The sequence below is a fragment of the Ixodes scapularis genome, unplaced genomic scaffold, assembly GCF_016920785.2.
Source record: "Ixodes scapularis isolate PalLabHiFi unplaced genomic scaffold, ASM1692078v2 PGA_scaffold9__187_contigs__length_104089568, whole genome shotgun sequence".
Classification (NCBI taxonomy): domain Eukaryota; kingdom Metazoa; phylum Arthropoda; class Arachnida; order Ixodida; family Ixodidae; genus Ixodes; species Ixodes scapularis.
The window spans coordinates 40,999,681-41,288,038 of NW_024609884.1; the positions used below are offsets into that span (position 1 = coordinate 40,999,681).

Genomic DNA, 288,358 nt, shown 5'->3' on the forward strand with positions numbered 1-288,358 from the left:
AAACACGTCGGTCTCGATCCCGATCGCCCAGTGAAATAGGCTCGCTCCAGAAAAGTCGATCCCGGCGCACTCCAAAACGACCCAGTGGAATTCGCCATGAGCTTGCTCCAGTAACATTGGTTGGGACAACAAGCTCGATACAGCGACTCCTAAAGTTCGATCTCCTGCCCAACAGAAATTAAAGTGGAAATTACTTGCCAAATCATCTGCTCAATACTTGTGACCGAAGTTGAAGAAACAACCGCTTCTCTTCACGCCGTGCAGATAAACCCGTAGTGCTCAGACGCCTCGCGAAAATGTGACGATGACGGTTGAAATTTGAAATCCTTCGACTAATATCGAATAAATCGTGCGAAAGATGTCACAGCGAACGATAGCATATCCAGCTATTTATTTATTTATTTATTCGGGTACCCACAGAACAATGAGGCATAGGCTGGAAGATATTTGGTACGAAGTAGAAGTGCAAGTTGAAGGCCGACCGCAGCGACTGGGCGTTTTGTAGGGTTCGGCGAAATTATTACGGTCCTACATCGTTCTCTTATATTTTCTCCTTTCCGTAATAATCCCAATGTCATCTCTTACATCTGACATCTCTTGCATCTCTATGCTGCGGAACTAGCCTCCGGCATTTCAGTAAGAACCCACGTGGACACACATTCGCAGCTCTCTCTCTCTTCGTTACTGTAAAAGAAGAATAGTATATGGGCTTAGGCAATAATTGCCGTAACTCCCACTGGATAATATAACAGGGTTATCCTTCACATTTTTAGCCAGGTACAGGTTCTGAACAACTCAGAACAAAAGACGAAGAACGCTTTGAGCAAAATAACGAACTTGCTGACCTCAGCTACCGTTTTGGCATAACGGTTGGAAGTTCCCACGGCTGAATGAGACCCCCAACACCGGTTTAAGCGACTAGCAGTCTCGTTTCTTTGCCGCATCGCCTTGAAGCCTTCTTCAGCTTCTGATTGGGTCAGCCTCACTAATTAATTCCCGTAATTATAGCACGAGAGAGAGACTAATTAATTTCTGAAGGTCTCACTGAAATAAAAATAAACATTGAGCTTACTCTTGCTAAAAAAAGAAGACAGCTGGGCTACGAATTTCCGCTTTGAATAGCTTCATTTAGTTATCTATTTACTTAAGTAAGACCAGCGATTCGAAGGACCTTCTATGCCATCGCCGCCAGTGAAGTAATGGGACGACGAAGACAACTGTCTGATTTCGAAAAAGTAGGCAAGCAAACAAACAAACAACGTGCAATCGAGCTACGAAGTATAGAGGAAAGCATGCATCAAGGTCGTACAGCTTCACTCTTTGACGGCCTAATTGAACTCTACTTCCAACAGGCATCACGGCCCGAGGACTCGCGTAACTTCCAATTATCCTTCCGGAAGACGTTCTGCTATGAATTTACAGAGATCGTGAGCACGACGACAAGCGCGCGCACAGCCTGGCGCTGATTGTCGTACATCGCTCGTGGTCAGGTTCCCCAGCCCGTTCGTTTCGTTTGCGATTACATCTTTGCTGTCCACTTGTATATGGCGCTTCGGATTGAGTAATATTCAGTCTGAATCGCCACGGTCGCAACCAGACCCGGAAGGGCCGCAGTACACGATATATTCGTTCGCTCTTGTCCGTTTCTCCGATGACCGCTCGCGCGTGATTCTGTTCGTGATCAGGCCGACCTTGTCGACCCCTGAAGCAGGCATTTTGTATCGTCAGCGTAGCTAGCGTTATTTATTTTCGGAAAACGCCCTTGACTGCGATGCCATGGAGGCCGCTGTACGCCTTGTTTTGTTTTTCGTGACACAGATTCAAACATGGGACGCTTTAAAATATACACGAGGGAAAACAGAGGTATATTGTCTCGCCGAAGAATTAGTTAGAGAACGGAGAATCTAATGCGATTCTCGGAGTGTAGTCCTCATTTATTCACGCAGCGGCCGCTTTTCAAAGGGGGATTTTTTTTTTTTGATTCTTCATGGTTAGAGGAACTAGAACGTTGTACTAAAAAACGGCTCACCTAACAAGTTTTGGAATATTTGTGTGGAGTTAGGGGGTTAATTGTGATTGTAGGGATGAAATCTTAGTTGCTGAAATTTATCATTTTCTTTATTTGTTTTGCGGGTTCACCGCGTATAGGGAACCAGATATAAAGGCGTGATGCCTGAGAGAGCCAATGCCCATACGCTTCAGCAGCGTAAGATAATTACATAATATTAACAAAAACAATCCTGCAGAACACAGAAGAAAAAACGGAAAGTAGAGAAACAGCAAATTAATTCGCTGAAAAGGTATCACCACTGAACGTCAAGTAGATATTAATAGTGTTACAAATGTTAAAGTGGAAATGACTTCGAACCAATGGGAGCGTCGCACGCTTCACCCTTTCGCCCTCCTTCTCTCCCCGGTGCTGACAAACAAAAGACACCGCCGGGTTTTCGTAAAAAAAAAAAAAAAAAAAAAAAAAAAAACACGTTCTAATGCTAACAGATAAAAAAAAAAAAATAGCGCAATATTTACGTTGCTCATTTTAAGCGAGGAGCAAACTAAATAACGTTTGTTTTCGTTCAGTGTCCCTTTAGAGGACTTCGGTTTGAAAGCCTTTGAAGTAAGCGTTAAACAGTTGTATTAATCTTAAAAAAACTAAATTTACAGGCAGCAGCTTAGCAGATCCGCTTCTTCAAGTGGATTTATATCGCTAAATTTGAAGCTTGGGCGAGTTGGTAGACATACTTCAGATCAGAGAAAATATCGTAAGGGTGCAGGCGAGCTGGTGAATGTTAACCATGTTGAATTAACCTGAGATGGGGAGAGAAGAAGCATCAAAACGTAGAAGAGACAGAAAATAGACAGGACGACGTCTCAAATTGAGACGTCGTCCTGTCTATATGCGACCAGGTGGACATTAGATAGGGGGATATAAGGGGGAAATGACTGTAACTTACATTATAACTAAAATATGTTGATAAGAAAGGGTACTTTGTAGACTGTAACCAGTTTCTTCAATGTGCCCGACGTTTCGAAGCCGGCTCGACTCCTTGTTCACGGGTGACTGTATGTGGGCCCAATGGTAGCAATCGGTCGTTGTTTTCTTCTTCTTTCTCTCAGTATTGTATTCTTCTTCTGTTTTTGTGTGTGGCGCATCGTATCCCGTGTATACAAGTATTGCTGAATGTAAGGTGAGTCTTGAAGATGGAAACGGAGCTGGTCAAGTGTACATATCGTTTGGTAAGTTGGACTACATCTGGGCCGTAGTCAACGCATAATGACTTAAACGTAAACTTATTACTTACCTAGCCAGGCGGAATTCCGCCGAAGTGTTTACATTTAAAATAAGTTGATCGACCTTTTTAATTAACGGGAAAGTTTGGAGGGTCATGTTAAAATGACAGTGTTGACGACAACTGCTATTTACAGGCCAAGCCAACCAAAATATATAGAGAAAATAAGGTAAAATGCTTTGAGATATTAATCGATCAGTTTTCGCGTTCCTGCATGCTCTCTAATTCTAAAACTAATTAAACAAAAAAAGTGCCGCAAATTTTCTTACTATAATGAGTAGAAGCAACACCTTCTAGCAGGGGAAGCTCCTCCCACCCCTTTCCACTTTAGCAGAGCGAGCACAGGAGAGGAGGTCGCCTCGGTCTCCAGTGTTCGGCTGCGTCTACGTTCGTATCAGCGTCTGCGTTCGGCTAGAAGCCGTGTTCAATCAGTGAGAACACTAGCCCCAGCCGAGTGCTGGCGCCCAAGAGTTCATTCTGAAGGCCTTTTATGTTCCCGTGAAACAGAGACATTACCTTTTGATAATAACTATACCTTTCTCACTGTAATTGCGTCATAACCGATATAATCAGTGAGTATGACGTTAATGAATATATTTGAGTAAATTATCCAACTTCTCGTGACTATATTGTCCCTCTATCGAATGTCCGCCCGGCCGCAAAACTCACCCGTATACAGACCGCATTGGTGTAGCTTTTACACATTTTTATTTTTCTTTTAGACAAATCTGTGCCGAATAAAAAAAAAATGCCCTGTATGTATAAGGGGCATTCACTGGACGCCATATTTGAGGGCGATGTTTAGAGCGCAGCCTCCGACGAGCTCAAATCATCAGGCTGCTAAAACCGGCAATTTTACTGGTGCGGAATGCACGTTGCAAAATAACTGTGGAAGCGATCGCAGTCAGCGCGTGCTCAGCAGTCGCGCACACAGCTATGGCCGCCAGTGAATGCTCCCTATGGACGCTTTGCACCCGCGCTTGATTACACCCGCAATTGCTGACCTTTCCTTGTTTCCTTGTCTTATCGAGATACCAGGCCACTGAAGCGGGCTTTGACGATATGACGAGCCTTCACATAGGCCAGTGCTGGGGAAAAGAACACAGTCGAATCTAAAATGGCAATACCCTATCCTACTGTGGTAATGATGAAGCAAAGTGATCAAAATAAGAGGAAACAAAAACAGAAGGTCGGTTATGGCGGCGCCTATGCTCAGCTGCTGCAAGGCACAGACAAGTGTTCGGTGTTTTTTGTTTGTTTTTGTTTCCAAGCCAGCTCGTACTGTTTTGATTACGGTCAAGAGATAGAGTGCGGACCGTCTTCAGACCGCGGGGATCTCACCTTAATACTTTTGACCTCAGAAGTTTTTTGTCCGTGATACGGACCATATTTTGGACATGGCCATGAACCCGTTCACTCGATCGTTCTACTGTTACGGCGGTTGAAGAAACGCTCTGCATCCATAATGTATTTACAACCGCGGATTCTTGTATACCATGCTCTACTCACACAGGCTGTGTGTACATGGATGCGACCGCAGCCAACAAGACCTAGATACTGATAAGGCCTCGCTTACTCTCCCTCATAACAACACTAAGCGTCCGATAACGGGCAGCGCGGCTGTTGATTCGCTCTCTCTCTCTCCCTTTCTTTCGCTCATTTGTTATTGTATTCACGTGACCTTGTATAGACGCTTTACACACGCGCCAGATTGAGCCGCCATAGCCGCCCTTCTCTTGTCTTACCGAGATGCCGAGCCACTGAAGCGGGCGTTGACGGGTCTTTACAAGGGCCTATGCTGGGCACAAGAACACAGTAGCATCTAAAATGGCAATAACCTGTCCTGCTGTGGTAATGATGAAGTGAAGCGAACGGAATAAGAGGGAACAAAAACTGAAGGTCAGTTATGGCGGCGCCCATGCACAGCTGCTGTAAAGCGTCTACACTTAAAAGGTATATTATTACACGGGTCCTTATATTAAAACGCCGAAAATCAAGAGACCGAATTATGAAAAGGCGGAACGTCAATACGCCGAAAAATTGAAATGCCGAAAAATTGAAATGTCGAAAAATCAAAATACCGAATAATCAAAATGCCGAAAAGACATATCGCCGATAGCCACATGAAAAAGAAATGACGCGCTTTGTGACTACGACTTGTTCTTTTTCCGCCAGATCACTTTCCACTGACACGAGCCTATTTAACTCGTTCTGCAAAGGCACCAGTATCAATAGATTAAACTGACGCTGAGAACAGATTTTCAAGGGCAACAAACGCCGTTGAGGCATGGCACCGACAATGGGAGGTTAGGGTTGGCGGACACCACGTAAGCGTCTTCCGGCTCATCATCACCATGAGAAGGGAGCAAGCTAGATGCAAAGACGACATCGAGGGAGCGATCAGAAGCCAACCTTGCCGCTCACAAAGCAAGAAGCAAAAATTACGCGAAAATCGCTGGGCAGCTGCTCTGGGTAACCGGGACAATGTCGACGTTCTAAGCTTTCTTCGAGGAATTGCACACAACTTATCTGTCTGAAATGCAATAAACAAGGAATCGCTCTGCTATGCGACAAGATGTGCAGAAATATATATTTTCATCTTTCGAAGGCTTGAACCATGTGAAGGGAAGCTATACTCGGGGACAACCTTTGATGGCTATTTAAGAAAAAAGGGGCAAAAATGCGTGTACATCGGCCGGCGGAACCTCTCCCCTAACTTTGATCACATTGCCACGAAAATTGATCTTGCCAAGAAACTTTTTTTTCCCACTATAACTAGGTGATTCCAGCATGTTGATGTTTCGGAATTTTGATGTTTCGATGCTTTGACTTTTCGGCTTTTTGAATATTCGGCTTTTTTTTACTTTCGGCGTTTAGAATTTTCGGTGTTTTAAATATCGGAATTCCGATAATTCGGCATTTTGATTTTCGGCGTTTTGAATGCCACCCTTATTACACCCCTTGTCCCATATACGACACCCCAAAACTTCAGTTGAACGTACAGCGCGCTGACGTCGAACTGACTGCCCCAACTTTTGCGAGAGGGCTGATGACGGTGCGATCTAACATATTAAACTGCTAATTAAAGCACGTATCAATGTCTAAAAAAAAAAAAAAAAAAACAAAAAAAAAACACGAAAACATACAGGTTTTGCAGTTGAGCCAAGAAAACCCCGACAACTTTTTTGCAGTCAGTCACACATACATTAGCTATTTTAATAAGTTTTACAACTCGGCTATGAAGCCGCTCGTGAAATTTGGTAGCGTCTGTACATCGTCAGTGCATTGTACATCCAACTGAAATTTTCGGTCGTATTATATATGCGACAAGGGGTGTAAGAATATACAATTTTTTTAGAGTGCAGTGCTGTAGAGAGGGAACATTACAAAGGCCTTATGTCTAGGCAGTTTTCCCGTAGGGCATCAAATCAAGACTGAACGACTATGACAGGGGAGATGAGGGAGTAAGTGGGGGACTGCGTGCGTGTGATTGATCTCCTCTCGATTCAGTGCGCTACGGTCGCGTCTACGTAAACGCAGCCACATACATCGGTTGACTTTCCATGTTCACGAGTTCACTGTTTTCCAACGAGGTAGAGGGGCTTAGAGCGATAAACTGGTATCTCCCCGTCCCCCTCCCCCCTAATAATTGGGGGGGGGGGGGGGGGGGTTGTGTGGATATTTATACAGCGTCTAGTTGGTCAGCCATTAAAGTTGCGACGAGTCACACGCTGTAGATGAGCAATTTAGCCAGTGCAGTACAACCGTTAGCCTGGGGTCTTTAACGTGCACCACGCAGTAGTGATACACGACCGCACGCCGGTACGATGCTCATCCAGATCGAAACGGGCTGGGGTGGGGATTGAACCCAGGATCCCTGGGTTCTGCAGCGCGAGCTTTCGCTCCACGTACTCCGACCTGGTGTGCGCTACCCCACTCGGCCACCGATCCCCCCTGGCTGCCGCCATGTTGTACAATGACACGTGACCGTACCAAATCCTGAGGCTTTTACGCAAAACTGAGCCGAGATTCGTATTGCGATCGCTGTAGAAACATGATAAACTATTTTTAATACTGTTTGCCCTAGAAATCAGTGTCTAGCTCCGATAACAACCCAAAATACAGCACAGCGGCTGACGGCATATAGCGAAGCCATTGCCAGGCTGTCCGAGTTTTTGTCGTAAAAGCAGATTTTCGACTTAAAGAACAACTAAAAAGAAAAAAAAAATTTTAAGCAGTCTGGTCGGGACGCGCGCGTGTCAAAAAATTATATTTACGCGAAAAAAAAAAGAGATTTTAGACCAATATTGACGGCGCGAGATTCATTTTAAATTTTGCGCGCAAAGTCCATGACTCCATGGAATGGTCATACACTCTTTCCACCTCAACGAGATGTGGTCATACACTCTCTCCACCTCAATTTGATGGCTAAGCCGATCCACCTCTCCTCCACGCGCACGAAATGCAGAGAGAGAAAACAATGGAAAGGAGGTGACTACCGACTAAATAGCGTCTGGCGCCGTCAATATTCCTCTAATTTTTTTTTTCGCGCAAAATTAACTTTTTGACGCGCGTGTTCCAACAACAGTGTTCAAAACATTTTTTTACAGTTTTTTTTAAACAAACGAAACAGAACTTATTTTGTCGGTACTGTTAACAGATATCAGTAAGCAAATATCCGTGCGCGGTACTTTGTTAAAATCTAGGCGTAAAACTTTAAGGTCACATGTCTAGTGGCCAAAAATGTGCAGCATGGCGGCGGCCGGGTGGGGGTCACTTTCAGCTGACAGTTTATCACTATAAGCCTCTCTACCTCGTTGCTATTTTATGTACATATCCGTCCGTTGGCTCGACGCACCATCTACACAAGAAGATCAGGCGTATTGTCACCCGTTTGGTGGGGCGATCGAGGTGTGGGGACTGCAATCTCGCTAATGTGTCTCTCTTAATGTCTAGCCAGATCAGATCAGCGCGATATATTGCTTCGCTCCCGCCACACTCGGAAGGAAGGAAGGAAAGAAGCGTTTTCAAGAGAAAAGTAAACGAGACACGATTGCTGATGGAGCTTCGCCCAATAAGTCGGAATGTATGCCATTGTATCATGCGCAGTCATTTAAACTTTGGTCAGGTACAACGCGTCTTACCGACCTTTATTCCGAATTTTCCTTTATAGGCCTGTAGCTCTCAAGTTTGCGCAGCGCCTCTGGCGAGCAGAATGGAATATTTCTCGGTCGGGTTTCGATTGTCCGTCATTACGCTTTTCTACGTTGCTAGCGAACGCTAAGAAGGCAGAATTTCATTGGTGGATATAGACCCATGAAAGAGAACAACAAGAACAAGAAAAGCTACAAGAAAAGCTTTCTTATCGTTTTGAAAAGACACTGAAAGCGCAAGCTGCATTTCTTTGTTTATTTAAACTTTTTTTTATACCTTGTTTCAGTTTAATTTTAAGCGAGCTAATGGGACCATAATCAAGCAGTGTGAAAAGCGAGAGTCACTGGGCATTTTCTTTTTATGATTGGTTCAGTGATGCTAGAGCACGTACGAAAACATGACGAACTCCATGATGCAAACGGCCGCCGTGGATCGCGCATGATCGAACGCTGCAGCGCCGCTTTATGCTTCTTGCATGCAGTACATGGTCTTGTCTTACGAATGCGCTTGCGCCCCCTGCCTAAGAGCAACAGGCCGATAGACTTCATCATTGATGAAGTCTATCGGCGAATATAAAAAGATAAGGAATAAGCTAAACGCAGACATTAAGAAAGTACGCAAGCAGTATTACGGCGATAAATTCGCGTCCGTTTATAATGATCCTAAAAAAGTATGGAACACTGTGAGGTGTCTTACCTCCCAGCCCCACAATATACTTCCAAATGAACTGGTAATTGATGGTATCTCATATTCGAATTCCTTCCTTGCTAACAAGTTTAACGCTCACTTCTTAAGTTGCGGCGCCTGCCCCACTACATCCGTATCAAGTAGTAGCTTTGAGCCTTATATGTCGCCAGGTGCAACTGCAAATTCAGTTTTCCTCTGCCCTGTGACGGAGGCAGAGATAACGAGGCTCCTCCAGAATTTAAGTAATAACACAGCGGCCGGATCAGATGATATAAAAGCGGCTCCGATTAAGGCAATTACGCACTTTATAAGCTCCCCTCTAGAACATATCTGTAACACATCGTTATTGACTGGTATATTTCCGGAAAAAATGAAACTTGCCAGAGTTTGCGTTATACATAAAGGTGGTCCACGCAATAATATAAATAACTATAGGCCAATTTCTGTGCTACCTTTATTCTCAAAAATTCTAGAGCAGGTAATACACGTTAGGCGCTTTCTAGTTACCTTGAGAAAATAACATAATTGTAAAGCAACAGTATGGCTTCCAGAAAAACAAATCCACGGAGAAAGCCTTGCTATATATCAAAGATAAGCTAATTAATAGTTTTGAAAATCAATTATATACACTAGGAAGTTTTTTGGATTTTCGCAAGGCATTCGATTCGATTAAACATGACATTCTTCTAAAAAAGCTGACGCACTATGGTATAAGGGCATAACTTGGAACCTAATTCATAGCTATTTATCTGGACGATCACAATATGTAAAAACCAATGAGTATGAATCGCAACTTATGAAAATATATTATGGTGTGCCTCAGGGGTCAATTCTGGGACCATTACTTTTTCTGTTGTACATAAATGACATAATAAACATTCCGCAAATTCCAGATATTATACTTTATGCAGACGACACCAATGTGTTTTTTACTGATAAGGATCTTAGTGTAATAGAAGGTTTATCAAACATTTGGTTACGCGAACTTGCGCTGTGGCTAGAGTCTAGTCAAATAGAATTGAATATTAACAGAACAAAATATGTTATTTTCAAGCCTGTGCATAAGCAACTCTGTAGTAACTTCTCGGTACAATTTAGAAACTCAGAATTAGAAAGAGTGTCCTCCCTAAAATTTTTAGGTGTCTGGTTCGAAGAAACCTTAAGCTGGACAGATCACATCAATCATATTCGCTCTAGCATATCCATATCTATTGGAATCTTGTATAAACTTAAACATCTCCTTCCCTGTTGGCTTAAGTGCCAACTCTACTACAGTCTTGTGCAATCTCATTTACATTATTGCTTACTAGTTTGGGGAACTACAACAAAAACAAATCTAGACAGACTATTCGGCCTACAAAAAAAAAGCTGTTCGTTGCATCGAAAACCCTCACTATACCGATCATTCAGCCCCATATTTTGTCAAATATCGAATTTTAAATATCCATCAGCTCTTTCTTTTAAAACTAGCGATGATAATATACCGCGAGTACAGCAGTGACCAAAATGAATTTTGTGACATCTACCACCCTAAAACAACAGAATATAATTTAAGAAATGAAATATACACAAAGCCCAAAATACGGACGAATTATGGCTCCCAAGCTCTAGCGTATAAAATACCACAGCTTTTAAACGATCATCCAAATGTTTTTGAATTAATGAGGAATGGTGCTTCCCTTATTGCCTTCAAAGGTAACATGACACGTTATATTTTACAATAGGAAATTGCGTTTTGGTTATTAATTTGGTTGAATAGCGTATAATCAGCTCTGATCACCGTTATTTGTGTTAATTCGCTTGAAAGCTCATTGCTCCTGCCAGTTTGTACTTTAATAATTCATTATTCTGTAGAAGGATTGTTTCGTTTTTCGTTTCGCACAATGACACATTGTTTGATAAGATTTATTGTCGTTTTTACCTGTGTTCATTTCTAGTCTGTTTTGATTCTCTGCTGAGCAATGTACAGGGTGGTGGGGCCTCGTCAGGTAAATCTGTTTACCTTTTGCCCCTTCACCTGAGACTCAAGGAGTCCAAATAAAGATTATTATTGCGACGACTTTAGCTATATTTGGAAGAGACAATGCGCGTGACCAAGGTGTCCCTCCAGTACGCAGCAGGGGATAAATGTAACTTTAATAATGAACAAATCAGGACCTAACCCATGACACCTGGTAACCGCTGCTAACCGACCGGTCTCGCAGCCAGTTTCATTACGCCACCGACGCCGCCATGCATCGTGGGAACAGTAGTCTTTCTGCACGCGCGACAACAAGGCAGCACAAGCTGTCGTCGTGAACTGACGGCTGCCTCCTATGAACTACAGTTTTGGCGACGACACGCATTCGTGGAACGCTTAGTGAGATCGTTCTATTACAGCCATTGTGGTCCAGGGATTTCCCAGGATTGTCAATCTGGGAGCTGTCAAATATTCTTGTGGGGCTTCCGGGAAAGGGGGGGGGGGGGGGTATTTATATGGGTGACCACTCCTGCTACGGCTTTCAGTGGAGAGCCGCAGTATTGTTAAATAAATAAAACAAATTAAAATCCGGGGGGGGGGGGGGGGAATTGGACCGAGCCTGAGGGGCGTAGGGGCGTGTTTGGGAGGGACGGGTGTATAAATGACAGTTTTGGTTCATGCAACACGATGCATATTGAATGTTGATTAGCGTTCGAAACCGACTACTTCCCGATAACAGGTAAAGGTTGTACGCTGGTTCGCGAAAAATAAAAATAAGATAGCTGGATCGGCTGGCGAATTCTTATTGTAGTACTCTTTCTCTTGTCTTCATAAGTCTCTGTTGCGGCTTCGAAAGATTGGAGCACCATGCGTTGTACGACCAAATACGATTGGCTTCAGTGTGCTGATCGAGACGGACTAGCGCACAGGCTTTCCTGCAGCGCGCTTGGAACCGGTGCCCCAAAGAACGAGCCAGTTAATTAGGAAGCCTTTACGACTCCCGAGGAGTTTGTTTTAAAATGCATCTCAAAATATTTTCTAATTTTCTGACAGAAGCATTGCCTTTGTCGGCATCATCAGCTAGTTATACTGACGCTACTTGGCTCACCAGTTTTTCTCTTCGTGTATGCTGAGACCAAAACGAATTAAAAGTTGTCAACCCCTGTTTTCACAGAGTGTATAACTGCTTTACCTGAATTACTGCCTCTCTTGTCAGATCCTGTTGGGACCGTATACTTGTGTTTTTCTCCCCCAATCTTGCGGAGCTGTTGTCGCATTCGGTCCCACCGCGGAGTCATTACGTTTAGCCTTGGCACGAAGTTCAGCCCGATTACAAAAATGACTCAAATTATCTATATTTATCCCTGGCAAGCGAGCTTACATGCATGTTCACCTGAAACACCTATCGAGGGAGTTTTTGCCAACTTAAAGAGTTCGCCCGACATAAACACAAGATCGTTTTTAGAAACCAAAAAAACAGAAAGAATGGTTTTGGGTTTTTGGCACCAAACCTGACGCCCTTCCACCACCAAAGTCTGACCAGGTCTGCCTGCGAAATCGAATCCGCGAGCGCGGCTCCATAGTGAGCGCCAAGGTGAAGCCCAACGGGAACGCGTGTCTTGGCATAAGTATCGGCCTTTGTTTTCGAAGACACGGCTCGATGGTGGGTCCTTGAACCTTGGCAGTATCACAGGCTGTTAATCACGCATGTGGGGGCTAGCTCGCTACTTAACGCGCAACACCCGTCGCGTCGATATGTGGCCACAGGCGAGAGGCGGTCGAGGGGACGGTGTCCGTCCCACATTGAGGGGACGTCCGCCTACCATAGGAGCCTTATGCTGGCTCGTCAGAATGACGACTCGAATTACGCGCGTGCTGAATTACAGTTGTACAGTTATCCCACAGCGATGCGACAGCTTTCCTTGCTTGACGTATCCTGCCATTTCGGTTTGCGTTTCCTGAGTTTTTTTTTATTTTTTTATTCAGTGTTCATCTTTTGATGACGCTAACAAACCTGGCAAGAAAAGGGCAATAACGCCTATTTTCGGTCATGGTGCCACTATTTGTAATGTTTTTAACGCGACAGCGTTTAGGAGCTTGTGTCGCAGAAAATCCGGCGTCGGTGTCGGTGGGGACCATACAATCCCATAATGCAACGCGCGCAGCCACGTGTGGCATCACGCGTGTGATGTCACCCGTGACTGTGACGTCATAATCCTATAGACCCGCTAAATATGTCGAAAAAATTTAGCGGAAAGTTTGCCCGCCAAATTTAACGGAAAAGTTTCCCGACAAATTTATCGGAAAATTTTCTACTAAATTTAACGGGTCCATAGGGTAATGACGTCACAGCCACGTGTGACGTCACGCGTCACGTGACACGTGACGCTACCGACTAGATCACGCACGCACGCTTGCACAGCTGGGGAACGAGCGCGGCCCGACAACGCTATCGCGTTCCACTCACTTTTAAAGGCGAAGCTTAAGTGTCCCCCAAGTTTTATTTGCTCTTCCAGACTGTAAGTCAGTCCTCAAATCACCTACCGTTGAGAAGTACTGTATTTTGATTTCCAACAAATTCACCCGCGCTTCCAGCGTGACCTATAAATAAACAAGACGGTTATCATTTATGGCATATATGAGACGCGTTATGTATCACTGTGTTGTTATTGGCTAAGACGTCACGATCGAATTGTACAAATGAGGAATATCAACGAATTTAGAGTCGGTAGTGATGTTTGCTCTATTTCGTATATGTATTAACTTACACAACCACGAAAAAAATGCGTATATAATTATAATATCAACTTTCTGCCATCTCATGGCCTAACGACATGCCTATACTATAGTAATCGTTTCGATTAGTTACCGGGGTCCGTTGTATCGATCTTTATGTGATACTGGTTTTTAGTCCTCGTTTGAAATCAAAATGTTTTACTTCGTTCTCTATGAACCAAAGTCAACAGAGGCAACACATTTCTATGGTTAATTTTTTTTTTCCTGAGAAATTAGGGCCTTATAAAGCCCGAAGAAGTCAAGGTAGGTACACACTTGACCTTCTTTGGCCAGAATCTGAGTATCTTGGCCCTAATTATAGCCCCCCCCCCCCCCCCCCCCCCCCCCCCCCCCCGTTCAGGGTGTCCCGCATTTCGCCTGCCGGAAGGTGGTAACCCTACCCGCCACACTTCTGGTTTCACCTCTGATGATGTCACGTCGCCTCCGCAAGCTTCCTACCTCCATGATACGTGACATCTTTGGCTCAAGCCTGGCACTTTGGCAATTATGTGGGGAGCCGAACGAAAGCCAAAGAAACGTAAAAAAAAGAGTCATTTGGCACTAACTAACACCTTGGAGATAAACTGTTTGAGGCCCAAGTTAGGTGCCTAGGATTTCCAAGCTTGTGCCAAGTTAGGCATTTTGCTGGCGTGATATGTTGGAAATGCTGTACCTATGTTATACGATTACGTATAACACAAACTACGTTCCATGTAGCGAGCTATCAAGGCCAATACATATGCAGCACACATGCATAGCGAACTCAAAGTGAGGAACATATGGCATCAAAAAATAAATTATCCACCGGAAAAGGTTTGGTTTGGTGAGGATGTTTCACACAAGGGAAGGTACGTGAAACATTCTCACTGGTGGACTTCATGGCGTCGGTTTCAGCTCAAGATCACGCAGCCGGTTAGGTAAGTAAGTCAATATACAGATAGGGTGGAATGCCGCTACTGCTACGTTACAAATGAGCGTCGGAAACGCTCATTTGTGATGCGTAGTTTATAATGAAGTGCAGCTCTAAACAAGGCGATGTGAAACGTACACGGAGCAAGACCATCTCTCATCTCAAATAGCGATTTAATATTCCAAGAGCAAACGAAAACAATATGATGGCCTCGCTGTTTCGCGCTGGGCAAGTACGAGAACACACGTACAAAAACAAGCAACGTGCCCGTTACGGATCACCTACCGATATATCTTTCCGTAATCAGAGACGCCTTCCATCGAATGTCATCGTGTCATTGCAACAATAAGTTGCCATTCAGCCACATAATACTCATCTCATTCGCTCTGTGCTATTTCAAGTGTATCTCACGCAAGGCTAACTCCCACGAAGGTCGACAGCGGATCGAATGCGCGAGCATTTCTCATTTGCAATCTTGATCGTACAGGGTCCGAGCAAGTGCTGCCCTTCGGAGGGGCTTCTTCCCTCGAGATTTTTGACCGCGCTGCACCGCCGCGTTGTCTGGCCCTTACCGAACACTTCCTCCGCCAGGAGCGGTTTCCTGCGTTCTCCGAGGGGCAGGGAACACAATCTTCCTCTTTCCGGTTGTGATTATCCTTTCACCCGGTGGGCATATTTTATGCCTCCCCCACTCTTCGGACCCTCGCATTTCTTTTCCCTCTCTTTGGACCTCTCTTTTTGATTGTTTCGAATTCTATGTTGGAAATTAAGAGAGCTCACTTTTTTCTTTGCTACGCCACAGCCGCGGCCGAATCACGTGATGCCAGGCGATAACGTGCAAGCCAATAGAACGACGGGAATAATTATTCTTGACGGTGCCCCGCGGCGTATCCGAACCTATATAAAACTCCCGTCGATTCCGTTAGCCTCTGACGAAATCAAAACAACGTGCGTGTTTTCGTCGGGGAGCACAGGTGAGCATATTCTAAATCGCTGCGCGCTGCGTAAAAGCTGGTCTCGACTGAGCTGTGCTTTCGCCTCGATCCCTAGATTGGCTGTTTGCATGTTTAAACCCCCCCCCCCCCCCCCAAAAGAAAAAATATATATATATATATATATATTTTGTGTGTGTGTGTGTGTGTGTGTGCGTATCCGGAGCCACGGAGGGCTCCGGATAGAATACATCATATTGTAGAATGTCTGTGCCTCCGAAGTAGAATGAGTTACGTGAAAGGCTGATTATCTCGTTTTTAAGCAGCTCACTCGAAAGCTGCGTATCCGTTCCATTACTGACTGACACAGTGTAGCACTGCACGCGCTTATCTTTTGAGGCCCGACCCAGTCCGGGCCCGTTGACTGTCAGTCTTATCCGACCCGGGCCCGGCCCGATGGGATGCCTACCTGATCCGGCCCGGCCCGAGTCCGGCCCGGCTGGAGGTGCCTCGATAATGGGAGATAAAGCACGCCTCGGGCCCGTGCAGAGCTCTAATGTAGAGTCTCTTGTGCTCCGCGTAAAATGATGCAGTACATAGATATTCGACTAGATGACGATGACGACTGTAGTAACCAGCGGTGTTAGAAATGCAAGGTGTTTACTAACTCCCCCGGTTTGTGCTCCTTTATTTTCTCCTCTTTGCTCCTAAGATTCAGTTGACGTATTTTGATTGTTCATTGATCTACTTTCCTTCAGACATAGTTCAAACGTTGGGCAATATATCAGAACGTGTGGGAATAACGAGAAAAGCTATATGCGCAAAGTATTTGAAAACGAACCAAGAAACAAAAACAAATGCTGCTTCAAAAGAAATTAAAAAAAAAAAAAAACTATTGCAGGATTGTTTTTTGCGTTCCGCGGTCTCTTCTTTTTGTTTGTTTTCAAGACAAACAGCTACTTGCTCATTTGTTTTTGAAGTGTCATATTTTAAAGCAGTGTTTTTTTTTTTTTTATCGTTAATGGTTTCATGATAGGTGTTCAGACGTTTCCCCGTTGGACGAGCCCTCTTAAAGAAGAAGAAAAAAAGTAGTTTGGTTTCTTATTACTCTATTTGCAAATAATTACACAACATATCATAGAGATATAGATTTAGAACTATCTGCGCTGCTTTACTGATGTTCAGGTCAGGAGTTATCTTCGTGATTGCAGACCTCGGGGGGCTGTCAACGATTAGCCTATTTTACCTAAGTTTTGCAGAGTGGTATTTTATTTTTTCTATATCAACTTGTAACATTTTATTATGAGCTATGAGCAACTAATAGCATACATCAATATTTAAAGACGGACAATAAGAAGTGATTTGGAATATTTCGGTTGCCTTTGCTCGCGCCTCTCTTCTGCCGTATGCAGCACACGTTTGATCATGCTGGTTATATTCAAACTATGCTTTAAACGTGGTCTACAAGATAATAATAATAATAATAATAATAATAATAATAATAATAATATAAATAATAGCTTTATTTACCATGTATACGCATGGTGGGGGCTGAGGAAAAAAGCTGTCCAAGCAGCTTGACTGGTCCTCAGCCCCCCTCAGGTACATACAGTGGCGAGAAAGACATTTAAAAGAACACAAGAAATTATATATAGATCAGAGGCCATACCCCCTAAATGCCTCAAATTCAACTTTAATGTAATTAGTGCGTTAGTTATTGCGTAGCAGAAAGGAACACGATTAATTTTCTGAAATATCCACACGTAGTCTTGAGATTGCATTCTTCAGAAAACAATCTCAATAGTGAATAACACAGAGCATCAGCCATTAAATCGACTGCCTTTTGTCAAAAAGAATGAGTGGACAATTTCTTTTTTTTAAACTAGCGGGATTCGAAAATTAATTTAATATTTAGTTTTCTAGTCTGAAAGGTATAAGGACGTTATGTAATCTAATATTCCAGTGGGCGCATATCATTACAAGCGATGAAATACTGAGCGTTCCACGTGCATCAATTTGCGTTTCAAACTAAAGGGCGTGCCTTGAAGTCAATGCAATGGATACTGTGGACGTAAAAATAAAGGAATAAATAAATTACAGAGCATTTAGCTTGCTCAGATGATTGTCATCCCAGATAAATTTATAATGGGAGAGAGGAGGAGACGTTGATGATACCTTGCCAGTAGTCAAAAGTGATGTTTCTCCTCGTGCACATATCAGTATTTTTTATCAGTGCTACTGCTACTGGCGACAAGAATGTTCACGGTCCTTCGCGACATAGGTATTGAGTTGCTTGTATGACAGAACACTGCGAAGAAATTGAAGTGCCTGTTAGAAATGTCGCTCACTTGTACGGTTAAACACATTATACACTAACACAGTGTTTACAAGCAAGCCCGCTTTGCCCACACCAGGTGTTTTCACTGCGCATGCGCAGAAACCAAATTCGGAAGGAGTGAAGCGTTTGCATATGCGCCGCACCGATAGCAACGCCAGCACTGTGGCGTGACATCAGTGAGTGGAGTTGGTCTATACTTCGTCTGTCGCCGTCTATACTATACTCCGTCTCACCCTACGATGGACTAGGGCCCGAAGGCTGGAGGGCAAAACACTACGTCCGGAAAGCTTGCATCCGCATTGCAAAAGAGTGCGCAATAAAAATTACGATAGGCAGAGTACGAAGAGCACTAAGCTTACGCATATGGTTGTCTGTTGTGATAGCGCGCTCTTTTATATTGGTTAAGTAAAGGTACATGTTATTTAGTTTCATAAACATTCATGGCCATATTTCGTAAAAATTTCAACAGTTTGAAGAATTTATAAGGCACGTAGGCAGCACTGACATAAAGTATTTTCGCCTTAACCGTAACAATCCAATCCCATCGTTGTGTACGTACCCGTATCCCTATCTTCCTTCCGCACGTGATCCGTACATACACTCCCGTGTCGAACACTCGATCCAACTCATCTCCATTTCTTAATGGCCACTGGTTCTGATACCGGGTTGTCTTCGCCACATCACTTCCAGGTGGTACTTAATTCCTTCAGTAGTCTTCAGTAGTAGCAAGCAGACGGAGCCTCCGCGAGAGCTCGAAAAGCAGACGACAGACTCGCCTCCGCATGACGCGTCTTGGCGCACTAGAGCAAATATAGCACGTGGTTTATAACAAGCTCGCCATTGGGCACGGCGGCCTGTAGCATTGGGCTTTAGTCTATCGTAGGATGAGACGGAGTATAGACGGCGACAGACGCAACCGACGCAACGAGCTGATGGGACCAAACAGACAGCGTCAAAAGCGCGGATTCATATGGTGTTCGTCATGTTTCCGCAGGTGTTCTATCATCACCGAACCAATCGTAAATAGAAAAGGCCTTGACTTGCGCTTTTGGCGCTGCTTGATTGACCCCATTTGCTCGAAGCGTCGGGTGCGTCTGGACTGAACCTGAAACGAAGTATAGACCTTTGCATCGCTTATCACCTGGGCCCAAAATGCTGACTCACTGAGCTGTGGACGCATGCGCATGCGTCTGATACACCGCACAGCAGAGCAAGAGCGCATGCTCAGAAGGCGTTCGACAGCCCAGCAGACAAAAATGGCAGCTCGCAGAAGGCGATTTTTGCAAAGGTCTCAAGTCGTCTGCTTCTTGCGCAGGAGTTGCGGTTACGCCAGAACGACGCCGAGCTCCGATTGGCTTTGATCGAAAGGCTAGCGGGTAGACCTCAATACTAGATGCCTTGAGGTCTACCCAATATTTGTTTTCAATCAACCAATGAGAGCTCGGCGTTCTGGCATCATCGCAACCCCTGTGCAAGAAGCAGAGGAACTTGCGCTCCGCATAGTAAAGTATATTTCGTTTCACTGACCGCAGCCAACGCTACAATATCCAATGGAGCCATTCAAGCAGCGCCAAAAGTGCATCGCCCCGGCACTCGTCGTCTTTGTGCGTTTTCTATCGCCGTCTAAACCAATCACTCACAGCGTCGTGATCCTGCGCTTCTTTCTTTCTCTGCACGATTGGTTTAGCCGGAGAATGTAAACGAACAAAGACGACGAGCGCCATTACAATGCACTTTTGGTGCCGCTTGAAATTGGCTCCATCAAAGTGTAGTGTTGGCTGCGTTCGGACTTACCGCGAGACGAAAGTATAGCGTATTCAACATTATCCGCAAATATAGACGCATTCGCGGAATGTATAGTAACGTGTCTTCGTCTTCCTGCCATTTGCGACAAGTTGCCTCGCGTCTGTTTTTTTAACCTTGATATATCAGTGCACTTCTATGTATGCCATCACTAGCATCGTTCGATTCTCCTATCTGTGCAGAAAAGTGTAGGTCAGTGTACTTCCGGTGTGCGTATTGAGAGATACCACCGGAAGTACACCGCCCTACACTTTTCTGCACCAGTGCAGGAGATGCAAGGAAATCGAACGAAGTACCGTATAAACCGGAATATAGGTCGAATTTATTTTTGAAAATGGGCCTGAAAAAGTCGACCCTCGTCTTATATAAGAGTCATTATCGGAAAAACAAAAATAACCTCGCAACACTCGGTGGCTGAAGCCGCCATCTTGTTTTTCTTTGTAATCGCCTCGCACTCGTCCACTTGTCACGATGGTCCAATGCGATGGTCACGATTCACTTTCACTTGTGCCCCTTGGTTTAGTACATCGACCGGTGCCGGTCCCGGAGTGATAGTGAGCGGAAGTAGGAGACGCTACTAGCGGGGCCGGAGACAAAAACTGGCGGCGTGCAGCAAGCTGGAGAAAACTTCATTCCGTGGAAGGACTGCGGTGTACCCTGAATCGGAAACAAAAGTGGCAAATTTTATTCGGGGTCTGCGCGCCAGATCGCTACCTGTGATGTCTGAGTGCTTCCGTACGAAAGCCGTCGAGGTCACTCGTGCCTCCGGGCTCTCGAGGGCGCAATTCAAAGGCACGGCATCGTCCCTTTGAATTGCGTTAGTGAACTCGTCGTCGGACGTAGGTTCTGAAGAATCTGAGTAGTAACGCTCGCGCACTTCCTGTTTTATTGTGTGCGAAGCGATTAAAGAAATGTGCCGTTTTTTCTCGTCCTTCCGTATACTTGGCCAATTTCTTACCAAGGTAAGGTTGCATTTTCTTGCCATAAAAACTTTTTTTCGCTTTTTGCAACTTGTAAATTAGGGCTTCGACATATATTCCAGTTTATACGGTAACTGTTGAGCCACATTTTCTTAAGTTGTTCCGCCTTTTCGTTTCTCTCTTTTTCTTTCTGTTCTTGCTTCCCTTCCACGAAGTGGTTTGCTTGTACGTCTAAGCCGTATGTCTGTATACAATGCGGGCCACCGGCTTCTTTGTATAATTCTTTTTTCTATCCCTCTCATATAACCTAGGTCATGTTTATCAGTCGCTCATAATTTCACATTGCTAGCAGTGTCCAACATGAACGTCGTTTACTACGGACTGGCTACTCTGCTCCTGGTAACCGCCTGCCTCTGTGACGATGAATGTAAGTTTCTCCTATTTTGACTTTCCCGACTTCTATTTTGATTGGAACAGTGGACTCTTTCGGCTTTCGGTACGTGATAACAACCCTATTGGTTTCGTGCGGGTACGGGGGTCTCAAACACGCGGCCCGCGGGCTGCATGCGGCTCGCGACTCGCTGGCAGGCGGCCCGCAGGCAGGTGGCTACGAGTCCCGGTTCTCATGTCTCGAGCGCAAGAATTGGCCTGCGCCATAGTGATCTCATTTCGTCGCTTACTTTTCGCTTGAAAAGTAGCTCTGCTTTATTAGGGATTTCACATAGTTTATACTTTTTTGTATTCATTTACATTTTGTTTTGATTTAAATTTTGCTTCCCAGCTTTTTGTAATCTACAATGATTCCGCTGCTAGGCTTTAAGCACAAGCTATTCATTGATGGATGCATCGCGGCTGCGCGAACTCTCGATCAGCATGAGCAACTGCCAAAGATAAAGCTACGAGCTCGGGATGTTCGTCTTCAAAAGTATATCACTATTAAAAGACAAGTATTTATAATAATAATAATAATAATCTTTATTTTTCGGGTGCCCTAAAACGGCCGAGCGGCCTTCTCTTAGGTACACCAACTCGTACAATAAAACTCTTAAACAAAAATCCTACTCATTAAAAAGAAATAGATATGCATATACACTGACGCGCTATGAAGTGACGAAAAGTTCGTCCAACTGACAGCGAAATGTAGGCAGGGGTGTGGTGATGTCAACTTGGGGTGGCACAATGCTGTTATACAATGTCTGTAAACGAGAAAGAGGTGACACACGGCATGGTGAGCAAATATCAAAACAGGTGAGCTGTCTCGTCGCACGGAAAGGAACATGGAAATGGATTTTACTAATAAGCCATGAAGAATCAATGGCACCATTAATGATCTTATGCAGGAATACCAAGTCAAGGACTGTTCTTCTGTGTGATAAAAGCTTCAGCGAAAATCTATTCAGTAAGCATTCATAGTCATAATACACGCGTCGTCCAATCCATCTATCATAAACAATTCGAACAAATCTTTTTTGCACACGTTCTATGATCAAAGCCTGTGTTACAGAAATTGAATTCCAAATCACAGAAGCAAACTCAAGCCTTGAAACCACTAAGGATTGAAAAAGATGTATTGAACAATGGGGCTTTCTAAAATGCTTGGTCAAACGCGATATAACTCCTAGAACTTTCATTGCAGAGCTGACAACAAAAGAGACATGATTTTTAAAAGTTAATCCGCAGTCAATTAACACACCAAGATCCCTTACAATTGACACTCGTTCAATCGGATTTCCCTCAAGATGATAAGTGTTATTTATGATCGCGCGGCGTCTGCACAAAGATATCACTTTTGTTTTTAAAGGATTAAGAAATAACTGATTTTGTTTACACCACTGTGCTATATTAGACACATCATGTTGTATCAGATCACAATCTAAATGACAGTGAACACTCTTAAACAACTTGATATCGTCAGCAAACAAAAGCAGTTCAACGTTCTTTACACATGACGCTATATCATTTATAAAAATTGAAAACAGTAGAGGACCCAAAATTGAACCCTGGGGCACGCCTGATATTGAAAAAAACTCTTTGGAATAACTGTCAGCGACCCGAACACTATTTGATCGAAAAGACAAATAACTCTTAAACCAGTTACACAATTCTGTACAGACACCATACAGATGCAACTTGGACAAAAGCAACACGTGACTCACTTTATCGAAGGCTTTTGACAAATCAAAGTATATTGCATCTACTTGTTCTCTGTTTAAAACAAACGGCACACAGTAATCTAAAAAGGTACACAAGTTGTTCGAGTGTTGTACTAAAAATCCTCAAGATAGCAACAACTGTCATATTAACTGATTGTTTTTCAGCGACATTTTGAGCTTGGTTAATTCCTGGGTAAATTGAGCAGTGGGAACGACAGTGCACACGTTCTATTAAAATCCTCTACTTGTTCTATTAAAAATGTTGTACTTCTATTAAAAATGTCAGCAGTTTGGCGTGGCGATGTCATTTTAATTCTAATCACATCAGGTCATAATCCAAAGTAGTCTTATAAACAAATCAAAACTAAAGGTGAACTGGCAAGACTCGGAGTTTACAAAAAGTATAAACCACGAAGTCTCTTCCTCCCCCCTCATCCCCCCCTCAGCCCCCCTCAGCCCCTCCACCCCATTTTTGTTGGCCCTCGACCTTTCCGATGTGGGATATCTGGCCCCCACACTTAAATGAGTGTGAGACCATCGCTATAGCATGTAAATGCAGACTTTGAATCAATGCTGATATGTTATTCATGCGCTTCGAAGGTTACCTGATTTCATCCGAGGAGCTCTATCCAGTGGCGTTACTAGGGTCAGCGGCACCCGGGGCGGTGGCCCGCAACAAACCCCCCCTCTCGGCGCGTCGCGAAGGGGGGGGGGGGGGGAGAACCCCCACCCTCCCCCCCCGCCCCCCCTCCCTTCTTCGCAGCCCCCTTGTGACGCCACTGGCTCTATCTAAATTCAGATAGTTTGCTGAGCATGAACCACATTTTTGCTAGGAAAGAGGAGTAGACTGGGCATTGATTACGTGCCCGTCGACCATTTACCCGGTTGCTGACGGTAACGACCTCCTTGGTTCGCTGTCGTGACGTCACATTGGAAATTCTGTTCCACGTAATACCAAGAAACCGTAAAATACACTCGGCGCTGGTTTGTGTTTAGCCCAGCCTCATTCATATATATGTATACTATATATATGAAGAGCGGTCCCCGCTTGAAACGTCGTAATAAACTTCGAATTAGTAACTCCGACAGTACGCATCTTTGACTTATTAACTTTTTCCGGTCCATTGTTTTCATATTTACCTTACTTCACCATATATATAAATATATATATATATATATATATATATATATATATATATATATATATATATATATATATATATATATATAGCGTAGGATGCCGAAGACTATAAAGTAATGAAGTCGCACTTCGAAACGTTGTTGGAGTTTTAAAGCATTTAGTGAGTCGACGTTTCGGCCTGAGACAGGCCTTCTTCAAGCCTGTCTCAGGCCGAAACGTCGACTCACTAAATATATATATATATAGAGAGAGAGAGAGAGAAAGAGAGAGAGAGAGGGAGAGGGATATTCCACCTAACTTGAGCCAAGGTTAAAAGTATTTTGGTGAGTTTTAGGAAGACGAAACCAAACGAATAAGGTTGTTCATTGTTGGGGGTAAGTCAGGCAACTTTTTTAATATTTGGCCTAATTAACTAATTAATTAAGATTCATTACTGAACTTTTGAAATATTCAATTTAGAGCAGAAGTTCAAATGACGAAGTTGTAGAGCGTCCTCAAAAACTTCCAATTCAGTTTTTTTTTTTCATTAAGAAACCTTATACACAATTAATTTTTTCCGGGCTTCAAAAAAAAAAAAAAAAAAAAAAAAGGCCCGAATTACGAAAAAAAAAACAGAATAAAACGCAAATTTGTCAGCAGCGCCGAGTGAACAGTCAACAGTCTATTAGCATGCAGGCCTAGTTTATTCAAGCCACGGCTCAGAGCGCTGCATTACAAGGTGCACATGCGCAAAGTCCAACTTTTTTTTTTTTTTAATTTTTTTCATATCTCGCAAACTTCTTTCGAAACCTAAAAAAAAAAAAAAAAAAGTGTTAAGGTTTTTTGACGGCGGAACAAGATGATAATCTAATCATCCGCGTTCCGCCACTGCTAGCTTTGCGCCTACTTCACGAGTGGTAACTTTGGCGCGCCCCCGAATTTCCCACGGGCTTCAACTCGTTCTAAAAAGAGTTGATTTAGTGATTTTCGATGACGCTCAGTAAGTTTCTAATTGGAACCATATGTCTATTTTCACTTATTAAAAGTTAAGTACGAATTCTAATTAATTAGCCGGCTTATCGTAAAGATTTGTCACTCACATAATGTCCCCCTGGCCGTTTACCTGTCCTGCACAAACCGCACAAGTGTAACTTTCACGGTATGTTTTAAACACATCTGTAAAGTAAAAAAAAAGAAAGAAAAAGAAACACCCGGTAGATATTTATATATGTTGTATTAAAGTTAATTTTATGCTGGATGCTTTTTTTCGTTGTTTTCTGTTTATAGTCTGCGGGTTGAAAAGGTTCAAGCAAGTGCCGTCCGGAAAGGCACGGAAAACTGAATGGCCCTGGATGGTAAGTTGGACCTTTGGAGTTGATTTACTGAAACACGTTTTATCAACCATGCTGAAAACCAGAAGGAAGGACTTAGATCTCTGTTGGATCTCTCCCCTTTGGTAAAAAAAAAAAAAAAAAAAAAAAAAAAACCAACACAGGCATTAATGTTTCCTGTGCGTGTTGTCCTCCTGCGTTGAACGACACATCGAAGGAGATCACTCTCCGTCAGGGGTATTTGACGTCCTCTGCGAACTGGGGCACATTGTTTTTTTTGTTTGTTTTTTATTAGGATGAACTTTGCCAAAAAAAAAAATACCGTTTGGTGATGAAATGGTGAGAAAACATGCGCCAGTGAGTTTCAAGATATGAGACTGACGTTTCTGTAGATGAGCTATGTCTTGATAACATGAGAGACATCTATTTCTAAAAATAATGGGCATTTGTTTTTCTTGTAGAAAGTTGATCTGTTGCTTTGGATTCCTTATAGTTATAATGATTATCAGTTAATAGCTTTTTTTCGTATTGACTCGTCGCCTTGTGTGTCCATTTAGACGAAGGTCAAAGGTTATGTTATGTGCAGGCAGAAATGACTAAACAACGGAGTAGAACGCCGATTAATTAAGTGCAGCGCTGTCTAAGAAACCAGGAAAGTTTGGATAGGGGATGAAGCTTTACGCTTTGAGGAAATAGGCGCTAATGTAGACGATACTCCGAGCATATGCGCGCTACACGTAATAATTAATACCTAATTATAGTTGGTGACAGGTTAAGAGTTCAATGGGGAACTGCATGCTCCCGCCTCCTTCCACTTGAGCAGAGCGAACACCGCAGAGGTGGTCGCCTCCTTTCCAGCGTTTGCTCTGCTAAAGTGGAAAGAGGTGGGAGGAGCTTCCACTTCAATCTTAACCTGTCACCGACTATATTATAGAGTCGAGTACCATCAGGGAAGAAAACAAGAATGTACTCAGCTACGTTGGACTCTTTGTTCAGCCTGTTCCAAGTACTGCAGTGGTAAGGAAGGCGTGACTAGGCGGTAAACGATTGTTGTGGTTTAAGCCTCTCATATTTGTGGCAGGACACGAAATGATTACTTGAGTGTTGCTCACGCAATAAATTTAAATCTTAAAATAATTAAAATAAAACCGAACGACTGAGTTTGAAGCTTGTAGACTGTCAACGCAAAAGAGCAAACATAAATGTCTCATAAAACTCAGTTTAAAAGAGAAAACAGAGCGAAACACAAGCGAAAAATGTGAGGAAGTGGGCACAGTGCTGTGTGTCAGTTCTCTTACTTTTCCTTTGCGTTTCGTTTTCGTTTTGCTACCATGTACTCATACCTTAAATTCTGAAATATATTTTTTGATATACTCTACTTCAATTGGTTGTATGAGCATTTTCTGCTCCATTCTTCACAGGCAGAGTCTGCAGTCTTTATGCACGACCGGGTTAAAGGAGAGACACCAGGTACATAAATCCGCGTACTGTGGCACGCGGAGTACATAACACATTCAGAAAGCAAGGCACAGCGTATACAAACTATATTCTATCTAGGCCATGGCGTTTCCTTGATGCCATTTAGTTTTAAAAGCATAGTAGAGCCAATTCGCCACTTTCAGCGATGGTGGTGCCGCGGTGTAAGAATCTCGCTCCCTAGGTCCTGGATGATCGACTTCACAATAAAGGTGCTTGCCTAACTTCGACAAAATGCGCCACAAGACAAGGACAGAGTAAGACAACACGTTGCGCTCGTATATAGCACTTACTCTGTCCTTATCTTGTGGTGTATTTTGTCAAAATAAGTCATGTACCAACTGGCCCATCTGTCACTATGGGTGCTTGCCTACACCTCTATGACGTGAAAAAAAATAAAGTAAGGCTCTAATCCTGCTGCTCGTATATAGCAAAACTAGAATTACTTACTCGTCGCAGACCCAGCCTCGTACTGCTGTTCTACGACGATCATCCGGAGACATTTCGACGCGGGCCCACTGGCGGGTAACATTCATGGCACCAGATAAAATCCATAAACAGAAAAATGAGCAAAACGTGACAAATGATTAAACTTCATGTCCTAAGCATTCGGGTAAATGTTTTTTTTATTTGAAACTTGTCGCAGGCGTCTATCATGGATTACAGCCGCGGAAGAAATCCCGACTACCTCTGCGGTGGAACGCTGATAGGCAAAAGACACATCCTGACGGCGGCTCACTGTTTCGATCCGGTTCCCAAGTAAGTCAGCGAACTACCGCTCTGCGCAGGTCAAAATTAACTCGCAAGTGGGCCTTTACTCACGGTGATGCGAAATATGCTAAGGACAGACAAGACGATCCTACACTTCCAGAGTTCGCGACTATCCTTTTCACGCAGCAGCACGTGAATCCGACTGGTCATGCAGACGCGCAATCAAACTACCAGTAGGTGCCTCAATGTGTACGAGTCTGCCTAATGGTAGGACAACCGGGTCATTTTGTGACACAGTAGTTTTTTTTTTTTGTTTATCTTTACTCTGAAGCACGTGAAAGAGTATCTGCCGTCGCCCTTTCACGTACTTTAAACCAACTTGCTATATTATACTCTTTAGTATAGCAAGTTGATTTATGGCATTTGTAAATCGCCGTCACCTTTATTCACTGTGTTCCATGTTATTTGGAAAGTTCGCGATTCACCTTTTCTTATTTCTAATCTGCGCGGGAACTCCGCATGGTCAAGAGCGCAACTTTACTATATTCGCTAAATAGTGCTTAACCCTTCAATTGAGTATCTGCCGTGTTCTTGCTTCAGGGACCCTCGTCTGTTTACGGTGCGGCTGGACTCGGAGTCGACCGACACTGGGAATGAGTACGATGTTCGGTACATTGAGCTGCACCCGGATTACGTCAACGGAGGCAGCTACGACGACGTGGCCGTACTGACCCTGCGGACCGAAGTATCCAACGACACCATGCCCATCTGCCTGCCGACGGGCACGGACACCTACGACAATAGACTTTCCTACGTGCTGCAGTGGTCTCCCAAGTACTATGGTAACGTTGCTGATAAGCGAGGTCCATAAAATGTGGTTTGGCGAGGTGTTCATTCCAGGGGATTCTAGACTCGTCAAATACAAAGTTGAAGCCCACAGTTCGCAGAGCGCACCGATTGGACTTCGGCGACAAAAGCGCGGAGTCATCGTCGGCAGGGTTCAATCGCAATCGGCGCGCTCCGTTATTCTCAGTCGCGACTTTGTGCTTGACAAGTTGCCAAACTCACGGGAGCTATACGCGCCTGGATTGTTAGAGTCCTGTCCAGCGGCTTGCGTGATCCGTCTTTGTTCTTTCCAGGAATTAAAAGTCCCATGGCTTTGAAGGCTCGCCGGGCACTCATCTCGACAAACTACGACTGCGCAAACATATACGCCGGCGTGCAGTCACCAGAAATGCCGAGGGGCCTCATTGCGAGCCAGCTGTGCACCGACCTGCGTGGAACGCAAGGAGATTGCAACGTAAGAGCGTGTGTCTACTTCACGTAATGTCGCTCCGGTTATAGCCAGACTTGTACAACACGCGTTACATGTAATCATATAATATTAGTGGTCATGGAATCATTTTATTATTTGCGAGAATGAGATCGACTACCTCGATAGTTACGTGACCTAGCGAGGGGATCAGAAGCGTGACAATCTCTCCCGAAGTAATCGTTCAATTACTTTTGGCTTCTTGCTAATTAATCTTTTCTTATACCTCACCGGGGGGCTATTGTAACCAATTACTTTTTGGGCAACATTCAGCTGATGTATTCGGATGAGGGGTTTCGCAATAAGATCTTCAAAATTTTAGCATACTTGCACGCGACCGCCTTTGCTTTCGCACCTACCACATTTACTTATATACCTGTTTCTGCGCTTCTTTAATAAATGAGCAGCTTACCTTGCATCATATCGGCCCCATGGAGATGATGCTTGTCGGAGAATCTGCCGAGTGTCTAGCTGAACGGGAAGGCACCACCAACTCATATTTTCTCGCAGCAAATTTTATCGGTTATGACATAGACTGTGCTTATCAACATTAGAGTGACAGAATCACCTTTCTGTTCTTGTTTAATTAAAGGGCAACTCCGGTAAAAGTTTTAACGAAATTAAATAAGCGATATCGCTTTCGTTGTACATAATATGATCACAGCCAAATGGTTACATCAGGATGACACCGGGAACTTTGCACAAACTGCCATAAAAAGTGTTACCATCAGCTCTTTATTTTGTTGCGAGTGGGTCACTAACTACTGAAGCAAGTCTGGGCCGTGTTAGGTAGAAATAGCACAGAAAAGATAGGCGCGCCCCTGAAATGTCACCTTTATGAAAACCTGAGTTGTTTTTTTAATTGTTCCTCGATTTCGGACTTTTATGTTGATGAACATTTGGTAATGTTCGTGTGGATAAACTTTGCCATTCTTTTTGTCTTGTGTCCTACCTTACAACTGGAGTTGTCTACTCAGTCAGGGCAAGCCAGCCGTACGCGTGGCACGAAATGGCCGCTCCCGCTGTCACCACACCTGCCTAGCAGTGTTGCCGTCACTCCCGAGCGCGCTGTACGCTAAGAAAGAAAAAAACAAAAAAAAAAAGAAAAGAGATTAACTTCAGATTTTGAAAAATTCAGCGGAGGTGTCCCTCAATGACGTCAAAGATCAGAGCTTTTTCAATAATGTATAAACCATTTTATTTATTTCCAGAGATACCTGGGATCTCCCATGATCGTCACGGACCGCACCTACAAGTGGTCGGCGGTTGGAATTGCTACATTCCGCGAGAAATGCAACGACCAAACCTATCCGGGTGTTTACACAAGAGTGACCCACTACGTGCCTTGGATCCTGCGTGCCATGACCAGATGAATATGTCGTGCTCTTCTTTCGTTTACCCGACTATCTTTTTTTCTACGGGGCCCCCTGTTTGTACGGCCCCGGGAAACAGTGTTTTGGCAACTTCCGTATCCTTCGCGAGCATGGAATAAATTGAAAATGCTGTTTCCCTGGTGTTATGTTTTTACTTTGATATGAAGTTCTTTCTATCCAGTTAGTTGCGACTAAATCACGCCGTCGCAGTTTCTTCAAGATTCTATTTAATCAGAAAAGCCACTTAACCACGTGTTTTTTTTTTTTTTAGACCATTTCATGCTTTTCCTCTTTCCTTTAAACTCTCTACCTTTATCAAGAGTTTTCCTATTAATTTGTTTGTGAACTTACATTAAAACGCAATGCACTTCAAAAAAAAAAAAAAAAAAAAAGATTATCTCCCTTTTCTTTTTGGGAAGAGAAGGAGGACAACAGAAACTTACCTGGCACTTCAGATATGCTCATGGTACGAAAGTATATGACGCTGCGCATAGTTTTTAAGTCAATATGACAAAAAACCACGTTGTCTCCAATACCACCCCTGGTGCAGTATGTGGTAAAATAGTGTCCCTATTCACACTGGAGACAAAACATACACCGTTGAGGGAAACAGTCACAGGACAATATATTCTTAAGAGATGATGAAATTAAATTAATCAGAAGAATAAGGTGGTGATAGTTAAGTTTTCATCTCAGCATGGTGCGGAAAGTAACTGAAACGGTGGACAAAATGTAAGTGCGCAAACGAGCTGGTGCACACTGCACATGGTTGAAAAAATACCCGAGACTGCGGGTAAACAGCACAACACTAAAAAGGAGAGAATTTTTAGTGTTGTGTCGTTTACCCGCAGTCTCGGTTTTTTTTCCACCATGTGAAGCGGTGGGTTTGTCTTAAGGGCCGCGTCAGCATCCACAACCTATAAATGATTATTGTCAGGTACTTAAGGATGATATTTTTCCTAATTTTTTCTTGAATGCACTTTAACGTAGGCTTACACCAAGTTGTTCGGGAACACTGCAACATTAAAAATACAAAAAAGCACTATATTACTATTTTCATCAGCTCTAAAGCTTCAATCCGTCGTTTCATTAATTTTCAATTAATGAAAATAAAACAATGTCGAAATCATTTATTATAATTGTGGCTATGCAACTAGATAAACGCTTATTTATGCGACAGCATTATTAAGCTACTACTCAAGATTTTCAGCTATGTACATCTTGGCCTCCTAATGTGCAGTAGATATGCACAATAGACCATTTTAGCTCTCTGTGCTTACACCCCATATTGCGCTGCGCGTTGCGGAGCGGCGATACGCACTCCTTCACATTCGCACCCTCTTCGAAGGACCTAACTACCTTGACATCGTCCTCGACGTCGTCCTAGATCTCGTCCTAGACGTTGTCTGGGACGATACAGTACGACACCCGTTCAAACGGCAAGTTGAAAGATGTGTACAAACAATCAAAGCCTCTCTTTGCAAGGCATCACAAGACGGCCAAGATCTCTTCAGAGTCCTCCTTGACTACCGATCGTCTCCCAAAGATGACCTTCCGTCTCCGGCGGAGATGCTAATGGGTCGCAAGGTGAGAACGCTTTTACCAGCTCATCCAAAAATATTACGACCGCACTACCCATACAATCTGCACCAGAGGCAGCTACAGACATGCCAGGACAAAGAGCATGTTCATGAGAACAAGCTCAGGGCTCTCCTGCGACCACTGAAGGCTGGCGTCAAACTTTGGTTTGGTCGAATGGATGATGGGCCTCAGCTACAGTTCTCAACGTGGGACCTAATCGATCATACACCTTCAAGTCAACGGCTGGTGTTTTATACATGCGTACATACAGCATCTGAGACCGCGCTTCCAGGAACCTGCGCAGTCAGCTTTACAGTTGTCATCTGAGTGTGACGTCAACCGCTGTGTACCGGCATCACCCACTCCAACCAGGGACTGCCGAGCTCAAGCCGTTCCTGGGACAACCTGCAGATCCTCTGGGTATGAAGTGAGGCTCCCCAGTCGTTGCAAGGACTTAATCCAAAGTTTGGACTTCAGTTGTTTTATTTTTCGCAAGTTTTATAGTTTCAAACTAAAGCATCAAGAAGGCATGTTAAATATAGCGCGTACCTAGCACCACCTACGGCACACTTAAAACATAGGCATAGTACGTTGACCAAGCCTAATACACATATTCCAACCTCATGTAGCCGAAGTGTTCGCCATTAAAAGATTCGTCATCTAATCCATTACAACCCGACCTTATTTATGTCAAAAGAACATAACAGTTCCCATTTTTGCTTTTATATCGCTTAAACTTTGGTAATAATTGTATACCATATAAAATAAACTACAGGGTCCGATCGAGAAAAGTAAACCCTACTTTTCGGCCCGCGTAAAACAACTACGCGTCGCAGTACGCTCAAACTCCGCCAGAATGTAACCCTAGCGGTCCAAGCAAGATGCCAAAGTTTCAGCCCGATCCGATAACTTAATCAAAAGTTATAGGTGATTTTCTGAAAATTTCAATGGGAAAATGGCCGCCGACGGAGTTTTCGAACACATGGGGCTCTATGACACCAGAAACCGAAAACGGGCAAAAATGGGCTCCATTTTCCCGTTGAAATTTTCAGAAAATCATTTATAACTTTTGATTAAGTTATCGGATTGGGCTGAAACTTTGGCATCTTGCTTGGACCGCTAGGGTTACATTCTGGCGGAGTTTGAGCGTTCTGTGATGCGTAGTTCTTTTTACGCGGGCCGAAAAGTAGGGTTTACTTTTCTAGATCGAACCCTGTACTTTATAATTCTGTTTGTTTCCCAAGATTCGAAATCTTCGTGTAGAAGCCGTGCAACATTATCTATAAGTCGAACTCCGTTGAACCTTGCAGACAGTTCAAAGATTCGCCGAACCATTCGAACCTAGAGGTTCGACATCGAACCTAGGGTTCAACAAAAGTTTGTGACATCCCCGCCCACTACCCTCTCCTCTTCCCTCTTCGTAGCGCCCCCGTGGAGCTTTGGGAGGCAAGTTGAAGCCAGCAGGCGTTTTGTTGCAAGTTAAATGTCCATGTCGTTTGTATTGTCTTCTATGCAGTGGCGTCACTAAGGGCCTGCGGGGGAGGGGGGGTGCGCCGCAGGCCCAGCGCTAAGAGGTGTGCAGCTGGGCAGTGAAAAGGAGAAGGGGGGGAAGGGTGCCTAAGTGTATGCTTGTTACGCACAGCTTGACGACTCTGTCTTTCTAGTTAGCTAGCTCCCAACGAAATGCGAAAGACAGATCTCTATACGCAGTGAAGCTGAGGGAGAGAAGGAGACGAAAGCGCGTGGAGACGTCAGAACGCCGAACTCTGATTGGAAGGATTAGTGGGTATACCTAAAGCTAGCTACCTTTGTCATTACTGCATTCGTCGGACGCGCTAGAGCGCGGAACGGAGGCGTCCGGCGTTTGTCTTTAGCACTCGAACGCGTTCGACGAGGGCAGTGGAGACAAAGGCAGTGCTAGCTTTAGGTCTACCCCCACAAATCATTTCAACCAGAGCTCGGCATTCTGACGTCCCCACGCGCTCTCGTCTCCTCCTCAACCTTAGTTTCTCGACGCCATACCACGTATCGTATTACTTAGCAACGTGTATTGTCAGGATAAATTGATGTGTCCGCTACTTCCGGACAAGCTGAAATAGGCAAAACACAAGATTTGTAGAACTCTTAAAAAATAAAGAAAGAAAACAAAAAGACTGCTAACGTGTCGGGATGCGAAAGCATTCGCATACGTAGCGCATTCCTCCAAGCTGCGCGCCGCGCTGAGCCAACACCTCCTAGAAATAAGGCCGTAGCGCTCTTCTCGTGACGTCGCAGAGGAAGGCCATCGGGGGCACGCGTCGATGCGAAGGCAACGCGCGTGGATCGACCGTCGTAACGCGCTTTTCGTCACATACGCGTGTCTTATTGGCTAAAATGAAAGCTGCACATTACAACGGGTCTAAGAAACACTTTATTACACGGGCAAAACATTACACCGCTAAATAATCGACACGAAATGGCACGAGGTATGTGTAGAAGACGTCTATAGGAAAATGTGATTGTTTTAAGTAGAAAGTATTGAGTCACGGAATCATTGCTGCAGGAATGCATATTTTATACAGAAATATTTTGAAAAAATGGCGAGACACGCAGTGATTGGACACAGCAATACAGATCAGTTAAAAATCAGGTAGATGTAGCCAACGCGGACACGGCTCGACAAGTGTCACTTACGATCATAAGCGATGTTATCGCGTGCAGTCACTAAATTAAAATAATGTAATTTCGATCGAATGACAATATGGGGTCGACAAATCAGCTTGCGACGCTGGTATAATCACTCAAAACAGCGAGCTGATTAAATCCCGTATTATTTAATCAGAATATATTAACTTTTCCGTGTGGCTGGGGTACTAAACTTAGTATTTACAGTCAACTAATTTACTTCTCCCTATGGGCTCGAGCTGCATAAGAACAAAATATAACCCATTTTGTATACAATATACTATTACATTAATACAGTTAAGATTCTAGTATAAACGCGGTAAAGGCAATAAAATAACATTAGTATAAATGAACACATAAGCACAAACAACCTACTTTCAATAATCACACAAACTTGCTATTTACCTTCCAGTAAAAACTAGAATATTACCACGCATATTTACAAATGTTGACGCAATAGCAAACAGATAACGACGAAGAACAAAATTCCTTTCTATCACGATTTAAAAAAAAAAAAAAAAAAAAAAAAACCGACTGCAGCATTTTACTTGCATCTTACATGCCCAAGAAAGCCCATAAATAACTTGTTTATCACCTGTCGATCGTATCCATACGTCCGACAAGATCCATCACGAAAACATTTGAACACGAACTTCAAGAAGTCTCTCTCTGTCGGGAGAGAGGTTACCGGCCAGTATCATCGTTGACTAGTCACCGCACACGTCACTCAAACCGTAGCAGGACTTGTTTCGCGAATCCACGTAAATGCCGTAATTTCAAACGAACACACAAAAAAAAAAAAAAAAACAAAAAAAAACGACGGGTAGGAGGATCAAAAGAACCACACACGCACACACATACAAACACACACGAGAGCAGCAGCAGCAGTGTGGGATGAGAGGCTTAACATGGCCATCTCTTGCTCGTGTGCGCTTCCTCCCTGCGGCGATGACTGGATTTTTTTTCGGTTCCTTTCCCTTCTGAAATGTCTCAGCGTTCCTTTGCAGACAGTCAGCAGCTCGCACACAACGTAAATTTACCAGAATCGGAGCCCATACGAGGAAAGAAGATGTCGCGTCGGAAATTCGGAGCCGGTTCATTCGAAAAGTGTGGGGAGCTGCGGGACTGCGCGTTGTCCCGCGGTTACGGGGAGAATCATACATATAAATTTGGTACTTTCAACCTTGGTAAGGCGTTGTATATTACGTTTATATTATATATATAATAAATTGTATAAGACTGCGCTTTTAAAGGGATACTTCAACGAAATTTGAAATATTCCCGTCGTGTTCAAAAATAGGTTGAAGATGATCCACAATATCCGTAAATGACAATCGCACGTTTGTATTTTGATCCTGGTGGCTGTATTTTTTGTTATAAACGGCCCACTCTGGCGAGCTTTCGGAGAAGGCCCAGCTTAGAGCACGTGACATCCAACGCAATCGTGACGTAGGTCGTCTCAAGACGAGCAAAGCTACGGGGAGGCTGACGTAGGGAGGATGGCCTAGTCGTTCCAGCCACCGAAGCGGCTGCTTTTGCACGAATTTTGAGTGACGGGTTAATCTTCTATAATCTTCTAAAGGGACAATAGCGACTTCTGCGACACACAAAAGGGATTCTCGGGAAGAGGGGAGTTCCTCCTTCCCCCCTTCTCTCGTCGTGGCCGAAGACAAGACAACCTCCGTCACTAGCTGTCAAGGTTCCTAGACGAGCATTACAAACGAGGCGTTAGCGACATCCACCAGGTGCTCTTTGCTAATCGTTTCATTCGTTTTAAAATTCCTTTTCGAGACTTTTTTAACAAGATATTGGTATGTTCCATGTGATACTGCTCTTTTGAACACATATAGACAAAAAAAATGAGCGCTGAAATTTCGTTGTAGTATCCCTTTAAAATATGTATTGATGTCGGATAAACGCGCACGAAAATTACTGCGCTGCTCGAGAAGAAATATTTTTTTTTCACGTCGATATGCGTCCGATAGCAGAAATTTTCTCACGTAGCTGCGCCATGACCTTCCTTCCTCCGACATTGTGACGTAACCACTCGGAGCACTACGGCCTTATTTCTAGGAGGTGTTGACTGAGCCCGGCCAAGCGGATGCTGACCGGCCACCCTCTCCCTCTTACCGGCGGTCGGGCAGCTGCGCCATGGCAGTGGGGTGGCGTTCCTTGGAACTATTCCGCGCGCCAGCCAATGGGAGAGACTACTGGCTTCGCTCCATCGGACAGGGGACTTTAGGTGCCGTTTGGCGCGGCTTCAAAAGCTGATAACACCGGTTCGCTCCATGGGACAGTTAATGCTTTCGTATTAAAATACACCATTGGCGGTTTGCTGACATCTGCAGAGTTTTTCTGCCGCCAGATAGAAAGAGGCTTCTTGCTCATCTAAGGATTAAGTAGTACCTAAATGGCTGCTGTGAATGCCTTTTGTAGCGTGAGCTACACTGGTCGAGGTTGAGCAGTTTCGCGTGGCTCCCAAAGAGCCGTGCTGCGCATGCGGGAGGAGCGGTGACGTCACACGGCGCACAGCTGGCGCGCCGGAGGCGGCGCCGCCGCGCGCTCCGCCGCCGCCGCGCGCGCCTCGCCGGTCTGCGCGTTCCAGAGGAGTGACATCATAGCCGCGGCAGACGCACTGGCTCCGCCGCGTGCCCAGCTATGCGCCTCCGTCGCGCAGTAGCCAAGTCTTACGCTGCACCGGAGCCGCTTGATAGCGCCTCTCATTTTGTGCGCATAAGCTCACGCTACGTATATCCTGGCATAGCCGAGCTAAGCCACCGCAGTTTTTGCTTCGATCATAAAAGTCTGATTCCGCCCTCTGAAAAAGCGTGAAGAGGCTTGAATGACAAGTGATACGTACCGCATCTGGATACTTTCGGAGCTGCATGCAAAGTATATTTACGGGAAATGTCAAGCCGAGCCAAAATAAAAGAAAAATATAGAAAGGTAATGTTTAATGAAGTGGTTTAGCTAAATAGTTTTGTCTGGGAAAACTTCTTTGGGTTGGTGGGCTGAGTGGTTAGATGCGCATACCTTTTGCACCGACCCAGAAAGTTTTACATATTGTTGTTGCCATAACCATCAATATATTTTTTTCAAGATCCTTATTAAGCTTTCAATTATACTTTTATTGTCTCTTGTAACAGTTTCAACACTACTGCGCGTTTAAGAAAATTCTTAGTTTATTCCTCAGTCATATCTGACTTGAGAAAAACAGTTCAGAATAAATTTCGTTTTTTTTTTGCAACCCCGTTCTGATTGAAAAAAAAAAAAAAAAAAAAAAAAAAACGATCGCAGATTATTGTTTCGAGTGTGGTACAATCATGTCTCGTTAATATGAACGCCGTTAATATGGATGCCCCGCTATATAAACATAATTTTCAGGAACAAACCGGGAAAATACATGCATTCTTGTCTCGTTATTGTGGACAACTCATATTATGGACGATTTTTTTGGGGGCACGGAGGTGTGCTGCGAGACTCTCTCCCCGACTCAAGCATTCACGCGAACGTCGGGGAGCCGAGAAGGATGCCAGTGTCATCAGACGCATTCAGTGGTCCAGAGGCTCCGGAAGTCTTTCTTTAGAGGGGGGGCTCGACATCTCCGAAATCCTCAAGATTAGGTTGGTTTCAGGTTGACATTAATTGCCACATTTGAATGAAAACATATTAATGCACCGCGTTCGCATATTCACGCACATATCCATGAAAAACAAATTAAAACAATGGTTCAGTAAAATAACAGTAAGAGGCTTGCACTGACAACTCATACAATGATTGGATAACCACTGAAATCAGCCGCACCATGTGTTCTTTATTTTTCTTTCCTATACCAACTGTTACATGTCAACCGCAGCTGTGCCTATGCCAATTTGGCTATGTCTAAATATGAAAACCTTGCTTCATTTAGGGATTCTCGGGGAAGCATGATGTATTAACGCAGACGTAGACAAACAAGTGTTAAAAGTTTTAGAGAAAACCCCGAGACTCGGGGGAAAAAAGGACAACACAACACGGAGTCTCAAACACAGCAAGTTGGGCCATCGGATGTCTCAACTGGAGGCAGAGGTTGCATACATCGGTATGTACCTCAGGATCAAGTACATCGACCGTGATCGCTTCGGACTCCTGGCGTCAATGCAAGTTGGGGGGCATCACAAAAGGAAGGTACTGAAGGATAAGAGCTGTGTTTCAGACTTCGTGTTGTGTTTTCCTGAGTTTGTAAACATGTGTCGCCTCATGCCTCACGAGTCACCACCCTGCGGGCACGACGCCGCATGCGCGCAAAGCTTTCGCCATCGAAGGCGCCTTGTCAAATTTGGGAGCTCGTAGACTTTCGCCTTTTCTAAGCACTCCCGAATCCCCACTCAAGCTCACCAGCCCCTCTCCCTCTCCTAATGATGGCCTTTAAGCGCCGCGGTAGTACCGCCTGCCTGTTTTGTCCGCGGGCAAGAGAAGCACCATGCATCTTCTGGGCTTCTTGCTTCCAAACGGGGGAAGCAGAAAAACGCTCGCCGACGTCGTCTTGTCGGAATCCATTCATTTCGCTGTTTCCTTTTTGCTCGCTTTAAACTGGTTGTCAATCAGGCTCATGAGTCCTGCCTGTAATTTTCTTCTGGTTTTGACTTTTCAAGCAAGCCTCTCCGTCGCCCCGGTGCTTTTTGTGCTTGGCGGAGGTGAGGAGGGCGGTTGGTCAGCATGTATAAAGAGTCACTTCATTTATTTCGGCTCAGGAGAGACGGAGGTACAGCAGATAGGCCGAAGGCCCATACGAGATAACCTGCAAACACACAAACTAAAAAAAAAAGAGGGAGGGGAAGGGGGGGGGGGGGGCTCGGCAGCTCGGTCCTGAGGACAGGAGGGGCTCAAGCCCACCCTGCCCCCCCGCTTCCGGAGCCCCTGCAGAGTGGTCGCACTCTCGACAACAAGGCTCGACAACAAGGTACATGAAATGGCGATAGTCGATTACGGCAGCAGCGCTCTTAGATGCAGAACACGAGGAATTGCCTCCTGCTAAAAGAAATACGCTTCTGGACCGGGTGGTTGCAACACAATGGAAATGGAATTAAAAAAACTTTTAGCCCTTCCACTTTGCTGAAGAAGGATGACCAGCGAAGCTGTATTATGGTGGGAATGAAGTGATGGGCCGGCCGCAAGTCGGCAAACCAGAGTGGAAAGGCTCGAAAGGGTGCGCCATCTATGAGCGACGGCGGCAATCGGACAACAGGCAAACACAACACTCTAGACAGCTACCGCCATCTATGAGCGACGGCGGCAACCAGAGTGTTGTGTCGACATTTCTTTGGGGGGGGGGGGGGGGACGATTCTGGGGAAACTAGCCCCTAAGAGCTCCGCTGTAAAACCAGTTGTATGAGGAGCGGCTTGAGGATGGCATTGATGAATATCGAATACACCTTCAGGTACTTCGGACGACATGCGCAACAGCGCAAGCCACAGCAAGTTAAGCGAGCCCGATGCCACCGCCGGAATCTCGCTGAGCAAACTCTGTGAAGTTGTGAGAAACGCGAAACGCGAAAAAAATACCGAAAATTGCGACGAGAACCCACGCCAAGGCGGGGAACGTTTGTGCAGCCCGAGCAGAAGCTCCCCATTTACTTAGGGGAGCTTGCGGCTCCGCTCAAAAGCGTGACGTTGTTACCACGTGATGCGCATCCAGGGGAGAAATGGGAGGTATTTCTCCCTCGTGTGAATACCCCTTACGATGCAGCGTTCAACGGAAAAGCTACATCCAGTAGTGATCGGTCATGCTCAATGGATGATGAGGAATTTAAGCCACAGTCAAAATCCTTGCCGTTCCGTGCTGATGCAGATGTCGGAGGGAAACTGGAGGTGAAATATAATACGGTTTCTTATTACTAGTCTACATTGTCTTAGACGTGTCTGGCATGAAATAAGCACTTGGTGGGTGAATCTGCATGTTTCTTTGTGCATGATTCTTCCAGGTCGTAGCATAATAATAACCAATTCAAGGTGCTGCAGGCGTTGGAGAAGAACTGAAGGTAAAAGAAACAGTAGTTCCTCATAGCTGGACTACCTGTGCCTTAAGTCGGACATGTCGGCATGAGTACTTAATGGGTGAATCTGCATGCATGTTTCGTTCTGCATGTTTCCTTTAGGTCGTTGCAGAATTATCACCCCTTCATGGGGCTGCAGCTGTTGGAGGGAAACTGGAGCTAAGAAAAACTGTAGTTTCTTATACTCTTCCTGTGTCTTGTTAATTTAGGTTTGTCTCACATGAAATAAGCACTAACTGGATACATCATATCTGCTGTTCCTTTTAGGTCGCAACACAAACAGATGCAGGCGGCTGTAGCCTTCTTTCGTATTGTATCATCCTGAACTGTATCGTCCATTCACATGTCTCTGAGGCCTCTGTGCAGTGTAGTCACATTCCGGCCTCCCAGAAAGAGACTTCCGAGAGGGGTATCGGAACCATAAATGTCGACCAGTTCCAGCCCAGGGGATTCAACGACTACGAGTCTGTCATCTGACGATGAGCACAGTGAAGTCCTAAAGGATCTTACGGAAGTCTCGGCTGCTTGCTTTGCAGTTCTACTAGGGATGCTGAGACGGGTATGATCATCAGGAGTACGAACAAGAGTAATCAGTTTGTTTATCTTTCGCCTAAAGGCTAGTTCAAACGTTCACATTAGCCCTGTTTGCAGCAACCAACATGCCTAAGTCGCTGGGCACCCTTGCATCGATTGCCATATGCCACCTATCCGGAGTAGGCGGTTCGGTCACATCGCTTTCAATTGACCAATCGAAGATGAGGAAGAACATGGGGATGAAGCATTCTGAGTTACGATTGCTTCTTCCAGTCATTTCTTTGATATTTTTCTATCTGTTGCTCGGTTCCCCGGTGATTCTGTCGTCATCGTTTCAGTTGCAGGGAATGCAACTGATGGGAATGTATGATGCAGATATCAGACAAAACACAGCAGCCCTGCTAAGGCTGCTATCTTGTACGACCAGTTGCTATACTAGGTTATATGGAGCATCCAATCGCATGATATCAGCTGCGGACATTCCACCCACCCAATGCCACATTGGCGTTACGCTCTGGTTCGATACGCCGTCTATTTGCTGCACTTTTGTATACATCCGCAGCTGTGATAAAAAGTGATCCCTTTTCGCTTTAGGGTAAAGGCTTCGTACATTGGTATTACAAAATCTATACTCGTGCCCTGCATTGCTGTACATACTTTGCTCTCACGTGATATGACCCACTCAAGTAACTCGGATCCAATTGTGTGAATATCAAGGCACTTCGTTATACTTTTTTTCCCCTCCTTTCCTATACAGTCTTTCGGTACTTCGTGTTCAAGAGTCCTAAAATTACTACTGGAAGATATGCACCAAATCGACACGAGGATCATGTTTCGTTCTTCAATTTCTCAGGTCGCTCTTTGATTGCTGTCAGAGTGGCTATATGTAACGGGAAACGAAGTGATCACTGCTGTTTTCACGATTTTTGCTAGTGTGCGAAGTGGCTTCATGTTTTCAAATAACCTTTTTTCCAGTAACAAGCGCCGTCTGCGGTAGGTGTGTTCGAACTACAAATGCAGGGCAGCCCAACCTGCCTCCGCGCTTCAGAATACATTGGCGTCCTGCTGTAGTATTATCTTCGTTGCTTTTTATGACCCATTCTAGCGTATACTCAAACAAGAATGGCCAAAAAAGAGGAAATGCGCGCAAATATAGGTGCTGACTATGTTGATCGACCGGAACTTTGCCCTGCAAAAATGGCGACAGCGGAAAGCAAGGCCAGGAGAGAGGGTGTGCGCATGCGCAGAAGCTTGCTGGAAAGAGGTCCATTCCTGTCTTTAGTGTAAAAGGGGTTAGCGCCAGCTCGGCCGCAAGTTTTATGTAGTGTGGAGCTCTCGGCCATTGCTGATTTCTGCGCTTTCTCTGGTCTGGGACGCGTGACTGTGACGAGATGTTGAGTGAGTGTTCCTGGCAAACAATCCTTGTACATGCTGCAGTTCGTGTGAGACATTTCGAAGTATCGCTCACTGCATATAAAACGCTTTTGTCTTCCAATTGGCTGCCACACGAGACACTCCCGCTAGGAGCCGGCGATGGTGCTGCTGTCTTGTCACAGCCCTCACATATACAAACCGTTTTACATTTGAAAAACAGCATTTGAGGCACAGTGTATAATTGCTAACATGGTACTTCACTATTAGTGCCAAGAAGTTTGTTTTGGCACTCTCGGACAGTCTGACAAAGTGATGTCACGGTGATATTTTTGCCTAGTCACCTTGTGAACGATTGAGTATTGGCTGATGATAGCTTTAACGCCATTTTTACTTTGTTTTTCACTACAATGTTTATATTTCGTTTTGTGTAATCAAACTATGAGTAATCTGACGGGAACAAAATCGCTCTCCTCACTGTGACGTCACTGCAACGAGAGAGCAACCGATCAGTGCACTGCAACTGCAGCGACGCTTGTGCTCCTTCTAGTGCTAATATTAGCCAGTGACATGGTCCTAAGAAGTTAGGGAGAGATAACGGAAAGATAGGGAGGAGGAGGCAGACAGAACGCTAAAGCCACCAGCATCGCGTCCGCTTTCTCATCCCCGGCCTTCTTTTTACCTCACCCTGCATTCTAAATACGTCACAACTTTAGAAATGGTAATGGTGTAAGAGGATACTGTAGGATGCGAAGAAAATAGAGACTGGAGCACGTCACTATGTATGAACTGGTTAAATGTCTCATCTACGGCGTGAACCCGTTTCGCCACACTTAAAAGGTAGATTGACCTTATGTTGCATAAACACTTCCAAATTCCAAGAAACTTGCTTGCGCTCTTTGTACCGAACAGATCAGGACGCCACATGCCACGGACTTCACCCTCAATAGTCGGCTACCTCTCTTCCTCTAATGAAGGTGAAGTATGGGCTGACATTTTCCTCAATGGGTGTTCTCTTCAGTGTGCATCGCACAACTGCTTCTCAAACATTGTATTCAATTTTGGACACTCTACGCCAAAACCCGTGAATGGTTGGTTTGGTTTCCCAGAGATGTAGTGCAGGAGACCATGCCCCCTTTGTTTCGTGACAAGTATCCTACTTGCAGGGCCATCATAGTCTGTGCGGAGGTCCCTCTCGAAAAGCAACCTGAAGTGAGCGAACAAATTAATTGTTGGAGTAGCTACAAGAGCAACTTCACACTCAAGATGTTATGTACATTTATATACAAGCTATTTACAGGTTTAGTCCGGAACAGTACATGATAAAAGACAGCCAGCGAATTCCCCGAATGCCGAGCAGCACGAGTCCGAGCACGAGCCCTGATCTGAGCCCCTTGCTCTTCGTCGTCTTCAGTACGCCTTGGCGCATACATTACACTCCTCCCTACTAGGCTAAGACACATAGTCCTCTAGGTAGGCAGGACGGCGTGTGAGTCTGCAGGGCCTGGATGACGCCCTGGGCAATTCTGATGGCGGATAATTTGGTGGATCCTCGAGTGTTGCATCAGCGTCGGCGTCCGGTTCCTCAGGAACTACTCCAGATGGGGGGGCGAAACTTAAGTCTAATAAAGACTTCCCTTCTGGTCCTACAGCCGACCTTCTGCGCAGCTGATCAACATGACGACGCCAGGTTGGTCCATCTTCAGTCCCAATGCGGTAGGATTAATGGACCAGTCACAGCTGTGACTACTCCAGGCAACCATATGGCGCCAGACAAGTAATTTCTTGCGTAGACATCTCCTACGCAAAATGTACGCGCCTTCTTCACTTCCTGAAGAAACTTGTCTTCTTGTTTCCATGATGAATGGAACTGTGAGTCAGGGTGCAAGTGGTCCAATGCAGTTTTTAGTCGTCGATTCATTAGAAGTTCCGCAGAACTCCTGCCCGTCGTAGAATGTGGCAGTGTGTGCTTACGGAAAAGAAAACGCGCCAAATCGACATCTACGTCGCCTGAATCCATGTGAGTGAGTGCCTCCTTTGTCCCTATTACCATCCGTTCTGCCTCGCAATTCGATGAAGGGTGGTAAGGTGCTACGGCGACGTGTCGGATTTGGTTGCGGTTGACGAATTCAGTAAATTCGGTTGAAACAAAGGCCGTGCCATTGTCACTTACAATTACGTCCGGCACTCCATGCGTGGCGAATAACATCCTTAGTTTCTGAATGACTGCGGAGGACGACATTGAATTCATGATAAATTCTTCTAGCACTTTTGAAAAAGAGTCCACCACTATCAGAAAAACTTTTCCTTTGAATGGCCCAGCAAAATCAATGTGTAGCCGTGACCAGGAATGTTGAGTCGTCTCCCAGGGATGCACTGGGGCCGTGGCATCGACGGCCTGCTCTCTTGGCACGCGGAACAGCATGCCGCTTTATCTTCGATGTCGTGGTCAATTCCAGGCCACCAGACTGTACTTCGTGCCAATGCTTTCATCCTTACAATGCTTGGATCGGCTGTGTGCAGAACGTCGAGTATGGTGCCTTGTGCCACCTTGGGCATCACAAGTCTGCTTCCCCAAAGGATGGGATGCATCCTTTGTAAGCTGAATTCATCTCTCCTTGTTACATAGGGTTTAAACTCGTCAGGTTGCTTGTCATCTGGCCACCCATGCATAATCCAGAGCTGGACACGCGCAAGTATTGTATTCCTTCTCGTGGATGCTGCGATTCTTTCTGCATTTCAAGGTTGTTCTGGAGCGGTCTCTAGCATCCAAACGTCGGCCACATGAACGTCATCCAACTGTCTGGCTGGGAGAGGCAGCCGGCTGAGGGCATCAGCGTTACCCAATTTGCTGCAAGGACGGTACTGCAATTCGCAGTGGTATGCAGCATGCATCAAGTTCCGCCTCAGAACTCTTGGAGACACCATAGCTGGAATTTCCTCGGGGGGGGGGGGGGGGGGGGGGGGGTTTAGTAACCCAAGTAGAGGCTTGTGATCTGTGATGATAGTAACCGGTCGACGATAAAGGTATTTGTGAAACTTCTTAACACCATATATGACCGCCAGAGCCTCACGATCTGTTTGCGACTAATTCCGCTCCACCTTGCTTAGGGTTCTGGACCCGTAAGCTATTGGTGATTCTTCTCCAGTCACGGACGCGTGGCTCAGGACAGCTCCCGAACCGTAAGTAGAAGCGTCGCAAGTTAAAATCAAGGGCTTGTTGACATCGTAGTGCGCACGAACAGCTGTTGACTTGAGCAGCTCCTTTGCCTTACGATAAGCTTCCGCTTCACGGACAGTCCATGTCCAGCTCGCACATTTGTCAAGCTGTCTGTGCAGTGGCTCCAGGGTGTGGGCAGCTCCTTTAAGAAAGCGATAATAGAAATTAAGTAGGCCGAGGAATGCCTGTAATTCCTGCTTGTTCTTGGGCTCAGGAGCTTCATGTATTGCTCTGACTTTGTCTTCGGTAGGTCGCACTCCATCCTTGTCGACCTTGAATCCCAAGAAGACAACTTGGCTTACGTTGAATGCACATTTTTCCCTGTTAAGGCGGAGCCCATCGTCTTGGAGTCGTTGCAAAACTTCTTGCAATCGTTTGTCATGCTTGTCTTTAGACTTGCCGCCGATAAGAATGTCATCCAGGAAAATCAGTACACCTTCCATTCCAGCAAGTAGCAGCAACCATGTAGCGCTGGAAGATAGCGACTGAGACAGATACTCCAAATGGTAGTCGGTTGACTTTAAAAAGTCCCTTGTGCGTCGTGATGGTGAAAAGTCTAGCCGACTCATCATCGACAGTCAACTGCTGGTAGGCCTGAGCAAGGTCAAGCTGTGTGAAATGGCAGCATCCAGCCAAGTTGCTGAGGAGTTGCTCTGGTGTTGGCAATAGGTAGGATTCCCACTTCACTGCCTTGTTAACGGTGCTCTTGTAGTCACCGCGAATTCGCAATTCTCCGTTCTTCTCCAATACTGAAACAACTGGTGTAGCCCAGCTTGAGTGCTTCCCAGGTTCTAAGATTCCTTGCCTAACAAGCTTTTCGAGTTCCTGCTCCACCTTGTGTCGCATAGCATAAGGAACTTGTCTTGCCTTGCAGAACCGTGGTGTCGCAGAGGTGTCGAGCTCCACACATATTGGTGGCCCCCGGCTCTTTCCGAGGCCTGTGTCGAAGATATCCTTGAATTCCTCCAGGAATCCGCGACCTTGTTGGGCAATCTGGAGCTGATGAACACCAGTGAGTCCGATTCCTAGAGGCTTGAACCAGTCTCATCCAAGAAGACTTGCATGCTCTCCTTTGACCATTAGGAGTGGTAGAGTTGCGGACTTTTCTTCGTATCGTACCATGACGTGTACTTTGCTGAAAACGGATACAGGTTCTTTTGTGTAGGTTCTCAGCACAACAGTGGATGGTTGCAGCCTTTGCTTCGGAATGCGAAGTCGTGCTATTGTTTTTTTGCTGATGACAGAGAGCATGCATCCGGAGTCGACTTCCATCATTGTTGGCTGTTCATTGATCCTGATGTCTACGAGAATGGAGGGCTCATTAGACGAGAGGTTACACAGCTCGTATGTTTCGATAGCGTTACCGTCCAGCAGATCAGATTGTGCTCTTCCTTGTCCTTGCCCCGAAAAGGATTTTTTCCTTGCCTTCTTTTGGAGACAGGCTTGGACGATATGCCCCTTGCAGCCACAAAAATGGCAAGTGGCGTTCTTGAAGTGGCAGCCCTCTGGCTGATGTGCCCCGTTACACCGGAAACAGGAAAACCCCGTTTGTTTTGTTGCAGGCCTCGTAAAACGTTGGGCAGGCGTTGACGGTCCAGGTCCGTCTTTAGCCACGCTGTGGACTTGGCTGACGTCTTGGGACGTGGTTCGGATCTCCACAGCATCGTTTTTTGCACATACCGCTGCGATGGACATCTTTTCTGCTTGAGCCAGTGTAAGTTCGGCTTCACTGAACAGACGTCGTTGCAAAGCTTCATCCTTCACTCGACACACGATCTGGTCGCGCAAGCTGCTGTTGAGCGTGTCTCCGAAATTGCAGGTGACTACGATACAGCGTAGATCCGCAATAAATGTAGCAATTGTCTCATCGCTACGCTGAGTCCGCTTGTGGAACTTGAAACGTTCCACGATCTCCGAGGGCTTTGGTGCAAAGTGGTTCCCCAACTTCATAACGATGTCGGAGAAGTCCGTCTCGGATGGAGTCTTGGGTGCGCAGAGAGAATGCAGGATTGCATATGTCTCGGCACCGCAGACGCTGCAGAAAACTGCTCGCTTCAGCTTGGATGTAGCGATTCCATTCGCCTCGAAATAGAATTCTAACCGTTGCAGGTACAACGGCCATGTTTCCGGCTCACCTGCTTTGAAAGCTTCGAAAGTAAGCGGTGTTTTGTCAACCATGCTGAGTGGTCGAAGTATCGCCCTCTGTTGCCGATTTCCTCGTCGCCAAATTTGTCATGAACATTTATATACAAGCTATTTACAGGTTTAGTCCGGAACAGTGCATGCTGGAAGACAGCCAGCGGATTCCCCGAATGCCGAGCAGCACGAGTCCGAGCACGAGCACCGATCTGGGCCCCTTTAGGGTGCCTTCATGTGCACTTTGGTTAGGGTGGAGACATCTGGCCATTTTGTTCCCACTTTTACATTTATGTTTTGTTCAGAAGCGCGTGAAAAAGCGCGTCCCTGCACGCGTCTGTGGCGCTGCACTGTGCTATGGCGACATTTTGTTTTCGTCGATTTCCTTGTATTTTCCGAGCGCGTGCTGTCGGCATCGGGTACTACAAAGGGTGGCATCACTCTAAACAGAAGGTCATTGAGGAACCCTAGGCCCCTTGCTCTTCGTCGTCTTCAGCACGCCTTGGCGCATACATTACACAAGACTTTCCTCTCCGCCCGCAGAAAACTATCTCGCCTCTGACTCTTTCATAAGATTTATCATCATAATCATTTGCTGAAATCATGCTTGATAAAACTTGCTTTTCTTACTTGACAGCGTCTCGGCTATTGTCATAAAGTAGACATATACCTTTTTTTATCATATACCCTACTCCTATTCTTTCATTCGGAAAACCAGTCTTGAATGCAATCGCTTGCCTGCCTCTTTAATCAGCATCACAGGCGGTGATCGCTTTCGCGAAGCTGTTAGTTATGTTGTATAATATTTTTCATATCAAAATCTAATGTTCCTTTCATGTATATTTTATGTTGATTATACTGTGATGTGTGCTTGTCTTCATTCGTATACATTGTTTTTGTAAGCCCCTCCTTTAGAATGCTTCGGCCCTGAGGGTGAAATAATTAAGTAAATAAATAAATAAATAAATGAATAAATAAAAGTTCCTTGTCGGCATTACAATGTCTGGATTCATATATTTTTTTCTAATGTCTTTGGTGGGCGTAACTCCAGATTTTTAGTCCTTCTTGAACCTAATGACCTCGTGATGGCAGTCAAGGGCTTCCCCCACATTCATTGTGTTTTGGATGCGCGCCTAGTCATACTAGAAATCCCACCTTTTGCCTCTATGATGAGCAAATCACGGCATTAGAAGTTGAACGCACCTAACAAATTGCCTCTAATCGTATTCATCTCGAGCGCTGCATTCAAAGGATAAAGGTATATAGCATCCCGCGTGCAAGCTACCCTAAAGCTCAGAGATCACGTGGACAAAAAAGTAACCCTGTGCTGCATTCTAGCGAACATGAAGAATCCCACCTTCAAGGAATACGTATGAAGGAAGGAGGCAAACCCCATGTGGCACTACATTCAAATGCTGCCATTTAAAAGCTCTTGTGACATTGGAACGGTAAGCAGAGACTTGTGCATAACTTCAAAAGCCCATGGAAAGAAAAAAAAAAGTTTTTTTTTTAAACAGTGTGGTAGGGACACGCGTGCCCAAAAATAACTCTTGCGCGAAAAAAATAATTTTTAGAGCAATATTGACGGCGAGAGATTTATTTCAAATTCTGCGCGCAGTCCATGCCGTCACGTGGTGCCATTCCGGAATAACTATCTCGGTCTTTCGCTCTTTCCACCTCAACGTGAAGGCGAAACCGATCCACCTCTCCTTCACGCGCTTGAAATGCCGAGAGAAAACAAGTGGAAAAGGAGGTAACTATACTCCGTTTCATACTTAGCGTGCAACGCTGTCAAAGTTACTGGCGCGAGCGTTGGGTTTGATCTCGTTGATCATTTGCACGCGTTCTCGCGCAAATAAAATCATAGATGAAGCCACGCGCTCGTGCTTGTAGCTTTGACAGCGTTGCACGCTAAGTATGAAACAGAGTATAACTGACTAAATCGCGTCTCGCGCCGTCAATACGACTCAAAAAAAAAAAAAAATGAAAAAAAAAATTGCGTAAAGTTTGTTTCTTGACACGCGTGTCCAAACCAAACTGTTAAAAAATCTTTTTTTTTTTTAGGGGCTTTTTAAATACTCTACCAAAGTTACTCTCTCAAATACCTTTTGTCGGTAGCCTGTACTCGGGTTACTTCCACGCAGTCTATTTGGAGGGTGGAAAGGTCGGACGTATGATGAGGGGCTCGCCGGCTTACCACAGTTGCCAACGCTGACAGCACAGGAATAGCAACCTATTTGCTCTTTCTATTGAGTTGAAACCTGGTGGCGCTCGGGTGGAAATAGCCCCAAATCACTTCTGGTCTAGTGTTAACAACAGCTTTTCTGTAATTTCCAGGGCTCGGTCTACGAGCTGCCGTCGGAATAGGCAGTAGAAAGTTGAAAAATTATACCAACAAGAAGTTGCCGGTATTGGCCTCGAGACCGACCTAAAGGTGGCGCTACTGTCGCGCTATCATCATCATCAAAGCGGGTATAGAAGCATGACCGCCCCATAGGCTCTCCAAGTTCGCGCGCGACACGGTGTAGATTCTTGCATTTATTTTGTCGCATAGTACCGGTGAGAAAATAATTTTAGCAGAAAATGGTGCGGAACTCTTCGATGCTTCAGTGAAGCCCGAGTCGTGTTACCAGCGTACGGCCTAAATTTAAATAATCGCTTCAGTGGATCTGTTGTCTGCTTTAGGCAGGTGTTGGGAAGCATGGATCATTACGACGAATGCCTGTCTCCGGGTGAACTACACTATTATTAAATATTTTATTTCTTTTAAAATAGATTTATCGGTTCACCAGCGTGGGAATTCAACAAAACAATGAATTCCAACACGGATAACATAGTACGGGTACAGTGTGCTGTGAAATCGCAGGGTCTATGAAATTCCTTTTTGAAACTTTTAGCTTTCGCAGTAATATAAATATTTCTCATGAAGAGAAGTTACTGCTGTATTTCTCATGAAGAGAAGTTACTGCTATATTTCTCATGAAGAGAAGTTAGTGCGGTATTGAAAACTACCGTGATATTGAGTTCCGCTGCAGCCAATGTTTTCCTTCACTGTCCCGGTGTTGGTAAGTTTTTCGGAGTCGGAGCAATTCTACTAAGTTGCGATGAGGAGAAAGTGCCTCTTCTAGTTACAATCCGGAAACTGTTCGTTGGCAGGAAAACTGAAACAAGTGAAACAAACTATGCTAAGATATCTGCCGCGAGTGGAACAAATGAGTGTAACCGATCAACGCAGTAGCGTGCGTCTTTTTGGATGCTTTTCTCGGTGGTGTTGGTTCACCAGCTTCAATTTTCTCGGTGAGGGCCGCGGATGTCAAAGTCTAATATTATAAATTTCTGGCTAAATAATCTATTTAAATCTAGTAGACTCTGCAACTCCAACGACCGACCGGCACCACGACAAAGACAGCATCGGCAGCAGCGACACTCTTTTGATGATGGCTAGCTACTCTGACGAGACTTACCGATCACCCTCCGCCTTTACCTAACACATATTGGGGCTGGGCCGTTCATCGATTTATCTTCAGATTATTCGAGTGACGCTTGAATTGTGCTGGAGAAAGTTAGGAAGGCTTGCACGCTAAACCACTTCAGCGTGTTTTACTTTAATAGGCTTCCCGTGTTCATATTTAACGTAAAGTTTAAAATTGGCATGCAATATGCCATTAATGACATAGTAAAATAGTAAAAACAATGTGTAGTTTTAACGTATTTCATGCAATATGACCAGTGAAAAATCAAGTAACGTATTTAGCGATTGATTAGTCTATTAAAGGATAGCAATTAGTCGGGTTAAGATTTTAATCAAACCGCCACTCAAATTAACATTTAATGTTTTGTGAAAGCTATGGTTCGCGCGAATAACAAAAATATATGGGACCAGCGGTTGTATAGAAACCTGTACACTAAGATTACGGACGCATCCGACTTAAAAATAATAATCGCTTTGCTGAATTTCCACACATGTAAAACGATACAATTCAGCATGTAGTAGGAAGAAACGACAACAAAAACAACGTGAGTTTAATGAGGAGCGCTCAGCTCAGCCGAAAACGGGCTTGCGTTGTCGAGATCCATGCTTCTGAACGCGCGCCCGCAGCAGACGACGCACAGCGGTATCCCCGCTTTCGCATGTTTCCAATTTCGGCCGCACGGTGGCGACACGGTTCGATCTCGCAAAAAGTGGGATTTCAAATGTAACTTAATTTCTGCTAAAAAACGTCGCTATTCGAAAGCAGTCTGACCCCGGAGGGGGAGGGCTTGTCATTGTGTTATTTCGTGATGCACTTTGCTCGTGAGCTACCAACTTACCTTTGAGATGAACAATTGTTATAGGGTGTTTCTTCTCCTGTCTTGGATGTGAAAGTTACACTCTATTTTTTTCTAAAAAGATTGCAACATCATTGACATTTCTTTCGCAAAAAATGAACTCTTTATTGAACGTTGCGGAGGTGAATTATTTTTCTTTTTAAAATGATAACTATGTAAACATCAAGTTATTTAAATAAATATAATGGATTATATCGCAGGATACTGTGCCAGGTCTTTCTGGCACATTGGAATGTTATGTATTTAAGCACTAAAATTATGAAGACCCCTTCATCACTTCTGGATAGCAAAAATTGAGGTCAGCCACTCAATCTTTGAAACAAGTGACTTAAAAAAGTCGTCGTCGTCTCCTTTCTTTTTGATGTTTTGGACCTGGAGGGACGAGTACACAAAGAAGTGGCACGTGGTGAAATTCAGGACATTCAGCGACACCTTCACTTGGGTGTTGTAACCGTGGCTTTCTTTGAGCAGCAGTGTCCCCATTTGAGAAGTGCAGGTAGTCAACAGGCAACTTTCTCTCCTTGTCAAATATAGGCTTGTCACGACACCAGCAGGGCACTTGATTTCCAGTAATATAGTGTCGTCACCAGCTTGCACTAAGCAATCCGGGCTTTACTGCAACAAAGCCAGCCTTGGGCCTTGCTAACAACGAGACCTATCCGGGTGACACTACAGCCTTCCCTCTTGTCAAACTTCTTCCTTGTGGTGGGCTCCGTCTCGATACCATACTTGCAGGCTTTTGACGAAATTTTTTTTCTGGTTGCAGAGATCCCGTGCAAGCTCCTCAAAGTCTGCTTCCCGCACACCGATTTTATGTGCTTTAGAACTTGCAGAAAGTATTTTCTTTCTGAGCAAGTGCCATTCAGGACACAGGCTCTGCTGCAGGATATTTGCTGCCACATGAGTCGCACGTGTCTGCATCCAGCATGATGTGTTCAACATTTTCAAACTCTTGTAGCTTGCACTTGACTGACGAAAAGCAATGAGAGGACCACGCAATACGTGGCAGTACCTCCTGCAGCCATTGCGCGTTTTGGTGGAGGTGCAAAAGGGCTCTTAGAATAAGCCCCTGAGCGCTGTTTATGTTTAGAACCATCTGTGGAATGTATCTGGAAAGAGGAGTAGGGCATGCTTTTGGAGGGAACATCTTCTGGAATTCCACTCCTTTAACATGAAGATTTGGAGGGCGCCTTCAAGTGGTTCGGTCGAGAGGTTTGGATTACGGAATCTTCACTATTGACATATGCGACAAGTGCCGCTGTGTGTTTACATTTTCGTTCAATTCTGCCTTTGCAGTCGCAATGGGCTTGGATAATGTGTCTTGTTGTGTCTGCATAGAGTGCGGTTGATACGGAAGTGACTAAGGGGTGCTCGTGTTCATCTAACGTTATACAATGTTTGTCCCAAAAGTAAAGAGAATTAAGTTATTGTGGGCCACACTCGGCACTGGGCAGGTGTTACATTTACATCATCTATTTCGCAGGGAGAAATGCAAGAAAGGAAATTTTTCCCAATTCAGATCTGTTTAGACGGGTGTGTAACAGAACATTAAGCTGCAATACTCAGCCTTTTGTTAGTCTCTCATCATGGTTGGCACGCGATTGTCAAACAATCAAAATATATAGAATTAATTGTTTTTTTTTTTAAACTGAGCTAAAAATTACTCTATGTGCTAGACATGTCACGCACCGATTGTGAAGATATCCGTTTAGCCTTTGCTCGTGTGATTTAGTGGCACAAGGCGTTTAATGAAGGATGGGTAAGAGTTGAGCTAAAGTAGCAATGCAGGCGAGTTGGTTGCATACATATCTGGTAAAGTGACAACACCGCATAGAAAGACAAAGACTGAAGACGCAAACAGGACGAGTGCCGAGCGTTTAGGGTGCACACTGCTTTGGACGACTTGCTGCAACAAAGAATTGAAGACGATATCGTACAAGTGCAGGGTGCTTTTGACAAAGACAGACTGTTTACGATGTGGATGATTCCCTAATGAGCTGACCTTAGTGAGACTATCATGGATTGCGTCGCAACTAAGGGCTTGAAGATCCGCACAGTTTGTGCAACACTGGCACCCCAATACCTGGCTGAGAAGTAGAAGAACAAAATATTTATTGGCTAGAGAATGTAGGGCTGTAAAGAAACCGAGCCTTCCTTTCTGCGCAAAGTAAGGTGAAGCCTGGGTATTCAAGGAAACGAAACATCATAGTGGGGCGGCCTACACCATCGTCGCCCAAAGGGAAGATGTTTAAGAACAAGTAAAAGTCAAATCCATGTTGATACTTTTTTTTTACTGTTGGAGATTGGTTCACAGGGAGTTTCTATATCATGCGAGACAAACAGTTGATAAATTTCTTCGTAGAAATATACTCAACAGACGAAGTGGGTTGTGCGTGTCCAATTGAACATTGCTGTTTTGAACACTGCCGCATGCTAATGCAACTGGCTACAACCTTGACGAAGAAAACGTGCATTTTCCACCGTACTGCTCTGACTTTGCTCCATGTGATCTCTGCCGTTCACAGGGCCCTTGACCAGATCCAAATAGCAGCAACACATGCTCAACGCGTTACACGTGGAGGTCCAGTGCTGCTCACAAGAGTGACAAAACCGCTGATATGCACTCTTTCAAGAAGGTTACTTAATGGAGATTCAAAATAACTTCATACAGTATCTATGTGGGCCGAAATAAATCTGTTTTCAATACTCTTGGGACACACTTCGTACAAGTAATCAAATTAACCATGACATTATTTTAGTTTATTTGCGTAGCAGTAAAGTATGCACGCATGAAAATGAACATCTCGTTTCGCTAAACATTGAATTCGCTCAGCTTATTTTAGGACCTTACATTGTACGCACGTCGGATTCCGCCTTAGTGAACACTTGTCGTCGATAGCGGACACTATGCACGAGCGTACGTGCAGCCGAGCCGGGAGCAAACACAAGGAGCTTGCGTACTTGCAGCACTTTCAGTAGAGTGCAGTGAAGACCCGAGGCACGACGTTGCAATTTTGAGATCCGTTATCGAACAACGAGCGCTCACGCTGGAAGGGCCCGGTTCAGTCCACGGAACACGCACAAGCTCGTGTTGTTGAAGCGTTGATTTGTTTATAGTCTTCGCTACACTGTAAGGTAGACGAAGTTACCGTTGCCTCGTTTACAACAAGGTAGTGTCGCATTATGATCGAACATTTACAAACCATAACTTTAACGGCGTACGCCTCTAAGCTCACGTTTGCCGGCCGCAGGCACCGTCCGTTCAAGACGGTGGGGAGCCCACGCTGTACTCCGAGACATTGAAAACGGGCCTGCTTCTGCAGAGTTTCTCCCCCTTTTCTTCGTTTCCTCCCACGAAAAATCTCTCTCTAATCACACACCGAAAACCGGCCCCTTTAATCGTTTCGCCGGCTACCATATCGCACATAAACAAGGCAGTCGGCGTGTAGCCAGTGTAGCTGGCGGCTCCCATCGACTGCCCCGTCTGTGGCCGTTGGCGGCGCTTTCGTGGCGGAGCCGGTAGAGTAATGCCGCATTAACACTGGCATTCGAATCGCAACCGCGAAACGGATTTGATTGTTCTCATGATTAATTGCGTGTGAAAATGCACTGAATCTTTAAGCAAAGAATCAGGCAAGTTATGCCTCATTCACACTGGCGGTTCAACCGCCAGTGTGAATGAGGCATAACTGAATACGCTCATACATCGGCCCAAGTATATTCCCCAGCCCCGCTGTCCCTCCTGCACTTCGGTTGCTAGGTGTTACGTCACGCCGTCGCTCTCTATAACCAGCCAATACTGTGCGACCGCCGTTTTTCATGCACGCGCTAAGTGACCTGCCCTGCTTGCACCATGGAGAAGAGGGGCATCAGGAATGTTCACCCCGCGGAAACGTGCTGAGATTCACCATGCTTTGTTATATATAGCCGCTACGCGAAATGCTGACGCATTTCTTCGAGAATCAGCGTGGCGGCAGCAGCGATTTCGGTGTATTTTTTATATGGCCAAGACAAAGCATGTGTAGCTGTGAGACAACAAAAATGGGAAAGCAGCGAACCCGAGCTGTGGCGGGGAGGACGGAATCGACGGCGGCCATGAAGGCCACTGCGGCGGCTCTGATCAGTGTATCCATTTCTCCATAACAAGCAGCATCGCTATTCGAATGAGCAACCGAAAAATAACTTGGCCTGCTAGCAAATCCTAGGCGTTTGGCTTGACAGGCTCGCAGAAGCTCGAGTGAGGGCACGCCAGTGTAGCGACTGCTTTCACTGTACGGTTCCGAAGGTCCCAGGCTAATATCAGTAGTCTTTCTTTTGTTGCGAAAACGACGCACGTGACCAGAAAAATGGGAACGAAAGAGACGCGAACTTGAACTTTATCGGGAAGGACGGAAACGATGGCGACTCCCGAGAGCTCCCGAACAATGTTGTACACGTTCCTCAGAAAAAAAAAAAAAGACCGAAAGATTGTTTCTTGTTCCTTCTGACTTTTAGAATGCGTTCCCGTTACAAGTTCCATATGTGAAAAAGGAGCTCGCTCTTGTTACAGTTAAAAAATGGAACGTACCGTTACATATACGTTAATTTGTATTTTGCTAATTACCATATTTAGTTGAATCGAGGAAGTATTTTGTTTTTATCAATCACATTAAATGGCAACGTACGAATTTGAATGCAATGATGGAAGAGCACCAAGGGAGGAAAACAAGCGGAAGCAGAGTTTGATTTGTTGACATATTCCCCTTCAAAAACCTCAGCTTTAAACCATATTCATGTTTGTGGTGGGGGATTCAGACGAGCCAAATATACTGTTACCCTACACTGCACGAGCGTTTTACAACAACTTTTCACGCTTCAATCTACCAAAGTCCCTTATTCGAACTTAACAACAGTTGATTCTCGATGTTGTTGTCCGCAAGACGCGCAAGTGAAGAAGAGGGTAGGGCTTCTGAAAGGTCGGTCTTGAAAACTACAAGTCCTTCTTCATGAAGGCTGGATTTGTTGTTCAGTTTGAAGGTGTGATACAAGCAGAGAATGAATGAAGTTTATTTTTGTGTATCTTTTAAGTGTCCAATGTTCGGGGTACAAGCGTATGTTCGACGTCTGGTAACCTGTTCTTTTGTTGTATCTATTGGTCTCTTTGTGGTTGTTCAGTGATGGCTGTAGTCGGCCTTAGATTTCTGGGTGTATGAGGATTCGTGGGAGCAAAGAAGGTAGCTGAGTTTAAAACGTCCCTCTTTCTGTGTCTTTTCCTTCGACTAAAAGTTTTACTTTTTGTAGCGCAGTCTCGGGCACGGAACAAAGAATCGATGCCCACTGGCTCTCCTGCACCCGACTGTTACCAAGGGAGGACTACACAAAATAAACCCTAAGATAAGTAACAAAAAGCTAACGAGATCCTGCTCTTCGTAAAGATACTGTTTTTACACTTTTAGAATTTCCCTCTTAGAAATAAGATAAACATTACCCCACTGGACAAAGCAAAAGGAACGCCGTTCCTTTTTCCGTTCCAGTAAAAATGTAACGAGTTCCCGTTGCAGTTCCACCGATGCAAGTTGGAACGGCGGCGTTCCTTCGTTCCTCTTAAAAGCAACGCGTTCGAGGAACGCCGTTCGTAGGAACGCCTTTCCGTACACCACTGCTTCCGAGAAGCGACTCGCCGGTAGCGACTCGCCAATCGGCTGCGGTGTGAACGTTGGTGATTGCTTGAGTTGTTGCATGTCGCTAGTCGCTTGCGCGACTGTCGCACGCCGCAAGTGTGAACGCGCCTTAAGCTTCCATGGATGAAGACGAACACAGGTTCCTATAAAATGAGCATAGACCTACTCCACGCTAGGTAAGTCTTGAAGCGTGCAACTGTCGTTTTTTTGTCTCTATACATGAAGACATCGGCTTGGAGGGGGTAACGTGCAGGTTCCGTTCACGAAGTTTGCACTTCGAACGCAAAAAAAATAAAAAAAATCAACAAGTCCATTAGTGAATAATAAAAACAAATAATAATAATAATAATAATAATAATAATAATAATAATAATAATAATCATAATAATAATAATAAAATAAATGTGTACTAACCGTGAGATGCCGCTTGAAATAGTAAATGGACATTCCCGAGCCGAAATAATTTTGTATATAAGATTGGCTTTTTTTTAACATACATTCTAAGAAATGCCTGCTGAGGGGGAGCATCCGTTTAGACCTAAAAATGAAGTCGGCGCTGTGGCATTACGCAGTGCAAAGCGTCATGCTTGCATTGCGTAATGCCACAGCGCAGACTTAATTTTGAGGTCTAAACATATGTTCCGCCTCATTATTCGCTGAGCTGATTTCGTAGATCGCAAAGATTGGCTCTTCGAGCGTTTTGCGGATAAGTAGACGCGCAGGCTTTTCTTAAAGTGTAGAGCTGTGGGAACCAAGCGGGCCTTCAGCAGGTTGTACTTATCTTCCAGAATGTAGCGCAGTTTATCTTTAGACATCTTAGAAGCAAAATCACATGAGCCTCGAATATGTTTAATGTCTACCCAAATCACTTCAACAGGTCAGCATCCTCTAGTCCAATCCCGGCGCCTTTTTCTGTAGTCATTTCAAGACGTCATTTTGGTCTGAACTGGTGTTCTTTTATTTGGCAATCTGAAGGTAGAATTTTCACCCTCATTAAATAAATGCTACAGGGAGTACAATGCACTCTTGTCAAGCTCGTGCCTACAGTGCCTTTAACGTTTTAAATCTACGGAATGGTCAACCAACTGATTCAGTCCGAAAGGCATGTGTTATCTTTGAAAAATAGGGAAGGGCGTCACTAATCTCAGGGACATCATGTTCTAAATAAATCATGGTCTGCTTGATAAGAAAACTTCAAGGTCCCCATTCACAATAACCTCTACCTCCCCAAGGACCACACACACACCCAAACAAAAAGAAAAAGAACAGTTGCTTCAGCTTTTGCATGTTGCTTCCTCAAAAAATGTAACGAGAACACTGACTCGTGATTTTATCGCGATACACAGAATACACGGTCAAATGTATTCCGATACTGAAATACAAGTACAGATTAAAAATCTGTATCCCATCACAGAAATATAAGTACAAACAGTATTTATAACCCATGGACGGATGGATGTTAATGGCTAAACCCTTTGTAACGGGCGGTAGCTTGCGTGGCCAACACTGACTTGTTAGGCCTGATTTACTTGGTTTGATTCTGTTTGCGATTTTCAGTATTGACGTCGAGCATCGCAGCTACCGCACACACTTTATCAGCCCGAGCGACGTCGGGACCGAAAATAGCAAGCAGAATCTCATCATGTAAATCAGGCTCTAGCGTCCATTCTGCAGCGTTCACGCGGAATGGATCGCCGGACGTCACATTATTTACACGAACTTTTGCGGTGTAACGAGCCTCGTTAATTTTACTCAGGCCCCTAAAATTTCAACGACAAAAGAGCACGGGGGGACAAAAGAGCACGAGAACATCACATTCCAGTGGTTTGTTGATGCGGGACGCGGCTCTTCTTACCCACACACCCCATCGCGCATGCGCGACGCCGGTGGCGTGCCGCTAGGGGCTCTCTGGTCTGTTTGTAAACATGCGTGCAGCGGGGCTTCCACCAGGAAGCCCCGCAGCACGCACCTTCGACGAGAAACCGCCGCGAAGCGGCGCTGAAACTCGGCCCCTCGTTTGTGCGGCGCGGGCAGTGCCCCCAGTACATCGCGCGCTTTAATTACGCTGACATTGGCAGTGCCGGTCGCGTATTTACTTGCGAATTCAATGCCCAGATATGCGTTGACTGAACACGAGTTATCGGCATTGTTTTCTGCGTCCAGTGTGACAATTACAATGTAGAATTTGGACGATAAATTAAAACGATATACAGGTGAGCACCCACCCGTTTGCAAGTCGCGCGAGGGGAATTCGACGGGAGTGGTATTCCACAAATTCTCAGCAGATATTTACCCCCCCCCTCCCCCCCCCCCCCCCCCCCCCAACATACCTCAAGTTGAGTCCGACACTGACAGAATTTTATTGACAAAAATAATCTCTTGCGCATCGCAGTGATCTTTGATTGACGTGATAATGAGTGTCTATTTACTTTGCCCCTCAAAGTCGAAAGAGCTAGGCTTCCAATCTTGAAAAGTCGAGGCAATATTTTTTTTTCTTACTGTGATTTCAAGTTAGATTTTTAGCCTCTAAAATTTTTAACTGTTGTATTAGGCTAATCCGTAACAACATATGAAGTCGACATATATGGCAAGTTGAGACTCACAGTCACCATTGATTTGAAAACGCAAGATTACTCGAAAATGTGCTGAAAAACCGAACATGCAAAATAACTGTGATCAGCTAAAAAAACGAAAGAGTACGATAAATGAAGCGAAAAAGCACAACACTTTACAAGAACCACGTAAAACTAAGTTTAATAAAACGAAAAAGCCCGCTTGAAACGATGGCCGTAACATGTAAGGATGAGTTTGAACTATGTATCTGGTAACTAATATGAACATTCCGGCATACCCCGCTGAAAACCAACCTTGTCTGAACTCATCGTATTCTATCGTGCACATGAAAGAAAATTATAAATTTAATTTCACATTTATTATAAGTTCAGGGCAAGCGGGCACCAGAGCTGGCTGATGGCCTTGGCTTTTCTGCGTTGGCTCATTGCTTCATCTGTGACCATCTACTGCTTCCAGGCACTGTAGAATTTTGTGGGCTCCAGACGATGGGTGGATCGTATGCATTTGAAAGACACTATTATCATTCAGGACTAAATTAAGCTTCAGCGCTTCAAGAGGAGGCAGTAACTTTCATCTTTCTGATAAGTAGAATATTTTAGAAGTGTCGATTTTGGTGTCTTATTTAGCACCTAACTGAACGGTGCGTAGTTACCCGCTCCGTGGCAGGGAGCAAGTCACTGAGAGCAGGAAGCGCTCGCTGCTCCGGTTATTGGAAAATCGCAAGGCAGTGATGAGCGAAAATCAGAAAAAATTAACGTTCGTGTTAGTAAAAAAAAAAAAAAAATAAGGAAGTGATATGTGAATGGGGACTCTAAGAGTACTTATGTTTAACCCCAAAACCTCATATACACCGACGTAAATCTCGCTTGATACGAGAAAGTGGTCTGTCGCAGTGTACACACGTCTATTAGGAGGGAGGAGGGTCGATTTTCAGCGCCGCCTAGTGAGAGGCGAACGGACTACAGCGGGAGCAGGCGCTTCCTAGGGAGCGCTCAGATGACGTAGTCGTTCGTAGTTCAAACATAGAAATGACGGCGGTCCTCGGAACGACCGTGCTAAAACGATGGCCATAAACATTAATTAAAAAACAACATCAACAACAAAAAAATGGACGGATGGAATAATTGTGTTGGCTATTATATGCCCTTCGTATTGGGCAATGGCGAGCGACACCTGATTTTGCACCCTGTTTCAATTTTGGTTTCAGGAAACAAAAGAACAAAAATAAAAAAAGTAGTTTTATTGAAATTAAATAATACATCAAAACACTAAAATCACTCGAACCATGCTTTAAAAGGGAGATTGGAAAGAATACTACCTCTTTCGCGTTGGTACAAACTGTCTTATTATGATCTGTTTGTTTCGTGAGTTATTTTGCAAAATCCATCACTATCTTCGCATTTTCGAATATAATTATTTTTGGACTTCCACCACGAAATTAAGTTCATTTAATGTCCATGAGTAAAGATGAAGGCGGACACTGTAATTCGCAGTAAGCCTGAAGTTGTTTATGTGCTATTAAAATATTTTTTAAATGTCTAGTATATAGTATTTATGGAGCTTCAAGATTCCGTGCGCATAACATGTCGCCTCGATGACGTCACCATATTAAATGACATTCTGACAACATCCCAAAGACGCTCGAAACGCATATAACGTAAAGGTTGTCTGTGACGTCACATAACATCATGACGTCACGTGACACTTGACGTAACGTGACATCATGATATCATATGACAGTGACGTCACGTTACACCATGTAATCTCGTGACATGGTGACATCGTGTGACACCACGACGTCATTTGACAAGGACACGTGACACTATGACGTCACGTGACACTGTAATGTCAGGAGACATCACAACCTGACATCGTGACGTCACGCTACGTGTCACTGGGATATCGCGTGACAAGGTGACACCGCGTGAAACCGTGACGTCATAGTGTCACAGTGACAGTCCATGACACACTCACGTCACAGGACAAAATGACGTCACGTGATACTCTGCCATCAGTCTAACGTGACGTGGCCTGATGCTAATTCAGGTGGCTACTGGTCGTCAGGTGACACCTTGACTGACATCATGACGTCACATCATGTGACACCGTGCCATCAGGTGCCACCATAAGCTGACATCGTTACACCACGTGACACTGTGATGGCCTTTATATTCACAAATTCCTGGTAATGTGCCCTTCGGTGGCTTCTCGTTAGTGTGCCTGCAAAGGAGGAGCGCAAAGAGGCCCATAAAGGCAATGTGTTTAGAACGCCTTTGGGAAATGACCCCGAGAGAGCAAAATTTGTATTGCAATTATTTTTTATATTTTGTGGCAGAGGCCAAACAACGTTTGACAGAATCATTTTTGAAAGCGCTACACCAGTAACTGCTGCAAATATCACAGCCATGGTGACCTTGCCGGACCCATCAAGCAATTCTGATATGGCGGTAAGTGACCTGCTGGGCCGATCACACCAGGCTTTAGTGTTCATTGAGCTGCCTGGTGTGTCTAAGGGCCCGTTTACACTTGCGACGTGGGACAGTCGATGGAGCGGCTAGCGTCAAGCGACTGGCGACCACCAGTGTTCACACCTGATTGAGCGACCGAAGAGTCGCCAGGGTCGCTGCCAACTTAACGGATAATAATCAACAGCTTCCCAAGCCGGCTGAACGGTTTTTCTGATCAAAGGCGCCGGCAGGAAAAAACAAAAAGCTTAATGGTGCTTCGGAACGTAAAACGACGGCTCTATCTGCGCTCCCTCAACCGTGATATTGTAGGTACCTGCCTTGCCGAAAATGTCACCGATCTCGTTCCAGGCATGCAGCTTTTTGTTCCGATCCTTGTGGTTGGGGTGCCGCTTACTGTAAAGAAACGGATAGTCTTTGGCAGCATTAATACGAGCTTCCACGGAGAACTCGCGCGTCGCTCTTTCCCGGGGGAAGCAGTGCCGGATGCAAACAAACGCACGCGTCACTTCGGACGAGACTGTGATTGGCTCCGCCGTCCAGCGACTCGTTTTTGCGACTTGAAAAATCTCAGAGAGCGACTGCCCCTAAACGGGTCGCTAGCGACCGAAAGCCAGTCGCTAGTCGCTGGTCGCTCCAGCGACGGTCGCAAGTGTGAACGGGCCTTAAGACACAGTCTGGTTTGCACACCAAGCAGTCTGGTGCGCCCACCGGGCAACCAAGAAAGCACACCACGCTGGCCTGGCGTGTCCACTAGGCTATCTGGTGTTACACCAGGATTCTCTTGTGTTACACCAGGATTCTCTTGTGTTTTTTTCGTTTAGGAAACACTTATAAATGATCGTCATTCATTGTTTTAGAGTGTTGCGCATTTGGCTGTTTCAATATTGTACACAGGCAGTCTCATAAATAAATATATGTAAAGATGAAAAATATTAGCAACTGCTCTCTGCTTCTGTGTTTCATTAGCTGTTACAATGTTAAAAACGGTGAACTGTGATAATTATATATGCAAAAATGAAGAATATGGTGAACTACTCTTTTGGTTTCTGTGTTCTGACTTCAAACAATCTGAAAATAAGGAAATGCTTTTCCGAGGTTTTTTCTGACAAGAACTCGGGAATTTGTGGAAAGAGCTCGTATTCGCTAAGGTAGCTTAGGCTTCAGAGCGCAACTCTCAGGCGCCCGTTTCCGGGTTGAGCGGCGTCGGCGATGGCGTAACCACGCGCGTTGCATTATCAGACATTTCCCCGCAAATTTAGCGGGAAAATTTTCTGGTTAAATTTGTTAATATTTTCTTGCTAAATTTGGCGGGGAACTTGACGTCACGTGACTTCAACACCAATTCAATTTCCCCGCTAAATTTAGCGAGGAAAATGATGTGACGACTTCGTGTCACGTCATCCATGAACAAATTCAGCGGCAGGAGGAGAGGAGGTGGAAAGGAGGAGGAGAAGGGAAGGAGAGGAGGAGGAGAACGAGGAGGGGAAGGTATGGAGGAGGAGGGGGAGGGGCATAACCTCCCCTCCATACCCTCCCCACCTCCTCCCCAAGAGCTGCGCTCTAGTTTCGCGTTATAGAGATTTGTAAACGTCTTTCATATTTTAATTAATCATACTATAATTAAAACCGCGAGCTTAGAGGGATGTAGTGCCAATATACTGCCATATGTATAAAAAGCTTTTAAAACCATATCTTATATCTTGTAAGCACCCGCTTAACACTCTATTTGCAGCTTGCGACTAATAAAGGGCGTTCGGTTAGCACCCCCTTTGAACATGATAAAGGGTGTATTAATTGAAATTAGAGTGTTGAAAGGGTGTAAATCTCTGGAACATCCTCTTTACACCCTTAAGGGTATAAAATGTCTGTATGAAAAAGGTCGAAAACCATCCGCGGCCCGATCATTCCAGGGCCAGGACATCAAAAACAGATGTCAACATTGAAAAAGTCGGCCAAATCATTCGAAATAAATCGCCGCTACAGTATCCGCGCTGTTGCCGAGTTGCTCAACATTGATTTTAACATACGAAAAGTGTAAGAGAAACGAGGTTTGACTCTGTTGATGCTGTGAAAATAAAAGCGATGGAGCTCATGAAAAGCTTATCACTTGATGTCTTACAGCGCTGCTTTCAGCAATGGGTGATTCATGTGGAGTGATGTAGGAACAGGGGAGGGGAGTACATAGACGGAGACAACATTACAATTGTGTAATTTTTCGAATACATTTTTTTAAAGATGAGTTTCGTTATTTATTTGGCCACACCTAATTATACCGATTTGTATAAGCATTTCACACGCACAGTAGGCGATTCCAGTTGAGGAAGATGCACAGTCAAGAAAAAGTAAGCTTGCCGGTATGAGCAGTTCGCTCGGTATAGCCGACTAGAACGTGGTTAGCCGGGCTCCTACGTAACAGACATACTGCAGTAAAGTCACATCTTAAAGGGACCATGAAATGTTTTTGCAGCTTTTTCCCCCCCAAATGAAGCCCCCAATTAATCTTCAATATTCAAAGAACCCGGAGCAGGACTCCGTTTTCGTTTCATTGCCCTACAGTTTTGAAAAATAAATAATAAATTCGCGTTTGCTTTTCTTTTTGACTCGACCAGATTCAGCAATCAACATGTTAAATCACGTGGTTGTAACGTAAAGTATGCCTTTCTACCGGAAACGGAAGTTCGCCCAGCCGAGCGAGGGAGCCGCGTCAGTCAAGCGTCGCGTTGCAATGCGTCGAAACGACGTTTTCGTGTCGACGTTTCGACGCAACGACGTCGAAACGACGTCTCCTACTGAGGTTTCCATGAACACCGATTGCTTCGTAGGACTCGCTGGTCCGCGATGGTTGTGCGATCAAAGCCATGGCTATGGATACGTCGCAGTTGAGTGAAGTTCAGCTTAAAATGCTTCGGCATAGTGAAAGTATGGGCCTTGTTCCGTACGCCGGGACGCAGCAAAACGAGAACTCGCCCGACGGAAGGCTGTAGCAGTTCGGCGCGGGAACCAGGAACCAGCCGCGGAGGAGTGGCGATTACTCAGCACGGAATGGTTGGTTCACATATCGGCTGCGAACACATTTCGGTTGCGAACACATTTCGGCTGCGAACGCATTTTGGCTGCGAACACATGAGCGGACCTCGTGGACAAACCTCTCGTGCTCCGTTGACGCTGTGGCTTATGCAACCGGGTATTGAACTCGGTCAGTTCCGTCGAGGGTATTCATCGGCTATTTCGTCATTTGGCAACACAGTTCGAGTGAAGCACTAATCGTATCTATTAGGGAAGCTAAATTCAACTGACGTGCCCGGAAAAAAGGGGAAAAAAATACTCTGACACCGTGGACGTAGCGGTAACTAGATGGCGCAAGGTACCGCGCATTACAGTAAGTTTCGCCACAACAAATTTATTAATCCACCCATTCCTACACTCAGCTTCGTTGGGAGCGTTCGAGGGAAAGAGACGAAGATATAGTCGGCTTTTATTTGCCAAAAGTTCATGCCAAAAATTGTAATTGAGACTTCCCAATTTCGCGTGCCAGTTTTCTCTTGATCCGATAAACGATATGCAGTAAATAAAATTCTGTCTAAAGTCCGTTTACTTGCTCGGGCTAAAAAAAAAATTTTATTTTCAGAACCCCGTTGGTGCGCTGCAAGTATACACATCGGTTCAAGCTTCCGCGAAATAACATCGAATACGGGAACTGCTCAGGAGAAATATAGGCCGCGAAGACCACTGATTGTCGCGGATCATGAGATGGCAACGCCTTTATGTCTACAGCCCGAACGTTACACGCGTATACTTTCAGGGGTGCCTCTTCCATGTAGGTGCTTCAACGGATTCGCCTTTACATGGTCGTGTGTGAAGGTGGCATCATTATCGTGTTTGTGTTGCATTTGCGGAAAATAAAACGGACGCCATCGTGCCACTGCGAGAATTCGCAGCTCCGATTCCGCTCATTTAATTATTTCTTCACTGTTCCACATTTCGTACCTCCGGGCTGCCCGAGTCTTTGCTGCACACCGGGAGAGGCAGTAGCCCCGCGCTCCTCTCCCTCGCGTCTTTTTCGCTGGGTGGCGTCGCTTCCCATGGTGTTGCCAATAAGACTGGGGGGGGGGGGGGGGGGGGGGCAGGGCTAAAACTGTGCTTGATACAAAAATTGGCGCTTGCTCGCATTTTATGTATACAGCACCGTATACATAGTTTTATTTGAACAGTGTGCAAATCTCCACTCGGATAACGGTGTGTTGCACTGTACCCACCTTCTACGTGACTTCATGTTTATCTGGCGCCGCTCTAACACTGCGATGGGGAGCGCACTGACATCGCTGTGGCATTTGTTTCTTCTTCTTATAAACACCTCCTGAGCATGCTACAATGACAGAAGGGGATGGATTGTGGCCAGTAGTAATGGGCTTATACTATACTTATTTTCACCGTAAGTTAGAGTGTAGCCGACGATAGGAGCGGGTGGGACCAATGAAATATTGCCACAGGCCCAACGTTACTGCGTTATTTGTCTTTCTGAGCGTATGTCCTCATCGGTTAAACCAATTATGCTCATAGCATGCGCTAGAACCTTGCTCTTTTAGTCTATGCGTCTGTCTTTGTATGTCTTCTAGCTTTTGACTGCGCTCTGACTTAAGGTGAAATGAAGTGTAGACGCCTTACTTCGCAACATCATATTGACAGTGTGTATTTAATTATATGCAATGAAGAAATGTTACTCCAAAATAAAAAATAGGGTCCACAGCCTAAAAAACAGGTTTGGATCCATATCGAGATTACTTTATGATACAAGCCACAACCTCTCCTTTCAACAATATTTACATATCTCGAGAACGCGTTTTTTTTTTTTTTTTCAACATATTTTTTTTTTCACCGCATAAATTCAGGACTTGAGCAAGCTACTATTTTGCCAATAAACTTCAACTACGTATGTGTTCAATTAATTCTAACCGTCGCTGACCATATGTTAATGTAACAAAAAGTAGTTATAACGCGAAACACCGACTCTTTGTCAAGCTTCTAATTTCCGGCTGTATGTGCTTTTTTCCCCTTCATTACTCATAACGCCTGGTTTAACACTTTTATGGTCGCGTGAGTACTTTAGTAGTTTGACCTGAAGTGAAGCCCTACTTTATATGTCAAGATCTGCTCACTAGAAAGTCAGGGTTATGCTGTTTTATTTTCCCACTTAAAAAAAAAAAAGCTTATAACTATTCCTTTTCGCGTGCAAGCCGACCTTCTAAAGGAGATCGCGTGACAAAAGTAGTATAAGGCTTATTATAATCGATTTACAGAAATGACTTGTTTCTATCTGGTACTGCCCCGAAAAACAAAACAGAAAAACACAACATTCCTCTTAAGTTCACATTCTTGCGACTTTGGTGTAAACGTTTTATGTCGGGAAAAACAAAAATAAAAGAAAAGAAATCAAGACGTGACAACTGATAACTTTTTTGATCCGTGGGCAATATCGCCATTGTAAAAGTCGCGAAGTCGGCAAACAGTTTGTCGGCAAACAGTTGTTTTTTTGGCTGCATCGTGAAGTCGCATCGTGAAGCCGTAAAGTGTCAATTGAATGTTTAAAACGCCACATCCTATAACGATTAAAGAGATTTCAGCACCAACGTTCACGATGTCGACGTAATTCAGTCAGCGATCAGCCGAGAGAGTCTTGACAGGCAACGTGAAGAGTTCAAACGTAACGAATAAGCTGTGGCACATTCATACACTGTGATCCCCGTACATGGACTTGGGCAATGTGTGATTCATTGAAGTCGCAGTTGGCTGCTGCGCATTCTGACCTGAAAAGTAAAAGAAAATAAACACACGCGACACTCAAAAATGGTTCATGGTTTTAAGGATAAAATGGTTTAGAAACTTCCATCTGTAAAACTCGGTTATAAATTTCTTCATTAAAATTATGGGAATATTCCTGTATTCAAAATTCATGTCAAGCTTCCCTTTTTTCTAGGTAAAATGGGGGGGGGGGGGGGGGTTGTGTTTGGACTCAATGCACGTACTGTCCCTATTCTTATTCCTCTCCTGGCCAATCACGGTCGTCCTCTCTCAACACGGCACGCTACTCTAGTATTTGCTGAAACGAAGCGCTTTTATTACTCGATAAAAATCTAAACATATTTCATTCATGCTTAAACTCTCATAACAAAAGCTTGGCTCTCACACGCAAAAACAAACAAACAAACACTTTTTGGTTGTTTTACAATTGACTGTATTTTTTTTTTTACTTCCCTAGAAGGTGAAAAGAAGGCTTGATGGCTAACTCTGTTTTCCGACAATTAGTTAATCCTAACAATTTTTTCTTCGAAATTTAATTGAACTGCACTAGTCGGATAAAATGAAGGTTTTCCTGGAGAGGACTAAGCTCATTTTTGTAGGGTATGTAAGGTTTTGCTTCTGACCCACCTTCTATGGGTCATAGAATACTATATTGCACATTATAATTCGATCTTTTGTTTTCTTTTCTTTTTTTTTTTTTGGGGGGGGGGGGGTTAGGGTGGCCCCCCCACCCTCCCCTCCCCCCCCCCCCCAAAAAAAAGAAAAGAAAACAAAAGATCGAATTGGGGGTTTGTTTACATAAATATGGCTGTCGCGAATCACCGTACGTTTTAACTGCAAAATTTGTGATGCGTGATCCCTAATACTGTAAATGCCGTCAGTCTAATACTACACGTAGTGAGCTGTCTTTTAGAGGAGACCTACGTGCACCTTTCCTGGCATCTCTTTTTTGCTGAACGAAGAAAAAAAGAAAAGATAGGCAGTTTAAGATGCAGCTTAGAGGAATTAAAGGAATGCCTGCTCGTAATATAGTGCCCACGACGTTATTCACATGCATAAAAAAGAAAAAGGCCATACAGGCTAAATAAATGGGTGTGCTATTTCAGAACGCCGCACCCTCCGTTGCCAAACCTTGTGTTGGCCACTATAGGACTTCATAGAAAAAAAATCAACAACCTAATGTTTGCTTCTTGCACAGAAACAAAAAAACGCTTACATATTTCTCACTTTTCGCCGGGAGAATTTCCTCGAACAATACTTTGGTGTATACAGACAACACCGAGCGACATATTCCTGAAGAGACATAGTATGACTAAAGTTTCCATTAGCTTTCCAACGTAGAGCGAAGAACATTTCTAAATAACTTCGTTTACAGGTGCGCATGTGAAGCGGTACTTTTCACGTTGTTTATGTTAAAGTTTGTCTGGTGCAGATAATTATAATAATACAAATCTGTTGGGCTAGTACGTTACACATCACGAAAAGAAAACAAAAAGGCACTAAGAACAAGGGCAAGTAGTTGAAGCACTTGTCCTGTACTGTTCTACCATTGGTTCTTGTCATTTTCATATATTAGAATGGGAGATTTAATATGCTTGCGGTCCGCAGAAAAATCAGTTGTTTCTCATCTTTGGAGTTTGAGGGGATGTGAACGTATGGTATCTATCAGCCCGTTTTGCCGAGAATTTCCCTTTACGCTGCCACGGCAACTGGGAACCAAATTAAAATGATTGGAACTGATTTTTCTGAAATTTTGTTTTTAGCAAATATAAGGAAATTAAACGAATTGATCACTTATACAAATAACGAATTTAAGTGAGCTTAAAATTATAAAAATATGGCATGATGATGATAGCTACACATTGTTCAACCCGAGCTGGAGTTCAGAAAGAAAAGAAATAATATTACTCTAACGATCATATTCGCATTGTTTGCCTTTAAGCTGTTTGAGCCTCCTGTTTAGCACTGATGAAGTTTATCGTGTTAGGCATTGTCGTTTGGAGCGTATTCACCATGTTAATGATCTTACAACTGCCATTTTGGACAATTTTTAGATCACGCAGAAACCTTCCAAAGTCGGCCTGCCTGTGACGTACCTTCAGCTGTCACTGTGATATTTTGACAAGTTGTCAACTGTGATTCACTTACCCTTTTTCGGGGCATCTCTTTCCTTTGTCTGCACGACAATAACAACTACTACTGGCACCAGAATGAGGACGAACAAAAAAGTGATGATGACTGCGAGCAGAATGTAGGTCGCCATGTTGTCTGCAGTTTCTATAAAAGGATAGAAAAAGAGAGGGGGGATCGGTGGCCGAGTGGGCTGAAGCGCACACCCAGCTCGACGCGCGTGGAGCGAAAGCTCGCGCTGCAGAACCCAGGGATCCTGGGTTCGAGCCCCACCCCTGCCCGTTTCGATCTGGATGAGCATCGTACCGGCGTGCGGTCGTGTATCACTACTGCGTGAGCACGTTAAAGACCCCAGGTTAGCAGTCGTACTGCACTGGCAAAATTGCTCATCTACAGTGTAAACCAGTGTCGCCTCATCCTGGCAGACCAACCTTACACTGTATAAACACTAAACGTCCAATTTGACTTTTTTTTGATAGAAAAAGAGAGTCAGGAGCATTGGCGACGCTCAAAACTTGTACGCTGTTGAGCTGCTCAAATTATGTTTTTTTTCCTACTTTCTCTGTCGGAAGTTTGAGAGGCCCTGTAATATTATTGATTTGCGCAATAAGAAGCAGAGGAAGACGATCATAAAAAAAAAAATGGCATCAATAGAAAAACAATTGAAGGCCGAATATTCTGGTCGTATTAGGACAGCATTTGTTTAGATTTATTAGTTAACGTGGTTCGCTATTGCAACAAAGCTCAGGAAGCTAAGATATTGTCTAAAAATCCCTGGAGAAGGGGAACAAGGGGGAGAAAGGGGGACAAAGGACAAACACAAGTCTCCAAACACAGCTAGGTGACTGTGCGCTACCGAAAAAATCCACCTGGTCCTGGTATCGAAACAGGGACCTCTCCATTGTGTTTTTCTTTTTGTCCCTCTTGTTCCCTATCACCAGGGATTATTATCGTCTTTCTCAGATAGCAGAGCGTATGAGAAAGCGATACTTTTACAGTGATTGTAGTGCGATCAAAGCTGAAAGTTTTGAGAAGCATACCTGAGCTAGCCCACCATATCCTAGCGTGCTTTTTAGGACGCAGCTCTTAGGCGCCCGTTTCCGCGTCGGCATAACCGCGCTAAATTTAGCGGGAAAAATGACACCACGTGCAGCGGCGTAGACTTTCCATTTTCCCGGGGGGGGGGGGGGGGGGGGCGCGTCACCTTTTCGCCAGAACTGGAGATTGAAGCTAACGAAAGCACGCTGGGAATCCATTTCCCATGTATTTTGGCAATAAAGGCAACGTGGGCGTTATTTTGTTTACATGCCACTACTATAGAAGCTCGTTACATAGCACGTAAACAGCGTCTCGCTAAGGATCATGGCCCGGGCCCGGGGGGGGGGGGGGGGGGGGGGGGGCACGAGTCCCGATGCCCCCCCGAAGTCTACGCCTATGGTCACGTGATCTCAACACCAATTCAATTCCCCGCTAAATATAGCGGAGAACTGAATTGGCGTTGAGGTCCCGTGACGTCAATTTTCCCGCTAAATCTAGCAGAGGAACTGAATTTGTTCATAAGCAACGTGACACCAAGTCATGTGCGTCATTTTTCCTGCTAAATATAACGGGGAAACTGAATTGGTGTTGAGGTCACGTGGCGTAAATTTTTCAGCTAAATTTAGGAGGGAACTGTGGGAGGAGGGGAGGGTACGGAGGAGGAGGGACTTACCCTCCCCTCCTCCTCCCCAAGAGCTGCGCTCAAATTTCGCGTTAGAGATTTGTAAACGTCTTTCATTTTAGAGCGCAGCTCATGCGCCCGTTTCCGGGTTGAGCGGCGTCGGCGTCGGCGTAACCGCGCGCGTTGCATTATGGGACATTTCCCCACTAAAGTTAGCGAGGAAGTTTTCCTGCTAGTTTTAGCAGATTAAGTTTTTCCGCTAAATTTAGTGGGAACATTGACGTCACGTGACCTCAACGCAAATTCAGTTTCCCCGCAAAATTTAACCGAAAAAATGACGTCACGACTTCGAGTCAAGTCACCCATGAAGAAATTCAGCGGCAGGAGAGGAGCAGGAAAGAAGGAGGAGGAGGGAAGGGTACGGAGGAGGAGGAGGAGCATACTTCCCCGCCATACCCTCCTCCTCATCAAGAGCTGCGTTCTAGCTTTGCATTACAGAGATTTGTAAACGTCTTTCATTTTTAGAGCGCAGTTCTTAGGCGCCCGTTTCCGGCTTGAGCGGCTTCGCCGTTGACATCGGCGTCGCCATCACCGCGCGCGTTGCATTATGGGACGTTTCCCTGCTATAGTTAGCGGGGAAATTTTTCCGCTAAACTTAGCGGGGAAATTTTGCCACTAAATTTAGCCGGAAATTTTTGCCGCTAAATTTAGCGGGGGAATTTTTCCGCTAAATTTAGCGGGGAGATTTTGCCGCTAAATTTAGCAGGGAAATGTCACCGCTAAATTTAGCGGGGATATATGGAGTTTTCGTACATCGTTTTGGCCGTCCCGCAACGCTCTCCGCAAACCGCTACATACCCGAAACTCTACAGTCAGGCCATTGGCGCGCAGGCGCAGTAGCGGCTTCTTCGTTGCGGAGGGCTTAGCGAAGTGGGGAAAACGGTCTACGAAAACTCCCCAAAGTTACCGCTAAATTTAGCGAAAAATCTCCCGCGAAATTTTCCGATAAATTTTCCCGCTAAATTTTCCGATAAATTTATATCGGAAAAATTTCTCCGCTAAATTTAGCGGGAAATTTAGCGAAAATTTTCCGCTAAATGGGAGGCAGCAGGCGAGGAGGAGGAGAGGGTACGGAGTTGGAGGAAGAGCATACCCTCCCCTCCTTACCCTCCTCTCCTCCTCCTCAAAAGCTGCGCTCTAATTCGGCATTACAGAGAATTGTAAACGTCTTAAATTTTTTCTCCAGTTTTACGTAGTTCCAGCAGAATTTCAAATCACTTTAATGGACGCGTGTTGTAGCTATGTGCATTAGTGTAATCACTACTTCAAACGTTAAATGCATCATGTTACAAGTCGCACTGCAGTGTTCAAATCGCTCCTCTTCACCGGAAACTAAAAGTACATGCTCGCTTTCTAAAGATTCGTGTAACTACAGTATGCTTTACCTGGCTCGCCGAACCAAGTGTCGGTTCGGCGTATGCGGCTTACCCTTGAGCGAAATGTGAAAGATGCAGGGCCTGGTCATCGGGCCAATTTCGTTTTGCGCCCAGCAGTATACAGTGCCGAAGTCGGCGGCCACTTTGGGATGATACAGCAACACTCCGTTGCTGGCATTTCTGTGCGACGTCAAGTTTCGCGTTGTATTTTCATCCAGCGCACTTTTGAAGGACCAGTAAAACGTGACATCCGCCGGATCAGCTGAAATTCTACACGGCACTTTGATTACTTCATCCAGTGAGGTTATGAGGTAGCTTTCAGATGGCTGCGAGCACTCTGGCTCATCTGAAGAAGAAAGAGGACAAAAATCGGAAGGGTATCCAGGTTGAAACAATGTACACCAAATAATCGAAAAAGTCAGGCTGCTTTTTGTAGTCTAGATTTCGCGACTGCCCTTTAAGAAAGCCACAGCATCCGTTTGTTACACTTGAGCGGGTTTTACCGAGCATTAAAACAAGCCCCTCTTTCCTAAAAAAAAAAAAAAAAATCTTAAACAGCATTTAGAGCGAACGCATGTTAATATCACCACACTCTAAACAGCTAATATATATATATGGCTGGTTTCATTCAGATTCAGGCAGTGGGTGGGAATCGTATTTTTTGTTTTTCTTTATATTTTTATATGTTGTGCCGCATACTTTACCTAGAACAACGCTTTTTACTTTAATCGCCGGAAAGTTTTAGTTTTCGGGAAATAAATTCTCAAAAGTGCGGGGAAGAACAATGTAGTTTTGACCGCTGTCGCGTGCAGCATGTTTGAAGCTCGTTTGGTTCTATACTATTAAAAGCACAGCCTTTATAATATTTTGTGGTAATCTACGTATTTCTGAGTGTTATTTCCTCTGGAATTATATTTTCTACTAATAATTGAAATTTTTTTAAAGATAGCCAAACTTGCCACCTCTGACGATTATGCACGAAGATTCAGAATTAATTTTTAGGTGAAAATTTTAACGTATGACATTCAATCTTTTTTCTCTGACAGAGCGTTTCATTGCCTTTCCAAAAATGCATGTTTTATTTGTCTATGATTTTTTTATATCGAAAAATAGATTTTGAAAAGGATGAAGTTTTCAAAATTTGGTCAAATTCAGCGCGTCATTAAAAAAAAAGGCCATTTTTAATATTTTTTATTTTCTCTTATTTTACTTTTCTCATATCCTTCTTTTATCAGGCATATATTTTGATAGGTGTAAAGCAGTAGTTTAGCAATGCCGAGCGTCTCAATATGCTGTAAAACAATAACCGCTGACAGCAGATTTTATGACAACTGCCGCCTCTTTCAAGCGCAAAGCTCTCAAAGAGAAGTAAACAAACATCTGCAAAATCATCTCAGCTCCCATCGGCAGATAATTCTCGTTTCTGCTGTGGCGATAGAAGCGCTCCTAACGTTATCGAGTTGCGTGGTCGACTGTGCCGCGAGATGGACCTTGAACCCACCAGTGCGAGCACTCGACAGCGGGATACCCGAGCTGCCGCTTCCGACCGAGAGCCATGTCGAACGTACCTTGAACCCCGCAGAGCTTGAAGGAAAGCTCTCACGTATCAGTTGCGTAATTTGCGTGTTTACCGCGGAAGCATCCCAACCGCTTGCTAAAATTGATCCACGGGAAACGCAGAACATGGGGAAACTTGGTGGAGCCCAAACAGGCGGCTACACATTTGTCAGTGTTGTATAGGGTTTCTGGCTTTTACTCCTAGCCCCTCGTGCAAAGAAGGTTTGAAATTCATCGAGTGGAACCGGGAGCGTTTGGCAGAGTACTCTTTCGCGTGTGTGCGCGTATTGACTATCTGCGAATGCTATGGCTGAGACGTACAGTCGGAAGCGCGTTTTCTGTGCGGACTATCGACGGCGGCATAAGAAAAATGTGCTGTGGCAGGCACGCTTCAGGTCTGTGAACGATCTGGATCTGAAAATACTCAGGCAAGTTTTGGATCCTTCAACTCCCATCTCGCAGACGGATCAGCTGTGCCACAACTGCTTCAGGTATTTCGGTTCCCTCGTTGTAGATCGGCATGAAGCATGCAAAGCCGGACCCTCGGATGCCCACGACGAGGACTTCGTTGACAAAACAACGTCTGTCAACGAAATAAACGAGTGCGTATCATCTCTGCAGATAGAGATCTCACCATTCAGGATGCCAACTGAATTGAGAAAAAAGTCGGCTCGTTTATACGCGCAAAAAAAGCAAAGTCAAGTCGAAGAAGCGGTAAAGAAACGAATGCGGCGTAAGATCAGTGACGCGTATGATGTGCCACAGCCGACAACTGGAGCGTCTTCGTCCACAATATGCGCCGAGTGGGAAGCAAACGTGCGAACAGCATTCCAGAAGAGCGCGTCTATCAGTGAAAAATGTCAATTGCTCACACTGTTTCCAAACGATATGAGCAAGCAGCAAATACTAAGCGTTGTTCCCGAGGCAACCATGTACTTGATCGACAAAGCAAGACGCCTTAAAGCAGCCCAGGGAGTATGTGCACTTCCTGATCCATACACTCCGCACACGCTCAGAGAATCGGATATCGCGACGGCTTGTCGTGTTTTTTTAGAAGACGAGATGGGCTGCTCCATTCAAAGTCCGAGCAAGAGAGACGTCATCGCGTTAAAAACATCGGGGTCGAAGGAGTTTGTAGTGAAACGATATATGACGCGCTCTATTCGTGAATCCTACTCTCTTCTGATGAAAACCTATCCGGACATCAAGATTGGCCTAACCAAATTTTATACGCTGCGTCCGAAGTGGGTGAAAATTTCTCCGTACAGAGACCAGTGCGTGTGCGCAATTTGTGCGAACTTTCAACTCGTGGTGGCATCAGTCAACAACGCCTCATCCCGCGCTTTCTCTGAAAAGGACATTACTTCTCTCTGCATATGCTCTAACCCTTCAGAAGCCTGTATGCTGCTAAAATGCAAAGAATGCCCTGGAGTGAGGAGTCTAAGTGCACGTACACTATGTCTTCACTGTCAGGAGGACATTCAACTGGCGATTTGGGAGTCGGGAAACTTGATAAAGAAGACGCTTACTGTGGTCGGGTTCCTCAAGCTGACAAGAGATTGCGTGGAAAAGTACATTACTCATGAATACATTACGAATATTCAAAGAAAAGCAATACGAGATGTTAAGGCGAATGTAACACAAAGGTCAATTGTGTTACACTTTGACTTTGCAGAAAATTGGAGCATTGTTCTTCCAAACGAAGTGCAAGGCTACTACTGGCGTAAACAGCAAATCAGCATTTTCACATGTGTTGCCACAACCGCCAACGGAGCAAGAAGCTTTGCCACAGTTAGTGATGATCTTCGACACGATTCTGCACATGCCCTTCTGGCGCTAAGAACCATCATTATGATCCTTGAAGAGGAAGAACCCATCTTCAAAACGATAATATATGTGTCGGATGGCGCCGTGATGCACTTCAAAAACAGATTTCAGTTGTATGAAATGGGGAAAAATCCCGTCCTGTGGCGGTGGTTGTTCTCTGCAAGTGGCCACGGAAAGAACGCCTGTGACGGCATTGGTGGCCTTTTAAAGCACCATGCCACATTGCACAACATCAGAGAAACTGCTAATTCTGCAATCCTGACTTCTCGCGACTTTGTGTCTGTCTTAAAAGCGAAGCAAGTCAAAACACGCATTATTGACTTGCCCACCGAAGAACTTACGAAGTTCAGAGAAGAGATGAAGGAAAACTGGAGCGGCATTTGCCAAGCGCCTGGACTGCGTTCGTGTCATGTTTGGTATAAGCAATCACCTGAAGCCTCCATCGGAAACAGGGTGCACGTAGCTAGGACTGCAGAAGAAATTAATTTTTGAACTAGAATCATTACTTCGGTTTTGACGAGTGCCCAATGTATAAGGTTGCATTGTGCTGTGCCTCGAGCATTCAGCTGCCTAGCTTACACTAAGTAAATATATCTTATGTCGCTGAAGCCAATTTAGTTTTCATGTTTCAATGTTTATTAGCTATGCAAGGAACAACGGGTTTAATTACATTATGAAAAATGTGTGACCATAATAAACAGTTCGTATTGTTAAAAGATTCTAATTTAGCTTGACAATAATGTTGTTCTTCAGTAGTATTTCATAACACAGCAAACTTGGTTACAATACCTCTGCTATATTGTAAAAAAAAAAAAACGTGCCAGAATGTCCATCTCCTTCCCCCAAGAAAATACTTTGTGATTACTCTAACAATCCTCCTCACCGTCAACAAATTCATTTGCGCCTATTTCTCTCTATTTGTTTCCCCTTTCTCTCCCTCCCCCAGCCTGCCCGAGTCTTGTGACTGCCAAAGTGAGATAACATTACGCGCGAGCATACCGCTTTCCCGTTTTTCAGATATGCAACAACATCAACAACTCCGTACGGTCCCGAACTTCGTATCCGTATATCACACGTCCATACTGCTCCGCAAAGTATCGCACTCTTCCACACTTGGAATGGACGTTGCTCAGTTCCACTTTTCTTTTGCTTGCTCGTATGCAGGAACGCAGGCACATGTTCAGGCTCTTCGGTAAAAACTCGTAATCTTCCGTGAACATGTTTTCGGAGCTTCGGGTAAGCATAGTTCTTTTTCACAGTTTAATCCGTAATGTCAACAGATACCAAAGTGATTACTTATAAATCAGGTGTGATGTTGTCCTTTACGTGGTGTCAAAACTAATTGATAAGCGTAAAATCACAAATGCAATATTTTTCGGGTGTAGTTACAGTTCACAAAGGCGTACGTGATTTTTTTTTACAAAAGTCGAGTTCCCCAATATTAATTTTGTTTTAAATATTTGTTGGCTATATTTAGATTGCTAGAAAACAATGTACACGTTTTCTTCCCACTACGTTATGCTCGACTGTATCAAACACGGCGCTGATGAAAATTCCCCCCAAAATTCGCCGTTGGCGGCTGCTGTTTCACAGCATATTCAGACGCTCGGCATTGCTAAACTACTGCTTTACACCTATCAAAGTATATGCCTGATAAAAGAAGGAGATCAGGAGAGTAAAATAAGAGAAAATGAAAAATATTAAAAATGGCCTTTTTTTTTTTAATGGCGCGCTGAATTTGACCAAATTTTGAAAACTTCAAAATTTTCAAAATTTATTTCTCGGTATACAAAAATCATAGACAAATGAAACATGCATTTTTGAAAAGGCAATGAAACGCTCTGTCAGAGAAAAAAAAATAAATGTCATACGTTAAAATTTTCACCTAAAAATTAATTCTGAATCTTCGTGCATAATCGTCAGAGGTGGCAAGTTTGGCTATCTTTAAAAAAAATTTCAATTATTAGTAGAAAATATAATTCTAAAGGAAATAACAATCAGTAACACGTAGATTACCACAAAATATTATAAAGGCTGTGCTTTCAATAGTATAGTACCGAACGAGCTTCGAACATGCTGCACGCGACAGTGGTCAAAACTACATTGCTCTTCCCCACACTTTTGAGAATTTATTTCTCGAAAACTAAAACTTTCCGACGATTAAAGTAAAAAGCGTTGTTCTAGGTAAAATATGCGGCACAACATATAAAAATATAAAGAAAAACAAAAAATACGATTCCCACCCACTGCTTGAATCTGGATGAAACCGGCCATATATATATATATATATATATATATATATATATATATATATATATATATATATATATATATATATATATATATATATATATATATGGCTCATGGTATTAATACAAGGTTTTACAGATATAAAACATTATGCTTGCCACAATTCAAACTACCACCGTGGTTTCACATTTACACGTGGAGAGCGTAGACTCAAGGCGCCGTCACTTGTTGCTCTTTCTGTTCGCCTCCCTTATTGTTTTTTACCCGGAATCGCAAGAAATAAGTTCTTTTATGTCCTCCTTAATTATTGCTATTGTTGCGACAACATGCACAAGCCTTTTTTTTTTTTTTTTTTGTCAGTATAGCCATAGTTTAATATATATGGTCTCCACGTTCTGCGTACGTACCAAAAAAAAACAACAACAAAAAACTGCCATATAGCACCCATGGGAGCACGGCCACTTACAAGAGGCCGTGCAGAAACAAAAGCGTGCGTTCAACTGTTCACCAGAGTATTCAAGACCAACGCACTCTTTCACCATGACTTTAAAGGGGCGGTGCAGCGATATTCAATTGGAATGTATTTCACTTTACACGAGCTTACTGGCACTAGTGGGACTCCAGGATACTCGGACGCAATGCCACTGGCCAAGAAACTCCTTTGTTGCGCTGTAATTTCGAGGACAAAAGCGAGCGGTTTCATTCAATCTCTCTTTCGCAAAACTTTATGACGTAGCTGGGTGGTCGCAGTACCTCCCAGTGACGATATTTGAATGTGGCTCATAGATTGGAGCCGAGCATTGCGTGGACACTCGATTTGGGCTCGTGATAATCGATAGCTCGAGAAGCATTCGGGTAGTGTCCTGTGTTCAATCGCTGCAATGACGACAGTAGACGAACCATAACAATGTCTGGAACTCGGCGCGTGTCCTATGCTTTGACGACCCCAGCGCCTGGCTATGATCAACATTGGCGGCATATAATCGGGTCCAGATCACGTGGCCACTTGTTTTGGCTGCGAGTTAAGGGAGTGAACGCTGCTCGTTTTCTTTCATTTTTTCTGCGACTTCGATTGCTTGTGGTGTAAAACGAACGGGTGTTTCACAGGTCATTAAGGTCAGGGATCCGTTGTAAGCGGTATTCGCGGAAAGTACAAAAATCGTTGCATCGCCCCTTTAAAGTGGTACTGCCGCTCGTGAATTGAATAGAACATATTCAAAAGCAACGAGATCGCATATAAACCGGTTCTTTACTACTCTTTGTTTTTAAGGCTAAACGACTTATTCGCGTCGCCAGCTCGTTGCTCGCCTTCTCGAAACGGGAAGCGCTCTAGTGAGGGTCCCCCGGTTCTCCTGCTCAGCGAGCACGGCGGAACTGGACGTGATCATGGCTCGCGAACAGTCATTTCTGAATACAAACAACACTCTTCACTGTCCGAATGTAGTGCTGCAGCCGGCAGGAGATTGTACCTGTCTAGAGGGTTTTAGCATTGCGTATCGAAGAAATACGCAAGAGATGTGCTTTTCCGTTAGAGTTGCGTGCTTCACGCTGCGCATCGTCGCTATGTGCCAATTGAAGACCATAATTTTGGGCTCCGCGTACGCGCAGTGTGGAACACGTAAGGCTAACGCGAACACATAGTGCTTGCGTTCGGTCATATACGCAATACTAAAACTCACTACTGTTTCACCGGTTTCTTAACGCCAACGAAACGTGCTGCAGTGAGCAGACGTGCAAGTGGATATAGGCGGTCCTTCGGAACTGGAAAGGCTGATACTGGCAAAACGACGGCGCGTAAAAATCAGAGAAATTAAACGTTCTGTGAAGTTTTCTTATTAAAACAGAACAAAAGCATACGTCTTGGTGTGCGAACGCAAAATGAGACAAGGTACACACAAAAACACGCCAGACACGGAGACGCACGTCAGACACGGACAGATATATGTTTTTGCATGTCCCTTGTCTCCTTTTGCATTCGCATACCAAGATGTTTAACCAACACGCTTTCCTAATTTTATCTAACAGTATACGTTTTTTTGTATTCCAGGGCATTTGGTCCGGAAGTATTGGCGGTGAATTTGGAAGTTTTGGCGATTTTTAAAAGTCGCGACTTTGATAGCGCCATTTGCTTTACCCACAATTAATGTAATTTTACATCGATTTCTCAGGCCACCTACAATGTTTCCATCGATTTTAAACTTTTTTTTAATTTTATAACCTATTAATTAAAAATGCGGCAATTTGCATTGACATAGTTGTTCGTGCGTTTCAAATTAGATCATAAGCAACAAATTATATTAGAGCTTGAAAATCTACGTATTAAAATATCGTATTATTATTAAAGAAAATTTGGGTAAAATAGGCGCCCAATAAACGTTACAATCACAGAAATGCGCCATTTAACAATAATTGTCTTTACAGAAAGGCATCCTTTTTTTTTCTTTTTAGCATATAAAAAATCTCTGGCATCGTTATCAAGATAGACATAAACACTGGATATAATATGGAGTACTATGAATCACGCTTGCCTTAGAAAACAACAACACACACAAACTTCTGTCGTCTTACTCGGATTCCGTTTTAGATTTTTTCTAGTGAGAACAGCGCGTTCGCTAATTTGAAAGTTTTGTGAACATTTTCTAAACTCATTACCTGCGGCGATTTTTGTAAAATCTGCATTGATTCTGTTATTCTTGTGCTGGGAATAATGCTACAGCAATTAATAATCAGAATGTCCAAGAGACCCATTGAAGGGCCCGGAGTTAATTATTTCACGTGACAGTTATCCGAGTGAGAAAAAGCAGCAAGAACACACAAATATCAGCGCTGATGTTTTCAACGAATACAATATTTTGTTACCTCTAAGGTGCATGAAAGACCCAGTCTTTAAAGGGACAGTGAACTCCAAAATACTTTGAAGTGCCTGGATCAGGCACGTATGTCACAGAAAAAAAAAAGTTTCAGCGAACAATGCTGTTAGCTCATTAACTTCGCCATGAGACACATCTTCAGTGAGAAGAGAAACCGAAATGAACACGTGTACGCTCCGTGCGGGAAATATACATAATTTTTGCTGAAATAGGGCGAGAGAGAAAAGGGTGAAAGGGCTACCGGCGCTTTCCCCCTTGCTGGTGCGCTAGCAAGAGTGAAAGTCCCGGATGAGAGGCTTCGCCGGTGTTGGGTGTGTGCATTTGCCTGAACTTCGTTCGCGCTTTCTTCTCTGTTTTAAACTCCCAAACTTAATTAGAGCCACAGACTTCGACGGCGACGATCCTCCGGTCATCGGGACACCATTGCTCGGTCATAGGGTGCACGAATGACGACAGAAAGCGTCGAATACTGTCCGAGGACTTCCGAGGAGCTAGCAAGGAATCCGCCAAGGCGAGTGCGGCTGCAGTGTCTTTAAGCTCCATCGCCATTCCACACGACCCCGATCTCCGGCGGCAGTGGGTAGCGTCCGTAAACCGAAAAGACTCTTCTTTAACGTCATCCTCTCGAATGTGCTCGGAACGTTTTGTGAATGGAGTGGGCACCGAACTTAACGCTGTACCGTCGATGAACATGGGGAACGCGGCGCAAGGTGCGTGAAAATTTTCTCGTGATAATTGCTGTTTCAGCTTTTAACTTTTTGTGTCTGAATTTATTTTAATATTGATATTCGTAAGTGGTGACACTGACTCGATTTCATCATCTACAACACTTCGCTGAAGGGACGTTTCCACCGCCGTGTGTGGCTGGTAATTGTCTAAAAGTTAGTTCTATTAGTTTTCATGAATCGCAATCTCCTGCTTGATGCCAGAAAGCCGTGAACCTATGTTGACCGTCCCAACGTGACTGGATATTTTTTATTTTCAAAATTAGTACATAATGTAGCTGGAAAGAAACCTTCAATTTCAGTTGCTGAAAGTTGAAACATGCTCATGCATCGATTTCGAATCGTTGAATCATTGATAGACACGCTCCGGCAATAGGCCCATCTCGGGTTTGCTGTTTTCAGTTCTCGACAAAAGACACACTCGTCGACACGTGATCCTCATATAAAACGTTTAAAACCACCTTCAAGCTGGAGTGTGTCTTTTGTCGAGAACTGAAAACAGCAAAGGCGAGATGGGCCTATTGCCGGAGCGTGTCGATCCATGATTCAACGATTCGAAATCGATGCATGAACATGTTTCAACTTTCAGCAACAATATCGAAAATAAGACGAATCTAGTTGCGTTCTGACGGTCAACATAGGTTCACGGCTCTTTGGTATCGTGCAGGAGATCACGATTTAGAAAAAACGATATAACTAACTTTTTGACAATTTTCAGCCACACCCGGTGGCGGAAATGAGCCTTCAGCAAAGTGCTGTAGATGATAAAATCAAGTCACTGTCACCATAGAGCTATTATAATGTACGCTAGAGGTTCAAGTGGCGCTAGTGTGCTGACGCAAATTGAAGCAGACAGCAACCAGTCCAAAATCGACTTTCGGTAATGCATTTATATGGGAAAAAGTGAGTGCATTTTCTCCCTGCGCTCGATCATAAGAACAAATATCCCAAATAATTCGTACGTACTAGATAGCTTGAAACATTTCTCAGTCAGGCCGACGAAATAAATGGTCAGTTACGGCGTTTTTCTTTCAAAATTATCGCATTAAAAACTGTGCTAAAACGGCTTCGTACGTGTATTTATGTGCACTGTCGGACACTGTTAGCGCGAACACGACGTCGGTGCTTTCCACTATAAGGGTATACGTATTAAGCGAACGAAGAACATCTGCAAATGAAGAAAGACGGCAAGAACCACGCAGTAACACTGGATCAGTAACTACCCGTGCATGTACGATCAAAATAAATTGAAGGCCACGTAGTCTATTCCAATTTTAAATAAGTAAGTACCGCTTTATTATTTCTGCTCTGGGCGAAGATGTTTGTTCTGCGTTCAAAATATCACCCGCACGCTCGAAATCTTTGAGAACAAGTGCCCAATAAAAGCTGCCCGGCAGAGAAAACAAAACAAAGAGACACATTTCATTGCCCACGGACTTTATTCTCTACGTTTTGAATCTTTTTGTCCGCTCATGAACGACGGGGTCATTTTCATATAGTGACAGGACAGGCGTATTAGCAATATGCAAGCGTCACCGGAATGCTGGCGAGCCTTGTACCCAAGCTCCATATTCCTTTCGATTGTAATTTTGCTTTGAATAGTCGCTTGTTTTTACACACCTGCTGCGGAACGCACGTTCAGAACTGAAATGTAGCGAAGTTAAACATCGTTCACTGATGAAGAAAAATGCGCTAACTAAAGCAATTGCACTTTTGCATTATTAATCAAGGTACATACTCTTCGGTACGACGCAAATAAGCAAAGTGTTCTGTGTTATTTTCTGGCGAAGAGACAAAATACACGCGCGTTTTCTCATAGGAATGCACAGGAGCACCGCAAAAGTAGACTGGTTGCTGTCTGCTTCAATTTGCGTCACGGAAGTCGCATATACACTAGCGCCAGTTGAACCTCTAGCGTACATTCTAATAACTCCATGACTGTCACCACATCTAAATATTAATATTAAGAAAAATTCAGTTACAAAAAGTTACAAGCGGAAATAGCAATTATCACGAGAAAACTTGCACGCACCTGCGAACGTACCCCATGTTCATCGGCGGCGCAGCGTTCGGTGCGCGCTTCATTCACAAAATGTTCCGAACACAGTCGAGAAGATGACGTTGGGGAAGAGTTTTTACAGCGAAGCTGTTTAGGGCTAGGCTTCCGTGGATGTTTCGTGTGAGTGAACAAAAACTCTACGCACGCACCGCCGCACACGCCGCACGCGCAAGCCTTCCCCGTATAAAAGTTTCGAAGTAAATAACCAAAATAAAATGTTGACGAACGCGCGTGAAGATGCCATTTGTTTTAGCCTTTTGCTGTAGAACAGCTACTGCTACAGACGCCGGCACGTGCGGCGCGTGGAAGACCATTTCCTGCATTCTCCTTAATGCTTGGGCAATTTAGCAACAAGTCTATTCAGTAGATTAGTTACTAATAGGCACCATTTTCAAGTTCAGTAGACTCTCAGGTAGATAATAAAGGTTTCTCAAAGATTTGCCGCTCTGCGACCCGCGTCGGCCATGTCTACTCTCGCACCATCCTCTCTTTGTCGACGTTCCAAGTGCTTGCCGTGCCCAGTTTCCTTTCCCTCCGCTCTCCAGGGGTGGCAGTCCCATCGCGCGTGTCTACTTTCCGCCGGGTGGCGGTCCCGTCGCGCGTGTCTAGTTTCCTCCGGCTCCTCGGGGCGGGTCTGTGTCGTGTGCTAAACAACTTCACTGGTCATTCGCCTTCACAGAGTGGAATGGCTCATGAATTTTTCGTTTTACGGACGCAACCCACTGCCGCCGGAGATCGGGGTCATGTGGAAGCGATGGAGCTTAAAGACATTGTGGCCGCACTTGCCGGATTCCGTGCAAGCTACATACAGTGTGTCTCAGATAGCGGCCAGGCTCTTAAAATCGAGCGCAAAAATCGGTTTCTCAGCATATCGCGCAACGATTTTGTGCAGCGTTGCCCACAGGTGGTGCATTTTTTTTATAATATTTGCAAAGAGCTAACTTAAATTAGAAAAAAGTAAAAAAGAAGAAGTCTTGACTCCTATGGAAACGCAGCGAAGCCACCGGTCTTCAAACCATTCATCATAGGGTCATAGGGCGCCGTTTTGCACGGGAGACAACAAGAGATGGCGCAAGCGGTCGCGACGCCAACTGCCGCTAACGAACGAGCACACCGCGCCGAGAGCCAGCGTCAAATAGCAGATCTAATTTGCGACTCAAAAGCGATGTGAGCTTTTTCGATGCCTGTTGCCAATGCATGATTTTATCATCCTTACTTATAAAACACAGTGAATGGACACATAATCGATTAAAAAATGGTTTGTCGGGTTATTTTGACTGTCTTTTATGGGGTACTTCTGTCGTCTGCTTTGCAGTTCCTTGTTGTTACCGCGCCTGTTTTTGGTTTTCCGAGTGTCGCCGCTTGCGGAAAGCGCGCCGCTCGAAAAGATCGTCTGCTAATGACGCCGGCTCTCGGCGCCGTATGCTCGTTCGCTGGCGGCAGTTGTCGTCATGACCGCTTGCGCCATCTCTTGCTTCCCGTGCCAAACGGCGCCCTACTGTTTGATGACCGGTGGCTTCGCTGCGTTTCCATAGAAGTTAGGCCTCTCCATTTTTTTTTCTTTTTCCTCAGGTAAGTTCTCTCTTTGCGAATTTTATAAAAAAGAAAAGAAAATGCACCACCTGCGGGCAACGCTGCACAAAATCGTAGCGCGATAGGTTAAGAAACCGATTTTGGCGGTCGATTTAAAGAGCCTGGCCACCATTTGAGACACTCTGTAGGTCTTTGGACAGTATTCGACACTTTCTGTCGTCATTCGGCACCCTATGACCGAGCAATGGTGTCCCGATGACCGGGGGACTGTCGCCATCCAAGCCCGAGGCTTTAATTAAGTTTGGAAGTTTAAAACAGAGCAAAAAGTGCAGACGAAGTTCGGGCCACGCATACACCCAACACCGGCGAAGCCTCTCATCCGGGACTTTCCCTCTTTCTGACGCACCAGCAAGGGGGAAACCTCAGCCATTGTCCCTGTTCTCTCTCGCTCTCGAAATGGCGCTACCCACGATAAAACGGTCTATGGGGGCGTTTTGAAAAACGCGCGTAGCGCCACTAGCGGAGGAGCTGGCGTGCAACAGTGAGACGCGTTCAGCAGCCTGCGGCGCCCTTTCGCGTACGAAGCTGTGGCGGCGGAAGCGTACGCGGACGGAACTTTGGTTCTTTGAGCCAATACGTTGAGGGTGACGTTGCATGAGGGCTGGGGAAAAACCCCAGAAGGTCATTTAGCTGTTCTCGAAACTAAATTTCACATCTTCTATCAATCACACTGCATGCTGGCTTCCGACGAGAAACCTTCCCGGCTTGTAAAAGGTGCAACCACTGCACATTTTCATAAGATTGACGAGGCATTTATATCCTGAAAATAATCTTCCACAAATTCATTGGTCAGGGTGGAGAATAAAAACCAATATGATTTAAATTGTGATTTGAGCCACACCAATTTCACTATGATGATTTTCCGCAAAAACACCTTTTCCACAAGAATAACAAACCGCATAACTACGTTTTTATTATTGTTTCTTATTTGATGCCGTCCATGTAATTTTTTTTTTAAGTTAAAGAAACAACTGCAGGCAAGTAAAAAGTATAACAGGCTGAACACAAGCAAAATGCGGTGCTCCTCTGCGCTAATCGGAGAGTTGAGCTTTGTTTCTATCTCCCACTTCTTTCGTTGATTACATGGCATCTTATGCAAGCATATCAGAATGCGAAGGAAACCAGCAAAAACTTGTATTCGTGTGCACACCTACCGGTAAAGGGAGTGACTAAGAGAGACAGGTCCAGGCAGATTTAATTGTACATGTAAGGTTGATCTTACATCGGTCAGTATATATACGGTTTGTCTTCCACAAGCTTGCCACTTTTCCATAAAATTATGCCACCACCTTGCGCACTTTAAAGCAAAACGAAAAAAGGCTCGAGGTACACCTAAGCACATCTTATGGGTTGTGAATGCGAAACCATGCACGCCGCTCTTCCGCTCCTTTTTTCACCTCCGGCGTACTTGCGTCGACGGTCGATCGCGCGCGTTGTCCTCGGCGCGCCGACCTTGGTAGGGGTGTCGCGAACTTTTGTCGAACTAGATTTTTTGGTCGAACTTTCGGTGTTCGACAGGGTCGAACCGGTTTGACGAACCTTCGTACTTTTCACCAGATTTGACCGGTTCGACTTTGTGTACAGTGTGGCCAGACCTTAATACAAGCATGTCTACGTTTGAAAAAAAAAATTTATGCAAAGAGTTATTTTATATTGTGAACAGCTGCAATTAAAAGAAACTAATTCTAATCAATGAAGAAGTTAATAACTTATTTTTTAGTACTGTATTAACTGAAATAGCCAATCAGCGCTGCACTTAATTCATCTCTTAGCCATTATCATCCAATCCGAAGCCAACTGGCCAGCCTGTCGCGCATGCGCACACGAGTCGAACCTCAATGGAAGGTTCGTCGAACTTTCCACTAAAAGTTCCAAAAAGTCGAACCTGGTCGAACTCGAACCGCGGCCGGTTCGCGACACCCCTTGACCTTGGGCGTGGAGCGGTGGAGCCGCTGCCTCGCGGACACGCAGCGCCATTGGGTGGCGGTCGTTGAAACTGACGCGCAGCGGCCATTGGGAGCCTCGTCGACGCGCACCAGCCAATGGGACCGAAGCCGAAATTCATCAGCTTTACTCCGCTCCTTTGGGATCGGTGAAACTAAGTGCCGTTTGGCTATCGCGTGGTTTCATAGCTGGGAGCTGGCTTCACTTGGAGAAAGGATTTAAGGTTAGGGTGACCACACGTCCCGCGACTCGCGAGACTGTCCCGCATTGAGGGCTCATGTCCCGCGTCCCGCAAGAAATACCAAAATCGTTAAAATGTCCCGCATTTCGGATTGTCGTAGCATTCGACTACGCAAATTATGGCGCTTCCGAAAGACGAGTCACGGGGTAGCACTGAGGTCGCTGATAAACGTGTGAATCTCGGTGGTATGGCATTTTCTATACAAGCACTGCTAGAAGCGACCGTCGTTCTTGCAGGAGTCTGACGCGCATGTGCCGTTGTGCCTCTACCCTTGATGGCAGAATATCGCGAGCGAAAATTTCTCGCCAAAAGTTGAAAAATAAACTATTGTAATTATTTGGAAATCATATACTGTGTCATGCGAAAGGGTTGTTGGAATGTTTTTTGTAGTGAAGTCGGCCAAACAAGCCAAAAAACCTGCAACTCACAATGGTCGTAAAAACAACAACATAAGGTTCTAATTTTGTGCATGAGCATGTTAGTATAACAGTAAGTATCGACAGGAAACAGTAAGTCGAAAAAGACTTACTGTTTGTTATTTCCCTTTCATGCATTGGGGTCTGCTGTAGCCGATTTATATGTTTTCAACTTAGGCACTCATAATAAAATATTTATCATTACAATTAAACAAAAATATATCACTGCGAGTGAAAATTATTCCAGCTTAATAGCCGCCAAACAATTTTTGAGGTGTATAACATGATTTCAGAGTGCACAGTATATAGGGGTGTGCGTGATGGTGATTTTTTTTAATACTTTTTCCTTGAGTCATGAAAACACCGTACTCCTCTTACCCCTCACTCACTCACTCACTCACTCACTCCCCCCCCCCCCCCCCCCCCCCCCCCCGGTCAGGGTGTCCCGCATTTCGCCTGCAGAAAGGTGGTCACCCTATTTAAGGTGCCGTTCGGCGCGGCTTCAAAGCTGATGACGTCGGCTCGCTCCAGGGCGATATATATTTGCTTTTTTTATTAGGGGCGGCTGAGAGGCCTTTAATACTTAGCTGGGAACCGGCCTAAGAAGCAATGGCAACGGTGGCACATTTTGCACGACGCGGATAGAAAACAATCTGGCGAAGAGGAGCTGTTTCCTCGGCATTTTCATATAAACTTCGGAGCTGTTCTTATTGTGTTTTGCTGAAGTATTACAGCAAATAAAACTTGCTAAATAACCAGACAAATCAAGCTCTTTTTGTTCTACCATGACGAGGGTTATATAAAGAAAAGGTATTGCATGAATCTGCACTTTACGATATCAATACATATTGAATTGAATATTTCTGCTATATAGTTTTCAGCGACTAGGGCGGACTGAGGAATCGATTTCCCGTGCTCAAAAAGACTAGCGAAAAACAAATGACTTTTTTAAGGTAAATTAATTTATATATATATATATATATATGGTATTGATTTACTTGACTTTTTTAAGAATATATTTTTCACTTTTTTTATTGAGCTGTATTAGTTATTTTGGATTAATGTGATAAAAAAACAATTCCGGCGTTTTGTTTTGCAGTCATCTATATTGCCTACCGGCAATCCCATATGTGAAGAAAGGCGATTTCCACGTTCAAAAGGAAACTGATAGAAAAAGAAAGCACATCACATAAACTGCCATACTCAAACGTCGATTGTCCAGTGATCCCAAGTTTCATTGTAGTTGTCCTCAGATTTATATTTGTCCCTTTTTGTAACAGCCGAATCTTTCTTCGTGAAGTACAGACTGCATGCCGTACTGGTTCGGAAATATAATCGACACGTACGATGAGGACGAAACGTCTTTGGAGGGAATTCCTCCGACGAAATTGGCACTGCATACCCGCGAGTGTGGGATGGCATTTCAGTTCGCCCCATGGGCGCTAACATATGTAGGCGTTACTGTATGGTACAAAACCAAACGCAGAGCGCAAAGCGGCAGTGCAGAATATATCAGCTATGCCGACACAGTGGCAGATATGATCTGGAGACCAAATTTCTTGCGTCGTATATGGCACGGATCCATCGTTGTCGCTGTCCCACAAAATGTCGGCGACTTGAAAAGCTATAAAACTTGGTCCTCACGGGACAACGCATAACGATTGGACCACTTAACGAACGACACGGCAGTTCATGCTATGAACTCAGCGAAACCGCTCGACTTCAATGCGTACTAGAGTACGCGGCGCGGTTTCGTGTCGGTTCCTCTTTGGTAGTGGCCGCTCGGTGGCGCGTCGGTCGTGTCGCACGGAGTGTAGAGCGACAAATTAAGTCAAAATATAAGTTAGTTTCGGTTTCGTTCCTGAATTAAAACGTTCCTTCTGGCGTAAATATTGCGGCGTTTTTTTTTTGTTCTCAGGACAAAGAGGTGTCCTGCGCTCATAACAGCCTAGCTTCCTCTTATAAGCGGGAATCATGTGTGTCGCTCAGTAAAGCCAGCACACTAGACAGGCTCAGCAACTGGTATACCAGCACGCATCTCCGACCCTCACTGTTACCACCACTTTGGAAAACGAACTGCGCTACCTATAGACAGTTGGAGACGCGAATAGGAAGCACAAAAAAAACACTCACACAAAACCCGCAGGAACATCTCGTTGCTGCGAGTACTCCCAATGGCGTTGGTGCCGAGGCAGGAGTAGGTGCCGGTGTGGTTTTTACGGGCGTGCAAAATGTCTACCACAGTGGAACCTCGAAACAAGTAGTCCTGGGTTGAGGCCACTGCCTTGTGCATCGGCTGCCTGTTGAGCAGCCAGGTGATGTTGGCCACGATGGGGTTGCCCATCGCTCGGCATTCGAAGGAGACGGTTGCACCTCTTGTAACGTTCATAAGCTGCATTCGCAGCCCCCGGAAGAGGAGAGTAATCTGTGGCTTGACTATGAGGAACAAAACAAAGCAAACGCGACAACAAGTCGAGTAATAGGTTTGTGCATTCACGGGTATTTTATAGTTTGTGTGGACAATTCTATGTATATGGGTTTAAAGGACCTAGGTGGCCCAAGTTTGAAGTTGAGTGCTTGACCTGAAGTTTATGCATTCATTGCCAGGATGAAGATTGGAGCGTGTCTGTTCGGTAAATGAATTACAATAAGTATAGGGTGGACCGTAAAAATCGACGCCTGCACGTAGCAGTCGAAACTTTTCGTCAAAGGTGTAATTCACAGGTCGGTTTTTCTTCTAAAATTACAAAGCGTAGCTCCCTTTCTGTAAAAAATAAGGCCAAGAAACTAGCCAGGGTCTACGGCGGGCAGCAACGCAGACGACGGGGGTCCAGTAGCGGGTTGTGTTTGGCGTTCGTATTGATAGATGGCGCCACCTCCTTATCGCGACGATCGCGACGGCTCGCGACCACCGTGGTTTATTAAAATGAACATAACCTTTTTGAAATGTACCTTCGGTTAAAACATAAATGCCAACAATAAAAGCAAAACTTAGAGTAAAAATCGCGTCTGCATAACGGCGACGCTTTTGCTGCCAACGGATTTCGTCTGCGTGTCATCTGCTATCTTTCGCTGGTCGGCTGCACCTTCAGACCATAGAGTTATTATAATGTACGCTAGAGGTTCAACTGGCGCTAGTGTCTACGCGACTTCCGGGAGGCAAATTGAAGCAGACAGCAACCAGTCTACTCTAGCGGTCCCCTGTGCATTCCTATGGGAAAACGCCCGTAAATTTTGTCGCTTCGCCGGAAAATAACGTGAATAAGTTTTGTTATTTCGGTTGTACCGTATAGTATGTACCTTTATTGATATTTTGAAAGTGTAATTGCTTTAGCTACAGCATTTTTCTTTACCACTGAACGATGTTAAACTTCTCGATATTTCAGGCCCAAACCTCTGTACTATGGTAGGTATGTAAAAACGAGCGACGATTCTTAACAAAATAACGATCGAAAGGAATGTAGAGTGTGTTCAAGGTTCGCTAGCATTCCGGTGGCGCTTATATATTGCTAATATGCCCGTCCTGTCACTCTATAGAAATGACTCCGTCGTGCATCTTTACGATCGGTTAAAGAACATTCGAATGTAAAAAATAAAGTATGTGGGCTACGAAAGGTATGTCTTTTTATTATTTCCTATGTCAGGCAGTTTTTATTGGGCATTTGTTTTCTGGCTTCTCCCTATTTGAAGAGATTTGGATCGTGCGGGTTATGCTTTCAACCCAGAACAACCATATTCGCACATATTCATGAGCAGAAAGAATAAAGTAGTACACGTATTTAATAGAAATCGGACTATATTACGTGGCTTTCAATTTCTTTTCATCGTCTGCATGCACAAAGAGTTACTTATCCAGTGTTACTGCGTAGTTCTTGCCGTCCCTCCATGGTATGCCAGATCTCCTTCGTTCGTTTGGCAAGTATATCCACCATGCTAGAAAGCGCCGACGTCGTGTTCGCGCTAACGGTGTCCGACAGTGCACATAAATACACGTACAATGCCGTTTTAGCACCGTTTTTTATGCCACGAATTTAAAATAAAAACGCCGTAACTGACCAATTATTTCGTCTGCGTGACTGAGAAATGTTCCAATGTACCTAGTACGTACGAATTATTAGTGATATTTGCTCTTATAATCGAGCTCAGGGAGAAAATGCACTCGCTTTTTCCCATAGAAATGCATTACCGGAAGTCAATTTAGGACTGGTTGCTGTCTGCTTCAATTTGCAGCAGCACACTAGCGCCAGTTGAACCTCTAGCGTGCATTATAATAACTCTATGCTTCAGACGCTGCTCCCGACGCCTTCTATGGATACGAACACCAAACACACACCGCTACTGAACCCCTGTCGTCTGCGTCGCTGCCCGCCGTAGACCCTGGCATATTTCTTGGCCTTATTTTTTACAAAAAGAAAACTACGCATTGTAATTTTACAAGAAAAAACCGACCTATGAAATAGACCTCTGACGAAAGGTTTAGATGGCTACGTGCAGGCGTCGATTTTTACGGTCCATTTTAGTTCGAGCCTGGTGACTTGAACCACCCTATATTTACCTAATCTAGTCTGGGGTATCTTGAGAGATATGCCATCGATTGAAGTGAACGATTATGTAATTCAATACAGTTATCGCCGGGAAAGATTCATGCTGAAAATCGTTTTTCTTACTCAGGATTCATTTGACACGCTAAACAGCTGTGGCGAGATATGGTTTCGATATTTCTAAGTAAACGCCAACGTTAGAAATCATCGTGTTTTGTGTAGTCTTAATTTAAAAGTTATATCAATAAATAAAGTAATGTTCACTGCGCACTTGAACAAAGATAATTCATGCTGAGTAATCACAGAGCTCTTTCAAAAACCTGTTCACGATCTTAAGAACCAAACATTCTTGTTTATTCAAGCACTCTGACGTGACTACTGCAATCACAAAACCTCGTTATGGCAAGCTGGGCTCTCCATTTTGCATTGCTTAATGTTCGTGATTTTTTTTTTAATTCTCGAGAACTTTATGATTTATTAGGACCATTGATAGGGCGAAAAACAAGTGAACAAAGAAGAACTCACAATGAACGTCGAGGCTCCAGACATCCGCACATTCGCTGTCTCTGATCAAGGGGTTCCTGGATATGCAGGACAGTTTTTGGCCATTGTTCTGCACCGTCGGCTCGAAGTAGAGGATGGACAGGTCGTTCTCAACGTTCCTCGAGTTGTTCACCAGCTCTTTGCCGTCCAGCCACCAAGAGAACTGAGGCGGCGGCCTCGATCCATAGGACTCGCATTCCACCCGAGCAAGTACACCAGCTTTCAAGGGTGTATTTTTGTTGCGGATGCTCACGTTGACAGGCTTCACTGACAAAACAAAACCAAAAGAAGTAAAAAAAAAAAAAAAACTAAGTGTTTTTCTAAAAAGACGTTGGAGGCTTTAAGGCCGGTTCTCACATGCAGCGAAGCGCTCATGTAGCGCTCCTCACGTGTCGTCGGCTACTTATCCTCTGCCATGAGCAACAGTTTTGACGGTGCGATACAAAGCTGGTGAACGCTGCCGACAGCACGCGCTTAGCGCGAGGTTAGCGCGATGCTTGTAGCGCTCCGCTGCATGTGTGAACGGGCCTTTATGCAACTTGAATTGCCGAAACATTGTTATTAGTTAATTGTTAGTGTGAACAGCTGAACATATTTACCCAACACGAAGGTAAAGGGATGGACACCGGTCCATTAACTTCGTGCTTCGTAAACAAATTCAGCTGTTCAGATTAACAAGTATGGGCCAGCTAGCTCAACAAAAGCCCGCAACATTGTTATTAGACCCACATTTATACGATGTGCATCAAGGTAGAAAAATAAAATCATCTTATTCGAAATTGCAACATCCTAAACTAAATTCGAAAAGTATTCAGATGTAACATGCTATTCAAGAAGAATGAAATCTACGAAGGCGGGAGGGGGAGTCCTCGTTAAACTGTCCGTGGTCACAGCAACTCAGATTAACGATGACAAAACACAGGCATACTGGTTCTGGAAAGACCTGGAACAAACTGCCGTGGCACCGTGCTCACCCACAGTCTGCAGGGCTCTGTACCAAGCCTGCCTTCCTTTGCACGCGATATATGGCTTGCACGTGCCGCCCATACTGGCACCATACTGGCGGTCATTCCTGGCAGTTGTTATTGCGAAGAAACACAAATTTGGTGACAGCAAAATGGACGCCGCAAGAAGGTTGGCGCACGGCAGCAAGGCCACCGATATGGCAGCTGATATGACGTTGGTGCTCGCCACATTCAGATGGCGGAACAAGAAGCGCAAGGCGACTCTTTCGGATGCTCGACCTCCGGCGCGCGCTCGTTCCGCCGCGTGCTTTGGAGGCGCATGCACGCTCCAAGATCACAAGACACCGAAGAGTTATCCAAGTTGTGAAGCTCGCCCTGGAGGCGGTACAACTGAAAGTCCTCCCTGCCGTTCTTATTCTGTCAGTGTATATTATGACCACACTCAGGTTTTGCGCACTCCAAGAGACATTGGAGAATATTTGACCCTTCGAGAATAAGCTGTAGCAGTATGCGTCCCAACAGGGCCGTCACTTTTGAGTACCAAGGAGATTTTCCCCGCTTAAAAAAAAACTAAACTGAAAAAAAAAAAATGTTTTCTTTTTTTTTTTTTAATGGCGAAGGGTAAGTTTTTTGCAAAAAAAATATTCGCGCAATATTTCCGCCGTTAGGCGCAATTTAGGTGGAGTTCACGGCACGCTCTAAGCCCCGCCCACATATCAGCGGTCCCGCCCATTACTACTGGATTAGCTTGGCTGTTCGGCTGAACACGCTAACAAGTCTTGCGTCTCCCTTTCGCGACATCCGATGCGTCTAGTCTGGCGTCTGACACCGCCCATAGCTGCTAGTTGTGCGAGCAGACGTGCGGCAGCCTCTGGCATCGTTTGCTATTTCACCACCGTTTATCGTTGCCTGCTATGCCCGTGAGGCGCGAACTCTAAGAAATGCCTGCGCGTCTATACTTAACCCCAAAGCGCTCGAAGAGCCAATCTCTGCTATCACGAAATCAGCTCAACGAAGGATGAGGGGGAACATCGGTTTAGAACTGAAAATCAACTCTGCGCTGTGGTATCACACAATGCAAACCCTCATGCTTTCATTGCGTAATGACACATACTCTAAAAAAATCCCGTGCGTCTACTTTCCCGCACAACACTCGGAGAGCCAATCACCGCAACCTACGGAGACAGCTCAGCGAATGACGATGCCAAAACATATGTTTAGACCAAAAACCGCAGACTGAGTTGTGACATTAAGCAATGCAAAACGTCACGCTTGCATTGCTTAATGTCACAACTCAGTCTGCGGTTTTTGGTCTAAACATATGTTTCTGCATCGTCATTGGCTGAGCTGCCTCCGCAAGTTGCGGTGATTGGCTCTCCGAGTGTTGTGCGATAAAGTAGACGCACGGGCTTTTTTTAGAGTGCAGCGCATACTTAATTTTGAGGCTTAAACAGACATTCCGCCTTATCATTCGCTGAGCCGATTTCGTAGATCGCAGAGATTGGCTCTTCGAGTGTTTTGCGGGTAAGTAGACGCACAGGCATTTCTTAGAGTGCGGACACGAAAGCTGCGCATCGGCGCTTAATTACTGTAAATTTTCAACTATTAGAGGGAAGAAAAGCAACTTCAAATTGTTGTGCAGGCTTCAACAGGAGATCGTACTGTCACACACAAACCACACCCCTTGGATTTTTTTGCGTATATAAAAAGTAACACGATTCATTGTTCGAAATATTCCTCGATACAGGCGTCTTCGCTTAAAAAAGGCGGCCTGCACCCTGAAGGGGGAAACGGTCTGGGATGGAGGGAACCGCGTTTGTTTTTCGTATGCAGGAGCTTCGGTACGATTTCTGAGGGAGGCCAGTTAATAAACCGGAAACAAATGTGCGGAAAAAACTAAAGTATAAAAACACAAAATTCCGAATCGAAACAAAAAAAAAAAAAATTTTTTTCCACTATTTTCACATAGCGAGGGTATTTACTGCGCCCAGGTAACAAATGCGGTTCCGTAAATGTATTTGCGTTTTCTTTCGACAAATTCCCGCACGCGGCTTTTAAAATTAAAACAAAAATAAACAACAATGAAACGCGTGGAACTATTTTGCGCATATCTGAACAATTGTTCATTGCTTTTTCGCACATGTGTTTCAGCCTTAAAGGAATACTACAACAAACTTTCGGCGCTTATTTCTTGGTCTATACGTGTCGGAAGCAGCATCACATCGGACACCCTGATCTCTATTGAAAAAGACACGAGAAGGAGTTTTAAAACGAATTAAATAGCAAATGGCAAATGGGGGATGTCGCTGAAGCCTCGTTTGTAATGTCCGTCTAGGAACATTGACAGGCAGGGACGATGCCTGTCTCGCCTAGAACTATAGCCTAACTGGTGCTCCATGCTTCAAAGTATGTGCAGCGTGCACGCGTAGGTATAGCTTTGATAAGCTTGCAATTGCACGCACTTGCCCGTACGAGCAGAGACATGGCGGCGGCCAGATTCCCTGCGTGCAAACGTCTTGTCGACGTCAGCCTCGCCACAACTTTGCTTGTCCCGAGACAGACTACATCACGATTGCGCCGGATGTCACCTGCTCTCCACTGGCTGCTCTCTGAGCGCTTGCCAGAGGGGGCCGTTGTTGTTGGCTACACATTCGCTCCGTGGAGCTTAGCACTTATGCGACAGATTGGCGGGTTTGCCTAGCGTATACGGACTGAAGTGTTACTATGGGCGTTTGCAACCGTTCGTATCTATTTAGTCCCATTAAGTCAAATAAAAAACAAAAGCACGCTTTTCTTCTTTACTTTTCTATTTCACGCGAATACGGCCTACTCTATATTTGTACACTCGTGCGTCCGCCGATGGGCGTTCATGAACGCCTGCAAATTAGAAACGCGTTCAGTCTCTTGAATATTAAAGATCCAATCGAAGCTGTGCCAACGTCAACCGAGTATGTCTCTTGCATTATGCGGGACAATAGAAACGCCTTTAAGCTACCGCGTTTCAATTTGCGCAGACAGTGAAAACAAGCAGAAATGTCTCACGACTTGAAGAAAGTAGAAAAAAGAAGTGTAGGGAGAGAAAATGAAATGTTATAAATGAAACAGTAATTTTATTACAGCTGGATGTAGAGTCTAAGCAATCTGAAGTACTCATTTTCCCGCACACTAGTTGGGATACACTCAAATAAGTCTGCATGGAGGGCCTACCTTACCCGCAAAGCATTTTGGGAAAGCCAATCAATGCAGTCTTTAAGGAAGGATCTCGGCGTATGACTAGGCTGAAATATGTTTTAGACCTCAAGAAAGGAACAGTATGCAGAGTGGCACTGGACATGGTCAAACGTCATGCCCAGCGCCACAGCCTTTTTGTTTTTAGGTCTAAACATATTTTTAGTTTAGTCCTTCGCCGAGATCCCTGCATGGATTGCCTCGATTGGCTCTCCCAAAATACGTTGCAGGAAAAACATACGCTCCAGTTTTATTAGAATATAGACACCCTAATTACTGACGGTAAGTAACGAGAATCTCATTGCTCCGCAGCCAATGAGACTGCGAGAATCTAATATTAACTAATATATTCTAGTTTAATTTAAACTTCATCCTTCTTCATCAGTGACTTGTATTTCCTCGTGTGCTCGGGAGGTTTGCTATAAGGGGCCTCATGCGTACGGGTAGTCCTATCTGCTAGCCATGCACGCCTCCTGCGTTCCCTCATTTGCTTTGTGCAGATAAGAGATTGATCGAGTGGCTGATTGATCGATTGGTCGATAAGGACGTCGAAGAACGAATCTCGAATTGAGAAGCGTGGACATAATATGCCGCGTCCCGCGTTTCTTGGTCTGTGCGTGACTATCTTATTTTCCGACTTATTTTGTAACCGACCGTTTATCAGGTCATACATCTAACTGAAATATACGGAGGATCAGACGACCTCATGCACGTGTGCGGTTTCCAAGAGGACTGTACTATGGCTCCACGGCCCTGAACAGGAGGCGCCTCGATCGGTTGCTAGTCAGCGCTGCTGGTGGCCAAAATAGGCAACTTTGGAAAGGCCTAACCACCGAACGATTAAACGCGAGCCCTTCGTCAGAGTTAGGCTGGGCACTCGGATGTTCGAGCTCGAGATACGGTAAGACGATTGCGCTGGCAGGCTATGTCAAAGTTGCAAAAATCGCGCATAAGAGGGCGCCACCTCTCAAACCAAACTTCATTGCCCAGAGAGTATAAGAGTGTTGCAACCTAAGAACTGCAAGAGAGGCTCAGCCCCCCCCCCCCCCCCCCCCCCCCCCACTCCCCACTTCTCAGAGGGAAATGGCGTCACTACTCTACTTAATACGAAAGCATTTTTTTTTGTGACGTCAATAAAAGGGAGGAGCAAGCGTGAAGGCCCTCCTTTCAAGATTGGTACCCGCAAAAACAAAGATCTGCCTATGCCCAGGAACATTTTGTTTTTGTGCGCGACACCGCTGTTGGAGTTCTGGTGTTGCGAGTAGGTATAGGGCGGGGGTCTTAAGCTAATTTGAGGGTGGGGCCAGATAGCCAACCCCTAAAATGTCGAGAGCCAACGGGGGGTGGAGAATTAATATATATTAGGGCAAAAACAACAACTACAACAACAAGAACAACAACAAATCAGCGATGGTGTTCCACGTTGTAAAGCAGCCGAGTCTTTCAGCGACACGCAGAGATTTCCTAAAGAAGGGATCTCGTTATATTTGCTTTTTGTAAGATGGCCCGTTTGTCAGTGCTGTGGATTTGATTTATTCATGCAACTACTTCGGGTTTGTACCTAACGTGATTACAAGATTTAAAATACCACAATCCAGCAAACGCTCTTGAATTTTTCAATACAACTAGGAACCAAGCACACAATCGTTGTAGTTCAATATGTCGTGAAAGAAATTATTTTCGTAAGGTAGGTTTTGCTTTAATTACGATTTTCATAAAATAATTTCAAGAAAATACGAGTGCCTTAAAGGTATGTAAGATGAAATATTCCTCGATCGGAAGGAAAACAGATCCGTGCCAAATATGTTAAAACGTCATAAGAGCAGAGCTACGTTTCTAGTGGAAATGAATGGACGACAAGAGGTCATTCTTTATGTAGCATGCAGCGTTCGAGGCATAGGAACAGGAGCTCGCAACCACGGGACGCTTGCGGGCCGCGTCCCAGAGAGTCGCGGACGGCATGCGGTCCGCGAACCGTGTACTTGAGTCCCCTGCTATAAGGAGTATTCACTGGGCGCCATATTTGTGGGTGATGTCTAGAGCGCATGCTCTGCACGAGCCCACATTAATAGGCTGCTAATACGGGCAATCTTGAGGGTGCGGAATGCACGTTACAAAAGAACTGGGGAAGCTTGCCATCAGCACGCGCTCAGCAGTCGTGCACACAGCTATGGCCGCCAGTGAATACTTCCTATAAGGTCATTCCAAGGCAAACGTCCCAGACGGTCATGCCGGTCATCGCCAATTTCTTAAGAAAAAGGTGGCTGTTTGATAAACTCGAAATAAACTTTTACCAAAATAATTTTCTAGGAAAACGATTCTTGAACACGTGAGCGCTCCCTGAAACATCAGCTGCGAACCCGAACTAGGTACAAGTCAAAAATCCCTGAAAAATCTAATTCATAAAAGTAGAATAACACAATCACTTTTAAATACTCTACTATATAGGATTGCCACTTCCTGTAACAGTGTTAATATTATTTAAAAGTGTTTTGCGGTGTTTTTTTCCGGAGTGAACAAGTAGAAAACTAGACATGCTCAGCATTTAAAAGAAACAGCTGTGTTGACCTTGAATATATATTTAAAACCTTATCTGGGCTGGGTGCTTGTTATTCGTTGTGCTTAAAATTAAATCATTTGAGGACAATAAAGCAAACAGTTTACCCCAAAATAAATATATAAGTTGCCCAAAACTCATCTTTTTTTAAACATTCAGACTCAAATTAAGCATCAAGGCCCCCATGAAAACAAAATGTACGGAACGGCTCATTAAGGGCATCAGCTTGTTACCTAGTAACTAAGAAAATTTTATCGGAGCGAATTTTCCTTAAGCGAGAGAATAAACATTTGAAGTGCAGCACCGGCGTAATCGGTTTTTGTAGTACCGTACTGATCCATTCCATTTTAATCACTTCGATTTTTCGGTTTTTCTTTTTTTTTAAATTATACCTAGTACGGTTTTGCTGTAGAAATTTTAGAGGGCGCTCACGTGATACTTTTTTTTCTATGAAGATATTTTGGCAAAAAGCATATGAAGAATCAAGGAAACAACCCCCATCTTTTCGAAGAAATCGGCAATTGTCTGTACGTCTGGGATGTTCGGCATGGAATGACCCTATATATCTTGCAAACCTTCCTTCGATTCACGGGCAGGATGCGGCGGCCTGATATTTGCTGACATACTTACAGTTTAGACGTATGACCATCGACGTACGTAGGGGTTCCGTAATGTTGTTGTTGGAAGCCTCGCAGGTGAAGCTCGCATTGTCCAAGTAGCGGGGGACACGTGGCACCTTGAGTACGCTTTGACTTCCATAAGAGACATTTCCCTTCCGCTTCGTCTCCAGCCATCGAATTCGGGGTGGAGGTCGGCCTACAAGTGCAAAAATTTGTTTTTATAAAAAAAAAAAAAAAAGCGCAGCAGCTTTTTAAAATTGCAACGCGACCCTTAAAAAAAAAAAAAAAAAAAAGAAAAGAAGAAAATTATGTCAACGGTTGTAAACCAATACCTATACGACCTTTTCACGATCGGATGTGACGGTGGTACAGAAAAACAGGTCACTCTTTACAAAGACAAAACGGATGCAGCGAAAGAAACAATTAGCAAGGCAGGACAAGTGCTTGTCCCGTGTGGCTCGTTTCTTGTCCCCCGGCCGTTTTTTTATTTCTATATTTATTCTTGTTCTGTTTGAACCATATTATGCTTAACGAACACCAACCAACCCAGTTTTCGACCTTATTACAGGTACTATATTCTCTATACTCCGTTTCAACTGAGGTCCGAGCGCAGCGGATGTTACGAGCCATCGGAGCTAATCGGAGGCCGTGTGACTGTCACGTGATCTTGGAGAGGGGGCACACGACGCGCGGAAAGCGTATCACGGGCTACGTCTCCACAGCGAGATAGGTTAGCGTAGAGTTCCTGTATAGCTACCTACGGTAGCAGAGTTGCGCATTCAGCCTCGGCGCGAGGCCGTAGCGCCGGCTTTCCCGCACGAGCTGGATGCTTTGCTCCTCACGTGACTAAATTTGGCGAATAGCGGCGCCGCGCGCGCCGCCGCGCATGGAAAACAGGAGAGGAGGAAAAGGAGGTGGAAAGCCGGGAAACATACGCCGGCGCAAGAGAAACGTCGGCGGAGCGACCGTAAAGGTGGCTTTCTTGCACGCCACCGGATGCTTTGCTCCTCACGTGATGGATCTCGGCGAATAGCGGCGTGGCGGCGCGGGGAAAACAAATGCGCAACTCTGGCTCCCGTAGGGAGCCTATACAGGAACTCTAGGTTAGCGTAGCTCGTAGCGCCCGCTGCGTCCGGACGTCAGGTGAAACGGAGTATAGTTCCTACTTTGCTTCACATAAAAGGGGCCTCCCCGGATTTAAATACTGAGTCTACGTGTTTCGACAGCGCGAACAAGTTGATAGGTCGTTAATTATGCGACTGAAGTTCCAAATGGAAACTTTTTAAAAGGCATATTTGAATAACACCTGTAGGCTGATATTAGCGGTACTCTAATTTTTGTTTTGTCTCCAACCGGTTGCCGGTGACGTCCATTATTCTCCGTTACGTGATACTTTTCGAGGCGGAGGGCGCGTGCCACACACGTGTACGAGGAAGGCGAGAACGACCAAGAAGTATGTTCCCCCATTTAGAGCCCGCCAACGTTACCCTGAAGTAGGAGGCGAAAGCGCAAGATGTACCGACCTCCTACAACCAGACATTCGAGATGCAAGTCCTCTCCTTCATTTTGCCTCACTCTTTGATTCGAAGTGAGGCGTTTTTCATGGGGCCTGGCCCCGAAAACAATCACCACATTTTCCGGAGGTTCTGAAAAAAAGAAGAAACATACACTTTGTAATATGGAAGGCAGCAAACCTACACAAACACACGCGCGCGCGCACACATGCACGCGCGCAAACACACGCACGCACCCGCACAAACACACACACACACACACACACACGCACGTATACGTAAGCCCGCACACACACGCACAAGCACGTACACGCACGCAAAATAATAATATTTCCTGACGTTAGTATAGGGGTCATCATGTAGCTTGACATTGAATTGCCATAGCGGTGTGAAAAAAACAACTCATGTTTAGCACATAATAAGGACTTAAGTTTCTTTTTTTTTTCTTTTTAGAGGAGCGGTTGAAAAGTAAACATGTCGGCAAAGTCTGCCTGGTTAGGTGAGTATGAATAAAAGAAGCTACACGTTCTCTAACCATCTGTGTTTAAATAGCCCGACGTGCAACCTTTTGACATTCCTGGTGTAGAGAAAACCAACGCACACCGTACGATACCTAAATATTTTATCAGCCCACCCTACATCTCAGAAATCTTCCGTAGTTTCGGCACTATTTCGACGTGCCATCACGGTCTGCTCCACAGGTAAGGCACGTAAAGAGGAAGTTGATATTATAAAACGGGGACCTTAAAAAAAACGCATATCCAACAATATCCGTCGACAATATTTACAGGTAACTTCGTCATCCATCTGCAGCCCAGAAAACTTATACCTCCAGCCGCATGTGTGTCCCTTACCTCCGAGGCAAGAGCGAAGCTCTCAGCCGTGCTCTCAAACCATACGGCAAAGTAGTAACACATAAGCCCCCCTCGACCATTGGCCATCACCTTTCTCTTTCAAAAGATAGTTATCCAAAAAAAGAAAAAAAGCCAAAGGCATAGTTTATTGTATTCCTTGCGCCGACTGCAACGCCTCTTATCTGGGGAAACCAAAAACTTCCCCAAACGTCTACGCAGACACAATTATTATGTAAAAAAGAAGGACCTACAAGGTATCGTTCGAGCGGAACACGCAGAAAAGAGCAACCACGTCATCAAGTTCGACAGCAGTTTCGTACTGGACACCGAAAGAAACACGAAAAAACGACTCTTTTTACCAGTCATGGCATATTCAACATAAAACGAACAACCTGAATCGGACGATCGGTACCCTCCCAAGTAGTTATATTCACGGGCCTCGAGCTGTCACAAAAAGAAGAGAACGATTTGAATGACATCGACAAGGAGAAGAAGAGGAAGACGAACACCCAGCCAAATAAGTCACTCGTGAACACGCGCCCGAGCAGGCTGCGAAACGTCGGGCTGTTTTAACAGATTTGGTTAGAGTACCGGCAGCTTCTTTTATTAAAGGGGCTGTACAACGATATTCAGTTGGAATGTTTTTCACTTTACACGAGCTTACTGGCGATAGCTGGACCAAATATACTCGTACGCAACGCCACTGACCACGGATATGTTTTGTTGCGGTGTAATTTCAAGGATAAAAACGAGCGTTTTCTTTCAATATCTGCTTCGCAAAACTTGATGACGTAGCTTGGAGGTCGCAGGGCTGGCATAGTATCATATTCCCCCCAGTGACGATATATGAATGCGGCTCATGGATCGGACCGCAATGCAAGCATGACGCTTTGCATTGCGTAATACCACAGCGTAGATATCATTTTTAGGTCTAAACGGATGTATCGCCTCACCATTCGCTGAGCTGATTTCCTAGATCGCCGAGATTGGCTCTTCGAGTGTTTTGCGGGTAAGTAGACGCGCGGGCATTTCTTAGAGTGTAAAGTAATGAGCTCTGTGATGTTGCTCTTTCGACGCTGTTTAATTGGCTTCTAGGCTCGCGTTGGCTGCGCCCGACGTTCGCTGTCCTATGGAGTGGCTTGCATTGTTCACGGTGTAAATTGTTCCGCCATTGTGCATTGGTTCCGACCTTCTAACTGGCACGTGACTTTCGAAAAAAGTTTATGCATAATCCTTTCGTAGATTTTGCTGGATGTAAAGTAGAACACCAGCTACAATGAGCCAACAAACCATAGTAGCAAGAAAAATATAAAGAAAAATGTTTGCTTACCAACTTTATTTTCCATCACATACAATGACGGATGGAGACCGAGGAAAAAAGCTGCATCAAGCAGCTTGACTAGCCCTCGGCCCCCACACAATTTGGCACACAGCGGCGATGTGGTAAATTAATTAGTTACAAAAAACATACACACATAAACACACACAAAAGTAACATTTGAATAGTTGAAGATTCTAAAAACAATACGTATGGCACGACTGTGCTCAAAGTGACTACGAAAAGCAAAAATAGATTCACGTGATCCACAGGAACAACTTGTAAACTAACTATCAACACAACATAATCAAAACAATTAATTACAAATCTTTATAATTTACACATCGGAATTCGAAAAAAACAATCGAAGACCTTTATTTGAAGTCGTCGATAGCTGCACATTTGCTACGGAAAGATAGTTAAGTAGGCTAGGAAGGGTATAAGATATCATTTGTTGGCCATACGTTGTCCTATAAGTTGGAACTCTCCAATTTTCTACGCTGCGAGTTAGGTACGTCGTCACTTTAGGTGTTAGAGAAGCTAATTGAATAAGATTTGCAACATTTGTCTGCTCATGAGACTTATAAGTTCTACATAGACGGTACTTATAAAAACTACTTACTTGCATCAGATTCAAATTTTCAAAAAGAGGTTTGCTAGGGTGATCATATGGAACGTTACAGATGTTTCGAATAATTTTTTTCTGGAGCATAAAAATTTTGTGTATGTTTGTTTGCGTAGTATTTCCCCATACTAAGTGACAGTAATTTATGTGAGCAAGAAATAACGAATGGTAAAGCATTAATTTAACGTTCGTCGGAAAAATAGAGCGATGACGGTAGAGTAAGCCAACAACCCGTGCCAGTTTTGATAAAATGTAATGAACATGTTCATCCCATGACATACTTTCTGAGAAGATAACACCCAGTGTTTTAAAGCTACTTAAAATATCGACCTTAGTTGAATTTAAAATAATGTCACATGTAATATTAATGCTCTTATTTCTGGAGTGAAATAGAATGGCCTTGGTTTTGCTAACATTAATTTTTAGAGCATTATCTTGGCTCCAGCTGACTAGATCTTTTAAAGTTTTATTAGCACTGATTACAAGGTCGTGAAAGCAATATCCTGTAAAAAAAAGGCTGGTATCATCAGCGTAAATGACATATTTAATGTTTTTATTTATGTTAACAATATCATTAACGTACAAGTTGAACAGAAAGGGACCTAGAATGCTGCCCTGTGGAACGCCAGATGCGATTGGTTTAATGTCAGAGGAGTACCCGTTAATATATACGTATTGTTGACGATGCGCAAGATAAGACTCAATGAGCGCTGCGACTTTTCCGCGGAATCCGTATTTCATTAGTTTTTTTATTAACAAATCATGATTTAAATGATCAAAAGCTTTTGTAAAGTCCACAAAAACACCAAGAGCAATTTTTTTATCCTCAAATGTTTGAAAAATGTAATCTTTTTGTTCTAGCAACGCAAGCTCTGTAGACAGCTGTTTACGGAATCCAAACTGCGATGGTGTGATCAAACTATATTTATCAGAAAAATGCGCCATTCGATTTAGCAAAAGTTTTTCGAAACCCTTTGAAAATACAGATAAAATTGAAATGGGCCTATAATTTCCCAAGTCATTCCTGTCACCTTTTTTATAAAGAACAGTGACCTTTGCGATCTGCATTTTTTTAGGAAACTTACCACACAGAAAACAAATTGAAAATGTGCGTCAAACAAGGAGAGATTATATCAACTACATATTTAATCGGACTTATTTGAAAATCGTCGGCATCACAGCTGCTACTATTTTTTAGTGACAAAAAGGTCTGCGTCACCTCCGTATCTACGACAGGGTGAAGAAAAAGAGAGCTACTGTTATCGTGTTCAATATACACACAAGCATTTTCGTCGGGATTATCTCGTGCCAAGCTCACAAAAAAATCGTTAAAAGCATCTGCCAGCCGTCTTTTTGTTAGTTCTACGTTACCTAAGCAGATTCTTTCAATTGGTTTTGATTCAGGTGACAAGTTTAGAACGTTATTCAGTTTTTTCCAAGTGATATCTGCTCGGTGTGATGTTGATAAAAAGTAATTTTGAAAGTATCTTGATCTAGCATTTCTGAGTTCCTTTGTAAGCCTGTTGCGAAAGGATTTGAACGCTCTAAGGCTTTCTGAATCTTTTGTTTTTACAAATTTTTTGAACAAGTAATTTTTTTTATTAATCTTGTTTATAAGTTCTGAAGTGACCCAAGGCTTACGATTTTTCTTAGAGAATCGAACAGATTTATAAGGAAAACAGAGTTTATACAACTGCTGAAAATGTTCTAAAAACAAATTATAAGCGCCATCTACATCCTCTTTTTGAGTGACTTCACTCCAGTCAAAGGCTGCAAGTTTGTGTCTAAACTCGGAAAGGCTGCTTGTGGTAATATTCTGAAAAGAAACACTTTCTTGAATTTTCTTATTCTTGATTACTTTTGTCACGCACATGAACACACCCAGATGGTCACTAATATCAGTACATATCACTCCTGATTTTGTACGTGCCGAGTCATAGTTTGTTATAAGTAAATCAAGCAAAGTTGATGATTCTGATGTTATTCTCGTCGGTGACGTGATGAGATTTGTGCAACCATTGCTGCTAATTACCAAGTTCATTTGTCTGCTGGTTGGGGTATCCGCGAGCATGTTAATATTAAAATCACCCCCCGCAATAATGCTATACCTATTGTCATTAGCAAAACTAAAGTAGGAATCAAGGAAAGCAAAAAAGGCCGCAAGATTTCCACCTGGTGGTCTGTAAAAGACTGACACAATGTTACTGTCCACAAGCAAGGATAACACTTCATAATCATCATTGGTGCACGAGTATTCCCCTAACATTTCGCTGCGAAAACTTTTATTAATCAATAAGGACACCCCTCCTCCGCGACCGGATGTCCTATTCAAAAAATACCCATGATGCGTAGGTAATTCAAAAGCACAACTTTGATCAGCATACCACGTCTCCGATAACATAATAATATCGAACTCAAAACAAAATTCATCGAAAAGCAAACCAAGTTCAACAGTTTTATTCCGAGCGGATCGGGTGTTTAAATGAAAACATTTAAGTGACTCATCGTTTTCTGTTACAATAAAGGTTTTAAGTTCGGAGGCCGAAAAATAATTTTGTTCCGGCATTAACGTTAATGAAACACACAAACATCATCAAAGAATTAGTTCAAGCGCTCGAGATCTGCTTCAGATTTGATAAGAATGACTCCATCACCATCTTTTCGCCTCAAAAAAATTTTGCCATTTCTATGCCAGCAATAGCGATAGTTACTTTGCCTTGCCCATTCCCTTGCTGACCACAGCAGAGCACGGTTTTGTTTTGTCATGTTCTCAAGGATATACCCATCCTCATCCGTGCGATTAAGTGTTTTTCTTTTGTCAAACCACTGTTCTCGGGTGGCCTGCTTCGCAAAACGAACGATAATACCAGGGATTTTTTCTGGCCGAGCTGGCAACCTATGTACAGCCACGACATCACTTTCGGATAGCTCGGGTACGCCCAGTTTATCTGCCATCTGGTTTATCTTGCTCAGCAAGTTTTCGCGTTCAGATACCGCAATGCCGTGGATTTCCAAATTCATCTTCCTGGTTTGCCATTCAAGGGCATTCATGTCCTGTTGCATTTGAATTAAGTTCACGTCCTTCTCGCGTTTTTCGATGTTAGCTACACGTTTTTTCAAATCCTTTATTTCGCCATCCTGTTGCCGCATGTGTAGAAGAACCTCGTCGTATTTAGCGGACATCAAATTCACGGATTGTTCGATAGCCGAAACCGTATCCTGCAATGTCACAAGGGAGTCTAGTTTTCTGTTTATAGTAGCAAGTACAGCTGCTATGTTGCAATCATCTTGTTTTTGTTTTCCGCTTTGACTGCCCCTCGATTTCGCCGTCTGGCACGTCTGGCAACGCCAGGAGTTACGCCAGAATTCCCGTTTTGACTTAAACGTTTCGTCCGTAACACCGGAACAGGCTCCTAGGTGGTAGAAGTAGCCACATTCTACACATTTCAACGAGTTACTTTCAACTTGCAGTTCATCATCACAACACGGACAAGTATCAGGCATGGCACCAGCACAGGAAAAAAGACCGGGCAACTAACAGCAACAGGGTAGCGTAACAGAAAGCTGTGGCAGCAGCAGCAAAACGTGAATAATATGAAAATTTCACAGAGTAGTAAAATAAAATTCCAACCTGAAATGGTTTAAGCAGATCAGAGATATGCACAGTCGCCGCTGCTGCTGCCAAATGATGGTGTTCCGGCCGCGTCGTATCTTGAAGGCTTTGACCCTGGCGGCGTCTTGTAACCGTCTGTCGAAAACAGCAGGTGATTGGAAATCGAAGTGAAGATAGCCGGGGCTTGAAGCACGAGTACCAGGGTGATGATACAGCGACTGAAATGGTTTAAGCAGATCAGAGATATGCACAGTCGCCGCTGCTGCTGCCAAATGATGGTGTTCCGGCCGCGTCGTATCTTGAAGGCTTTGACCCTGGCGGCGTCTTGTAACCGTCTGTCGAAAACAGCAGGTGATTGGAAATCGAAGTGAAGATAGCCGGGGCTTGAAGCACGAGTACCAGGGTGATGATACAGCGACTGAAATGGTTTAAGCAGATCAGAGATATGCACAGTCGCCGCTGCTGCTGCCAAAATCTTGTGACATTGATTCGTCATCAGAACGTCACAATAAGGCTGTCAGAATGAACACTGAGGACGCTGACAAACTAGCTACGCTTTATCGTGTAAAAAGCCGAAAATCGAAATTTGAGTTTTCACTTCGTGTTTCTCAGGCTTATTATGAAAGTAATGAATGAACAAAACTACTCGGTTATTTTTAATGGAGGTTGAAAGCGTCCTTGAGGCACGTGCTCAGGAAAATTGTTTTATAAGCTCTTGAGGTTAACCATCCCCTTCAGCTGATCTGCTATATCGCAAAAATAATAAAAAAAAATAATAAAGAAAAACTGCACCCCTTTCCAGCGATGAACTAACTTCGATAAGGCAAGGATTCCACTGTACACTGTTGCAGTGTGAACATCCGAGACAGTGGTACAAATAAAATGAACGGCGCAAGGATACCTGGTGAACTTTTTAGTGTACTCAGTCTGGGTTTTCACAACGCTGAAAGTTGACCGGCTTACCTGTCTCTTTTGTATAAATTCTACTTCATACTGGCTCGCTAAAACAACAACAAAAGTAAATAAAGCAATAAGCGATTTTCAAGACGTCTAGTGACCTGTTTTGCCTACATTGAATTATAGTACGCTGTTTAAGTATGGTGTTTTTTGTTTTTGTTTTTCATCACGGTATCAACACTCGAAATTCGCGCCACAGTACTGAAGTGTGCGTCCGCTTGTTGCTGTGCCGAGTTGGTGACAACAATCAACTAAAATTTCGTAATAATACTGCATTGCGGCTATTTAATAAACAAAGCAGGACCTATACATGCTACACCAATGCAAATAAACAAAAGAGTAAAGATAAATGAAAAACGTTTACAATCCACTGTAACGCCGAATTAGAGCGCAGCTCTTGAGGAGGAGGAGGGAAGGGTACTGAGGGGGGAAGGTGGAAAGTCCCCCACTACTAACATGGTTGTCGATCGACATGTGCTGAACGCAAGTCTCAGAAAATTCACATCTTTGGAGAGAGCATCGCGTGTAAATGTGGTGGGAATTTAGCGGGGAAATTTTTTCCGCTAAATTAAGCAGATACATTTTTTCAGCTAAATTTTGACGGGGAAATTTTTTCCGTTAGATTTAGCGGGAAAATTTCTTCCGCTAAATTTAGCGGGGAAATGTTTTCTGATAAATTTAGCGGGACATTTTTTTTCCGCTAGGGACGTCCCACGTGACGTCACTGGTGGTCTTTGTGACGTCACGTGACGTCATTGTGATGACGTCATCAGTGATTGTCACGCTTGACGTCATCAGTAACGTCAACAGTGAAGTCACGCGTCTCATAATGCACCGCGCGGTTACGCCGACGGCGACGGCGACGCCGCTCAAGCCGGAAACGGTACCTAAGAGCTGCGCTCTAAAAAAAAGATAAAATGACACCTAATCCGTTTTACTCCGAACACGAAACTCGGGCACATGGTGCTCCACATTTTAAAGCACCGATAGGAAGGCTCATGACAACATAGATAATTCCTTGCCGCGTCAGTTAATGGCGGATTATATCGAAATACCCCGTGGCTTGCGCGTCACCAAACCGGGCCCCGACTACAAAACAGAACAAACGTATAGTGGCTGGTTTTATTTCAAATGGTCGCGGGGTTTTCACTTTCCGGGGGGGGGGGGGGGGGGGGGGGGGGGGGACCGTCCCGTGTCTCTTCCGCCACCCCGACCGCGGAGCGCTCCGGAGTAAGGGGCGGGCCGCCTTCGTCGGAGGCGACGCTGGTTTTGCCTCTTGGCTAATTGTAAGTGAGCCATAAACACATACACGTTTGGAGAGACTTCTAAAATTGAAGGAGGCGCAAACCGTATGTTCAGTGGATTGTTTTTCAAGTATTTGATCACCAATGATGCAGGCGCTCCGGAAAAGGTTTATTACGCGGAAGGAATTTAGATCGTCTATTAGGCCTCATAATATTTTAAGAAGAACACAGCAATTCCTGACCCCTTGTCGATTGCTCCTTGCGACCTTCTTAAGAATCTTTACTGTCTGATATCTCCGAAAAGCTTCAAATTAGATTGTTCGGTGATTACTTCAAATAAAATATTTTGAAATTCTAACAACTTCATATTTCTAAATTAATGCATATAATTTATTATTTATTGCGTCTTGGTGGCTTATCAGAGGATATAAATATAAAATGTAATGTTTCGTTCTCATGGTTTGCATTATAAAGCTTGAATGTTTTCAGGTGTGCGAGTTTCCATGGAAATATTAGATGTAGCCCGCAGAACCACACCTCTTCAAGATTAAGTCTTATTATTTCTTTATGCCATAAGCACTGCTTCCGAAACAATTAGTAGTATTCGTGTACCGATTCCGGAGGTCATTCTGGCCAGCTCTAGATGTGCATTCGTTGGTGTGCTATGCGACGACGTACCATGAACGTATATCTGACAAGATTATCATGAGAGCAAAAATACCACAGGTGCCGTCGGCCATTTCCTGATTTGGTACCCAATATCTTGCAGGAAATCAAAGGTAATAGAAGGGCAGGCTTTGAGGAATCATTCCCAAATTTGATATTTATTTAATATATTCGATATTTTAGCACATCGAAACTCTCCATAATCAAGGCATATTACAAAAAGGAAAAAAAAGTTCTAGTGTGTTCTTACAGTCTTTGCGTCAGTTTTTTTTTTTTTTTTGTGGGGAGACAAGGCATTGGTGATTCTAGCGCAACTTTTTTTGGCAACCTTGGTAAGGTTTTATATGAATCACGCCTTCTCTTATTGATATATCGCCCACCGGGCGCAAAAAAAAAAAAAAAAAAAGGTTTGGTATGGCCACAAAAAAAAAAAAAAACGGCTTTGTATTCGAATTTTTTCACTGGAACTCTAATTATATTAAGTTGCTGTATCTCTGTTAAATTATATCGGGTGTAGTCCTTCGTTTCTGATCGCATAAGATGCTCTCTGTGCTATAGTAATCAGAGTTTTAATAGTAGGCTTAAAATTATAAAAATCGCGGCAGTTGGCAATGTACGATTTACATCTTAAGTAGTGTGGCAAAACGCTTTATTTGGATGAGTAGTCCTGATTGGGATGCCCTTTCTAATGCTACGTTCTCGCGGCCGAAGCTTCCACAACGCTGCACGTAACTCTTGAGATGGAGCTCTAGCATTTCTAAATTGCACGCGTTGGACATAGGAATGCCCACCAAAGTTTCTTTTCTTCATACTTGGTAATTCTGATGAGATGGAAGCATTGCAAAAAACGACTCTTGCTTTAATGTGAGTTGAACAAGAGAGCCGCATCGACCAGAGACTCCACGAAGTCGTTCTTGAGCTCAGCGAGCACTTTCTGATTTTCCGACCTTCCGACCTTCTGAGCACCGCTGCTTTTAGGAGCCTACATAGATCAGCGATAACGTATGGCATATATCGTGCTGCTATGCCGGGTAACTGGCAGACTCCAGCCCGTGCTGCCGAGAAGTCTACGACATCGAGAGTCTTGTATATGCTGCGGTCTATGACACCCATGCGAACCTTTCCAGCACACAAACATGGTATTTTATTTTTAATTGTACTTTAGTCATATGTAAAAAAAGTGAACAGAGAGGACGTGCGGGCCGTTGTCACGGGTTGTCACGGGCATATACCTAATGCATCGGCGCCAGCCTTTTCGTGACTCCGGCACACCCTGCAGGCCCTGCACGTCCCTACCCGCACCAAAGTACAATACGTACATATCCTATCACATTATATGATACTCCGCGCTGATCGCGTGCACATAGAGCGGAATTTTGTTACACTGCATCTATACCTGAACAGCGAGTCAAACCCTTTTGTGAGCGATCGAGCGTCGCACTCAAACAAATGGTCGGGTGAGAATTGTCACATATGTCTACGGTCACAATTTGTTCAGCGTATTGAAAGATGTTGAAGTCACTTCGCCATCTTCAATACGTACAAGCTGGCAATCGCTTCGTGAAGCTTACGACTGCGAGTAAATGCAAAAAAAGGAAGAAAACAGCAACTAAAACAGTGCATAAAAAACGCGGACCGATGAAAGGATTACACATGACGAACGCTCACTCACCTATAGTTCTTTGTACTTCTTTCATCGGTCCCTGTTTTTTGTGCGCTGTTTTTTTATATTTTTATAGTTACGAACCAAGACGTCTGCACCGTCACTTTAGAAAAAAAAAGAAAAACGAAGTAAAAGACGGGCTTCATACCAATGACTCTGAGGTAGTGAGTGACGTTCCTCTTGAGGTCGGCGCCGTAGTAGACGAGGCAGTAGTACTCTCCCTGGTCGTACATGCTCACCGGGTCGATGCTCAACCAGATGGGCAGCCTGGTGGCCCGCACCTGGAGTCGGTCTCGCCACGAGGCGCTCGGCCTGTGCGTCATCTGACGCACGGGGACGTTGCGGCCCTCGGACGTGAGCATGTAGATGAGCTCGGCTCCCTTGTACCAGCGGATCTGCGACGGGTTCTCATCGCTACCCACCGCGGGCAGCGTCACGTTGCAATACAGCTTGCCCGTCTGGTTCTTGATGACCGTGATCTCGTTGTGGACACCTGCAGAGGCGTTGCGTACGCAGGATGATCAGGGTCCATCTCGTTTCCAGTACACAACGCGTGTTTCTCTGTTTTTGTATCGAATCCTCAGGCTTGTGTTCGAGGTTTTCTTTTTCATTTTGGTTTTTGAGCGGTTTAATATACGACGCTGAATGTTCAACTGGCGCGGAAACTTAGCGAGGAAAATGTCCCCGCCAAATTTAGCGAAAATGTTCTCCGCTAAATGTAGCGGAAACATTTCCCGCTAAACAGCGGAAAAATTTTCCCACTAATTTTAGCGGAAAAATTTCCCCGCTAGACTTAGCGGAAAAATTTCCGCGCTAACTTTAGCGGAACATTTTTCCCGCTAAATTTAGCGGAAAAATTTCCCCCTGTAAATTTAGCAGAACATTTCCCCCGCGGTTGCGCTGACGCCGACGGTGACGCCGACGCCGCTCAAGCTGGAAACGGGCGCCTAAGACCTGCGCTGTAAAATAAATAATAATTTTGACTTTTATAAAAATATATTATGCACGGATATAAACGAGACCAATTAATCGATAAATCGGTTAAAGGGTGGTGATTAATGAGGTTAAGATTTTTAATGGACGCCCAGTCCTCTAGTTCGAATCCAATAGCACCGCGTCATTCATAACCTTTACAGTGGAACGGAAAGCCACGGAACCGATTTTCTTAGCAGTGTAAAGCTAGTGATGGCACTGCGCTATTCGATTCAAAGCGGTATTCGTACTCCGAAATACAAATTTTGTTTTAGCTGCCACAGTTCCACTCGAGTTATTCTAATTTGCAGTGGAACTTGTGATAATTTTCTATTAGCGGTCGAAAGACATAAAATGGCCACACAGATTCAAGACTCTCCCCTGAAATATCGAGGTTCCATTAAATGAAAGGGAACGAGTTATGCGAATGAAGTGACCCTTAAGCGCAGCGAAAGTAAAAGCTTGTTTTACGACAGAGCCGCTGCAACGCCTTGACAATATTAAAGTAAAAACGCCTTTAAAAAGGAAAACTTTACAAACACGCGAACAATAACAATGACCCGCGCACCCACACATATATAAGCGCCTACACTTCCGCGCGATGTTTCGACCCCGGACACAAATTTCGTCAAGCTTCTTCGTCGTATACAATGTACACAATCTGCCTGAACACTCCCGCGAAAAACGACGAAGCGGCGGAGGAAAAAGCAAAACCTATGGAGCGTAAAATTGGAAGCCGGCGGATGGGCTTTGGCGCTCCTAAACAAGGTGCTAAAACGGTCGAAAAGTTGCCTAACGTACGACTCCGAAACGCGTATCGCGAAGCCCCTCCCTCCGTGTCGCCTCCACGGCCTCGTTCAACCGGAGAGTGAAAGGGGACGTATAAAATACCGGCAGGCGCACGTACAAACGCCACGTTGTCGCTCGCTACATCTTCTGCAGTGGAAACAAAATCTCGGTTATATTGGGATGCAGGCGCGTTCTTGACTGAAGATCGTGGAGTGTAAAGTTTAAAGACACACGCACCAAAGCTGGGGATCCCTTTCATTGAATCTGCTTGCGGAGGGAATGATGGAATAGGGATGTAGACCAGGGGTGCACAACATGCGGCCCGCGGATATGACACTCAGAGATGTGCTCAAGACGGCAACCAGTGCAGGCTTGTACAAGATACTCACTAAAAGTATTTAAGTTAAGTTACTCAGTACTACGAAAAATAGTAACTAAGTAGAATACTAAATACTCAAATTTGTAAAGTAATTGAGTAAAACACAAAATACTCCAAAAAGGTAACTCGTTACTTTCAAGATACTCTCAAGTTACAATTTTCTCTGCAATTCATTGTCAAGCACAACCGAAGTCAGAAAAAATTCTTCCTCCCAGCTACTATGAAATCCCCTGGAAATCTCTTAGCTAGACTTTGGCTGCCACTCAGGCGCCTAGGAGGTCCCAAGTAACTACGAATGAAACAAAAATAAAACTGTCTTTTACTTTATTCCCTTGCTATGGCGAGGACATAGGCGAGGGCAGCGTGAGGGCCATTCGCCTGCGGAGGTAGTTTCTACACAGAGGCTCGCCTCCGACGCTCCCCTTGCGTCAGGTCACTTCCTTTCCGCTTCACCCGTCAGTGCACTGGCGGTGCCGCGCAGTCGGGGGTCGGGTGCCTACATGTTTCCGCCGCTCCGCTGTTTAGGGTGGCGACAACGTTTGTGATACCTGTTACCGGCAAACCAGTGTTGCCTACCTCGTCACCATGGCAACCTGCGCTGTTTTCGTCCACCATTTTGTCACACTCGCCGGTCGTGCGCTCGCATTACGCCGCTAATACTCGTTAGGGCTAGGGAGCGCCCACCGCTCTCGTTCTAACCAGTGTTGTACGGAACGGCGTTCCTGGAACGCGTTCCTTTTCGGAGGAACGAAGGAACGCCGCCGTTCCATTTTGCATGGGTGGAAATGGAACGGGAACTCGTTAGATTTTTACGGGAACGGAAGAAGGAACGGCGTTCCTTTTGCTTTGTCCAGTGGGGTAATTTTTATTTTACTTCTAAGAAGGAAATTCAAAAAAAAAAGTATAAAAATAATATACTTACGCACAGCAAGATCTCGTTAAATGTTTTGTTACTTAGGGTTTATTTTTTGCGGTCCTCGCTTGATAACAGTAGGGCGCAGGAGGGATAGTGAACATTGATTCTCTTTTCAGTGCCCGAGACTGCGGTACAGAAATCAAAACATTTAGTCGAAGGAAAAGGCAGAAAAGGGATGTCTCAAACTCAGCTACTTTCTCTGCTTCCATGAATCATCATACACCCAGAAATCTAAGACCGACTACAACCATCACTGAACTTCTAAAAATAAAAAAAATTAGTTACACTAAAAGAGCAGATTACCAAAAACAAATGCACCCTTGCATCCCAAACATTGGTCAGATGCACAAAAATTAACCTTCATTCCCTCTCCTCTTCTCCCACCTTCAAACTGAACAATACATCCGACCTTCACGAAAAAGGACTGGTAGTTTTCAAGACTGACCTTCCAAAAGCCCTACACTCTTTTCCACTTGCTTGTCTTACGGACAGCAATATCGAGAAGAAAGTGTTGTCCAGTTCGAACACAGGACTTTGTTAGATTGAAACGTGTAAGGTTGTTGTAAAACGCTTGTGCAATGTAGGGTGACAGTACATTTGGCTTATCTGCATAGCCCACCACAAACATGAATAACATGAATAAGGCAAAATAAGGAACGTTAATAAGGCAAAACGCTGAGATCTTTTAAAACTGAATATAACAACGAATGAAACCTTGCTTCTGCTTGTTGTCCTTCCTCTTTATGTCCTTCCATCACGGCCTTCAAATTCGTGTGCTGTCATTTGATGAGATCCATAAAAAAATTAAACTGTTTCATCTAGCTAAATATGGTAATTAACTAAATACAAATGTAACGTATATGTAACGATACGTTCCATTTTTTTAACCGTAACGGGAACGAGTTCCTTTCTCACAGATGGAACTTGTAACGGGAACGCGTTCCAAAAATCAAAAGGAACGAGGAACGAGCTTCCGTTCCTCTTTTTGAAGAACGTGTACCACACTGGTTCTAACGGCGACGCAACGGCATGCGATGCCGGTCTGATGCTTTTCATTTTGTCGTGGGAACTCGCGTTTCGTTAAAAACAACGCACACTTTCTGCTCGCAACTTCAAAAATATGAAACACCCGAATAAAGAGAGCGACAACCACCACGACCGTCATCCCGCTGAGCCTCCGACTCCTCTCATGAACGGAAACGGAAGTGGTCTCACCGTGTTGCCGGTGTTTCGAGACTACAGAAACTCAACTTTGTTTTCGTTTAGCGAATATAGAAGTGGGAAAAAATGGCGGTGAGAGAGGATCTGGAAAAGGGTAACAAGAAGTTGGCGCCACCATATAAAGCGGAGCGAAGACATGCAGGCACCCTAGTCGGGGGTCGGGGAGTCCAGGCCAGGGGAGAGCGGGCGCCATCGTGGTGGGCGCCGGCGGTCATTCGTGCTACCGAAGACAATAGCGAGTTTTAGTAGACCGTGTTTCCCTCTCCATAAGCCCCTCCGCTTCCTGGAACTCTACAGCCAAGGGCGTTCGCACGCAGGCGCAGTGGCGGTTTCTTTGTAGCGGAGGGGCAAACATGGTCTACTAAAACTTGCTAATGCTAGGAACGCCGCGAGCGATGGGCCGCCTGATTGGAGCCGTGTAGTCGCGTCTTACGAGTCTTGTGTGCGAAGAGAGCCTAGTGAAACGAACAAGCGGTGTGTGCGACTGTGTGCGGATGCAAAGGCATTTTTGAAGAGGCTTTCTTTTATATGCTTTCACTCCATGAAATAGAAAAATAAACTCCGGTTTACTGTCGACGCTTACCAGACACTTGTAGGACCCACCCTCTTTCCGACACAAGTGCCCTCCCTCTGGCTTGTAGCCTTGTACAGATCTTATGCTTTCACCCGCATGCCCTTCAGCTTCGGAATCTCTGTTGCTCTTGGGCTTGGCCACAAACAAATTGTAAGAAAATGTGCTTCGACGTTTTGCTCAGTTAGAAGACACGACACATGTCCGCTCTGCTTGGGGCTGCGACACCTGCTTCTCCGTGTCACCTCTTTCAGCAGAAGCACAGAAGTGCACTGTATTACCTGGCACGAAATGTATCTGCAATGGCAAGGCGTCTAGCCAAAATAACTGGAGTTCAATATTTTCTAAGCTTCCCGCCTCTGAAGAAAATAAAAAAATAGAAAGTATCTTAAAAGTAACTTTAAAATGAGTACAAGTTGCTTGAAAACGTGTTTAAGTTAGAGAGTACTAAATACTGACGTTCGAAAATATTTGCAAGATACCAAGTTACTCACAAAAGTATTTAAGATACAGCAACTTGAGTAGAGTATTTAAGTTACGTACAAGTCTGAACCAGTATGATGATGCCAGATATTGAAAAACCGGGCAGTTCCCAATCGACATTTTTTTCGGCCTGCGTCATTTTGAGTTGTGCACTCCTTATATAGATGAAAGGATCTGGTGAGGATTAGGTTTAAACAGAAACACAAACCCGCTTTCGTCTACAAAAAAAAAAAAAAGTTGGGGTTCTTATTTACGTCGTGGAGGTTGTTGGACAGCGAAGCTGTGGAATGACCTGCAAAAATTGCCGGTGCACTGTAGACCTTTTTCATGGCAAACACCAGCAGGCGGTGCTCCAGTCTTTGACGTCCCAGAGAACTTCCGGTTCATAAAACGAATGAACAAAGCCCACCCTAATACCGCTACTGAAATGTCGATGAAACGTTTGACCACCATTTCTCCAGGTGAACGCCAAAAGAACGAAGAAGCGCGAGATCTGTTAAAAATATTCGAATATTCTTCTAAACCAACCTTCCTCCTCTAAGACATTAAATTGTCCAGCCGAGGGCCCTCGTTAAATCTCCAGCTTTGATGTACAGTGCCCCTCAAACTTAACGCAATCACTCGGTTACGCAAATATTGATCTATTGCATGCAACCCAAAAATAAATTGGCTGCTGTAGCTGCTGGAATGCCTTCCCCTGGTTTGGTTTTTATCGGGGACGCAAATCTTCACCAACTTGTTCGACCGCTAGGTTCAGGAATAGCTGAAAAAGTGAAGAAACCGGACCATCTCGTGGCGGCGTTAAGTTTGGGGCGCTCCGTACGTGTAGCATTTATGCTTTCTAGCACTGGTGATATGAGCAAGCTCGACAGGCTTGCGAAGACGGAGGGACCGGAAGTCACTTGGGACGCAGGAGGCAGTTGAGGTTTGTAAACAGCGAAATGGTCCTTAACAAACGATTGACGAACGAGAAGTAAATGAACTATACCAACACTTCTTATAGTATATAAAAGGCTAGTGACGTCACCCCCACGTCGCAAGCTGCCGTTGCCGCGGCAGCTTCCGCAACTGTAATCTCTACCGTGAAATGTTATCGGTGAGCGCTGCGCCCAATAAGCTCATGGACCTGTGCAAACTATCAAAGCCTGGCGTGCGTGCCAAACACGGATGTGAAAAGAAGCACAGAATGAAATTTGTCGACTGTACAGATGGCGTGATTTATCGCATTCCGTTGTCCTGTGGCAGCCACTACGTCGGGCAGACGGGGCGCTGCCTAAATGATCGGCTTCGCGAGCACAATAACAACGTGCAAAAAAAGAACGGTGCCTTTCTTGACTTGCATTGCAGGACATGCGGTTGTACCCCACTGTTGGATGAATGCGTAAAAATTGGGAAATGCAAGTCAGCGGTAACACGCGAAATCATAGAAGCCGAGCACATTGATTATTTAGGAGACATGTGTGTTGCTATGCCGTCGATTGCATTATCGGAGAAGGAATTGTTTTTCCTGAGAACGAGATAGTGTTGTTTCCCAGTTATGCTCTGTCATAGTGTTTTTTCCTTTACTTTTGTCTTTTTGTTGTCATTGTAACGATGGTTGAGACTATATATACCGGAACACGTTTTTCAATAAAATTTAGTTGAAAGTTGCGCCTTGTTGTGTCCTCTTCTCTGCTTTTGTCCTCGTCTTTGTTGCGCACAAGATTGTATAAGATGTCAAACCAACTCGCCCAAACAACCACTCTTCTTGGAGAGTGTTGTTTGCATTCGGAAACGACATTTCGCGAGCCATGATCGCAAGCAGTTCCGCCATGCCCGCTGAGCAGGAGAATCGGGGGAACCTCACTAGAGCGCTTCCCGTTTCTGCCGCGAGAGGGCGAGCGTCGAGCTGGAGACGCGAATAACAACCGAAAGGAGGACAGTTTTGGACAACTGTCTTTCCCGCGACGTGCCTTCGATTAAATTAGGTGATTTCTCTCAATCAATTTAGAGTGACAAATACGATAAAAAATAATAAAAACATATGCTAGGTCCACTTCTGCCCATACATTTCTCCACGTTGTTTGGGCTTTACTCGCTGATTATGCCCCAGGTCACGCGGGTCCTAGGGGAAATATTTGGCTATTTCTCTGCTAATTTAGGACCCTGAAAGTCCGAAGAAGCCAAAGTAGACCCTAACTTGATATTCTTTGGTCAGAGTCTGGGTATTCTAGTTCTAAATCTCCAAACAAGCGCCAGAGTTGAGTTTCATTGCATGGTTGTTCGGTTGACAACTGGCATTTTTGGCTCATGCATGGACTTCGGTACTCTGGTGGCTAACCAGACGAAAACCAAACTTTGACTTTTCTCTAGCTAGTTAGGGCAAAGGAAAAAAAATAGTTTCCCTAAATTTTGAAACAAAAGAATTTTGTACCCATGTTAGGCCCCTTGGATTGCCAAATTCGAGTCAAGTTAGTTTTTTTTTATGTGGCACGCCGCCTCGGCTTAGATTATTCAAATGCCTCAACAAGACACTATTTCAATTTTTGTCGTCCACACTGAATCCCTCCTCTGTGCAAACTAGGGCTTTACAAAAGACATGGAACGTAATCTTATCCAGTCGGATATTTAAAGGGGCCCTGCAAGCACTTTTTGACTGGCTTTTAATTTCCACCGAACCTGAGCGCACTGACCGTAGTAACTAGAAAGCTTTGCAAACTGATCTAAATGCTATTAATGCATGGTGCTCTTCCTGGCTAATGACCCTAAATTGCTCTAAAACAAAGTCAATGTCTTTTACTAATCACGTACCCCGGATTCCTACTTCCTATGTGTTAAATAATAATACTGTTGACCTCGTCTCCACTTATAAATATCTTGGAATTCATTTGCAACCTGATCTGTCATGGCACTACCATATAAAGCTCACCCTGGCGGCTGCTAACCGCTCTTTCGGATTTCTCAAGCGTAACCTTAAACAGGCTCCTCCTAACATACGCAAACTTGCCTTTTCCACACTAATACGTCCGAAATTAGAATAGGCATCAGACATTTGGGATCCCGAACATGCTTACATCATAAACGACATTGAATCACTGCAAAATCGTGCCGCTCGCTTCATATTTTCAGATTATTCACGTCATTCCAGCGTCACAGCACTAAAACGCCGAGCAGAGCTACCCGAACTACTCCATCGTCGAAAACTTTCACGCCTATCTCTTTTCCATAAACTTTACCACCACGCGTCACTTCACGGTGATTTCTTCGAGCCACCTGCCGTTATTTTTCCACGCCGCGATCACCCCTACAAAGTTAAACGCGTAACCTGTAAGTCACCTGCTTTTTCCCGGTCATTCATTCCACGTACCACAATCGATTGGAATAATCTACCATCGCACATTGCCCCAGAAAAAGACACCACGAAGTTTCAAGAACAAATTCAAAATATTGATGCCATCTAACTTTTGCTGTTTTACATTGTTGTTTCCTCTTTTCCGGAACGTGCAGAGCAAATGTGTACTATTTTGTTTTTACCTTGACTCAGCTTTATTGCAGTGTGATGAGTGAGTGTATGTTTTTTATTCATTTTTGAGTGTATCCTTTATTTTCTTTTTATTATTAAGTGTATTGATTGTTTTCTAGTATTCTCATATGTAGTTCACTGTGCACTAGTTCCTATTGGAACGATTTATGTACCCCCCCCTATGGAATACCCTCTCACGAGGGCCTTTAGGGGTAATATGAATAAATAATGACAATTTTCTTTTCTTGAATTTCGCTTTATTTTAAAAGTTATAGGCAAATTAAAATTACAAAAACAAGCAAAAAATAACCTCCCTCATGACGTCCTTGGTTGCTTGAGTGGCCGTGAACTAGAGGAGGGGTAGTGAGCTCATTGAGCGCTCACAGCTGCCGCACTCCGTGTCAACGGCGCGAGAGGGCGCCACTAAAGCGTATCCTGGAGAGGCTGTATACAGCGGGCAGCCAGAGCGGCTCTCACTGCATTTGCTGCGCGATTAAACTCTAATTCGGCATGACACTTCATTGGCCACAAACGATAGCAAACACGGAATAAAGATCAGTTCAGAATGGGAGCCACTTCGCGCTGCCATACCGCGAAACGGCCAAACCGCAAGACAAAGCTGCTCGCTGAAGGCCTTCGGAACGCTCGGAGTTGGTCGGATCCTCCAGTCCGTAAACGACCGCAGCGCCGCCGCGTACATCCGGGACCTTTCGGTGTCGGCGTCTGATCCCACTACTCCTTTCTAGTAAGCGCCGCCTTTTCCACCACTTGGTGGTGGGTATGTCGATGGGTCATTTCTTGTTTCCCTACTTTATAAACTGCATTTGTTTCTTTTCTGATTTAAAATACTGAACAAAAACTACTTTCATAAATAATTGAAACGGTTCGCGCCACTTATATGTTGTATTTTGACTAAAAAGAAGCTTTTAGCGGCTCTGACCAGTAGTAAGCCGAGGACCAAAAACGTCACATTTCGCGCGCTTTCGGTACCGCGGTTCGCCCCCGTCGGTGGAGGAGGTTTCCGCGTCCTCCGGTTGAAATATGATGCAGTGACATTTAGTTACTCTCTCCGTGCCCGCTGGCTTGCCCGCACCCCAAGAGACGTGGAAACCGCAAAAAAAGTAGACGCTTAAAGGGCAACTCCGGCCACAACTCAAAATGAAATAAATTACTGGTATCGCTGTAGTGACACAAAATACGACCCGAGCCAAAATATTATTTCCGTGGGACGCCGCATTTTCAACTAACGCCGATAATAAAAATGCGACCCGCCGCGAGCCGCTGCTCCTTAGCGGGCGGCCACCGGGTTGCCGATCGCTAATGCAACATTGGGCTGTGACGTCAGTATCGTTCTCTTTTTTTCCTCCGGTCCGGGCGTTGCGCGGAGTGCGCTTCTTTGAGCCTCTACCACCGCTACCTCGGCTTGTGATTGACGTGTTTAGCCGTTGCTTTTATCTGTAGCCCGTGTAGCTTCGATATAAAATTTTGTTTATGTGTACCCCCCCCCCCCCCCCCCCCCCCCCCCCTTTTGTGAGGACTTCAAAACTCGTTTTAGCGAGCAACTCGGTGCGCCCAAGACTGCCCAGCTGTTCCTCGAAAGATGCCGAGTGCAACTTGCAGCACTGTGGGCTGCTCAAACAACCCGCTGCGCAACCCGGAGGTGCTTTTTCACAAGTTTCCAACGGACCGGAAATTGAAGAAGGTGTGGGTGAAGGCTGTTCGACGAGTGGACTTTGGACTTCGGCTTTTACGCGCCCGAGGAAAAAAGAACGAAAAAACAGACGTGTACAGCCCAGCACACGTGTGTTCTGGCGCCGCAGCCCGCGCCGGAGAGCCTCAAAGCTTCGTGTCTGGGACTGACCCGCAGCGCGAAAGCGAGAGGGCCCCCAGTACTATACTTCACTGGCAACGCGGCGTAGAGCCACGCCGCTCCATCCACGGACCCCCGATGACAATTTAGGCCTAGCGACGAGTACAGAAGACCGCACACACGGCGACAGCCGCCGAGTACGGCACCGAACGAGTTCACTCGTTTCCCAGTCGCTAACTTTTGGGTATACAAGCGACGAGTACGGCATAGCGCACGCACGGCGACGGCCGCCAAGTACGGCACCGTACGAGTTACGAGTTTTCCAGTCGCTAGCTTTTGGGTATACGCACTAACTCTTGCTACATATGCTGGATAACTACCACGTATAGAGAATTAAAACAAAATCAGCTTACCTCCTATCTCTAGACGGCTAGCGCAACAGAGGTAGGTGCCGCTCGGCCTGGGTACTCGTTGAACGAGAACGATCCTGACGTCACGTTCACATAGTGGCTGATTTCCAGTGTTGCCGGGGCCTCGAGCGGCTGCTTTCGGTTTTGTTGGCCGCGCCCCAAATGAAACTTTGAGGCGTCGATATCTTTAAAATTAATTACGCACAATAACGAGAAAAAAATTACACCTTGCAGTTCAGAGACGCTGACTGCACTAAAAACAGTCATAATCCCGAAACCAAAAGTATGGACCGGAGTTGCCCTTTAAATATGATTGCAGGGCCCCTTTTTAAAGGGACACTGACACTCGCCCCTTCCCCCGCTCCACCCTCGCCCTTCCCCCTCCCCACAATTTTATTTTATTGTTTGCTAGGCAATTTATAACGGTGTCAGGACACTACCCTATCAATATTTTCCTAAAAAATCACGTATCTTTTTCATTAAAAACAAACAAAAAACTAATTGTTTTGAAACTGAAACCGAAACATGAGCACGTATAGGTTCATGACCGACCAAGCATACGAAGGAGGGTGAAATGCCAAGAAGGAGAGTGTTGCCGGAAGTCACGTGGCTATCGCTGCCTACATTTTGTTTTCCGCTAGTCCGCTTCTCCGGCGTGTAAAGCAGACGACGACGACGAGGACGGTGACGGCGACGTTGTATGCACCGTTTGACGTGCGGTTGTTTCGCTGTTCTGCGCTTGAAGATCGATTGGCCGGTACCACGAACGACAGTTCCGAAGTAGCGGCCCCACGTCCGTCGCAGCGTTGGTGCGTCGTGCGCCGCCATCGCGTCGTCCAGCCCGCGGTATGTCGCCATGGTGAGAATGACGTAATACTTGTACATTTTGGGCTCCATGAAAAAAAAAAAAAATCAACACATTTGCAGGTTTTTGGGGGCCACAAAAAATGGGGTTCATATTATTTTCTATTTTTAACATTGAATGTGTGCCTTAGATGACTCACGACTTTGAATATATTTGGTACGCTAGTTTGTACGGCACGTGACCATAAAAAAGAGGGTGAGTGCGCATCAAACCGGCCAATTCTCGCGCCCGGCGGCTTTCGGGTGGAAAGAAAACGAATTTCAAATCGCAAATTGTGTTCTGGGTAGTTTGGCTGTCATAGGTAATGTTGAAATAAAAGTTTTGGCGAGCATAAATACCCGGTCAGTGTCCCTTTAAAGTAGAACATACATCGACATCCTCGTTGTTTAAATATCAACAACTACTGAACTTCAGCTCGCGTGCGCGGACTGTAGAGATCAAGCGACGAAGTGAAATCATGCGAACGTTTTTTAACGATAGGTCTTGCATTTTATCCGATCTTCTCTCATGTAATCTCTCTCTGTTAGATTTTCTAAATTGTGGAGAGGACAGCCCTTATTAATGTCAATAATATTGCTAGCACACAGTTTCGCCAGAAAAAAACAAAAAAGAAGCTGCTAGGAAACTTAAAAACAAATATGGACGCTCTTAATGAACGATTTATTCACGGCTGTGGAAAATTTTCCAGATTCTCGAGTTCATTTCACTAAGTACAAAAAAAAAAACAAGAAAAAAAAAAACAGTTTCTTTGTATTTACAAAAACAATGTAGCACGGTAAGGAATGCCTTTCGGAAGGCCATGAATCGCAAGATGGTGTGCCGAGGTAATGAAAATTTTCACATGCATACTAGTAAAATCAGTTAACGAGACTGAGCGTCGTCGGCTTCGTCCCGAAAACTGAAGTGTAAAATTAATGAGTTAATTCGTGTGAAATGAAGGCTCACACTGATGAGGCGCACGTTTCCAGGCAGGCGTCACCAGATATCGATTTATTAAATCTTACCCGACAATGTGAAAAGAAGAAGAACCCGGAAATTCCTCAAATATATTTTGAAAGCTACAAATTCTACGCAAACACATTGCCAGGTCGCGTATTTCTGCCCTTAGAACGGCAGCAATTTAGGACTTCAAGGTCCCTTCTCTCGGTTGCCTCTAACCTATTCAAGCAAAGCTGAAGTGCGATGCAGCCGCTAAAATATACCTCTTGTATCTCTCTGAACATTGTTTGTACCCCTACTAAAATCTTCTAAACCATATTAATATACAGAGGGTACACGTGGCTTGTTAAACTGCTCGCTCCGCGGCATCTTCACGACTCTAGCTGTAAGGCCGGCACGCAAACTTTATTTTTGATCAAACGAGCGCGATCGAAAGCTCTCGTTTTTACAAGCAGCGCCGAAGGTGGTCGAAAACAACAACAACAACACTGTAACGGAACTTAATGGCATTTTCGTCCAGACAGGGAATAGTAAAATAGTAACCGAGAAGAGGGAGGGGGGACTTCGAGGGGAAGACATGACGGGGGAGATGGAAAGAGAGATCGGGACCCAATCGGCAATTGCGCGGCGACTTTGGGCCAAAGTCGATATGTGCTCGACGCCAAGCAAAGGCAACATCAAGGCCCGCACGCCGGAAAAAATCTGCAGACAATTACTGCGGTACAAGGCCGAGCCAACAACGCGCCTGCACACACTCCAGCCGCGAAATTATGGATTACCAGAACACTGCCCAAAGTATTCCAAGCTCGCCGAAATTAGTTGAGCTTAATGATGCAAAATAGGCGAAGCAGAGACGCGCAAGAAAAGAAGAAAGAGAAAACGCGAAAAATCAAGTAGAAAAGAAAAGAAAAAAGAAAAAGAAGATTCATTCGGACCTGGGGCGGCGTTTCGCATCGCTGTCGCAAGCCCTGTTGTTCGGGCCGCCGGTTCCGAAACCCGAGTTCCTAATCAAATTATGCCGTTATGCTGTTTCTGACGGCTATAATGGTCAGCAGATTAGCTGCGCCACGCAGTGGAAAACTAAACCGATTCTATCCGGCGACGCCATCGCTGGTACCGTTGTTCGTGCTGCTTGCTCTACGGGTGGCTTGATTTTCGCGCTTATTATTATTATTTTTTTATTTTTTTTGCAGTTCGGTTGCTGGGTGGTTGGCCCAACCCTGGCCCTCTTGTTTCAAGCGAAATCGATTTTTTTTTGGCCACATCGCGAGCGAAATAAAACCATAACAAAAGATTAAAAAACACAAATTCCGGAACCAGTCACAAAACCACGCTAACGTTGGTAATCAGCAGTCTCGTGGCTGGTTTGTCCAAATGCATATTTGCCCGTGAGTTTCGCAATTCAAAAGTGCGCTTTCGAAAGCCCACACAAATAAGAAAAAAACAAAATAAAGTTTCAAGCCAAAAAAAGAAATCATCTTCAATTAGTTCACAGATCAACTTATTGAATGCGAGGGTGGTATTACTGAAGTAGCAGTACGCTGCCCCTTGGAGTATCATGTTCATCCCGTGGCGACAACAAAGAGGGAGGCTGGGCGGGACGTCATATTACCTTTACATTTGAGTCAACGCAGATCGAGACATCTACACGTCACCCAAAAAATTAACTAAATACCTTTGCTCGTTACAACCTCGAAAAGTAACTAAATACGTTACTCGTTACCGATTCTCATAAGGGACGCATCACCTGGCCTCACATGTAACGAGTTACTTTTCCCGTTACTTTGACGACCAAATACACAACAGCTTTTGTTTCATGCATTATTGTTTTGTTCTCAGTAGTCGTTGCACTTAAGCAGAAGCTGCCTGTCGAAGCTCTCATCAGTTATGTTTCTCTACTTAATCTCCGTTGAAGCTGAAGAGTCGTTCTACTGACGCGCACGAAGGACCGAAGCGCTGTGCTTCAAGAAGAGCCGGAGACCGAAGAAAAAAAGACAGAAAGAAACGAATGCGTTCACAGATTGACCCAGGGTTTGTTTTCTCATCCTTCGGCTTAATTTTGTGACAAGCGCAACGCAGAACATCTCCGGGCTTCGTGCTTAGGTGGAAACAAGCGTTAGAAAGTGGGTCGTCAAGGTGTTGTCGTTAACATTAAAAAAAAGGGCACTGAAACGATCGTGCATGGGGCGCATATTTACAATGTATATAGACTCACAAACCGCCTCACCATATCGCGGCAACCACGACAAGACCACGACTATGACGTCACCTGGGGCATATACTTCAGAGCTCTGAAGCGGCCTGCGACAACACCACCTGTATAGGAAGGCCCGCGAATTCGAACATGGGTGGTATCGCAGTACGAACAAGGAAAGGCACAGTTTGGACATGAGTGCTGCAGTGTGCACGGACTCCTGTCGAGTCAATACGTCAACGGACCCTCGGCGTCGTGCTCAGTTCAAATCGCTGAGTAAAACACGAATAAGTGCAGCGAACAGGCTTTGCTCATATTCTGTTTCAGCCTAACCTGGCAAACGGCAAAAGACATATGATCCCAGCGCGAGCCAAACGAAGCGTCAGAGCGCGGCACGTGACGACGTACCGTCACCCTGCACTCCTCGCGTGGACGAGCTCCCACGTGCTTCGCTCCATCCATCTGACTGGCTGACGAGAGCTGCATCGTTCACTCTTTGCCAAGTTGGTGATGCGGATGCAGAAGGGCACCGAGAAGGGTCCGAATCTGCTATACTCCGCTTTGCACCACGTACAAGCGCGTCAGACTCTACGTTTCAATGGAGCTAATAAAGCAGTACCGATAAACCGAGGGAGGGGAGTAGACGAGAGCGCGCGGGGGCGTCACAACTCGCGAGCTCGGGTTGGAACCCCAGCAACATTCGGTGGTTCGATCTAGTGCGAATGTTAGCGTTCACGGTATTTTCAGGTATGCTACAGGTGTCGTCGGAGATGCGGCGAAGAGTGATTTCTAATGTCAGATTGGCACGAATGGGAAGAAGCGAAGCGGACGCCTTCACCTCGGGATCGTGAGCTACGCATTCGGGCAACGGGCGCGCATTGCAGCGACGAAAATCTGCGCGGCTCACTCGAGCGCTTTTCACTATAAGGCGTTCACTCTAAATCTCCTTAGGCTTTCTTACTCACTTCTTTTCTTTTTCTGCAGGACGCCTTTCGCAAGATAACCATTAAATATTCAGTAATAACGAGAGTAAAGGCGAGCGGTAAAAATAAATGAGTCGTCGGCGTGGGAGGAAAAAGGAGGGGGGGGGGGGGAAGGAAGGGGTCAAAAATCTTTCGAATCAATATTTAATGCTGTAGCCGTTTAAAATGACTACAGGATGCCGGGTAAGAAATCTGCTCAGATATCGATGAGAAGTCTGGAGGGGGGAAAAAACAGACATCAACATTAAACTTGCACAGTCGTGTCTAACTTTGTTACAAGCCCGAAAATCGCTTAGAAGTACATAGGAAACGAAGCCATTGGGAAAGACAGCTGCACACTGGAATAGGCGTGCAACGTTTCTGAGAACGTGGCGGCGAAACCGTGGTACTTTCTGCGAAATCTGCCCCATCTCTCTAGTCTATGTACGTAACAAAAAACTAGCTGCCGAGAATGAACGTTACACAACTGGTCAACCTGTCGGCAATGAAACAAACAAAAAAATGCACCTTAATCCTAGGGATAAAGTATAGAGAGACAGAATGTGCAATCTGTTTCGAGCAGCACTGGGTGTTCAGTTATATGCGTTTCTGAGCTCGGGAGTTCGCTAAATTTGGCTTGCGATTTGTCACCCACCAAATTTACCGGCCGTGCACGACAGTTTTTCGTGACGCTGTTTCGTAACGTTCTGCTGAAATCATGTAAACCTAGCCCCACAACAGCACATTATGTGATTAAAAAAGGAGCATATTATTCTAACAAAGTGTCGCATACGCGACGCCCTGTGAAATTAAGACTGAATAGTATTAAAAAAAAAACAAAAAACAAATCAGATTAAACGGAAAGAAATGATCTCGTTTTTAAAATGTTACTGACATGTTTGTTAGTAGGCACAAGATGACTAAATCGAAAAGTATATGCTGTACTCTCGTTAAAAACATCGTCTGCAGTGTATTTTCTTTTTCGGCAGTAAGAGGTACGGGGCGTGGACACACGTTGCGGCAATCGCATTTATATCCCAGGCAGCACATGGTGTTGGGCCAACATAGGAAGAGCACTGGCAGAAAAAAGGTTCAATGATGGTCCATTCTAATCCAGTTTGGTCCAGGATTGTCTATGTTATTATGTTAGAGTGGGCGAGGCAGCTTTTCAACCATGCGGACGTCCTTTAATTCTGTCGTTTTCATACTGCAGATCTTCGCCTTGTTCACGCTGTCAGTGAACTACACCGGCCCGCCTGGATTACAGGGATGCAAGCAACACCAGCAAACGCAGATTGTGTCCGCCAGTGAAGTCGGTGAACATTCCGTGCCTCACCAAGAATTTCTTCTGGTTTCGCCTACGTTTCATCACACCACCGGATCGACATCGTCATCATCGGATTCTTCACAAACCGCCCCCCTGCTTAGCGCGGAATTCGTCAGTGGGCGAGGCAGCTTTTCAACCATGGGGACGTCGTCTAATCCTGTCGTTTTCATACTGCAGATCTTCGCCTTGTTCACGCTGTCACTACACCGGCCCGCCTGGATTACAGGGATGCAAGCAACACCAGCAAACGCAGATTGTGTCCGCCAGTGAAGTCGGTGAACATTCCGTGCCTCACCAAGAATTTCTTCTGGTTTCGCCTACGTTTCATCGCGCCACCGGATCGACATCGTCATCATCGGATTCTTCACAAATCGCCCTCCTGCTTGGCGCGGAATTTGTCAGTGGGCGAGGCAGCTTTTCAACCATGCGGATGTCGTCTAATCCTGTCGTTTTCATACTGCAGATCTTCGCCTTGTTCACGCTGTCAGTGAACTACACCGGCCCGCCTGGATTACAGGGATGCAAGCAACACCAGCAAACGCAGATTGTGTCCGCCAGTGAAGTCGGTGGACATTCCGTGCCTCACCAAGAATTTCTTCTGGTTTCGCCTACGTTTCATTGCACCACCGGATCGACATCGTTATCATCGGATTCTTCACAAACCGCCCCCCCCCCCCCCTGCTTGGCGCGGCATTTGTCAGTGGGCGAGGCAGCTTTTCAGCCATGCGGACGTCGTCTAATCCTGTCGTTTTCATACTGCAGGTGGGTAGTCGTCATTACTATTCGAAAGTAAAAAGCGACTATTTGTGTCTCGTAGTGCTGCCTCGCCCGGAAGCATGGTGTCTTTGTGTTTCCGACTGTGTTGATGCATTGTGTTCTTTGATTCTGCTTTTGAGCGGGGATATTAAGTCCAACCCGGGACCTAAGACTGAGAGCCAAGGCAAGCAGCTTGACGAAATGCTGAAGCTTCTTCAAGAAGTGAATGCTCGTACCCTTAAGTTTGAGGAGGGCCAGAATAGTCTTGTGGCATCCGTTAGCGAGATAAAAAGCAACCAACAATCGATTGAAAAACAACTCGTTGAAGTAAACAATAGACTAACAGTGGTTGAAAACAAGGCCTTAATGTCCGACGAGTGGCAGAATGAACTGCGGGTAGCACAGCTGATCGCCAATGACACAAAGAAGGAAAATACGCTCCTACGCGCCCGAGTGGATGAAATGGAGGATAGGTCGAGACGGGACAACTTAATTTTCCATGGAATCATTGACACTCCATCCAAGACATGGGCCCTATCCCAAGAGAAAGTACAGGAGGTGCTCCATCGGGAAGCTAACATGCAGATTGCTGAAGACGGCATAGCTCGGGCTCATAGACTCGGCGCCTTTGTCGCGGGAAAATGTCGCCCAATAGTCGTTAAGTTTGCGTCTTACAAGCTTCGAGAAAACGTGCTGTTTGATCGATCAAAATTAAAGGGCAGCAGTGTCTGTCAGCGAGGACTTTTCGCCAGCTACGCGTCACGCGCGAAAAATTTTGATTGACTTTGCGAAGGCTAGAAGCCCGGACAAGTACTTTAGCTTCAGATACAATAAACTTCATCTTGATAAAAAAGATTTTTATGTACTGCTCAGACAGTGACAGCGTGATTGAAGTTGGTGATCGTGTTGTACCACTCCGCGCAAATGCTGATAATAGCGCGGCTGCTGAGTCAGGGCCTTCTGCTAGTTCCCCGTAGCAACCCATAAATAAGCAAAGTCGGCAAAGGCCTTGTCAATCGTTTGCTAATGTTTCAATGTTTTTCGCCAATGTAAGAAGTGTCATGAACAAGCGTGATGAATTGTGTGCGACTATTGACTCTTCTTCGTCTGATATCGTAGTACTAACAGAAACTTGGCTTTCGTCTCGAATCCGTGACAGTGAAATATTTGCCTGCGAAAAAAAGTTTAATATTTATCGATACGACAGGGATTATAGATCAGGAGGAGGAGTATTGATTGGAATTAACGAGAATATTGAATCATTTTATGTAAATATTGTAACTGAGCTTGAGTTTATCTGTGTTTGCTTCCAAGCGGGAAATAGGCGAATTGTACTTTGTGCTTGTTATAGACCACCTAACTGTTCTACTGGCTTTGTTAATGACTTACATGGTGCGCTAAATATGGTTACTGCAAGATTCCTAGATTCTCCAATATTTTTATTAGGCGATTTTAATTATCCAAATATTGATTGGTCGGATACGTGCCCTTCTCTCAGTTGTCATTCTTCTGAGTGTTCCAATTTCTTAAGCTTGTGTGCTGATTTCAATCTTTTACAACTCGTCACTGAACCCACACGAGTCACAGCTACGTCAGCCAATATCCTTGATCTTGTTTTAACTAGTACGCCGGATCTTGTTTCTTTAGTATCTCATTTACCAGGTGTCAGTGATCATAGTTCATTATACATATCTCTGACGGTTCCTAAGCACAACTCCTCTAAAGTGACTAAGCGCATTCGCGACAATAGCAAAGCGAACTTTGAAGCTATTAATAACCACTTAGCCCTTTTTCTAGATGTCTTTATAATTAACTTTTTTGAACGCACCATTCAGGAAAACTGGACCTTGTTTAAGAATCAAGTGGCGCTGCTCACGGATAAATTCATTCCTCTCCGTTCGATAAGATCATACACTCATTCACCCTGGTTTAATGTGACACTAAAAAGGCTTTCTAATAAAAAGAAAATATTGTTTCGCTCTGCAAATGCCACAGGCTGTTCGAAACGTTGGGAGGCTTATCAGAACGCATATGAGGCTTACAAATCTGCTATTCACGATGCGAAGCTTGTGTATTTTAATCAGACTTTGCTGAATATGTTGTCTACTAATCCTAAGCAGTTTTGGAACATTATTGGTGATAACAATTCGAACGAAATCTCAATCAGGGTGGATGATTGTGTTATACCTAGTGAAGACTGTGCTGAAATTTTAAACGTGGCTTTTGTTAAATCCTTTTCCAGTGTATGTAATATGTTACCTTGTTCATTACCTCGGTGCAACTTCATGCCCATGGAACATTTCGAAATTGATCCCATTGGCATTGTTCGAATCATCGATAACCTTAAACTATCATCCATTGCTGGTGTCGACAATATTAACTCCAAATTTCTAAAAAACACAAGTGTATATTCTTCCATCATACTGTCAAAAACATTCACCCAATCACTAGATCTCGGTGTCCTCCCAGACGATTGGAAAGTTGGGAAGGTGGTTGTGTTGCACAAAGGAGGTGATAAACATTCCCCTAACAACTATAGACCAATTTCACTCACTAGCATACCATGTAAAATACTTGAACATGTCATTTATTCTCAACTTGTTAACTTTTTGGAGTCTAACATGTTTTTCAACGCCGCTCAACATGGATTCCGAAAATCATTTTCCTGCGAGACCCAGCTTTTATTATTTACTAACGACTTGCACTTTGTTCTTGATAGGGGGTCCCAGATAGACTGCGTATTTTTGGATTTCTCGAAGGCGTTCGATAAAGTCTCACACGAGTTGCTTTTGTTGAAACTAAATAGCCTTCGCATTGATGCTAACGTTATGGCTTGGGTCCAGTGCTTTCTTACTAACCGATTCCAGTTCGTTACAGCCAATAACCATACATCTCCGCTCGCGTCAGTGACCTCCGGCGTGCCTCAGGGTTCTGTACTAGGTCCACTTCTGTTTTTAATCTTCATTAATGACCTGCCAAATAACATTTCTTCCTCAGTTAACCTTTTTGCAGATGATTGTGTCATTCACCGTGAAATGAATGATGATTCAGATGTTATCAAACTCCAGACAGACATTGACGTTATTCTTCATTGGTGTGAAACTTGGCATATGGAGCTTAACACAACTAAGTGCAAAGTAATGAGAGTGTCTCGTAATCATGCAGTTTCTCCCTGCTACTGTCTTAACAATGTTCCTTTACTTTCTGTATCGTCTTAAAAGTACCTTGGCGTACACATAACATCTGATCTTTCCTGGAAAATACATATTGGATACGTTATTAGTAATGCTAATCGCATGCTTGGCTATTTAAAACGTAATTTTTCTTTAGCTCCCTCCTCTTTGAAATTAACTCTTTATAAAACACTTGTACGCTCAAAGCTTGAATACGCGTCGTCTATCTGGGACCCGAGCCTTTTAAATTTGGTTAACCCCCTAGAAGCTGTTCCAAATCGTTCCGCTCGTTTTATCCTTAGTAAATATCAACGCACTGCAACTGTCACCTCTATGAAATCTAACTTACCTTTGCCTAGTCTTGCCTCACTCCGAAAGGTAGCCCGTTTGTGTCTCTTCCATAAAGTATTTCACACTAACTCATTCCTCAGTCAACGTCTCCTCACACCACCTTTTTATGTTTCATCCCGTCTTGATCATCCTCATAAAGTAGGTGTACCATTATGTAGTACGAACTCATTTCAACAATCTTTCATTCCGAAAACTTCTTTGGATTGGAACCGCCTTCCCACCTCCATCGCCATAATCCAGGCGGATGATTTGTTTAAAACTGCTGTTTCTAATTTTTATTGTTCATAACTAATATGTGCTTTGCCTTTAAGTTATTCATTGTATAATTTTTCTTGTTGAATACAACCCACTCCCCTCTCTAATGCCGTTGGCCCTGAGGGTATTGAAATAAATAAATAAATGAATATAGAATCTTCAGTGATGGCCCAGCTTATCCATTGACCAACCAGTATTGGAAGTACTTACATAGTCAAAACATGGGCAACCTTGGCCTGTCAGTTCCATTGGCTTGCGAATATTGGATGAACACTGGCATAAAATGGGCAATCTTGGCTGGCAGTTACATTGGCTTGTGAACATTGGATGAATACTTGCATAAAATTGGCAATATTGGCCTGTCAGCTTCATTGGTTGGCGAATATTTGATGAACACTGGCATAAAATGGGCAATCTTCGCCTGACAGTCCCCTTGGCTTGCGAATATTGGATGAATACTGGCATAACATGGTCAATATTAGGCATTTGAGTACATTTGACTTGCTAACATTAGATGAACGCTGGAATAAAATTGCCAACGTTGGCCTGTCAGTAGCATCGGCATTCCAATATTTAATGGGGACTGGTATAAAATGAACGCTGTTGGCTTGTCTGTACCGTTGGCTTGCAAACGTTGGATGAACACGATGGTTCATCGACATTGCAAGAACAGTGGTATATAATGGTCATTGTTAGTTGGACAGTACCATTGGCTTAATACGAACGAAGAGTGCAAAATCTGTTAAAATGTTTCGAGTATTCTTGCAAACCAACTTGCCTCCTCCAAGATGTTATATTGTACAGCCGAAGGCCCTCGTTAAATCTTGAACTTTGTTGTCCGTGTAGCATTTGTGTTTTCTAGCACTGGTGACATAAGCAAGCTCAACAGGCTTGCAAAGACGCTGCGACCGGAAGTCGCTTGGGGCGCAAGCGGCAGTTCATGTCTGTAAAAAGCAAAACGGTCCATACCAAATGATTTACGAAAGAAAAGTAAATTTTCTGTACCCAAACATTTTTATATATGAAAGACTTCGCACGCTGCTGTGGCCGCGGCAGCTTACGCAACCACAACCTTTACCGCGAAACGTATGCGGGGAGGGTACGTGCTTCGCATTATTAGCGGGGCTAGTAGCGGCACTCTCCACTTCGTACTCTGCCATTGCCGCAACAGCTTATGCAACCGCAATCTTTACCGAAAAACGCATGTGGGAAGCGCTACGTGCTTCGAATTGTTCGCGCGCGCCTTATCATCTATCGTGCGGTTCTGACACTCGTTTTGTGGTTTTATTAGTGAAGCAAGTGTCGAAAAGCACAAGGTAGATAACAAGGCGTGCGCGAACTACGATAAGGCGCGCGCGATGGTTTTCTGTCGACTACTGTTTCGTCGACGGACACGACCAAACCCGACCAACGAGTCATATATAGCTTCGCTGTAAAATTTGTTTTTGATGCACCTTTTTTACGTACTCCCACAAGGATAAAAATATTTTTTTTCTTAAATTGTGAATATAGCCGTGGTGGTGGGGTGTCGCTGGAAACAAATATGTCTGGTTTCGAGGTGCTGAATGATTATTTTGTTATTACACCGGACTATGAAATACTAAGTGTCAAAAAAGAAAGGGAAATCTATTCTGTCTTATATGGCCCACCAACTGGAACTGCTGTGGTGTTTATGCACTTTCTAGAAGCTTTGTTTTGCTTCGCCTGTGAACAGGAGTGTGTTTCTCGGTGGGGATCTGAATATAACTATGCTTGAAGTTTCCCGGCAAAAAGATGATTTGTCACTTCATTAATGCCAAATAATTTCTGCAATGTAATTTTCCTTCCAATCCGCTTCACATGCTTGACCTCGACGTTGCTTGATTTTTTTTAACTTATCATGATGATAGTATAGCATCAGTGCTGGTGTGCTTAGATATATGTTAAGTGACCACCTGCCTATAGTTACGTTTATAACTAAAAAACGATAAATAGCATTGTTATAAGCTCTTCAGTAATGTACCAAGAAATACGTCCGAAACACTTGAAGTTATTTGCGAAGAGTAAGGATGTTGATCAGTCCTATAATCTTTGCATAGATGCAGTTCAAACTTCTTATCTTACCTCATTTCTATACAAACAAATTCTTCCAAACAAAAAGTCTAGAGAACCACGAACCAATGGTCACATTTTGAAGCTTATTAAGAAGAGTAACTCACTTTAGAAGGTTCTTGTTAAAACAAGACAGTATAAAATTAATCGAATTCAAAAGGTTTAGAAATGTCGTTCATGATTAGTTAAGACGAGCTAAGCAGGTTTAGGTAAATGGTCAGCTAGAACGAGAGGGACAAACACAGACAGGGAGAAACAGAGACATACACACCGCTGACTATCAACTAAGACTTTATATTTCTTCTTCATCACTGTGACCCACAGATTCACACCTAAAGTAATCCCAATGAATGACCCTAAATCCTTACAGTACACTACTAAATCAAAATACTGATTGAATAATATTAAATTAAAATTGGAACTAATTAATTACATTAAATTATTAATTAAAAAATAATAAATAATAAGCAGCTTTATTATGCTATTAAATTTGTTGCGTCTTGAATTTAAGGCAGCCCGAATATGTATGAACCGCTTGAATTTACCTTTACGCAACTCGTTTCAAGATGATGTTTTTACCCAAATCATGCTTTTTTTATGTGGACTCAGTTGTGCTTGGTTTGGATTGAATTGTGCAGCTGAGTGACAATCTGAATGTTTCTTCGTCTTTAGGTAGTTATAACATTAATACCAAATATCTTAAAAATACCAAAATGTATAGTGAATTTTTTTTCTAGCGTTTTTGAGCAGTCTCTTGTTACTGGCGTACTTCCAAAGACTGGACAATTGGCAAAATGGTAAAACTACACAAATACGATGATAAACTCTTCCAACAATTATAGACCAATTTACTTGATTATCACTCCCTTCGAAATTCCCAAAAAATATTATTTATTCCCACTTGGTAACATTTCTTGACTCCAACTCATTTTCATCTTCACAACATGGCTTTCGTAAATCTCTCTCGTGTGAAACGCAACTTCTGGCCTTTACTAACGATTTGTTTTTAGTTCTTGACCACGGATCTCAGGTTGATTGTATTTTTCTTTACTTTTGAAAGACCTTCGATAAAGTTTCCCACAACCTACTGCTTCTGAAACTAAGTAAACTCAACCTTAACTCTAATGTACTAATGCGGATAAAGTGTTTTTTTAACAAACTGGTCACAGTTCGTAAATGTAAATTATTCTAATTCGCCTACAAGTCCTGTTACGTCTGGTGTCCCTCAAGGTTCCGTCTTAAGACCTCTTCTGTTCCTCAGTTAAATTAACGACCTACCCCGGTGTGTTTTATCGAGCCTTAGTTTATTTGCTGATCATTGTGTACTTCATCGTGAAATTACTGATGAATTTAACGCACTTCTTCTTCAGAATGACTTGACTGCTTTATCTGCTTGGTGTCGGCAATGGCACATGACCCTTAACACTATCAAATGCCAGAACAATGAGAGTTTCACGTTGTAAAAAATCTTCTTCCACTTACTACTTAGCAACGTTTATCTTATTTCTGCGACTTCCTACAAATATCTCGATGTGGACATTGTTTCCAACAGGTCCTCGCATATTCCTCTCACTCCCATTCTTGATAAGGCCAATTGCATGCTAGGCTACCTAAAACGAGACTTTCCTTTGGATCCTCTCTTCCTTAAACTTTATTACTCCAATCTCTTGCTCGCTCAAAATAAGACTATGCTGCTGCAATCTGGAATCCTGGTCAGACCACACTCATAGCTAACCTCCATGGAGTCACCCCAAAATCGCAGCCCTCGTTTTATACTTACAAACTGTCATCGTGCAGCCAGTGCTTCATCCATAAAAGCTAACCTCTCTTTACCTCATCTTTCATTGTGCTGCAAATGCTCGCGTCTATGTCTTTTCTACAACATATATTATACTAATCCTATCCTAAAAGAATCACTCCTCGACCCATCTTACATTTCTTCACGTCTCGACCATCAGTTCAAAGTTTGCAGTACTCATTGTCGGACCTCAGCCTATAACGATTTCATTATACCTAGAACATTGTCAGGGTGGAACCACCTGCCAGCATCTATAACTTCAATACAATCATTATATATGTTTAAAGCTGCTGTTAATAATTATTTTTGCGTAGGTGTCCCGTAACTGTGTTTAATTCTTATGTATGTCTTTTTACTGTGTTTAGTTTCCCACTCCCCTCTGTAATTACCTTTGGGCCCTAAGTCGAATACTGCGATAAAAAAACTATCTGTGATAATAACACTATACCTGGTACCGAACTGGCGAATACGTTAAATGATTGCTTCGTGAATGTCTGAAATAATGCTTATCATGCCACTGCAAAAGATAATATTACCAGAAAAAATGCCACCATATTTTTACACCCCACTGATACAACGCAAGTATTATGAACTTTCATAAACGTCAAAACAAAAAAAACAAAAAAACAAAAAAAAAATAGTCGCAGTCATGATTTCAAAGGCCTCCAAGTTAGACCTATGAAATATGTGTTAGATTCATTATTACCATGCGTAACTCATTTGTATAATCTTATATTGTCATTAACTGGTATATTCCCTCAAGGAATGCAAGTAGCTAAAGGTGACTGTTCAGTATAACGGCGGCGACAAAAATTACCTGAATGACTATCGGTCCATTTCTATTCTTTCTGTTTTTTTTTTGTTTTTTTTTTCAAAGTCTATTGAAAAAAATATCTATTCTCGACTGCTAAGCCTTTTTGAAGAATACTATTCATTAACAAATTCGCAATTTGCCTTCTGGAGAAACAGATCCCCAGAAAAAGCTTCATTAGTTCAGAAACAGAAAATACGAGAAAACTTTGAGAGTATGGCTTTTAACGTTGGGAATATTTCTAGATTTTTGTAGGGCCTTCGATCGAAAAAATCGTAATCTAAATAAAAGGGAACGTAATGGTATTTGTTGCCCTTCATTACAACTAACTGCCTTATAATTACGGCATTGCTCCCAGTACGTTAAAATCGGCAACTTGATATCCGAAAAGCAGCGTATTAAATCAGAAGTTTCCCAGGGAAGCATCTAAGGTCCCCTTTTGTTTATCATATATGTCAATGATCTTAGAAATATTGATTACTCCGCCCAACAACTACGTACGCGTATCACACTAGCATATTTTTTTTCTAGTGTTAGTGAAGATGAACTTACCTTTACAGCAAACAGTTTTTAGACAAAAATAAAGGCCTGGATTGACGTCAATTCTATAGTTATCAGCAGTTCCAAGACGAAGGCAGTTTTATTTTACTGTCCAGGAACTCGTATTTCGTTATCGCGCGATTTAGTTTTTGATACACAGCTGAGTATGTTGATAATATTAACACGCTCGTAGTTATTTTCACCAAACACATGTGCTCACGTAACTTTCGCTAATACAAAACATTGCAAAGTTGTGGGTATAATGAAGAAATGTAGGCGTATACTAGCAGTAAATATCAATGAAATGATTTATAATTCACTCTTTTATTCCGTCCTAAACTACATCTTGTCTGGGGAACGACTACAGCTAGTAACTTGAATAAGCTTCGGCTATTGCAAAAGAAAGCGTTCAAGGTAATTGAAAAGAGTTCCTCGCAACTATATTTTTCTTCCTCTATTCGCAAAACATAACAGAATGGATATGTCAAACCTGTCATCCTATAAACCTACCTCTACTTATCAAAGACCTGTAAATAAAAATGTTGCAATTATAGCAGACCTAGGAAAACTGGAACATAATGCATCGTGTATCCATCGCGCCATTGGCGTCCCCTGGCGCATTCCCTCGTCCAGAAATATTTTTGGGTTTGAAAGATTTAGGCATAATTTACCGGCTCTATTAAATACTTTATTCGTGCATATTGCTGCCACATCTTTTGCATGTGATTGAAATCTCGTCTTTATAAATAGATCATCACCTTCTTTATGATACCATGACCTAACAATTTTATCAGCTTGTGAACCTCTGTTGAATCATTATGTTAAACTATATATTACATTAGTTTATTTCGCGGTCCATGCTGTCGTGTTGTTGCGTGCGTTTTTTTTTCCAGTTTGTAAACTTACATCTAATCATTATCTGTAACTACGTCTTATATTCGTTATTTTAGTGTAAACGCGTGTGTAAACTAATATTTATTGCGTGCCATTTCAGCTGCATGCAGCCATGTTCCAGGGGTGTTGGAACACGTGAACAAGCTGCCTATTTGCGTTTTTTTTCCCACTTTTTTCGCACTTGTATTTTGTGTAGGGAAAATAAACTGATTTTCATTTGCTTTGATTGAATTAACCGAATAATACACTCTGAAAACATAAAACCCTCTCATATAACCAATTATTCCTCCCAAGGCTATGGCTTGCATATTTTTAGTTGCTGTTGTTTTTCTTGACTATTTTTTTAAGGGCAAAACAAGCTGACGTTTTTGGACCGAGAGGAGAAATCAACTCGGCAGCTGGCTAACTGCGGCAGCGACCGTTTTACAAACGCTTTCTGAAAATGTTTTTTTTTTTTTTTTACGCCGAATTCTGAGGTGACACGATAAGAAGAGATTTCATGCGTTAAAATTAAAATCAGAAAAAAAAAATAAAAGAAAAAAACACTGCTTGCGCTTTTAGTTTGCGCTTTTCGCGGTTTTGATGCCCTCAAAACGCTAAAAGCATGTGTTCCTTTGAGATTTTATTGAACTTTTTTCATTTTGTGAGTTTATATCGAGCAACGTGAGCTAGAGTGATGACGCTCGAGCGAAACGCGACCTAGGAAGATCCCATTTCGCTCGCCAGGGGATCAAAACTTGAGAGCTCCTGGTACGGAGCTGTTGCTGATAAAGAGGTACGACCCTCGTAGCCAAAACGGTAGGTATTCACACAAAGAAATCGTGTGCGTGATGTCAGCAACGGGAGCAGCTCCCCCTCCTCAGCTTCGTTGTTCACAGGGACGCGGTGGCGGTGGGAAGTTCAGTTTAACCGTTTCCGCTCTTGACATCTCCGCAGACGAATTCAGCGGTTTGTACATCTCACATCAAAGCTTTGAAGGACCGTCGAATGTCTTCCTCGTGTGAATAAAGGTGAAGTGTTGCAGCCAGATTGAGCATTTAATTTGGAATTTATGTTTCCCTCGACCACGGACATGGGGCCACACCAACTCAATAAGATCGAGCAACCGTGATGAGAAGCGAATCATTGCGCGAACCGTACACTTGGTTTCCGCCGATGACAGTGAAACTGGAGAACGCTCATCAGCGCCGGAAACAAGAGAAGAGACTGCGGCACCCTCGCCGTAATTTGATAATGCGGCTAAACACGCCACCAGGGAACCCGAATACCAGAGGCCGTCGTGATAGCGCAGATCATGGTTCGCTTTATAGCGCCGGCACTCGTAATCCGCTTAAGTGGGCCCCCACGGCACGCCTTTTGCTGTGGGCCCACGACAGGCCCCGTCGACTGTCCGCGTCGGCAAGACGGGCCCGCAGTCGGCGAGACGAGCCAGCGGCAATAACAGCCACCCGCTGACGGTTCTTGGCGCGCCGTCACCTTGCTCTTCGCCAACTCAATCGGAGCCGCGATCGGACGGAATGGCTGCGCGCAGTCGGCGTCGAGGAGGTGATGGGAGGCGACGTTAATGAAATTATCGCCTCCGAATTATAGCGTCTTGCACGCTCACGGCTTTGCCCAACAAATTATTCATTTCTGCATTAATATTCAGAGGGGCAGAGAGCGAGAGCCGCCTGCCTGCTTGCCTGCCTGCCTGCCTCGCGGGCTACCATTGTCGCCGTCAGTTGGTCTCCGGGCGAACGCTCGACGCGCACGTTTTGACTTGTAAAAGCCGCACTTATTTTGGGATGTGCGCGCCGGCGCTCGCCAGCCGGGTGGTGAGGACGTCTGGAGAGGGCTGTTTTACACGCAATCAGTCCGGTGCCGCATTGAAAGAGAGCCCTTTGTCGGCACGGGACGCCCGACGGGAAAGCGCGGCCGTCTATCGCGATGAATGCCGCGCTTGAGTCGCAGCTGGCTGCGTATAGGCCCGCTTGACCACTGCGAACGGCGGAACAGTAGCCAGCTACGACACTTCAGGGGCCCCTCAGCTCACGGGTGGCGAGGACCAAGCAACGCCTCGTTCTACTGCAGCAGGAAAAGAATATTCTGGAGGGAGCATCGAGCGGTCTGCAGCGCCGTCCACATCGCTGATGCTGGAGTAGCGTTCACGCTGCTGCCCGCCTGTATTGATTGTTCGCTCTGGAAACACAACCATCTCGCGCAGGGGTCTGCATACCCTCACAAAAAGAAAAAAAAGAAACCAGGCAGTCTATAAAAGTCATATATACATTGTCACGACTCTTTCAACTATCTGACCTGTCACGTCGTATCGACTATTTTCAATTGATTTTCTATTGACTTCCTTTCAACCCAAGTCTATAGAGTACATATAGTATATATGTACAATAGAAATGCTACAAAGTTTCTATCACCGAGTTTTAATAGGCTTTCTGTCACCATATTCTTATAGAATTTCTATAGACTAGACTTGATAGAATAATAAGATGCAGTGCGGAGAAGCGACATCACACCCAGCTGGAACCTCTTTGCAAAGACTGCTGTTTTCGACTGTGTCAAATAATTAGCACTTCTTGCAATGCTTTATAGTTGGAGATACAGTTCACCAACCCTTAAAACCGCATTTCGTGTAAATGATTGACAAGAAGAAAGCTAGATACTTGTAACCTTTTTATTTTCTGTGATGGTCCTCGCTCAAATGATTGCCTTGCAAGGTTGGGATAGACGGTTCTCTATCTCTTAGCACTACTGAATTACTAAGTGGTAGGAGTACTTCGTGGCGTGTGCATTTGTGATGTCTGCGTATGTGCAAAAGGCGAGTGGAGACTGCATATTTCCATGGATGCTTTGTGGCAAACCTAAATGTTGAGGATTTATTTTTCTTTCGCGAAAAATCGCTTTGTTGTGATTAGAAAGTAGATAGAAATTAAACGTTGTTAAAATCTCATCTGGTTTCTATAAAATATATACTATATAAGTTCTATGCAAAGTCTAGACAAACAAATACCACCCAAAAGGGTATAAACAGTGGATAGAAAGGTGGATACATTTTCTTTGGGATATCTATAGCCTCTGTACACTATTTTCTATCGAAATTCTGTTGAAAGTGGATATATTACTTTGTGAGGGAACCCCCGCCCACGGGTCAGATCCCGCCCGTGGGCCCGCAAAAAGAAGTGCGCGTAAAAAAAAAAAAAAAAGTTTAAAAAAAAACTCACAGTGCCGAGACGCGCACCAAAATCAAGAGACGAAGATATCTAAAAGAACAAGGGGAGCTGCATTGAAACGCGGGTTCCTGTTGTACATTGTCATCATCAGCTAGCTCTACCGTTCTCATTAGTGTTCTGCCCTGGTATATAAGCCAAAGTTCCAATGTACTTTGATGTATGCCTGTGAGCTTCCTGGGTCACAATTATTTTCTTGTGACGCCGTCATTTACATCATACTGCAAATCAAAATAGAGTATTTTCCGGGCTATAGTCCGCGGACTATCCATGTTTAGAAGTTGAAATTTTAGGCTGTGTGGTCTATCTGCGCGTGCAAACTATACAGGAATTTTGATTTTTCAAGATCGTTAATTCTGACGAGACGTGACGAATTTCGATATCGAAAGGGTATGCATATTTGAGTGATGATTACTGTATAAAACAAGGCTTCTTCGTGAGCTAAGAGAGCATACATTTGTCAAGATCTGCCGTACGTGAAAAGATATACGTGTCGAGTACTAAGCACCAGGGGTGCGGATCATGTACGGCGTGCAAACTATGCACCGGGTGCGGACAATCTCAGCAAAAACCTTAGTTTTGACCCCGATTTCGCCTTTGCGGACTATACACCGGGTGAGGACTACAGCCCGGAAAATACGGGTATATTTCTTCATCCACCTTATTTGTTTTCTTCTTCTCTAGTTTATGTTTGTGTGTTTAGATGCCTATTTATTTTTATTTATTCAGTAGTTTCTCATTTGTAGTTATTTGTTCAATTTCCGGCCCTTGAGACTGCGACTAATCCCTAAACCAGCCACTTGGCCAAAACGTATGGAAACCCCTGATCTGGCGGATGGGGAAGCGGGAGGCGAAGGAGAGGGGATATAAGATGTCTTCCGGTCGAGCTGGTTAGTCGTTATAATAAACAGGGGCTAACGGAGGTGGTACTATACATGCGCTGAGGGCTGACGGGCGTTCTAGTAACTGGTAGCATTTTAGAAAAGCTCGACGGGACGGGAAAATTGACAAAATGAGCTGATCATGGCCTCAGTTTGAGAAGCGACCGCTGATTTTTGGGACAAAATATCATTATGAGAGAAGTATCCAACGTGAAACTTCCTAAGACGCGAAAGATTACGGCGGAACTCCTAAAGCACATGCTCGAGTTGCGTGCAATATATAAAAAAAAAAAGAAGAAAGCAAACATAAACCAACGAAAACTCACTCTCCTCGTATCTGGCTATCGTCCCACTTCTCGTTTATCCTCGAAGAAATTCGCGGCGAGTAGTTTTCTCCATGGCTGAGTATTTGACGGACTGCAGGATATTCTGGCTGAGAAAAGGATGCAAGGTATTTTTCCATCTACCGTTCCCGTTTCCTTCGAGAAGGTGCTAGAATCGAGGAAAACGCAACATCGTGGTATAAAGCTCCTTCCTTGGTAATGTGTTTGAGCGCCAGTACAAGAATTAAACATTGCCTAGGTGTCTGTGTGTAGACATTGTTCCTCACCCCAGGAGTCATTGTTATTCATGTGTCGTTGCCTCAATCAATGATCTTGAAAAAAATAAGCATTACAGAGAACAATGTCACCCAAGTTGTGATATAGCCGAGTAGTAGGTAATAAAACGTAAACACGTTGCAAAATGTTAAAAAAAAAAAGTTTCTTTTTGCTGTTTAAATGGTAACTGTGTTGCTCCTTAGAAAATCTAAAAAGGAAGTTGTTACCACACCTCATTAGTAAACTGCCGTGTTTCTCGTTACACTGTAACAGGATGTTCTTAGATTGACTAACTTCTTAGATTTCATTATATTTTCACTGCCTCACTGCGGCGTTCGTCGCCAGATTACATCTTGTCCGGTATACCGTGGGTGAAGAATTGCGTTTCATATTGTTATCACCGCAACCATCCGCTTAGGCGTTAATTTATTTAACAAAATGCAGCGGTAGTAAAAAAATATAATTTTTGAATAGGACAGAAAAAGTTGGCTCAGTGAGTAACCTAACAAACTACGTTACGTTTTGCTATGCTCTGAGGCTCGTGAGAGATAATAATAGAAAATGTAGAGCGAGATCGACGTACTAAGCAATAAGCGCAGCATACCGCCGCAGTTACAGCACGATAGGCCGTGAAGATGAAATTGCACATCATCCACAGAAGAAAAAAACGGAATATTGGTGCTCAGTACACGGTGAAAAGTACAAAAAATGCGTAAGTAGTTCCTACTCCCGAAGGAACAAAGAGCATATTTTGTTGCCGACAAATATAACGAGTTAGATGGATTATGGTTATCTATAATATCGTGTACACTCTAAAAAAAAAAGGTATATTCGAATGGCTTCCCCGGACTAATGGTTTTCCCAGACTACTACAGTAGTCTGGGAAAACAATTAGAATAGAAAGAGAAAAAAAATATAAAAGGAAAAATCGCGGACAAAATGTAAACAGACGATGGCGGTTGGTTTTTCAAAACCTCTTGTCACGAATCCACATGCCAAGCGCGCCATCTTTTCATTAGACAAAGAGTGCATCCGTGGCTGTAGGTTTCTCTCGCACCCGAGTTTATGCACGAATCCTGTTCACGAGAGAGTGAAACACGCGGCTTTTGCTTGACAAGAAAACATAAACGAAACAACCAAACACGGCTTCTCATCGACGAACCCCCGCAACCTTCCGCGCAGAGCAAAATGACCTCGAGGCTTAGCGTCAACAGAAGCTTAACGTTTGGACTATGCCATCTTTAATTGTCTCACTTGAAACGCCCCAATTCCAGTTCAACTGACTTTAATCTGCTCGCCTGTTTCGAGCCTTTCCCCGAGACGTGCTGTCGGTTGCGCTGCAACGAAAGTCAATTAGCTTCAGTAACTAATACGGCAGTGCGAGGAGGGCAATCGCCAACGGACGTCCGTATACATTCATCTAATGAACTGCTACCGTATCATTAAATCTAAGCACGTTCAGCTCGAGAGAGCTGACTTGCATGATATGCATAAATTAGTGCGGAAGAGCAGTCGCAATTATCGCGACGCAAGCCCCTAAGAGCGTGGGCCCCTTCTCTACGGCTCCCCCGGACCATCAGGATCTTCGGCCTCCTGTTTACCTCCATGATAATGGGGCAGCTCCCCCCCGGCGCAACGCCAGGGGACGTTTTCGTCCGGCGCGTGCTGGCTGCAGAGCTCGTTCATTTTGAGGACTTCGGCGCCCGGCGACACTGCCATGTCAACACAAGGTCACGGGCCCGGCCACCTCGGCCGTCGTGACCGATGGCTCTCCTCGGAGGAGACTCGCCGCTTCTCGACGCTTTGGCTGCAACGCTGGCAGCTGACTTTGCACGCTTGGGCACGACGGGGAACATCCTCTCCGCGCCTGGGAATGTGTGGAGGACCGAGCGCGAGCTGGTGTAATGCTCCGCAGCTCGCCGAAACATGCCAGACAAAGCGGTGCGCTACAATGGCTATTTATTTGTTTACGTACCCCGTTGGCCCAAAGGCGTTTCACATGGTTAGCTGAAGCCAAAGTCGAAGCTCAGTACTTGGAAAAGTTTCATTATTTATTAAGCCATTGCCATTCTGATCTCGAAATGCAGATTTGACTCACTCAAATGTAAATTTACATTGCTTCACTTTCGTCGCTGGTAACTTAAGAAAGGCAGGACGTTTCTTAAGTTCTTCAGTTATCTTCTTTCTTATGTTCACGCATCTCGCTCGTGCTTGGCTCGTCGGCGTTCGGATCGGCGAATGACGCAATTTAATTGGCTGCCGAGCGGTCATAAGAAGCTCGGGACTCTCCACGCCCCGCGTTTCTTAAGTTCTCAATTACTTAAAAAAAAAAAAAAAGGCATCGACTTTTACCTTTAAAGTCCTACGGTGCATGGTATGCATTATTAGATATTGGTGAGAGAATTGTTTTGTCACGCGGCATTTATTTTCCCGCTAAATTTAGCGGGGAAATTCAATGGTTATATAGTTCACGTGACGTTGGGTCATGTAACGTCATATGCCCCGCTCAATTTAGCGGGGCAACTGGATTGGTGTCTGGTTCACAATGCGTGAGTTTACCGCTAAATTTAGCGGCTAACTGAATTGGCGTATAGGTAACGTGACGTCAATTTTCCGCTAAATCTAGCGGGGAAACTGAATTCATAGGGAGTTTTCGTAGATGGTTTTCGCCGTCGCGCAACGCTCTCGCAAGCCGCAACGATACCCGGAACTCTACAGTCAAGGCCATCGACGCGCAGGTGCAGTAGCGGCTTCCTCGTTGCGGAGGGCTTAGCGGAAGAGGGGGAAACGCGGTCTACGGAAACTCCCTAATGTTTTGGCCAGAAGAAGTGAGTTTTCCCGCTAAATTTAGCGGGGAACCTGAGGTGACGCATAGGTCACGTGCAGTCAATTTCAACAAGGTGCATAGGTCACGTGACGTCACGTGGCTTCACTTTTCCCCCTAAATTTAGCGGAAAATGTATGGACGGACGGACCGACGGACGGACATTTTGGGATTGGGGGTAGCGTTAACAAGCATTTCACGCTAAAAAAGAAAATGAAAAGAAGTATAAATTGTTCAAGAGAGTAAATAGTTTGAGCAAGTCAAAGCAGTACAAACGTACTAGAAACAGTAACGAATTCTTTGTGAGCCATACATTGGTGTAGTAATCGCAAAAAAACAACAACAACAACAACAAAAAAAAAAGACTACAAATGTACATACGTTGTCATCACGCAAGAGGTTCAATAAAACGATCAAAGTATTTGTTAAAAATAGAAGCTTAACTTACTCTGAGCTCATACAATGTTTGTGTACTTAATCATGTCAATATCAATACCGTATTTATAACTGGCGAGGCCCAAAAAAGTTTCAGTTTGCGAAATTATTTTTTTCTGTAGAAAAAAAAAAGAACAAACATTTACAGAGAAAATATCTTTTACCCTTACTTCCATCCTCCACATGAACCCGTTGTAAACAGCTGAGAGAAAAACAGAAGGAAAAACAAAAGCGCCGTCAAAGGGATCACTATCCAGTTCCAAGACAGAAGAACACGAAAACGTACGCGTCAAGAAATTGGCTTTGTCTCCAAAAAGAACAGGGCTCGGGTCAAAGGGGCCCAGCGGACGTCAGGTTTATGTCGCCTTGCCGATCAAATTTTTAGAGCACCAAGTGCTTGCTGCCTTCCCGAATCCCCCATTTCTCTTCTTTTTTTTTTTTTGTTTCCGGCGCAAAAAGCCTCGCTTTAGTTGGACTCGAGCGAGTGAAATGTGGATCGCCTTGTTACGTGCCCTAGGCCTGGTTCCTGCTCGTGTTCCTAACGGGATTGCCGAGAGATCAGGCGCGTTTTGAAACTCTGAGAGGATCCCTCTCTGACGCCGATCTCTTTAGAAGTAAATATCCCCTTCAACTCCGCTGGAGTCACGACGGTAGTTATTGTGTAAGAGGGGGCGACGAGAAGAAAGAAACATTTAATGAAATGAAGTCATTAGTAGGAACTCTTATCTTCGCTAGAAGATGCTCGAAGGAATATTGAGAAGCGAAGAGGACTAGAAAAGTGAGTAAAAGAGGTTTAAAGGTATCTGGGGAGTGCGTATCGGGCGGCTCGTAAATTTAATATTTATTCGGAATGATTATAGTCGCCAAAGCTGTAAAATCGTATAATTTCCTCGCAAAACGAAAAAAAAAAAAGAAAAAAAAAAGCGTCGTATGCGTCTTCGGAAAACCGAACGTTTGGAACGACGCCTGGGGGAACCAATAATGTGTTTGGTTCTTTTGCCGTCTTGTGGTAGATTGGTGTATACTGTATATACCTTGGATCAGCCCAAATTTTAGGGCCTCATCGGTTTCGCAGTCACAAACCTATGAAAGAGTTATGGTTCGTTAATTTTCTCGGTTACTGCTAGTTAGTGTATAAGCAGAGCAAATGAGCCATTAAATACTTCGTTTCGCCAGTCACAAAAGCCGAAGATGCTCAAGTCGAGTGCTGATTGGCATGTCACCATTTGACTTCCACGTCACGCGGAATTCAGGTTATTCAGTACTGTTCATGAAAAGCATTACGTGGTATAGTTCTTTACCGTAAGGTGTCTCTGAACACTCAATGCTGTAGACCATTAAAAAAAAAAATCGCGATGGAAAAAAAAATCGTCTCGTCCTTCGATCGCTTAAAGCCCAATGCTACAGTCCGCCGGGTTCAATCACGAGCGTGTTAGAAATTACGTGGTATATTTGCTCGGGTTTACTACGGTTGATCGAATGCCATCTCATCGAAGCACGTTTTAGAGAATGGGCACGTTTTATCGAAGCACGGTTTAGAGAAAGCAGAGCCTCAATTTAGAGAAACGCCGTTTATCGAAAAGGGGACGCCTTTTAGAAAAGGGCTTTCCTACTTCTCGCGTGTATCACTGGTGCGCGTGTTAAGCCATGCCCCCCCGCTGCACTCCCGCCGCTTCGCCGGCGGCAGTCTGCGGCGGCTCATTACAAAAATGTTAACTCACCTGATTTATACGTACACGCCGCTTTGCGGCGGCCGAATTCGCTAAAAGGAGGCTCATCGACATTTTCTCTCAACTGGGTTTTCTATAAAGGCATTCGATAAACCGGGGTCGGTAAATCGGCGTTCGCTAAAACGAGCTTTTCTAAACCGCATGCCTCCGTATTTGCTCCGTCGTACGTTTCATTGCGCCAAGACGCGTCACGCGGAGGCGCGTTTTTCGTCTGCTTATCGAGCCCTCGCGGCGGCTCGGTCTGCTTGCTACTACTGAAGACTACTGAAGATATTAAATACCCCCTGGAAGAGATGTAGCGAAGAGAACCCGGGATCAGAACCATTAAGAAATGAAGATGAGTCGGCTCGATTGTTCGACAGGGGAGCGTATGTACGGACCACGTGCGGAAGGGAGATAATGGTCGGGATACGTCACTGATCTCTATGTCTATTTGCTGGATTGCGTTTGGCCAGCTCCGCCTATGGACGGGAATGCGGCCACGGTCGGCCATCTTTTTGTTAGAGTTATATTATCTCTAGTCATCATAGGAACATGGCGGACAGTGCAATGGCGGCAGGCTGTAATAAAATATCCGTGGATCTAGTACACTGTACCGTGGGTGATATTTTGTGCTTGATTGAAGTTGTTCGACGAAGCAGATTCTTGAAACCCGGCGTGAATGGTAGCCTCATCTTTGAGGTCCCGGCGAAAGTTCTACGAAAACGGAGCACCGGGGGAAAGCAGCGCAGCTCGCATCGAAAGCAGACTCCGTACCAGCGTCTGCTTTCGATGCTTCTTTCGATGCGACTTTCGATGCGTGCTGTGCTGCTTCTCTCCGGTGCTGCGATTTCATGAAAATTTCACCGGGTCCTCAAAGATCGGGCTACCGGTCATGCCGGGTTTCAAGAATATGTTTCGTCAAACAATTTCAATCAAGCACGAAATATCACCCACGCTATTTTGATGGCAGCCTGCCACCACAACTACCACAACGCTGTCTGCCATGGATGGATGAAAGTGGCTGCAGCAGCTTACATTGGCTAGAGGTAATATAACTCTACTAAAAAGATGGCCGCCAGTGGCCGCATTCGCGGAGCGGGCAAACGCGATCCAGCAATTGTCGTAGAGATCAGTGGGATACGTACACAAAGATTGGATTGGATTGTTATGGCAAAGGCGAAACGACTTTATGGTCAGTGTTGCTTGCGCGCCCTCCTACTTCTCCAAACAGCTGACTTGTTTACGAAATATGGCCATGAATGTTTATGAAACTAAATACCATGTACCTTTACTTAACAAATATAAAAGAGCGCGCTATCACAACAGAGAACCATATGCGTAAGATAAGTGCTCTTCGTACTCTGCGTATCCGCGGAATTTCTGTCGTGCACTCTTTTAAGAAAGCGTTTTTACTGAGCGAGAAAAATGGAAAAGAGAGAAAAATATATTTCAAATAGACACAAACAAGAGAGAGAGAGAGAGAGAGAAGTTAGGGTTACAATCCACGCTGTGAATGTTGTTGGACAGCGAAGCTGTGGTATCACCTGCGAAGATTGCCCATTGCACTATAGGCACTTTTTATGGCAAACACCACCAGGTGGTGCTCCAGTCTTTACGTCCCAGAGAATTTCCTCTTTATAAAAAGAATGAACAAAGGCCATCTTAACATTGCTGCTAGAAATATTGATAAAACCTTTAACCATTAATTCTCCAGGTGAACGGCAAAAGAACGAAGGAGTGCGCGATCTGTTAAAATGTTTAGCGTATTCTTGTAAACCAACTTGCCGCCTCCGAGATGTAAGATTGTACAGTATAAGGCCCTCATGAAATCTCCAACTTTGTTGCCCGTGTAGCATTTGTGCTTTCTAGCACTGGTGACATAAGCAAGCTCAACAGGCTTGCAAAGACGGTGCGACCGGAAGTCGCTTGGGATGCAAGCGGCAGTTCATGCTTCTAATCAGCAAAAGGGTCTATATTAAATGATTGGTGAAAGAAAAGTAAATGCACTCTACCAAAAAGTTTTTTTAATACATGAAAGGCTAGTGACGCCACTCTTCACGTTGTGCAAGCTGCCGTCGCCGCGGCAGCTTGCGCAACAGTAATCTTTACCGCGAAACGTATGCTGTGTGCGGCGAGCGCTACGTGCTTCGCATTGTTACCAGGAGCGCCTTATCATCAATTACGTGGTTCGGATGCTCGTTTCGTGCTTGTTCTTTATTGAAACGAATGCTTTGCTGAATGTTGTATGCGTGATATGCACTTTTCGCTTCAATCGCTAAAGTTTTTTTGTTTTTTTTTCGTGAGGACGACAACAAGAAAATTGCCAGAAATCCGACCTGTGAGTCATAGACAGCTTCGTTGTACAAAATATACACGCCCACCTCCCAGCGGTGGAACCAACCAAGCCGGCCGGTGAGCACGTGCACTAACGCATTGAGCTGATTGAACGCTGCCCCGGAATCTGTGCGCGACACTTTTTTCTGCGATTGGACACTGCCGCATGTCGCGTGCTGTTCTCGCCGTTTAGTATGGTGCCCCCATGTTTCTGTGTTGGGGTGTGCACAATGTCCGTGCGCTCGATTGGGCGAGCCTGTACGTGGACGGCTCTACGCGCTATCCCGAGAAGCTTCGTATGAAGACGTACGCGTTCCACGGGTTGCCAGTCAAAGCTTGAAGCTCGACGACGAACCAACGTTAGAGTTTATTAGAATTCAAGACGACCTCCTGTATGAGCTATGTATGATGATGTGATAGTCGTATCTCGCCGGCAACCATTCCCTCTCGAAACAACAAATGCAAGATGTAGAAGCGGTGTGCAATGAAAACAAAGTTGAAGCCCGGTTATTCCGAGTGTGCTATAATTTCGAACGCGTAAACGGCGTAGTTTAGGGAACATCAGATACCTTCGATCTTATACGTTAATCAACTTGGAAGGCTGCTGCGAAACGCCGAGTTCATCAAATCCGTGAAGCTGGCCGGCGGATTCTTTGACAGACGCAACATTGCTATCTCTATTTTTTTTCTTCTCTTTTTCACTGACTTTTGAGTGATAGTTGGTAGAAAATAAATGCTTATTTACATTTGTTATTCCCAGCATTTCCTCTTTTTTTTTTAATTGTCATGGTGCAAGTCCTTGCCCGGGGTCGCTGTTTTGATTCCACAGAGCTGGATTCTATGACGGGGCGCGGCGAAGTGAACGACGGACATCGTTCTACACCGGCGCGCGTTGGGTTCGCCGATGCCAAAGTATAAATAGCTCAGATCCATTTGTAACGCCGATCGCGTTCGGAGCCTGATCATGCGACGATGCAAGGGGCTTTAGCGACGAGGCCGACGAGGCGACGATGCGTGCACGTCCTCGGCGTGGCAGCCATGAGCCCAACAATTGGCCGGCCCCGTCGCTCTAACCCTACAATCGTTGAATCTTTCCAACTGCGTCACGGAGCAAAAATGTCTTGCATCTTTTTGCAATTTTAATTTGCTTATGACTACACAATTTGATTAGAACTTTCAGAATTTTTTTTTCTCCCTGTTCCTAAGTTCGAGGATCTCCGTTTCAGCGCCACTATCAAACCAGTTCAAAACTCATTGGGGGCCCCTTTAATATGCCCAAACAATGGTCGCTAATATATATAATATATATATATATATATATATATAATGGGAATGTATGAAGATTGACAAGTGCAGCTGTAGTAATATTGTAAACAAAGAAGGGAGAATGTGATTATTGAATTAATGGCATTAAAGTTAGGGAAAGGGGAAGAAAGCTGGCGAAAAACTGGGCCAGAAGCAGGCCCAATTTTTCGCCAGCTTTTTTTTTTCCTTTCCCTAACCCTAATGCAATAAATTCAATAATCACTTTCTCTCCTCTTCGTTAACTATATATACATATATATAGACATTAATTAAAAATGAATCCTGTCATCCTTACCTTTGCGAGCGTTGTGCAACGTAGTTCAGTATCAATTACTTGTTTTAATTAGACACCTTAGGAACGCAACAAAACGTAGTTTTTAGGAGCACGAGGTAGTACGGCACTTAAATTAAGCATGGTCTCTGGCACGAATAAAGAGATCTCCATCTAGCTAGCTAGCATTTTAATGCAGCAACGTACGATTTGCATAGCACTTGCGAAGTTCAGCTTGCAAACTAACTGTTCCTTCACAAATTTTGTTTTTTAAATATTTTTCTGATTCGGCGCGTTTGAAGTGCGTGCCCCGAGGGATGATTTTCCAGCCACCCCTTACAAAGCCCTCCACGTTAAGTGCCCCGAATAAATTGAGCGTAAGAAGTAGCAGCCTCACTCCAGATGAAATAGAAAAACTTGAAAAACACAAACAGAGACATGCACGCTTCGTGGTTTTCAAGAACCACGGGGGACAGCTTGTGTATTTCTCTGAAAAAAAATTAAAACGAAAAAAAACAGACTCAATGATTACAAGGTGAAGCCGAGCAAATCTGCCAGTAAACATGAGCGCAAAGATGCTTTGCGAACAACTTGATAGCAGTTCCTCCAATACCATCCTAACTTTGACCCTCTACGCCACCTGAATATTTGTATTGACGTGGGTACATCGCGGTATGTGACGTCTGCAGTATTAATCAACTTGATGTCAACGAGCGAAGGACGCATACAAGTCTTATTTCTTTTATGATAGATTATATTCGCATCGCTTTGGTATGGTGTGCATCAAAGTTTACACGCATATATTCCAGTTCCTTCACCACACTAGGGCCGACAACCAGTGCCACCATGTGATGAGAAACAGGAACGACTCGTCATAGGTTATGGGAATTCTCAACATACCAACACGTGTAACAATTATCACTGACATTGGGTTACATAGTCCGTGCTCCATGAAACGTTTCAGTCAGTTTCGTCTATACGGTATGCAAATGTATACCGTATAAGCGATGATGCAGTATTGACCTTGCACACAGTGGAAAGGTACATGTAGGTACTAACTAAATTTAGTGACTATACGTGCACTGACTGGTTGACTCTAAAATATTGCGGGTACTGTTTAAAAATGTAATCATGTATTACTCATTGCTGCAATATTAATGCATGCTACAATATACCGCTTTTTATAACCGAGAAATACGTCCGCAGCAAATATACACCGTTTACACCACCAACACAAAAATAAATTGCATTACGTGTGATAATGAACGTAACGCTCACATGTACACCTTAATTACATATCTGGGTATTGTGCCCTTTACAAAACATTACAATAGACTCTTTTAGAAATGTTCCATCATCTGACCGTAGCATTTCAGCACGTAAAACGCTCGGACTTAACGCCGTCGGCCGCCATTGGACTGTCGAGAGTGTTTAGAGCAAGGAGTTTGGTTTCAAACTCCTAGCCACTTAATTATTCGAAAGATGCGTTTTCGGTGCTGCGTGTCACTATACAAGTGAAGAGGTTTGAAGGGATATCAATGGAGACAAGTTGGCACCTCTTGTGTTGCTAATCAGCACAAAGAGCGCAAGCTTGCCGCTTTGGGGAGCACTGAAATGGATCTATACGAGCAAATCTCATGTGTGCACGCGCGCGCTCCTAACTTTTGCCATGATGTGTTGCAGCAGCTGTGTTTCAGGATCCATTAATTACGATTACAGCATGAGCGCGATTCCGGTGAACTATGGTGTTTGGTATTCTTCTTTTTCTAGATAACCATATTTCCTTCTCGGTTGTGAGCAAGAAATGTGGGATTGCCGTACGTCGCCATGGTAAGCACTTCAACACGCAAAGTAAGGCGTACACGATATATAAGCTATGCAAATTAGTGACGGACACTGTGTAAAGCACAGTAGCCGATAACACAGAATCGACAATTTTCTCACAGAAAAATGTTGTTGTTTCGACCGATGACGGCTCGACGTAGCTCTAGGTGATTGATGAATTTCAACGACGACTCCCTAGAAAATCGCTCGTACTCAGGGCGGCGTGTGCTTATTAACTTCGTTGATTGAGGTGATCAACAATTGCAGGCAAACTCCTGGTCGAAAGGAGATTGTCTGCGACGGCATACCCTTACCGGCTAGGGTGACGGTCGACATAATAGGGAGTTTTCGTAGACCACATTTCCCCCTCTGCTAAGCCCTCCGCAACAAAGAAGCCGCTACTGCGCCTGCGCGCCGATGGCCTTGACTGTAGAGTTGCGGGTATCGTAGCGGGTTGCGCAGAGCGTTGCGGGACGGCGAAAACGATCTACGAAAACTCCCTATTGTGGAGTTTCAGTGAACCGTTCCGATAACTCCGATAACGAAACCTGATACTTCGCTGATGTCCGTGCATCGTATCGTTATGGTACTACATCGTTATCGGAATTATCGGGACGACATACTAAAACTCCCCGTTAGCGAGTTTTAGAAGCTTTACGTACGCAAGCAAATAGCGCTGTCGCCATGCGCCAATCTACAACGCGGTTTGGGCTTGGCGCATGCGCGAAGTCGACGACACTAGTTCTTTGAGTACACAAAGCATAACGCCATTGTAAAGCTCACCAAAAATAGAGTTTCAGTATTGCGTATAGGTGCAAGCGCTGTGTGTTTTCGTTAGTGTTGCGTACTCCACGCTGCGCTTGCGCGCCGTCGCCATGCGTCAAACCAAGACCGCATTTTGGGCACCGCGCACGCGCAGTGCGGAACACGCGACGCTGACGCAAACGCACAGTGCTTGCGTTCGCTCCTATAAGCAATACTAAAACTCACTAATGCTGTGATCAGTGTTGCCTGCTGTACTCTCCAACATAAAGAAACACAGTACCTCGCGGTTGCCATGAGCAAAAATGAAATGTCTGTTAATTGCTACTTATTGCTACCCACTTCCAAATGTTTTATACAGCGTGCTAATATGTAGAATTAATGTTTTGAGTTCAAACAGAAAAAATCTTAACTCTCTATTCCTCTAGTTCAAACTGTACATCTATTTTACAAAAATACTTCGGCTAATTAAAGTTTTTTGTGCTTTGTGTTAGCTAGCTTTCTCGTGTTCTTTTTGCCGGTATGTTAACAATTTTGAATTTGTTTGTGCGTATGATCCATTAATTTATACACTATTTTCCTCTATTGCTGGTGAGAAGCTTTGGAAAAGTAAATGTATTACTCTGGTTTTTCCTTTTCTTCCCGCTCTGCACTAAAAAAAAAAAAAAATAAGAATAAAATGGAACTTGAGATCTGTAATATACAAGTCACGAGAGTGTTAGCTCCACGCGTTAACTAATACAGAAAACACCCGTGAAAACCGAGCAGTGCTAACGTCCTCAACTGGTGGCTAAAACAAAGTTATCGGTTGTCCTTTCGCCGTCGCGTGCCCCCCCCCCTAAGCGCCTGGTTTGGCAGTGCTCTTACATAGCACTTGCTGTGTTCCGGATATTGTTCAAGTTCGGACATTTCTATCACCGTACTAATTGGCCACGAAGGGAAACTCGACATTTTCGCAGACGTACTGAGTGCCACCGACCGTATAAGCCGGCCGGTGGCGTTGTGTTCGTGACCAGTTGATCGGCCGCATCCGAGAGTGATGCTCCACAAAGTGTCTGGACCCTGGCGGATAAGCATACAATCATAAAGCGTTACGAATGAAAGAAAAAAACAACAAAAAAAGTTCGTTTTTATTGGGTAGGTTTTACGGCGGAAATCACCTTTCCGGTGAGGTTCATCATACCAAAGACAGTGTGTAGACACTGTCTGAGGTCCTCCTTGTACGACGGTCACTTATCGGTCATTTAAATTCTGTCTCTAGACATGTTCAAAGCACACATGTGTACAAAGCACACATGCTTCAAACATGGCTGAGAAGGGCCCGCAGGTAATTCTGATATCATGTCTGCAGGGAATACTGTGTATCTCGTGCGATATGGATTTACCCTTTCGATGTATATCTGTTGCGTCCCATTGCGTAGAATGCCCTAAGTAAACTTCGAACCACACGCTGTTTTATGGTCCCTCGAATAAAAACGCATTCGGGTCTCCAGGTACGGATCTTCACTTGACAGCATTATCTTTCATTTCCCCGTGCGCCGCAAAAGCTTCGTTCAATGGAGCTCACTCGAGACTTTCACATGGCCGCTTCCTATTTTTGAACACGTGCAGCCGTCTCCTTGACTGGCGTTGCACAACATGGTCGGCATGCATTGCGTCGTGCCCCGTTGCGCTACACCGAGCTCAGAGTGCGATGGGTGCGCACGTTCTGCGCGCGCACTCGAAAACGTTCCGTCGAACGATTTGCGCCTGCAGGGGAAATGTCGCTGGAGCGCTCCATTATGCAACACACGTGTGCCAGTGGGCCTTACGCTAAGCCCTCAAGTACTCTCATAAATTTCCTCGAATCCGGTCCACTTCGCGGCAATGGACGTTGAGACGAGGGAGGGTTGTAGCATAAGATTTTGAGAAGGCCAGCTTTCAAAACAGTTTTCCTTGAAAGACTAATAAGTTTCACGTAAAAATGACAACGTGATGTCATCAATGTTTGCTTTACAAAAAGAAAAAGAAAGCACTACCGTTCGTCAAAAGTGGGCCGCATGTATTCTGGGAACATGATTCTTCAATCGGCGTTAGATACGTTACAGAATAAATTTAATTCCATTTTGCACCGAATAGCGACATATTCTTATTCCTACCTCGAGTGTTTGGCTCGTCCTCACGTATGCTTTAATCCACTATCTCCCTTCTTTGTTTTTATTAAATGAACGCTAAGAGCATTTCGAAGAAATCCGGATAGCGTGGGACAGGCAGCAGCGCTTCAGCAAAGTTAATCTCATTCGCTTCTAATCCACGTGGCAACTTAGTTCTTTTTTACTCCTTTCACATTTTATCGGAGCACAAAACTGACGAGATTAAACCCCGAAACGTTCCTCGCGAAACCCGTATTGCTACCAAATCCTTCCAGAGAAAAGTAGAATTCGGAATCAAGTAGTTTCCTAACGTCCAAGAAAAAGCCTTTATAGGAAGAAGGCAGTGCGCCATCATTCTTATATGTTGAAGGAGATTAGTGGATAAGGAATTGTGAAATTTGCGTCTAACCTTTGCGGTGCAACAGCCCATGTGAAGCGTTAGGCCTACGGCATTTCATTTGCAATCTATGCTCATAAATTCGAATCTCCAAACTGCTGGTAATAATCAAAACAATTATTCCATCGTACACACCACAGAGTTTAACACTTTTACTGCATGGTTTACAAAACAAAGTCTTCCCAAGTCTCGCGGGAGTTACGACGAAATCCTCTGGCAGGTGTTTTAGCGAGTGTCTCAAATAGCGGCCATGCTCTTTAAATCGACAACAAAGATCGGCTTCTTAACCTATCCCGTTACAATTTTGTGCAGCATTGCCCACAGATGGTGCATTGTTTCTATAAAATTCGCAAAGAGCGAACTTACCTGAGGAAAAAGTAAAAAAATAAATAAAAAGGCTTTACTCTTATGAAAACCCAGTGAAGCCACCGGTCTTCAAACCATGGGGCGCCCTATTGTTTGAAGACCGCGCTTCGCTGCGTTTCCATAGGGGTTAAGTCTTTTTTTTTTTTTTACTTTTTCCTCAGGTAAGTTTGATCTTTATAGAAATAGAAATATTATAGAAATGTTATAGAAAAAATGCACACCTGTGAGCAACGCTGCACAAAATCGTAGCGCGATAAGTTGAGAAACCGATTTTAGCGGTCGATTTCAAGAGCCTGGCCGCTATTTGAGACACCGGATAGATTGTCGTACTACCATTTTTGGGGACGCTCGTCGTGATTTGTATGTAAACAAGTCATGACGAACATACACGAATCCGGGTGTATATACAAATGTATTTGCGGTATGCGACAGTTTGAGCACCGGACGCTCTGTTATCGTTTCCTCGTATCTTCCCTGCGCGACTGAAAGGCTATAACGTCCAACTATACCTTGCCGCGTTTGCGAAATTGAACGAACGATAGGTCATCTTTAGCGCCAATCAAAGCTACGCACGTACATCCTCCTCTCCTACTCGTGGACGCGCGTGCACAGGTGACGCGGGCAGGCTGTGGGACGGTCAAGTTTCGGGGCGTCCTAAACGCCCAATGGCCGTCTTTAGCCGAGGCATAGACAAGTTGATCCGGACACGACTAAAGTTCTATGATGCACAAACGAGGCGGAAAGGACACTCAGGGGGAACAGGAGCGAACACGCCGCGTGGGAATTTTCGTGGGTGATAGTAAAACAGAATATGTTGTGTTTACAAGCATAAAATCCCAAGACCGAGGGACACATCAAAGAGGGGTGTCTTCTCCATCTTTGGTATACTCCGTTTCTATTTAAGTCAAACCAAAGGCGACGCTGCGATTCGATGCGGACGATCGAGTAGCGGCGAAAGTGCACTGTGACGGCGCTCGGCACTTTTGTGCGTTTGACGTCGTCGGCTGAACTTATCATGCACAGATAATAAGCCGCGATCCATGCGCTCTTTTCTGTGCGGTTTAGCCGATGAACCACAAAAACGATGCACTTTTGCCGATGATTGATTGACTCCGTCGCATCTTAGAGTCGACAACGGTCGGACTTAAAGTTAAACGAAGTATGGCAGCCAGGCGAATTCCGACACGCAATAGACCTTTGCAAAAATCACCTACTGCGCGCTGCCATCTTTGTCTGCTGGGTTGTGGAACGCCTACTGAGCATGTGCTGTTGATCTACTGTGCGGTATATCGGACGCTGCACATGCGTCCACATCTCAGCGACTCAGCATTTTTCGCCCGTGCAATAATTAAGCGATGCAAAGCTCTATACACTGCCACATAATTGTTCTCCCCGTGCACTGGTTAACTGCCATACACTGTATGCGCGCGTTGCTGCTGATCCCATAATGACGGGCAGCGCCCGGCACATTCTTTTTCATGCATTAAAGGTCCTTCTTCTAATCAGTATAATTTAATTTACCCAAAATCAGAGGCGTCGACAAAATATAAATAGCCGTAAAAGAGTCGTCCTGAGCAGAGCCGTGTACAGAGAGAGAGTTTGGTGAATGGGAGGCGCGGGCAGAGCCATGGCGTGCACCAGGTACAGAAAGAGGGCTTGACATGCTCTCTTGGCCAACCAGAAGTCGAAATGAATCCCCTAGCGGTGGTAGCGAGACACAGTTTTAATCATAGATATGTGGTTTTAATAAGCGGATAAAAGTTAATTGTAGTAACCCTTCATGGCTGAAAATAGGATGAACGTGATGTTTCGATCATGATCATGTAGAAAGATGTAAGAAACGAATACGCCACTCAACTCTGTTTTGCTCGGACAGAGGGTGACTGCTCGGACGGCAGATTCCCGGCCCTCGGCGTACGGGTTATGCCGATCGTTCCGCTAGTCCCACTCTTCCACCATAATTTTGGATGACCGTGATTGAAACATCACGTGCACCATATTTTCAATCACCGAGAGTTACTCAGGTGCACTTATTAAGTTTATTTTTCGCAACCACCGTCAGGGTATTATTTCCAGCTTTTGGTTGGCCACATTCGAATTTGTGAAGACGCCCTGGAACAAGCCCAGCCCGGTTTCGGCCAATGGCGCCTCCTTATTTGTCTCCTATACTTCCCAATGAATGGCCAAACTCTCTACATATAGAGCTCTGATCCTGAGTTACTGTCAGTTTTTTTTTCGTAGGTGTAACGATTAAACCACGTATACCGTGCTTTCTTTAAACTAATGGTAAAATTGGAGCAAATAAGAGGAAAATGTATTTACCTTTATGAGTATCTAAATTCATTCTCGACAGAAGAAATGGAAACACAGAACGTAAGGCTCTTTCGCTTCATCAGTCTTCGTCGGTGTCTGCGAAGTTTTGGACCCGACAGATCGTGATTGAGTGAATATGTTCTGCGGGCCCAGTGGCGGAGGAATGAAAGGCACACGGGGAGACATATGGCTTTCTCGACACGAGAGGTCAGTCACTGAAGAGAGGCGTTCGTTGAAACAATTAATGAGTCACGAAATAATTGCTTCTCACACGCAAGTGAGACGAGAAAACGCCAAGTTTCATATGTTTTCGCTGATGTACCAGGATGGAAGAGGGGAGTACGGAAATGCCGACCTTTCAATCCAGCGGAAATTTTGGTGGGCACACAATTTAGTTTCAGTGTAAGAGAAAAAAATACTCCCCTTATTTATTTAGCGTTCCGTAATAAAACAAGATGCGCAATTTATTTTCTTCCCAAAATAACATAAATTCGGAAGTTCCCTTACTGGTATCTTTGAGGAAAGGCCCATCTCTAATGACGATATTTCTACGGGAATGAAAAGCAACATTGCGCCTGTAACGTTTCCATGTATAGACGCTTTAAGCGTGCTCAAATGAGAGCCCTATTACTCACCGATGCCTGGTGTCATCGGTGCTAAGCGTTTGAAAGGGGTGATGAACCCGCGCAAAACCCGGATGTTGAAAAAAAAAAACCCGCGGTGTCTATACTTCATTTTACCTTCAAGGCTCGTTCAAGCAGTTGCGTTGGAGCGCGACTACAACCACTTGCGTCTTCTTAAGACTGCTTGCGTCGAGCTGTTGCTATGGCGGCCCTTACGACGAGCCAATGGGGAGGCGCTGTGCTGCACGACGCAACGCAGCGCAATGCAGTCGACTTAAAGGGGCACTGAAGTCATTTTTGAAAAAGGTCGTTTTAGATCTTGTATTGTTTAAAAGGTGTTAATTCCCGCACATACCAGGTCCTATATTACAAAACCGCCTATTCATCTCAGGGCAAGAAAAAAACATGCGGACTCTTTTTTCTCACGGACTACACTGTGTGGATCAATGAAAGCCCTACAATACGCGCAGATTCCGAATGATTTTATTATAACTTGTTTTGAAGAGAGTCTGATGGGTACATATTCGGGTTAGACTCCTCTTTTTCACCGCGGGCGAAGCCATCGCCTGCAACTCGCCGAAAAGCGCCCTTCGTCAACCACTTCACTCGGAAGAAAATTCTTCCCAAAAAGGGCGTGTTGCCATTTTTGAACACGCTTTTAACCAGGAACTAAGCTACGCACGATTGTAATTTCGGGTTTATTGGGATGCTTAGGGCGTCTACATTGAGATGTCACAACAAAAGGACGATCTCAGAATCGACTTCAATGCCCCTTTAAATGTGTGAACCAGCCTTTAGTCAGAGCAGAGCCGAAGATACCAGCCGACGGAGCGAATCAAATTGTGCAAACAATTTCAATGTCGCACTTTTTCCGTCATCGTTTTGTGCGTGAGCGATTAAGAAAATTTTGTGCGTTGTCTCTAGAGCTGAAGCGAACCACTAGAGGCGCAACTGTTCGACCTCTTGTCCAGATTATTAAAAGATTTGTCCGCCGGCTTTTTTTTTTTTTTTTTCAAACAGAGCGTACAGGGGCGTCATGTGTTGACATGTGAAATCGAACATGGTAAACTGCCCTCTCGGTGCGAGTGGACGAGTTACGAATTGTAAATTGTTCAATGCCTTAGATAGTTGTACTGCGATCTACGCGTACGCAAAGACTGCTCCTGCGCGGAAGTGATTCCCGGTCTGTGTAGTTTCCTGTACGATTCCCGGCATATCTCATACAATAACGCCCTTGCACGGTCATTGCTTGTGCAGTCATTTCTGACCAAAAAGGAGGTAGTTCAGCCGTGAACATCCTCCTCACTCCCTAAATCTGCTGACTGCATGCTCTTCCTCAGGCTGAAGATGGCTCTGAAAGGAACGCTTTTTTAGGGCGTTCAGGACGTCCAAAGCGTTGCGAGAGCGTACTTGCACGATTTTCATCTGGCGTGTTCCAACAAGCCTTCCGTGATTTGCAAAAGGCATATGTACAACCATAGCCTCCTCTATACTCACAAAGCCTGGCAGTTTGACGACGGAGCCATAGAGTGCCTGGTCGCAGATTTGGAGCGCGAGGATCTGGTAGCCCAGAGCATTTCTCGGGAACCCGGACGTCATGGTACAGCGTTTGCAGTGGCGAGAGCCCGAAACATGGTTTTCAAGCCCGACGAGAGAAGAAGCGGTAGCGCGAGGAACGCGAGGAGCACGAGCGGACATTCCATCGCTCGGGAGAAGTGTGTTTTGGCGTCTCGCCGCAGCGGGGCGCCCGTCACGTGACTCTCCTCTCATCCGTTGTCTGCCGCTCTACCTTTTTTCATTTCGGCGGCCGCTTCTCGTGGCGATATGCCAGGCTTTGTCAGTATAGAGGAGGCTATGGTACCACTACAACAAAGATCAGAGGAGGTTATGCTGAAGGGAAGTAAACAAAATGTTCTCAACAGGTCTGTGCTTGGATTTTTATTGAACCTGTGCAGGAATTGAGTACAGAAACACTACCGTATTTACTCGAGTAGGTAATAGCCGCACTGTTTATGAAGAAAACCTGAGGGTTCGCTTTTCCGCGGAGCGCGCGGATTGCCAATCACCGCGATAGACAGCATGACTCCAGCTGTTTACAGGACAGAGATAACGTCCTCGTGCCAAAGATACCGTCTGTGAAAGTTGCATTTGTATGGAGACTCATGTTCTTGATGTAGTTATTCGCTATGTTATTTATGCGCAACGCGATGATTGGCTGTGTATTTGCTTTGCGAGAAAGTAGACACAAGGGCCTTGTTCATAAATAGTGCGGCTATTACTCAAGTAAATACGGTATTATAAGTAATTTAATATATATCAAGAAAAGCTTTTGGCAGTCAGGTGGTAAAACTCTGTCTTGGAAGAACTCGAGAATATTTTCAGGACGAGTGCCGACATTATTAATTTTTGATTTCGGTCTTTTATGGACTCTATGGAATGCCCCTTTCAGTCACTGTGACGTCTTTGCTTTGAATACAGACACGTTTCTGACTACACCACAAAAAAGCTGGAAGCAGTGTAAAAGAATGCATTGCGTGTAACTACAATTCTGTAGGTCAGAAACTAGAATGAGGTAATTAATGTCTCGTACCCGTCAAAACAGGCGCGCCGCTATAACCTGCAGTGTTAGATGGTACCCGTCGCGATATAATATATTATAGTAATAAATTCAAAAATTCCTAACAAGAATAATGGGACAAAATATATGAAGAAACGGTAGCAAAACACTGAACCACGCTGCCGCGTACAAGAAACCTGCCGGGGTGTCCCCAGACATCTATATCGTGCATGCATAATTAGATTCGATTTTTCTGGGAAACGTTCTAAACAAGAGTGTTTTTAAAGTGGCTGCGTTGAAATTTTCATCAGCTTCGCCTTCGAGCGGCCCTTTTAGCTGTCTTGATCGCTGTTAGGATAGGAGTGAATAAGCGCTTAAGGACCTGCAGCGCGTTTGAGTGGTGGTTACAAGTGGTAGTAAAATCAATTTTTAAACGAAACAAAATTAGAGTGCGTAAAACAATATCGAGGACTTCATCCGGGTGATGGCAAATGTCGTGGTTTACACCCTTTTGCGCTACTGCTGTACCATCAGCCAGGCACGTAGCCAGGATTTTGTATGGGGGGGGGGGGGGGGGGGCCCGCCCATGACAAAATGCTGTATGAGGGAGAGGGGGGAGAGGAGGTCCCAGCAAAATGGAAGATTTCGGGGGGGGGGGGGGGGGGGGTCCGGGCCCCATGGGCCTCCCCCCTGGCTACGTGCCTGCCATCAGCGACAGTCGAAGTTTACTTCAGGAGGCACAGTCATGCATAATAAATTGCCCCATCTGTCATTGTAATTTCAGACTGTTCGCCCAGCCGTCAGACCTAGTCTTCGGGTTCAAATCTCCTCCTCACGGTTAAATTGACTGTAAAGCCGTCACTAGGAATACGCGGGAGTTTTTGTTTTTTTGTTTTTTTGTTTTTATAAAACGGCAATAGAGAGACACGTGGCGTATATATAACCAAGCTAACGAGTTGCCTAATGGTGGACGTTGTCATGACTCATCAGCACGCTCGCCTATGTGCACAGCGCGACACTTAATGCACAAAAGCGATGGCCTTTTTTTTTTTGCAATCGAAATGTTAAATATTAGAACCACTAATGCTATGAAAAGTGTTAATTTGAGGCTCTAACTTAAGCCAGCTCAAAATGGTATTCGTGCCCGCCAATATAATTTTGAAGTAAAACGCGAAAAAAGAGCACGAATGTCGTGTTCGCATGAACAGTTTCGCGCAGTTTACGGTACGTGTTTGCGGCGCTCAAGGAAAAGAGCATATGGTCCGTGCAGAGTCGTCTCAGAAGCACTCCTCATTTATTCCTAAATTTTGTGGCACCGTTTTAATTCTATATTATGAGAGTAGAAGGCACTTGTCCGTCATTCAGCAACCGATAACAAAAATAAAACGAAAAAAAAAAGACAAAAAGTCATAACAAAAGCGAAACGGAGAGGGACCACGCGCCACCGAGGGACGGGATGCTGTTGTCATGAAGCGGGTACGTAGAATTGTGAAGAAAAGCATATAATGCAGATAAATAAAAGACAACGACCTGGGAGGTAATCCGAAAATATATAATAGCGTCATGACGAATAAGGAGTTATTGATACTGACGATACGTCTCGCCGATGCGGGATAGGATCACTCACCTTTTGGGGTGGAGGCACTTTAGCGACTCCGCAGCACAACTGATTAGTCTTGGGGTCACTCTAGCTACCAAAGGTCAAGGTCCCCTAGGCCCATCTAAAGATATGTATTGAGCGGAATTCCAATGCTGTGACCAAATTATTCTCAGTGTCCCAATCTCGATCACATTTTAATGTCAACACTTAACTTGGTAGTCGTCCCTTTCATTGTGCCCTCCTTATATTTCAGTGATTCGCAACGCACTGGTGACCTGTTTTAAAGTCCCATATTTAGACTTCCATACGAGTAATTCCTGCGCATAAAAAATGCATTAAGGAAACAGCAATGTTCTCTTAATGCGAAATCAGATTAATTTGGGTTAAGATAACAAACTGTTAATATATGAACTAGATGACCAAGATAGCCCCCCGCCCCCCCCCCCCCCCCCCTTATTAAAGATGTCAGCAATAAAAAAAAAAAGCATTCCGAACATGAAAACAATCTTATCGAATGAAAGTTTTTCGTACACATGCACATATTATATATAACCATGTGTATACATGAACGATATATGCGCCACATGACGAAGAAAAAGAAAACATCAGCACAACCCTAGAAGTAGAAATTGCTGCTTTTCAAAGAATTATATCCGCCCTGAAGAAGAACCAAGTCGGTTTTAAAACGTTGGGCCCCTAGTTTTTAGGGACTGGTTGGTGTTTTTTTTATTTCTATGATTCAATATTGCTAGAATCACAATATATGTACACAACTTGACCCTCGGGTTGGAGGGATATCAAGCGTCTTCCTCCTTAAACTCCCGCGAGGAAGAAAGACGATCCAAAAAAGTAACATTAAAGGCAAGAAGGCAAATGGCCTTTCTTACTTTAGAACAATTCTATGCCGGAAAACCACACAAAATATTTTTGTTGTAGCGTTTGGTACCAAAGATGTAGTGCATAACTTGTAATAGAAGGATATTCTAGGTATACGAACAATAGATGACAATACCATCTTTACAAGGTCATCTATCGCGTCAGTAATTATGGGTATATACATATAACTTATCCCTGTTTTTTTCCTTTTCTTGGTTTTACTGTGCTGTGGGACAATGCAAATTTTCGGACAGCTTTTGCGGAGAAAATAATCGAGCCATTTAGCGGAAGCCCCACGGTTACATTGTGAAGGACGGTGCGGGCGATACATTTTATATGTTGCATTCGTGGAAGAATCTTCATTTTAGTTTTATCATGTGCAGATATAGCGCGTTTACGAAATCACTGAGCAATATCCGGGGATTTGTTTCTAGTTTCCTCTAGAACGGGTTCTATGCCTTCAAACATAACACGCAATACCGACCACTAAAATAACGCTTGATGAAACCGTAATTGTTATTAGCCGCGAGACGTTAAATCTAATGAGTATACCATTATTATACATTATGATAAGTAAAATAAAGGTAAGAATGGGACAAACGGGGCAAATTCGACGTTTCTATTTGAGCAAGGACTGAATTAGAGTAGTATTTTTGAAAGTTCTGTAGAATGCCTTTGAGCCCTGAATCCCCAAATGCGCCCACATGCGTGTGTTTCCCCCAACCTCGACCAATGACGACGCGAGCTTGACTTTTTCGTCATCGCGCGTTCTCTACCTGTTCTCTATGCTGCCCTTTGATTGGCGTGCCCTTATTTGCGTTTCGATGCGCCAAAGACGCATCTTATGGCGAATTCGAGAGGTCAATCGCCGGTGAGCCCACGCCGGCGGCACAGGCAACTAAAACCGCGCCAGCGGCGCACTACGTGACCCTCTCCACCCGAACACAAAGCGCCTGTAACTGGCGTTTTCGTTTGCCTGGGTCGTGCGTGAACTTTGTTAACTTCTTCCTCGATTATTTTATGATACAATAGGCACGCTGTGAAACGTGGGTAAACAAATTTTAATATATTTTGTTTGGATTCCCGAAGAACCGTACCCCATCTTAATAAAATCCCAGAAGGCTCACCGGCGTCGCTGTTTATATCCTATTTTCTTGTTATTACCTTTTTCCGAAATCCTCAGCATTTTCAATTGGCCCAGCCCTTTGAAATAGTAATGCGCGTTCAAGTGTCGAGCTGCAACACTATCAATACATTTTCTTTTTACAGCGGTGTAATAACACGCTGTGTCCCATAGCAAACCGATCTTGCACAAGCTTCCTTTAAAATATTTGATCTTTATCTTCGTTGTTTTTCCTGTCTTTTCTCGGACCACAGGGGGGTGTCTGTCTCAATGGCTTCGTTTTCTACTCGAACCTGCTATCGGCGAGCATTGTTTCGTTTGGTTCCCTTTTCCGATTCGGATATGACGACACCGGATACAGTCTGGCAGGCAAGCTGCCCGACCTCTTGAAGCTCAGATACAAAGTGTGCCGGTAAATTGCCGGCACACACCTGAGAAGCGCCACCCGAACGGCGCACACTCGCCAGCCTTTGACCACGCGAACACCCTTGCCGGAGATATGGCAAAATATTTTGCCGGGAAATAACCACCCGAATTAGCCATTAGAACACTTGCTCGCCGTATAAACACTTTCGTGTTTACAAACGCAAAGTTTCTCTACTTCCGGTCGCACCGTTTCTGCAGGCCTTCCGGGCTTGTTTATTCTGGAATTGCTATAGAATGCTAAAGTGTTAAAAAAACGACGAAGTTAAAGATTTTGGAAGGCCCTTACAGTGTGCCACTTAGCATGTAAAACAAGATTCGTCTTCTAACAGAAGTATTTAAAATTTCCCAACAAATGTTTCGCTAGCCGACACGTCACCTAGAGAATTGGTGACTAAATATTTCATGGACATTGCAAGGAGTGGTGCAACGGTGGGGATTGTTTGTCCTCTTATTTGACCAGAAGTTCGCGGAGACGCAAAATTTAATAGCGTGTCCTTGCAGCGCTTTTATGGAAGGCTCTATATAAAAACGTGCTTGTGGCTTTTTTGTTATGTACAAATTTCCCCAAAAAATTGTTTTATAGACCAGGTTTTAGATTCCTTATCATCGTTCACATCGCAAGATAGCTGTCAGACATTGTTATGAAACGCGTGGACGTGTGCTCTTAGCCTCGAGAGAGTTAGCCTTTGGTGTGAGGATTACCCCAGCTTTTCTACGTTTGGAAGTCGTTCGTGTATGTGGCTATCATCCACTTTACTGGCACAAAAAGCCGTTCTTGAGTACACTCAAGACAATGCCTGATGTGTTTTACCATTTATCGTACACTTTCCCATCGGATACGATCTGGCCTCGTTGGGACCTGATTTAGCCGTTGCTCTGTGTCAAATACCAGAAGAGATCTCTGTCGCGCTCATAGTAAATATTTTTTGTAAGGCGCGTGACTTCGACTCCTCGACGCATATTTGACGAACTATCGTTTGCTTTTCGTTTCGTTGTTGTTGCTTTTGTTATAGCGCTAAGTTCTAGTGCCGTCAGCGCAACGTCGTAAATCCTTTGAACGTTATAGTGCTAAAATTCGTCCAGTTCCTCGTAGCTCTGAGAAAGAGAAAGCGTAAGCATGGATTAGTTTGGCGGGTGCAAAAGGTTTCGAGCAAGGTTCACATTCATTAAACGCAATGTTCTGCCTTTTTATTTAAAAATAAATAAATAATATGATGGTTTTGAACTTAGCTGTTTGGCGTTTCGAGGTTGTGAGACGTGGTTGCTCGAGCCGCAAGAGTAACGTACCTCGTAATTTGACCGCCTACTGGGGAAGGGTCATATATTTTCCTTTCTTGTAATTTTCTCCCAACAAAGCTTCCAATTCACGTCTAGGTAAGGGCAGTCGTAAATTATTTGACGGAGCCGTGATTGTTGCCCTATTGTGGACGGTGGCAACGGTGGTTCTGCCCCGTCCCCATCTACTTATACACTTTTTTTCCCCTTTTTCTTTTCTTTTTAAAGTTGACATCGAAGCTGAATTACGCTTCGGGAGAGTCGGGCGAGGAATGTCGCCTGGTGATATCAGAAACGTCGACTTACGATAATAACATATTGATTTGTTTACTCGTGAGGTGACGCAGTTGACGTTCCTATGGGTTCTCCTTTCTTTTTTTTTTTTGTACCCTCTCGTCGTTTCTCATTTCATAAAATTACCCAAGTGCAATTTGCATGGTGCGTTCGATCGAAAAAATAGTGTGTCGCCAGTCTTGCCACAATTACGTTCAGCGAAGCAACTTGTTCTTAAACGGGATCCATGGTTACGTGTCTATAATATTTTACCTTCGTCTTTTACTGATCTCCATTTAACCTCATGCATATTAGACGAATTTCATTTTTTTTTAAAGGTGTGTTTCCTTTCATACATTAACACGCCACCCTGACGTCACACCGAGGCGATGGCGCTGTTGTCAGCAATGAGGTACAGTTCCTGTATAGGCTCCCTACGGGAGCCAGAGTTGCGCGTTTGATTCCACGTGCCGCGTGCCGCCCTCGCCGCTATTCGCCGAGATCCGATCACGTGAGGAGCCGTATCAAGTGTCGTGCAGCAAAGTAGAACTTGCACGCGCCCCGGCGTACGTTCCCCGGCTTTTGAGCGCGCCGCACGCCTCGAACGCGCGGCGCTACTATTCGCCGAATTCAGTCACGTGAGGAGCTGTATCCACATGCCATGCATGAACACGCAAGTCTGGCTTCCGTAGGGAGCCTATACAGGAACTCTACAATGAGTATACGCAGACGCTTTCACTCAAATGTTGTTTCCGCGCACGCTCAGGTTCAACATATGGTGCGGGTAAACGCTGACTTTTTGTTAAACAGCGTGTCAATCTATTAGGCTGAATAGTGTATAAGCATGACGACCTCGCTGAGACAAGTGAAACTTTTTTTTTTCATGTGATCCATTTGATGCGCTTTGAAAGATTTTAATTTATTACAGGGTAACTTATTATAAATATACACTCTAAAAAAGCTGGTCTTAAAAGAACGTTTAAGCCGGGTTCACACTGCTCACACCATCATACAAAAGACAGTCTGCAAACAGGAGTCACCGCAATATCCGTGGTTCGAATGCCGCGTGCCAAGTTTTGTCCTTCAACTCATTGCCACGCGGCATTCGAAGCTCGAGTCTCGAGGTGACTCGCGTCCAAATTTGTAAGTAGACTGTCTTTCGTATGATGTATAAGTAGAGTCCCGCGTTTTCTGTTTTTATTTTTTCGAAATTCGGCGTACTTTTTGCGGTGTTTGTTTTAAAAGTCAATTTTCGTTTTTTTTTCGGTGTATATTTATTCCCTAAAAGTTTACCGTTTCTTTTCGGTGAATATGAAGAAACACCATCGAACACCGGATCGAATGATCCTTGTAGCTGTGATATTTGTGATCACTCAAAGAATAACGACACATCTACATACGTGGTCTTCGCTACAACTTCCGTCAAGACGCACCTCAGGATTGCGGAATTTGCGGGCATAATCTTCAGCGCGCTTCTTTTTCCCCTTCCCATTCTGACAACGTGACCGTCTGAGGTGATGACCGAACAGAAACCAGCGCAATGGAAAAAGAAATCCACTGTATTTATGTTCTTAACCACAGGGAAGTTTGAGAGAGTGTGTTATGAAAGGTATTAACGGCTTTCCTCGATGTCCTCTGAAGTGCAGGTAGCGAAAAACCTTAAACTAGCCCACATCCGAACTTTTTCTTTAGAACCGGTAACTTGGCACACAAAGCCCGATCACAGAAAGGACACAGATGCACCGTGAGGGCCAATCCAAGGCCTCATTTGTTGCATGTTCAACCTTGGAAGAGGGCAATCACGAAGACGTCACAACATGTCGAACCTTGCAGAGCCCTCTCTCTCTCTGCCCCCCCCCCCCCCCCCCTTCCCCCACCCACCTCGACGCGGCCCTAAAAAACTGACCTTTTTTGGTTAAAACCGAATTTTAGAAAACGGATTAGACATACTTTTATCGGTTTTTATTGGTTTAAACCGAAAACGCCGAACCTACAAACTGACTTTTTTCGGTTAAAACCGAATTTCCGAAAATGGATTCGGCGTACTTTTGTCGGTTTTTACCGGTTTAAACCGAAAACTCCGAGCCCTATGTATAAGCAGTGTGACTCCGGCTTAAGGGGTTCTTCGACTTTTCCATACTTTTTAACCTAAAAAAGTTATTTTGAGCACCACCTAAGAAGGTTCTTCGTGAAAAACCCATTGGGAATTCTTTTAAGCTCCTTTTTTGTGCAAAATAGGTGTTCATCGCCATGTTGACTTTCTCGTGCGCTACGGAGAGATAGTGCTTGAGCCGAAACCATTTTTCACAAGCTGAAAGCGTTCTTGGAGCGTCGAAGGACCTTTCAAAAAAGGATTTTTTTTTAATGTACGGCCTTGTTATAGATTAATAATGACCAATATTTAACACCTTCGCGCGCATTGTATGTGCATCCGATTTACGTTTAGAAAGGGGAAAGGGGGGGGGGGGGGGCTGAGCGACTATGCTTGCATTCACAGTGCATTCACAAAACTGCAGTCGGTGTTGTGCCCAAGCATTTTATGAATGAATCACTTTTATGCTTTCACCTCTAGAGGGACTCCGAAACGTCCAATAACATAAATAACACATTTCCGTTTTCTCCCTGGATTTATATTTTTATACTCTTTCATGAAGGGCGGGGAGATTGTGGCGAAGCACATGGTTCTTTTCTCAAAGAGAACACTGACAACAAAACGCAAAGAACAGGTTTCATTGGCAACAAACAAAGAACTGGAAGGCTTACGGCAGTAGAACCGAAAATCGAAGCCAGAGAGGAAACCACCAGCGTATTTCTTTGCGCAACGGCTTGGCATGAGTAAGACCACACAACCAAACTTTTTTTTTTCTTTTCTGCTTGCTTTCAAGCATAGCGTGCCTAGCGCTAAAAGGAATGCCGCCGACACTTCCACCAATAACTGAAACTAATGATCTAGACGTCGAGAAGGTAACCTGGAGAGCTTCGAATCTGATGCAGCGTAATACTGGTCATACGTGTAAGGCTGCACAGAAGCGGCGTTGAACTTCCTCCACAGAGTAAATATAGGGTGTTATACTGAAGGTGTTCCCAGTGTTCATCGAGTTATGCACAGTTTAATTTATAAAGATAGAATCACTATGTTCATCCATGTCATGTGGCAGTAAACAAAATCTCGTAAACACTGGGTAAATTTCACACATTTTTGTTTATTCGTATTTTCAGCTGAAAATGACAACATAGTTCTGGTTGGGCCAGCGGAGACCCGTAAAACAGCGGTTAGCAACGAATGTATGGCGACACTTAGCCTAGCTCAGGTGCACTCAACTTGTTTAACAGACAACTGCGTACCAAGTTCAAGTCAAATAAGTATCACTGATATCATTTAAGTGGGACGTGGCGTGCTCATAAAAAAACATTGCGTCAGAGTGGTGTCAGAAATCATTGATAAAAGGGCGTTAAAATTATCTCATCAGCTCGTATATGCCTACGGTGGCTGCTGACAACAGACTGGGCAAAGTGCAATTTTTGCTCAGGTCATGCTTTTTTTTTTTTTTTGCTGATTTCTGAGTTTGCGACCGGAACATGTTCTTGGATGCGGTTGTGCATGGCCGCACGGACTGACGTGGTGAAAAATCGAGTGATCGTGGTTCGTGCAATATAGCCGTCCGTACGTACGCACCGCTGGTCCGTGTTGTGCACCATGACACGAAATGGGCGATTCACACGACGAACTGCTCCCGCGGACGGATTGATTCCGTGAAAACACGGCCGCGGGTAGTGCGTCTTTCAAGCGCATCCACACGAAGAAGACGGCGAGCAGACGACAGCGAGGACGGACCGAACCTGTTCGGGACCCCACAGTGCCGCGAAACTACCAGCATCGCAGTATGACACCGCTTTCCAAGAGCGAAACTTGACGTTTGCCGAGACGGTCGCGTTGGTACACCGAGCAAAAAATTGAGCAGTATTGCGTTAATCCAGAGTAGAGTCACATATGCAGCGATATCTGCGAGCCTGCGACACGACACGGCGAAGTCGTTCAGCATCGGCGTCGCGTTCACGCATCCTGGGGTGGGTGAACAAAAGCGTTCGCACCAAAAGAGACATCTGACCATTTTGTTCCGAGCGCTTTTTTCTTTTTTTTTTTCCCCCGAACGTGTGAAAGTGCGTCTCCCGACACAAGTTGCTGACATTGACAGTGCTACGACGGCATTTTGTTATATTTTCTTTTCTTTCAGAGACGGTGCATGCAGTGGGCATTAGGCTCTGCAAAAACCTTAAGTTTAGAGCGGGTTATTAACGCTGTGGCGTAGCTCAGCGCCTCCGCTTCGGACGCAGCGAAATCAAGTTCGTTTCCTGCGGGCGGCGGGCGATCTTCCTCAAGGATTTGACAACATCGACGACGGACACCCTACGTTGCTAACTATAACACCAACAACGACAACTAATAGAATTACAACAAATGCTACTACAACATCAACAACGGGCGTCATTTTCAGTGGTGGGAAAAGCCCATAACAGCTATCGCCGTAAAATAATCATTGTGTGGCGCTGCTACGTCCAGAGCAAGAAAGAACCCCGTGATAGACTTCGCGCGAAGCGCTGTTGTGAACCTAAGGTGTGCCAGTGACATAAGCATGGTCCTGCTCGAGGAGGTTTCGACGTAAGCGACGATGTCCTGGGAAGTTTTGGGCTCGCGGAGGGGCGTGTGGAGTTGCCTTCACGCACTCCGCGCTCGCGCGCTACAGTTCAGTACACCGCAGCCACAAGAAGAGTCTTGCTGAGTGAAAGGCTGATTGGACGTACAAAAAATGACCGCGGCCTGCGAGGCACGTTTTGACGGGAGCTTCTTGACACGGACGCGGAGGAGTACCGCAGAACCTGCTTCACGTCAACCGGGCAAAGTGTGTGCAGGTTCTTTCGCGCGTGGAATCAAGAATCGAGCGACAAAATGCATCAGCGAACCAACGCACAAAACACGATAATGCGCCATATTTGTTTTGCTGGTCCAAAAAAAGAAGAAAACGTTGTGGTGTTGCCAGACTAAACACGTTTCAAATCAATCACCCGCCAAAAATCCACGAGTGAAAAGGCGCTCGGCCATTTTAGTCCGCGTATCTGCGGGCGAGGCGTGGATCGCAGGAATCGGTGATGTGACGGTCATGTTGTAACGGTTCGCGGGCGAAAATCACGATTCGGTCCGTTGTGTGAATTCGGCTTAAGCGACGCCGCCTATTCTGATGCACAGTGTTCCCGCTCTCCCACGCACCCAGTTTCAATGTTCCCACAATATCTCCCAAACCAAATTTTTAGACCAGATATGTAAATGATGATCTACTGTACATGAAAAACGAATATGTACAGTATATAGATGTGCTAAAAACGGTGTTTGTGTTGTTGTCTATCACTTTGTTGGCATTGCAGTTGGCCTGCTAGCCTCAGAAAAATAAATATTGAGTGAAGTACCTGCGAAGCGTGTCGAAGTCGTCAACTGCTATAGGCATCGAACGAGCAGCTAACCAAATCATTCTTAACAATGATGAGTGCGCTTGTCAAGCGGAACGCTGAAGCGCGCAAGATTTGCGAGAAAATGAAACGTACGTGAAATACCTAAATTTTAATGTCCACCTTAATTTCGGATATCCGGACAAATAAAGAAATCAGCGCTCGCGTTTAGCCTCTCCAGTTTCGCACTTGTGGCCCGCATGTTACGGTTACAGCTGGTTTCATTTCAGATACGAAGCGATAGGTAAAATAATTAATCAACTTTGAAAGAAAAAAAAAACGCAGCTCTAAAGACACTGACGAACAGTTACATTTTTGTGCGGTTTCAATAAACACATTCACTTTAACGCTCAATTTAAACCCCCATTCAAGTGTGGTGGTGGCGGGTTCACCTTGAAACCTGCGGAACCTGTGTAAAAACGGCTGAAAAACGTCAAGTGCACTAAGATATTTTTATTTAAACGAAATGATGCAACAGAATAGTAATTATTGAATACGCTACATGGTTGTGAAAACCGAGGATAACATCGATTGGCTTAAGCATGTATCTCACTACTAATGAGAACAAATACCAAAATTAAGAGTAAAATTTTAAAAAGGCTGACCCACTTCAAGTAGACTTATCTCTCGTAAGTATCGAACTGGTTAACAAACCAAACTACTGACAAGTCATGGTGTCCATTGCTGTTTCATATCGAACATACATCACGCCAGAGCGAGGATATACTTATTCAATAAAATTATCTGGAGGATACCGTCCCTAATATAGATTTGTAACACACAGAGGCATTGCAATAGTGCGACAATTTGTTCGCGACGTATTGCAGAAAAATCCAAGAAAAACTCTCTAGACACAGTTGAATATTTAAAAAGAGAGCGGGTGCCATAGAGGTTTATTTCAAAGCGAATTGTATCTGATCTGTTTTTGTTATTTTCCCGCTCTATGATTCATATGGCCCTAGAAGGAAACCGTGGTACGCAATTTCAACGCTTTCATTGTCGCATTAATCTAGTTTCTTGCTTGTTGGTCCTTTGAACTACCGCGTGTCGTGTACGTAGATTTCACGCAGCACCTGCATTTCACGTAGCGCTTTTGCTAATCGGAAAACCGCCCGAGAACAACTTGCATGACTAGGAGCTGTTTCTTCCGGAACTCCAGCGCCATAAAGTCTTCGTTAATTGCGATTTTTTTGTTCGGGTTTTCTTGTTGGCGAGTCCTCGCTCAATTTTCGAAAATTGCTGTCCTATGTACGCTTGTCTAGTTGCTAAGGAAGGGCTACTAGACACGCTAGCGCAATTCGGACACAAATTTCATCTACCATAAAAAACGTTTTCGAAGCGTTTTCTCTGGACTACGAAAACGCAAACAGCAAGACAAAGTGCGTTGCTGCGCATTTGCGTAGGAAGAAACGAGTGCGTTCTACGTTCTTTTTTTTATCTTTAAAAGGGATGTTTGAAGCAAGAACATTAGATTACCAAACAATAATAGTATCTGAGACAAATTTAGTGCAAGCAAACAGGCAACCATTTTAATGCGCTGCGTTAAAACTGTTTACTCTTGTCACTAATTGTATAAAAAACAAAACACCCGCCTAAAAAAAAAATATCGTGGGACTTTTATAGGGCAGCAACCTTCCACTGTATCACGTGATAGCTTAACGAGGGATGGTGGTTACTTTGTATGTTGCTTCGTAATTGTCCCGTTATTGCTGTGCTTCAGTGCAGCACCGGAGCGTGATCCCATGTACTGCAGCAGCACCTTTCAAAGCTAACAGGCTCAGTACCCTATCGCTGTGCGCGAAGGCGCTAGTGTTGTAAATCAGTGGATGCGCAGTGTTTTCTCTGCGAATATTTTATTGCGCCGTGCTGGCACCAAAAGTAGCAGTTCGATGCACCATAATGTCACAGATATTCCCGAAACTATTTTATTGGCGATCATTTCAATGGAAGTAGTTCTCGTGACGGAGAGCCTAGTGTATGTATTGTTTCATATTGCTATTTTCTATTCTAGTATATAAAGAACACAAAAAAGACAAACATCGTAGTATAAAATTCGCAAATCAGCTAAGAAATGAGTTCATTTCTGTGAAGTATTTCAGGACGCTGTATTCCAGATTATTTGAGAAGTGAAATACGTGAGTTCCGTAAAATGCAGCCTTTAGTGTCATCTTTAAAAACCAGTTTTTCGAGCGTATATCTTACATCGGCACGTAGAACACACTTTTGAAGGTATCAAGCCTTGATATTAAATATCCAACTTTCAAATATCATTCCCAGCTGCTTGAACCTGAGTAATTTTGAGTAACCTAGGTTAATGCGGGTTTTGGAGCGATTATTCTGACATAAATATTTCGCGCAGTTTGCCAACAAGTGTTTTAGTTTTTGTAGCTTTCTATAATAATCCCAAAATGTGCCAAAGAAAGAAAATTTCCACTAAGGAAAAACGTCTAACAATCAGCTGTATGCGTGAATAATCGATCGCCGGTTTCTATCGCGTCTACGAAGCTACCATATCTTAGTGGCGGAATCTGCGTTCATAGAACAGGAAGTTAAGCGACAACTTTATTTTCTACACTATGACAAAGGTACAAATCTCCAAAACCACATTTGAGCTAACAACGTCGCTATGTCTGCACCCTCGCACCTCAGATCTCTGCGCGTGTAATGGAGCTTTCTCGAAAATCCCAAAAGGCCTGCGCTCAAAGTCCTGCACGCAAAGTCTTGCCTCCACCCCCCTTCCCCCTTTGTTTTTCAGCATCTAGTACGTGGCAATGAAGAGAGCGAGAAGGAATCTCAGTGGAGGCCACAGCGAGTGCTTACCCTCACGTTGTATCCTCCAAAATCGCCTCTGTCGTGTGCTAAGACCAATTGTACATAGCGTTCCCAGCATCCTTTTCGGCGCCTCGGGCGGCGCTGCACGCTCTGAAAAATATCTATTAGAGAGTTTTAGTATACCTTATAGGAGCAGACGCAAGCGCTGTGGGTTTGCGTTAGCTTTGCGTGCTCCACGCTGTGCATGCGCGACGTCGCGATGCGCCATTCCAAGACCGCAGTTTCGGCTCCCGGGCACGCGCACTGTGGAGCACACAACGCTAACGCAAACTCACAGTGCTTGCGTTCGCTCTACGCAATACTGAAACTCACTACTCAGTAGCCTTACAGGATGTCTGGATGGCTAATACTGGCGTTGTAGGCACGTGTACGCAAATAACGCCGCGCTGCCTTGCACAATGAGATGTGCAAGTTCAGCGCGGCGTAACCTACGGTCGGAGTTTGCAATCCATTGCTCCTTTCATTTTGATTCCGACAGCCCTTTTCTTTAGCTATGCATAATTAGATAATCATGTCTGGTAAGTTAATTTGTAGCGGCGCGTATGTGGACTCACATTTCATTTTGTTTTCGTATTTTTAAATCCCGTAGCCTTTCACGCTTCTTTTCTTTTCGTCCATTTTGGTAGACGCGCGCTGGCGAACGTAGCGAGTCTCCCCGTAATCCTCCCGTCCCAGTTTTCCCCCTCTCGAGCCGAAAATATAGTTCTCGATCAAAGAACCCGGCATCAATATGCCTAATTACTGCAATGCAAAGCCGCCAAACAGATTAGATGGACCAATCTGCGATGCAAGGCTCCTATTTTGCGCAATGAGTGTAGTGGTGATCGCCGTTTGCGTTGTATGTTATAGCTTCAAAATAGCTAGTCTGGTGACCCAGCAAGAAATAATCAATGTAATATCGATGCGCTCGTAAAAAGAACAAATAAAAAATATCTATTCAGACAATCGTTACCCTTCAGTTTTTCTTTCTTTCCTAGCCACTTTCATAATGTAAGCTAATGGCCACCGGACACTACGACACTTTGACACTTCGCTGACATGTTGTGGCACCTCCACACGCTAGCGCTTTTTTTTTTTTCTTTTGCTGAATGTCCAGTGTCGCCTTTGCGCAATTCTTGACTGTGGCGTCTCCTGATCGCGACTCCTACTTCGAGAGGTCAGAACGCCGACAATGCAGGACAGTAGTAACTCTGACACTCCTGCCTCGGCTCTTAACCAAGCTTAGGGGCACCAGCGTTAAAGGGCCCCTAAGCAATAGGGGGACACGAGCGCAGCGTTGCTGGAGCTGTCGGCTTATAGTATAGGGTGATCAATACGCAGCGTGACATGCTTGCTTTTCTCGTTTGCAGCGCCAGTACGGGTAACCATCAAAATGCATCAAACGGAAAACACGAAATAAAGTAATATATTGGCGCTCAACAAGCATTTTGTGTTGCTTGTGTCGCGAATATTGTGGAAGTAATAAAACATCAACTTTTTTCTTTACACATTATTAAATCTTCTGATGCTTGATGTCAAGATTACATCAATGCAATTCTAGACAAATTCATATATATTTACGCGCTTAACATGTTTGAATAAGTGGAATTTGTGAAAAGGCTTTTGTGCAAAAGAAAAACGACTAACAGTCTGCCTCTTCACAAAAGATGTTTTTCTATATCTCCCTTACAGCTCGCACTGTGGTCGACTTATCGCGATTTCGCAAGGCACAAAAAGATGACGCCAACGTTACGATGACCGCCACGGTTTTGTAAAGAGTGGTTATGTTTTCGAAAGCGATCATTAGCACACCGTCCAGTCTGTCAGACGCAGTTTCTGCCACATGTCAGTAGGGTCCGGTACAATCTCGCACGAACGGTCACGCGTGCTGGTTTTGGGACCGGCTATAGACCTTTCAAAAAAAAAAACAGTTTATGACCGGTGCCATTCTGAGTGTTCGTGCGTATGGCGCGTGAAGCGACGAACACGCACGTGCTGAGCTGTGAAGATCGCAGGCTGGACTGTGATTTTGTAAACATTGGAAAGGTCTATAGCCAAGCCTATTGTTTTTGAGCTTTCGAGTCAGTTGCGAGTGTGCGCTTATGCGTGTCCTATGTGTTCTTTTTTTGTGTCTTCGTTCAGAGTAAATTGGTGTGTGTATGTTTATAAAGCCTAAACTTAGTCTGCCTCAACGGGCGACTTTTCCCTCAGCTGTAGATGAGAAATTTAGCCAGTGCAGTACAACCGCTAGCCTGGGGTCTTTATCCTGCATTACGCACACGACCGCACGCCGGTACGATGCTCATCCAGATCGAAACGGGCAGAGGTGGGGAATGAACCCAGGAGCCCTGGGTTCTGCAGTGCGATCTTTCGCTCCACGTGCTCCGAGCTGGAGTCCGCTAGCCCACTCGGCCACCGATTCCCCAGTGTCTTCGGGCTTATGCAAGATTGAGGCTACACAAGCCACTAGAATTCGCGCGGCGCTGTGGCGTCAAATGTTACCGCGTCCATGCAGGCTTAAGTATGGCCGGAATCAGAAGACGATCTAGAAAACTAGGCGGGATCATCGTTCATACCTTGCGATTTAAGCGCGGTAAGGCAAAGGCGAAAGCTTGCTGCACCATTCATTGCCGATGAACGTGCCTAATAGTGCAGCCACTATGACGGATTTTGTTCTGAAGCGAGCGATGCAGGGCGCCGCCATATTTGTTTGCCTTAGGGGTCGCGAGAACTCTGTGTTAGGGTGTCAGGGGGCAACGCTAACCCAAGGCATGGCTTGGTTTCGGCGCATGCAGAGTAGCGAGCCCCTATTTTTGAGGGTCCCCCTAACGTTGGGGAACACTCTTAAGGCCCGTTCACACTTTGCGACCGAGTAAAACCTAGAGAGACGAGACCGGTTTTTAAGCCTCTGGCGATCTAGTAGGACCAGCTCCGCTGCATCGCATCCGGTCCTAAGAAGTCGCAAAAGGCTTAAAACCGGTCTGGTCTCTCTCGGTCTTACTCGGTCGCAAGAGTGGGAACGGCGGTTTATAAAACTCTAAATATGTGCAGTGCGTCTTGAGCTGCGCGGTGTTTAATTAGGAGCGTTTCTGGGCTCGTCGTGCGTATACGTAGAACGAGCGTCGTACGTACAATATGTGCGATGGTTACGTGGTCGTTTTCACTATGGGTCATCTAGTGACGTGACGTCACGGTCTCACGTCATGGTATTATTGTAACGTCATGTGACGCAGTGTCACATGACGTCACAACGCTACGTGAAGTCACGTCACATGACAGTGTCAGGTCACAACATGACGTCATTGATGCCTCAACGTGATACCGAAACGTCACGTTATCTGACGTCACGGGACAAGGTAATGTGTAGATATTACGTGACGTCACAGTGTCACGTTGTGAAGTCAGTGACGTCGTGTGACGTTGTCACGTGGGTATTGTTACTAGGCAGCGCCATGCTGATGGCGTCGAGTGACCACCATCTCATTTATAATGTCACGTGACCACCGTTTGCTCAATTTCACGTTTCGTATATGTATATATATATATTTGCTAAATACGTTTCGTATATGTATATATATATTTGCTCAATCTGGCGTTCGAGCGTCTCGCCTGTAACTCTAGAGGAAAAATCTGAATTGGTATAATCGTACACCCATGAAATTTCTCCGCTAAATTTAGTGCTCCGAGCGCACACCAGCTCGGAGCACGTGGAGCGAAAGCTCTCGCTGCAGAAGCCAGGGATCCTGGGTTCAATCCCCACCCCTGCCCTTTTCGATCTGGATGAGCATCGTACCGGCGTGCGGTCGTGTATCACTACTGCGTGGTGCACGTTAAAGCCCCCGGGCTAGCGGTTGTACTGCACTGGCTAAATTTCTCGTCCACAGCTGGGAGACTCGTCGCCCGTTGAGGCAGACCAAGTTCTAGGCTGTATAAACACACACAAAACCTTTTTTTTTTTAATTTAATAGGCAAATTAAGTGTGCCACTTTTGCGTCACACTTCCGTTACACTTTTTGGAGAAATTTTATTTATGAAACCTTAGCCATATACACAACCCATGAAAAATGCAGCCTGACAAAACCGTCGTACGTATACACGTTTGCAAGTCCGGCTTCAGGGCCCCGCCATTTTGCCCGGCTGGTGTGCATTTGGACGCGTCATAATCCGATTACGAAGCCTTGCTAAGGCGTCGTAATCAGATTATGGCCACGCCCAAGCGAGCAAGATGGCGGCGCCCTGAAGCCGAACTTGCAAACGTGTTATCGTACGACGGTTGCGTGGTGTACGCAACTATTGGTCACGGGGTTACGGAATTTGTGACGTAATAATGTGGTTGGTGCCACAACGGGTTACGCGTTCACGAGACATTACGATGTCACATGATGTTATATAGCGCTGAATTTAGTTTGATGTAAGCTCGTTAAATTTAGGGGTCGAACTACTTTTTGACGTTCTTGCGTTAGCGGGAAGACCAAAACCGCATTTTACGTTCAAGCTTTCGAATTTATTCAGCAGTACGCCCAATCATTTAGCGAAAGTGTAAACCATCCGGAAATTGTAATGATGCTGAATGGGCAATACAGTTATTCCCAGTTTATGATGACCAGCCTCCTTTGATTTATGAGGCTAAAGTTCTGCCATAAATGTTTACCAGTGGAATAAATTATGGGCGTGCGTGCTATTAGGTGCATGGTGAAGTTGATGCTCGACGCTAAGCTTTGAGACAATTCTTTTTCTAGTGCTGCGGTATACGTTTTTATTGACGCATGAACATTTTCAAAAAGCATCTGAGCTCACGTAAATTATGGTTATTTTGAAAGAATCATTCAAAATCGACTAGCGGAGCAACAATTAAAAAAAAAAAGGAGGGTGACTGAAAACCGTTATCACGCGTATTTTACCCGCATTTCAAATCAGAAAAATGATAACAACAAATGATTTTGACATATTCGCCGCATCCTGAGCACTCACATAATACGATCGTAACCCATATAACATGTTTAAAGGGATGCTGAACCGAAATCTGGATTCCCCAAAACACGCGGCAAAAGCGTGCAACGGGATGCTACAAACACCAAAACATCACTCATACAGCGATATCTAGATCGGATGACCGTATTTTATTAAAAAAAAGAGGCGCATTTGGCAGGAATGTTGACGTCATGTTTCTCCGAGAAGGAGAGGGAACAGCCTCGCGTCTTCTCCGCCTCGCGGCCTTGGGGAGCTAAGCGAAGAGAGGATGCAACTAGGTATCTTGACGGTCACGCGCCTCGTCGGCCTGGTTCAATCTCGACTTCTTTTTCCAAAAATACGGCCGTTTATTCGAGATATCGCCTTACTAGTAGTGTTGTAGGGATTGTAGCGTCCCGCCTACATTTCCAGCATTGTTTTCTTGAAATCCAAATTTCGGTTCACCATCTCTTTAATGTAATTTAGCAGATCGGTAAATCGAGTAACGTTCTGTAAAACAATTCACTCTCTACAAAACATCGCAGCTACTCGGGATTCTGGTTCCTTTTCTGCAAATAACACCGATCTAGAAGCTTCCTCTAAACAATAACGCGTTCTCTTACAACTTGTGAGGTCCTTCAGAACTGTCAAGTGCCAAACATAGCTTTCAGAAGCAGCGATATGCGCTACCTTAGCTTATTTCTATCAAAACAAGTTTTCGATTCGGACAGACTCGGAGCATAATCGGTACCCAAGCCAAAGTTTTGATTGCGCTTAGCAATCAAAACGCATAGCGATCAATGTAGTGCCCGTCGTTTGCCCACCAGGAACTCAAACTGCAGCCCCTTCCGGCTTCGAGACTCCTAAAGGTAATCTCAGATGCTGCTTCAAGTTTCACGATCAACTACACATATCTGCAGTGCAACCGTCAGTTCGTCGTTCAACCTTGAACGAGTCTTGCACTCGAGGATTCCGCTTCTATGGAAATCTCCCACGTATTATACAAACGCAACGGTTGGATATGGCGAATAAAACGCGTTAGTTCATCTAAAAAGGTTCAGAGCAGATTTTTTTTTTTTTAGTAAAGAAGTGCATACAAAAAAAAAAAAAAAAAAAAAAAAAAAAAACTAGTATTACGACGAAAACAGCCACCGAAAAACGTCGCCGTGTTTGTCTTTTCTTTTTTTTTTGCTAGATTTACGTACGAGTAGAGGGCACTCACGAGCCTATGTGCGTGTTTCTGTTCTAGCGTTTAACTGTGGGCGCGATTCGCTGTTCTATAGACGTTTGCAAGCGACCTCCGGCCGCCGCCACCTTGCTCTTGGTGTGTGTAAATAGATCGTTTGATAGTCAAGCATGGATGAATGGATGGATGGATGCTAACGGCTGTACCTTTCATAACGGGCGGTAGCTTGCGTCACTTTGCCCAGGCGTACCCACGGTTTCCAGACTGGAGCCGAAACAAAGCGATTTCCATCCACGGTGGCCAGACTAACTTTTGAAGCGCGGCTGTTTGCAAACGTTCATACATACAAGATAGACTTTTCGTGTGCGTATTTGAGACGTTTCCTGATATCTGAGAGTAGCTAGTCTCACTGACAACTTAGGAAACACAAGGCGTGGCGTGTCACGACTTTCTTATTATGGCTTCACAGCCAATGAGATTGCGACATTAAACGATACTAAACACGAAAGACCAATGACGAAGCGTGAACATCATATGCCACGTCCTGCGATTCTAAAGCTCTCGGTGACTCTACTCTTGTACTTTAGCGGTGCCTGTCACTAGCTATGCGTAGGATTCGCTATCAAGTTTGGCCACGGTATGCCCGGCCCACGACCGTAACTTCTGGTTTCTATAATGTCCTCGCAAATGCAATAGAAACATTCTGGCGGCGGCCTAACAATGCACGCTGCGTATTCTACCAACTACTCTCAGAGTGTGAGCTGACGACTCTGCGGCTGAGAGATTCCGCTCCTTCTCTCCAAAAGCAGCGACCATCGCACTTTGTATGGCCAAAACGTCCGAATAGATCCTTTACGAAAATGGGCGCCGTCTATAATAACCGCCGCGTCATTAGGAGATATGTGAAATTCGCAGCGCCATCTACTAGCCGCGAAAAGAACCAGATCCGCCATCTTGGTTAGGTCAAGAAAAGCGGCCGGACGAGTTGGTGGTGCTGGCGTGTACTTCGCCATTTTCAAGCAACGTGGTATCACCGACAGCAATGGGAACAACGTATGCGTCACAAAGGCATCATTCATAAATACCATTAGAGTGATAAGGACAAGATTGCGAGGTCCTTGAGCCGTTAGCGCGAGGAAACCATCGTCGGTTTTTCCTCTTTTACTTTGACACATAAAATCCTATCGCCGAAACTAGGCATGTTTTGAGAAGGACGCTTTGGGGAAAAAAAAATGGGTGGTGACACTTGGATTTCTTGTTCGAAGGTAACGCGAAAAAGCGCCGATATCATGTTCGCACGAACAGTCTCGCGATGTGTACACTTAGCCGCGTGATAAAAAGGATGCAATCTGTCGCTAATGCAGTGTATTGAAGGAAAGAACACAGCTGATTTCAACCTACAGGAGTAATGTACCTCGGGGACTGCAACCTTGCAAGACGTAACTGTGATGACGCCAGTCTGTTGACTTCCTTCTCTAACGCGACGCATTCGCGACGAGTGCCTTATATCGCGGCGATGTTCTGATAGTGAAGAACTCCATGACTTGTAAGCTTCTTTCTTACCCATCTGCGGCTGTAAGTAACCCTCGAAGGTACTGCTCCATCCCACAGCAACTCACAGCAAAGTGGGAGCCGGTATGGAGCATTCGCTTCCAGGGCCTCGAAACTCGTCAAACACAAAGTTGGGGCTAAAGTTGACGGAGCGCATCGACTGGCCAATCACGACGTTGACTTTGCGCTTGTTTCGACGATGTCTAATCGGCGCGCTCCGCGAACTTTCTGCTCCAACTTTGTGTCTGGCAAGTTTAGGGCCCTGGGGCCCTAAACTCGTCAAACACAAAGTTGGGGCCCAACATGCACTTCCCAACATGCACTGGGCGCGAGTGCTGCGTCAGCGTTAGGTTTCTGTTTTTTCTCCAATCTTTGTTTTGGCACGCGTTTGGCTTCAGGTTTGGGTCCAATGGTCAGCTGGGAGCTGGAAGCGACGAAGAAATTATGGCGACCTCCAATGTTAATTGATGTGTTTTTGAAAACAAAACATAGATGGGTGGTTTCATCTCAAATCGGGCAGGCTAAAAGGGTCTAATTTTTAATATCGACGATAAATATGTATGTTTTTGGGGCATTTCTCAAATGAACGAGAGCGCATAAGGCATGTTCCCCGGAATTTTTGTTATCGAGTTACGAAGCGTAGAAGCCGGAGTGGCAGAAACGAGAATTTTTGCCCACCGTCGCAGGTCGCGCGTTTGACATCCTCTGCTGGCGCTAGTGTCTTTCCCACACCCTTTTTAACGTTTTGCCCTCATTTAATAAGTACCATAAAGATACCTTGATGTATTGAAATACCTTTATAAATTTGATTGTTTTCTAAAAAAAAAAAAAAAAAAAGTCAGACTCGTCATTCAGGTCGAGTTTGGGTCAACTTTGACAGGTCATTACTTTGTCTGTACTTAAGATAAATTTTCTTTCTTTGGCTCTATAGAAAGCCCAAAGCAAGCCCAATATAGATGTAATAATGTCATTATGATTTGTAGACTAGTCGCTCCGCTACCTTCACGCAAAATGTTGTAAGAAATAACAAATGTTTTAACTTAGAAATCGATTTTTTCAAAAACCCCATTTTTGCACATTTTCTTGTTTTAAAATTCTTTTAGATATATTAGTTGACTACAAGAAAAAAAAAACAATCTAGAAATATAATATTTTGGTTGTATGTCCTCTATTTGAGCCGCAATCGCGTGAAATGTGTGCTCATTTGATTAAAATACAGCAAACTTACCGAATTGTGCGCCTCTACGATTTCGAAAATATGCTTTCATTTTTGTTTACGTTTTCGAAACAAAACGTAAAGTAGGCGAACTTGTGATATTCATTGTAATTTGAAACTTGAAGTAGGAGAGAAACCACATAAGCACACTACAAAACAATTAGTAACAAGTATATGCAAACCAAAAGGCAACGCAACAAGTAAAAACAAAATGGTTTCTATATAGAACGGTTCAAAGTAAACGAGGGTGACTACTCATTATACAGCTTATTACGATTGAATGATAAATGCTCCCACCATTCAAATCTGTACATAAATTTTCTGGAATATCTTTGGGTTTCAAAAGTGGACAAAAAATACATTCCCCACTTCATCAGACGCGCCCAGCGAAGAGCCATATGGCTCGAGAAAGTACATGTGAAGTCAACGTGCCGTCATCTTGCACTCCGATTTTGCTGCAAACTGGAGTGTACTGATCCATCGCGCGGCGCAAGGACATCACTGGAAGAGCAAGTTGGTTTCCATATTTACCTGCGTGGCTACAGATTGAGCGACGACATCGTCCATGGCTTGTCCCATGCGCTCTTTGCGCTTAATGTCGTCGAAGGGCGGCTGGAGGAACTATTGCCTATTTTCACGCAACTCGTTTATACTTCAGACAGTGCTCCGAGCCACTTTGAAAACAGGCACCAGGTGTGCGAATTAAAAAAAAAAAAAAAAGAAAGAATGCCGTCGCTAAGTGGATATTCTCCGCCTTAGGGCACGGGAAAAGCTCGTGTGATGGAGCGGGCGGCGTGCTCAAGCACCAGGCATCCATGTATGACTTGATAACTACAGAATTGTACTTTTGTAACGAACGCGCAAAGCTTCGTTGAGGCACTCAGACCGAAAGTTAAAGGAATTGTTCGACTCTCAATTGCCAAAGAGAAGCTCACGCGTTTTCGGGAGCTCAAGGAAAAAGAGTGGGAGAAGGTAAACCCACGAAGAGACATCCGATCCTCACACGTGTGGAGGAAGACACTGGAGGAAGGCGCCTCGAACGTTGCCCTAGAAAAGATCTGCGAAAGCACAAAGTAGCTGCATACACGTGTCAAGGCATGCACGTACCGGTTTGTCTCTCGAAATTGAGAAAATCATCAGTACTGCAACTCTGAAATGCGTGGCTCCTACGAGTGAAAACTGCGTCACAGTAACGTCGAACTAGTAAAAAAAAAAAAAAAGTACTGACTTCGGAAAATGTGTTATCGGTGTTTTTGTGCTTTTTACTGGTTTTGCGCGCGCGTTTCTACATTACTGAGGTGCACGAACTGTGGAGTCGACCGTCGGCGATCAGCAAGAAGTGAGGATAACAAAACCCGGCGCATATTTTCCGAAGATTTATGTACAAGATTTGAATAATGTGAGAATGTATGATTCGATCGGGGGTAATAGGCTGGGTAACGACTAGCCACCCTCGTTTACTTTGAACCATCCTATATACTAACAATTTTTGGCACGTTGAGCTGCCTTTTGATTTGTATATACTTGTTACTCATTGTTTTGTAGTGTGCTTATGCGGTTTCTCTCTTATTTCAAGTTTTAAATTACAGTGAATATCACAAGTTCGCCTACTTTACGTTCCTTTTTAAAAAAGTAAACAAAAATAAAAACATATTTTCGAAATCGTGAGGCGCTAAATGCCGGTTTGAGGTTTGTTTGTGTAAGTTTGGGATCGACTTTCCCAAAACCCCCATTTTTGTAATTTTTTTAATTTTTTTTAAATTTTTTAGATATAATAGTTGACTGCAAGAAAAAAAAAACAATCTAGAAATGTAATATTTTGGTTGTATCTCCTCTGTTTGCGCCTCAATCGCGTGAAATGTATGCTCATTTTGGTCAAATGACCACTCACTTCACGCGATTGCGGCTCAAATAAAGGACATACAACCAAAATATTACATTTCTAGATTGTTTTTTCTTATCGTCGACTATTATATCTGAAAGAATTTAAAAATGAAAATTCACAAAAATGGGGGTTTTGAGAAAATCGATCTCAAACTTTCAACAGTTGTTATTTTTCACAACGTGTACGTGAAGGTAGCGGAGCGGCTACTCAGCAGATCATAATGATATTATTAATCTATATATACTGGCCATGCTTAGATTTTTCTGTAGAGCTAAAGAAAAAAAAATGTACAGTCGGGGACAAAAGTCCCCAGGACGCGCGAGCTGCGACGAAAACGCATTGCTCTGCAATCTGCCGGCGGGTCGCCTGGTTTCGAGATCCCACAAAAGCACATGCGCGTCCTACTGTGCCTGCAAACATGTGTGTTTTCCCGCTCTTTTGCGGCGCGGCGCCTAAATCGGAATCAGGCGCGTGGTACCACCTCGGAGATAGCGCTTACTGACATGACACCTATAAAGCAAGAAGTCACGGCAGCTCAACTGAGCGATGAACTCAACTGGTTAGAAAGCAAGGTGCGCTGACACGGCGAAATGCGGCGCAATGCCGCAGGCGGCATCTCCAGTTTCGGAATGTGTAACAGACGCTCATCAGCCGCAAGTGCTACCTCCGACGGGGCACCACGCACCCGATTCCGAGTTAGGCGCCCCGCCGCAGAAGAGCGGGAAAACACACATGTTTGCTGGCGGACGCGCATGTGCTTTTGTGTGACCTCGAAACCAGGCGACCCGCCGGCAGATGGCAGAGCAATGCGTTTCACTAGCAGCTCGCGCGTCCTGGGGACTTTTGTCACCGATTGCACCTTAAGTACAGACAAAGTAATGACCTGTCAAACATGACCCAAAATCGTCCAGAGTGACGAGTTTGACATTTTTCTTAGAAACCAATATAATTTCTAAAAATATTTGAATACATCAAGGTATATTTATAGTACCTATTAAATGAGGGGGAAAAGTTAAAGGATTTAGGAAAAACACTAGCGCCAGCAGAGGGTGTCAAACACACGACCTGCGACGCTGGGCAAAAACACTCGCTCCTGCCACTGCGGCTTCTACGCTTCGTAACTCGAGAACAAAAAATTCTGGGGAACATGCGGTTTGCGCCCTCCTTCATTTGAGAAATGCCCCCAAAACATATATTTTTTCCCTCAAAATTAAAATATAGACCCTTTTAGGGGGGGGGGGGGGGGGGGGAGGGCCTGTCCGATTTTAGTTGAAATCATCCATTTAAACACATATACCGGGTGTTTCTGCGAAAACTTTTAAAAATCCTAAAAATTAAACCGTCAAAAAAAATAAAAAAAACTTTCTTCGGGAACAAACTACCAGCCACGGCGGACGTTGGGAATTGCCAAGAACATAGTAATTAGCCAACTAATTAATTAAAATGTGTTAATTAACTTTTTAATTAGTGGAAATAGACATATGATTCTAGTTACAAAGTTGCTGAGCGTTATCGAAAACCACCAAATCAGTCATTTTCAAAAAGACCTTCGGCGCGTGAGAAGCGTAGTATTGTACTAAAGTAGAGTACTCGTGGAGCAGGTACAAAGCTGGGGCTAGATAAGAGACGGAAAAATCGCGCGGACGCCTTATCGCAACCGGTAGCTTTGTACCTGCTCAAAGAGCGGTAGCTTTAGTGCACTACTACGCTTCTCACGCGCTCAAAGTCTTTCTGAAAACGACTGATTTAGTGGTTTTCAATAACGCTCAGCAACTTTCTAATTGGAACCATATGTCTATTTACCCTAATTAAAAAGTTACTTAACAAATTTTAATTAATTAGCTGGTTAATTAGTATGTTTTTGGCAATCCCTGACGTCCGCCGTGGCTGGTAGTTTGTTCCCGAAGACAGTTTCTTCTTTTTTCAAACGCCCTAATTTTTAGGATTTCTGAAAGTCTTCGCAAAAACACCCGGTATATATAAACGAGCATCTGCAGATGAATGAACCGTACTTAATCCAATGAATCAAAGAATCAAAGTTTCAGGAACCCGCCGAAATCCAGATATTATACTCCGCGACAACTTTTCTTGGCAATGCAGTGGAAGGTACAGGCCCGCGTCCCCTCTCCCATTTTGAGTGTACGCAGGCTCTCCTCCTCCCCCATTTCCGGGGAGAGGAGGAGGGCCCGCGCACACTCAAAATGGGAGAGGGGACGCGGGCCTGTACCTTCCACTGCATTGCCAAGAAAAGTTGTCGCGGAGTATAATAATAATAATAATAATAATAATAATGTTTATGTTTATTCTTATTTTCAGTGACCCACCAACAGCTTGACGCCTCCTTAGTGGTGCACTTATTCCTTCGGAAATACAACGCTAAACAGGATAAAAGCGAAACGTTAGGAAAGAACAATAGCCTCAACACACTGTCGAAATTTACGCTTTTCATCAAATATATCAAGGCTAGCATTCGCACAAATCTGTTCTAAATGGTTATAAGTCAATTGTAGGCGTGTTATGGGTGCAGCATGATAAAAGTCTATAGGATAAAACAAAGTATGAAGTCTACAAGACTGACGAGGAACGTGCAAATAGATGTGGCCGAGTAGCTCTGGGGAGTCAATTATACCATTTACAATCTTATACAAGTATGTCAGTTCACGAATTGTTCTCCTGTTGTGCAACGAGTCTAGCTTCACGAGTTCACAAATCCTCTCATAACTATAGAAATAATTCGGTTGAAAATAACGATCAAACAAAACACGAACAAACCTACGTTGAACACTCTCAATTAAACCTGAATTTGTCACTCCAATACAGTTCCAGACAACTGAGGCATATTCAACACGACTACGCACCAGTGAAGAGAACAAACGTAAAATACAAAGTGGTTTAGAAAAATCGCGTGTCACTCGTGTAATGGCTCCCAGCAGTCGAAAGGAAGCATTCGTAATTGTGGTCACGTGATGGTTGAAATTAATTGCAGGATCCATAAAAACGCCTAGATCACGAATGACCTCAACTCGAGTAATATTGGTGGAATCTAATACATAGGGAAAACTCAGAATTTCACGCTTCCTAGAAAAGGACATAACTTTCGTCTTTGACTCATTTAAGAGTAGGTCATTTGAAAAACACCACGCCGAAATAGAATCTATATCGCGCTGAAGACATTTACAATCGTCAACCGTTTTAACCGCTGTAAACAACTTAATATCATCAGCAAATAACAAAAACCGCGTGTGTTTGATGCAGGAAGTTAGATCATTTACAAAAACCAAAAACAGCAGAGGACCGAGGTTACTGCCTTGAGGAACCCCAGAAGTAGATAAAAAAGGAGCAGATAATAATAATAATCACAATAATAATCATCTTTTATTTCTTGAGTGCCCCAGAACAGCCGTGAGGTTTTATGTGGTGGCAAATACACAGAAGAAAAAGAAGAGCGACTCATTGAGACATCGTCCTAAGCATGATGCAGAAGCATATCAAGATCACGCTTGAAAGAAGCAGTCACAAAAAATATCTAAACATGGGGCCCTAAACTCGTCAAACACAAAGTTAGAGCAGAAAGTTCGCGGAGCGCGCCTATTGGACGCCGGCAAAAAAAGTGCGAAGTCATCGTCGTGATAGGCCAATCGGTGCGCTTCCTCAACTTCGGTCGCAACTTTGTGTTTGACGAGTTTAGAGGCCCTGGTGACTCTACACTCTAAAAAATGTTTGTGCGTCTACTTTCACGCACAACACTCAGAGAGCCAATCAGCGCAACTTACGGAGGCAGCTCAGCGAATGACAATGCCGAAACATAAGTTCAGACCAAACAACGCAGTCTGAGTTTTGACATTAAGCAATGCAAAACGTCACGCTTGCATTGCTTAATGTCACAACTCAGTCTGCGTTTTTTCGTCTAAACATATGTTTTGGCATCGTCATTCGCTGAGCTGCCTCCGTAAGTTGCGGTGATTGGCTCTCCGAGTGTTGTGCGGGAAAGCAGACGCACGGGCTTTTTTTAGAGTGTACGTCGTTCACTGATTTGCAAGCGAATTAACCGGGACAGTGTGTTCTTCGACAGATATAAAACAGAGTGTTTGTGTTCTTCGAGGACAGATAGAATACAGTGTGTTTTCTACAGACGCGAGGAGGCGAGTGAAAACGGACAGAGCTTAAAAAGTCAGCATCACATTGACCGTCGATCACTTTGTGCACAAATAAAATATCACGCGAGAGTCTGCACGTCAATAAATTTTGTAAGCTTAAAGTCTTAAGAATATATTTGTAATTATAATAACACCTTCTATTAAAATGCCTGTCATACGCAATGCGAACAAAACGTTTTTGTACGGATTCAATTCGTGACGCATCAGAGGCCGCCAGAGAGTTCCATGGTGGCTGAGAGGGCTAGCGTACACCAGACGGAGCATGTGGAGCGAAAGCTCACGCTGCAGAACTTAGGAGTTCTGAGTTCAAACCCCACCCATGCTTGTTTCGATCTGGATGAGCATCGTACCGGCGTGCGGCCGTGTATCACTACTGCGTGGTGCACGTTAAAGACCCCAGGCCTGCGGTTGCACTGCACTGGCTAAATTGTTGATCTACAGCTGGGAGACAAGTCGCCCGTTGAGGCAGACTAAGTTCTAGGCTGTATAAACGTACACACCCCGAATTTTTTATTTTTTTTTTTGTTCCGAGTTAACGCGCTGGTTTATGAATTCATATTTGGCGGGTGCGAATGCCGGCCCAGGTGCCCACAACCTGATGGAGGCCGTTCGAGATTTCGGTTGCACGTCAAAATATCTCCCTTTGGTCGAAATGAACCCGCGGAATTTTCGCTGGGGCGTGCCAGATGATCTTCGTTGGTTTGGGTTTTAAAACACAAAGATCTAAATATTTTCTTCGCTTTACCTTAGTTCAGAGCGCAGCCAACGCTGCGGAAGAACGAGCAACAACGAAGCTGCTCGGAAGAACTTGACACGAAAGCTCTTGGAAGTCTACAAGTGGCAGTCGATGTTTTCTTGGGACACTTAACGTTTTCAGCCACCAAGCAGCTGTCCTTTAGTCAAACTTCTGCTACAACTTACCATTATGAGGCTCCCAGGACTAGAAAGATACAAAAGCTGGCACGTCGTCGAGAGTAGGAGGTTTCTACCAATAATAAGGTGCTTCCAGAGAGCGTGTATATCGCGAGTGCCATGTACGCTCAACCTAGCAACCACCCCAAGTGTACAAAAAAGGTGGCGAGAGGTGGTGCTGGGGACCATGGGACGGAAGGTGCGTACACCCGTTGCTTAGCGATATTTCAGTCCCTGCGCCGTGAGCCTGATTCATCCATCCATCATTTCATTCATAGCGATGCCCTCTGGTTAATGCTGGGGGGACAGCATGTAACTAATTATAAGTTACAAAAGTTTTGGAGAAGAAACAACAACACACAAGAGCTCCCTGCCCAATGAGGAGTTGTAAATGACGGTCACCCTTTTTAAAACACTTGCCACCGTGAAATTCCCCTATTCATCGTCTTTGGCTGACTCATTATTCGATGTCCTGGTTCTTTGCAAACAGTAACAACCAGTCAAAAGGCTAGTTGATCATTACAGGGAGGGTTAATGCGCATTATACTTTTATTGGCCCTACGCTTGATATTGTTAAAGTGACCAACGCGCCCGGGAATAATTAAACGTCACTTTAGCTAGGGGGGACAGCATTTGAAATATGACGCAAATAATCCCTGGAGAAGGGGAACAAGAGGGACAAAGGACAAACACAAATCTCCAAACACAGCTAGGTGACTGGTGCGTGACCGAAAAAATCCGCCTGGTCCGGGTATCGAACCCGGGACCTCTCCAGGAGAGGTCCCGGGTTCCATACCCGGACCAGGCGGATTTTTTCGGTCACGCACCAGTCACCTAGCTGTGTTTGGAGATTTGTGTTTGTCCTTTGTCCCTCTTGTTCCCCTTCTCCAGGGATTATGTGCGTCATTCTTGTCCAGCTCGCTTGCACCTTTGCATTTAATTGCATTATAATTTGAAACATAATGGATTTAGAACAGCTTGAACGCATTGTATTCATTTACATATTAGGGAATGCATTTTTAGTTATAGTTAAACACTAAAAATTGTTACTTCAAATGCAACTGCAATTACAGACAAGTTTGGAACCTCTTCAATGCGACATGACTATTGCCACAGTTCGATAGCAAAAAACTTAGGCGGAAAAAGAAGCACGGAACCCACAATCGGTATAAATGGTTGGATTTGTGTTTGGGGTTGTTTTGATTCTTTTTTTGCTACAAATTGCTCCGAGGTTGTTGACTCAAAGCCGCCTTTATTTCATGGCTTTTTGAACACCACGCCGTGATACGCATGACATGAGAGATCTGTTCGCGCAAGCAGCACAGGACCTATTCTCATTACTTGCTGCAATCTATGCGCCGCAATATGGTGAGAGCGAAGCATTCTTTAACTTATGGGGATCACTTTCCGTCGACGAAATTCTGAAGTGCTTTCACCCTGTGAACAGCACACCATCATCACAATGCTGCAGATGTTTCCTGCAGTTAAGCGTGTTTTTTTATCTGCAATCAAATCCTAATTTTTGTTTATCCAGTGAAATGCATATTTTTTTCTTGATAGCCTCATTTTGTCCCTAAACACTGATTGCATTATAATACTAATAATACTTAATAGTAGCTTTATTTTTCCAACAAAAACATCGTTGTGTTCGAGCAACACAACGATATGTTGCTCGAAAAGCCTTTGTTGCTTAGGTCGCGCTAGAAGTTTTAAGAAACCTGTGCGAATTAGCTCCACAACAACATTGATAAAATGTATTCTTTCAGAACATGGTACCCGTCTATAGTATATCTAATAAAAGTTATTGCTACAACTGAGATTTCAATTTTATGCACTTTATCGTTTTGACATATAAATTAAAATTTTTATTTGGGAACGGGCTGTTCGCATTTTCACTCTCGGTTGAATTTGGATCACACATATATCAGCGGAACTTGGAACGAAATGTATTTTAAGACGTATTTGAAGATGGTAAAATGCCTCTCGTATATGTATTTCGTATTAATCGAGTTTTAAAACTGTAATTGCATTTTTAAGAGATACATTTTGTCGTAGTATTTTGTCTTTGTATTTCGATAAATTTGTGCAAGTATTTTTCCCATTCTTAATGTTCACAATCGCTGAGAAAAGCCAAATATTGAGCAGTTATGTAGCTCCAATTTGATACTTTAAAATGGGTGAATAGAGAAAGGAGAGTATCCTCAAGATGTTCAACTGTTCCGTTGATATGACATGGTTAATTCATGAACTATGAAAACGTGGACAAAGTATTACAACCAAACACTGAACAAGACGAAAAATACTTACTCTAATTTTCCTGACTAAAAAATTAATAAAAAAACAACAAAGCGGAGGCAAATGATCTCCACAATAGTCGAGTCATGTGCCTCGGTTTTGCTGAAAAAACGCTATAACGAAAATAAATCGCGCCTAAGTTATTCATGTACCCAGCGACAAACCCTATACGCTAATCGAAAACAGTCAAGGCACAAAACAATACATTTTGTATGTGCACCATTTTAAGTTGTGTCCACATCATGTAGGTTTTACCCAGAGCGTTGAGATCAATGTGCTACGGTACAACGAACCATCCACGGATCTTGACTATCGTTGGAAAAGGTCAAAGACAGTAAGTATAAAGCAACAATGTTTCTCTTTACGTGGAACAACCGTCCTGCGAAAGCTCCATTCAAGTGGGGCTTTGCGCGACGTCAGGCGTCACTCACCCGGCTTAAAGTCCCTCCAGGCCCCGACCAGCGGGGCGGCGAGCGCGAGGACGCTGGCCAACGTCCACGTGGAGGCCAAGCTCGGTTCCATCGCGTCCAACAGGTCGAGCGCTGCCTTCGGACGGACAAGCTCGACCGAACGCCGTCAATCGATGCCGCCTCCGGCGGGAAATTTGCGTCGCTGGTCGGCCGCTGCCTGGGCTCGCAGTAAACTCGACGCGCCACTTTGGGCCTCCGGAGTTTGAGCTCCCCACCGCAAGTGCGGGCGCAGGCGCGGACGAAGCACCCGCGCGCGCGCTCGCAGCGCTCGGGAGAGGAGGAGAGCGGAATGCGCTTCCACCGCGCCTTCGAGGCAACTCTCCCACTCGACAGCGCTGTTTGGCCAGGCAGCGGCGGCGCCGGCCGAGCACGCGCCCTCGTGCGCGAGTGGACATGCAAACAACGACCGCATCGGGACTCAGCCCCGGCGTGCAGCGAGTCGAGAGCGGACGCGTCCAGGAGAAAAAAAGTGCTGGTCAGCGAACGCCGCTTATCTGTGTGACGAAAGGAAATGGACCGCCTCATTGTCTCCGTGGCGCTCGGTGATTCAATGTTTGACTCTCGGTATGAGTCTTTCCTTCGAACCTGCCGAAGCAGGTGGTGGAACCCCTGGTTTTTCTAGAGTTCACGGAAGCCGTATAGCAGAGCCGTCATGCAACAACGTGAGTCAAAACGATCAGAAACTTATTTAGAGTTCCGTTTCAATAGAAAACCTCAGGAAGGCTCTACCAAAAATCACCATTCGCATAGATGGAAACCTTTGCAAAGCAACTTAACCGCCAAGGTCTCCAGAAGCAAACTACCATTTTCCATTTTCCTCTCATTATTATAAGAAAATGTTAATAAAAGCAAAATTAAAAATATATATATTGTTTAATTTTTTTATTATGCGTTTTCTTGCCTTCAACGTCAAATTATACGAATTCAATGTGTTTCTTTACACAATCAAATCTACATGTATTAATTCTTAGGGAGAACGTTGCGTAATGTATTTCGAAGGCTTTGGTTTCATTCAGAAGGGTTGCTGACATGGTTACGTGACTCTTGGCGACGGCGTCGCTGCCACTGGATCCTACTGGCCCATGTGATTAACGATGGCATCGACATACCTGGATCGAATTGGGACCACGGATTGAGGACGACTACTGCGCCAGCGGTCTATGATTGCAGGATTGCAATCAATACGTCGCCGAACGCTTGGAGCTAGGCTCGATTGTAGCCACTGCGGTTAGAAAAATCATTGATATCTAGGAATATCAGAAACACGAGCTCTGCACTCTTCTCTTTATCTCCGCGCGTTATCAAGACAGAACCAAAACTATCATCCACATCGCCGGCACAAAGGACACAGACGCACGTCCCCGAGGTCTAAGAATGGGAGACTCATGATGTCATGCATCAGACATGCATGAGGCAACAAGTTAACCGCCGTCGCCGCTAGGTTATACAAATTTGTGTGTGTGTGCGTGTGTGTGTGTGTGTGTGTGTGTGTTTGTGTTTATACCCATCGTGTGCATGTGTGAAGCGCTGATTGGTGAACCCAAAAAGGACAGTCGGTGACGGAAGAAAAGTGATACAAGAGGCGGACAGTCTAGTGCTGGAGTAGTACTTCGAAGCAACACGTTCACCGAGCCCAGGAAAGCTCTGCTCCCGAGACAGGCTCCCTACTTCCCCGGGTCCCACGGCGCCCGAAACCACACGCCATGACTCGGACGCTCTGCACTTGCCTTTGCGAATTGTCAAGCTGGAACGGAAATTACAAACATGATGTGAAGAGGTTGAGGTGTTTGAAACGAAGAAGGGGGAAAGAGAACTGGCGAAGAACGGGGCCAGGAGTGGGGATTTTCTCCTCAACCTCCGCTTGTCTATGCAGCCACTGGCAGCTTAAAGGGGCCCTGCAATCATATTTACGCGTCTATGTCAGCGGGCACGGAAAGAGTAGTGAAATATCAGTGCGTTATATTTTAACCGGACGGCGCGGGAACCTCCTCCACCTACGGGGGCGACCCGCGGTGCCGAAAGCGCGCGATATGTGACGTCTTTGGTCCTTGGCTTACTAATGGTCAGAGCCACAAAAACCTTCTTTTTAGTCGAAATACAAAATATAAGTGGCGCGAACCGTTTCAATTATTTATAAAGGTAGTTTTTGTTCAGTAATTTAGGTCAGAAAAGAAACAAGTGCAGTTTATAAAGTACGGAAACAAGGAAACACCCGTCGACATTTCCGCCACCAAGCGGTGGAAAAGGCGGCGCATACTAGAAAGGTGCAGTGGGATCAGGCACCGACGAGCGCCGAGCGTAGAAAGGTCCCGGATGTACGCGGCGGCGCTGTGGTCGTATGGACTGGAGGATCCGACCGGTTCCGAGCGCTCCGAAGGCCTTCAGCGAGCAGCTTTGGCTTGCGGCTTTGCCGTTTCGCGGTATGGCAGCGCGAAGTGGCTCCCGTTCTGAGCTGATTTTCACCCCGTGTTTGCTGTTGTTTGTGGCCAATGAAGTGTCCTGCCGAATTAGTGCTTAATCGCGCAGCAAATGCAATGCGAGCCGCCCTGGCTGCCCGCTTCATACACCCTATCAAGAACATGGTTTAGTGGCGCCCTCTCGAGCCGTCGACACGGAGTGCGGCAGCCGTGAGCGCTCGCTGAGCTCACTACACCTCCTCTAGTTCACGGCCACTGAAGCGACCAAGGACGTCATGAAGGAGGTTATTTATTGCTTGTTTTTTGTAATTTTAATTTGCCTATAACTTCTAAAATAAAGCTAAGTTCGAGAAAAGAGAAGTTTCATTAAGTGCCCTCAGGTTCGGTGCAAACTAAAAACCAGTAAAAAAGTCCTTGCAGGGCCCCTTTAAGAGACACAGGTCGTGGTCTTCGCTTTCTCTTGCTTCGCGATTTATTTACCGTATTTACTCGAGTAATAGCCGCACTGTTTATGAAGAAAACCTTAGGGTTCGCTTTTCCGTGGAGCACGCAGATTTCCAATTACCGCGATTGACAGCATGATTCCTGCAGTTTACAGCCGTATAGCAGAGCCGTCACGCAACAACGTGAGTCAAAACGATCAGAAACTTATTTAGAGTTCCGTTTCAATAGAAAACCTCAGGAAGGCTCTACCAAAAATCACCATTGGCATAAGATGGAAACCTTTGCAAAGCAACTTAACCGCCAAGGTCTCCAGAAGCGAACTACCATTTTCCATTTTCCTCTCATTATTATAAGAAAATGTTAATAAAAACAAAATCAAAAATATATATATTGTTTAATTTTTTTTATTATGCGTTTTCTTTTCTTCAACGTCAAATTATACGAATTCAATGTGTTGCTTTACACAATCAAATCTACATGTATTACTTCTTAGGGAGAACATTGCGTAATGTATTTCGAAGGCTTTGGTTTCATTCAGAAGGGTTGCTGACATTGTTACGTGACTCTTGGCGACGGCGTCGCTGCCACAGGATCCTGCTGGCCCATGTGATTAACGATGGCATCGACATACCTGTATCGAATTGGGACCACGGATTGAGGACGACTACTGCGCCAGCGGTCTATGATTGCAGGATTGCAATCAATACGTCGCCGAACGCTTGGAGCCAGGCTCGATTGTAGCCACTGCGGTTAGAAAAATCATTGATATCTAGGAATATCCGAAACGCGAGCTCTGCACTCTTCTCTTTATCTCCGCGCGTTATCAAGACAGAACCAAAACTATCATCCACATCGCCGGCACAAAGGACACAGACGCACGTCCCCGAGGTCTAAGAATGGGAGAATCATGCTGTCATGCATCAGACATGCATGAGGCAACAAGTTAACCGCCGTCGCCGCTAGGTTATACAAATTTGTGTGGTTGTGTGTGTGTGTGTGCGTGTGCGTGTGTGTGTGTATGTGTGTGTGTTTGTTTTTATACCCATCGTATGCATGTGTGAAGCGCTGATTCGTGAACCCAAAAAGGACAGTCGGTGACGGAAGAAAAGTGATAAAAGAGGCGGACAGTCTAGTGCTGGAGTAGTACGTCGAAGCAACACGTTCACCGAGCCCAGAGAGGCTCTGCTCCCGAGACAGGCTCCCTACTTCCCCGGGTCCCACGGCGCCCGAAACCACACGCCATGACTCGGACGCTCTGCACTTGCCTTTGCGAATTGTCAAGCTGGAACGGAAATTATAAACATGATGTGAAGAGGTTGAGGTGTTTGAAACGAAGAAGGGGGAAAGAGAACTGGCGAAGAACGGGGCCAGGAGTGGGGATTTTCTCCTCAACCTCCGCTTGTCTATACAGCCACTGGCAGCTTAAAGGGGCCCTGCAATCATATTTACGCGTCTATGTCAGCGGGCTCGGAAAGAGTAGTTAAATATCAGTGCGTTATATTTTAACCGGACGGCGCGGAAACCTCCTCCACCTACGGGGGCGACCCGCGGTGCCGAAAGCGCGCGATATGTGACGCCTTTGGTCCTTGGCTTACTAATGGTCAGAGCCACAAAAACCTTCTTTTTAGTCGAAATACAAGATATAAGTGGCGCGAACCGTTTCAATTATTTATAAAGGTAGTTTTTGTTCAGTAATTTAGGTCAGAAAAGAAACAAGTGCAGTTTATAAAGTACGGAAACAAGGAAACACCCGTCGACATTTCCGCCACCAAGCGGTGGAAAAGGCGGCGCATACTAACTAGAAAGGTGCAGTGGGATCAGGCACCGACGAGCGGCGAGCGTAGAAAGGTCCCGAATGTACGCGGCGGCGCTGTGGTCGTATGGACTGGAGGATCCGACCGGTTCCGAGCGCTCCGAAGGCCTCCAGCGAGCAGCTTTGGCTTGGGGCTTTGCCGTTTCGCGGTATGGCAGCGCGAAGTGGCTCCCGTTCTGAGCTGATTTTCACCCCGTGTTTGCTGTCGTTTGTGGCCAATGAAGTGTCATGCCGAATTAGTGCTTAATCGCGCAGCAAATGCAATGCGAGCCGCCCTGGCTGCCCGCTTCATACACTCTATCAAGAACATGCTTTAGTGGCGCCCTCTCGAGCCGTCGATACGGAGTGCGGCAGCCGTGAGCGCTCGCTGAGCCCACTACACCTCCTCTAGTTCACGGCCACTGAAGCGACCAAGGACGTCATGAAGGAGGTTATTTATTGCTTGTTTCATTAAGTGCCCTCAGGTTCGGTGCAAACTAAAAACCAGTAAAAAAGTCCTTGCAGGGCTTTTTTCTTCGCTTTCTCTTGCTTGGCGATTTATTTACCGTATTTACTCGAGTAATAGCCGCACTGTTTATGAAGAAAACCTTAGGGTTCGCTTTTCCGTGGAGCACGCAGATTTCCAATTACCGCGATTGACAGGATGATTCCTGCAGTTTACAGGACAGAGATAACGTCTTCGTGCAAAAACCCCATCTGTGGAGATTGCATTTGTATGGAGAATCGGGTTCTCGATCTAGTTATTCGCTGTTATTTATGGGCAACGCAATTATTGGCTGTATGTCTGTTTTGTGGGAAAGTAGGCACAATGGCCTTGTTCACAAGCAGTGCGGCTATTACTGCACAGCCAATGAAAATGACGCATTTTCATTGGCAGTGCAGCGATAATAAGATGATATTCGCCACGGCCTAAACTGTCTGCGACTGTGGAGACTCTAACCAATTAAGTAATCCTGACCAGCGGCTAAGTGGACTGTCTGAGAGTACCCAATCCTGGACTACTTAGTCTGAAAGCTCTACGAAAGCAGCTCTTGGGCATGGTATTAAACGTATAGACAAGTATGAAAGAAAGGAATGTATGGAGTGGTTATATAATGTATTCAGGTTTTTCGTAACCTATAAATTTCGAGAGAAACAAAATTTACCACACAACTGCTTACATGATATGGAAGTTGCAAAAGTGGTCAAAACCGTTTTTCTTTTTTTAGACGAATGCGTTTAGTGGCATAGACATCGCGCAGGTGTTCCTACGGCTCGACGGCTGCCGCACTTGGTTACCAAATCCCACACTCTAAAAAAAGCCTGTGCGTTTACTTTCCCGCACAACACTCGGAGAGCCAATCACTGCAACTTACGGAGGCAGCTCAGCGAATGACGGTGGCGTAACATGTGTTTAGACCAAAAAACGCAATCTGAGTTGGGACATTAAGCAATGCAAGCGTGACGTTCTGCATGGCTTAATGTCACAACTCAGACTACGTTTTTTGGTCTAAACAGATGTTTCGGCATCGTCATTCGCTGAGCTGCTTCCGGAAGTTGCGGTGATTGGCTCTCCGACTGGTTGTGGGGGGAAAGTAGACGCACGGGTTTTTTTTCTAAGTGATACCGCCTCGGTTGGCGGGGCCCGCGTATGCCTGCTCTCTGCTCCAAAGGTGGCGGCTTGGTGACGTGAGCTTCAAGTGCTCGGCAGATGTTTGGGTTAAGCGCCCAGGTGTTCATTGGGCACGGGTTCACCATATGACGCTGACGTGGTTGAGACCCATTAGCGAGTGTCGAGCAGAGGGAGAGGATGCTGGCCTCTAGAAAAGCCAGAGACGGCGGAGGAAGAGCAAGGTTTGGTGTGGAACTTGAGCGATCCACTATACGCGTCAATGGCGTCAATTATTCCCTACTTTGTACCAATATCTCATGTACATAGTTTGTAAATTCCTTAAATGCGCACTTAATAAAACGTTCAATTAGAGTCAACGTCTGGAAGTCCTCCTTGGGTATACTATTAGGCCAAGTGAGCCCCGGCCCCGAGATCATCCATCTTCAGCCCCGTCGGCCACAGAATCTGCCATACCAGAGTCTCAAACCGGGGGCACGAAAAAACATCCCGAAAAGAACCATCTTTACTGAGCTATAGCTCAAAACGTTTTATTTGACTGCCATGTACTTGCTGCATTGATGTCTGGTAGAAGATGGGATGTCAGACCTAAATGTGACAACTTTCGAGAACTGGTCTAGATTGTAGAATCAGTCGATTAACAAAACGCAACGCCGTTACGAACTTCCGTATGAAAACAAGCAATCCACCTTATGACAATTATGTCCCGCGTTGTTTAACACGATCAAAAAAAAAAAAAAAAGAAATGGGCAGTGTTCTGCATTCAGTTGGTCAAACGACGTTTTAGCGAACGCCGCATTTTCATCGAATGACACTTTAGCGAATAGTCGGCCGCCGCGAAGCGGCGTTTACGGGTGTACCAAGTGGGTTAACACTTTTGGAATGAACCGTCTCAGACAACCGCACGGACAATCTCTCGATTAAAGTTGATGGGCAGAGCCGCTCATCATCTTACCTTGAGCGTAGAGCTCAAGGTAAGCTCAAGCTCTATGTGCTTCTACGTAATGGTACCCGCCTGGCGTGACCTCCAAGAACGGCCAGAGTTCCGGACGAGACAAGAAATTCACACTCGCCTCATTTCCGTATTCTACCCGTAAGCAGATGGTGATAGAGTGGTTATTGCGCACTCTGAAGCAACTTCACTCAGTTTGCTTCTTGAGCGTCACGTGGGGTCTGCAGTAATGGACTACCTCAAATATTGCAGCAGTGTGTTTGGGAAATGCGCTTGAAGTGTCAAAAATATTTCCAGCTTTGTAAATATATATGTTTTAATTGTTTATAGAGGGCAGTGTTGGGCAGAATACTCGACAAAAGTATTTAAGTTACTAAATACCTGCTTGATAAAGTATTTAAAATACTACTCAAGTTACTTACACTGTAAAGTATCATGAGTAGAGTATAAATACTGGAGAAATGTAATTCAATTACTTTTGAACATAGTTCCGCATTGCGTAGTTTGTATCGATGTCAGTGACAAAAACAATTGTACAGTTGCTAAACTCTGAGTTACCAGAATGGTTTATTAGCACGCGACAGAAGCTGATTCTCGAACTTCTCGTCAAATATCGAAGCTGCCGCATAATTTTGGTTTACCCTGACAATCGCCAAATGCAGTACTAAACTCACTAGGCTTTTTTATCTTCATTCCAGCTAGAGCGAAATGAATACACAGAGGAGTTGTCTGGAATGCAAATGCCTTGAGATAACAATAAACAATTGCACATGTAGAGCTGAAGCCTGAAAGCAGTAATAAAAATTCCAACGTACCTTCAGGTGCTTCCGGATATTGGAATTGGAAGCTTTGTCAACGGAGAGCATGCGAAAGCATTAAGTGTCCCAGGGAGCACCGCCGGCGTTGTTTGTGACAGCAAAAAAACGGGCAACTGAAGAGAGGGTGGCGCGCGCTCGGTGTTTCATGTCAGCCAGCTCGCTTTACACTTGCAGATTGCTGCCTTTCTCGGACACACATTCAAAATAGGAATTTGGATACGGCCATGGTAGGACAGAACCTTCGTCTTCCATCATGATGAGTGTGACAGCTTAAGTGAGTGAGAGTATTGCAGAAGGGAAGGTAAAGGAAGTGTTTCGCAGCCAGTGTAGAAAGGTGGCTTTTATAATATGGGAGGAGTTTTTTTTATAGTGTTACCGTGCTGGATGTGGCTGCCTCGAGTCTCACGATTTTTCGTGTCAGCCAACCGGCGAACGCTCCGCTACGTCAGAGTCCAAGGCCTGATTGGATCGACTTACGATCGTTCGAGAAATCTCACCTGTTGTCAGGCGAGAGTCACCCTAGCTTATCGGAGCTAGCAACTGGATTTGGTTGCTGGAAAGAATGTTCACGTTCTCTAGTGCCACGCCGATGCAACTTCATACCGAAAAACTCAGAAAATGGCGGAATGTAAAAAATGTATAGGGTGTCACAAGTCACCAGGCTCGATCTAAAATGGACCGTAAAAATCGAAGCCTGCACGTAGCAATCTGAGCATTTCGTCAAAGGTGTAATTCACAGGTTGGTTTTCTTGTAAAATTACAAAGCGTAGCTCCCTTTCCGTAAAAAATAGGGCCAAAAAACTTGCCAGGGTCAACGGCGGGCGGCGACACAGACGACCAAGTCGAGTTGCGGGACGCGTTTAGCGCGCGTATTGATAGATGGCGTCGGGAGCAGCATCGGAAGATGTAGCCGACCAGCGATAGAAAACAGACGACACACAGACGAAATCCGTTGGCAGCAAAATCGCCGTCGATATGCAAACGCTTTTTTTTAACTTTGAGTTTTGTCTTTATTGGCCGCTTTTCTTTTTTAACCAAAGGTACGTAACAAAATGATTATGTTCATTTCAATACACCACGGTGGTCGGGAGCAGTCTCGATAAGCAGGTAGCGCCATCTCTATCAATGCGAGCGTGAAACGCGCCCCGCTACTCGACTTTGTTGTCAGCGTCGCCGCCCGCCGTTGACCCTGTCAAGTTTTTTGGCCCTATTTTTTACAAAAAGGGAGCTACGATTTCTAATTTTACAAGAAAAAACCGACCTGCGAAATATACCTTTGACAAAAAGTTTAGATTGCTACATACAGGCGTCGATTTTTACGGTGCATTTTAGATCGAGCCTGGTGACTTCGAACACCCTATATTTGAGATAATGAGTATAAGATACTCAAAAATGTAATTAAAATACAGTATCAAATATTCTCGATTAAAACTATTTTCAAGATATCAAGATACTTTAAAAATTATTTAAAATACAGTATCTTGAGTACAGCATTTGAGATAGGCACAAGTGTGATAAGTATGATATCACTCACAGAAAGGCTACAAGGAAGATACTTGCAACTATGATACCCTCCAACGATCACCCTTTACCCAAAGGCCTGCCCAGGTGAGTCCAGGTCCTCATACATCAAGCCCGCACCAGAGCAGCCCTATCAAAGGACATACTTCAAAAGTGAAGAGCATACATCCCCAAAAAGGGGAGACCACGCAAGACCAATAAGCTGGTGGCGTCTCTATTCCATCTGTCTTCCCGCAGACGACTTGCCACATGTGTACAACTAACACCAGACCCAATATACAACATCTAATTGGGACTGCCCGGGACTCCAACATGACAGAGACAAATACAAAGGAAGAATAACTTCGCCGCACGAGTGTATTTACCCACCAGCAGCGGAAGCTAAGATCTTCACGTCTCTTTGGGACTTCGCTCAAGGAAGCGGAATACACCTACATATGTGAAGACTGCTAAAGCCCTTAAACCCTAATCACATCTTTCCCAAACTGGCCGCGACGCCGTCCTTTCAAAATTAAGATGTATTCATTCAGTCATACAGGATGTAATCGTAGGGACCAGAAGGTTTGGCACGCTTTGCAAAATTCGAACTCCAAACGTACATGCCTGAAACTGGGCACGCAAACGTCGTTTCGCAAAACGTTTAATGTCTCTTTTTTTACAGCTCAACTCATAGGTGGTGAAATATCATGAATAGTGCAAAAATGGCGGCCGTTCATTTTCTATGTCCTATACCGGATGTTCGCCGTTTGCACACTGGTTTTCTAGCTTTCTTCCAGGTGATCATCGTTGATATATTTCATTAAAATTATGAATTATCGCGATTATCCTTCTCACTGCCAGTCTCTACTATGGCGTTCTCAGCGTTTTTGCGTTCAACAAGCAGCCCGGGGCACACCGGTCGCCGAGGTGCTGCTAAAACGTAAGATGTAGAGTGCGTACATGTCTGGAAACCCCAACATATTCGGAAGGGGTCACCAGCTTTCAGTGCGCCTTGGCGTATTTCTTGAACCGCGTAGGGCGCTGAACTTTTCGCCTTAAAGGGGTATGATGGGTTTTAACGTAGCTGAGCTGAGCCGTATTTTGTTGCTAACTGAGGTTATTACGTTTCAACGAAACGATGTTTAGACTAAACCAGCTCACAGCATCTTCTGCAGTGGCTGAACTTGGCTCTGCGGATGTTTATATCCCAGACCGGAGAAGGGAGCTTTCGGCGCGACCCCGCTCGTAAAAATGGGTGTCGTATGGCACTCCGATACGGCATGTACACCTAGCAGGGCGGTTCAACGATGTCGGGTTCGATTTTTTCTTACTTTACACTAGCTTATTTGCACAAGTGTGACGCCAGTATACTCGATGGCAACACAACTGACCCGGGGGGTTGCTGGTCGCGGTGTAATTCGAAGGATCAATGGGAACTATTTCTTTCACCTCTCTCCTTCGCAAAGCATGATGACCCAGAGACGGAGATCGCAATGTGTATATATTCAAGTGGATTACCACTTGGTGACGATATTTGAAAGCGACCCATGAATTGGACTTGAACATTTGACCTGGGCTCGTGACACTCAATACCTCGGCGATCATTCGGGAAGCTGCTCGTGTCCAGCGCTGCTGCTGTGCCGGGAATAGCCGAAACTAATGTCTGGAGCTCAGCACGTGCCGTGTGCATTTTCAACCCCAGGCCGCGGCTATGACGAACAATGGCGACATATAATCGGCACAAAATCACGTGGCCACTTGTTCTGGTTGCGAATTAAAAAAGTGAACGCTGTTCGTTTTTCTATATACTTATTTGCGACCGCCATTGCGTGGAGAGAGAAATTAATGCGTGTTTCTTAGGGTAAGAACGTACGCCAGGTATTACATCTAAACGGTATTTACTGAAAAATACAAAAATTGTTGCAGTTCACCTTTAAAGGTGGACGCATCTAGGGCGCCTCCAAGCTTTCTCGAATTCCGGAGGCTCGTCTGCATGCAAAAGACCAGGAGTCACGGCCTACTGACAAGCTCTGTGCGAAGAAATTAAGCTATAAAAAGCGAAGCTATTTAGTTTTTAAAGGCGCCGTCATAATGCGCAACCTCTAGTCTCGCGCCAAGCCATGAAGATTCCATGTCCTCAGCACGGCCGCATATGCTACTTCCTCGAGAGAAAAACGCGTGTATAGTTCCCACAGAGTGCTTACACAGACCACGGTCTAAAGAACAAAGCACGGCATCGCCGCCTGTCGGCTTTCCACGGCCAAAACCACCATCATACCTGAAGCAGTCCCGTGAGGGGGTAGGGACTCCAGCGTCGCCTTCTACAGGGTGTGCGCGAGTGCAACTCCGTCTTTAAAAATACCGTATAAATAAGTCAATTAACAGAGTGCCATGAAACTTCTCACATATGTGTCCTTAGGCGATGAATTAATTATATGAAAATTCTGTGAGCGCTAGTTTTTGTAAAAGAAATTCGAGACACTTACTATTCCTATGCATAAGAAGAAAAACAGAAACAAACCGTGTGGTTGACGCTGCTATTCACAAATGGCTCAGATGAAGCAAAAATTTTAAAAGTTTTTTAGGTATAGACATTTATTTTTAAATAAAGCTTCATTGCACACTTTTCATTGGCTTATATGTAAGGTTTTTCTTTTCACTTTTTTTTCTTTTCTTACAATGGAATAGCATTCGTGAACACAATGTAGATATGTCACCTGCTCCGTCACAGGAACCGACACTCAGCTTATAACATGCTCGTCGACCACCGGATCGGGAGGAGGATAATGTGTGCCATTGATGTTACTAAAACAATCGTAATCTGCTAGTGTAGCCCCATGTGAAAGGTTTTTCAAGAGTAGTCAGTTGCGTATTTATTTTTAATTGACGCATTCCGGGTTGCTATCTGTTTTAGTTTCTGGTTGTTGGGGCTAATAATGTTGGGTTGCAACGGTTACAAATTTTGGTAAATTGAAGGAAAATAGTACAATTTCAAATTAAAAAAAAAAAAAAAACGATCTGCGGGGGTGATTGAATGATTGAACGAAGTTCAAAGTTGGTCACAACGATACACGTGCGGGTGTCATTTAAAACATTTCCTGTAGTAGGGATACTTTGTTTGTGTTTGTTGCAATGGATTTCTTTCGTCGTCACTCACTATACCAGTTGCATTGTGTATGTGCTCCCCTGTTTTATATACGATTTGTGGTGTTCTCTATTTTTGGGGTCGTTTACTGTTTTCATTTATGTTCATCTTTCACCACTTTAGCTAAAATATTAGAAAGGTGAAAACAATCTGTATTCGGTGTAGTTTCCACATCTTCCTCTTCTCTGTGTTGTCGTTCTATCAATACTGTCATTACTCTTTTTCTCCGGTTTCTTGACTGTCGGGACTAGCTATATTTTTCGCTACAGCGTCCATTTCTAGCGAGCTTTTCAAAATCGGCCATCGAGGCATGCAATGCGTCATGGGAACTCCGTCACAATCGTGACGTCAGACTCCTCAGTACAGCCGAAGGCTGGCGTGATTATGAACGCCGCCACGGGCCGCCACGCCGTGGCTTTTGAGAGTTACAATCTCGCGTTTCGAAGGCGCGGAGGACTACACAGCTGCACGACGATTGTAATGACGTATTCATTTTGGTCCTTGTAGTCCGCATTGCGTTCCTCCTTGATCTACGAACTCGAGAGGACGAAGTTTTCAACTAGGAACTCGGGAGATGTCAGCGAGGACGAGTAGTCACTCTCGCACATGCATGGTGACAGACAGGCGATTCGGGCTAGAACTGTACGGACCATCCGACAGACCGACCGTCCGCCCGACAAAATCTGAAGGGGGCCGGGGTCGCCAAGAAATGTCTCGCATTTAACAATGATTGGCCCCCTTGGAGCTATGCGCTATTAGGTGTTTTATTAACAGCATGCTCACTTACCAGTTTGCTTCACACTTTCTGCGGTTTGCTGAGTTCTTCTGCTCATCTTTTTTTGGAAAAATATAGTAGCACAACCCCTGATGACAACTGAATAGTCTTGGTAGGAAGACCCAGACTCCTGAGGCCTTCCATAGTCCTCATCGCGAAAATGGTCGCCGTACAGTCGATCGGTTTTCACCGGCGCCCGAGAGAGGACGGACGCGCGAGACGGATCCACACGCTTCGGAATTTCTCACCTTTCGGAAACCCATGCCGCAGCCCTCTGTCGCCCAGTAGCACGGCGTCCTGCACGCAAACGTGACGAATAAACACAGAAACAACTCGGCGGTACCAAAACAATTGCGCGCCGCGCGATTGCGTCATTGCGTTCACGGCTAGGGTTTCTATATGAGTACGGTGTATTGCCGAAGGTAGCGCCACTGCGGAAGGAGCAACACGTCGCGATACCCCAACAAAGCTTCGGCCCCCCAATTACTAAAGGCAAGTGGGAAATAATTTGATTCGTTTAAAAAAAAAACTCTTCTTGCATTTACAAGCGAGAGACTGGTGTTGCGCAGGTGCTGTTGCGACGTGGTATATATACCTAAGCAATAAAATGAGCCCTGAAATTTTGTTTCCGTACCCTTTTAAGAACGACAATCGAAATGCATTGGCGTCATTTGCGAGTGCGTTTTATGTGTTTCTGATTTTAGAAGTAGCGCGATAAATGGGATAGAAACAAACTCGTAGAGAGATTTTGCCTGCTTGCGCAGTACACGGATTTCACGACTTGTTATTTGATCACCGTGCCTAACGTGCACACTTTAGAGTCACACCCGCCGCAATTTGATATAAGTTTTGAAATTCCAATTTGTGAAAATGCTTTTTTTTATTTTTAGAATGCCAATTAAAGCCTTGGCAAATACTTTCCACGTGACGACACACATAAAATCTGTATGTATAAAAAGTATGTATAAAACGTAGGTAAATTAGTGAACGCGGAACAAGGTTGCCTTATCACAGAGATGAGGGGAAGAGAAACAATGACTAAAAAGGTGCATATAAAGAAGTTTTAGAACTTTCTTCGGTATTGCTCTTCGAATCCAGAAGTGTTGGGTGTTGTTAAATTCATCAGATTAACGTTCCCATTAAAGTGGAATCTTTAACGAGCTACAAACCTTTCGAACTCACAAAGATATAAAAAGTATACAACATTGTTAAGCAATTAAAACATAATCTTAAAACAATAAAATCGGCCAAAATTAGTTACATAATGCCATTTTTTCTCAAGTAAGCGACCTAGAAGTCTTGGTTCATATTGTCATCAAGGGTACAGTTACACACACTGAGTACTTTAAGGATCCGTATTGTAGTGCTGCTATTTTCAATTACTGTTTCACATTTATTTTCACTTTGAATTAAGAGTGCAGTTTGTTTTAAAAACGATCCACAAAATAGCGAAGGCAATTCTTTGCGGAACGTAACAATTACCAAGAAAGCTATAAAAGTGTCGAAGTGATCTATTCAGTGTCGATCTAAAATAAAGGCTGGGCCCCAAAGTGTAAAGTATTCCTAACTGTAAACTTCATCTGTGATAAATATTTAACCTATTCGGATAACTTGTGGGAACATCCACAGCACCTTCAAAATGGCAAAACAGCGAGTGTGGTTCCCTTTTTTAAATTAGATGGTTCTTAAGTGATTTCAAATAATTTACCTGTGTTCTTGCTTGGTACTTAAGGAAAGGTTTTCATGCAACCCGTGTTAAAACAGATATTGTCGCGTTCCTGACAGGATCATTGTTTGACTAACAAACGCACATGGTTTTTACACAATTAAATTTACACTATGACTCAACAGTCAAAACTCCAAAGACGTTTCCTTTCGTAATTAGCGCACGGGGGATGTGATTTACTTTGACGTCGAAAATAGTTTCATCGCACGCGAATATTCGGGTACTCTATTGATAAAAAAAATCACTCGCAGGGAGTGATCATCGAATTACGTGACTATTTATTTTAATTATTTATTAATGTCTGATACCTCGCACGCAAAGGAAACAAGTGAACTCAGCCTTTTTTTTATAAAAGTAGAACAATTTGAAACTCCCGACCATTTTGAAATCACGTTGAGGAGATCATGAAGGAAAGAGTGTGGTGCTCGTTGATAAGCGAAATAAGAAGGGTCGACGAGGCTTTGTGGGCAGAGCATCTTCGTTGAACAGACTTCGTTGTTCTGGCCGTTGTTTTATTATTCCTCTGTCTCGGGTATACTGTGGAGGGCATCTCCCTCACTTTTGGTTTTACAAAATGGTATAAAGGGACTTCAGCAACTACGACTTGGCAGTCGCTAGGGCTTTCGATGTTCCACAGATCACGGTTCTCTTGTAAGCATTGATAGAAAGAGCGAGTCTTCTCCGCAGACAATACACACTGAAAAAAAAAGAAAGAAAATATGAGGTTTCTCTGACATGCGACAGACACGTTGTTTTCAGTTATAATTATTCCCACACAAGATAATTTCCCATACTCGCAGACTAAATAATGCTAAGTGGTGTGAAACTTGAGGCCTTTCTTTGAATAACTTGTTTTACTGTGTTTCTTTGATGTTTCTTGTTCTCCTAGTCCCCTTGAGAAATATAGTCGCTAAATACAATTACAGTTTATCTAAAATTATCAGTCAGATAATAGCAGAAAATAGGGTGGAGGGGTAGACGTAGTGACAGCATAATACAAGGGAATCAAATGCCCATACAAGTTTTCAGCAATTTCTTGACGTGCCGACAGAATCTAATGATCTTGAACGATGTTGCAGTTATGCTGGTATGTTGGAGGATCACTCCCTTTGTCCAACAATTGAAAATAGTCCCGCGATTTATGCGCCGGCGTGTAGTTTCTTCTGTAAATCGACAGCAGCGCCACAAATGCACTCCTTGCTGCATCCCCGGTCACCAGCTACTTTCTCATTTTCACTTTTAAGTCTCTACCGTGCACTCTCGTGAGTCAAAACAGCCAAAAAGCCAAAATGAGTGTGCAGTGAAGAGTGGAAGCAAAAAACGCGGCTGGCGATCCTTTGGTGATGGCGGATGCAGATTGGAGTGCAGTTGTGGCGCTGCTGTTTGATGTACAGATACTAGGCGCTGGAGCATGCATGAATCACGGGACCACTCTCACTCGCGCAATCGTCCCACCTACTGCCCTACTGCAGTCCAGCGCTGAGGATTCCAGTGGTGTCAGAGTTGGGATCATAAATTTGTTGGGAACTAGCGTTTCACAAATGTAGCTCATGGTGGTCCGAGTCGCTCACCGCGTTTTATGTACAGAAAGGATATACAGCGGCGAAGCATTGCGCGTACAGGACGTACAACCCTCAAGGAGGAAGTAAAAACACACGATAATATGATAGTAATGCAATATACAATGAAGGCTGTAAATAAAACATTCAGGGTCTTCCGGTGACCCTGAATGTTATCAAAGTCCCTTCGCTACACGTCCGTTCGGTCAATTCTTAAATGAAACGGGACGGCTAGCTCGCTCAAAAATACTCTTTATGCACCAGCAACGCCATCAGTGAGTTTGTTCCAGTGTTTCTTATGTGGGAGGTCTTCATTGAAGAGGTGAAAATCGGTGCAATTGCTTTGTCATGTTCGCGGTATTTAAACATTTAGCAGAGGGAAGGGTACGACTCGACGGAGATCAACTCGAAGAAAAGAAAGTTGAACAAAAAACGTAGTTCCCTTTTTTCTCCCGGCACTCTTGGTAGCAAGCGAAACTGCAGCCGGGGGAGCAGCAGAGGCACTCAAGTCAAACTTAAGCCGCGTCGGCTTCCACAGCGCTGGGGTCCATAGATCCATTTTGGGTTAAGAGTGCGCGCCGAGAAAACAAGGTTATCCCGCGTAACGACCAGCTATGGATAAAGTGCAGGGACTCACATTAGTTCGCAAGGCTGACGTTTTATCGAGGATGGCAAGGACAGGAGACACAACTCCTTCAAAATGCTGTCAACCTGCTTCGCCATATAAACAAAGCAATGCTGACTTAAAAGAAAAAGACAGCAGCGAGGGTTTGCACAACGACCCAAATATTTAACAAAAGAGAACCGGAGTACGGCTTCATCCGAAGCGTTGTTCCCAGATATAGGTAAAAATTTGTGAAAATGGTAAAACGAGGTTGTTGTTGTTTTAGTTTGTTGGGAAAGGAGTAGAGCAAATAGAAATTAATATAAATGATTGAGGCGATCAAACAGCATAAAGCCCGGTACAAACTGGGTTCGGATCATTGCGATGTGTAAAATTTAAGGTTACATTAAAAAGAAAAAAAAAAGAGTGTGAAAGAGAGAGAGAGAAAGAAAGAAAGAAGGAAAGAAAGGAAGGTAAAAAGAGAGAAAGGACCCCTAAGAAACGGAAAGAAAAGGCGAAAATCCAGTTTCGCTACCAGACTCTGATACAGACACTACTTGAGAACATTACACAAATAAACAGGTGTCGAACGTAAATGTAAACTTAATGCTGAACGTTATTATGAACGCCATGTATACCGAAATTACCGATACATTGTTGTGGAGGAAAGAGAAGAGAAATTTTTTTTCTCAACCAGTAGTGCTCAAGTTCTGAAACAGTGAAAGAAAAATTGATTAGATATCTGTCTTCCACCAATTGAATAAAGAAACATCAATCTATATTATACAATATTTCGATACCACGAAGAGTGCGTGGGTCTGCGGAACTGTGTAGTGTATCAATTAACCATGCATACGATGTACTACAATATAGATAAAAGTGAAAGAACATTTTTAAACAAAACAATATCAGTGATGTTAGCAATCGAGGCGGGAAGGTGGTTTTAGTCTATATTTGTTTGTGGCATAAAAGATTATTGAAATAATGAAGTTTTAAAATATGGAATACAAACCTTATGGCATGATCAATGCGAGCAGATATGTAGAATGGTGGAGTAATTAGTGTATGACGAAGGGCAACATTTTGATGAAATATTTTATGAATAAGACACAAACGAGAGGTTTTTCGGGGGTTAGTATTAGTAACGGCAGACCTAGAGTATTTTCCATGGTAGTAACACTGGCAGTGCGATGATAGTTTGTCAATATAAAACGAGCTGAGCGGTTTTGAATGGATTCAAGATGAGCAATTAGTGACGAGTGAGCGGGGTCCCACACAGCAGCAGCATATTCTAATTTTGGACGGATTAGGGTTTGGTACATGGTTAGTTTGAATGAAGACGGAGCGATCAAGAAAATTCTTTTTAAGTATCCTAACATACGGATAGCACTGTTAATTGCGTATTCAATATGAATGTTCCAAGAAAGGTTACAAGTTATAGGAACACCAAGATATTTGTAAAGGGACACTGAAGCGAGGGGATTACTGTTTAGATGATAAGTATGACACACCAATTGAGCACGTGACACTCTCATCGATTTGCATTTGTTAGTGTTTAGTTCCATTAGCCACTGGTTACACCACAGTGATATACGATTAAGGTCAGATTGTAGAAGAGTAGTGTCAGATATGTCGGTTATTTTCCGGTATATTACGGAATCGTCAGCAAAGAGGCGAATAGAAGACGACAAGTTCTGGATGGTGAGGGGGGGGGGGGGCACCACATCATTAATGTAAATAAGAAAGAGGAGCGGACCAAGCACTGATTCTTGTGGGACGCCCGAGGTTACTGGAACAGTACATGAATTTGTATTATTAGCTGTAACGAATTGTAGGCGGTTAGTTAAAAAGGCATGAATCCAATTTAATATACAGGAGTCAATGTTAAGTGATTGTAGTTTATGAAGAAGGAGTTTGTGGGAAACTTTGTCAAAGGATTTTGAGAAATCCAAAAAAAAACACAATCGGTTTCATCATGAATATCAAGAGAATTAGGGAGATCATGCGTGAATGATAGTAGTTAATTCCGTCTCACATAAAAAATATTTTTTAAAGCGATGTTGTGAACTTGTTAAGAAGTAATTAGTTTCAAGATAATTTATCAACTGTGAGTAAATGACGCGTTCAAATATTTTACATGGCACACTTGTTAAAGAAATTGGTCGATAATTGATGGGTTTTGTTTTTTGCCAGATCTATGGAAAGGAACCACCCTTCCAATTACCCAATCGTTCGGGACTACGCCATGGTTAAGAGACTGCATATAAAGTTTTGAAATAATTATTGAACAATACATATTAATTTTTTTAAGAACTTGCTGTTAATACCATCTATTCCGGCGAAGTACGAATATCGAGACGCGGAGAGACTAAAATTATCCATCAGCCGGCATTACCCTTTCACCCCTAAATTCTTTGACCTTTTTTATTAGCCGGTGTTATATTGGTTATGAATGTATTTTAGCGGCAAATGGTTACTAAAAAATCGAAGTTTCTTTTTTATATTACTACGAAACCTCATCACTAGTTTCTCAAGTGTGGTAGCTTCAGCGGACTTGCCAGGATGTTTTATTTACGGAACAAAATTTGTTGGTTTTATTCTCTAAAAAGGTCTCAAACACTGACCTTTAATGCTCAGGTGACATCATGCCAGGTCGTTATCTAAATATCGTAGTACTGATGGCATGTTCCGTCAAAGTATATTTCCGGTCGGCTGATCACCCATGATTTGGTCCGGTTTAAGGCATGCATGGGCTGAATCGATCTTAATAGCGAAGTTTTTGTCGGCAGTTCTAGTTAAGCTCACCAGTGGCAGTACGCGTGCTGTGGTCATCAGCAATCAGTTGCAATAAAACTCTCAGTGGAGCACTTTTTTTTGTTTCTCCGTGTGCGTTCGTGTAGCAGCATCTTCCTCGGCTTCCTAAAAAACAAAACAAAACAAAAAAACCATCTGGCATTCTTGTCTCTGTGCTAACCATTACGCAAATCACAATGCTAGTTTTCTACCCCGAACTCAAAACTCAAACGCGAAAACGAGAAATGCCAAAGTTCAAGCGCTCCTCAGCTAAGTGCCGTTCTGTCTGGGGAAAGCCATTACCATTTCTGCTAGCTCAAGAGATATACAGGAGCATACCCCGCGAGTCTTCAAAAAACAATCAACATTTTCCAAAGTGGTCTCTTTACGAAGTTGCCTATGTCCTTCTTTGCGACTGTTTTTTTCTTCTTAAATTTTATTAAAGGTTAACAAATGCCTTCTTACCTGTGTTATGCCTTAAGTAGCTATGCGAAACGTTTAAAAATAAAATAAAAACGGCCCCTGGCCCGGGTGCTTAGACAATCATCAGCCATCATTTCAGCCACAATATTTACCCTGGTCACAGCGTCCGGGACTGTACACCTCGATGGTTGCAATTTGCTCATCAACAAAAAAATAAACCCAAAAAGCTTGCCCCTCTGTCGAAGATGTCAGGCAAGCACGGCATGTAGCCATTAAGGCTGCAAAGCCGAGGATCGACGTTTTTGTTGCACTTACAAACAATTGCTGCTAGTGGATCGAAAATAGCTCACGATGCTCCCCACCATGGAGGGATGTTCGTGCAGAAAAGCCCCTTTCCTCTTCCATCGCCTAACACGCACCGCGCTTTTCATTTATTTCCCGCTGCTCGCTTGAACCAGAGAAATTCCCACACACACTTCAATCGTCACAATCTTGATGTAAATAGACGACTGAATAAGTGATGCATATTGGTTTTGTGTTTTTTTGTTTGCATGAAAGCGAATTACAGCCGTGATGCAAATAAGTCACCGCACCTTTATTGCCAACTTTAGCAGGCCTGCTACGCTGCTCCCCCCTTCCCCCCCCCCCCCCCCCCCCCCCCCCCCCCCCGCTTTACGAAAATATGCACGAGCTCACGGGCCCGATGTTCAATAGCTTGTATTTTGTGGAATACACACACATATGCGCACCCACTCGCCCGCAGATACGTACTAGCGCGGAAACAACGATATTCAATTGGCATGGTTTTCACTTTACACGAGATTACTGGCTTACTGGCAAGGATACTCGTACGCAACGCCACTGGCCAAGAGACTCCTTTGTTGCGGTGTAATTTCATGGACAAAAACGAGCGTTTTCATTCAATCTCTCCTTCGCGAAACTTGATGACGTAACTGGGGGATCGAAGTACACCCCAGTGGCGATATTTGAATGCGGCTCATAGATTAGACTTCAGCATTGCTTGGTCACTCGATTTGGGCTCGTGATAGTCGACAGCTCGAGAAGCTTTCGGGTAGTGGCCCGTGTCCAATTGCTGCAATGACGACAATAGCCGAACCATAACAATGTCTGGAACTCAGCGCGAATCTTGTACCTTGCCAACCCCAGCGCGTGGCTATGATCAACATTGGGCGGCATATAATCGGCTCCAGATCACGTGGCCGCTTGTTCTGGCTGCAAGTAAAGGGGGTGAACACTGCTCGTTTTTTTTTTTTCTTGTTTTTTTTTTTGTTGCGATTTTTATTGCGTGGGGTCAAAAACGAACGCGTGTTTGATAGGATATTAACGTGAGGGTAAACGTGCTTCTTTAATTTTCCCGCCAGTTTTTAAAAAGTTTTGGTTCAAACTTGACTTAGAACACGAGGCTTCGGCCTCAATCTTTGAACGCATTGACAGTTTGAGAGATATTGGAGCTTGTGGGAGCAGTAGGCCCAGCAAACCTCCAGATCAGGTGCTTCAACTCATATTGCGCGGGAAAAAAAAAAGGGGGGGGGGGTGGGCGAAAGTGTCCTGCAATATAAAAGACCCACTGGGAGCACGTGGCCGAGATGGCGGCGGGCGGGGGCGCTCCGCGCGCCCCGGACGATTCCATTCTGCTCTGAGGGACGGACACTCACTCGGGGCCCAACCGAGTTTGAACGCGCTGAACGGTTTTACTGTGATAGCAGTTAGTGGAACGCTGGAACGCTTCGCGGGTTTCGTGCCATAGTCCGGTCTCCATACCAACGTGGGCCATATTCGTCACTCTGCCAAAACATTCTACATTGGCGACACGCCGCTCGACACGACTTTGACGTCACGCCGTGCATCACGTGACGTAAACGATAATAATCCCTGGAGAACGGGAACAGGGGACACAAAGGAAGTACACAAATCCTCAAACACAGCCAGGTGACCGATACGCGTTGAAAAAAATCTGCCTAGTCCTGGTATCGAACCAGTGTCCTCTCCATTTCCAGTGGAGAGCTCCACCAACAGAGCTAACCAGTAGTTAGACGTCAGCAGAGCGAACAGGTTTTAACAGCTGCCACCAGACTAACACCAACAAAGGTGAACGGCTTGCATTTTAAGGTTACGATGGTAATGCAATTAATGCAAAGTTGAAGGCAAGCTGGAGAGGAATAAACAATCGTTTATTCTGTCCAGCTCGCCTGCAACTTTGCATTCATGGCGTTAACACGTCACCTGTTTACCTGACGTCAGCTGACACCGTGACGTGACACTGTCATCTCAAGCCACGTTGCACAGCGACGCCACGCGACTTAATTACGTCACAAGACGTTCAGACGTCACGTGACAATACGCCATCACGTCACACCATGGCGGCACGTAGAAACATAAACATGAGACTGCTGATAATGGAAGAAAAAAAAAAATAAAAACAAACCGGTTTGGTTAATTATGCCAGTAATGCTCTCGGGCGATAAAGCCAACAAAACTAGGTGGGTGTTAAAGAACCCCGGAAAGTAAAAAAAAAAAAAAAAAAAAATTAACTGTATGGTTGGGACACGCGTGTAAAAAATTAAATTTTACGCAAAGAAAAAAAAAATTTTTAGAGCAATATTGACCTCTGAATATTGACCTTAGACCTCTGACATCACACCTCAACTGTCGCAGTGTCTCACCTTACGGGTGGCTTAAGTGCTCTGACTTTTTTGGTTTCGACTGAACGGAAGAGCGCACTTCATCGGCGTCAAGCCACGAGATACGGTAACGTGGGCTCGAAATAACCATAGTCATCACTGTTTTTGTTTATCAGTTTTTTTATGTTTAAAATGTCAGAACAGGCACTGCCTAATAGACACATACTATATTTAACCCCGAGTGTTGCTCTGCGCAGCGAAACGTAAACCAGAAACAGGTACGCGTGCCTTGAGCTTTACCTCAGCCCACCCTGGAGTGAGTCCTCCCCTCGGGGCAGAATGGAAATCGCCCGGAGCGCGCGCAGAGCACTCGTCTCGACAACGGGCTACCAGTGGGTCTTTCTTATTGCAGGAGACTGTACACTGAAAAAAATATATATTCGAGTTTGCAGAATGATTTAAAGATACTTTCTCAATTACTATAATGGTCGAGCTTCAAAACACCCAACTCTCTCTTAGGCAGAGGTTAGAAAAAATTTACAAAACATGGCAAGTAGACATCAAACTGAAGTCATGACCAGACATGTACGTAACGCGTTACTAGTTTCTGCGTTACTTCTATCAGGTTACTTTTTTCGGTATCGAGAAAGATATTTAGTTACTTTTATAGAAAAGGAAAGAGTAACGTACTTAGTTCCTTTTGAGGTCCACTAACGAGTAACGGTATTTCGTTGCTTTTGATGAGTAACGTGTACAATACCGTTTAAACAGCCTCGTTTTAGTACTAACCTGTGTACGCCTCTATTGCAACAAAGGCAGATGGGCAACCCGAAAAATAGGTAAACAGTATGACTGTATAGCAACGTTTATCGCTGAACACGTCAGTCGAACTGTACAGCTGGTAATGTTCTTCACACAGAGAACAAAATAAGCTTCGTTGAATGAACCTTCTAGAACCGTGTACAGACTGAATGAAAACGCGGAGGTTGCCAACGGGCGGGAAGGCACATAGCCCATTGTCAACTTATAACTTTAGAAGTAGGCAGAACAAAAGAGAGGGGAATCCAAAATTCGCCAGCTCTTTTTGAAGCACAACACTGCCGTTCCTTCGAGCGCGTCAGTAGACAGACACTTCATCGTCGCCAGAGGTGTATCCTCAGTGAAGCGGGGAAGCATAACTGATAAAAACTTCGAGAGGCTGCTTAAAAGCAACGACTATTGAATAGAAAACAAGAAATCATAAAACGAAAAAAGTTCTTTATTTGGTCGTCAAAGTAACGAGAAAAACAACTCGCTACTTTTGAGGTAAAGTAACGCGATCTTTTTGAGAATTAGCAACGAGTAACGTATTTTTTTTTTTTTTGAGTGAGTAAAGCGTAACGGTATTTAGTTTCTTTTTGGGGTAACGTGTACGTACATGTCGGGTTATGACTACGCTTCAATTATTCGTAAAAGCCTAGAATCCGAGGCTATGGCTAGCTATGATTTTCAACAACATGAATTCGTAAGACTGCCGTTTACACATTTTACATCAGGGTCGTTGCGGAAACCCTTTGAAGAATATTCCGTATAACTATTTATTGGTAATCTTAAGTTTACCCCAACGGAATGTCATAACTAAGTCGCCAAACAAGGGCAATGACTTTCGTCACATCTGATCGCAACGAAATTCATAAATCAGACAGATCTCACTTACTGCAAAGATCTCGATCGTGGTTTGGCAGTCGAACAACTGACATACACGCGCACAATACAAAGAAGAGTCAGAGACGTCGCTGTTGTCAAAATACGGTCGCGACATGTGAAACAAAGGTAAAAACTGGCAACCGGCCCTCGACTCTGTATCGCAGACGCACACATATATACACGTGCACACGCAAAGCACAGAGAAAGGAGTCGGAACGTGAACCTCGGCGGAGACGCCGAAAGGCGACAATAGGGTTAAGTAATTAATAAACCCCTTTGGCTGGAATTATTTACCCGGGCTGCCACGTCGCAAGAGCAATTGGCGGCATCCACAGAGGCGCCTGACGAGCGTCGACATTAAGCAAACAGGGCGCACCGGATCCAAGGCTTGTTGTGCGGAAGACCTAGGGCTAATCCGATTATGTTTCATAACATAATTGAGTCACTTGCTTCTTGTTTTTGTGCCCCCGCGATACACTCTCTTTCCCATAGGCGCCCAAAGGAGAAATATTAAACAAAAACGCGAAGAAAAAATGCGGCAGGGTGTCTCAGGCCGCTGGGGAAACCTAGAAACCGGGGAGAAGGACGGAAAAGAAATGTGACAAACAACTTTTGCGGATTGTCTGAGAGAACGACGAAAAAAACTCCCCGGATGATTGGCATTTCCGGGAGATAAAAATGAAGGTGCAGTAATAGGGACGCGCGCTACTTCCTTTTGATCTATCGATACCTAGGAATAAGGCAAGGTTATGTCGTATTCTTTAAAAAAAAAAGTGGAAGCAAAGATTAGTGTTTAAGACGAAAACTGGTGAAATTTTATACAATATTGTAGGATCCAAAATCGTCTATTTTTTAACTCTGAAATTAAAAAAAAAGGCTATTAGCAACCTTAAATTGTGTTATGCGTATGTTTAGACAACCGGAAGTTGGTCAGCCCCAATGGGCATCTGGTGTATCGCTGCAGATGAGAAATGTAGTCAGTGTAGTTTTACTGCTAGCCAGCTTTCTTTAGCGTGCACCACGCAGTAGTGATACACGACTGCACGCAGTTATGCAGCGTTCATCTGTAGAGATTGCAACGGGCAGGGCTGAGGGTTGAACCCAGGATGTATGGATTCTGCAGCGTGAACTTTCGCTTCACCTGCTCCGAACTGAGACTTTTTATTTTATTCTTTTTAATTCCTGTTTACATAAAAAAAACAATACAGACACCGAGATGTACGAGTGTAAAAAAAAAAAAAAGAAAGGACAGCAACAGACAAACACCGTGCCTCGCAAACCAATCTACAGTCATGGGGCTAGAAAAAACTACCGGCCAGTCTTGTGGCTGGGAGCAATAATGGGTGGGGTTAAAAGGGGCTTTAAGGTTGCCAATTCGTCTAGAAGTGGCAACCATTTGATGTCGCTGGGCATATTTATATATGGCGTGGCAAAGATGTTACAGCTTTCAGGGTGAAATTTGAGGGCTCTCCTGACGAAGACACTGAGTCAGAACTTATGTAAACCAGGCAAAACACGAATGTACCTTTTCTCTGATTCTTAAAAAAAGGCAATGTAGAAAAATTTCAGAACATAACTACGTTTCAACTTTACTGTTCTTATCGATCAATTAGTTTTGTTGTTGCAATTCCCATTTCTCATGAATTTAAAACCGTTTTGTCGAATAGGCGAGCTGACTAATCCCGTTAAGATCGTCTCCGGATGAAGAAGCAAAAGGCAATTTCGAACCATGTACGTTCTTGGGGATCCGGACAAAATGGTCCCGGACAAAATGGTCCCGGTCAAAATGGTCCCGGACAAAATGGTCCCGGACGAAATGGTCCCGGAAAAAATGGTCCCGGGCAAAATGGTCCCGGTCAAAATGATTCCAAGCCTAAACCCGGACAAAAGGGTCCCAAGCAAATATTGAGAGATAGTTTGCTTGTTCTTCGGAGGTCGGTCGACTTCTTGCGCTTGCTGAATATTGGACACTGAGAAATATTTTTTTTAATACTTAAAAATGAAACGCTATCCGTTTTATAGTTTACATATTCAGTTGAAAACACACTGCATGCCGGTAGCAGGGTTGAGCGGTATCGCGATACAAATGTATCGCGATAGTATTTTAGAAATACATTTAGTATCTGCATTTCTGTATCGCGATACATTTTTTCACCAGTATCTGTATTCCTGTATCGGGATACATTTGGAATGTTTCTTTGTATCGCGATACAATCAGGATAAAATGTATTTGTTACAGTTCTTGGAAAATACTCCCCCCCCCCCCCCCCCCCCCCCACCGAAAAAACAAATACACAAGTCCAAACGCTTTTTTTTTCTTTTTACTTCTGAGGGCACCAGGGTAAATGTGATGCTGGGGCATTGTTACTACGCTGACCAAGGTTCCTCGATTCTCCAAACTGTCTTTCTGCGCGTCCTGCCTGTGTTGCCTAGTCGGGGATTCGAACCAGGTGACGTGCCAGTAGTGGAGTCGGAGCATCTTCTGGCGCAGGTCTCTAGGTAGGGATTTCAGGAGTCATAGTTTGCTGGCAGCTAATGACCGCTGTTGACCGTCTCTGTTGCCTTGGCGTACACAGTACACCCATCCTGCAAAGCTGAGTCACAGTCCGTTGCAGTACGAGCCTGGCGGTGGTTGACTTGAAATAGTAGGATGACTCCCGCAGTGAAGTTCAATACATATCCGAATGCGCCTGCGCCAGTACTATTGCACGGCTCAAGGGTACGTCATCAGCCGACGTGAACATGACCTGCTGCTCTGGTGATCCGAAAGCCAGGAAGGAGGCCAGACGTGGTCTCGCTGTGCAGACCCAGATTTTGTACACCTGCGATTCGTCTCGAGCGCGCTGTTTCTCGGAGAGCTCGCACCTGTGCCGGCAATATCTGGTCGCAACCCACGATGTCTCTGTTTGGATTATGCTAGGTGAAACTTGAGGACTGCAATTCATCCTTCGGTGGTGGAGGGTCGGCGAAAAGGACGTTCACTACAGGGATGCCACCGTATCGTTTTTTCAACCGCAACAGAAGTTAAAGTTGAAAAACTTTAACTTCTGTTAAGGTTTTTCAACCTTCTGTTACACGTGTCTTAGGGAAAATTCCCTAAGACACGTGTTCCAGGATGCTTCAGGTGGTCCACCATTCTCAAAAATTCCAAATGACACTGCCTGCACGATCTTTAACGAGGTAACCTACAACGAAAATACCTACTGTCCTTTCATACAGCCGCGTTGTAAAGTTTCATGTTCACGGCCCCACCTACAGATAAATACCAGTTCATTCCACCGTGACGTCATGGGATCAATGTTGACAGGGGTGTCCTTATTGGGCAGGGGCGCGGTGACGTTTTGATGGGATTTAGGATGACAGAATTTATTTAGGGGTCGAAGTATTTTCGCATCCCTCGTCAGACCGACAGAATGTCAGGGGAGGGACCATGGTCAATCCTAAATGGAACGTTTTTTTTTTGTTTTTTTTTTTGAGCCCATTGAAGACTTTTCGTCGCCCGAAACCACTACCTTCAAGGCAAAGTGCCTTGAAGGGGGGTTCGCCTACGGGAAAGTAATTTCAAAATCAAAAACTTCCACTTCAAGCTTCATCTCAGGTGGCGTCTGAAGCAAATTTGGAAAAAATGTATTGCACTATCTTTATTTTTGTATTTGTATTTCTGCCCTCTCTAAATGTATTCATGTATTTTGTATTTCCAAAGACTTTTTGCCTCTATTTAAAATGTACTTCCGATACGTATCGCGGAACATCTTTACAGATATATTTTAGTATCCGTATTTTAGCTACTATTTTCATGTATGCCAGTATCTGTATTTCCAAATACATTTTTGAGTATTTCCGCCCAACCCTGGCCGGTAGTTGAGCCAAGAAGAAGAAAAACGTATACTATAGCAATAATATAGAAGTTTATGTATGCAAAATAATGTGTCGGTAATATCTGATTTGATCAAGGCGAAAAGAAAGACGTTGTTACATAACACGCCATCCCAAACAATATATTTGAGGTTTGTGTTTATAGTCGTTTTCTGTCTCCTGTCGTTCTCAGTCACGTGGGTTCCGTATCTGGTATGCGGGACAAAAAAATAATATAATATTTCAACCTGAAATATGCGAGAAAATATAGTGGACGCAAAACAAGAATGTGTGAGAATCACGTATTTTTCGTAAACAACTTCCAACAACTTCCGGATACCAGAAGTGGCGAGATTTCAGATGGCTGCGACCTTGTGGATCACGCAGTAGTGATACACGATAGCAGGCACGCAGCACAAATATGTAATATGTGCGTCATGACGCCTGAATTATCATGTGCGTGCGTTTTCTTGCAGCACCATTGCGTTGATTTGAAATTATATAAAATACTGTCCGATTTTTTTTTATTTTCTTCCCGCGCACTTATACTACATTTTAGTAAAGTCACAGTGCAGCCCATGCTACGAGCTGATAGGACCAATCAAGCTGTGCTGAAAACAAAACGCACCGATGGCATTCGTCGACTTTTTTGTGCATGTTATGACTGGCTTGTCCTATGAATCGCAGAGTGCATCGCGACGTTGCGCTTTTAGTGTGCGCGTGTGTCCTTGTGTGGTGACTTCCAAGCGCCAGCTTTGTATAGTGCTCTGACTAAGGCGAAGAGGTGCCATAGAGCCAAGTGAGCAATAATAGAACTTTAATTTACTTCCGGACTTCTTTAGTTATTTCCTCAAATGTATACAGCAAAACCCTTAAATATATTAAAGTACATATTACACGTGTGTTCAATAAAGCTTCATAGCAGCAGTTAACTAAAACTTCAAGGAGCGCCCAGTGTGTCAACAAATCGCTTGGGACCATTTTGTCCGGGCTTCAGCTTGGGACCGTTCTGTCCGGGACCATTTTGTGCGGGACCTTTTTGTCCAGTATGCTCTGGAAGAAGTCGATTGTGCACATGCATATCTGACGCCCTGAAACTAATAAAATCGGACTTATAAAGGAAGCATACTTCTCGCGTGTGCAAAAAAAAAAAGAAAAAAAAAAGAGGAGAGCGTCGTAGCTCAAATAAAGGTGATTTCGGTCATGTTATATACCTATAAAATGACCGAAATCACCTTTATTTGCGCTTGTAGCGCACAAATTGCGATTGTTAGCGGCGAGATGAGTAATTAGGGGCTTCCCCTGGTTAGGTTGTTTTTTTTTGTCTTTGGGGGGGGGGGGGGGGGGGGGGGCAGAGAGAATACAGGAGTCGTGGCGAATTGAGGAGGTGCCTCCAGAAAAACAAGGGGTGTGTACACTCCCCCTCCCCCTCCCCCCCAGGGCGTGTGTAGGAATATCACTGTGACTAACGTCTTCTGCGACTTCTACGATAAAGGCCGGCCCCCGTTGTACGGTGCTGGAACTCCTTCCATTTTTCAGTCTACTTTCTTTTCATGATTTGAGGCGACGCTGCGCCGCCGCGTTCTTTCTTCCTCCTGCTTTTATGTTGTTGTTTTTGCTTTGTTTTGTTTGCTTGACCTTCGAACCATCGCGTAAATTGCTTTGACTTGTTTGGCTTAGTTTTCTTTGTTTTTTTTTTCCTTCGCTACTCCTGCCGGTTCGTCTGCTACTCTGGTCCCGGACATCTAGAGGGCCGTCTTCAACTTTGTCGTTATAGTTAATGTATGTGTTTTTCTTTTCCGCGGTCGTCTGCGATAACCTTATATTTTCGCTTTCGATTGAGTTTTTAATACGAAATCTTCATATGTGCTTTTGATACTTAATGAATACTGTAAACGACTTAATTTTCGCGGGGACCTAATTTTCCCGATTTTCGCGAATCGCCTACGATTTGCGAAAAATAGGTCCCACGAACAATTCCAGTAAAATGTAAAGACATTGGAATCTATACTGAGATCCCACCGCTTCGCAAAAATGAGAACCCGCGAATTATTCCAAGATTTCAGCTTTGGCCTAAATCGCGAAATATTGAGCCCGCGAAAAATAAGTCGTTTGCAGCATATTAAAATGTGTAAGCTCGTTATAGATTTCTGTTCGGATTTTATTTGAGTACACGGTCAAGTCTGCTATGGGTCATCGTTTGTTGATCATACGGCCGCCTTTGGGCATACACCAGCGCATACTTGGAGATGGCAGGCATGCCATGTGCTGCCAGTCTGCCTACCACTGCAAAATAATTTTTTGCGATGTGGTGGAAAATCTTTCTCCGCTTCCCGGAACCGAACAAACGTGAGCAATTACATTACTGCAGCATTCAAATTAACCTGGAAGAGCTATCCAAGTCTGGCTTCAAAATCGCCACTGGCGCCTCAACAGATGATTATGAAACTCCACGGAGCGCGCGTAAAACTTCACGGACGACAGACCAGATACACAACTGCTTACCCAGTCCTATGTAGCCGGGTGAGCAGCCAGTCAGATCTGTCATCATGCTTGCCAAGTCCAACGGCAATTAGAAACACAAAACACATCGAAATACATTCTGTTGATGAACAAGAAATATTTTCATGCGAAAATGACACCACCTTCCGACTTAGCTCGTCACCTAGCCGGTCACATTAGCCGTGCCTTCGACACACATTTCACGGATATATTGCACCAGACAAGAGTTCAGCTGAAGGCGGACTTGAGGTCGCTGATCGACACTCAAAACAAATGCACAGTGTGCAAAGATTGAGTGGACACGTACAAACGTCAACAAGTACTTGAATGTACTTCTGAACGGCTTCGCCAAGCGAGCAAACAAAAAATCTGCCGATGTCAGTGGGGAAAAAAATGCGAAAGCAAAAACGGTCACACACTGCTTCCACGTACCAGATTTCAGCGTGCGACTCTTATGTACCGGGCAGTGTGAGCTGGACTTCGTTATTTATTTTCAATTCAGTTTTGTTGTGTTGCTTCCGCTTTGTTTGTTGTGGACTCAACACCTACGGCGACCGCCACCTGAGTTAGGATTGTCGTCATTGAAGGAGTTTCTTTGCTGAGTCATTTGTATTTTTGTATCGTCTGCTAACATCTGTTTTGTTCGCTGTTATTCACGACTGTTTGCCATTTCTTTTTATTTTCGTCTGGGATGGAGACCCCATCCTTCCTGCAAAGTTCGGAAAGTGTTTTGTTTTTGTTATGCTGCAGCGGCTGCTGCGCTTGCTCTGGTAATCTTAACATGTTGTTTGCGCACCTTTTAATGATCACCTATTCAAGTAAGAAATTGTGATAGCTCAGTTTGTAATAGATAAAAAGTAACTTCTTATGATGTAGTTCGAGTAGGTAAACGCCTTTTTTCCTCTTCCCAGACGCGCTTCAAATGCGTGTGATCTTCTGAGCGGTGTTTGAGACCACTAAATAAACTGCTCCATCTTTGTTTATGCGCGCGTTGTTATTTGAGTGTCGTTGCAGTTGCGATCAATGGATTCCGTTTTGCAAGCGGACTGACCGCAATAAATTGTTTTAGCTGTTGGGGTGACGAAAAGGGGCTCACAAAGCTCGAGAACGTAGCGGGGTTTATACTCTTCCATTGCGTCGTCCGCTTCCGTAAACTCCGAGTCCGCTAGAGGCGCCATTGTCGCGTTCGCCGCCGCTCCCATGGGTTTTCGGAGGAATTTCCAGTTTTAACGAAACTATATCATATATGGTGTAGACCAAATATGATATATTTGGTCTGCACCAAAGATATCATATTTGGCGAAAAATGCTGAGTCACTGAGTTGCAGACGCATGCGCAGCGTCCGATACACCGCACAGCAGATCAACAGCGCATGCTCAGAAGGCTTTCCACAGTCCAGCAGACGAAGATGGCAGCGCACGAAAGGCGATCTTTTCAAATGTTTATAAAATTTTTACCAACGCAGCGCCGCGCGCTTGCATTTCCCTCTTGCACCACCAATGCGGTTAACAAACGTAATAAAAAAATAAATAAAACATATGAGCTTTGCAAGTTATTTTTGTTACAAATAAGAGTAAGGCAAACCCAAATCAGCCGGGCTAAAACGAAAGCAATCTAAAATAAGTATAAATATCGTTAGCTGTTTTCAGTTAAAACAATCCAAACACTAGCGCTCTAATTTGGTGCTCGTTCTCGGACTGATTTTGACGTTCGTGTGCCGCGTTGAGCGTCTGTCGTCGATGGTTTAGGCATTCAACTACGCCGAAACCGAGACGAACGCGAGCGAGCATACTCTGCTAGCAGCTGCTTTATTTATATCTGAGCTGGAGCAACTTGGATGCCTTGGAAGAGTTGTTTTTAAAAGGGACACTGACAGGGTACTTATGCAACAAAATGGTGAGTTGGCCCACTTGGTTCATTGCATGGCGAGAAAAGCGCCAAAAAACTGGGACAGACAGAGTAAAGAGGAACGAAGAAGAAGACGTGCTTCGAATAGGTCTGTGCTCTTTTCGTCTCTCTTATTTGTGGCTATATTTTAATAGTATCAACCTTCTACACGTTTTTCTTTGAGCCTATACAAGTGCGAAGCCTGCCTCCAACTGCATGTGGGCAGGTGTGCCGGTCGGCTGGGGATTATTCCTCGGCTTTTCTGAAACGACTCCGCTATGTCCACTAGTACTCCCTCACTAATGGCAAGTCAAAGAGCTGCAACCGACCGATACAGCGTGAGTTCCTCGATATGCGGTACATCTCTTGCAAAATCGGAGTACGAAGCTTCCGCTGCTGACTTGGCAGAAGACCTCACAGCTGGTCAACATTCAAATATCAACGTATTGAATGCCGAAGGGTGACTACTCTGTGACATGGAGCTCAACGACGACGAAGAAGGCTGGCAGACCAAAGGAGCTAAAAAACGCAAGAAGACTGACTCAAACTCAAGCAAAAGCACGGATACAGTTACCCACTCGCCGAAAGTGACAGAAGGGCTGACTGTCATCTTTGTATCAACGGTTGAAAATCAGCTCATCGCAACACTCAGCAGCCTTAAACTGTCAATTGCTTTGGAACAAATGTGCCCGGAGTGCATTCTTGAGGTCCGTCCCAACAAAAGACTCAACCTAATTGCAGTAGACACACGCAATGACCAGACGACTCGAACGCGCCTTGCCTGCTCCGAGCTTTGTGGAATGAAGGTCAGAGCATATGAGCCGGATCCGCGACACTACGCCGTCGGAGTCATCACAGACGTTGATCCTGCGCTCTCTGAAGTAGAGATCGAACAGAACGTGAGATCTCCGGAAGGTCGAGTGGCGAGATCGCGACGACTCGGCAAGAGCACAGCAGTGAAGCTGTCCTTCTCTACAACGACACTGCCAACTTATGTTTACTTCGGCCATGTCCGTCACCCAGTCTCTCTATTCAAGGAACGCCCCATACAGTGCCGTAAGTGTTGCGCGTATGGACACCGAGAAGCGACTTGCAAGCGACCTCCTATTTGTAGCCGCTGCGGAGATTTACATGAGAGCAACACCGAGTGTTCGGCGCAAGAAAAGTGTGTCAACTGTGGACAACCTCAAGCTGCCACTTCTTCATCCTGCCCCAAATGGAAGAAAGAAAGCGAGACTCGCAAGTACGCACGTCAACATGCCGTTGATTTTTGTGCTGCAGGGACAGCTGTCCAACAGTATAAGACAGCCAACGCAAATCAAAATGGTCAGCCCCCTCCAAGCCCACCGAAAAAAAGGAATGATCCCATCAAGGAGCCTAATGTCAGTGCTGTGAATTACGCTGCAGCACTTCAGCGAAAAGGCAAAACGACGCAGGGAGCATCTGAATTGAACAACCACCACACCTGCACTGTGGAATCGAAAGCCGACACTGTCAGACCAGCATTGAATGTGACGCCTGCACTGAAGCCGCAGCCTCCTCCCAGCCCGAATGCTGAACCTACAGCTAAATCTGCATGGGAAAGCTGGTTTCCACTTCTTCAGAAGGCAACCCGCATGGCTTACGCTTTTCTATCTACTGTGGATGCGCAGTGGGCACGACTTCTCCTCTCATTCCTTAACATGATTCTTCCTCTTATGGAGTCATAGTAAAGGGAGGGAAAGCCAGCAGGCCGTGTCAACGAAACCGGAACCCCAAATTCCCATCGATTCTCCAATGGAACGTGAACGGCCTTTGTACACGCATTCCTGAACTTCGGCAAATTCTACAGCAGAGAACCATAGATGTAGTTGCACTTCAAGAAACCAACATCCTACAGGGTGAGGTACGACTCTCTCCATATGCTTTTTCACTTTTGGTGAGATCAAGCCTCCATCAAAGCGTCCTGGACCTTTCAGATCTCTGCTCATTAACGGCAGAGTATGCGGGAGTCATAGTAAGGCTCGGCACGCAAGACACCACAAAAGTTTTCATTTACGTAGCCCCTGGGGGCACATGGGACCCTGATGTGTTGCACCAAATTCAACAGAGAGCTAAAGGTGAACTTTTATTAGCTGGAGATTTCAATGCGCACAACATGAACTGGGGTGATAGCCGAACCAACAGAAGGGGAAGACGCCTGGAAGACACCATTGCGGCCCTGAACCTCACAACTCTAAACAGCGGAGCACCCACATTTATCCATAAAGGGGTCAGAAAAAGCGTCCTTGATCTCACATTTGCATCGCCTGCGATCAAAGTGTCGTGGGCAATGCAGACACATGGGGTAGCGACCATGTTCCCATCATTATAGCCTCGCCGAACGCAAGTGCAGTCGCCACCAGAACATGCAAAGTAGTCAACTGGGACCTTTACCGTGAATATATGGCAGCATCGGTAACTGCGGCTGACGCTACAGACCTACCTGCCATCATTGAAAACTGCATTCGACGAGCGACCCGACTAGTGAAGGTTCCCATCACGCGACCTGTCCCGGACCTAGAGTTTCTCAACCTCCGAGCGGCACGGAGACAAGCCCAACGACGGGCTATGCACGCAGATACAGAATACGACTGGGCACGTTACAAAAAAATAGATGCGGCGTTTAGGAGGCACACGAAAAAATTGCAGCGCTATCAGTGGGCTCAAAAATGTATTTCCTTCGGGAATCCGAGGGGAGCCGCGCAAGCTTGGCGGTTAGTTGGCGCCTTGGCAGCTGCGAAGGTCCCTTGTCACCCAATTGCAGCACTCGCCATCAGGAACGACAAAACCATGACTGAAACGGCAGAACTCCTAGCTGATGAATTTGCGTGCCCCCTTCCTCCACCAGCCGTGGCTTTACCCCAAGAGCTGATAGGCCCTTCCATTTCTGAAGCATCCACAGCAGATGACGACTTCACCATCTTTGAACTGCAATATGTGCTCCGACACAGCAAACGCCGAAGTGCACCCGGGCCAGATGGAATCACGTATCACGCATTGAAAAACATAGACCAAGCTTATCATCCACAACTTTTAGAGACACTCAACTCAATATGGGGAACAGGCATTCTGCCTATGACCTGGCTAGAATCAATCGTAATTCCGGTATTGAAATGCGGTAAGCCGAGCCGCTCCTCCTCATCCTATAGACCTGTGTCCCTGACAAGCTGCCTAGGAAAGATACTTGAGCGCCTGGTCTTGAGACGCCTGACATGGCACCTAGAACAATCACATGCGCTGCCACACCAGCTGTCAGGATTTTGTGCGAAGAGGTGTACAGCAGACGTAATGGGCGACTTGGCATCTGCACTCGAAGAGGCAAAAGCACGCCGAAACATGCTTCACTGTGTGTTCTTAGACATAAAGCGGGCATTTGATACACTTCTGCATATTGTTATCCTCCAGCGCCTCAGACATCTCGGAGTAAAAGGGAAAATGCTTGAATATATTAAGGCATTTCTCTCTGGTAGAACGATTCGGGTCAGGGTCCCGGGAGCGCTTAGCAGTCCACGTACTGTGACTCAGGGCGTTCCTCAGGGAAGTGTCCTCAGTCCTTTACTTTTCAATGTGGCCATGGCAACGCTTCCAAGCTCACTTCGCCAGCAGGGACCGTTCCTTGTACAGATATCCATCTATGCGGATGATGTGGCTCTTTTGTGCGCTGGCCCAACTCGAAGGACAAGGAAGATTCGTTGTCAACTCCAAGAGGCACTCGATACAATCTGCATTGCCATCGAAAAACTCGGACTGACACTTTCCCCTGAGAAAACAGCAGCGCTGCTTTACCGTCCGAGAGGACGCCCCCCCGAACGAGCGCTGCAACTCAAGATGGCTGGGATGCCAGTCAAGAGAGTGAGGACACATAGATATCTTGGATTGTTGTTGGATGATCGGGTAACCTGGAGACCGGAAGTCCGCAAAGTTCTCTCCAAGTGCCGCAGCCTTCTCGGAGTTCTACGGTGCCTCCGCGGCCATGCCTGGGGAACACCACAACACGCCCTCCTTCAGTTATATAAAGGTTTAATCCTTTCCCGCCTACATTATACTTTGCCACTTCTCAACATCGGACCAGCACAACAACATGATGTTGAATCGTCCTAGCGCTGTCACTGGGCTCTGCCTCTTTCATCAGCTGTCCCCATGGGCCACTATCGCCAACGCTTCCAGCCGTGTCATCCATCGAGCCCCGCCAAAACTTCTGTCCAGACACAGTGACGTCAACCTGGCCGAAAACGCCCCCAGAATCCCCGGCCGCCGGCCTACATAAGGACGGACCCAGCGCTGCCCCCTTCAGTGGGCACGGGAGCGCCGTAACGACACCGACGCTCACGCACGACATGCTTCCCTTTGTGCAGCTCCCGTTGTTCAAGAAAGTCATCGTCCTAGCGCTGTCACTGGGCTCTGCCTCTTTCATCAGCTGTCCCCATGGGCCACTATCGCCAACGCTTCCAGCCGTGTCATCCATCGAGCCCCGCCAAAACTTCTGTCCAGACACAGTGACGTCAACCTGGCCGAAAACGCCCCCAGAATCCCCGGCCGCCGGCCTACATAAGGACGGACCCAGCGCTGCCCCCTTCAGTGGGCACGGGAGCGCCGTAACGACACCGACGCTCACGCACGACATGCTTCCCTTTGTGCAGGTCTGTAAACGTTTCTCGCTACATACAAAAAATTCAAGCTACGTATTCATCTTATTGTTCCCGTGCCCCAAAGTGCTGTTTTGTTTTGCTTGTGATTGTTTTCATGTTTTTGCTAAACTACTATTACTCTCTGGTGACGTCGAAACCAACCCCGGCCCTCCAAAGGTTGATCCAAAGCACATTGAGGATATGCATGTATTGCTACTAAGACTAGACGCCAATGTAACGAACCTGACGACGGGCCAGGCTGCTCTAAAAACCGATGTTGAGAGGGTACTTCATAACCAGACGCAACTCGAGAACTCGGTCTTTGCCCTTACCACCAAGCTCAATTCTCTTGAGAGAGAAATGGCAACCATCGCGCAGGCGAAAACGGATATTTGTGTCCTTCAGCATTTGGCCACTGTACAAACAGCTGTAACTAAAGAAATGACGTCCCGGCTCGAAGATATGGAAAATCGTTCCCGCCGATGTAATTTGATAATTCATGGAATACCCGATAGCGTAGGTGAATCTTGGTCATCCACTGAACAAAAAGTAATAGATTTGGCCAAAAATAATCTAGGTTTTACGCTTGATAGCTCCCAAATTGAGCGTGCGCACAGACTGGGAGCGCACTCGCAAGAAAAAAACAGGCCGGTTATTGTATGCTTTTCCTCTTACAAGACGAAAAATCAACTACTTCTTTGTGGGCCTAAATTGCGAGGTACACCAATCACTCTCTCTGAGGATTTCTCTGCGAATATCCGCATCGCACGAAAGAAACTTTACTCGTTCGCAAAACCGCAGGGTCTCCCATTTAAACTTCGGTTTGACAAATTGCACATGGGCCCTAAGACCTTCAGCTACGACGCACTTTCGGATTCCGTAATTGAAACTCTCCCATAGGACCGGGCAGGGAGTAGGAGCAGAAATGTTGCCGCTGTTAGCTCCCCCATTGGTGGTGTTGCCGCTGTTACATCCCCAATTTTTGCCGCTGTTAGCTCCAAAATTAGTGTTTTATACTTAAATGCGCGTAGCCTAATGACAAAACGAGAGGAACTTTGTTCTCTTATTTCCTCTTGTGATGCTAAAATTGTACTCATTTCCGAGACTTGGCTTCATTCCGGTATAGACAGCAATGAAATATTGCCGAGTCACCCTGAGTTTATCATTTATAGGCGAGATCGATGCGGCCGTCGTGGTGGTGGTGTTGTAATATGCGTGCATGAAAGTATTCAAAGTTCCCTTCTCTTTATCTCGAGCCCTATCGAAGCAATCTGGGTATCAATGAAATGCGGTTTTAAATCAATCCTGCTTGGCGCCTGTTACAGGCCACCCGACGCGTCATCTAATTTTGTGCCTTCTTTGCATGACGAGCTGTCCACTTTATGTGTGCAGCTTCCTGACCATCCTGTTCTTTTATTTGGTGATTTTAATTTCCCCGATATTAAATGGAATTCTCCTGATCAAGATTGTGTTACCAGTGACTGTCGTGAGTTTGTTAAATTTTGTTTAGATTTCAATCTGTCCCAGATGGTTTCTTTTCCAACACGTGTAAATGACGTGTGCTCAAATATATTAGACTTGGTATTAACGAATCAACCTGAGTGTGTCTCGTCGCTGTCTGGATTCGAAGGCATAAGTGATCACAAGGCAGTACATTGTGACCTAGCATTTCAAGCGCCTGAACGTATAAGAATTGTTAAAACGATAAGGCTATACAACAAAGGAAATTATGAGCAGTTTAACATAGACCTCTCAAACTACTTCTCAGTCTTCTTAGATAAGTTTGATGGTAGGGATGTGAACGAAAACTGGTGTAAATTTAAGAACAAATTATTAGAACTTGTTGAAATACATGTCCCAAGCACCACCATAAGTTCCCGATCTTCTAACCCCTGGTACTCGCGCTCGCTGAAAACACTCAACAATAAATAGAAACGCCGTTTTCGGACAGCCAAAAATTATAACACCACTGAGTCTTGGGACAGGTATAATGAATGCGCAAATGAGTACAAGCGCATGCTTGCGGAACAGAAACGTATTTTTGACCAGGAAACCCTCCCATCCCTGCTCCTTAATAACCCTCGCCAATTCTGGCAAGTTGTTAATCATACCCCACGCTCGCCACTTAACCTGGAAGATGAATTTAAAAACAAAATAGAGGCGAGTCAATGTGCCTCAGTTTTAAATAACATGTTCTCTGCTCAGTTCACCATCCCACGTCCTTTAGCATTGTTACCAACCATTGCTAACAACGCCCCTTATATGGATCCGATACATGTTGATTTTGACGGTATTGTAAAAATTATCAAATCTATGAAAGTGTCTTCATCCTGTGGCGTCGACAACATCAACTCTAAAATACTGCAGGGCACAGTGTGTTCGTCGAGTCTTTTTTTAACCAAAATTTTCCAGCAGTCCTTGAATACAGCGGCAGTTCCTGACGATTGGAGGATCGGAAAGGTCATTCCGGTCCACAAGAGCGGTAATAAATCATCTCCTTTAAACTATAGGCCTATCTCTCTTACTTCTGTATCTTCGAAAATACTGGAGCACATAATCCATAAGAATCTATCCATTCACCTCGATTCCACTTCCTTTTTTAACAAGGCACAGCACGGCTTCCGTAAAAATTTCTCTTGTGAAACACAGCTTCTTTGCTTAACCCATAACCTTTTTACTAACCTCGACTCCGGTTTACCAACCGATGCTGTATTTCTTGATTTTGCTAAAGCTTTTGACAAAGTACCACATAACCAGCTGCTACTAAAACTTTCATCGTTAAACCTTGACACCAACGTACTATCATGGATTAAATCTTTCCTCTCGCAACGAAGCCAGTTTGTTTATGCTAACGACTCTTCATCTCCCTTGGCCCCTGTAACATCCGGTGTGCCCCAAGGAACAGTCCTTGGTCCCCTACTCTTCCTTATTTACATCAACGACCTTCCACTCCAGGTGTCCTCATCAATGTGTTTGTTTGCAGATGACTGTGTCGTTTATCGTAAAATAGCATCTCCCTCTGATTCTGTAGCGCTACAAGATGACGTTAACTCTATTAATAACTGGTGTAGTAATTCGCAAATGTCCCTCAACGTTAACAAATGTAAACACATGCGCTTCTCTCGTTCCACCTTCCAAACTTCCTCTACTCTTACTCTTAATGATGTTCCTCTACAACAAACTGACACGTACAAGTATATTGGTGTTCTTCTAACAAAAAACCTCTCTTGGGACAGCCATATCAATTCAGTGGTGTCTGCTGCTAACCGAAGCCTAGGTTACCTCCGTCGCAACTTCAGATCTGTCCCAAGTAACCTAAAGCGACTCCTTTACATTTCCTTAGTACGATCAAAATTAGAGTATGCATCCTCCATTTGGCACCCTCACCTTTCTTCACTAACAGACAGTATTGAGGCTGTCCAAAACCGTGCTGCCCGGTTCATTGCATCTGACTACTCACGTTTTTCTAGTGTTACTCGAATGAAATCTGACCTTTCTCTTCCCTTACTTGCTACCCGACGGAAAATGTTTCGCCTGTGCCTATTGCATAAAGTCTATTATTCCCCTCTACTACATCAGACTCTTCTCACTCCGCCAACCTATTCATCCTCTAGACTAGATCATCCGAAAAAAATAGCCCGGCCACGATGTTTTTCCACAGCTCATCAAAACGCCCTTCTCCCCGACGCAATTGTGGACTGGAATGGCCTTCCCGGTGACATCGCAGCCATCGAGGATTCCGCCGCATTTCGCGAAGTGATTCATCAATATTGTATTACCCACTCCCCTCTTTAACGCCTCACGGCCTTGAGGGTATTGTAAATAAATAAATAAATAAACATTTCACCGTGTGGCACTAAGGATGTGCGTCGGACTGCCGCGATACGCGGGAAACGTTGCCACACTCGTTGCTGCCGAAGAATGACCTGTTTTTCTCCGGGCTGATGAGCGCGCCTGCCGTCACCTTGCGAGAATTCATGGTGTGTCCTCTGGGAGTTCACTACTCTCACACGTCCCTGACCGCCCCAACTCCCGCTTTGGCTATTTGGCTAGACAGTTCGAAGATCTTATAGGACCGCCCGGACATATCCCTCCACCCCCGCAGCCCCATCTAGAAGTACCACTGACGATAAGTGAAACTCTCCCTTACATGCATAGCAAGGCGAGTGTTTCTGAGACAATTTCTTGCCTTTTGACCCAGGAACTACTCTACACAGAGTATATTGGATGGCTGCAAGTATACTCCGACGGCTCCACTAGTCCGGCGACAGGAACTACCACGACAGCAGTCTTCATCCCAGCTCACAACGTCTGCATTGCAGACAGACTAAACTTCGCCACAACCTCTACTACTGCGGAGATGGTGGCTATTTGGCGGGCTTTGGAGCTCCTAGTTCGAAGTGGAACGCCAGGGAGAGCAGTCATCCTCACAGATTCGAAATCTGCTCTTCATCTTCTCCGGAACCCCGAGACTGGCACTCCATTAACTGCAACAACTGTAGCATCTGCCAGGTCGGCTGAAAGAAAGGGTTGGCAACTTGCTTTTCAGTGGTGTCCTGCGCACACTGGAATTGCGGGAAATGAGAAGGCGGATGCCCTCGCTACTGAAGCCCATGGACTTGAGACCCCAACCATTTCCCTTCGCCGATACAACGAAGCATGGCGATTTATACGAAATTTCTACCAGAAGCGCCACCCACACCGAGAGACGGCTGGAGGACGGCCCCCTCCAGCAATCCCCCGCAAGCTGTCAAGAGAACAAGCGTCAATGTTACATCGGCTGAGGGCAAACTGCGCAAGCACAAGGTACTCTGCACAAACTTAAACGAGTCAATAGTCCTGACTGCCTACACTGTGGAGCCCTAGAGGACATTGAACACGTGCTACTAGTATGCACAGAATACGAAGAAGAGCGTAAAACCTTGTTTCAACGCTACACTTTCAATGGACTTCCTTCCTCCAACACTCGGGAACTCCTCATCCCAGAAGCCCCACGTCGGCTTGTCCAGAGGGCTTACAAAGACCTCTTGGATTTTTTGAGTGAGACTGGTTTGGCAGACCGTCTTTGATCAAATATCAGACACCGCAAACAGCAAGGTTGTTAAATTGAAACCCACACTTGTGCCAAACCCCCATCACATTATTGGACTGGTTTCCAAATTTCCACACTATCTCTTTTAGCCACCTACGGCTACTCCCCCTTCCCCAAGCCGGGTAGCGACTCGCCCCGTACAGGAGGCCAACATCTCTCCCGGCTTTCCCTTTCCTTCTTTGGACCTCATAACAAGAAGAAGAAGAAGAAGAAGAAGAAGAGTAAAGAAGACGACAACACAAGGCGCGCTCGCTAAATAAAAATTCAGTTGCGAGTGCGCCTTGTGTTGTCATCTTTTTTACTCTGTCCCAGTTTTTGGCGGTTTTCTCACCGTAGATGAGGTGTCTTTTTTTTTTTTTTTGGTACCATACGACCAGACTGGTGCTGGTTCCTTGAAAAGTATAATGGATTAGAATTAGAAATTGCCGATCCTCAAATGTAATGAATTATTGTCACAAATTACTTTCGCTGAAAAAAAAACGGATTACTTTACTCGTTACATTACAAATAACTTTCACGTTACTCTTCCGTACACTTATCTAGAAAATAATAGAAACAATTCTGATTTTTTTTAAACGTGTTTTGCAACACTCCGGTGTTTCCGTTGCTGGATTCGTGGACCTGATTCATATATATCTCCAGTCCGCTTTAGTTCAACATGAGAGAGGGATCTACCGCCAAAAGAAAGGAGTTTGCATCGGTTCATGCCTCGCCCCCGTTCTCGGCGTGTTATTTCTTTTATTCGTCGACAGAGCTATGAAAGCACAACTGGACATCTCCGCGCCTGGCTGCCATATTTTCAGATACGTAGACGATTACCTAATCATTCATTCTGATCGAACTTCTCCTGATAGTATTACAGATGTTGTTTTTTTCGCTTGTTCGTCAGGGCTCTTTCTCGAAGGAAGAACCTTCGAATGAAGGTCTGCAGTACCTAGATTTGCGACTTCATGTCTCTGCCACTAAACTTTGCTGGGCCTTTAGACAAAGGTCTGCTAAATCTTTCCTACTGTTTTCTAGCGCCCATTCGAAGTCGGTAAAATACGGTATCATCAAATCGTTCTTTTCTTAATCCTTCACGAAGTATTGCTGTTATCTTTCAGAAGACAGCTTCAAATTCCAGCACATGAGGCTTGTCAGGGCAGGGTTTCCCGTCGACCTTCTACGATTAGTAATGGAAAGGCTGATTCGCGGGCCTAATCGCCAGTCACCAGCCACAAAAAAGAAAGCCCGATTCGCCGCCATTTCTCACGTACACAATTCAGCCCATCGGTTAAAATCCATTGCCTCAAAGTTTGACAGGAATGTTGTTCTTTTGTGCCACTTGCGTCTTAAGCAACTCTGTCAACAAGTGAACAACAACCGGATTTCGATTAGCTGCACTGTTAAACACGAGAAGAAGTTCATTCCATGCAAAGAGAAAAAAAAGTTTACACTATTCCCTTGAGTTGCGGCCATCAATAAATAGGTCAGACCGTCAGATGCACCAGTCACAGACTCCGGGAACATCACAACGAAGTTTCTAAGGCCACTCGAGATTCCTATCATCAAATAGTCATACATGCCCGTTATGCTCGTTTGTGTTCCCTTTGTCATCTCCTCTTTGATGAAACGAAAATACGGGGGGGGGGGGGGGGGGGGCCGGGGGGGGGGGGGGGGGGGGGAGGCATAACAGCAGATTCAGCAGGGAGATCATAGAGTCATTCGCCATGACCGCAGCAAACAACAACGTGTCAAACCCTTCCCTCCTGCTGACGAAAACTGAGCTTGAATTTCTAAAATCCGAGATAAATCCACTTCTCTGATTTGCTTTTCGCGTTTTAGCTCCCCTTTCTCCCACTTTCCCTCCTGGGTTTAGTCGGCTGCTCGCTGTGGGAAATTTTAATCGTCTGTTGCTAGATGAAAGATGTGGTTGTGTTGTCCCAGTGTTAATCTTTTATTCTTTCTTCATCCATTACTGGCACCAACACGCTCTCCTCCCAAGCAGCACTACTTTTAATTTCTCGTTCGCCCGTATTAAGGTAGTCTTTGTAAAAATAAAGTGTTGTATTTAAGGGAAAGACTATAGCTGCACTCCGTTCACCTGCAATCTGACACGGCACCGAAAGCTGCAACCACATCCGCCATCCCGCTAGCTTACAGCCTCCGAAAATGATCCCAGGAATTGTGCAGACAACGCTAGCGGTGCGCATGCTCAGTAGCAGCGTTTACCTCTGCTACGAGAGAGAGAGAGAGAGAATGCACTTTAATATTGAGCACAAATTAAGTGTTCAAAACATCCATGGCTTGTAACACCAAGGCCATTTGGTCATCCGGTTCGTCTGACGCCAGCCAAGCACTCCAGGAAAGGGGAGGGGGGTTAGGGAGGAACGGTGTGGATAGTGCAATAGGGCACTGTAGGAGACAATGTTCCAGGTTGGCGTATGGGGAGGGGCAGTTAGGGCATGAAGGATCAGAACGACGTCGAAGAAGAAAAAGCCTAGCGGGAGTAAGAACGGTGTTCGTTTGGATTTTTCGGAGGACGTGAGTTTGTGCCACATTGAGGTTCGGGTGGGGTCGAGGTAGTCGTTGTTGAGAGTTACGGAGCTGCTTGTAATAGAAATTGATTGAGCGTTTGTAGATTAAGGCATCGTCACTGGTCGGGGGGCTAGGCCACGGGATCACAGGCGCTCGGATTTGCATTTCGCGAGCGAGTTGATGAACCAACTCATTACCTGTGATCCCGCTGTGACCAGGGACCCACCGAACGGTGACAGAGGATGGGTTTAGTGCGCGCAGAGCTTCATCGAGGACCGATCTGAGATCTGGTGGGATTTTGCGTTGCTGCAGAGCGCGTATGGCTTCCTGGGAGTCTGTATAGATTGTATAAGCTGATGTAAGAGGTAGTTGGGAGAAGGTTTGGATAGCATGTATAATGGGAACTATTTCTAGTGTGATGATATTTGGAGGGTTGCTATATGGACCGCAGGTGTGACCTGTGGCGGTTGGGGATTGTGGTGTATAGATTGCATATGCCCCAGCTCCTGTATCTCCTGTGTTGGAGATGGATGCATCAGAATATGCTATGGTGTGTGTCTGAAAGGGGGGATTGTGATGGACAGCTTGCGCCCTCCTGCGACCGTCGTTGAGGCCCGGGGACATGCGGCGAGGCACAGGGGCGAAGCGCAGATTTAACGGTAGGGCTGGGGTAGGTATATGTAAGGGAAGGTCTATGGGGGAAAGTCCTGCCTGCTCCAGGATCCATCTACCCTGCGGTGTTCCTGAGAGGCGGGCTATCTGCCGATCTCGATGCAGGTGCAGAAGAGAGGTGAGGGGGAGAAAGAGGCCTGTTTCGTATAGTTCTTGGTTGGAGGTGGAGATGGGAAGGTTTAAAGAGGCCTTGTATAATGTGTTTAATGCTGCTGAGAGTTTGTTGATTTGTTGTTGTGTCAGTGTGACATATGGTATAGAATAGAGAATTTTACTAAGGGCTAACGCATGAGCTAGGTGACTCGCCTGCTTCTCGTGGAGACCCGCGTGCTTTTTGACCACTCTGCGTACCAGGGAGGTAACCGAGTGGCATGTGTTTACGACTGAAACGACGTTGGCTTGATGTGATCTTTCCTGTAAATGCATGCCCAGAATTTTACATGTAGAGACTTTCGGGATGGGGTGCTGACCAATGTGTAAAGATATGTGCTGGTTAACAGATCGCTGATATTGAGTATGTGATAGAAGAAGCAGTTCCGATTTTTCTGGGGCAGGTTCAAGGCCTGCTTGTTCAAGATATTCAGCTATAATGTCCAGTCCCTGCTGCAGAGTCGATTCCACTTCCCCTGGTGACCCGTGAGTGCACCAGAGGGTGAGGTCGTCCGCGTAGAAGATGTGTAAGAGTTGGGGGACTTGTTGGAGGCGATAGGCCAGCTGGGCCATGCCGAGATTAAATAGAGTAGGAGACAGCACCGCCCCTTGTGGGGTGCCGCGTGTGAGCGTGATCGGTGGGGACGTCTCAGCCTCAATACGAAAACTGGCTGTGCGGTCTTTAAGGAAGTTCATAATGTAAGTGTAAAGCCTGGGTCCGCAGCCTGTTTCTCGGACTGAGGCGAGTATGTGATCGTGGCCAATGCAATCGAATGCTTTACGAACGTCTACAGTGACAAGGGTGTGGACCTGAGCAGATGGTGGGGAAAGAAAAGTGTGTTGAAGAAGGAGAAAGAGGTCTTGTGTGGATACGTGAGAACGGAAGCCAATTTGTGTGTGGGGGAAGAACGAGATGGTTTCCAGATGGTCCCGTAAACGGTCCAGCACCATCCTTTCCATCGTCTTGCCCACACAGGAGGTAAGCAAAATGGGACGAAGGTTGGTGAGAGAGGGGGGTTTTCCTTGTTTCGGTATCATGGTGATGATAGAGGATTTCCACTCTTGTGGTAAGGTACACTCCGACCAGTGTGTATTTATATGAGCCAGGAGCTGCTCTTTGTCTTCCTCTGGGAGATTGCGGAGTAGCGTGTACGTAATGGCATCTTCTCCGGGTGCAGATTTTTTAAAGTTTTGTGTGAAAGCCCAGTCCAGCTCTGCTAAGGTGAAGGAGCGGTCTAATTCTGAATTCTCCGGGCCTGTATAGGATGGGTAGTTCGACGAAAGTGGTGCAGGGATGTACAAATCCTCTAGTGTCTGAGCCAGCTGCCTTGAGCCCTGAAGGGTGAGATGTTTAGCCAAGGTAGGTATGGGGGGAGGGTGGGGTCCTAGCAGGGATCGGAGTAGATTCCATGAAGATTTTTGGTGGAGAGAACCGTTGATTTCATTACATATCTTGTTCCAGTTTGAGATATCTAAGATGTTGCAGTGCGTAATAATTTCCTTGTTGACATCGTCTAATCGTTCTCGAAGTTGGTGATTAAGAGGCTGTTGATTTATATGTCTGAGGATTCGCTTCCGTCGTTTCCAGAGGCGCGTCAGGTAAGGATCGGGCTGTGGTGATGGAGCTGTTGTTTTTTCTGGCTTGGTTGCCTGTGTCTGAGCTTGCTTTATCGCGTGTATCCAGGTCTCATACGACTCTGACTGGCGCTTAGTAGAGGCCAAGATGCTGCGGAAGGTGTTCCAGTTGGTGTGTTTGATGGAGACTTTACGAGGACGTGAGAAGATGTTAAGTGTTATGGAGAGGATGAAATGATCGCTCAAGAGTATTTCCTGGGTGTGGGTCCAAGTGCTTTCAATTCGGCCCTGAAACAGTGTAAGGTCCGGAGAAGTGGATTGCTGCCTACCAGTGCCCTCTCTTGTCGGGACGTTGGGGTTGTTCAAAAGAGTGAAATGGTGTTGTGAAATGTAAGAATGTAAAATTCTTCCTGGGCGGAGAGTAGACCGATAGCCCCAGATGACATTCGGTGCGTTGAAATCTCCACCCAGGAGGACCTCGTATGTGGATGTTAACTCCGCAGTAAAGTCGAAGAGGGCCTTGAATAGACGATGCTCTTTAGGGGGGTTATAAAAGTTCAGAAAACATATCGGTTTGTGTTGGGGGGAGGGGTAATAAGCGCATGCCACTAGATTATGTGCTAGAGACGAGGGGACGTCCAGCGGTTCGTACTTGAGATCTCGCCGAATGTACGTGGACACTAGGGGGGATTTGTTAGGGTCGGCATGTACTACTCGGTAGCCTGGAATATTTGCCGGGTGTCGCGTTTCCTGGAGAAGTAAGATCTGGGGTTGTATATCGAGGGTGAGAAGCCATTGATGAAGGGGAGTGCGATTAGTTTTGATGCTCCGGCAGTTCCATTGTATAACCAGAAATGAAATAGCTTTGGCCATTACCTTGTGGTTGGGGCAGGGGTGTGAGGGGGTGGTTGCGAGGGAGGGGCGCTTTGTTCTGTGGGTGTGGGGGGTCGGGGTCTTTTAAGAGATTGGCACACAGCTTCCATAGGCGTGGGTGATGTATTCGCAACAATTGTCTTTTCTAAAGAAGTTACCACATTCGTAAGTTCATTTATCCGGGAAACTAGGGGGTCAACTACGCTTAAGATGTTGGACATCATGTGTTCTAGGCTCATCATGCGGTCGGTGAGTTGAGCGATCTGTTGTTCACATGGGGCCAAGCGTTCCTGGATCAAATTAAATCGCTCGTTCATATGTTGGTGATATTGTGGAGACGTGGAGAGGGGGGTGGAAGGGGTAACGGGCGGTTGAGGGGCGGGACGGAGAGTGGTGGGGAGTTCGGGAGTACCTGGTGGCGTCGACGATGGACCTATCCTCGAAGGGCTAGCTGGCGTTAACTCTGGCTCTAGCGACGATGACGGAGCCTCATTTGTAGGGTTCGTGGTAGGGATTCTGGTCCCCGGAGTGGGTTCCATGAGTGTCGTGGCTCGAGGAGGTAGAACGGCCGGTCGGAGAAGCGGCCGTTGGATCGTGGGCTGACTTGTTTGATGTGTCGGCGAACCAGGTGGTGGAGATTGGCGTCCCCATTCTGCCGTTCGGGGAAGGAATGATGTTGACTCGGGAGTCGACGCTTGTTGTTTTATGGTTTGCTGGGGCTGCCGGTAGTGTTGCAGAGGTGAGGGCGCATGTTGGTTCATGTCCGTTGGCGTGGGTTGTGCTGTGCGCGTAGCTGCCGCTCGCTGCCTATGATAATCTCGCTGGTGGTACGATGTTGGTCGTGGTGTAACCCGCGGCAAGGTGTTGCGGAGGTGGAGTCGCTGGTCATATGCTGCTTTGATGCTTGCTTTGTCTTTCTGTTGCTGTACTTGGCATGCTGGATCAAAAGAGGGGTGCTCACCGCCACAATGATAGCACCAAGGGGTGCATGGATGGGGGGCCTGCTGTTGTTGTAGAGGGGTGGCACACGTGGGGCATCGCCAGAAAGTCGGCGCTTCAGAACAATTGATTGCGCGGTGTCCGTAGGCTCTGCAGCGTTCGCATTTTGCTGCTTTTGGTTGATGAGGGCGGCACCTGTACTCGACTCGTTCGAAGAGGACAGTGTAGGGGACACTGGTGCCTTCGAAGATTATGAGGACGGACTCGCTGGCCCCCATCATTCTAGCGGTAATGATGGTGGCTTGATAGCTTTCCAATGATGTCATCAATTCATCGGTGGAGAGGCCAGCTTTGACACCATGTATAACGCCCTTGCACGAGTTGAGCGGTGCAGCAAAATAGGGCGTGACATGGTGAAGCTTGCTGTTGATTCTGATGTCGCAGACTTGGGCCAGTCTCTGTGCCGTGCTTTCATAGGCGGTTTTGAGGAGGATGACTCTTTGCAGCAAGCGAATGTGTATGGTGAGATCCTGGCGTGCTCGGGAGGGAAGTGCTGCAGCTGAAGTGAAGGCAGATAGGAGATCATACGGTTTGATGTGTTCAAAGCAAAGGGTGTGAGGAACTCGCACCACGACGGTGTGAAGTTCATGTTGTGGACGTGGCTCAAGGCGCTGTTTTCGATGTTTTCCAGGCGTTATCCATCCTTGATTCGTATCTTGTTGGAGATATTCCATGGAGGGATCCGACAGCGAGTCGACCTCAATGTTCTCGGCGTCTGGGTATTGGTTGGGGAGTGGTGGGATAGGGGGTGGCTGTGTTGGTGCCGCCGACGTGGCGTCCGTCATTGAAGATAGCCACGCTGGGTGGGGTGCAGGCTTGCCGTACGAGATTTAACGGAGCCACCGTCGTCGCGAAGATGAGAACGTTCGCTGATCCCAAACAATTGACTCACAGATCGGGAGCAGAAGATTTGGTGTTCCTAAGGCGAGGCACGTCGTCGTCTTCCCCTCTGCTACGAGGTTCGGAGCTAAAGAAGCGATCTACGAAAGCTCCCTTTTGACTCGGGTGTTTCGCCTGTTATTCACAAGAAAAGAAAAACTTGGTCCTAACGTTACAGTGTATAGCCAATGCCGAATGCAGGTGTCCCAGCTTACGCTGACGTGCTTCCGTAGATTAGAGTTCGTTGTCCTTGCTGATGACAATGTGTGTTTTGTTTTTTTTGGCAAGCAAACTATGCACTAAACTCTAGGTTTCCGTTCTCCTTAATGCCCTGAATTTTGAGACTTTCGGTCATAAAGACGACGAACACTCCATGACCGAAAACTCGACCAGCCGGAGAAAACGTGGTGGTTACGGGTTATCGATCGTTCATCGGTTCTCACTTTCATATGAATATTCGTGGAGGCCAAGGGAGGGGAGGGCATAGAGAGCTAGAGAAGCGATGGTCATCGGTATCTCAAAACAATAGAGGATCACACCACTTTCGCTCGTTCTTTCTCTCTTTGTCAGCACTCCTTAGATGACCAACCCCCTCCCCTCCCCTTCCCCACCTCCCCCCTTTATGTTGACAGTTCAGTGTAAAGAGATTAGTGGACTCGGCCACCATGTCCAAACAAGTAAACCAAAAGTATCGTTCGTGCCCTCGAAGACGATGCCCTTAGCCTCGCGCCGAACGCTTTTCAACTGTGCCTTAAGAGCGTGATATAATACAGTAGCGCACATTAAAGACAAAGAGAATTCGACCCCCTCGCGCGAGGCTACATCGTCTGTTACGCGAGTTGTGAACCCGCGAATCGAGGGGGTACGGTCCCGCGTCTGGTGTCTGTGCAGGTGGCGGGAGACGTCAATGTTGGAAAGGGTGAAACGGTGTAAGAGAAAAAACGAATAAACACGAAGAGCTTTCTCCTGTCTGGGAGAGAAAGAAAAACACGATGGAAGGCAACGGAAAGCCTACTCGGTATTGTTTTACTTGATCGTTGTCTTTCGTATATTTGTACATGCCTTGCCCGTTTTTTTAGTGGTTAATCTTTGTCTTTCGTATATTTATATGTGCCTTGCTCGTTTTTCTAGTGGTTCTAGTTAAAGTCCCGTGATAAAATTCACGTTTACAAGTACCGCCAACCATTGTTGTGGAAACGCGCAAGGCACGTGCCTCGAGCCGGGTGATCCGCTGCCATTTACTTCCAAGAGCTGCTCTATTCAGTGCTGAGCCGCCATTTGCTTCCAAGGGCCGCTCGAGACATGGGCCTCGTGCCATGGCGCATTTGACCCTACTTTCGAGACAAGCGCGAGGACATCGAGGGGCTTTAGTTCTAGTGACTGGTCATACAAAAAATCGTGTTTTCTTTTCGGCTATTCTCCCCTTCCTGATGTTTTCTACATTGTTGAGCTTGATCTCTTAATGCTGCTGAATGTTCTGCTCGTATTGCTCATATAAGCATATAAGCATAACACAGAAAATACTGTGTTATGCTTATATTTTTAAAAAGTAACGAGTAATTAAAGTAGTCAGTTACCAATATTCTGTAACGAAATTACAATACGAATTACTTCCGAAGAAAAGTAACGTGGCAATTACAAAATTACTTCTAACGGATTACTTCCCAAACGTTCAGCTAAATCCTTCTCGAAGTCTCAAAGGTCATATAATATGACCTTTGAGACTTCGAGAAGGATTTAGCTGAACGTTTGCAGAGGTTGGGTAGGGTACCATGCATATACGAGACGCCTGATTGAGAGCCAAAAGATCCCGATGAGGACGTCGCCGCGAATCGTCGGTACTTTTGCTTGCTTCAGATTTGTGGTGCCTTGACGGCAAAGATCGCGTCACGTGCACCGAGCAATTGTCCTGCGTCCATCGCCTCCAGCCACGCCTTCTTCGCTTCATTCTTTGGAAGTTGTGTAGAGAACACTTCGGATGTGCTAGTGCTGGGACAGCCTTTGACGCAGCACCGACGGGACATCGCCACTCACGCCGGTCATCAAAGTCTGCTGCACTTCGTCTTCAACTGCACCGCTTTTTGAATTGTTTTTGAACACCTACAGCATGGGCGAAATGGATTGAGCGCAATTTAAATTGACCTCATAAATCGGTTTCTTAACTTATCGCGCTGGGATTTACTACAGAGGTGCCGATAGTTGGTGGAAGCTTTCGCTATAATTGTGAAAAAATTGGCTCACCTGAGTAAATAAAAAAAACTATGCTTTCCCTATACTTTGCATGTACAGTACACTAAAATATCATGTGTTACTGTGGCGCGTATTTGGGCCAAATGAAGTAATGACTAGGTAGGCCAATTCTATTTCACTTCCATTTCACAAATTATTCACAACTATTTTCTGGTGATTTTGAGATAAAAGGGTTAGAGATAATGTTTCCATAGGCAAACCAGTTTTTTTTTTTTTTTTTTTTTTTTTTTTTTTTTACTTTGGAGGATTCATGCAATCATACTCTCATTTAATGAATACACTAGATTCGAGCACCTATGTATTAAATCCCAGCGCGATAAGTTGAGAAACCGATTTATGCGGTCAGTTTAAAGTGCGTTCAATCCATTTCGCCCACTCTGGATATGTGCGGAACAAGGTACCAACAATACATCGAAACTCGCTATACTGACGCGTTGTCTGCTTGCACTCGCACTGCCGGCGCGGAGCGAAATTCGAGAGTGAGCACTGATCTCTATGACAATTTTCTGCATCGCGCATCACCGCTTGGTCGCTGCAGCGCGAGTGAGGCCACCGGAAGTTCCGTATCGGCCATTGTGGGCCCACCGGAAGTCGACCTTTTGGAGCGTTGCAGAGGTTGGGAGGCAGCGTGCTGGACGATACGTTCTCTGCTTGTTCACCATTATTCGCCGAAGATTTTTTTTTAACCTTGTGTCTACGGTCGTAGTTGCCTTTGGAAACACGTGGAAATGTTTAGGAAAGTGCAGCACCGCAGGCAAACGGCACAACTCGTCGAACCCAAGTCTCGCGGCGTCATCAGAGGACAATTGACTGATCTTACTAAGTGTTCCACGTGTGCATCACTCTGCCATAATTGTGGTTTATAGGAGGCAGGCGCCAGTGAACGACACAGCTTGTGCCGCCTCGTGTTCGCCGAGGTGCTGCGCATGTCTTCGCACGCTTAGATACCGATCGAGAATCGACGCCGTGTGGATGTGTTAACCCCTCGGGAAAGTTTAGAAGGGGTGTGGCGCGTAGATTTCTTTGTGGCATACAAATCAGACGCCGAGTTCTGGATCGTCCAGCTTTTCCGGTAAGCTTCACTGATCAGTGGTCGCTGTTAACGTGAAACGCTCTTTGGCTAGGTGTTGGGTATTTCGTGAAGCCTAAAAGTGAAGCCTGGATAAAAGCGTGGTCGCGAGGCTCGACACTGATTGGTTGGCGGGTAAGAGAGGCGGAGTGAGGTGCTCATAGCTGATTGGCTAACGGGGATGTGATGTGACCAGAGGTGGAGTGAGAAGGAGATGTAGACGAGGAGGCGAAGTGGGAGAGGAAAGGTGGGTTAGAATGTTTAGAAAAAAAAAAAAAAAAAAAACTTCTTCGGCAAATGACGGTGCACGCTGCCGTCCAGCACGCTGCCGTCCAGCCTCTACAACGCTCCAACCGTTCGACAACATTTTTGCACAAGATGGCCGTCCGGTGGCTGTAATCGTCAACGTTTAAAAAAAAAATTTTTTTTTGTCGCAAATACGCTGTTTTCAGCCTTCAAATTTCGAGGTGATGTCTGAATATAATGTCCAATCATTTGGTAAAATCAAAATAAAAGAAGTGAAAGCCGTTTACAACTCTCTGCAACGCCGAATTAGAGCGCAGCTCTTGAGGAGGAGGAGGGAAGGGTACTGGGGGGGTCAAGTGACCGGGGGGGGGTCACGTGACCCTGGGGCGTCACGTGACCTGGGGGTCACGTGACGATGACAATGCCGATGATGTCATCAGTGACGTCACTGATGAGGTCATCAGTGGCGATGGCGATGTGAATACCGATGACGTCATTAGTGACGTCACTGATGACGTCATCAGTGATGATGCCGATGCCGATGCGGATGCCGGTGACGTCATCAGTGATGATGACGATGACGATGCGGATGCCATTGGCGTCATCAGTGACGTCAATGATGACGTCATCAGAGATGATGACGATGCGGATGCCGGTGACGTCATCAGTGACGGGGAGTCACGTGACCTTGGCGGGGGGTCACGTGACTTCGGGGGGTCACGCGCCGCCCCCCCAGGTCACGTGACCCGGGGGCTCGCGCGGTGCATTATGGAACATTTCCCATAATGCACCGCGCGGTTACGCCGACGCCGACGACGACGCCGACGCCGCTCAAGCCGGAAACGGGCGCCCAAGAGCTGCGCTCTAAAATAAAAATATATGCATTTCGGGGTGTCAGCGTTCCTTTAATCCATTTGGTCCCGGCAACTTGCCGATGCTGAGCTCATATATCGCCTTCTCGATCTCAGTTACGCTGATTGGTTCTTCCAAAAACAACACAGTGACAGTATCTATCTGTGGAAAATTGGGTGAGAATTTTGTATAAAACCTTTCTCTCGTGGTATATTTTTGCCAAACAATTACCCGAACCTGTATCTTCCCTCCGCACGTGGTCCGTACATACCCTCCCGTGTCGAACACACGATCCGACTCATCTTCATTTCTTAATAGCCACTGCATGACGCGTTTTGGCGCACTGATACGTACGACAGAGGAAATATGCCACGTTGTTTCTAACAGGCTCGTGATTGAACCCGGCGGCCTGGACCATTGGGTTTCAGTTCACCGTAGGATGAGACGTAGTATACTACAAGGGTCGGCAGCGACCACTATCACGTCACGATCGGAGCCAGCCATCGAGCGTCATAGGTTTATTTGTGGTTTGGCCAATTTTTCGGACAGCATTATTGCATAAAACTTCAGCTCAGTATTTTACGAATATAATACGTGAATCTCCACTTGAAATTAGTATTCCTAGAAATCCTATAGAAACGCTCTGTAGTGTCCCAGGCCCTTGCTGTGCGGGCTCCCATGCGTGCTTCTAGCCGCCGATATGTTTGGCAGCACTGGCGAAAACACTATCAGCTCTATATTTAACTGGTAGCACTTCTAAACAAAGTAATACGTTGCGCTCGCATGACGTCGCTCTCGTGTTTGTTTTGAATGCCACCACACCACCATTTCAGTCATGTTGAAACTCACTTTTACATGCGTGGGGGGCTTCCGCGGGGGAAGACGCACAGAGTAGCTCTGCGGAACGTATACGGGCTAACGGGGCAGCAGCCCAGGGTCCCAAGGCTGCCAGGGAGCCCCGTGCTGGCCGCCGGAAATTTACAAAAAAATGCTAGTCGGTTTTAGTTCAAAACGGCTCAGACCCTAAAGGAGGAACAAAACTCACCTCACAGGAGCCTCAGGGCCCTGGCTTTCTAGGTGTAGACCCCTCCCCCCCCCCCCCCTTTCCTTCCTCCTCCCTTTTATGTTTAACGGTAAAACAGGAATACAACGAAGTTTCCTTCTCTAGTAGATCTGGTGTTTGTGAGATCGTTCTTAAAGACTGTGCTAGAGCAACAACATGTAAGCGTTGCCTCCCACCCTCCTTGTGGGAGGGAGAAAAGCTGTCGACACTGGCGGTCCAGTTGAAGTCTCTTTTAATCGAAGCCAGACGAAAGGACGGCCACGGAGTTCTCTATCATACTGGAGACCCCTCGACGCGTTTTACGGAGAATAGTGGGTTGCAAGGCAAACAAGTGTTGCCGAAGGCTACACGAGCAAGATACTTGCTACACATTATGTTTTGTTAATTTTAATGTTTTAGCGCAATCCCACATGGAAAGTCTCATCATCTGAAACACTAAGTCTAAAACAAGGAAAAAAAATTAAATATCGGTGAACCTTCTAAGCCGTCCCTTCTAACCACTCAAGCCGGGGGTGTCACACTACTCGTACATCATACAAAAGACAGTCTGCATACAGAGTCAAACGCCAGTCACCGCGAGATCCGTGCTTCGAATGCCTCATGGCAATGAGTTGAAGGAGGAAACTTGGCAGGCGGCATTCGAACTACCGATATTGCTGTGAATCGTGTTTGCAGACTGTCTTTTGTACGATGTATGAGTAGTGTGGACCCCGGCTTAAAACAGGCGTTTCAATGAGCCCGCTCTTGAGGTGTCCCCTTAAAGGTTTGGAGTGGCAGTGACTGCAAGCAACTTCTCTGTATCCTGTGTCTGATCTGCCAGTGCGAAACAACACTTTTCGTGCCATCGAGTAATACGATCGCTGGAATTTTCTTACGAGCCTCTGAGGTATGACCTTTTATTCTTAGCTTAGAGTAAAAAGGTCGAACGGCTAAAAAAAGTTATTAATTACAACACTTAGAAGAAACAAGACCACATCCAAAATTAACTGAAACATTTCCTCCTTAAAATAGACAGCCTGTCGGCGAGGAGCTTACAAATATATCCTTGATCTTCATAAGCAGTGCCTGTTAATGTGCCCAAATGACAGTGGTTGCTATATTGCAATAGAATTAAGCCTCAATTATGTATTTTATTATTTGAATGCAGGAGTACGTTAGTTTGAAACACGTGCCTTCAAATATTAGAAAAAGTGGACGAAGCGGTTTGAGTCCCAAGTACTTTAACCACCAAGATTACTTTGTTGTCTGTGTTGCTTTACTATTCGAGTCAGTAATTAATTAAAAAAGGGCTAGTTAAACAAGCTACAATCAATCAAAGCAATTACTAGAATAAAAAAAAAATATTTCCCCGACAGTTTTTGAGTTGCGACTCGAGAGGCATGTCTTTAGTGCAGCGAACTTTTTCTTCTTCTTGCTTTTAATCAGAATTTTGAGGGTATCATTTCGGTTACTCTCTAATGGAATTTGTGACCAAGTAATCATGCCACTCGACATCAAAGGAAGCATTTGTGCCATCTCTCCAACTCAACATCATGATGAATTTATGCAAGCCGGCAGAGACACGTGCTGAGCAAATAAGGTGGTATACCTGTTCAAACAAGTTCATAGGAACGCGAAGTCATCATTTTGAACTTTTCAATAGACGTTTACGAGGTGATGGAGCTGCTCAATGTGTGCGACACTTCTTAACATTTACACCAAACGTTCATTGCTTTGTGCTCTCAGTGAGTTATTCACTACTTCCGAAACAGCCTCTAACCCAGAATTGCATCTGCTTCATTTCCACCCAGTGAAACCCGAATTTCCTAATTGTCGAATCTACCAATAGAGAAACCTCCTAACACGTATCATAAAATGAACGATATTTGCATTTTATAATGTGGTGAAATGTGCATAGTGCCGTCACTGTCGTTACCATCACAACCGTCGTCATCATATTCAGTACTATGTCATTAGGGGACTTATGAACTGCTTTAGCCCAGGGCCCCAAAATTCTTTCATCCGGCCCTGGTTTCGACCAGCACTAACTGGTACTATAAAATCGCTATCTGAAGTCACGCGTTTGCACTGGCTCTCTTCACAACTCTTCACGTACACACAGAAAGAAAAAAAAAAATCTTCCTAGACGAAGTGTAGGCGTTACTAGACTATTGAAATATTTCGTCAGATAATATTTTTTACAAGACGTAAATCTGTACAAAAATGTTTGCAGCCCCGATTCATCCAGGTTCAGTAAAGTGACGTTCTTAAAATCCCGAGCCAAAAACGGAGACGTGAGCTAGTGTATAATTGAAGAGGCTAAAACCCATATAAAAACAACGAGAAGAACAGAAGACAAAGGCGTACATGGAGAAGCGAAGCACTGGCTTTTATCCAACGCTTTATTGAAAAGCATGAAAAAATGAAGGAAACATTTAAATAATCATATTAACGCACGACTTGTAATCCAAACATGCCATTTCAAGAAACCTGAAGTGGCATGAACAAAACCAAAGGTGTACAGAAAATGACTAAAAAATATCGCACGCGTAGCACCCCAGTTTCCGACGGATGTCCGGGATATATTATATCGTTTTACTGTTCGATAAAATAAATGCAGACCCAGAAACAGCAATCTCGTGAACGTTATCGGTGACCTGATAATTAGCTTTGGTCATTCGGCTTCGTTTATTGGAGTTATATATCACTTTGACTTGTGATTTAGCATGATTCTTTATCGTGGCTTTGTAAAATATATATGCAATATGTGCCCTAGAAGCGTAAGTATTAAATAATACGTTTTCTCCGTTACGTGAACGTTTCCGGTAAGAACCTACAGCGACTTTAGTGATGCATTATTCTAAGCTTTCGACTACAAGGAAATAACGTTATCAAAGACCTCATGCACTTCGAGTAAAACGGGTCATTACATCACTAATAATTGATTATTATTAAGCACATTGACAATTCGTTCTTTACTCTGTTAAATCATAGAAATAACAAAAAACAGGCAGGCGAGCTGGTGAACTTGAGACATCTTAAACACCCAAGACTTAGGAACAAAAAAAAAAGTTGACAACACATAGAGAGGTCTTAATTGCCTCAAATAAAAAAAATAAAAACCCTCAGATGCAAAAAATACACTATTATTCTTTGTGTGCCTTGATGGGTATCTGTCCGACTTCATAACGCATACATATCTGTGTGCTACTGCTAGACTTCCGACTTTATTACGCTGACATATGTGTCTACAAACTCCCAACAGTAACATAGTTGTGAAGCCCCAAAAATATCACGGTTGACTCGATCTGAGCAAGGAAATTTCAAATAGCAAGTACTGTTCTTTTAGGACAGGTAGCCACACGGAAGTAATATTTCATTTAAGGAAGCTCATATTGAAACAACTGCATTTTGATAACAGATGACAGAGTTTGTACTTGCTATATATTCCTTGATATGAGGATGAAATCTCTGTGAGACATAAGCAAGTTGACATTATTCTACACATATCTCAGAATTATTTCACCATACAAAACTTGTAAATTTCCTAGAACTTCAGTACTTGTGTATGTACTGTCGAAGGTAAAATTTGTTGAATGAATCTTCACGCAGAGGGAAGTTCTCCTGTCTTAAAATACCGCTCTAGAATGTCAATTTGACAACTGCAGTAGGACAGAAAAGTCACCTGCTTTAGCACATATGCCGCAGTGATTGCATGAGTGCACGATGACGGTAAATCACCGGTTCATACCAAAAGCATATCGAAAATATGATTTTTGGTATGAACGGGCGTGTTACGTTTAAAGACGGGTGTTCAGAACCATTTTAATATTTCGCTTTGAACAGCAAAACAACAGCGGAGCGAGGACCGGTGTAAGTTTCATGGCTGGTATTGGATGGGATGTCATGGTGAATGGCAGTGGGGCCAACTGAACATGGACCTTCTCTGTGATTCACTTCCTTTACCCGGTATAGGCCAAGAGGTCGTAATCGTTTGTTTGCTCTTTTCCTTCGCTTTTTGTGGAAAATAAGATACAGTTAATTGGAATATTATATATGTGGGCATTTCAGATGAAGCCTCAACAATGTTCTTCCTTGGATACATTTTTCAAGGTGCCTTTGTCCTACTTGCAGGACTCTTTCTCAGCCACTTGGACCGTGTAATGTGACAGTTTTACAGCCAATCTGTTTATGGCTAGGGTTCCTTGGATTATTCATGTGCAGCGACTAAAACTCTACGCTCGCACAGCCGCACGCGCCGCACGCGTACGCCTTTCTCGTATAAAAAATTAAAAGTAAATAACCAAAATAAAGCGTAGAGGAAAGCGCGTGCAGTATGCCATTTGTGTTAGGCTCTTGCTTTGGAAGAGTTACTGCTGCAGACGCCGGCACGTGCGACGCGTGGAACACCACTCCCCACATACTCCTTGATGTTTGGATAATTTAGCAGTAGATCTATTCTGTAGATTAGTTCTCAATAGGCACCATTTTCAAGATCAGTAGACTCCCAGGTAGATAAAAATTCACAGGATCTCTTATGTTAACCCTAAGACGACATGAAGGCGAAAGTCCAAGCGCCGATGCATTAAAGATAGACCCCCCCCCCCTCAACGTGCTGAGTCATCCTTCTTAATGTGCTGAGTCATCCTTCTTAATGTGCTGAGTCATCCTTCGCAATGTGGTGAGTCATCCTTCGCAATGTGCTGAATCATCATCTTAATTCGCTTAGTCATACTTAGTGATCTGCTTAATTCGCTTTGATTCCTCCTTCACTGTATTTCATCTCAATTAGCGTTGTCGTCCTCTTTAATTAGCTTTGATTACTCTCACTTCTCTTTAATCCCTCTTAATTTACTTTAATTCTTCTTAATTTACTTTGATTCCTCTTAATTTACATTGATTCCTCTTAATTCGCTTTGTCATCCTTCTTAATTTCATGTCCTCCAATTCGCCTGAGTGGTCACGTAAACGTCTTGTTACCTTTCGTGTCGCCGACGTGTTATGGCTCAAGGCCTTTGAAGGTCGAATGAACGATGAGACATATAAGGCTTTCGCCTTAATAAAGGTTTCTGAAAGATTCGCCGCTGTGCTACCCGCGCCGGCCATGCCTACTCTCGCACTGCCCTCTCTTTGTCGTCGTTCGAAGCCCCGCTTGTGTGCCTAGTTCCCTTTCTTCCCGCTCTTTCGGGGTGGCGGTCCCGTCGCGCGTGTCTAGTTTCCTCCGGCTCCTCGGGGCGGGTCTGTGTCGTGTGCAAAAGAGCTTCACTGCTCATCCACCTTCGCAGAGTGGAATGGCTCATGATTTTTTAGGATACTCGAACTGGATAGAGTTATTAAGATTTTGTCGACTTTGGAATAAGCTTCAACTTAAATAATGGGTGTATGCTCGATGATCTGTTAGCTGTGGGGATGAGTGTACGACTGAGGGATAATAATAAAAATCAAGTAGGTTTTGCGCAAAACATTTCGGATCTCGTAGCCATTGCCTTTTGAGGTATCTTCTGTCTCTAAGCTTTCGGCGTAGTACTGCCGTTACGGCCATTTCGACACTGGCCAGTGTTGCGAAAGGCTGATTTCCTGCTTTGCTAGGCGCACTTGTTCTTATCTGTACGAAGACCATAACGATAGCGGTGAGAGAAAGATAAATATAATGTAAATAAATAAATAAGGATGATCATGACAATGAAGGCATCACACATTTTACCAGTAGGTAGATGATGCCCGCCATCCACGCAATATGAAGACAACAGCTCATGAATAGATCGAGGTTGTCTTCTGGCTCTTTGGCTAAGACAACCTGCATCTTGCTCGCTCGCCACGCCTGGTATTCGGCGCACGTCATTCCAGTATGCATGGCATCGCACCGGGCACAACTCGTTCTGCCGCAAAGTTTGCACTCCACCTCGACGACACCTCCCTCTACCAGACACCACCACGGGCAGTCGGGAGTTCTGCAGTGAAAGAAGTTTTTCACTGCCACCTTGACTTCAGTTAAGCCTTTTTCCAGGAACTCATCGTATTCTTCCTTGGATAAAAGCTGTAAGGGGAACGAGGGTCAATCAAAATTGGGTAAGTAAAACAAAAATTGGCAATAAAAATAAAAAAAAAAATAGAAAGGGCAAAATGCAGTCAGGGGGTTGTTTTAAACACTTCATGAACACATGTGGAGGAAGAATTTAATTGGGATTCGTAGAAATTTTATACATCTTACTGCCCGTAATGAGAGAAGGATCGAATTATAAATATGTTATTCCGTTCTGTAATACACTTATTATATAATTACTCCTAATCGTCCTGTGGCCATCTCAGATTGTATTTATTTATGTACTTGGGTGTTTATGTGACCAAGATTAAACCTGGAAAATTTACAATTTTATTATCTCTCTCACACACACAAAAGAAAAACGCCTTTACAATCTGGCTTATTGTCTGACTGCATTCAAATTTGCTGTTAACTGACTATTTAGAAGATGCAGCTTTATCTATACGCGTTAGCTCTTATATGTTCTGAAGGCTTCATGTGTCGCGACTAATATCCATGCCCACGCACCTTATCTTAAAGAAAAATACACGACGATCCGTTGGTGGATTCTTAGGGAATGCGTTAGCATGACCCTTGGAAAAGGCAACACACGTCCGCCCTTGTGGAAGGCTAACACTGACCCCTTCACTCCTCTGTTTTGGATTTCTCTTTTTGCTTTCTCTTTTGATTCCTATATTTCTGGTTGCCTCTTTTTGGCCTCGTTACGGGGTCGGTGTTAGCGTTTCCCAAAGGGGAACGGACGTGTGTGGCGTTTCCCAAGGGTCTTGCTAACGTATTCCCTAAAACACCACCAATGGATCTTCCTGTAAACTTTTTCACCCCTTCTCTGTGACGCTGCCTGTGAGAGTACGTTGACACCCACGGATACGGTCATCCATATATAACTCGTGGAAAGAACCACATTAATATCACTCGTAGAGGGAACCGCATCCATCGTTTTAACTACACACACAAATCACAGCCCTTGCACCGCTACTACGGAAATTCAGAGCGAAGAAGAACCGGCGACGGCAGAGCGGCAACTGATCATGCCCGCATTCCGCCGCGCAGCGGCGCAACACCTCCCAGATAACAAAGCCGTAGTACTGAATGAGATGACGTCATCAGAGAAGGCCAACACTGGGCACAGATTGGACACGACGATTGCGTCAACGTACGGCTCAAACTATACCCGAAGCCGAGCGCTGATGCAGCACTCGTTTCCAATCTGTGTCCAGCGTTGGCCTTTGATGACGTCATCTCATTCAGCACTATGGCTTTGTTATCTTGGAGGTGTTACGCGGCGCCTACTCTTCTCTGACTCCGCGCCAGTTGTGCGCGTGACTTTGCCGAAAACAAAAGGGCTCGATTTCATGAAAACCCGGCGTTGTCTGTCACTTGTAGATGGTTGAGCGTGTTGGTTATTAATTTACGATAATGAAAGAGGGACATTGAAGACAAACAGACAAGACCAGACAGTAGAGAGGGAGAGGTTGGCACGTGCTGACATCAGCACTTCGAAGCAATGGGAACGTCGCACGCGTCACCTTCTCCCCCTCCGTCTCCCTGTCTCCCCGGCGCTGACAAAGGGGAGACACCGCCGGTTTTTCGTCAAAACGAGCGTTCTAATGCGAACGCATTAACAATAATCTGCTAACGCATGCGCGCTTTCTTTTGGGCGCTGAGAGAGCCGCAGACAAGAGCATATTCAAACAAGAAATTACTGGTCTATGGAACGGCCACTCGGAGCAAACAGTACGCCAGCAAATATGTTTGTTCGTGATAAATTTACGAGTGTAGATATAAAGTTATCGTATGAAACCTAAACATATCGTTGAAACGAGGAATTTACTTTCTTTCACAGTTACTACAAAATACAATTTTTTCATTGAACAAATGGATGCCAGCATTCACTTAATAAATATGCGTTCCGGACCTATGTGCCCATAAAATGAAATCGTACTAGTGTTGTCTTTTTTTTCTTCTTTTCTTTCAAGGCATAAGATCATGGAAAGACGCATCCCAATAGGTTTGCTCTACTTAAATTCTAAATAAAGGGACTAGAAAACAGACATTGTTATTTCTTTTTAAAGTAGGGTGAACCAATTAACAAGGTTACAAATTATAAATACAAAACGCGAAAGTACAAAAAACAACTTATGCAATCTTAAAAATTCAAACCCTTTCATTTTGCCCCGGTGTGCTGCCTGATGTGAACCATACAGAAAAAGGTTATTTCGCCTGTTTTTGTTTCCCTGTTGTTCGTCTTTCTGGTTTGTATCTAATGCAGCGACAGGCACGTCAAAACAGCGCATATAAAACGTCTTTTCCCCGTCCTCAAAGTCTGCGGAAATAGTCCATGCTTATTTAGGAGAGGCGTGCGGACAAACGAGACACACTTTACTTATCGCTAAATTGTGTAGCTGCTGCAGCGGGGGATGATAATTATATTATGCTATAAAAATGTGGGATGGAAAATGCCATGGCAACGGTGGCGACGGCTCGCCATAGCTAGCGAACCCGCTGGGCTACCAGCGCTATCTGGTAGCGATGTTTTAAACCACTTGCTTATTCCCGCGTCGTTTCCAGCAAGGAGGGAAGCTCAAAGCGTGTCGGGGTTTCCCAGTATTCCCTCCCCTGTCTCCAGAAGACTGGAGTCTCTGTAACCGTAATTTCCCTTGAATTTTATTTGCCTTCTTCTTGAATTGTGATACTCGAGTTCCAGCTCCTAGATTAAAGGCTTGGGAAAAAAAAAAAAAAAAAAGGCCCAAGGTTTCCGCGTTTGATTTTGCTTTGTTGCATTCCCACATTTAGCGCCCCTGACGTTCGAAACGATCTACCTAATTTCTATTCCATCCTACTAGAATTATGTCAAACGTTTTTATTTCAAAATATAAGATAGTGAGGCAGTGAACGACACTTACCGATCTGATTTCTGAGTCTTGAAGATCCATAACACAAGTCACATCATTGCCGATGAACGGACATTTGACTGCCACTGTGCCCGAACGTTCAATGGCAGCCACCAAGCAACTCCTAGAAAGAAAGGTGATTTTACATCACGAGGTCAGCCTCACTAATTTCCGCAGTTGATTTAATTATCTTGAACACACGACAACTACCCCATTGGAAAAATGATACAGTGAGTATGGTAATGTCCCTCCTCAAATAAACTAAGCTCATGGATTTGCATAAAACACGCGATAATATATTTTTTTCAAAGCGAGAAGCAGTTATTTTTAGAAGTTAAAAGGGACAAAAATGGAAGCAATGTCACCTGACTGTGTACCAATGGCCATTTTGGGGGGCAAGATCTAGCAGCCCCCAGTACAAATAAGACAAAGAATTTCCGCATATATTATTAACCCCAGCAATACAGCATTAACACAGCAGTTGTAAAACCTAAAACAAGGGAAACAACTGTCATATATGCGTGCAAATATGAACGCGCGGAAGGAATCTATTATTTTCGTACTGGAGCGCCGCATAAACCGCTTTTTTACACTGGGAAGTAGAAACTTGACTGCTACAAACCTGCACAACAGGTGGTGACAGCTTTTGAGGCAGACGCCTTCACCCTCTGGAACTGCAGCGTCACAAACTTTGCAGGTGAACGGTACTGAATTCGTCACCATATCCTTTTCGTAGAGATCTATTTGTTCTCGAAGTCTGGCTTTTTTCTGCCGAGAATCCTGGTTTGGTAAAGCAGAAGCAATGATACACCATGAAATTGAACATTCAGAAATATGTGAAAGAACATGGAACGGAATTGTTACGGAGACGTTTACGTTAAACTAGCCTTACAATAAGGGGGGGGGGGGGGGCGCGGGGTTTATAATATTAATAATTCCAAGCTAGTCCTACACTGGCATGTGCATCAGTTTACATGGTTGCGTATGATGATGCCGTCTTATAATCGCCATCATAATCTAAACCCTGACTCTTCAAAAAAAAACGATAACGAATTGATCGATGATAGGGCGCACGTGGTGAATAAATTCGTCTTGAATATTAAATGTGCAAAATGACTTCAGCGGATAATATGCTCCGAAATGAAAATACAAAAATTCCGGTAAAGGCAGATTTCTTTCAAAATTGAGATGAAGACATGCGCAACCTAAATTATCGCAATAACGTTTTTTTTATTTTTTTTTTATTTATTCTACGGTTAGTGCTGAAGCATCTGCTTCATAAACTCAAATTAAAAGAGAAGTTCGGCGATCTTCCGATGAAGTTTGGCAGCATCGTAAGGGCGGGGCATGACGGTCGCAGTGGGGGTCCCAACGGTCGAGACGGCTGGCCGCGTTTTAATAAACGCAAACTATTTGTAAAATATAACTTGCAAAGTAATTACCTCTACAGTCTCTTTTAGATCTATTTATGCAGAGACCACCGGCGGCAGTCATCGTACAAACAAAATTACAGGAGGATCCATTGGTGGGTACTTAGGGAATGCGTTAGCATGGCCCTTGGGAAACGCCACACACACCCCCTTTGGGAATCGCTACCGCTGACACCTTCGCTTTTCTGTTTTGGCTTTCTCTTTTGCTTTCTCTATTTTACTACCTCTTGTTTGCCTCGTTACGGGGTCAGTGAATCACCCAGTAGATATAACACGTCTCATGCGCAATGCTGCCAGACTCGCGACGGATTGTGCTGAATTTGAAAAATCTCCCTCTAGTCTGAGAACACTGAATCCGAGGCAGAGGGAAAGACAGTACAGCGATACAGTTCTGAAGCCAAGCTAGTATCGCAGGAATCCCGTATCTGTCTCGCAGCACTACACTGGCGGACGTGCGATGTTCCCATACTAGTCGCAGATTGTTTTCGCGACATTGGCCACTAGTCTGGCAACAACGTTCTCCCACTTCTGCTACTCTAAATTCAGTGAGGCCAGACTGGTGGATCTCGCAACCCCCCCCCCCCCCCCCCCCCCTTTGACCCTCGAGTTGCTTCAGGATATTAATGTTGAACAATAAACCTGTCACGTGAATACATCACATACGATATGGGTAGGATTGCCAGCATTCTTATGCATCGAGAAACCAAGTGCGAGAAGGAGACGTCAAAACGCCGAGCTTTGACTGCAATGATTAGTGGGTAGACGTAAAGCTAGCTGCATTTGACCCTGCTCACTCTTCGAACGCCTTCGAACACGAACGGGTTTGGCAATCGAATGCGTTCGAAGTGGGATTAGAGACAAAATCTTGCTCTGCGTCTCCACACTACTCATTCCAACCAGAGCTGCGCGTTCTGACGTCTCCGCCGCGCTCTTCTATCCTCCTCTCTCTCTGTTTCTCGTCGCATATCTTTATACCTGAAATTCGAAGTGAGTTCTAGCAAATCGTGATTATTCGGCCTCATTTGCGGTGATGCATTCCTATAACAATTTTTTCGCGAACGTACTTTACTCGCGAAATTTACAAAAATGAAGTGCCCGTAAAATATAAGCATTCTACAGTGTAATGCGTTGAGAAAAACTATGGCTAAGACGCCAAACCCACTTCAGAGTTGAGTTGATCAAATAAAAGACGATGTAAGGTCTTCCACTATCTGTAGGCACCGGCAGTCTGAGAGTGACCGAAGCAAGCTGGGCATTTCACACAAGGTTCCTCATATTTCCACAGTTTGTCACACTCATAGATTTTTGGTTATCGTGTTTTCTGCCTTTATCCCAGTTATTAGTTTTCACAAGTTATCTGCCTTTATTCGTCTGTGAAGCGTTTCGCTTCCTCAAAACCAAACGATGGATTCACAGAATCTTGTTCCACCTTTCCGATAGTCTCGATGGCCGCCGCAGGTTTCGTATGCAGAGCCGTCAAGTTTCGCGTACATATTTTGGCTTCTTCTATAGATATGGAGTTAGAATATGCTTTTCTGATAGTTGCATGCAACTCATACTAATGCTTTTATTGCCTTCCGAAGCTTTCCCATTCGCTGACTCTCGTATGACTACTAAGAGAGCAACGAATGACGTACTAAAGAAGCTGATACATCTCAATTAATAGTGAAGAAATTATGGGTATACCCATAATTTCCTCATACATTTTTTAACGGTTTCTGGGTTGTATTTCGACTAACAAAAACGAAAAGTCAAAATTCAACGCTTCCACCACACAGGCGTGGACGATTACACCTGTACCAAGGTAAACTTTAGGAGATATTTTGACCTAATGTAAACTTTAGTGGTGAGATTTGTAACTCCAAACAAGTGGAGAAGGTTGTACCCGTCCCAGCCACACCAACGCCTGCGAGTGTCCGTTTAGCTCAGCAGAGACTGTTGTGAACAACCAAGGCAGTTCGCTATTGCCGGAGAATATCAGCGAACCTCTTTGCTTCTGCGGCTGAAGTAATAATTTGTGAGTGTTGGTGTCTTTTGACCGTTCTCAACTGCACATCAAGGTTGAATTAAACTCCGAAATTGTAGACATTGCGCCGTTTATGACGTATTCAGCAAAGGCAAAAAATGTAATTTTAACTTTTTAGATTTATTATGCGTAGGATTAAACAAAACCGATCGACCGATTAAGTAATCAATCAAAGAGCGCCCATTAATAGGGTTAAAATCTTTAATCAACACCCACTCTCATTCCAAGCCAAGTGGAAGGGTAAGGTGGGGCAAAATAAGACAAAAAACGTTAATTTCCATGGTAACGTTTTTCTTTGTTTTGTTTTTTCAATATTTAAAGAAACACAACATGGGTATATTCTTAGATCTCTTGACTCTATGCTCAATAAATATTACTTAACTAGAGCAAGCGAAACATTAAACAAATCTACAATATTTGAAATTAACACAATGTTTTATTTTGCTCCACCCTGTGGTGCAAAATGAGACAACGTAGTGGGCTACAATGAGACACACTTTAAAAACCTGATATGCGTTCAGTTGTTGCAATAAAAACACTTGAAAGGCACTGTGTGAGCTCCAACGCACTCTTCATGAGCCCACTCTTTGCATTCCATGCACTCGATCCATACTGAATGCGGTGCTGCTTGACTCCAAAGTTGTTTGCCTACCAGGCTCTGCCAGTCTCCTTTGGTGTGCACCGCACGGTCTGCAGAACGCTCGGACACTAAGCGCATCTTTGGGGGATCGCTAATGATCTTTCTCTTCAGTTTCACGGCTTCTTTGTTTTGTTTTGGGGAAAAAAAGGGGGGGGGGGGGAGGGGGGGTGCAGTGGAACGCCAGTTTTTGGTTGCTTTCGCCAACGTCAGCTTCGCCTTGTGGGGAGATGACGTTAGAACAGTGCTGCCCTCCAACCTGCTTGTTCTCTTTTCCTGTACTAAGTTCGGTAAAGAAGAAATGTTCTTGAAACGTCGGAAAAAACGCGCTTTCTGTAGCCGTTTTTTTTTTTTTTTTTTTTTTGTAGAGCCGTTGTTTTTTACATTCACCGAGTTGTTAGGCTCGCCTTAAAAGCGCATCCTTTGGTACTCCAAAATGTGTGGCAGGAGTGTGAGGTGAGTGACGCTGTTGCTTGACACTTTCAAGAGCTTTGTTCATGTCCCCTTCGCGCTATGAAGCCAGTCTTTTATTTTTATACGTTCGGACCATCCTAGGCACCGGAAAAAAAGAATATGCCTCAGGAGGAACCAGGAGACTCGTGCGTTATTGATATTCTCGTCATAGAATGCCAGATTGTCGCGTTTTGCCCCGCGCGTATCCCGTTACGTAAAAGAGTACTACTTTACAAAAAGCAACCACATATTGCTCAAAATTAGTCCACATATAGCTAATAAAGCATATCAATAAAATTGAAGCTTACCTTGCCAGAATAGTGGGTGTGAACCAACGAGCTTGAGTAAACTTAGAGCGGTAAACCAGCGGTCAAAAATGGCACCCCCCCCCCCCCCCCGGTTGCCGCCATCTTGCCTGTTTGCCACATTAGTGATCACGTGACGTTGAGATGGTTGCGCCCAGAGGTGGGCCAGATCAGATTGGCCAGATCGCGGTCAGCAGATGGGCACTCTGGGGCTGCGTTCGAATCTTACTCGAATGGCGCCGAGGTATTCCGGCGGATCAAGTAACGTGACACGACAGATGCAGCAACGCTGGACGCGGGTAGGTTTTCGAGCGCAACGGATACGAGAACTTCACCCAGGAGGCCCAGGAGTGAGATAAAAGCTGCGTTCGATTTACTCGCACCTCCTGCGCCGGTGCAGAAAAGTGTAGGGCAGTCTACTTTCGGTATATGTATTGACATACGACCGGAAGTACACCACCCCACACTTTTCTGCACCGTTGCAGGAGGTGCAAGTAAATCGAACGCAGCTTCTATCTCACTCCTGGGTGAAGTTCTCGTACCCATTGCGTTCGAAAACCTACCTGCGTCCAGCGTTGCTGCATCAGTCTTGTCACGTGACTTGATCCGCCGGATTAACTCGGCGCCATTCGAGTAAGGTTCGAACGCAGCCCCAGAGTGCCCATCTGCTGACCGCGATCTGGCCAATCTGATCTGGCCCACCTCTGGGCGCAACCATCTCAACGTCACGTGATCACTAATGTGGCAAACAGGCAAGATGGCGGCAACCGGGGGGGGGGGGGGGGGGGCCATTTCCGTTGCAGGCAGTGGGTTCAGGTTTACCGCTCTAAGGTAAGACTCAAGCTCGTTGGTGTGAACCGGGGTGCACGTCTCGAAGCGAAACCTCGCACTGAATTTTGCGCCTTTTTGGAGGGGCGTAAACACGTCAACCTCAACTCCGCATTTATTTTCTCCGGAACACTCTTGTTGATAGCTCTAAAGTTTTACATTAGCAAAGCATGCAGGTCACGGGACCTCTGTGCGAAGTTCGAACGTACTCCAATCGCATTTCTAGGAGAAGGATGGCGCTAAACACAAACTGTCGCATTTTGCCCCCTCTCTCGTTTTACCCCACATTTCCCTATGTCCCTCCCCCCTTATTGTCACATGCTTAAAATCTGAACTTGCCAAAAGAAGTGGTAGGTCTGGTTACCTCTAATGCACCGCTGTCCAGCGACCTGACAAGGTACTGAATATATGCCTCGCACGTCAAGCCCTTGTGTATCGCCCGGCAGGCGAGGCAGTTGACGGCTAGGCACTCGGGACACTGGACTTGTTCCGTGGCCGGGCCGTCCCAATTCCATTTGCCCGAGCACGTGGCCCTGGCACAGTGGTACAGTGGAGACGTGCTTCCATCCTTGTGCAGCCGCCCACAGACCACAGTGGGCTCATTCTGGGGAAACGAAATGCATGCCGAAAGCATAGTTTTATGACAACTATCTACAGAAGATGAATATTTTATTTAACGAGGTTGAAATAAAAATACCTCGTTTAAATATTCGTTGAAAGTTTTTTTTTTTTTTTTTTTAATATTCTTACACATCCCGACATTCAATACTGAAAACACTCCATAGTGCAAACGCTAGATCAGAAATTTTGGAAAACGTTGAAAGCGTTGTACAACACGGCACTCTCTTCTTTTCTTTTTTTTTTTCACAGTAATAAGCCGGGAATAACAAACATTACCTTATCAACTAATTTATAAATCACGATAGAAAAAAAAAGTATACATCATAAATAATAAAATAAGAGATGTGGCAAGATGTGGGAAAAATATACTTTCGTAACTATTATTTTCAGCTTATATATTTAATGGGATCCGTTGCACTTTCACACTCGCTCATGGTCTGGGTTTGTCAAAATTGTATAGCTTACAAACTTCGTTTAACAAGAGACCGCGTATTCTGACAACCTAGACAAGATGAAGCACGCAATGAGCACCGTCGCAGGTGGCTTAGAGTATCTAAGCAAAATGTGTGGCAGGAGTGCGAAGTGAGTGACGCTATTGCTCGACACTTTCAAGAGCGTTGTTCGTGTCACTTTCGCGTTATGAAGCCTGCACGTTCATTCGCGCTGCACGTTCACTCGCGACACAGTTATTAAAAAAAAGATCAGCACAAAACATCAAAGGGCGTATCATAAAGCCAGGTCGCCGTTATCGGGAGTACGAACCTGCATGTGTCCAGCGTCAACACGAAGGTGCCCCGGGGTTGCCCTAGGAAAGACGGTGTTCATGGCTCGAGCGCTCCGGACGCGTCTATGCCAAGGCTCTTCGGCCCTGGCGGCGCGGGCAGCGTGCCACGGCCGGGGTGCCGCTTTTGGACCCTTTCGAAACCGAGGGTAAATGAATGGGAGGGTAAAGCACGCGGCTGGCTTGCCGCCGCCATCTGCCAAAGGAAACACGCGTCGCTAAAGCGGGCCGCCCTGCGAACACCTTTTCGATCACGGTTTATAAATAAAACTAACCGGGAAAAATAGTTCCTATAAATTAAGCGCACTAAGCACAGACGTGCCTTTTGGGCGTGACGTCACAATCCCCCGCGATTGCATTGTCCTCTAAACGATCTTGTTTGTGGCTTGTGCGTGACGGCAAAAAGTAAACTAAGGCTACTCGTATAAATCAAAACTCTAATTAATTACGCATCGCAGACCCCGCCTTTTACTCCTGTTCTACGACGATCATCCAGACGACAGCCATTTTGATAGGCACCAGCGCGCCCCTCATAGGTCGTTAAAGTTGCAAACAGCTAAAGCGACCTCTTTTTTTTTTTTTTTTTGTCCTGAAAATGTTTTGTAAGATGTATCAGTGATATTCTGCTCCTTATGCTTGGACTGCATAAAATAGCCCTATTATTTTTGTTTGTTGGTTGGTTTTCCGTTTTGTGTTGTTGCGTGCTAATAAACCATTCCAGTAAACCAGATTTGTGCAACTGTATAAGTGCGTTTGCCACTGAAGTCGATACAAATTGTTTAATGCGGAAGTATCTTCAAAAGCAATTGAATTACATTTCTAAGTATTTCTACTCTACTCAAGATCTTTCCAGCGAAGGTAACTTGAGTAGTATTTTAAATACTTTATGAAGCAGGTATTTAGTAACTAAACTTAAATACTTTTATCGAGCATTTTGTCCAACACTGCTTAATTTCCAATGGCTGCGACGCGTCATGTGATTCCATAGCAACGGCGTCATCGTTGCCAAGCATGCCAGCCGAACTGCTGGCGGCGCAGTGGGAGGGGGGGGGGGGGGGGGGGTGCGCGGGTATGCACTGGCGTGACGTTAGGCGTAACGTCTTGGCTTAGCGTTAAGCTCTGAAGTCTAACGTCGTCGACCGGTACGCGCGGCTGTTTGACGTAAGGGGGCATGTGGGTATGAGCTGGCCTCACGTTTGGCCTAATGTTAGGCTTTCAGGTCTAACGTCGTCAACCGGTACCCGCAGCTAGGGCGATGATGATGATGAGAGGACACGTGATATCAGCACGCGCCGCGCCGAGCTTCGCACTCTCACCGCTGCCTCACCCAGCGGCGCAGCAGTCACCAGCGAGCCAGGGATGCTTTCACATTCACAACTCATAAGAAATGCTTTGGTGTCCTCGGAATTTTAATGCGAAAGCATTAAATGTCTCATGGACTGAAGCCGGTGAAAAACGGCCCCTAAATTTCCACTGGCTGAGCGAAACGGCACCTAAATTCCCATTGGCTGAGCGAAACGGCACCTAAATTCCCATTGGCCCATTCCCAATAAAACACAAAGGAAAGCACAGCAACACAGATGCCTCGTCACGGAAGCCGTCGTGAAATCAGCAGGGTTCGCCGCGCCTGCGCAGTGGGGGAGCGTGATGTCGTCATTGGAGCGCCGTGTGCGATAGGAAGACGTGACGCACTGCTTGTAGGAATGCTTTGGCATTCCTACACGCAAGCTGTCTCAAGAGTCTCTGCCGAATTTTTTCCTTTCATAAAAAAAAAAGACGGATGGCGAAAGTTTAGCGCGATTCATTCTGCCGAAATTCTAAGACGGAAGTACCTTATGTGGAGCTGTTTAACCGTCCTATATAAGTGTTAGAGAGGAGCCACTGCATGGAACGACGTCTGAACGTGTTCGAGTCTGCAGGGAAAATAATCCTCTTTGAGTCCCCTTCTCCTAAACTGAGAGGGGAGGCATGTTGGGGCAAGGTAAAACGTGGAGAGGATATAGGAAAGAATGAGGCAGGCCAAAGGGGAAAGGGCGAAGTGTACGTTGGACTCTAATGCCACACACGCCGACGTCTAATTTAGAAGTTGCAGGTGCGACTGATGTACCGCACTTGACGTAAACTAACTTAACCCAGACAAAAGTAGTCGAATCCTACTGTGTGAATCGCTGTGTGAATGAGGTTTTCCGCCTCTGGCTTTTAGAGTACTGCCATATAAAAATTTTATGATGTCGAGTACATACCACTCCCCAAATCATCCAAAAGTAGAATTGGATCGCTTTCATGGCACGCTGCGCTCAGAAGTTATTTTGTGTAAACAGTGCAAAAAATGTGTCAAGGACATGTCCAAGTACCAGTAATAACCACTGAAGGAGTTGAGAAAATAACCTAACAGAAAGGAAGCGTAATGTCCCTCTTAAACTGCGGCGGCGATCGCCAAGAGCTCCTCCAAGCGCTGACAGCATGACGTTAAAATCGAACCATTTCCCAAGTTAAACAGAGCTCATATCAGCCTTTGTCCTCCGGTGTGCACACGTGTGTGCGTATTGGCGTGTGTGTGTTCGCGTGTGAGTGCACATGAGTGGGTGAATCCGTACTTGCGTGAGTGTAGACGTGTGCGTGCGCACTATTTTCAAATACTTTATAAGCCCCCAGAAATCACGAAACAAACGACACAAGTACTTCAAGTAGAACGAGCAGTAACCTCATCGTTAAAAAAAAAAAAAAAGAATTGCTTACACTCGCTTCTTGCACCCAGTGCCCAGGTATAAGACCTATTGAATGCCCATTGTATTATTGTTCCCAACCAGAAATTGTTGTTTTCACTATCTCAGGTGGTTATCACTATTTCCAGGTTGTTATTAAGGTTGCCAGCATTGCTTTTCTAGTTATACTGCTAATATATCCAGTGTCCATACGAAGATGGATAGCTGCTACAAAGATCTTGTCCCATTTTTAAAATAACTTTGGTTTTCCAAAAATATCAACGAACGTTTGAATATATGGACCCGGCCTTCAGATAAAATCATGTTTATGAAAGCACAAAGAAAACGCTTTTCAACGTCGTTTGCGATCCTAGTAGGTAATTGTCAGCAATGCTCGACGCTTACGGTAGACGTATTGAGGACACGGTTACCTCAGACAGTGACAAGCCAGGCTCCGTTTATTTGCCTTCGAGGCCTACAGGCGTCTGAGTCGTACGGACAGGACTCTTTGGAAACAGGTTCCCGCTCTAAGAGGGGCACCAAACGCTCGCAAACCCACTTCCTGCTTTCTGTGTCATTGGTTGCCAAGGAGAGCGACTTTCAACCCCCGAGGGAGCGTCCGTGCAAGAGGGAACGTTCGGGCAATTCACAGATCGCTCCACGCATCCGCTGAGGTAAGGTTGCTATATGATTTGTCGCTATACGAGTGGTAGAACTAGCGTTATAAAATTAGTTTTTGCGATGGAAATGTTTTACGTTTTATTTTGTTTTGTTGAGGCGCTTTACGGTGTGATTTTTCTTTGCAGCATGTTAGAAAGGTGAGACTGTAAGCAACCCTCTGTTTCTTCTATTACGGCAACACGTGTGAGCTGCAGCAAACAACATCATGTTTTTACTTGCGCCCGTAGCCAGATTTTCTCTAAGAATAATTGTATAACTCCTGTCGCTTAGGAAGCGACAAAAATGATTATCGTACATTCAAATTAGTTGAGGAAAAATATCATATGTAAAATAATATATATTAATATGAGCTGCCTTTGAAACTGTTTTGTATAAGCTGTTAGCAACCATTCACTGGTAATATTTATATCTTCGAATCATTGATCGACTACAACCTCGAAATGGCTGCGTTTTTACCACTAGTGATATAACGAACTGTATTTCAAAAATCAAGCGAACTGAGAGAGTAACTGAATTACTAAACAGTGGTGGATACTTAGGGAACGCCCTAGCATGACCCTTGAAAAACGCCATATACTTTCCCCTTTGGGAAACGCTAACGCTGACCCCATCACTGTTCTGTTTTGGCTTTCTCTTTTGCTTCCTCTATTTTTTGCTGCCTCTTTTCGGCTTCGTGGTCAGCGTTAGCATTTCCCGAAGAGTGCACGTGTGGGGCGTTTCCCAGGGGTCATGCTAACGCATTCTCTGAGGATCCACGAATGGATCTTTCTGAAATTTTTTTCCGGCTTCTGTCGAACACAGACCCGCGTCGGCTTGCCGCTTCTTGCGCCGCATTTCGGCCAGCCGAGCTAGGCCAAGGCCGTAGTGCTCCTCCGGAGACATCAACACAGGAGGCGGTGATGTCACCGCAGTGATCTATCTCAGTTTTCGACGGCTATATTCTAATCAATCAACAGTAAAGTTATACGCACGAGCTCGTGCAACTCGACCTGAAGTGGCTATAGGCACAGCGCGAAACTTGGTGGACCTCGTATCAAACGAATGGTCAGAACGAGTTTCTAGAGCGTCCGCTCCATACGCAGCGGACCCAGGTTCTATACACAAAGGGCGGGGGTTTACTTTTTTTTTTCTTTTAACATTTCTTCTTTTTTCTTTTTCTTTTTCTTGTCGTGCAGCTGGCGATATTTACGCTATTTCTTTTTTTTACAATTATTACTGAAAAAACCTAATGTTGTCGACGAAACTTCGCTGAACTAAACGGTATGGGACTGCCTTTCCGGAAGTACAATGCCGGACAGCGGGGCTAGGGGTTGCCGGCTGGACACCGCGAAGCGGCGTGTACGGGAGTCCCAGTGCGTTAATAAGTTTGTAATTAGCAGCCGCAGACTGTCGCCGCGAAGCGGCGTGAACGCAGGGCGGGGGGGGGGGGGGGGGGGGGGGTGCTTAACACATTCCTCAGTGATTCACGCGCCGTTCGAAAAGGGTGACCCAAATGGCATGAGCTCTCCGCGTCGTGCGTATAGCCATTTCCAGTCGAGTTCCACGAGCTCGTGCGTATAGCTTTACTCATTATTCAAACTCAATTCAGTTACTGCAGTTCATCGCGGCTTTGCTACTCAGTCACTTATGAACGCTCCTTATATGTATAACTTATCGCCCAACAACATATTTTTTTAGTCGAATGGCTAGCTTGCACCGGAATCGATACAAACAGCAAAACCTTCCTGAGCTAGTAGCTCCGACGAGAGACGGAGGTCTTGATAAAGACAGAGATACGGACGTGTGATTCTATTGCGTAGCACCCCATATGAGAAAAAAAAATGGCATAAAGAGTTCTTACCTTTTAAAGGTATCCATGCAGCCGAGCCACTGCCACAAGTAAATGTGGGCACTACCACCTCTCAGACAACGGCCGATTGATGCCTCTGGACATCGCTCGAGACTTCGTGCAGTCTCTCGAGCCACACACGAAACAGAACGCAGACGCCGTAGCATAAAAAATCACAGACAAACCTGCACAAATGCCATTAAAGGCCCGTTCACACTCTTGCGACCGAGTCAGACCGAGAGAGACCAGACCGGTTTTTAAGCCTCTTGCGACTTCGTAGGACCAGCTCCGCTGCATCGCATCCGGTCCTAAGAAGTCGCAAACGGCTTAAAAACCGGTCTGGTCTCTCTCGGTCGAAGTCGGTCGCAAGAGTGTGAACGGGCCTTAACAGAAGAAGCAAGCCACAAATGCTGCATAACGGAAAGCACTTTTGGAAACCGACAGCGCGTTACATAACTGAAGACGTCGTCGTCGTGCGTAAGCTCCCCAGTGACTTTTACGCATATCCTCTTCTTCTGCAGCGCCTCTATGTTCATCGTAGACGCTCGAGTCCCACAAACACACGAAAGAACACCCAGAAAAGAACGATTGAATACCCCGAGTCTACACCCATGCAGCTTAACCGGGAGGCACTCACTTGATCGAATGACGTCTTAGCGAACGCCGACGTTTCATCGAATGACACTTTAGCGTATAGTCGGCCGCCGCCAAGCGGCATCTACGGGTGGGCCAAGTGGGTTCACATTTTTGTAATGAGCCGCCGCAGACTGTCGCCGCGAAGTGGCTAAGCGCAGCGCGGGGGAAGGGGGGGGGGGGGGGTGTGGCGTAGTGGCTTAACATGCACCCCCGTTATTCGCTCAAACGTCCATTCGCTCAAATGTCGCTGTTCGCCAAAACGTCATTCGCCCGTGCGATATGGACCCGATTTAACCAGGTTCAACTTTCCAGCCCAACGGCGGCGGGACCCGGCAGTCGGGCTCTGGGTTTTAAGGTGGTAGTTTCGTTTCTTTCGTTGTAGAAAATATACAAACTACAATTTCATGACATGCTCTTTATTACAAAACTGAAAACTTATTCAAACCTGTGATCTTAAAGTCATATTTAGCAACAATTTGAATACGGCACTACGACTAAAGCGGCGTTCGGATAACCGGCTGTCCGGAATGAAAGAGCAGATAAGTGGAAAAACCCAAGAGAAGTCTAAGGAGAAGCCCAAATTCCAGGATTGCCTCCTCCTTCTGACGTTATGTGTTGTTGGCTAGGCGCTGCTTCCGCTCCTCTGTCTCGTTCGCCCGCCTTGCACGCTTAACAGCGGCATCCGCTGTCTGACGCCGCTGCAAGTTCAGACTCGCGCCAGCATCCACGCGCACATTGGCTTCCGCTTCGTGACGTCACCCCCTCTCGCCTCGCCGCGCCGCGTGCGCATTAGCTTCCACCCTGTGACGTCACTTCCCTCTCGCCTTTGTCTCTCACTGCTCTCCTCCTCTCTACGCGGCGTGCCTCCTTTTCCACTGTTTGTCCGCAGACGGACGCCGTCAGCCTTTCCGTGTCATGCTTGGTCATTGTTTAATGCTAACGCATTAAAAAATGACCAAGCACTTGCTACCTTGAACAGGGAGAGATTAACTCAAATCGTGCTGTGCGGACTGTTAAACCAACCAGCCAATTCTTCATCTTTATGGCCCATTGCTTTTTTTCTTGGTTTGAAAGCTTCCTTAATTAAGCTTTCATTCTCAGCAAACTACAGAAGCTCATATAGATTATGCGTTTATTGAGACACAAAATGTATTTTCAGTAGCTTCGTGCCATTACATATACCCCATTAAACATTGCACACCGCGTTTCTGCTATTCTCTCGCATTCAACGTTTAGAAAGGAGTACACAAACGCAGATTAATTCCTCATTCATATTTGTATGCTTTACCTATAATTGTTTACTGCACTCAGCTTCAATTTTACTACGATTGTGCTGCCTCATCAAACAAGACTATAGGTGCCCAAGTTTTTCTATAACATGTCCCAACACAATAATTTAACTGCGTCGTGTATTTACCCATCCCAATGCAATGCAAAGCATGGCTCTTTTTTTTTCTTCTTCTTTCTTTCAGAGTGTGTATTCTATTGGACTGGGACAGAAAGAAGCACCATGAGGACGGGAAGCATACTTTTCCTGGTTACGATGTTTTGCCGTACGTATCGACTCCCCCACAGAACTTGTCCATTAGTGGACTCTGATGAAACCCTAATCTGTTTGTGCCCGCGTGTTCATGAAAAACAATTTGCGCGAGCTGTACCCAGCTCACGATGTCTCTAGTCATCCACGGTGCAATAAAAATAGATTTTTTTTCCATAGAGCTTTTCGGTTGTGTGGGTACCACCTTTTGTTTTGTTTTCTTATACAGTTTGCACACGCTTTCTGCGCTTCCGCCCTGCAGTGCGAATTTAGATTTGATGTTCTTGTAGAGCACACAACAGGCCGACGCCTATATAACAGCGAGCTATTGAACGCTCACAGTGGTAAACGTTTTCTTGCTTCACTTTTGACTTGTTGACTTTGCCTTGAAGCGTGCTTTACTGGACTTTAACTTTTGCTGTGCCCCTGAAGCAGCGTTGTAAACTACTTAGGCACAAGGAACTTCTAATCGGTAAGTAAATAGGTCCAGTGTCTCTAAGGTAAAACCCACGTACTTCTATTTCTTGGTAACCGTAGCTGCAAGTACAATTGCCCGAAACTTGTAAGTTTTCTGAAGGTACTTTGCTGGCATCTTCAGTAAAACGAGGAAAGGCTCGTATGTACACAGGTTGGCTCTAAATAAAATAATCATACCAGGAGAGTTCAGTCAAGACCGTTCTTGAAATGAACGGTTTGTCCCAAGCAAGGTAAAGAGTAGCAACCAAAATGCCCTTGGTGTGAAATGCGCGGTGCGCGGACCCACCAGATTAAAGATGGGCGCTGGCAGCTGAGATCACTTGCAAAGAATATCTCTTATGTTGTGTTTTGTCTAGCGCTAAATGCAAAATATTCGCAAAATTGTGTATAAACGTTTCCCGTTTACCAATGGAATGGCGTTTAGTATGGTATATTCCTCTAACAAGTAAACTAAAAAATGTATGCCAATATGTCTCCGGATGTATTCCCCATTAGCATTTTGATATAACATTAGACACACAAAATTACTATAAAATTATGCCTTACTCTTTATTACTAAAAACAAAGATATGTGGTGTAAATGAATACCTCAGAAGTCACTTTATTTATTCTTAGGCAAAGTTTGAAAAACGTATCTATATGCATAGCTTACATATTGGCACGCGTAAATATCATAGGCATATTTTTGGAGTAACTATAACAACCCTGACCTCAAGCGGATATGCAGTAAGAAAATCTAAATCAAGTCGTATTATTAGAGTTACAAAGAATTTATCATAAATTTAATAACTCGAACAATTGCACTTGAACGCTTCTACACCCGAAATACACCGGCTTTGCGGCTTCATCGCTCCAACAGCGGGTTTCGAGAGCACGAACTAGAAAATACAATAGGTGTGTTCTATTTACCTACTTCCCTGCACCGACGTAAAATCTATAGCAGCGAATCGTTCGACCTCCCTTCAGCTGTGCAAGACTTTATGTACCGATGACGAGAGCCACCGTAAATAGCGAAGGCCATGCGGGTAAAAGTGATGCCTCTGCTCCCATCCAAGTTTCGGTTTTGACAGTTCAGTGTCGCCATCTCGGAGGCGCCACTGGAAGCTCAATCATGAAACTTTCTCTCTTTCGGGCGAAAGTTCTCTCCGCGCGCCCATATTCGGAACCCGACTCTACTTTTTCTTTTGTTTTTTTAATTGTTTTTTTTTTTTTAGATTGTACAGCAAGATTTGATCAAGGTCTATAAGCATGTCATTCAAATCACAACGAAGTTTTAAGTAGAGTTGAGAATGGAAGAGTAGCACGGTTTATATACGCCTCGCAAGTGGGCTCATTTTCGTCTTCTGCGCATGATAAAGGAAGTAGCGGCCACGTCAGAACGCCGAGCCCTGATTGGCTGATCGCGTCCCCCTATCTCAGCATCGTCTGCTCCTTTGCAACGTCGTCTGCTCGCAACGTCGTCTGCGCCTGTCTTACCTTTCCTGCGACTTTCGGAGCGAACTCGACTTCGCCTTTAAGAGAGGGCAGACGAAATAACTCGAGCGGTACGTTGTTTTTGTCTAAAACTAGCAGACGCGCATCAAGGAGGGAAGTCAAAGGACTCATTGGCGAGGTGTCCCGGGGCGCCGAGGTTTGTTTGCTTAGAACCGAGAGTGAGCGTGTTAGTGTCCGCAAGTTCCCTCCCAAATACTTTTTCCCTCCAATCGTGTGCGGCGAGACCCCTCACTATTTAACGGCGTCGGCGGGTTGGCGCAGTTAACGTCGTCTGCTTTACGTCTGCTAGTCAAAGCGATGGCTGCTTTACCTTTTCTGCGTCTGTCGGAGATTCACCGCTTTTTCACCGGCGAGAGTCACCGTTGCCTCGGGAAGCAAGGAGATAACAAGAGGAAGAAATTGACCTCTTAATATAAAATTGAGGTCAGCGATCAAAGTATAATACGGGAAGGGTTCGTGCGGGCATATTCCATTCAGCACGCCAGCCGGTCGTGGGCAGACGGTCGCCGAGTCGCGGAGCGCCTGCTAGGCCTAACTGCCCAGCTCGTTTGGTCGCGTTCGGTGGAATCGAGGCCGTTGGAGCTTTTCCTGGGTGTTTGTGGATCCAGCGTTCTTGTTCGTCGTGGTCTGTTTCAAGTACTTCTTAATTTCTTCTTGCTGCTTGAAGTCGGGACGCGTCAGAAGCGCAGGTAGAAAAATAAACGTCCGTGGGTCGTCGCGACTGCGACGCTGTCGGCCATGCTGATTTGATCGTAAGAAGTGCGTAAGACAGCTTCGGAGGTGCCGTAGGATTTCGTCGTAACCTGCGTAAAACTTACGAAAATTTTGTTTCGTGAATACGAATTAGTTCTTAAGTTTTGTCTTACGCACAATTTTGGCGTAAGGTCGTTTCGTGAATCTGGCCTCTGCGCTTCCGAAAGTCGCAGGAAAGGTAAGACAGACGCAGACGACATTGCGAGCAGACGACGTTGCAAAGGAGCAGACGACGCTCAGATAGGGGGGCGCGATCAGCCAATCAGGGCTCGGCGTTCTGACGTCACCGCTACCCCCTGCGCAAGAAGCAGACGAACTTGCCCTCCGCATAGCAACCAATTTCTGTATACAATTCAGAATATGATTTCGACTTTAAAATGTAGAACTCAATAGGCCATAAGAAATCAAATTTAAATATACATAGCGTTTGTCACAATCAGATCTTTGCAAATGAAAAAAAAAATGCATAGAAGCTTATTCTATTCAGTTTGCGCAAGTCATAAATAATCGTTTTTTATTCAATACAAACCAACTGCCCGTTCGTTTTCAATTCGTAATAAATATATCAACTCAAAACGTTGTCATAAATAAACATGGTTTAAATAGGAAATTATGAACAATTATATAAAAATAAACTAGAATGCAAGTTTTTGAGGTATTTTTTTAATGTTTGATTTTATCTACATTACGTCAGGTGACCGATGAACATCAATTAAGTATTCTCCCTGAATTTCATTTTTTCTAAAAAAGGTAGCTCTTCTCGAAACTAAGTTTTAATAGCTATTTCTTGGAATGTCATATTAATGCGCATTGTTTAGTTAATGTTTTGGAGGAACAAACATGACGTAAGTTCTAATTAATATTGAATGTAGGTCTACGCATGCAAAGAATATTATTCACTTTGAAGATTGATCTGTATATTCGCAAAACAAAATGTTGGTAGACTTATATCCGACATATGAGATTAGTTTTTATTCCTTGTTCAGTGGAGGGTGTCAAAACCCTGCGAATGAGAACTTTACATGACTTCTCCAAAGTTTTCGGTTATCAATGAAAGCATCGTGTGTACATTTTAAAATTATGCATATATTGAATAAAAGTTAACATTTTTATTTATTAATAATACTTAACCCAGACGCTGTATTAAAGTGATTGATACATGTGCGAAGTTGTGCTTCCGAGATATTTTGTTTTGTATTTGCAAATACCCTGTTCACCTCAGCAAGAGGCTTTGATAGGTATCAAGTGGAAAATGATCGTTTGAGTACAAGTGAACAATTTTGGAACAAGGGTTTAATTTACTGTATGCACTGTTCTGGGAGATAGGCCAATTAAAGAAAACTTCAACGACACTGAGGGGCATAGTAATATGAGTCACAAAAAAATAGGGAATATCACTCACTGCATATCATAAGATGCGAGAACATAACATATTTGACGTTTGGAATATATTCAAAATTGCATTTTTGAGTTCCTCTGAGCCCTTTACGATCAAATCTTTCCATAGGAGCTTGTTTCCATCACATAATAACCCGCCACAGAAATGTAAACCCAATGGAAAATTGTTGCAGCTGTGCCTTTTATAGACCCTTGCAAAATATAGCCTTCTGCGCTGCCCTCTTTGTCTGTTGGGCTGTGGAATGCCTTCTGAGCATGCGCTGTTGACCTGCTGTGCGGTATATCGGACGCTGCGCATGCGTTCACAGCTCAGTGACTCAGCATTTTTCGCCGTGGTGGTGAGTGATGCAAAGGTCTATATGTAGCTTCAGCTTTGAACTATCACCAAATGTGATAGTTCAAAAATGACGATGTGTTTTCACGATAAAATGCCTTGAAATAAAGAAGTACATAATTTGCAGTTATCAGCATTTCATTCTGCTGCGACGACATGGGATTCTATCGTGAGGCAAGACGCTGCAAAGAGAAACTCGAAGATAACCTCCGCAAGACGGCTTCGACGCGAAGCTGCTGGTGAGACTGATATGCCTTAGTAACAATGTTTGTGACTTGACATTTCGTCAACAAATAGAACATTCAAACAGCGGTACGGCTTAGCCAGTTAGGACGGCCACTCCAAAGGGGCGGGTTCGCATTTTTATTTGAATATGTTGAGAAAGTCACCTAGAATATGTCGCGCTGTTGACGCGCATTAATTACCCGTTAACATTGGAGAGACAAGCGCTGATGATTCGTGACACCCTTGTTTAAAATGCTTATTTCTAAACAGCGATATTCAATTCATCATTGTTTTGAATCTATCGTGCAGTTCGTGTAAAGTAACTCGTTTTCGGTCTTCATTCGAGTAATTAGGAATACGTTTGCCACGCCTGGAGTTATTATTTTTATCTCTCTACAAATAATTTCACTGTCCCATCGTACAAAGCGCTTTTAAACAAGTTCCCCCTTGGCGCAAATACCCTATGAAATTCAAGTTGAATACAAAAATTCACCGTACATTTTGTGATATAAAGGTTGACGCGATATTTTCGGAAAACGTGAGCCTGAAATATTTCCCTAAGTAATCGTGGAATAGGCTCTCTGGATACAAATCCCATATAGTCTTGTGCCGTACACTACTATGAAAGAGGTCACCATGCCTCAGTTTGCGGGGTATTCGCTTTACCATTTTCATAAACGTTTTTTTGATAAAGATATTAATGAATAGAACAGCCTATCAATCAACGCTGTAAATAGTGCGGAATGTGTCCGCCTTTGTAGATACTATTTTGTCTGTTCGAGAATGTTTGTGTTTTGAGCGAGCTTGCCCTGCTACTTCAACATCAAGGCTGGCAGTGCATATGCAGTAAAAAAAAAAAGATAAAATAAATGAGTACCTTGCGGTTCGACAATAATTGCAATATTTTGTCATGTCTTTTGTTTCCAGTCCCTATTACCAACTGACGCAATGCCTCAGTATGGCCCATCGGTACACCGACTGTCCCAAGTCCTTCGCAGACCAACAACTTGGCATCATTCGGCAGGAGAATGGACTGCAGCAGCGGCATTGCTCGGGCGGGAAAGAATTATGCGCTCAATAACCTTTCGGGGACTATAGTAAACCGTCCTTTACACGACTACTCTGTTTACTACGCCCTCGGGAAATACAAAACGAAAACATCTTTGTCCTATGTGATATCTCATTTGGTGATTTCTATATTCAAATCGGCTGAATAAATCGCCCGACTACATCCTCGGGCATAAGTGCAGACTGTGTTAAAGACGTGCAGTGGTTCGCTCAAGGTTCCCCTCATGCAACAAGCACAAGGCTGGGGCTGCGAAAACACACCCGCGCCATTTTTTAGTCTCTTATCCGCGTTTTCGCGCTGCCAGCCTTCCGTCTATTGCATGAGTTGTAACTTTAGCATCCCACTGCGCTTCCCACGCACTCTAAGTATCTCGAATTTACTGATTTGGTGGTTTTTAATGACGCTCAGCAAGTTTCTAATTGGAGCATTATGTGTTTCTTCACAAAGTAAAGCAATAATTAACAAATATTAGTTGATTATTTGACTTATCGTGACGATTAATCCCCCCAATTATGTCGCCTTGAGTGTACGAATCACTTGCACAGATAACATTAGTGCAGTTTCCACGGCTTTGTTTAAAAGCAATTCTGCAAAAGCCTAAGAAAAAGCACCCTGTATAATTTGTAGATCAGACTTCTTAGTTCGAGAGTGACCCAAAGAAAACGGGTCCACTCGTAAAAGATAACAAGCACGAAAGCAACGGTGTCACATGGAATGTTATACATAACTACCTTGATGCAACCAATTGGAGGAGCCCTATGCCTGTTGTGTTTGTCATTCTTTTGAGTGAACTGAGGCTCGGTATGTGAGGAGTTTGCTTCCATCAAAAAATATATGCACAGTCATTAAAAAAAGAAAAGTAATTTTTTCATTATTTTTGCTTGGCGTTTGATGTTGAAGATGTTCATTGTGCCTGATTGCGTATATTACGCACTGAAGAATGAATCGTCGCGCACCACTGGCGCCACCGACGGGTTGCGGCGCCCATCCTCCTGTGAAGTTTTGAAAGATCCGCGATAGATGGCGCAACCTTACCGGATAGGCGGAGCTGGCGCTGTCAATGAGCAGAGCTTGGAGCCCGCATGCGGTCAGGGGCTACGCCGTCCTCCCGACTTGGACAGATGTAAGTGTACCGCTACTTCAGTGTATTCGAACAATTAAAGGAAGGTAAGTGTACATATAGGGAAAACCGAAGAAAGAAATGAAGTTACACCGAGCTGTTCAGCGAATGGTATGTATATGGCGAGCAAGTGTGCCAAAATACGTCTTTGGCGCGCATCGGAATGCGAGGAGGAACACGTTAATCAAAGGGCAGCAGAGAGAAGGCGCAGGGAACGCGCGATGACGTGGCAGTTGAGCTCGCATCGTGATTGGTTGAGGTCGGGGAAAGCAAAAGCAGGTGAGTGCGTTTGGGGAAATTGACAAGCGCGCGTTATTCGTGTTTAATTACATATTGGGGAATGTATGGCTGAATTTTATTTATATACAGAAAATGAACCCTTGCAAACAATTCTATTGCACATATTGCCCAAATACAATTTTGAGCATTGCTCTTCCCAATCAGATGCAATATTGGGCACTTTCGCAACGGGAATGATAAGAGCACTGAACTTGCTGCGCATGGCTCATAAGAAACATCGAAAGAAAACAAAAAAAAAAGGGGGAAAGGAAGTGTAGAACAAGGAATGGGGGGAACGGAATGGGTACTATTGGTCACTATTATTTGATTGATTTAATTTATAGACCCCACATTAAGGACATGCCGTTTGAAAAGGATTTATTGCCTGAATTAGAGCGTCGAACCGAAACTTTCATCGGTTCGGTTCGGGTTCGGGCTCCCGGCTTTCGGTTCAGTTCCGGTTCAGGTCCGTAGAGAAAAAAATAACGTCCAAACAGGTTTGAACCGCTAAAATGACAACATATTTTCCGCGTTGTTTTGGCAATAGACACTATTAGAACCGTGAAACGTGAAACGCGAAACCAAATAGCTGTGTATCATTCGTACAATCCGCTTTTATTTTCGGGCATAAAAAGTAAGGAATTGCGTTATTTAATTTCAACGAAACAGTAAAACAAAAGTTAGATTAACAAACAAACCGAAGTTTATACGACTCAAGATCTATTTGTTTATCTCAGTCGCATATATTTTACCTGAATCGAAAGGTTATCAGTCTGGTATGTCGCCTAAAATACCCGTGATTGGTACAACTTTGCGCCGTAGTATAAAAAAGTGAATCTTCTGCTCCTGAACTTAGGGTCTTAGTTACAGTGCATAAAATCACGGAATGGGCACCTCCTTGCCATATCAGGCACGTATCCAAGGGAAGGGGGGGGGGGGGGGCATGGGGCCCGAGCTACCCCCCCCCCCCCCCCCCGAAAACTTCCATTTTGCTGGGGCCTCCTCTCCCCCCTTTCCCTGTCATGGGCGCCCACCCTGAATAAAAACCCTGGCTACGTCCCTGCGCCATTTATATCGTAAAATCTAGTTTACGAAATACGTTTCACAACATATATGATGACGACACAACTGAGCTTAAACAATAATATTTTCAAAATGTCACGAAAGTTTTGTGACAATACCTTGCATTCTACCTTTTATAGAAACAATGAGCGGCAATAGCAACTGTTTTTTCCTGACCAACATTGTTTACACTTAGCACCATGATGCAGGCGAATAATCATGCTCAAAAGAGTGATTAAAATTTGTTCAAAATCTCTACGCACCTTCGTACTCAGATAGAATCTGATCTAAAATAGCTAGTAGCCAAGTGGACATTTTCGGCATAACTTGGCGTTTCAGGTTTGTTCTAGACAAAATGCCGGTAAATTTGTAAATAAACATCATTATTGCTAACTGGTGATTTGATATTAAATATTAAAAAAAAATAGTATTGCATACTCTGCTCAACATTGCAGCCACTTAATTGGTCACTTTCTGACGGTCTGCGTGCGCAATCGTCATGTTCCGCCACGCGCCTCTGTGTACTTTGTTTTAGTCCTGCCCACAGACACACAAAATTGTTGTTTATCACATAAAATATGCAATTACTGACTTTTATACGTCTGAGGAGTTAAATATGTGTCAAGAACACATAGTTATTTAATAGAGCTTCAAAATCAGAAATTGTTTAAGGCTCTCCCAAATCACTTATAGTCAATGACGTGTCGCTCACCAGGCATCGATGAAATCTATCTCTTTTTTATGACAATAAATTGAAAAATAGAGACTGCTGTGTCACCCTACCTTCGAAGATACTTTAATCATTGAAGGCGGCGAAAAAAAGTGGAAAGAGAGGTACTGGAGGCACATGTGAGAGAAAAATCAAGCGCGAGGTACTGATCAGTCAGCCGTGATCAATTTATCGAGACAAAAATGAGACAGATTTTATTAATGCACGGTGATCGACACGTCATCGGTGTACGTTGTTGTTTGATTATAGGGTGGTTTCTAGTTAAGCCGTTTTTTTCAATAAATAATCAGTTGATAGTTGAGTGTTCTCTTTTCCCCGTATTTTCGCGCGTTGCTTTTAATTTATCAAATGTTTAACATGGTTTGCACGTGACGTCATCGCACTATATGCTGATGGTCATTGCGATTTGTTCTTTGCTGAGAAATTCAAAACCGGTTGTGCAAAATGCACGCTGCAGGTTCGCGTTCATGCAAGTCGTGTATTCGAAAGATACAAATTATACTTGCCTGGAGCAGCATCGTGTGGAACGGCGCCAGCGACTGGCACCACGAAAACGCGCATCCTGGCAGCAGATTTTTTTTTTTTTTTTTTTTTTTACGCGAGAGCATGAACTGTTTCATGAAGCCCAGCCGGCGTTGGCTGTGACCGCGGAGAACGGCTCCTGAATAAACGACAGCTAAAATGGCGCGACGCG

At 44.8% G+C, this 288,358-nt stretch overlaps 4 protein-coding genes and 2 pseudogenes across 7 annotated transcripts; 3 read left to right on the forward strand and 3 right to left on the reverse strand.

The window, feature by feature from the left end:
• Window positions 1-21,097: 21,097 nt before the first annotated feature.
• LOC115323609 (transmembrane protease serine 11B-like protein) lies at window positions 21,098-30,348 on the forward strand. The gene is made up of 6 exons (XM_029983988.2): window positions 21,098-21,196; window positions 25,330-25,397; window positions 27,496-27,608; window positions 28,161-28,402; window positions 28,700-28,860; window positions 30,084-30,348. Exons 1-6 carry the CDS (start codon window positions 21,130-21,132, stop codon window positions 30,243-30,245), a joined length of 813 nt encoding a protein of 270 aa, XP_029839848.1. The 5' UTR covers window positions 21,098-21,129; the 3' UTR covers window positions 30,246-30,348.
• Window positions 30,349-43,348: 13,000 nt separating this feature from the next.
• Window positions 43,349-49,212, forward strand: LOC115323608 (annotated as a pseudogene).
• Window positions 49,213-52,388: 3,176 nt separating this feature from the next.
• On the reverse strand, window positions 52,389-53,211 carry LOC115323607 (annotated as a pseudogene).
• Window positions 53,212-68,328: 15,117 nt separating this feature from the next.
• LOC8032154 (hemicentin-2) lies at window positions 68,329-200,479 on the reverse strand. 4 transcript variants are annotated; one of them, XM_040209130.2, is made up of 10 exons: window positions 200,415-200,479; window positions 180,693-180,792; window positions 114,381-114,725; window positions 103,302-103,424; window positions 101,789-101,974; window positions 94,391-94,675; window positions 91,458-91,760; window positions 73,895-74,188; window positions 70,765-70,893; window positions 68,329-68,621 (listed from the first exon to the last, which is right to left on the reverse strand). In XM_040209130.2, the coding sequence occupies exons 2-10, from the start codon at window positions 180,760-180,762 to the stop codon at window positions 68,542-68,544; spliced, it is 1,815 nt and encodes a 604-aa protein (XP_040065064.1). In that variant the 5' UTR covers window positions 180,763-180,792; window positions 200,415-200,479; the 3' UTR covers window positions 68,329-68,541. The 4 variants fall into 4 exon arrangements, with proteins under 4 accessions (XP_040065064.1, XP_040065062.1, XP_040065061.1 ...); XM_040209128.1 differs by lacking the exon at window positions 180,693-180,792 and adding an exon at window positions 148,544-148,809 and having other exon boundaries at window positions 200,415-200,447; XM_040209127.1 differs by lacking the exon at window positions 200,415-200,479 and adding an exon at window positions 199,267-199,532 and having other exon boundaries at window positions 180,693-180,794.
• Window positions 200,480-260,995: 60,516 nt separating this feature from the next.
• LOC8039652 (ranBP-type and C3HC4-type zinc finger-containing protein 1) lies at window positions 260,996-270,568 on the reverse strand. The gene is made up of 4 exons (XM_040209123.3): window positions 270,299-270,568; window positions 264,878-265,035; window positions 264,268-264,379; window positions 260,996-261,358 (listed from the first exon to the last, which is right to left on the reverse strand). The coding sequence occupies exons 1-4, from the start codon at window positions 270,566-270,568 to the stop codon at window positions 260,996-260,998; spliced, it is 903 nt and encodes a 300-aa protein (XP_040065057.3).
• Window positions 270,569-278,662: 8,094 nt separating this feature from the next.
• LOC115319965 lies at window positions 278,663-284,653 on the forward strand. Its single transcript, XM_040500527.2, has 3 exons — window positions 278,663-278,739; window positions 283,307-283,418; window positions 284,332-284,653. The coding sequence occupies exons 1-3, from the start codon at window positions 278,697-278,699 to the stop codon at window positions 284,483-284,485; spliced, it is 309 nt and encodes a 102-aa protein (XP_040356461.1). The 5' UTR covers window positions 278,663-278,696; the 3' UTR covers window positions 284,486-284,653.
• The last annotated feature ends 3,705 nt before the right edge of the window (window positions 284,654-288,358 follow it).

Coding starts and splice junctions, on each gene's coding strand:
- LOC115323609 (XM_029983988.2), top strand. CDS start 21,130: ATGAACGTCGTTTACTACGGACTGGCTACTCTGCTCCTGGTAACCGCC. Junction 25,398..27,495: donor AAACTGAATGGCCCTGGATG/GTAAGTTGGACC, acceptor AACTTGTCGCAG/GCGTCTATCATGGATTACAG. Junction 28,403..28,699: donor GTGGTCTCCCAAGTACTATG/GTAACGTTGCTG, acceptor TGTTCTTTCCAG/GAATTAAAAGTCCCATGGCT.
- LOC8032154 (XM_040209127.1), bottom strand. CDS start 199,357: ATGGAACCGAGCTTGGCCTCCACGTGGACGTTGGCCAGCGTCCTCGCG. Junction 101,975..103,301: donor CGAATGTCTGGTTGTAGGAG/GTCGGTACATCT, acceptor TTGCACTTGTAG/GCCGACCTCCACCCCGAATT. Junction 94,676..101,788: donor GATGGTCATACGTCTAAACT/GTAAGTATGTCA, acceptor TTGTTTTGTCAG/TGAAGCCTGTCAACGTGAGC.
- LOC8039652 (XM_040209123.3), bottom strand. CDS start 270,568: ATGCTTTCGGCATGCATTTCGTTTCCCCAGAATGAGCCCACTGTGGTC. Junction 264,380..264,877: donor TGTCACCACCTGTTGTGCAG/GTTTGTAGCAGT, acceptor CTTTCTTTCTAG/GAGTTGCTTGGTGGCTGCCA. Junction 261,359..264,267: donor AAGACTCAGAAATCAGATCG/GTAAGTGTCGTT, acceptor TTCCCCTTACAG/CTTTTATCCAAGGAAGAATA.
- LOC115319965 (XM_040500527.2), top strand. CDS start 278,697: ATGAGGACGGGAAGCATACTTTTCCTGGTTACGATGTTTTGCC. Junction 278,740..283,306: donor CCTGGTTACGATGTTTTGCC/GTACGTATCGAC, acceptor CATAATTTGCAG/TTATCAGCATTTCATTCTGC. Junction 283,419..284,331: donor GCTTCGACGCGAAGCTGCTG/GTGAGACTGATA, acceptor TTTTGTTTCCAG/TCCCTATTACCAACTGACGC.